The sequence below is a fragment of the Pecten maximus genome, chromosome 1 (genome assembly GCF_902652985.1).
Source record: "Pecten maximus chromosome 1, xPecMax1.1, whole genome shotgun sequence".
NCBI lineage: Eukaryota > Metazoa > Mollusca > Bivalvia > Pectinida > Pectinidae > Pecten > Pecten maximus.
In genome coordinates this window covers 50,990,647-51,279,004 of record NC_047015.1, presented here as the reverse complement: position 1 = coordinate 51,279,004, position 288,358 = coordinate 50,990,647, and the positions used below count along the sequence as shown (strand labels likewise).

General features: G+C 35.2%; 10 protein-coding genes and 1 pseudogene across 18 annotated transcripts in view; 6 read left to right on the top strand and 5 right to left on the bottom strand.

Moving 5' to 3' along the window:
- LOC117337352 overlaps positions 1 to 3,366 on the bottom strand; it is a 3,998-nt gene extending 632 nt beyond the window's left edge. Inside the window, exons 1-3 of the mRNA XM_033898311.1 lie at positions 3,076 to 3,366; positions 1,230 to 1,309; positions 249 to 343 (exon numbers count right to left, since the gene is read on the bottom strand). Of these exons, the coding sequence (XP_033754202.1) occupies positions 249 to 343; positions 1,230 to 1,309; positions 3,076 to 3,227 (327 nt within the window). The 5' untranslated portion in view covers positions 3,228 to 3,366. The remainder of the gene's footprint in view (positions 1 to 248; positions 344 to 1,229; positions 1,310 to 3,075) is intronic.
- A 14,323-nt stretch (positions 3,367 to 17,689) lies between these two features.
- LOC117337346 lies at positions 17,690 to 23,205 on the bottom strand. Its single transcript, XM_033898299.1, has 4 exons — positions 22,935 to 23,205; positions 19,642 to 19,721; positions 18,667 to 18,761; positions 17,690 to 17,945 (listed from the first exon to the last, which is right to left on the bottom strand). The coding sequence occupies exons 1-4, from the start codon at positions 23,084 to 23,086 to the stop codon at positions 17,913 to 17,915; spliced, it is 360 nt and encodes a 119-aa protein (XP_033754190.1). The 5' UTR covers positions 23,087 to 23,205; the 3' UTR covers positions 17,690 to 17,912.
- An 83-nt stretch (positions 23,206 to 23,288) lies between these two features.
- On the top strand, positions 23,289 to 39,006 carry LOC117337337 (protein ADP-ribosylarginine hydrolase-like). Of its 3 annotated transcripts, none has more exons than XM_033898273.1 (13): positions 23,289 to 23,411; positions 23,632 to 23,707; positions 25,428 to 25,607; positions 26,048 to 26,101; positions 26,462 to 26,572; positions 26,864 to 26,927; positions 28,813 to 28,869; positions 31,943 to 32,064; positions 32,446 to 32,551; positions 33,230 to 33,409; positions 34,473 to 34,523; positions 35,047 to 35,149; positions 35,888 to 39,006. In XM_033898273.1, exons 3-13 carry the CDS (start codon positions 25,433 to 25,435, stop codon positions 36,182 to 36,184), a joined length of 1,320 nt encoding a protein of 439 aa, XP_033754164.1. In that variant the 5' UTR covers positions 23,289 to 23,411; positions 23,632 to 23,707; positions 25,428 to 25,432; the 3' UTR covers positions 36,185 to 39,006. The 3 variants fall into 3 exon arrangements, with proteins under 3 accessions (XP_033754164.1, XP_033754156.1, XP_033754175.1); XM_033898265.1 differs by having other exon boundaries at positions 23,292 to 23,515; XM_033898284.1 differs by lacking the exon at positions 23,632 to 23,707 and having other exon boundaries at positions 23,320 to 23,515.
- Positions 39,007 to 40,784: 1,778 nt separating this feature from the next.
- Positions 40,785 to 44,509, bottom strand: LOC117337329. The gene is made up of 2 exons (XM_033898253.1): positions 44,485 to 44,509; positions 40,785 to 42,854 (listed from the first exon to the last, which is right to left on the bottom strand). Exons 1-2 carry the CDS (start codon positions 44,485 to 44,487, stop codon positions 40,827 to 40,829), a joined length of 2,031 nt encoding a protein of 676 aa, XP_033754144.1. The 5' UTR covers positions 44,488 to 44,509; the 3' UTR covers positions 40,785 to 40,826.
- An 8,592-nt stretch (positions 44,510 to 53,101) lies between these two features.
- Positions 53,102 to 73,577, bottom strand: LOC117316658 (annotated as a pseudogene).
- A 3,848-nt stretch (positions 73,578 to 77,425) lies between these two features.
- LOC117337315 (folliculin-like) lies at positions 77,426 to 90,018 on the top strand. Of its 2 annotated transcripts, none has more exons than XM_033898236.1 (9): positions 77,426 to 77,544; positions 79,107 to 79,464; positions 80,455 to 80,592; positions 84,441 to 84,897; positions 85,873 to 86,021; positions 86,681 to 86,794; positions 87,255 to 87,501; positions 87,995 to 88,097; positions 88,438 to 90,018. In XM_033898236.1, the coding sequence occupies exons 2-9, from the start codon at positions 79,219 to 79,221 to the stop codon at positions 88,607 to 88,609; spliced, it is 1,626 nt and encodes a 541-aa protein (XP_033754127.1). In that variant the 5' UTR covers positions 77,426 to 77,544; positions 79,107 to 79,218; the 3' UTR covers positions 88,610 to 90,018. The 2 variants fall into 2 exon arrangements, with proteins under 2 accessions (XP_033754127.1, XP_033754135.1); XM_033898244.1 differs by having other exon boundaries at positions 77,457 to 77,513.
- A 4,594-nt stretch (positions 90,019 to 94,612) lies between these two features.
- LOC117337303 (kelch-like protein 2) lies at positions 94,613 to 110,152 on the top strand. Of its 2 annotated transcripts, none has more exons than XM_033898215.1 (12): positions 94,613 to 94,742; positions 95,757 to 95,934; positions 96,316 to 96,544; positions 97,201 to 97,376; positions 97,880 to 97,976; positions 98,904 to 99,170; positions 99,669 to 99,786; positions 100,538 to 100,735; positions 102,367 to 102,468; positions 103,210 to 103,338; positions 103,800 to 103,940; positions 104,617 to 110,152. In XM_033898215.1, the coding sequence occupies exons 2-12, from the start codon at positions 95,822 to 95,824 to the stop codon at positions 104,790 to 104,792; spliced, it is 1,746 nt and encodes a 581-aa protein (XP_033754106.1). In that variant the 5' UTR covers positions 94,613 to 94,742; positions 95,757 to 95,821; the 3' UTR covers positions 104,793 to 110,152. The 2 variants fall into 2 exon arrangements, with proteins under 2 accessions (XP_033754106.1, XP_033754114.1); XM_033898223.1 differs by having other exon boundaries at positions 94,621 to 94,742; positions 95,764 to 95,934.
- Positions 110,153 to 111,819: 1,667 nt separating this feature from the next.
- On the top strand, positions 111,820 to 159,366 carry LOC117337295 (cyclin-dependent kinase-like 2). The gene is given in 17 exon segments (XM_033898203.1): positions 111,820 to 111,966; positions 115,589 to 115,635; positions 121,879 to 122,079; positions 135,009 to 135,203; positions 135,538 to 135,716; positions 137,214 to 137,262; positions 137,264 to 137,327; positions 138,687 to 138,826; positions 139,410 to 139,670; positions 140,896 to 141,404; positions 144,595 to 144,636; positions 146,746 to 146,835; positions 148,572 to 148,625; positions 150,963 to 150,986; positions 152,224 to 152,432; positions 152,871 to 152,968; positions 154,373 to 159,366. Coding segments are annotated over 16 exon segments (2,160 nt in total). The 5' UTR covers positions 111,820 to 111,966; positions 115,589 to 115,626; the 3' UTR covers positions 154,409 to 159,366.
- A 2,749-nt stretch (positions 159,367 to 162,115) lies between these two features.
- LOC117337273 (SH2 domain-containing protein 4B-like) lies at positions 162,116 to 205,629 on the bottom strand. 4 transcript variants are annotated; one of them, XR_004534785.1, is made up of 14 exons: positions 205,499 to 205,629; positions 190,523 to 190,805; positions 189,492 to 189,570; positions 186,624 to 186,783; positions 185,266 to 185,355; positions 184,366 to 184,480; positions 183,308 to 183,343; positions 175,838 to 176,000; positions 174,908 to 175,055; positions 173,579 to 173,623; positions 170,992 to 171,134; positions 169,779 to 169,999; positions 166,786 to 168,359; positions 162,116 to 166,745 (listed from the first exon to the last, which is right to left on the bottom strand). XR_004534785.1 is itself a non-coding variant. In XM_033898171.1 (13 exons), exons 2-13 carry the CDS (start codon positions 190,619 to 190,621, stop codon positions 168,240 to 168,242), a joined length of 1,419 nt encoding a protein of 472 aa, XP_033754062.1. In that variant the 5' UTR covers positions 190,622 to 190,805; positions 205,499 to 205,629; the 3' UTR covers positions 162,116 to 168,239. The 4 variants fall into 4 exon arrangements, 3 of the variants coding, with proteins under 3 accessions (XP_033754062.1, XP_033754084.1, XP_033754075.1); XM_033898171.1 differs by having other exon boundaries at positions 162,116 to 168,359; XM_033898193.1 differs by lacking the exon at positions 173,579 to 173,623 and having other exon boundaries at positions 162,116 to 168,359.
- A 5,594-nt stretch (positions 205,630 to 211,223) lies between these two features.
- On the top strand, positions 211,224 to 253,411 carry LOC117337258 (CMT1A duplicated region transcript 1 protein-like). Of its 2 annotated transcripts, none has more exons than XM_033898160.1 (10): positions 211,224 to 211,468; positions 216,769 to 217,420; positions 236,153 to 236,604; positions 237,702 to 237,937; positions 238,484 to 238,687; positions 239,176 to 239,297; positions 243,197 to 243,345; positions 243,495 to 243,637; positions 244,245 to 244,403; positions 245,093 to 253,411. In XM_033898160.1, exons 2-10 carry the CDS (start codon positions 216,835 to 216,837, stop codon positions 246,882 to 246,884), a joined length of 3,843 nt encoding a protein of 1,280 aa, XP_033754051.1. In that variant the 5' UTR covers positions 211,224 to 211,468; positions 216,769 to 216,834; the 3' UTR covers positions 246,885 to 253,411. The 2 variants fall into 2 exon arrangements, with proteins under 2 accessions (XP_033754051.1, XP_033754044.1); XM_033898153.1 differs by having other exon boundaries at positions 211,224 to 211,527.
- Positions 253,412 to 271,500: 18,089 nt separating this feature from the next.
- Positions 271,501 to 287,154, top strand: LOC117337251 (putative serine protease 42). The gene is made up of 4 exons (XM_033898140.1): positions 271,501 to 272,122; positions 280,391 to 280,934; positions 282,861 to 282,994; positions 285,236 to 287,154. The coding sequence occupies exons 1-4, from the start codon at positions 272,045 to 272,047 to the stop codon at positions 285,926 to 285,928; spliced, it is 1,449 nt and encodes a 482-aa protein (XP_033754031.1). The 5' UTR covers positions 271,501 to 272,044; the 3' UTR covers positions 285,929 to 287,154.
- The last annotated feature ends 1,204 nt before the right edge of the window (positions 287,155 to 288,358 follow it).

Here is a 288,358-nt window from a genome sequence, read left to right as displayed (position 1 = left end):
AAGACAGGCAAACTTCGACTTGTGATGGTATTTATTCCTATACAATCGTGCAGCATCATATATTTATGGTGACGTCATAAATTATTTCATTACATGTAATTATAATGTTACAATAGTGTTATTACACATGTTTCTTAAGATATTTATGGCATAGATGTAACGCATGGTAAAACGTGTGATAAAATGCAAATTCAATGACATGGTCATATAGATTTGAAAATTATTCAAATTCACTTCATAAATTTTACCTCATTTTTTGTTGGGTTCAAACACATACAAATGCCTCTATTTGGAAGACTGCGCCATTGCTCATAGCGTAGGTAATGTCCGTCCAAAACGCAGCCTAAGAAAAGGAAATACAGGTTTTGTTACATGGATACATGGTATGTACAAACCAATATCTGTAAATGCAGGTACAAGTTCATAAACAATATTTTATGAACAAAAGTGCAAAGAAAATTGATCAAATTTAAACACAATGTTCAACTTTTATTCATCAAAATTATATTCGACTGAGGGGCTTTTAACAGCCCTAGCACTTGACTAGATTTCAGTTAGACCCAGTTAAAGGTTTGGTTAAATTGGTAGTTACCAGGTACATAAACTTATTATCAGCTTTACAGGAGCTGCTAGTCGATTCCATGAAACTGAGAGGAGCAAGCTTGATAAAATAATTCTTCATTTACCTCCCCCCCTCACCATCAAAGTGGTGAAGAATAATGTTTGACCTTTAACCTTGCCCACTGACCACCAGTTTTCCAATCAGGTATAGAACATTATGGTGTGGATTTGAGTATGTAAATCTGTCATGGAATTTAGGATATCTTGCCTGCTAATGGCTCATTTTCTGATAGTTAAATTAATTCAATTTCAATTGAGTGCCTAAAAGCGACAGTCTTTATAAACTTGCATCAATTCTAACCAATTTCTATGAAACCCTCGTAGCTCTTAATCAGCCATAAATATGAAATTTTCATCTGATATATATATGCTCCACATCAATATGAATATTTAACAAAAATGTACGTAATGATGATATGAAAAAATCCATTATATATGATAAATAATTTATCGCCTTTATAATTATTACAAAATTAAATTGGAAGAAATGTAACTACATGATGTACATGTATATATTTGAAAAGCCATGATTTCCTGGTAAATATCTCATTAATTCTCTTTACAATGCTTAAAGTGAAAAGACAACATGCCATGTTCTTCAAACTTACCATACATGCAACGACATTTATTACTTCCAGGGCGACATTCTTCTTCATCATGGATGCAGTGTTCAAATTGTGGGCATTCTCTGTAATTGAAAATAAACTGAATAATTTGTAAAATTTTCATAAATGTTTTTCCTACAGAGGATTGCAAACTGTGAAAATACAGCTTAGCATAACAATTCTGATATATATCTGAACCTTTTATTTGAAGAGTATCTGGGTCTGGTGATGCATTGATATACCCTTCACAGTAATCTGATGTCAATATTATGTTCTCACATACTTCACAGGGGGATTCCGTGGTTGCTTTATAGGGATGGGATAAATAGAGGTTACACAACGAGTGGTTGTTGGATATGGAATTTATTTCACACGAGTAAGTTATTTTTTAAAAGTTACAAAAGACACGAGCTTTAGCGAGAGATTGGCCAAGTTTAAAGCGTCTTTTTTTTCTTCTTTTCATTTTAGCTTAGGGAGAGAAGTGACCAGGAAGGGAGGCAATTTTTCTTTAGCAAATTATCTCCCCTTATAGTTTGTTAAATTAAAAGAAAAAATGGCAGTTATACTTTCTTGGGGAAATTTATTTCAAATCATGCTTGATAAATAACATTTGTTAACATGTATACCAATCACAGGTACCTGTCCAGTATGTAATATAACTAACAGGAGGGAGATGGACCCAGTTTGTAGTCTACAAACTACACACGAGTCATGATCACTATCTATTGTCCGTCATCCCAGGTTCGTTGGGTTTGCTAGTCAGTGTATATGTTGGTGAAGGAAAGACTTTACTCCAATTAACATTTAACAATATCTATTTACTGTAACATTAGTAGACTATATATTTACATTATGGGCCCAACATTTGCAACTTACAATTATATACAACACCCTATACCCTATATCCCAACATTCCTAAACTAACTCCCTAGCCTTTACATCCTATAATCTATCTTGACCCCCATCCCGCCTAGTGCCTAGTGCAACATGAACTATCCCAAAGACCTACTTCTATGAGCGGCTTGATCAGGATTACTCAATCCTTTAAACTGCCCGCCGCAAATGAACATAGCACCCCTACATATACACCACTGTGACAATGCACAAACAACCAACCAATCAAACACAGTACACTGACATAGGGACTCGACACAATGAATAATGCATAACTGGTACACGTGGACAAAACACACAACAATTAAGCACTCTTACCGAAGTAGCACAGCTAGGACACTACATATAGAACACAGAATGTACAATAATCACTAACATCCCCCACTACATAATAATATAATTAGGCAGAACTTCCTATATACATATTCTTTATAGTTATACACACGTTTTTTTCTGGATAATTTTATGATGTCCTCCTGTCAGAAGATATATACGTATACACACGTACCAGATAAGACTTGACATGTCCCAAGGCCTGTGCACCAATCATGCATGAAGATGATATTAACTCAACCGTGATATAATATGAATCGATGAACTTTTGTTTGAATTAAATGTTTTGGCTGAAAAGTAACATGTGTCAAACTGGGCACAAATTTTCTATGTTGAAATAATTGAATTACTTCACCAATTATTACCCTGATCGACACTGGCCGTTTTCTTTTATCGCGGTCCAAACGGTTGGACCCCGAGTTGTTTATGAAATACTGGTGATTTTCTGTTGTTTTCAGACAAGCTTGGACAAAGACTTTCGAGGCATGTATTAACACCTGCAGGTAAAGATATATGCCTGAAATATTACATTTAAAAAGAGACGAACCGGTTTGTCCGCATAAACGAACAGGCCCTGTGATTGTGACACGTCAGACGCTCACCAACCGTAAATTCATCTCACCCTCTAAGCTTCGTGCATCCTCCTGGGTATGCCCCTTCGTACCCTCCATCAATAGTCCAGCCTGCCAAAGCCATGTGTATACATAAACATAGCAATGTAACACATAGCAATGAAAACAAACTCAAAGGTTTGATTCCAAATTCCGAAGCCATTTTCAACAGGTGCTGTAGACAACCACACAAACAGCGAAGAATAATGAAAAGAAGCGTCTGGATGATTACGATTACTGTCAGTCTAAACTAAAAACAATTCCGGATTGATGAGTCCGATTACAATGGTCGAATGGAGAATGTTCTTTTCTGTACAAAATGTTACTAGAATTCTTGATTACAAATTGGTATAATTATCAAAATTGAAATATATAATTAGATATATGTAAATCGCAAAGCAACATGGACTTGTTTTATAAGCTTGTTTGGCAAAGCGAGTGTAGGCCTATTTATAGCAATGACAAGGATTTGGGAATATATGCTTCATGTAAGTACAGTACAGTACCTGTGCCAAAGAAGTCCCTGTATCTGTATTCTTACAACTTCCCGTTTGTGTATTTTTCCGGATTCTAGAATGTAAAGCGTCGATAGGTATGTTTATTTTACTGGTCTGTGTAGGTTTAGCACAAACTTATTAATCTGGCTTTGGGCAGTGTGCCCATGATTTGATTGAAAATCACCTATGACTATGTCGATTTGAATTTCAGGAAGTGGTTCTTTGCATGTACAAGATTTTCTAACTTAGACTACTGGACAAAGAATATCTACCTACAAATTAACAAGGTAAAACACTTTCCTGCATAACCAATGCCAGCTTTTATATATATATTATGTTACTAAAACATTATTCTTATTGTATTTTGTTGTATTTTATTGTATTTCCAGTACTTCTTATATATATTATGTGATTGTATTTGTAATTTTTTGTGTTTTGATAAAGGGGCGGATTGCCTCGAAAATTTATCGTGAGTTCGAGGCCCGGTCAGGGCATGAGTCAAAAAGTTGTCTTCCTTCGTCATTTGTGTTTCTAAGCTATATGATGATATTTATTAGCACAATGTATCATATACACTCTGTGTTGGTGATCCGAAGATAAAGATTTGAATTTCCTGTCGTAGTTGTACCGAGAGAAATATATATAATATATGTACAATTCGTATCCATGTATGTAAATACATTGCGATCCAGGTATTCTATATCACCTTATAGACGACTTCCACAATGATCATGTCAGGGTATCGGGCCGACCATCACTGCGCCATTGAAACGTTCTTTTTAAGAACGCCGATGTGGCGCAGCGGTATAGGCTGCGGGTATTTCTGGCTAGGCGATTGGGTGCCGTAGATCGTGAGTTCGAGGCCCGGTCAGGGCACGAGTCAAAAAGTTGTCTTCCTTCGTCATTTGTGTTTCTAAGCTATATCTATTTATTAGCACAATGTATCATATACACTCTGTGTTGGTGATCCGAAGATAAAGATTCGAATTTCCTGTCGTAGTTGTACCGAGAGAAATATATATATATATATATATATATATATAAAATAAAAAGCCAAACACAGATCTGCTGTCTCCCTAGTACTTTCGCGGCTACATTCTGCCGCTCTCCCTGAAGAGCTAATACCCCACCCTGGACTAATACCTTTTAGGGTATCAATCCAAACCTTAATTAATATAGCAAATCTTGTTGAAATTTTGAAACCAAGTTTTGTTCATAATGCTGACCTTTTAGGATATTTCTAACACCTAAATATAAATATGCCGGACTCTGAACCACAAAACATGCGTGATTAATAACTTTTTCATCAATCTGGAAAATGATTATTCCACACATTATTTTGTGAGTCAAAGTCCTGAGAAAAAATTAACAAGATAACTCAGCGACTTACAGCTCCCGATCGAGTGTGTAGTTCTACGCCAAGAATTTACAGATGATAAATAAATCTAAATGATATTTACTGATATATGGGGTAGGTTAAATGTCACCATGTGGGTCTAGAGTGATTGACTTCTGGTACCGGACACACTACCTTATTTAGGTGAATCCATGCAGTGTTAAGAAATGTAGGAGATATATAGAACCCAGACAGATAATGTGCAGAAGGACGAAAATAATGCAAAACTATATTCCCCCGGCCCCAACCAATTTCCTCATATATTACCATTGCATAAAAAAATAGTCCAGCTTTTTGTGAAAGATTTTTCTTGCATTCCTCCAGTATATTTTCCTTATTTCCATAATAAATGCATTCATTGATCAGTAAAAATATGTCTCTTACCGTATTTTCCCCTCTATGTCCTGATATTTTCAATAAATTAAATCAGATGACATAGGATTTCAAAAGTAAATTTAATTTGAAACCAGATTTATTTACTGATTCTAGATTAAATTATTTTGCAGGATTCTTATCACCCCAAAAAATAACTTGAAAATTAGTTTTAAAAGAAATCGAAACAAAAATGAAGATTGGTGAGGGGAGGCTTCTGAAATTCTTCCACTATTCTCTTCCTCAACAGTTGTGACAGCATTGTTTAAACAGATTTTCTTTTTCATCTAAGACTCATCTAAATGGTGTACGCATTTTGTCTGAAAATAATGCAAATATGCATGATTAATACCTGGTACGAAAATAACACCTTTTATATGCATTATTTCAAACTGCCACTATTAGATGAATCAGTGATATTTTTCCATGGACCTTGCCTTGCTTCAGAAGTATGGTACAAGCTTCAAAAGCACCAAAGCATTTCTACTTATTTCCTTGTGAAATTATTGTATTAGTATTAACATGATAAATCTGACATTTTGCACATTGAGAGATATGTCAACAGTGATGTTTTTTTTACGGTTAATAAAACCAATTCCATGTATGACAATTGAACAATCAAAAGGCTGTAATTGTATACAGAACTGTATTAGAGAAAAAGAGGATCATACACACTTAGCAATGCCAAATAATTTTTTTAAACGAAATCAATAATTTGATATGCTACAAGCCTGTTTATTTCCTAGAATATACTTATTTCTAAGAATATATTATAAAGTGAAAACTGTTGATTTCTAAGACAGGCAAACTTCGACTTGTGATGGTATTTATTCCTATACAATCGTGCAGCATCATATATTTATGGTGACGTCATAAATTATTTCATTACATGTAATTATAATGTTACAATAATGTTATTACACATGTTTCTTAAGATATTTATGGCATAGATGTAACGCATGGTAAAACGTGTGATAAAATGCAAATTCAATGACATGGTCATATAGATTTGAAAATTATTCAAATTCACTTCATAAATTTTACCTCATTTTTTGTTGGGTTCAAACACATACAAATGCCTCTATTTGGAAGACTGCGCCATTGCTCATAGCGTAGGTAATGTCCGTCCAAAACGCAGCCTAAGAAAAGGAAATACAGGTTTTGTTACATGGATACATGGTATGTACAAACCAATATCTGTAAATGCAGGTACAAGTTCATAAACAATATTTTATGAACAAAAGTGCAAAGAAAATTGATCAAATTTAAACACAATGTTCAACTTTTATTCATCAAAATTATATTCGACTGAGGGGCTTTTAACAGCCCTAGCACTTGACTAGATTTCAGTTAGACCCAGTTAAAGGTTTGGTTAAATTGGTAGTTACCAGGTACATAAACTTATTATCAGCTTTACAGGAGCTGCTAGTCGATTCCATGAAACTGAGAGGAGCAAGCTTGATAAAATAATTCTTCATTTACCTCCCCCCTCACCATCAAAGTGGTGAAGAATAATGTTTGACCTTTAACCTTGCCCACTGACCACCAGTTTTCCAATCAGGTATAGAACATTATGGTGTGGATTTGAGTATGTAAATCTGTCATGGAATTTAGGATATCTTGCCTGCTAATGGCTCATTTTCTCATACAGTTAAATTAATTCAATTTCAATTGAGTGCCTAAAAGCGACAGTCTTTATAAACTTGCATCAATTCTAACCAATTTCTATGAAACCCTCGTTGCTCTTAATCAGCCATAAATATGAAATTTTCATCTGATATATATATGCTCCACATCAATATGAATATTTAACAAAAATGTACGTAATGATGATATGAAAAAATCCATTATATATGATAAATAATTTATCGCCTTTATAATTATTACAAAATTAAATTGGAAGAAATGTAACTACATGATGTATATATTTGAAAAGCCATGATTTCCTGGTAAATATCTCATTAATTCTCTTTATAATGCTTAAAGTGAAAAGACAACATGCCATGTTCTTCAAACTTACCATACATGCAACGACATTTATTACTTCCAGGGCGACATTCTTCTTCATCATGGATGCAGTGTTCAAATTGTGGGCATTCTCTGTAATTGAAAATAAACTGAATAATTTGTAAAATTTTCATAAATGTTTTTCCTACAGAGGATTGCAAACTGTGAAAATACAGCTTAGCATAACAATTCTGATATATATCTGAACCTTTTATTTGAAGAGTATCTGGGTCTGGTGATGCATTGATATACCCTTCACAGTAATCTGATGTCAATATTATGTTCTCACATACTTCACAGGGGGATTCCGTGGTTGCTTTATAGGGATGGGATAAATAGAGGTTACACAACGAGTGGTTGTTGGATATGGAATTTATTTCACACGAGTAAGTTATTTTTTAAAAGTTACAAAAGACACGAGCTTTAGCGAGTGTTTTTTGCAACTTTTAAAAAATAACTTACTCGTGTGAAATAAATTCCATATCCAACAATTTCGAGTCGTGTGACCTGTTTCTACCGCAATAATATCGGCTTGAATCAAAGAGAAACGTGGCCTGTTTCTACCACAATAATATCGGCTTGAATCAAAGAGAAACGTGGCCAAGTATAATTTCCTGTATGCAAATAAAGTGTACCGGTGACGTCCGGGACCCAGTGATTAGACGTAATTAGATAATTGATGACGTCAATAACAATTGCAGCTTGGGTCAAAGTTCACCGTTTTAGCCAATCAAAATGCGTACAGAGTTTATACCACGTGTGGTATAAACAGATTGTTAATCAACAGCTGTAATGATTAACTGGCGGTCTGAGAGTTGAATAACACAGGGTATTGTGGGATAAATTAATCTCACACAGGGTAGGGAAAGGCAGCTGACACGCACTATATGGCACCACTTATGCTTGCAAAAGGTAAACATCATAATTTTATATAGTGCAACCACATGGTAAATTGATAACATCATAATTTTGCCATACATTTTCATGAGAAATCAATATGATGACACGATAAAAAGGTGTTAAAATACCCTTACAATTTGTTACTTTTATTAGAAAAATAATCAAACATGAGCTCTTACCAGGGACAGGGATATCTCAACCCATGTACATGTGTATAAGAAATTGGCTGGTCGGCAGGGAGTACTGACTAGCCAAACTCTTTTACTTGGTATGAGAAATCCCTGTCCATGGCACAGGCCCGTGTAAGATTCTATAAGTCAATCAAATAGAAAACCCATCTAAGGCCATACACTCACAAGAGACTAACCATAAACTACTAACAAGCTATTAACACGAGATACAAGAGGAATCTTGCCGTCCAGATTGAATAATCTTTAGTGGTTTTATGTAAGACTGATCTTTTCCCAACTTAAAGATTTAATAATGGCGATCATACATATGAAATCTAAGAGATATCTCAGAAGCGCATTCTGTGAATAATAAAAAATATTCAAACTGCCAAGGTAACTTTAACTGTCAGCTATTTCATCAATACAGGGGCTTGGAGACGGAACGTCCCAGAAGGTAGAGAAGTGTAGCAATCAAGACAAACCTGCCGTAGATACATATTAATTTATACACAAGATCTCACCAAAAATCCAGGTATTAACTGTGTAAAAACGGAGACTCATTTAATGGTCCTATTTATTGGAGAGTGTTAACGTTGTTATGTTCCAGCTATAGGGTATACGTATATACGTAGCCGTCAGTAACATCAGAATTAACAATGTTATGAGCGAGTACACAAAAAACCAATTGCCAAATGGAAAATAAATCAGATTTGTAGATGAAGTTGACAATGCAAAATTAATCTTCTGAGTTATAGGATATATAGTACTTATTGACCCTGAAATAGATTATGACAATAGCTATAGGCATGTTAATAATCCTAAGGCCAGAGGGAAAGTGTTAGAAATTATGGAAAACTTTACACTTATTGATATTTTTAGGGAACATCATGAAAATTTAAAAAGATACACTTGGAGAAAAAGTAATCCGCTAAAACAGGCACGTCTTGATTTCTTTCTCATTTCTGAAAGTTTTCTTTCTAGTATTGCAAAATCAAACATTGAACCTGGTTATAGGTCAGACCATTCATTTCCTTCAATAACTATAAAACTTACAGAATTTAAAGCAGGGAGAGGTTTTTGGAAATTTAATAATAGTCTCTTACAGGATGTCAATTATCATAACTTAGTCAAAGAATGTGTAATAGAATATAAGAAAATTTTCTGTCTTCCAGTATATAACGTTGATGATATATCTAACATATCTGATAAGGAGCTCCAATTTTCCTGTAGTGACCCTTCTTTTCTTGAAACCTTGCTTGCACATATAAGGGGTAAAACAATCTCATACTCTTCCTATTTAAAAAAACAGAAAAACTTAAAAGAAGATAACCTTAAAAAAGATATACAGACACTTGAGAAGCAAGATGATGTAAATATAGTTCAGCTAGAATCCAAAAAGAAAGATTTAGAAAAGATTAGACACCAGAAAATTAAAGGGAGCTTAATAAGATCTAGAGCTAAATGGATTGAGGAAGGTGAAAAGCCAACAAACTATTTCTTTAATTTAGAAAACAGAAACTTCACGTCTAAGATAATACCAAAACTACAATTAGATGATGGTAGGTTTATTTGTAAGCAAGAGGAAATTTTACATGAGGTTTACAACTTTTATGCAAATCTTTACAGTTCTGATAGGGATATAGATGATGTTGATTTATTTGAAATATTTAATGATTTTGATGTACACAAACTTGATAGACAAGAATCAGAAAAATTAGATGGTTTGATAACTTTAGAGGAAGCAGGGATTACACTAAAGAATATGAAAAATAACAAAAGTCCTGGTATAGATGGGTTCACAGTTGAATTCTTTAAATGCTTTTGGAAATATCTAGGTAATTTTATTGTCAGATCTATAAACGCTGGTTTCAAAGACGGTGAACTTTCTATTTCTCAAAGACGTGGGATCATCACTTGCATACCTAAGGGTGATAAATCAAGACATTTCATAAAAAATTGGAGACCAATTACTTTGCTAAATGTAATATATAAAATAGCTTCTGGTACTATAACACGTAGACTTAAAACTGTATTAGACAAAATTATAGATAACGATCAAACAGGGTTTTTAGCGGGACGTTTTATTGGAGAAAATACAAGGTTAGTGTATGACTTGATGCAATACTCTGAAGAAAATAATATTTCGGGGATGCTTTTGATGATTGATTTTGAGAAGGCTTTCGACTCAGTTTCTTGGGGTTTTGTTGAGAAGGTTTTTCATTTTTTTGGTTTTGGAGCAGGTATAATAAAATGGATTAAGGTATTTCACACTAATGTCAGTGCAACAATTAATCAAGGGGGGAATTTTTCATCCTTCTTCGAGGTACAAAGAGGCTGCCGACAGGGGGACCCGGTCGCACCGTACATTTTTATCATGTGTGCTGAAATTTTAGCTCTGAAATTAAGAAATAACAAGAACATAAAAGGTATTGAAATAGACAAATGTCCCATCCTACTCTCACAGTATGCCGACGATTCTTCGTTGGCTTTAGACGGCACTGAGAAATCACTTAAAGAATCTATCTCTGTATTAAATTCTTTTGCACGCATGTCTGGCTTGAAAATGAATATTTCTAAAACACAGGTAATTTGGATTGGAAATAAGAAATTTTCTGAGGACACTTATCTCCCAGAGCTAAACTTACAGTGGGGTAGACAGAGATTTACACTTTTAGGTATTGAGTTTCACGTTAATTTGCATGAGATGCCGAAAATGAATTTTGATAAAAAATTGACAAAATTGAAAACTTTATTACAAATTTGGAAAAGGAGATCCTTAACACCTATTGGACGAATACATATTATTAAATCACTTCTGATATCACAACTTAACCATCTATTTATCTCTCTACCTAATCCAGATGAATCCTTTCTTATGAAACTCAACACCATTCTATTTGAATTTTTGTGGAATAGCAAAACAGACAAAATCAAAAGAGAAGTAGTTGTTCAAAATTTTTTAAGTGGTGGCCTGAAAATGATTAATTTGAAAGCATATGTAGATTCTTTAAAATTATGTTGGATACGAAGACTTTATCAGACCACAGCCAAATGGCAGGTCATTCTTAAAAGCTTTATAAACATAGATGTGCTAGCCAATTGTGGTGAAGATTATGTACAGATTTGTCAGAAAAAAATGAAAAATAAGTTCTGGATTGATGTTTTTAAAGCTTGGAATAGGCTAATATTTATGAATGAAAAATATACTTTTAGAGAAGATTCCATTCTGAAATCACCCATTTGGTTTAACAGGAATATAACTATTGGAAGGAAGTCAGTGTTTACTAAATCTCTTTTTGAGAAAAATGTTCTTACAGTTAATGACTTAATAAAAGATCATAGTTTGGGGGATTTCTACACTTTTCATGAGTTTCTTCAGACATACAATATTACCCCAGGTACTACAAATTTTCTTCATTACCATAGTATCTTATCAGCAGTAAAACAATTTTTATCCTCAGTTGAAATTCCTAAATCAAAGCTTCAATATCCTTTGGTACCTTTGAACATAGAAGTATTTTTGAGGAAAAGAAAAGGATCCAGAGATTTCTATAACATTTTAATACAAAATAATATTACACCTACTGGGAAAGTTAAGTGGAATAAAGAGTTTGAACTGAATGATGCAACTTGGGCTCAAATATACAAAACTCCTTTCGTTGTCACTAAAAATACCAAACTACAATGGATCCAGTATAGGATTAACCACCACATTTTAACAACAAACTCTTTCCTTTTCAAGGCGCATCTTGCCATTACTCCTCGCTGTATTTTATGCAACGCAGAAACGGAAACAATAATACATGCTTTGTGGGAATGCCAAGAAGTACAAACCTTACTTGTTGGTTTCACAATCTTACTTGATGCTTTACTCATTCCATTTGCTTTTAATAAACAATCCTTTATTTTTGGATTGTTATCTCCAAACTCTATTTCCTACAAAGCTGACAACGAAATACTTCTTCTTATCAAACAATATATATACAGTATGAGATGCCTCCACAAGTCCCTCAATATCAATAGTCTTATCAGCACTATAAAAGATTACTATAACTTGCAAAAATATATTGCCTACAGTCAGGGTGAAAGGGTACGGGAAAAATTCGAGAAAGAGTGGAAAAAATGGGAAAAAATATCCAATCTCTAGTTTTTCTTGTATCAGTGTTTATTGTAATATTATGAAATGATTGTCACAGTTTCTGCCGATATAATATTTTTCATATACATTAACTTAGAAGTTTTATCCTGTATCATCCCAACAATCTCTCTCTCTCCCTCTCTCTCTCTCTCTCTTTGATAGGATGTGTAATGATTATATGTGTAATTTGTTTTGTTCATGTGTTTGTCCTTGTGTGTGAGGATATGTTTTTGTATCTGTGTGTGTGTTTGTTGTGAAGTGAGTCTGCTATATGTGTGCAAGAATGGGTGTGAATGTTTAGTAGAAGACGCATGTTCATGAGAAGGATGATGATGATGCATATGATGATAATGATGCATGATGATAATATATACTGATAAGGATGATGTGATGATGATGATGCATGACATTGCATGATGATGATTAAGATTATGATGACAGTGTGTGTTTGACTATAATGATGATTATGATGCATGAAGATGATGATAGTGATGCATGATGATGTTGATATATAATGATAATGATGCGCGATGATGATGATAAATGATGATGATGATATATACATGCAATGATAATGATGATGCGTGATAATGATTAAGATTATGATGACATGTGTGTTCGACTATAATGATGATGATGCTTGATGATGATGATAATGATAATATATGATGATAATGATAATATATGATGATAATGATGCATGATGATGATAGTGATGCATGATGATGATAGTGATGCATGATGATGATAGTGATGCATGAGGATGATATATGATGTATGATGATGATAATGTATGATGCATGATGATGATATATATTGCAAATGATGATGCATGATGATGATGATGATATATGTTGTATGGTGTAGATGATGATGATGATATATGATGCATGGTGATGATGAAGATGATGATGATATATGGTGATGCATGATGATGATATATGATGATGATATATGGTGATGCGTTATAATGATGATGCGTGATGATGATGATGATGATGATGATGATGTGTACGATGATGCGTGATGCATGACGATGTATATAATGCATGATGATGTGTGATGATGACATATGCTGATGATGATGTATATGATGCATGATGATGAAATATGATGCATGATGATGATATGATGATCATCATCACAACATGTATGTGTAAGAGTGTGTGTATGTGTTGTTGTTTTTTTTTTTTTGTTTTTTTTTTCTTCTTTGTCTTGTTTTTATTTCTGTCATCCATGTCTATTGTTTTAATATGTGAAAATGTTCTAAAAATAAAAGAATTATAAAAAAATATAGTACTTATGTAAGCTTAAAAAAATGCTTTAAAATAATTTTGTATTCTTTCTGCTACTGGCTGCTAATTATATGAAATATTACCTTCCAAAGTTGGGTTAAACAGATTGGCCAAGTTTAAAGCGTCTTTTTTTTTTCTTTTCATTTTAGCTTAGGGAGAGAAGTGACCAGGAAGGGAGGCAATTTTTCTTTAGCAAATTATCTCCCCTTATAGTTTGTTAAATTAAAAGAAAAAATGGCAGTTATACTTTCTTGGGGAAATTTATTTCAAATCATGCTTGATAAATAACATTTGTTAACATGTATACCAATCACAGGTACTTGTCCAGTATGTAATATAACTAACAGGAGGGAGATGGACCCAGTTTGTAGTCTACAAACTACACACGAGTCATGATCACTATCTATTGTCCGTCATCCCAGGTTCGTTGGGTTTGCTAGTCAGTGTATATGTTGGTGAAGGAAAGACTTTACTCCAAGTAACATTTAACAATATCTATTTACTGTAACATTAGTAGACTATATATTTACATTATGGGCCCAACATTTGCAACTTACAATTATATACAACACCCTATACCCTATATCCCAACATTCCTAAACTAACTCCCTAGCCTTTACATCCTATAATCTATCTTGACCCCCATCCCGCCTAGTGCCTAGTGCAACATGAACTATCCCAAAGACCTACTTCTATGAGCGGCTTGATCAGGATTACTCAATCCTTTAAACTGCCCGCCGCAAATGAACATAGCACCCCTACATAAACACCACTGTGACAATGCACAAACAACCGACCAATCAAACACAGTACACTGACATAGGGACTCGACACAATGAATAATGCATAACTGGTACACGTGGACAAAACACACAACAATTAAGCACTCTTACCAAAGTAGCACAGCTAGGAACAGGACACTACATATAGAACACAGAATGTACAATAATCACTAACATCCCCCACTACATAATAATAAAATTAGGCAGAACTTCCTATATACATATTCTTTATAGTTATACACACGTTTTTTCTGGATAATTTTATGATGTCCTCCTGTTAGAAGATATATACGTATACACACGTACCAGATAAGACTTGACATGTCCCAAGGCCTGTGCACCAATCATGCATGAAGATGATATTAACTCAACCGTGATATAATATGAATCGATGAACTTTTGTTTGAAATAAATGTTTTGGCTGAAAAGTAACATGTGTCAAACTGGGCACAAATTTCCTATGTTGAAATAATTGAATTACTTCACCAATTATTACCCTGATCGACACTGGCCGTTTTCTTTTATCGCGGTCCAAACGGTTGGACCCGAGTTGTTTATGAAATACTGGTGATTTTCTGTTGTTTTCAGACAAGCTTGGACAAAGGCTTTCGAGGCATGTATTAACACCTGCAGGTAAAGATATATGCCTGAAATATTACATTTAAAAAGAGACGAACCGGTTTGTCCGCATAAACGAACAGGCCCTGTGATTGTGACACGTCAGACGCTCACCAACCGTAAATTCATCTCACCCTCTAAGCTTCGTGCATCCTCCTGGGTATGCCCCTTCGTACCCTCCATCAATAGTCCAGCCTGCCAAAGCCATGTGTATACATAAACATAGCAATGTAACACATAGCAATGAAAACACACTCAAAGGTTTGATTCCAAATTCCGAAGCCATTTTCAACAGGTGCTGTAGACAACCACACAAACAGCGAAGAATAATGAAAAGAAGCGTCTGGATGATTACGATTACTGTCAGTCTAAACTAAAAACAATTCCGGATTGATGAGTCCGATTACAATGGTCGAATGGAGAATGTTCTTTTCTGTACAAAATGTTACTAGAATTCTTGATTACAAATTGGTATAATTATCAAAATTGAAATATATAATTAGATATATGTAAATCGCAAAGCAACATGGACTTGTTTTATAAGCTTGTTTGGCAAAGCGAGTGTAGGCCTATTTATAGCAATGACAAGGATTTGGGAATATATGCTTCATGTAAGTACAGTACAGTACCTGTGCCAAAGAAGTCCCTGTATCTGTATTCTTACAACTTCCCGTTTGTGTATTTTTCCGGATTCTAGAATGTAAAGCGTCGATAGGTATGTTTATTTTACTGGTCTGTGTAGGTTTAGCACAAACTTATTAATCTGGCTTTGGGCAGTGTGCCCATGATTTGATTGAAAATCACCTATGACTATGTCGATTTGAATTTCAGGAAGTGGTTCTTTGCATGTACAAGATTTTCTAACTTAGACTACTGGACAAAGAATATCTACCTACAAATTAACAAGGTAAAACACTTTCCTGCATAACCAATGCCAGCTTTTATATATATATTATGTTACTAAAACATTATTCTTATTGTATTTTGTTGTATTTTATTGTATTTCCAGTACTTCTTATATATATTATGTGATTGTATTTGTAATTTTTTGTGTTTTGATAAAGGGGCGGATTGCCTCGAAAATTTATCGTGAGTTCGAGGCCCGGTCAGGGCATGAGTCAAAAAGTTGTCTTCCTTCGTCATTTGTGTTTCTAAGCTATATGATGATATTTATTAGCACAATGTATCATATACACTCTGTGTTGGTGATCCGAAGATAAAGATTTGAATTTCCTGTCGTAGTTGTACCGAGAGAAATATATATAATATATGTACAATTCGTATCCATGTATGTAAATACATTGCGATCCAGGTATTCTATATCACCTTATAGACGACTTCCACAATGATCATGTCAGGGTATCGGGCCGACCATCACTGCGCCATTGAAACGTTCTTTTTAAGAACGCCGATGTGGCGCAGCGGTATAGGCTGCGGGTATTTCTGGCTAGGCGATTGGGTGCCGTAGATCGTGAGTTCGAGGCCCGGTCAGGGCACGAGTCAAAAAGTTGTCTTCCTTCGTCATTTGTGTTTCTAAGCTATATCTATTTATTAGCACAATGTATCATATACACTCTGTGTTGGTGATCCGAAGATAAAGATTCGAATTTCCTGTCGTAGTTGTACCGAGAGAAATATATATATATATATATATATATATAAAATAAAAAGCCAAACACAGATCTGCTGTCTCCCTAGTACTTTCGCGGCTACATTCTGCCGCTCTCCCTGAAGAGCTAATACCCCACCCTGGACTAATACCTTTTAGGGTATCAATCCAAACCTTAATTAATATAGCAAATCTTGTTGAAATTTTGAAACCAAGTTTTGTTCATAATGCTGACCTTTTAGGATATTTCTAACACCTAAATATAAATATGCCGGACTCTGAACCACAAAACATGCGTGATTAATAACTTTTTCATCAATCTGGAAAATGATTATTCCACACATTATTTTGTGAGTCAAAGTCCTGAGAAAAAATTAACAAGATAACTCAGCGACTTACAGCTCCCGATCGAGTGTGTAGTTCTACGCCAAGAATTTACAGATGATAAATAAATCTAAATGATATTTACTGATATATGGGGTAGGTTAAATGTCACCATGTGGGTCTAGAGTGATTGACTTCTGGTACCGGACACACTACCTTATTTAGGTGAATCCATGCAGTGTTAAGAAATGTAGGAGATATATAGAACCCAGACAGATAATGTGCAGAAGGACGAAAATAATGCAAAACTATATTCCCCCGGCCCCAACCAATTTCCTCATATATTACCATTGCATAAAAAAATAGTCCAGCTTTTTGTGAAAGATTTTTCTTGCATTCCTCCAGTATATTTTCCTTATTTCCATAATAAATGCATTCATTGATCAGTAAAAATATGTCTCTTACCGTATTTTCCCCTCTATGTCCTGATATTTTCAATAAATTAAATCAGATGACATAGGATTTCAAAAGTAAATTTAATTTGAAACCAGATTTATTTACTGATTCTAGATTAAATTATTTTGCAGGATTCTTATCACCCCAAAAAATAACTTGAAAATTAGTTTTAAAAGAAATCGAAACAAAAATGAAGATTGGTGAGGGGAGGCTTCTGAAATTCTTCCACTATTCTCTTCCTCAACAGTTGTGACAGCATTGTTTAAACAGATTTTCTTTTTCATCTAAAACTCATCTAAATGGTGTACGCATTTTGTCTGAAAATAATGCAAATATGCATGATTAATACCTGGTACGAAAATAACACCTTTTATATGCATTATTTCAAACTGCCACTATTAGATGAATCAGTGATATTTTTCCATGGACCTTGCCTTGCTTCAGAAGTATGGTACAAGCTTCAAAAGCACCAAAGCATTTCTACTTATTTCCTTGTGAAATTATTGTATTAGTATTAACATGATAAATCTGACATTTTGCACATTGAGAGATATGTCAACAGTGATGTTTTTTTACGGTTAATAAAACCAATTCCATGTACTTATTGAACAATCAAAAGGCTGTAATTGTATACAGAACTGTATTAGAAAAAAAGAGGATCATACACACTTAGCAATGCCAAATAATTTTTTTAAACGAAATCAATAATTTGATATGCTACAAGCCTGTTTATTTCCTAGAATATACTTATTTCTAAGAATATATTATAAAGTGAAAACTGTTGATTTCTAAGACAGGCAAACTTCGACTTGTGATGGTATTTATTCCTATACAATCGTGCAGCATCATATATTTATGGTGACGTCATAAATTATTTCATTACATGTAATTATAATGTTACAATAGTGTTATTACACATGTTTCTTAAGATATTTATGGCATAGATGTAACGCATGGTAAAACGTGTGATAAAATGCAAATTCAATGACATGGTCATATAGATTTGAAAATTATTCAAATTCACTTCATAAATTTTACCTCATTTTTTGTTGGGTTCAAACACATACAAATGCCTCTATTTGGAAGACTGCGCCATTGCTCATAGCGTAGGTAATGTCCGTCCAAAACGCAGCCTAAGAAAAGGAAATACAGGTTTTGTTACATGGATACATGGTATGTACAAACCAATATCTGTAAATGCAGGTACAAGTTCATAAACAATATTTTATGAACAAAAGTGCAAAGAAAATTGATCAAATTTAAACACAATGTTCAACTTTTATTCATCAAAATTATATTCGACTGAGGGGCTTTTAACAGCCCTAGCACTTGACTAGATTTCAGTTAGACCCAGTTAAAGGTTTGGTTAAATTGGTAGTTACCAGGTACATAAACTTATTATCAGCTTTACAGGAGCTGCTAGTCGATTCCATGAAACTGAGAGGAGCAAGCTTGATAAAATAATTCTTCATTTACCTCCCCCCCTCACCATCAAAGTGGTGAAGAATAATGTTTGACCTTTAACCTTGCCCACTGACCACCAGTTTTCCAATCAGGTATAGAACATTATGGTGTGGATTTGAGTATGTAAATCTGTCATGGAATTTAGGATATCTTGCCTGCTAATGGCTCATTTTCTGATAGTTAAATTAATTCAATTTCAATTGAGTGCCTAAAAGCGACAGTCTTTATAAACTTGCATCAATTCTAACCAATTTCTATGAAACCCTCGTAGCTCTTAATCAGCCACAAATATGAAATTTTCATCTGATATATATATGCTCCACATCAATATGAATATTTAACAAAAATGTACGTAATGATGATATGAAAAAATCCATTATATATGATAAATAATTTATCGCCTTTATAATTATTACAAAATTAAATTGGAAGAAATGTAACTACATGATGTATATATTTGAAAAGCCATGATTTCCTGGTAAATATCTCATTAATTCTCTTTATAATGCTTAAAGTGAAAAGACAACATGCCATGTTCTTCAAACTTACCATACATGCAACGACATTTATTACTTCCAGGGCGACATTCTTCTTCATCATGGATGCAGTGTTCAAATTGTGGGCATTCTCTGTAATTGAAAATAAACTGAATAATTTGTAAAATTTTCATAAATGTTTTTCCTACAGAGGATTGCAAACTGTGAAAATACAGCTTAGCATAACAATTCTGATATATATCTGAACCTTTTATTTGAAGAGTATCTGGGTCTGGTGATGCATTGATATACCCTTCACAGTAATCTGATGTCAATATTATGTTCTCACATACTTCACAGGGGGATTCCGTGGTTGCTTTATAGGGATGGGATAAATAGAGGTTACACAACGAGTGGTTGTTGGATATGGAATTTATTTCACACGAGTAAGTTATTTTTTAAAAGTTACAAAAGACACGAGCTTTAGCGAGTGTTTTTTGCAACTTTTAAAAAATAACTTACTCGTGTGAAATAAATTCCATATCCAACAATTTCGAGTCGTGTGACCTGTTTCTACCACAATAATATCGGCTTGAATCAAAGAGAAACGTGGCCAAGTATAATTTCCTGTATGCAAATAAAGTGTACCGGTGACGTCCGGGACCCAGTGATGTGACGTAATTAGATAATTGATGACGTCAATAACAATTGCAGCTTGGGTCAAAGTTCACCGTTTTAGCCAATCAAAATGCGTACAGAGTTTATACCACGTGTGGTATAAACAGATTGTTAATCAACAGCTGTAATGATTAACTGGCGGTCTGAGAGTTGAATAACACAGGGTATTGTGGGATAAATTAATCTCACACAGGGTAGGGAAAGGCAGCTGACACGCACTATATGGCACCACTTATGCTTGCAAAAGGTAAACATCATAATTTTATATAGTGCAACCACATGGTAAATTGATAACATCATAAATTTTGCCATACATTTTCATGAGAAATCAATATGATGACACGATAAAAAGGTGTTAAAACACCCTTACAATTTGTTACTTTTATTAGAAAAATAATCAAACATGAGCTCTTACCAGGGACAGGGATATCTCAACCCATGTACATGTGTATAAGAAATTGGCTGGTCGGCAGGGAGTACTGACTAGCCAAACTCTTTTACTTGGTATGAGAAACCCCTGTCCATGGCACAGGCCCGTGTAAGATTCTATAAGTCAATCAAATAGAAAACCCATCTAAGGCCATACACTCACAAGAGACTAACCATAAACTACTAACAAGCTATTAACACGAGATACAAGAGGAATCTTGCCGTCCAGATTGAATAATCTTTAGTGGTTTTATGTAAGACTGATCTTTTCCCAACTTAAAGATTTAATAATGGCGATCATACATATGAAATCTAAGAGATATCTCAGAAGCGCATTCTGTGAATAATAAAAAATATTCAAACTGCCAAGGTAACTTTAACTGTCAGCTATTTCATCAATACAGGGGCTTGGAGACGGAACGTCCCAGAAGGTAGAGAAGTGTAGCAATCAAGACAAACCTGCTGTAGATACATATTTATACACAAGATCTCACCAAAAATCCAGGTATTAACTGTGTAAAAACGGAGACTCATTTAATGGTCCTATTTATTGGAGAGTGTTAACGTTGTTATGTTCAAGCTATAGGGTATACGTAGCCGTCAGTAACATCAGAATTAACAATGTTATGAGCGAGTACACAAAAAACCAATTGCCAAATGGAAAATAAATCAGATTTGTAGATGAAGTTGACAATGCAAAATTAATCTTCTGAGTTATAGGATATATGGTACTTATGTAAGCTTAAAAAAATGCTTTAAAATAATTTTGTATTCTTTCTGCTACTGGCTGCTAATTATATGAAATATTACCTTCCAAAGTTGGGTTAAACAGATTGGCCAAGTTTAAAGCGTCTTTTTTTTCTTCTTTTCATTTTAGCTTAGGGAGAGAAGTGACCAGGAAGGGAGGCAATTTTTCTTTAGCAAATTATCTCCCCTTATAGTTTGTTAAATTAAAAGAAAAAATGGCAGTTATACTTTCTTGGGGAAATTTATTTCAAATCATGCTTGATAAATAACATTTGTTAACATGTATACCAATCACAGGTACCTGTCCAGTATGTAATATAACTAACAGGAGGGAGATGGACCCAGTTTGTAGTCTACAAACTACACACGAGTCATGATCACTATCTATTGTCCGTCATCCCAGGTTCGTTGGGTTTGCTAGTCAGTGTATATGTTGGTGAAGGAAAGACTTTACTCCAATTAACATTTAACAATATCTATTTACTGTAACATTAGTAGACTATATATTTACATTATGGGCCCAACATTTGCAACTTACAATTATATATACAACACCCTATACCCTATATCCCAACATTCCTAAACTAACTCCCTAGCCTTTACATCCTATAATCTATCTTGACCCCCATCCCGCCTAGTGCCTAGTGCAACATGAACTATCCCAAAGACCTACTTCTATGAGCGGCTTGATCAGGATTACTCAATCCTTTAAACTGCCCGCCGCAAATGAACATAGCACCCCTACATATACACCACTGTGACAATGCACAAACAACCGACCAATCAAACACAGTACACTGACATAGGGACTCGACACAATGAATAATGCATAACTGGTACACGTGGACAAAACACACAACAATTAAGCACTCTTACCGAAGTAGCACAGCTAGGACACTACATATAGAACACAGAATGTACAATAATCACTAACATCCCCCACTACATAATAATAAAATTAGGCAGAACTTCCTATATACATATTCTTTATAGTTATACACACGTTTTTTTCTGGATAATTTTATGATGTCCTCCTGTTAGAAGATATATACGTATACACACGTACCAGATAAGACTTGACATGTCCCAAGGCCTGTGCACCAATCATGCATGAAGATGATATTAACTCAACCGTGATATAATATGAATCGATGAACTTTTGTTTGAATTAAATGTTTTGGCTGAAAAGTAACATGTGTCAAACTGGGCACAAATTTCCTATGTTGAAATAATTGAATTACTTCACCAATTATTACCCTGATCGACACTGGCCGTTTTCTTTTATCGCGGTCCAAACGGTTGGACCCGAGTTGTTTATGAAATACTGGTGATTTTCTGTTGTTTTCAGACAAGCTTGGACAAAGACTTTCGAGGCATGTATTAACACCTGCAGGTAAAGATATATGCCTGAAATATTACATTTAAAAAGAGACGAACCGGTTTGTCCGCATAAACGAACAGGCCCTGTGATTGTGACACGTCAGACGCTCACCAACCGTAAATTCATCTCACCCTCTAAGCTTCGTGCATCCTCCTGGGTATGCCCCTTCGTACCCTCCATCAATAGTCCAGCCTGCCAAAGCCATGTGTATACATAAACATAGCAATGTAACACATAGCAATGAAAACACACTCAAAGGTTTGATTCCAAATTCCGAAGCCATTTTCAACAGGTGCTGTAGACAACCACACAAACAGCGAAGAATAATGAAAAGAAGCGTCTGGATGATTACGATTACTGTCAGTCTAAACTAAAAACAATTCCGGATTGATGAGTCCGATTACAATGGTCGAATGGAAAATGTTCTTTTCTGTACAAAATGTTACTAGAATTCTTGATTACAAATTGGTATAATTATCAAAATTGAAATATATAATTAGATATATGTAAATCGCAAAGCAACATGGACTTGTTTTATAAGCTTGTTTGGCAAAGCGAGTGTAGGCCTATTTATAGCAATGACAAGGATTTGGGAATATATGCTTCATGTAAGTACAGTACAGTACCTGTGCCAAAGAAGTCCCTGTATCTGTATTCTTACAACTTCCCGTTTGTGTATTTTCCCGGATTCTAGAATGTAAAGCGTCGATAGGTATGTTTATTTTACTGGTCTGTGTAGGTTTAGCACAAACTTATTAATCTGGCTTTGGGCAGTGTGCCCATGATTTGATTGAAAATCACCTATGACTATGTCGATTTGAATTTCAGGAAGTGGTTCTTTGCATGTACAAGATTTTCTAACTTAGACTACTGGACAAAGAATATCTACCTACAAATTAACAAGGTAAAACACTTTCCTGCATAACCAATGCCAGCTTTTATATATATATTATGTTACTAAAACATTATTCTTATTGTATTTTGTTGTATTTTATTGTATTTCCAGTACTTCTTATATATATATTATGTGATTGTATTTGTAATTTTTTGTGTTTTGATAAAGGGGCGGATTGCCTCGAAAATTTATCGTGAGTTCGAGGCCCGGTCAGGGCACGAGTCAAAAAGTTGTCTTCCTTCGTCATTTGTGTTTCTAAGCTATATCTATTTATTAGCACAATGTATCATATACACTCTGTGTTGGTGATCCGAAGATAAAGATTTGAATTTCCTGTCGTAGTTGTACCGAGAGAAATATATATAATATATGTACAATTCGTATCCATGTATGTAAATACATTGCGATCCAGGTATTCTATATCACCTTATAGACGACTTCCACAATGATCATGTCAGGGTATCGGGCCGACCATCACTGCGCCATTGAAACGTTCTTTTTAAGAACGCCGATGTGGCGCAGCGGTATAGGCTGCGGGTATTTCTGGCTAGGCGATTGGGTGCCGTAGATCGTGAGTTCGAGGCCCGGTCAGGGCACGAGTCAAAAAGTTGTCTTCCTTCGTCATTTGTGTTTCTAAGCTATATCTATTTATTAGCACAATGTATCATATACACTCTGTGTTGTTGATCTGAAGATAAAGATTCAAATTTCCTGTCGTAGTTGTACCGTATATATATATATATATATAAAATAAAAAGCCAAACACAGATCTGCTGTCTCCCTAGTACTTTCGCGGCTACATTCTGCCGCTCTCCCTGAAGAGCGGCAGAATGTAGCCGCGAAAGTACTAGGGAGACAGCAGATCTGTGTTTGGCTTTTTATTTTATTATTATTTACCGTCACATGGACATTTCAACTTTATTCTATATATATATATATATATATACAGTAATAATAATAAAAAACACAAACCAGAAATTCACACTAGCGCTTTCAACATGCTTTGAGAGCAAGCTCTTCAGGTGTAATCATGTGATATGTGTGATTACACCTGAAGAGCTTGCTCTCAAAGCATGTTGAAAGCGCTAGTGTGAATTTCTGGTTTGTGTTTTTTATTATTATTACTATGTATACCCATCACAAGGACATTATATATTTTTAATTATATATATATACTATCTACTGTATTAATTGATCTTAGGAATTTGATGTGATAAAACTCTCTTCCAACTGAGCTATAGAGAGCCCTATTGCCCTGATGTCGTCTGATTGACACACAGAACCGTATAAATATGATAGGAAGGAGTAAAGATTATAAAATATACCCTGCCTGTGCTGGGCCTGAGTCGCAATGAATTGCGATGAACCTCCGCAATGGGGACAGGGAAGGTCACAGAATTATGTCTGATATCAGGAAACGTCGGTTTTCATAACATGGTCACATAACATAAGACACAGGATTGTGAAGGCACTGTTTTCAAGGTATACTTGATAGAGATTCAATTAAAGTGATGTGGGTCAACATGATTTCCAACCCAAATGTAAGTATCGCCACGACAACATTGATATATTTTCTTCCATGTTAAATCTGTGTTATATATATGATGGTATAGTTATCTAATTACATGTATTTGTAAAGGAAAACTGAAAGATATTTGAAATGCTTACATCAACTTCCTGAAGGATCGAATTAATAATGATGTGTATATTTAACGTCTTGTCATTACAGTCATAATGGATGTCAACAATGAAGTTGATATAAGCCAGCGATACCAGGCGTCCATGGTTCTCACTGGAGTTGGCGATGCATTGGGGTACTATCATGGGCGATGGGAGTTTTGTCACAGTGGTGAAACCATTCATAAAGAACTTGAAAAGCTTGGAGGTCTTTCGAAGATTGCTCTTGCATGTAAGCTTTAAAAAAAATTCCAAGAGTGTGTTATAACTTGTACACTCATGTAACCAGTTACCTAGTTAAAATCTAGTCTCTGATAGCCTAATTAAAATTGGTATCTAATAGCCTAGATAAAATCTGGTGTCTGATAACCTAGTTAAAATCTGGTGTCTGATAACCTAGTTAAAATCTGGTGTCTGATAACCTAGTTAAAATCTGGTGTCTAATAACCTAGTTAAAATCTAGTCTCAGATAACATAGTTAAAATCTGGTGTCTGATAACCTAAAATCAGCACTAACTAAAAATTATCAAGATAACCTTGTTTTTCTGGTTATTATCCATTAAAATAAACCAGGGTCTGTAGATATAAATTGTTTCATCATCAGATAAGCTTCAAATATAGTATTTAATAAATATAAATTGTTTATTAAAGATTTAAATATTTATTTTTCAGTACCAGCATGGAACTTGAGCGATGATACTGTGATGAGCTTGGCTACAGCAGAGGGTAAGTAGGTCAGCTATCTACATAGATCTCATTGTCAGGTGACCAGAATAAGCAATTTAAAAAAAAGTAACCTGAAATTGGTTTACAAATAAGCCCTCCCCGCAGGGGCTTGACATGTTCCTATGGTTCAGAATAAAAAAGTAACCCCATGATCTGACCTTTTGTGAGGGGTCGAGCCCTTAGGTTGATTTTTCGTTCTGGTTCATAGGAACATGTCAAGCCCCTTTGGCCTTCCCCAAACTTTAATGCTAAACTTTTAAACTAGGAGAAGGTGATTATTTGAAGATGTTAGTAAATACAGCATCACTTAAGGCAGCAGATTATTATCTCTTAAAATTTTCAACCAACTTTTCAATACAGCTTTGATGAAGTGGGGCCGTAAGAGTGCTGACAATGACAGGACACGGCTGTTTAAACTACTGGCTCAGAAATACATTTCTTGCATGGATGACATGGGTGGACGAGCACCAGGTATGTATATGTGTATGACTATGACTACAGCCTTTTGAATGAAAATATTAATATTAACAGGATTAACATCCACTATTACTGCCTTTTGGTCTTTCAGCAGATGAGGATGTAGAAAATGCGATCTGATGAAGATGGATTTTGATACACCGTCCAAGCAAAATAAACTGGTGTTTAAATATCTGTTATGGTAAATTTCCTGCTGTGAACATTATACATTGTATATATATTTGTCATTAGGAGGACAGATTTAAATGCATTGTGTGTCTTTCACTTAATCTGATTTGCTTTCAGGGATGACATGTATGTCGGCGTTAAGATTTTTAGGATCATCGTACCAGATACCATTTAATCCAAGGTAAATTGATTTCTTGATATATACTCCCATGGTAATATGTTGGGTATGCATAGTAATCACTTTGTGAGGGGTTCTTTGTAAATCTTGTGTTCAAGGTATCTCATGAACTCTAGGGCAAAGTTAAAGGTCAAAGGTTAAACTTCGCCTTGCATAAAAAGCTTGTGTACAAGATGTTTCAGGGACTTTTGGAGAGATTTCGCATCAGAACATCTCACCATGGAATTCTAAATCTGATTAGATTTTGACGGTCATCTTAGAAGATTTAAGGTCAAAAGTTCAATAAAATGCTTGTGTTAAGGAGTAAAATTTATTTCTCCAAGATGCATGAATGTTGAAAAAATAAATTTCATTCCTTATATCTGCATTAAGATTATTTTCTATTTCATCTGTTAAAGCACCCAATAATAAAAAAAAAAAAAATACATTTAATGTTTTTACTCAGAAGTAATGTCGGAGAGAGAACACCTGTTTTTGCCAAAAGTGTCAGACAGTTCTTGGCATGGTTTTAGCAACCGTCACAACAACACAAACAAAATGTAGTTCCATCTACAACAGGTATTCTGTGAGATTTTTATGTTTTGAACATTTAGGAGACTGTAACAACATTGGATTTATGTAAATATTATATGGATCGTACTTATTTTAAAGAACATGGAAAGAAGAAAAAATCTGACGGCTGAGAGTACGTACTACCGGTAGTAACACTGTCCCCGACATTACTACACACTTGGATGAGGCTAATGTTGTTATGAAAAATGAATACAATTTTCGCCAATGCTTTCAAGCATAAGCGATTGTAAATATTTAAGTAATAAAATTTATTTTTTCTCAACATTTATGGAGTCATAACATCATTGGCTGCTGGATATAAATTTCATTCCTTATAATTATCCCCTCGCGACGAAAGCCGGGGAGGGGATATAGCGTTCCGTTTGTACGTAAGTACGTACATACGTATGTTCACTTTTTGTCAGCGCTCTTGCGACTTCATTTTTGAACGGATTCTGACCAAACTTCATATATGGATCCAGCATGGGAATACCTCGAACGAGTTTGTGTTTCAGGGTGCCAAGGTCAAGGTCACCATTACTATTTATAGAAAATCTTTGTCAGCACTCTTGCAACTTCATTTCCGAACGGATACTGACCAAACTTCATATATGGGTCCAGCATGGGAATACCTCGAACGAGTTCGTGTTTTAGGGCGCCAAGGTCAAGGCCAATGTCACCGTTACTATTTATAGAAAATCTTTGTCAGCGCTGTAATGCGACTTCATTTTTGAACGGATCCTGACCAAACTTCATATATGGGTCAATTAAACCTTCTGAACAAAGGAAAATGCTTATATATGCATTTAGATACACACATAATTATAATAACTATCAGGAAATGAAGTTGCTAGTGTGATGCGTAACCAGATACTGTTGAATGCATAACAATATATACCATATTTATCTGGCAATGAGCCCATAATAAGCCCATCCATGTCTATTGCAGTTCAGTGCAAATGACAACTGATGTTATTTCAATGTCATGCAATTACCCCACCCCCCATTTTGCGTCAGAGTTCATGTGTTAGCACGCGAGAGGATTTGTATCGTTTGCGATGCCTTGTTTACATAAGGATTATTTCTGCTTTTATCTATTAACAGCACCCAATAATATGAAAATTGCATTTTTCATTTGTCATTAACCTCTGGACAGACTTATTTTATTCATTTGGGGGATGGAAGGGTACACATATGTGAGCCCCACTCTTATTTTGTATTGATGATAATGTAATTCTAATCTTTTTGTTGACATCGTGTACTATGGACTACTCTATCAGTTGAAAATGGCATGTATTATTTTCACACATTTTATTAAAACTAACTTTAATTTCAGAGGGGGAGGATGTGGAGCTGCCATGAGGGCCATGTGTATTGGATTGAGGTTTCCTAGGTAACAATATATGTACATTGTTCAAATATTTACAAGGCTGAAATTTATTGTTATTCTAATTTTAAGGATCATAAAGGGATAAGTATACCACCTACTTAACCACCTGTTTAGTATAGAGATACATAAACTCACATTAAAATGGTAGTAAATAGCGAATATTTTTGCTATTTTCCTTCTACAAAATAATTAATTAATGTCATTACTTGTATACTGTATATCACACATCTTTCACATAGGATTTATTTTAGTGTAAATCTGTGAGGAAAGTCAGTCGCTAATTCAAATCCGTCATGATTACTTGTACGAAAATAGCACCTGAAATACCTTTCAAGAGTCAATGACTCCATGACTCTTAAAAATCATTGGAGTATTTTAAGTCTTATTTAGAGTTTTAGAGTTAGCGTTTCGCGAAATCCCATATTCATGAATATGTCTGAAGAGGTAAGTTCATGAAATCTAAGTGATTTACAGTACTGGGTATTTGTTGAATGTTATTTCATTTTCATCATAAGCAGTGTGTGTTCATATGATAAATATAAGTGTGTATTTTAGTTGCCATCTATCTGACTTTTAAATGTATTAAAGAAAGTACTAGTTAATGTCCCATGCCTGTACTAACATGTTAAGGGGCATCTAAACAGCAAATCCAGTCAAAACATTGATATTTTACAGGCCTATAAATCCCTATTATGGTGCAATGTCACAGAAGTAACATGATGAACTTTTAGTATGTATCATGGCAAACCGTGGGACTTGCTGTTGACATGTAATTTGTTAAGCTGTTTGTAAATTTCAACAAAACGTAAGAAAAATGCATGTTTCAGGGGGACATAATTAACTCATTTGTATCCCATATATTACACAAACTTGCCATGTCGTTTTGCTCACAAGTGTCTAAAGCACAAAATAGGAGCATTGGTTTGACCAGCTTTGACGTTATTATATGTATAAACGCTGTTTTTATTTTGACCTTGAATTGCAAATGGCGGTCGTGAATGATATCACACAAATACGGCATATAAGGAGGTATTTAAAACATCAAAAATGCTCTTATTAGACAATATAAAGTATTCTTGAAGTGGCAAGAAGACTACTTTTATGAAAAAATGTTCAACCGTTGAGTTTGGGGTAAAATATGCCTATTTCTGAAAAAGGCTGCAAACTCACCAGTTTAACAAATTGACTTTAAAATGTTCTTCTTACTATGTTGAGATGTCTTAAATGTATGATATAGGAGTATTGTTATTAACTGAAATGCCCCCCTTTAAGCCATATTTGTGTAAAATTATTCACAGCCACCATTTTCATTCCAAGGTCAAAACAAAATAAGTGTTTATACGTACATACAGTAAAATCCGGTCAAACAAATGCTCCTACCCTGTGCTATAGACACTTGTGAACATAACAGCTTGGCTATTTTTCAGGTTTGGTCATTTGCGTGACTTAGAATTATTCCATGCTGAGTAACATCTTACCACTCATTTATTCTATAGAAGAAACTGGTAGCATCTATAGCAATTTATTGGTGATTGTAAGAAGCTACATGTCCAAACAAACATTTTGGTATATTACATGACATTTTTTGTGCAAATCTTTAGGTATTTATTCGTGTTTGAAATTCAACATTATTCTGCTATATAGATGACCCTTAATGACTAAATTAAAATTCTATTATTGTTTGAAATTTTTGTTTCTTAAGAGTGAGCCTTTTGCCCAAGTCCGGTTATTAAATCATTTGATTTGATAAAGTATTTTTTAATGAAAATATAGAAATCACTTTATGAATGTGCGGGTCGAGTGTCTCCTGCTGTATCACAGTGCGTCTATGGTAAATTAACAATTTGTGTTAACAATATCTCATATAAACTCCTGAACAGATCTCATACATTTTTGAGCATCATACCATCATGTCTATACACCTATTTTGAATTTGTTGGTCATTGGTCAAGATTAAAGGTCATAGGTTGCACTTGACCACTCTGAAATGAAAAGCTCAATGTGTAATTCATGAAACCTTTAACATATTTAGTTCAAATTCACATCAGATCATCAGGCTGTAAAGATCTATACCTAATTAGATTTTGGTGTCAACGGTCAAGTTTAAAGGGATAACGGTCACATTTGACAACTTTTAAAGTAAAAGGTTTAAGTATGAGATATCTCATGAACCCCTCAACAATCTAATTAAAACCTAGATGGTCATTCTCACTACGTTGCATGAACATCTAACAACATCCCATAAGGGGTCACGTTCTGATGACCTCTGAGATGTGTGTATTTCACTTTCAGGGCGAATTGGCATTTTGTCGATGTCATCGAAGCAAAACATTTCGTCACAGCATACATCTGAAGCAAACCCTTTCGGCACAGTATATAGCTATATGCTTTGTGGGATGAAATGACTTGAAACCAATTAACAGATTAAACAAGCTATGCACTCTAGTCATGTTAATGCGGACATATAAAATTCACTTCCAAGATTCTGGAAGTAGTCATTTGATTGGCTAATCCAAAAGGTCACCCCGATGTGACCCCTTATGGGATGTTATTAGATGTTCATGTAACGTAGTGAGAATGACCATCTATATTTTAATTAGATTGACCCCTCAATAGATCACGATCATAATATCATACCATTTAGTTCTACTCCTGGCTAAATTTTGGTGGTCATTGATCAAGGTTGTACTTTACCACTTTCAAAATAGAAAGTTAAGATATTGTTAATTATTCATTATATATTCATTATGTTATCATTGAACCCCTGGACAGATTTATTTTATTGGTGAATGGGCTGGGGGTATATCTATGTGAGCCCATGCTCTCTTCACTTGATACGAGATGTGGATATGTACTTGTGCATAGGATTCAAGAATTTCTAAAACAAGATAATATTCTCAATTGGAAATAAGATAATGTAGAAATTTTTGTTGGATAATCTCTACACCTGACAGGTAGAGGGTAGGTATTGGACATGCTGTATCATGGGTAATTTGAGCAATAAAAAACACATAAAAAAAAAAGATAAAAAGAAAAGGGATTGTTTTGCTAAGATATAGCTTCGTTACTTTTCCAGACCAGAAGATATTGACGATTTGGTTGCTGTGGGTATAGAGAGTGGCCGGATGACACATCACCATCCGACTGGTTATTTGGGTTCCTTTACTGCAGCCCTGTTTGTGTCTTATGCATTACAAGGTACAGATCATTATGTTGGTTGATCAATAAACACAGGTTCTGAACTTCTCTTCAATTTTCCACTTGTCTAGAATGTTAACATAACTAAAACATAATTTTAGTGTTGTTTGTCTTTCCTCAATCTCTACTTACATTGTAACCAGCAGGGACAGCTTACAACTAAGCCATATAAGTGGTGATTTCAATTTCCCCTATTGTTATTTTCCCATTTCTAATTAGTAACATACCAGCTTTCTCTGCCTATGGTGTTTACATATCCCAGTTGATTCAGTATTCAAGGACTTGTTCCCATTATAGGGATTTCCTTGATAGACTGGAGCCTCCTTGGGCCAAATCCTGGCAGGAACTGTTGATTATTTGGGAGATATTCCTTATTTCCAGGTAAGCCCCTAAGGAGCTGGGGAGCGTCTATGCTGAATGAACTTCCTCGTTGTCTGGAGTATATTACCAAGTCTGGACACTTTGTAGAAGAGAACACACGTGCAATGTAAGTGTGTACTTATATGTGATCGAGTAAAACATGAGTTAAAATACCTGCATTGCACATCAATATCTCAGTATCAATAAAAAATGTCTCAACGACACTTGAAGGCAATATATTGTGCTGCTATGATTTATGAACAAAAGACTCAAACGCAGACTGAATTCATACGACTATTTATTATACTAATACATTGGGCTAAGGGGCTATAACAGCTGTGGTGCTTAACTCTCTCTAGTAGATGACCTGGCCAATATAAAATTTATAAGATATACATAAAGAACCCAATGTAAGCTAGCGTGAATGTTATGGTACCTGAAGTGAATAGCTGTTCCTGTTGGCCAAGCCAGGTAACTGAATCGAGTCAACTTATTAGTAGAGATGAATTAATTCTTGGGGGACTTACGAATAACAAGTGATGTAAAATGTCTAAATTGAAGATGTATTACAGCTGAAAGACCTCAAAATATACTGATATACTGTTATTTGCCTTTGATGAGGGGGACATGAAGATTTGCTACCCCTATGTTAATGACATTCCCAAAGAAAATATATTTATTGAGAAAGAGAAAAAAAATGTTGAAGATCAGTGGAAAAGAATACAATTTTTGGAAGTTTTTATTTTGCTTACTATTTTCATGAATATGTATATCTATATATATATGTGCATTTTGTCCCTTCTAGGCAAAATGGATATTTCAGAGATGCATGGAAAAGGTATTTGAAGTTGCGTGGAATATCAGATGGCACATCTGAGCCTTCATTTCCAAACGACTATGGTGTGAAGGAAAGGGACGTGTTCGTCAAATCTGTCAGCTTTGATGGATGGGGCGGAGCTAGTGGACATGATGCCCCAATGATTGCGTAATTATCATCTCTCAGCTTTAAATCAGTCAATGATCCACAAATCAATGTCAATTTCCTTTTTGGTAGTTTTTTCATATTGATCAATTGATAATGAATAGCTTAGGTGATGGGGTATATGTCCCCAATCTGAGGTGACATGTATGAGGTCACATCTCCCAACCACGTGGGTTTTCTCTTATACTCCCTCAGTACAACCCCTCGCACAGTTCCTTCTGGGCCATCGCCGTCCAAGCCTAATGGGTTTTTTCCTGGGTACACCAGTTTCCTCCATCAGTACAACCCCTCACACAGTTCCTTCTGGGCCATCACCGTCCATGCCTTATGGGGTTTTTTTTCAGGGTACTCCAGTTTCTTCCCTCAGTACAACCCCTTGCACAGTTCCTTCTGGGCCATCACCGTCCATACCTTATGGGGTTTTTTTCTGGGTACACCGGTTTCCTCCCACAGTACAACCCCTCGCACAGTTCCTTCTGGGCCATCACGGTCCAAGCATTATAGGTTTTTTTCTGGGTACACCGGTTTCCTCCCACAGTACAACCCCTCTGCACAGTTCCTTCTGGGCCATCACCGTCCAAGCCTTATGGGTTTTTTTTCTGGGTACACCGGTTTCCTCCCACAGTACAACCCTCTGCACAGTTTCTTCTGGGCCATTACGGTCCAAGCCTTATGGGTTTTTTTCTGGGTACACCGGTTTCCTCCCACAGTACAACCCCTCGCACAGTTCCTTCTGGGCCATTACGGTCCAAGCCTTATGGGGTTTTTTCTGGGTACACCGGTTTCCTCCCACAGTATGACCCCTCACACTCTTCCATCCACGCCAAAAAAAATGATTGATATAAGTTAATATACAAGTATAGGTTGTTTTGCAATTGTTGTAAAATAAATTACAGTTTTATATTGATATTCTTGGATTAGATGTATGGATCTATTATCACTAAAGGATTTTCATTAAGTATATTGTATTACACATCAATAGTATCTCAGTTTCAATAAGAAATGTCTCATCGACACTTAAAGGCGATATATTATGCTGTTACGATTAAAATTTTTACCTATTTAGGTATGATGCTCTCCTTGGATGTGGAAACGACTGGACAGAACTATGCAGCAGGTAAGATCGTGATTCGGATGCAAGTTTTTACGTAACACTACTATAACTTTCCTTTATCCTTCACACATCATTGATTTCTCATCACCACAAACTTGTACTGAGCTTCTTATTTCCTTGTTTGTGGGGGAAACATCATTGGTTATGGGGTTTAATTACCTCTTTTGAATATATATTCAGACTGATGTTTTGAGCCTCTGAGCAAATGCATCTTTTTCAGGGTTACGGAATTTCGTGATTATTTTTAGCAGAGTTATGCCCCTTTTATTGCCAAATTTGGGCATTGTGTAGAAAATGCAAGAAGTTTTCTATATCTTATTCAATTTCTCTAAGATTTTGCACAACACAACATGAAGCAATTATGTTTAACATACATTACAGGTTTTTGGCTTGTGTTTCAACTATTGCCATGATGGGCGTATCATGCTCCTGCTTGCGGAGCTCTTGTTTGCTTTCTTGTGATGCTTTCCTCAGTTTTGATGTTTGACAAAAATTTTCAACATGAAATTGTTCTTTGCCTTGATAGGTCTATGTTTCACTGTGGTGACAGTGACAGTACGGGCGTGATAGCAGCCGCATGCTATGGAGCCATGAATGGATTTAATGGAGTTCCGGAAAATCTCTATAGAGTATGTTATCCTTAATATCGCAAAATTATTCTCTTCTGGAAATGACTTAAAAGTTTAAGACCTCATTATAACTTTCATTTGATTTGTGATACCCGGTGCATTAGGTTCGTTTACAGAGAAATAGTGTTCTGCACGAAAGAAATTTTTGAGAAAATTTAGATTACTGTTCAAATTCTCCTCTTTCGATGTTTCCGTCTGTTGTGAGCAATAATTGATTGTTACATCATTAGTTTACATTAGACATTTTATTTTTCACAAGCGTTTAATGTTACACTCACAGTAAAATCACGTAACAATCAATACCTGCTCAAAAGAACAGATAACTCTGCAATACAAAGATTGAAAATGACTGAATTGTTTACAACTACAACAATTACGCTTTGTATATTTTAATTAAAAAAAAAATCTCGAGTAGGAAGATGGGCTTATTTAAGAACGATGTAATATGTCATTCATGTATATGGGTGGGCTTATTTCCAGACATACCCGACATAAGCTTATTTATAGATACAGAATTCCACTTGTGATATATCTTTTCAAGTTATCTTTTATAACCTAAAATATATTCAACACTATGCATTGCTTTTCAATATCTGAAAATGCATATCAATTACTGGTACTTTTACTACCATTTAAAATTAAATCATAAAATGTTTGAAGATATATTTCAGTTGTTGGAAAAATGAATAATTCCCTATTCCATCCTAAAATTGATTAATATTGAAATTCTTATTTCAGCATTTAGAATACCGAGATCGGCTGATAAAAGCTGGAGAAGTTTTGTATTTGCTGAGTCAAACCAATGCAGACATCTCATCAGCAAACGTTGATGCGAAGGCTGAACCCGAGTCTCCAGGTCCACCACCGGACACCGAGAATCTTGACCAGCTAAAACTGATTGCCAGTGAGATTCAGGACCAAGCTGTAGTGGAATCAAGCCAAAACATGGATACTGATGCTAGTCCACAAGTGTCCGAAAGTCAAACAACAGCCACTGCTGATGATAGCCAAGGATCTGATAAAGCTACTTCATAACTGTTGAGAACATGAAAAAAAAAAAAATTGTGTTTAATGTCTAAGCTAATTTTTTTGTCACCATGACAAAATTGTATCAAACTCTTTCATGGAAGTGGATGGTGCTTGGATAATAAGTGTATGCTCAAACCTGGGTGCTAACATGTAAGGGTGATGGTGATTATATTTCTCCCAGATCTTGTTTTTTATTAACACTCCCAGAACATATACGGGTAATTTAACTGTAACATGTTACCATGACAACAAAAGATATGGTCGGTTTCTGAGCCTAGATGAGGATTTTGCTATCTCAAAGCAATACATGACACATGTAACAATAGACATAGTGGCTCCATCTGGATGTTACCTCGCGGTGGCCGAGTGGTTAAGGTGTCCCGACTCTTTATCCTAGGTACTGACTGTAGGCCGGTGGTTTTTCTCCGGGTACTCCGGCTTTCCTCCACCTTCAAAACCTGGCACGTCCTTAAATGACTCTGGCTGTTAATAGGATGTAAAACAAAATAATACCAAAACCAAACCTCATATCTTCATTTATATTAAGTGTATATCCATATACGCATCCTTGACACTCCAAAGGTTGCAATCACATATGCTGTTAGGGGCTGCAATAACTCAGTAAGTTAGAGCACTAGACCTCAGGGTGAAGATCTGAGGTGCATTGGTTTGATGTTCCCTACCTGTATCGGTTTGTGTTACTTGGGAAACTGAGAAACGACTGGTCTGTGATGTTGTGGTTGTGTCCTTGGGCAAGACACTTTACCCAAATTGCCCTGGATGGCTTGTGAAAGTCCTTCCATATGTTATTCAGCCAAGAAGTCACCAACTTCTGCAAGGAGACCCCGCCTCAAAATGACCCTGGCTGTTACCGGGCAAACAAACGAACACAAGGGCCCAGTTGTTCAAAAGGTGTTTAGCTTAATCACTTGATTAGTGAAAATTTCATTTCCCATTTGTTGCAAAACCTGTGAGTATATCATCTTTGAATAATGCCAGTTGGAAGAGAATTAGGAATTACAGAATTTCATAAAGTTTTATCAAGCTGATTCTACCATGAATTATTATATAAGTATTTGAAATTTTTTGTTAAAATGTGATTAGCCTAATCATCTTTTGAACAACCGGGCCCAGTAGTATTAAGAATATCATATACAGTACTTTATATAGGAAAACGTTTGGCCAGCTCTTTCTCACCATGCTTAGAACGATTATTTTTGCCTAGACAAAAGCTTGCTTCAAAAGTCCTACACTAAGTTCAAGCAGGATTCCAGGACTTTGAGGAAATATTTTGAATTCTGAACTTTTTATTAAGCATTGTTCTGAAATTCAAGGACTTCTGAAGGAATAAACTTACCATGTTCAAGAACAAGGGAGAATTTTTTGTCCTTAAATATTGCTAAAATTACTCAAATTCTTACTTTTCAACTAATAGGAGATTTAAGAAATCAAAGACATTGTGTTTTGATTAAAAAGTAGTGTGTTGATAGTGGGGTTGGGGGTGTTGAGAAAGAAAATTAAGATTGTGTGATGGTTCATGGATATGGGCATTTCAGCTGCATAGTCCAATAGCTAGCTTTTGTGGTTGTGCGGTTGAGTGTCGTGGTCAGCTCTTGGATGGGTGACCGCTCCGTTGTTCCCCCGTTGCACATTACATTTGGTGACAGCGAACGGGCCTGGTATCCTGCAGGGTGCCATCGGACAGCATGGGAAGCACAATGTTCCTGGAGACTTGTTGGTGACTTGGGGGTCTGGTCATGAGGCGGCACCTCTATAACAACAAGAGGGACAGTTATGTTTGCTGGGGATGCCAGGTTGAACCCATGGAAGCTTTGGGACAAAGCTTATCGGCAAAAGGGGTAATGTGATGGTTCATGGATATGGGCATTTCAGCTGCATAGTCCAATAGCTAGCATTTGTGGTTTTGCGGTTGAGTGTTGTGTCGGTGTACCGAAGTTAAGCAACGTTGAGCGTGGTCAGCTCTTGGATGGGTGACCGCTCCATTGTACACCAAGTGCACGTTACAATTGCTTGAAAAGAACAAATGAACTTTTAAAGAACTTGTAGAAATCATGTTGGTTATTAGAAAAATTAAATCTATTTTGTATAGATGTATAATGTACAATAGAAGCCTTATTTAGGTGTTTTACTATAAACATTTCTAATTTGATGGAATTTTGTCCCTAAAAATCAATTTCCCTATTACTTATATATTTGCTTTCAACGACTGCCTTCTGTGATATTAATTTAAACTAAAGCTTTGCAGCTTAACCTTTCTTATTATCTAACTTTCTACTTTACATTTAATGATGCATTTTTTTTTCAATTTACTCTTTTTTATATATTTGTATTTTATTAAATTTTTACAAGAGATTAAGTGCAATTCATATCAGATGTCAGTAATGGGCATAAACTAACCCCATTAAAATATACAATACATATTGACAGGGACACAAGTTTAATGTTGTTCAGTTTGGCTCATACCATCAAAATATACAAAACACATTGACAGGGTCACAAGTTTAATGTTCAGTTTGGTTTATACCATTAAAATATACAAAACATATTGACAGGGACACAAGTTTAATGTTCAGTTTGGTTCATACCATTAAAATATACAAATACATATTGACAGGGATCCTAGTTTAATGTTGTTCAGTTTGATCCATACCATTAAAATATACAATACAGATTTACTGATGGATTATAAATGTTGTTTTATTTACCTATTATTTGAAAGAATTATTGTGATTATTTACCTATTGTTTAAAAAAATTCTAGTGAATATAATTATGTACCATATTTAGCAATAAATAACTACCGATAAATAAAATGTTTTATTTTATATCAGTGTAGCTTAAATCTGGTACATGAAGCATATCAGTATACAGATACCTATATAGGTCCTGCCCCCTGCTGAGTCAAGGTTGGTTTCTCTGATGTCTTATATTAAGGGACATTCGAGAGCCAAAGAATAAGGCTTGCTGTATCCCACTGCACGTTGATAATAGATGGTGACCTGCAGAATAAGGATTTTCTTCCACTACTCTCTAGGAGAGGGTCACAATAGCTCAGAATGTTAGAGCGCCGGCCAGGTAACTTCTCATCAATATCTAAGGTGCATGGTTTGACTCCCCTACCTGTGTTGGTTTGTGTTTCTCGAGAAGCTGAAAAACGGGCCAGTCGGTGCTATTATGGTTGTGTCTTTGGTTAAAACACTTTAACATTATTGCTCTTGATGGCATGCGACGGGCCTCCCGTGTGTTGTTCAGTGACTCGCTCAGAGGTAATCACCAACTTTTACAAGGACACACCACCTCAAAATGACCTTAGTCATTCATGAGGTGATAAACCCATCAAACAAACAAACAAAAAGTCTACCTAGGAAATTCTTAACCCATGGGCCATTAATGCATATATATATATATATATATGGACTGTGCATTGGAATTTGTGCCAAGTACTTGTGCAGTTACATAAATATTTACACTTCTGTTGAATGATCTATTTCTTATGGTAGTGAACATAAACTGTAGTAACTGTCTAACTGAAAGTTGAAATAAAGATAGGTGAATAAACGGGCTAGTGATCATGTTTGTTCTAAAAGCCTTGACTTGTGCTCTAGGTCTGGATTTACATTATGTGAGATAATTGTCTTCGTGCTAATATGCCAGTTTATCACAAATTTAAATATGTTCAGCTGTTCAGTAACAAAAATGAATTTTCAATTTCAAAAGAGAAGTTTTTAGCCCACCATGGTCTTCCAGATCAACCTTCGTCCATGGTTCATGTTTGGTCTGTGTTCATCCGTGTTTGCAAACAATCCTTTCTCAGAAAGCATAGCACCGTGGAATGGATTTATCTCAGATTCATATGCATGTTTACCCTGAACCATAGTTGTGCATATCTAACACGAGACTGATTGTAAAACAAAATTGCTGACAGGCACCATTTTTAATTTTGACCGTTGCAGTTTGCTACTGCCATTTCTCAAAATTACTTTTAGAATCTTTCTCAAATTTCATAAGTAATCTGGATTCACCATGGTCCCCAGTTGCGCCTCATGAATTTTGAGACTGATAGTAACATAAAATGGCTGACAGGTGGCCATCTTGAATTTTGATAGCTTAAAGTTTGTTATACATGTAGCTCTATTTTTTAATCGCAGAAAGCTCTTCCCAGACCTCATTTGTAGGTCCTTTATGGATCTTTCTTGAATTTTGCATGTTGGTTTACTTCTGTAACTAGTTGCACGTATTGAATTTGGAGATTTGCTGACAGTTGGCCATCTTGGATTTTGACAGGTGAAGTTGTTATTATGCTTTCTTCAGAAATACTGAAAAGATATTTCTCAAATTTGATATTTAGGTTCCCCATGGTCCCTTGTTGTGCCTATTCAATTTTGAAGCTGATCGAAAAACAAAATGGCCAACTTATTCACAGAAAATTCTTCTTAGATTTCTCAAAGATTTCATTTGGTATTAAATGATCGAAATGAAAAGGGGAAAGAAAAGATCAGTCTTACTTGTACCCAATAAAGTTCATTTGTTGGTGGGTGCCAAGATCTGCTTCATTAAGTTGAATATTAACAGCAAAAACAACTCTCGACTATATATAATGCTTTATTAGGTTAGAAATAGAACATTATTTAATGCACATAATACAAAACATTGGTGTGGCCGTCCCAACATGAGCGCTGACCATCACACAGAGCAATTCTGTAGTGACCAAGACGATAGTGGTAGGTCTTGTCGGCATAGATCTCAAGAACGTGCTGATGACCGTTGTTCAGACTGGTATAAACTGCCACTGTCTTTCCTGCCTCCAAATCTGCAATGTCATCCTGAGAGAGGTATATGTCATGAACATGACTTCCTGGAGGGGTGTGGGATGTTGAGGAAGTCTGGTAGTGCTCTTCTTTGACGTCATCACCCGCAATGCTTTTAACAGCGTCGGGTTTGTTATGGAAATATTTTGTATTGACGGCCATGTTCATGACAAGTTCCTTCAGGGCGTCTAGCTCCTTATAAATAGCATTTCCTTCCTGATGTGTTGGGACAACTGGATATCGTAGCCTGATGTTTCCAACTGTTGGGATATCCCGTAGAATTGTCTGAAATCCAGATGGGACAACCTTATGAGCATGGCCTGCTCTGTCTGCAACATAGTGCTGGCCGCTTGCTCTGGTAAAGAATTCGGCTGGTGTTCTGTAGAAGTAATCCTCATTGGTGCCAAGGAAGGCCTTCTCAGGAGTGCGTCCATCATGTCCGTGTGGGTGAATGGTGTTGGCGGGGCTCTTATGAGTATCGCCTGAGAAATGTTGCAAGTTATATGGATTCCAACTGAGAAGAGGAGTCATCCATAATATCTCCAAGGGAAGAGCGTACGTGTACTTGGCAACATATTCCGTACAGTTCTGTTTGTGTGTGTGCCGATCGTAATGACAATCCTTGTAAGTCATCGGAGCCACTTTATCCTGAGTTGTTGTCGCCACCCAGAGAGATCGGTCTGCGTAACCGCGGTTGATAACTGTGGTCCCCATGGCTCCCTTCTGTAGCACTCGGTACCAGTGGTGGTAATAGCCAAGGTTGAGCTCTGTATTATTTCGGGGAAAGTGGGCGTTGTAGGCTGTGAGACCAAAAGCTCCACCAGTGATATGAACAGGGTAATTATCAGTCCCAGGGATCTCTTCCATAATAGCATCCATTGTTGTATAGTGGGTAGATGTGGATGACGATTTACCAAACCCAAGGTCGGCATATAATGTTCTTGAGGGTCTACCAAACTCAGTCAAGTCAAAGCGTGCAGTCTTGGACTTGGAATAATCGTAAAGACTTTGATTAGCAGACAGACGTGCTGCCAAGTCGTCTTTGACATAAAAGGAGGCTAGCTTGAGCTCTTGTTTGATTGGATGACATACGATACGAGTACCCCAGTGTGCGTAGAGGGCCGTGCCGTTTACAACTCTTATGATCTTAGTAGGGTTGAAGGTGTGACCGGTGTCTAGTCCGTCAGCGGCTAAGAACTCTGTACTCCATGCCTCCCCAAGCCATCTTCTCTGGTCATGTGCAGCACCATCTAACCATGCTCCTTCTAAGTAGCAAAGTACGGGCTTGAAGTAGCGGGCATAGTCACTTCGTATTTTTGTGTCTTGGTGCTTGAAAGCTCGGAAGTATTCTCTCATTTCTTCAATCTGTTCGGTGACATTGTGCTTGGCCAGTACGGAGTGTGGTACCTCAGGGGAGGGAATTTTTTCAGTCTTATGCCATTCCTTGCTCGTTTTACTGGGCATATCTAGTTTGAATCCCTGTGCACGTAATCTGAACTCGACACCGTTCATTACAAAGACATTAGTGCCGATGCTTAGATAACGTTCTCGCGTCCAGCTGTCTCCAAAACCGGCCAGATTTGGTGAGGAGACGATATCATTAAGATATGGACGGGTTCCTCTGTGTGTAACAATTTTCTGCTTGATGCCGGAGTCGCCATCAGACCTGATGCGTTCCTCCACTCCAAGTTGCTGCATCACCATCTGACGGGACAGTCCTTCTACTGTTTGTTTGATGTCTCCAATCTGAACATCCATTGGATTCATCGTCGTTGTTGGTGTTGTTGGTGCTGGTGTACCGCAGTCTGCATAGTGCAACAAGCACACTAGTGCAATTGTGATGGCGATCTGAAGTAAAAAAAAAAAAAGAATGATGATCAGTTTTTTGATAATGTTAAAATGTATCTGGTAACCAGACACTATGTATTTGCAATAAGTGTAACTGTGGTGCCAAGGAAACTGTTGGTCCTTAAGACACTAAGCTAAATGAGAAAAAAACATGCAAATGTGTAAACAAAGGATGAAATCTAACATGAAATCAACATCTGTACACAAATGGACCTAGGGAATGATGAGACACCAAAGCAAAAAGAGACATCAACAGCGGGAACTGAAGAGATATCAAAACAAAATGGAAAAAAAAACCAGCAGGAAATGAGAGGAACACCAAAGCTAAAAGAAAGACAACATGAGCTGAGGAGACACCAAAACTAGAGGAAAGACAAAAACAGGAACTGAGGGGAGAACAAAACAAAGAGAAAGACAACAGGAAGTTAGGAGACACCAAAATAAAAGGAAAGTCAACATGAGTTAGGGAGACACAAAACAAAAGTAAACATAACGTGATCTGAGGTGACGCCAAAACAAAATGAAATACAAAAACAGGAACTTGGGAGACACAAAACAAAAAGAAAAACAACAAACCGAGGAGACACCAAAACAAAGGAAACGTATTGGCTATCACCCCCTGAACAGCCAGTGTCATTTTGAGACGGATCTCATTGTAGTAGTTGGTGACTACCTCGCTGAACAACATATGGGAGGCCTGTCACGTGCCATCCAGAGAAATTAGTGTAAAGTGTCTGGCCTAAGGACAAAACCACAACAGCACAGACAGGCCTGTTTCTCAGCTTCCTGAGAAACTAAACCCAAAACAGGTGGGGTAAAGCGTCGAACTACGCACCTCAGACCTTCACCTGAGATTACGTGGCCGGTGGATGGATTGGGCAAACAAGCCTGCATCTGTATACATTGTAAAATGGTTCACTTTTAATGGAAATCTTTTTGCTAGACTGTCTATAATATCCTTTTCAAAAGTTTAGTTAGAACTTTTAACCTTTTTTTAAGGTCAAGATGAAGGCTGTACCCAACGATACATTTAGAAACTTGACATTTTTACCTGCAAAAAACATAACCAGCTAAGTTTTTGTAATATTTTTTATCTAAGTATGTATAGATAGTAAGAAATAGAGATCTATATACAGAATACTGTAAAACACAAAATATTGTTGATATTTCTTTTTGTGGTTTCACTCGTATACTGATAACTACTCTCTTATATAAAAAGAAAAAAGAAAAAAAGAAGGGTAATACTGTAAACGTACATATTTTAGTGGAAATCATATTGTAGCATCTTTTGCACTTGAATATTCTGCTAAATTAACATTATGCTTATTGTAAGCCCTATACATAATTGTCTATGTATAAGGTAGTGTAGCAGTGCCAATTCCATTGTAACGTTAATCTGTTTTAAATCATTTTTGCATTAAAGTTTTTGAGTGCCAAAAATAGCTTCATCAACAGTATGTGTCATAAAAATGAATTCACTTTATTCAATACGTTCAGAAATGTTGATTACAATTCTTATCAAATAAATAAAATGTTCATCAATTGGGTAATACATATAATATTCTAAATACATGGCTTCTTAAGAGAATTTTTCCAAGCTAGTAAGGACAAAAGGATTTTTTTTACTTACCATGGTAGCTGATATTCCGTTCCTTGAATGCGGAGAACTTCAGGTCACGGTGGGTTTTTATGAGAATAATTATCTTATCAAAGACCAGGTGATGACTGAAACTCTTGCCTCAGCTAGTTCACGTTAGATTACTCAACTGAACAGTGACCAGAACTGATAAATGTACGTTACATTTGCTTGACCAGTGTTTATGTGTCAGTATAGACGTGCTTATGATATATTTGCTAAGAACTCTTTTTTTTCCATAAAAAGGTGGTTTGTAATTCTCAGGAAGATGAAATCATTGGCCATTCTGTGCTGTAATGAGTTTGTTCTTAGGCAAGACTCTTTACCAAATTGCTCTTGCCAGTAGTATGTGATAGGCCTCCAATATGTAATATGTTCAGTGAGGTAGCCATCAGCTACTACAATCCTGCTTCAGAATTATCATGGCTGGTCATGAGGCGATAAACACAGCAAACAAATAAGAACGTTATAAACTATGCAACATATTGTATGCAGATTATTTATACAACAAAACAAAACAAACAAAAAAACCTGGAAAAAAAAACATGAATAAAAATCAATAAATTATTTTACAGAATGTTATTAGGCTTTGCCTCTTGTTTGTTACATTAGGATTTATAGTATTTTACGTAATTGTAGACTTTTGTCTATGATGTCACAGTAATGTGGACCAACTTTTGTCTGATGTCACAGTAATGTGGACCAACTTTTGTCTGATGTCACAGTAATGTGGACCAACTTTTGTCTGATGTCACAGTAATGTGGACCAACTTTTGAGTGATGTCACAGTAATGTGGACCAACTTTTGTCTATGATGTCACAGTAATGTGGACCAACTTTTCTGATGTCACAGCAATGTGGACCAACTTTTGTCTGATGTCACAGCAATGTGGACCAACTTTTGTCTGATGTCACAGTAATGTGGACCAACTTTTGTCTGATGTCACAGTAATGTGGACCAACTTTTGTCTGATGTCACAGCAATGTGGATCAACTTTTGTCTGATGTCACAGTAATGTGGACCAACTTTTGTCTGATGTCACAGTAATGTGGACCAACTTTTGTCTGATGTCACAGTAATGTGGACCAACTTTTGTCTGATGTCACAGTAATGTGGACCAACTTTTGTCTGATGTCACAGTAATGTGGACCAACTTTTGTCTGATGTCACAGTAATGTGGACCAACTTTTGTCTGATGTCACAGTAATGATGACTAAATAACAATTCATTTTGCCCTTCAGGTATAAATCACCATAAGTTATCTCCCTTCAGTATTTGAGCTTCTTTCAGTAGTTGATGTTGAGTAATCTCCCTCTAGTAATTGGCAATGAGCTATTTCTTCAAATATATCAATGAGACAAATCTCCAGTTATTGGCATGGAGTTATCTCCCTCCGGTAATTGACAAAGAGTTACCTCCCTTCAGTAATTGACAATGAGTTATCTCTCTCTAGTAATTGACAATGAGTTATCTCCATTCAGTAATTGACAATGAGTTTTCTCCCTCTAGTAATTGACAATGAGTTATATCTCTCTAGTAATTGACAATGAGTTATCTCCCTTCAGTAATTGACAATGAGTGATCTCCCTTCAGTAACTGACAGTGAGTTATCTCTCTCTAGTCATTGACAATGAGTTGAGTTATCTGTCTTCAGTAATTGACAATGAGTTATCTCCCTTTAGTAATTGACAAAGCATTGTCACCCTTTAGTTAATGAAAATAAGACATCTTTCTTCAGTAATTGGCAATGAGTTATTTCCCTGTAGTAACAACTAATTGACAATGAGTTATCTACCTTTTGTTATTGGCAATGTGTTATCTCCCTCTAGTAATTGACAATGAGTTATGTCTTCAGTAATTGACAATGAGTTATCTCCCTCTAGTAATTGACAATGAGTTATCTCCCTCTAGTAATTGACAATGAGTTATCCCCCTCTAGTAATTGACAATGCATTACATCCCATTAGTTATTGGCAATGAGTTATCTCCCTCTAGTAATTGACAATGAGTTATCCCTCTCTAGTAATTGACAATGCATTATTTCCCATTAGTTATTGGCAATGAGTTATTTCCCTCTAGTATTTGACGAGTAATCCCCCCTCAGTAGTTGACAATAAGTTCTCTCCCCTCAGAAGTTGACAATAAGTTCTCTCCCCTCAGAAGTTGACAATAAGTTCTCTCCCCTCAGAAGTTGACAATAAGTTGTCTCCCCTCAGTAGTTGACAATAAGTTATCTGCCTTAAGTATTTGACGAGTTATCTCCCCTCAGAAGTTGACAATAAGTTGTCTCCCCTCAGTAGTTGACAATAAGTTATCTTCCTTAAGTCTTTGACGAGTTATCTCCCCTCAGTAGTTGACAATAAGTTGTCTCCCCTCAGTAGTTGACAATAAGTTATCTCCCTTAAGTATTTGATGAGTTATCTCCCCTCAGTAGTTGACAATAATTAAATCTTACTTTTAGTTATTGATAATAAATGTCTCCTTACATTTATTTATAAAAGATCTATTTTACAAATGCATGGCATTAGATTGTTTGCAATAGGTTAGTTGAACAATACAAACAAATGTATAATGTTTGTCAGTAAAGGGTAAAATAAAGATTGCACTATAATGTTTTTAAGATCACTTCAGATTTAGTGACACTTATTACAATTGTGTCCACTGTATGTAGTCTATCATTTGTTAATAGGCAATTTTACATTTTTGTCTTCTCAAAAATCTCTTTTTTTAAGTGCAGATTTAACTTACCACGGCCAAAGGGCAACAGTAATTATGATACAAGGGGCTTGATCGGTAGGTCCAAACGGATTGAGTAATAATTTGACCGATGTTTCAAAAATCTCTTTTTCATGACACTGATATATTTAAACACCATGAATAATATTTTTGTTGGTCATGTTTTCAAAAAACAAAATTTCGACTATGTGTTTATATAACGATAAGCTTGAGGTATTCTTAAAAAAAAATCAAAAACATATCTTGTATTGAGAAAAAACAAGTTTATAAAATATTGCTTTGCCTGTTTGTTTCACAATACAATTTATTGCACTCACAGGCCACACGTGAAGCAAGCGCACTGGTGTTAAAGTAAGTTTCCTCAACTTGAAAAAAAATGATAAAAATAATAAAGTCACTTTAAAATCTAAATAGAAAAAAAAAGATAAAAATAAAATTTATTTCATTTGAAACTGATGAATTCCAGTCAATACACATACAGATTGTGTGTATGAATTTTAGCATGTATTAAATCTTGTAAGTAAACATCTAAAAAAACTTGAATTCGTTATTTGAAAGCTGACTAGGCTTATTGGAGTCGGCTTAGGTCACATGTACCGACTTATCATCCGAAGGCCTGATACTAGTATCAATGGTCACACCAGCTGGACAGAGTATCATTGAATGAGACAATTGATCTGTATCCATGCAGATGTTTAACTAGATCTATCTATCAATTTCAATAGTTTTTAGGTCAACTGAGATATAGACTCTTTTGACCTCAAATACGGTCACCGTTTGTCCATTGTTCAGCACACCGTCAACAAACTCATGCAACCACATTGTAATAATACGTTGATTATATTTCAATTCTTCTAAAAACCTGTTTAATTGGTTTGCACAGAATATCAGAGGTAATTTCCATTTGAACCAAAATTGTGAATTACAATGGTTTCTGTTGCATTCTGGCAAGGGCCATTTGGGGCCAAACAGTCTGAATTATCAATATTATTTTTTTTCTTGTATCAAAAGTTTCATAAATGAATTACAAAAAAAAAAGAGTTTAATTTTGAGAAATGTAATGGTATCAGTGTTTTATCAAAATGGTCACGGTATAGTAATTTTAAACCTAGATCTTCTTGAATGGAATGATCTCTGTTTCATCAAAACTGTTACAGTACGGTCATTTTAAACCCAGATATTCATGAATAGAATGATCTGTTTTATCAAAATTGTAAGTACCATCGGTTATCTCATCACCCCAGGGACTCATATCCTTCAATAGTCAATAACAATACATAATGTGAAATATTTGGGTATAATTTTTAGTAGAAGATTAAAACAGAGTTCTAAAACATCTTGATCAGATGCCTAGGGATTTAGGACAAAGATGGGGTCAACATTTGGCTCCCACTTCTTTCATCATTTGTAGAGGCATCAAAATAAACCATAACCACATAAATGATTAGTCATTATTATGTCTAATAGTAGTAGGGGACCTCCTAACGTAACACAAAGTTGAGTGAAGGGTGTACCCTACCCCGAGTTTCCTCTGGCCCTGACACCATGTCTGGTGTAGGGACCCAACACCATGGTGTCAGGGCAAGAGGAAACTCGGGCTAGGGGTACCCTAACAACATGGTTGATAATTTTCACAGGCTAATGTAAATGTAAAATCAATTGATACAATTTACAGTGTATAAATTAAATGTTATTTCGATACTAAATATAGCTTATTGACATACGTGGTTATACATTTAATCAGATTAACATGCAAAATTTTCACAAAATTTGAAATGGATACAATCTTGTTAACCTGAATTAGTATACCGTAGTTGTAATCACAGCCCTAATTTTAAACTTCTTTAAAACTTTAAATATATCTTTCAACAGAATGAATCTGAGAAAAATTCAAAACTGGTAAATTACCTTTTTTTTGATAGCATGTCAAATATGTCCAATGCAAAATTTCCCCATGTTAAAAGTTCAAAAGTAAAGGACTAATAACATCACCTTTGCGCACACTTCAAGATATTCATTTAAGATTTTCATCGGGTCTCAGACAAGGCTGCGGGCGACACCTCGCGTGGCCTGTCTTCTTAGCGCGAGGGAGGAGGTTTACAGGTAATACCATAATTGGCAATAATTAAGAGATGTTAAGTCGCAATTAAATAATCCAAATACTAAGTTAATTAACACTGTCAATGACAATACACGCATGATTTCTTAATTAGTTTGCCATAAAAACACGAGTACTGCCATATCGTATACATACATCGCTATACATTGTCAGGGCCTAAAGTTGCAATCAGCTGTCTCGTACGGTGTATTTTTCAACGCGAAACAACTGAATCTATCATATATATATTTTTTCTGTCACAGACGTACTGTAATGTTAACACTTACAACCAATTAACCTGTTGATCAAAGTATTAGTTTTTTTACTGGGCCGATCGCCTCGAGCTTTCAATGGAGTTTTTGAAAAAAATCTTTCTTTACGTACATGCACAATGACATCGCACCGCGAAAATATATTTTCATCATGACTGACAGCGCGAAAATATCTACACCGCGAACAGTTTGGAACCTGACTAAGCGAAAATTTCACGGCGCGAAAATATCCACTTTACGGTATCATTACTTGCTATGCTTTAAATGTTTCGAGTGATATAAGTCTACTTATGTATATATCTTTATGTTTTGTCTGTTAAATGGGAAAGACATGGCATTCACATATTTATTAATTTTATTGCCTATGTATACATGTATATATATGGGAAAATACATAATGACATTCACATATTTATTAGTTGTATTATCTTTGTATACATGTATATACAGGTATGTGAATATGAACACCATCACAACCTTACCGGTAAGTAGTTATAAAGGAGGATAGATAGGCACTAGTCAAGATATGTTTTTCGTTGTTCTTTCTATTTTTATATACAAATATTAATGAAAATGTATACTATAGCAATTTGTCCCAGTAGCTTGGTGGTAACAACCACTGGAAATAGGTCAACAAAATTGTTTATTTGTTGGGTTTATCCACAGGTGCCCGACTCGTTTTATAAAATAATAACATATAACAGTACATATAAATCTCATTTATATGTACCCTTTTATGTAATTATTTTATTAAACGAGTCAGGCACCTGTGGTTCATCACCCCATGAACAGCCAGAGTCATCTAAACCTGGGGTCTTCTTGTAGTAGCTAGTGATTACCTCACGGAACAACTTACGGGAGGCCCGTTGCATGCCATCCAGATCAATAAGGGTAAAGTGTTCTACCGAAGGACACAACCACGACATCACAGACCAGTCCATTTCTCAGCTTCATGAGAAACGCAAACCGACACGGGGATTGAGCGTCGAACAAAAAACTTTTTTTCCATTGATCGTAAGACTGAGCATTGTCCATTATTATAACAAAAGGCCCATGGGCCTTAACGGTCACCTGATTTTTGAAATATTTCAGTAAATTTGAATGAAATAATGAATTTCAAAACAAATAAAACAAATGATAGTCAAAAATGTGATTTCCCTATAACTATAGTAAAGTTTATCCCCTCCCATGGGGCAAACGCAAGACCCCAGGGCTAGGAAATTCACAATTATGGTAAAGCACCTTAAGACCCTTCGATCTCTGAAGAGTATTTAATTCTACCTTATTTGGGCTGTAAGAAGAAGATTTTTAAAATTTCTGTTAATTTGACCCTTTTTGGCCCCGCCCATCAGCCCCTGGGGGTCAGTCAGGGCCAACATGTATGTACCATCAAACTGTCATCCCAAGCTGATAATGTTAACGAAGTTAGAATGAATTCCAATAAAAATTCAACAAATAATAGTCAAAAATGTGATTTCCCTATATAAACTATAGTAAAGTTTACCCCCTCCCCAGGGGCAAACATGAGACCCTAGGGTCATGAAATTCACAATTTTGGTAAAGCACCTTAAGATCCTTCCATCTATGTAGAGTATTTGATTCTACCATATCTGAGAGTAGAGAAGAAGATTTTTGAAATTTTAGTCAATTTGACCCTTTTTGGCCCCGCCCATCAGCCCCTGGGGGTGAACTAGGGCCAACATGTACATACCATCAAAGTGTCATCCCATGTTGATAATTTGATACAAGTTAGAATGAATTCCAATACAAATCCAACAAATAAGAGTCAAAAATGTGATTTCCCTATATAAACTATAGTAAAGTTTACCCCCTCCCCAGGGGCAAACGTGAGACCCCAGGGTCATGAAATTCACAATTTTGGTAAAGCACCTTAAGATCCTTCCATCTATGAAGAGTATTTGATTCTACCATATCTAAGAGTAGAGAAGAAGATTTTTGAAATTTTTGTAAATTTTACCCTTTTTGGCCCCGCCCACCAGCCCCTGGGGGTCAACTAGGGCCAACATGTACATACCATCAAAGTGTCATCCCATGCTGATAATTTGATACAAGTTAAAATGAATTCCAATACAAATCCAACAAATAATAGTCAAAAATGTGATTTCCCTATATAAACTATAGTAAAGTTTACTCCCTCCCCAGGGGCAAACATGAGACCCCAGGGTCGTGAAATTCACAATTTTGGTAAAGCACCTTAAGACCCTTCCATCTATGAAGAGTATTTGATTCTACCATATCTGAGAGTAGAGAAGAAGATTTTTGAAATTTTTGTCAATTTGACCCTTTTTGGCCCCGCCCACCAGCCCCTGGGGGTCAACTAGGGCCAACATGTACATACCATCAAAGTGTCATCCCATGCTGATAATTTGATACAAGTTAGAATGAATTCCAATACAAATCCAACAAATAATAGTCAAAAATGTGATTTCCCTATATAAACTATAGTAAAGTTTACCCCCTCCCCAGGGGCAAACATGAGACCCCAGGGTCATGAAATTCACAATTTTGGTAAAGCACCTTAAGACCCTTTCATCTATGAAGAGTGTTTGATTCCACCTTATCTGAGAGTAGAGAAGAAGATTTTTGAAGTTTTAGTCAATTTGACCCTTTTTGGCCCCGCCCCTCAGGCCCCTGGGGGGTGGGGACCATATAATTCACAATTTTGGTTCACCCTCAGCCATGGAAGCTTCCTGTAAAATTTCATTGAATTTAGTTCAGCAGTTTTTAAGAAGAAGTTGAAAATGTAAATTGTTTACGACGCAGGACAAAAGGCGATGGCAATAGGTCAACTGAGACTTCGTCTCAGGTGACCTAATAAAACATTTTATAGCTGGCAAGCTGGAAAATAGAGAAGAATTCTAGAGGCTTTTTAGAGTTTTTCAAATGGTAACCAGCAAGTATAGCTTACAATCACTCCCAAACACAGGGGGTTGGCACGACTTTATAAATGATAGTCAATATATGTTTGATAGTCACTATAATACTTATATATATGGACTATCATTTATAAAATCGTTCCAAGCCCCTGTGCTCTCAAACATCAATGGCTCAACAAATCCACAGTTGACAATATGTATTGGCGCAACTTCTATATCCTATACGAGTATACCCAAGTAATGTTTTAAATACAGACAGGCCTCATAGGGTAAAATGCTGCAATGATAATTTAATCTATGATATACTCTATAATAGTTGATAATATTCGTGGGGGATTTACAGTAATTTTGCCCGTTGGAGGGCCACAACATACGCCCGATGCAATATTTGACACATGGAAGGGGTTAGTTTCACAGGTTGTAATGCTCCGGCTCATCAAGATGTATATTTGTGTCAAGTATTGAGAGCCTGGGTCGAGTAGTATTGGAGTTATGGTCCGGACAACATATGTGCGTGCCTGCCTGCCCGCCCGACCGCCCGCCAACATGATAACATAATACGTCCCTTCTTTCGTTGGGCGTATAAAAACAACAACAACAAAATAAGTAAAAAGCAACATTTACTATTCATTGTTATGAATAGATTTATTTTTTCTCAATATAAATAACATTCTATATCTTTGTTCATAGCTTTATACAAATAGTACATTGTGCGAAAATTGTTTTCACTGGGAAACAAATTTACTTCTCTTTGCAAAGTCTGTGTGTGTAAAAACTGTGAGCTCAACACTGGAGATTCATTCTATTGTACGATTTATTGGAGAGCGACCTTTGAATGAATCTCCATGTTGGGTTCACCATATTTACACACACATTACCTGTACAACAACAGTATCATAGTCAAAGTAATTTTATCACAGTAAAACTTCAGAGTAACACAGACTCCATATATATATCTACACCCCTCGTACTTTGATCTCATTTCTTTGTAGAAATGATGCTGAATTCCATAATGGTAATTTGCTAGGTTTATTGCTCCGTGAACCGTCAGGGTTATTTTGAGGCTCTCTCCTTGTAGTAGCTGGTGGCTACTTCACTGGACATAACCAAAACAGGATGATCGGTGATCTCAGCTTCCATGAGAAACACTAACCACCCCAGGTAGGGATCAAGCATCCACCTTTGACCTTTGCTTGAGGTTACACTGTCCAATACTCTACTGAGCTATAGCTATACTGCAGCCCCAGTTTCCATATAAAATGCCTATCACAAATATGGAATGAACAATGATGTGATTTACCTGAAGATGTTTAGGTGACACAAATGAAGAATTGCTGTCATCCCGATGTAATCATATATAGATTTACAATTTCTTTCAAGAAGGTACACAGGCAAAGTGTCTTCAGGTCGATTTCAAGTCAATTTCATGTCATTTTCAGGTCAATTTCAGGTCGATTTCATATTGATTTCAGGTCAATATTTTGTTCAGGTCAAATTTACCTCAAGACATTTTGCCTGTGTATGATATAACATTTCCTATTCTTAGAGCATACCATGAACAGACATTTTTATATTTCGCATGGTAAATCTGGAACACTTTATGAGAAATATTTTATTTAATAAGTATTACTTTTAAAAAGACACTGATTTATTCTAATGATCTACAGAAAAAATCACTGAATTTCTGAACTTAGGGATGATATTAAATTTTGTATTGTGTAATGGGTATTTTTTTTCCAATCTGATCTCAATGATTTACACAAAAACTTTAAGAGTAGGCCCCAAATATCAGTTTTATAATTTTACCATCTTTTCAAAAAAATTGTTTTATCAATATACAATCTAGAGTGAATCAGAAAAATATAGATAATTTAAAACCAAACATTTATATAAAGAGTCAGAAACACCAAGAGAGAATGTTTTCCTGGTCAAAAGTACTCTGAGCAAATTATCTCCCTTGTTTTTTCCACACCCTTCACACATACACATCAGAAAATGTAATTCCACATTTGTTGTTGAAGGGTTTTCTCACCTTCATAAAAATGTCTATCTTAACAGCAGTGAACACTGAACACATGAGAATGGTGGTGATATAAGGAGAGAGAGTCAAATATGAAGAACAAAGTCTTACACATATCAACATTGTAGGAAATTAACATGACGGTTTATTTATTTGAAAGCACTGGCAAAAATTGTTTTAATTTTTCATAACAACATTAGCCTCATCACAGTGTGTAGTAATGTCGGGGACAGTGTTACCACGGGTAACAAAATTCATGGAATATGTCCAGAAGCAAATGTTGTTATGACCTCATAAATGTTGGAAAAGATAAATTTCATTCCTTAAATGATGTGAATGGTCTGTCATGAAATTATCAGAATTATTCACCACAGATGTCAGAATTATGATGTTAACTGTTTTCAAGGTCAAAAGTCCTATCCTATTCTGTTTGTAATCTTCCGACTCAAAAAAAATAAAATAAAAAAGATAAACTCTTCTTTTAAAGTGCTGTAAATCAACATTCAGAAATGATTGGAGGTTAAATAAAGTTAAAACAATGTTTATTGTTCACAGTTCACTGTGAAAGGTTGCCCACTTTGAGTTTATCAAATTGCAGTTATCTCCCTTATTTAATTTCTCTAAGCATTTCCGAATCTTAAGTGAAGAAATATTGATTTGGTATCACTGAATCCAATTCAAATGGGTGCAGACTTGGCCGTTATCAAATTACAGCTGCTACACAGTTCTCTCCCCTTTGTTCAACCTCTCCAGGCTTTGGAAGCTTTGTCTGTTATTTTAGGTTTGACCTTTGACCCCACTGGTTTATTCTTGGCTGCAGTTGTTGCTGTTGATGATGATGTTCCGGATGACTTTGTATGGGTAGCTGTTTTGTTAGATAATTTGTCTGTAAATAGACATCATATAAAACATAAAATCCTCAAGTATAAATATTTTTCATAATCATAACAGTTTCTTTAGAAAAAAAAAAAAATTGAATTTATATTTATTTAAAAAGAAATCTAGGCTAGTAGACCAAATATCTTGACTAGGATAGTTTCAGACTTCATTGAGGTAAATCTTAATAAACTTTATTTCACTTTTGGCTGTTATGAAACTTTAAGTTATTTTGCAAAAGTTTTGAAATGGAATCAAAATATAATTTTAAGATTGTGCGGTTGTGGATGCTTTTCCAAAAATCCATGAGGAAGGAAAAGAAAATATATCACTCCTAATCATTAAATACATATATGTATGTAGTCGATAGCAAGATAATCTGATGTCTTCTGTGGCTAACCTTATCGCTGGATGTTAAATATTACGTCAATAATAACACAAATCTCATTATACATCTTCTGGTAGCAAGCAGACTGTAAAATATATACCACACATGTACAGTTGACAAAGCAATGAGCTTGACTTAACACTCTAACCTTGACACTGAATTTAGTAAATATTAAATGTTCCAAATGTATTTAACTATTGTACAAGGTGTAAATACTAACGATAAAACCCCATGTTTTTGCGTCAGAACAGATTTCATGAGTTTAGAGACAAATGATGATGATTTAATGTTTTCAAACTGTTAGGAAGATGCTATGAATTTATGAAAAATTCCAAGAATTTAGCTGGCCAATATTATAATTCTCAAATGAATGTACATAGTGTATATTGTTAAATCACTTAAATCAAAACACACAGAAATAATAATTTAATGATTTGGGTGAAAACAAAAACTCACCAACTCAAAATAATGAGTATAAAATAATGACTATATTCTAAAATAATGGAAATTTCATTTTTAGTATGATCTTGTAAAATGATACAAAATAATGAGTTTTGTTTATGTCAGTACAGACGCATGTTGATTTTTCCAAACTTTAGTTTGTTCAGATATTTTTTCACAAACATCTACGTACTTCAAACAGTTGAAATCTAGTACCTTTGTTAACTCAAACATATGAGCCTGAAATATGAAGATGTAGGATTCTAAAATATATATTGAAAATTTCAAATTTTCAATAAAATATAAATGTACCCCCAAAATCAGATACAATAATTGCTATTAAAAATTTCAATTATCTAATCCTTACCAACTACTGCCCATATTTTTAGTTTATATTTCTGCTTTTATTTACAAAAATCACATGAAGACACAAATTCACAAAATTTCAATATTCACACTACCGGGCATATAGGAGTCATTTGAAATGGCTTTGACAAAATTATAAACACACATTACCAAATGAAATGTGTTAAATGGTTTCTGTTATAAGCTGCTGGTTTCTTTTAATTCGCATACGCAATATTTATCACAAAATATTGGTCATTAATATATATGTAGGTTTACATACCTCGGACTGCAGGGATACTGGATTTTTTTGACTTGGCGATGAGGTATGGATGGGGCGCTGTATTTCCAGACGTCTGGTTAGATGTAGTCTTGGGTCGCTCTTTTGGCCTTCAAATGGAAAAAATAAAGTCAGTAGTGTACACATTTGATGATCTAGCCATAAAAATTCAGGAACTTTCAATTGGAAATTTAAAAGAAACCTAAGGTTGACATTTAAAATTATCAATTTTGACGACAAAGTAAGAAGCAAATGTTGTCAACAATTAATGTGAGTATTACTCCTCCTCAAAGAACAGACAGTTCTTCCAAACCTAGCCTGAGTTTCCTCTGAACCTGACACCATGTCTTGTGTAGTGCTAATCTGACAGGTTCTGATGTTAATATCACCTTTAGTTTAAAGCTGCCTTGCGGCGATGTAACTGCATAGCAAGATCGTCAGAAAATTTGGACAATTGTAGTGCCAGAGTGCACTACCATATGAAAATGTGTAATTTTTCGACACCATATGATTCAGCTATTACAAACCTTGTATTAAGCAGCACTTACTAAGATTTGATTAAAATGAAGATATTGATATACCACAGAATTAGGTATAATACAAGTCTGTGGATATACAAACAACTTCTTTTCAAACTGAGAATAACTCCCACTTCTGGAAATATCCAGGAAAGACATGATTTATACCATACATCACATGTAAAGCATAACATAAATTCAAGGTAAGCTATAATTGGTACTAAACGCACAGATACATTGCTTCATTTTTCATTGAAAAATATTTGCCAACATACCTTTCTTTAAATGAAAAACTGCATAAAAACTTCTGGTCAAGTAAATTTAACACACATGAGAATATGCATGGTAGGTAATCACTTCTGCGACTCACCTTGTGGTTATCTTTGATGTCTGACCTTGGGTTTGGCTACTTTGACCTTGACCTGGTAGAGGCCTCAAAGCTCTGTGAATAATGAAAACAGAAAATCAATTTTTTATTCTTTACAAATTCAACAAACTCCACAAACCTCCCTATTTTTGTAGGGAGTCTCATTCTTTTTTAATCCAAATATAAGAAATAAAGTTCTCCAATTTTGTTTTAAATCAAAATTTTAGTTATCTAAGATTTCTAGATATTTGTAAAGGTTTATGAATGTTTGTCTGACCAAAACTTATGAGTGGCTAACAAAAGACAGATATGTGCATCATTTTTACCCCATAGTTGTTTGAGGAGAGGGCCAAATATATATATTTTCTGGCAACCCCAAAAGGGCCACCCAAAAAGAATTGGTGTTTCTGAGTAGAAATTCGGAACGCTCGAATCTTCTCCATACAAAGTCATAAAAGTTGACTGTGATTATTAGCTTACACCTCTCATTGATAGATTCACACTCGATTTCCTTATTTGATACGGTGTGTTAATTTTCACTTACAATATGTATTCTAATAGGTTAGGACTTTTCCTTCAAAAATATTTGGGAGATCAAATTCTTGCAAAAATGTAACCATTTATGGCCAAATAAAATTACTGACATTTTAAAAATATTATATATTTACCGTTGATCCATATTTGTGGCATTCACTTGTGTGTTTGGCCGGACATTGTTTTGGGAGTTCATGCGTGCCTGAGTCGTCACCCCAGTCTGAGATGGGGCACTGCCATGGGAGGAATGTGGTACCGTATTATCAGCAGGAGGCGGAGCTGACCGAGGTCTCGAGTCTGTTGACGTTGTAACTTCCTCTTCTCTGAGGTCGAAGGTCAAGAGCAATAATGACTCATTAGTGACATTCCTATCCTAATTTTGCCTTTTCTTATTCCAGAAAGATTCCAAATTTTCAGAGAATCATAGTTTGAAGTTCTGATTAGACACAAATTCTTTTTAAAAAAGGATACTGCTTGCGTTTGCGTTCAATAGCTTTGAGTGTCGCAGAACTGATCCTTGGCTGAGAACTGGACACACTTGATCGAGTCCCAGCCTGTCAACAAAAAGAACACAATTATAGAATTAACTCTGGGTAGAGCTTTAACACTCATCACTGATCTTATTTCTCATGTAACTATTAAGCTGCTATGTACATCATGACTGTATAATTCCATGTTAAAAATTCTTTTGTATTATTATAAAACATTTTAAATGATAAAATTTCAAGAAAAGTCTCAAAATGCAAAAGGTGTTTATAATTACACTGTATATATTAAGCATTCCATACAATAAAGGGAATCAGAAATCCAGTTAACGTTAATTAGCAACATCACAATTAATCTAGTTAACTATCGTACAATATAAACTTACACTTTCCCTGAGGCGTCTCTCCTGTTTGGCCTGGCGGGACTGGGCAATCAAACTCATCCTCTCCCAAACAGGAATTTCAAAGAAAATCTCGTGGATGTCCAGCAGAGCTGCCTGCAGCTATAAACACCAAAATGCAGAAAACATCCATAATTTATTTTAATGAATCAATATTTACAAGCTGTACTGTACACTGCCTTCAAACAACTGAAAATTAATGTATGAGCTATGTATAGCAACCATGATACAATTTGTATCTTCTGTTAGTATTTCTGTATATATGATCTCTGTATTTAGTAAAAAATTTGCTGTTGATGATTGACTATAAATAGTAACAGTGTCCTTGACCTTGGTCTTGAATTGGAACTCCAAGAGGTGAACTCATTCATGGTATTCTCATATATGCATGAAAATTCATAAAATCACAAAAGGACATGACATGGGTTGTTAGCGTGGTAATGTTGATTTCAGACAGGATGGGACACATTATTCCCCTCTTTATAAATGGAGGGACATAAAAAGGGTGATTGGTAGATAGAGGGAAAGCCATAGTTCATTAGGGATCAAATTTTTTTTCCCGAGTTGAAGAATTCAAAATTTATTTTGCTATGCTGTTTTTAAAATGTTACTTACCTGAGCTATAATCCTGTCCAACAGATGTCTATCAGAACTGGAGAAATCTCCTCGCTTTATTGGCGTTTCTGCTTGGAACTGCCACGCAAAATCTTTAGTATCCTAAAAAACCAAATATTCATCTTTTACACCTATGTCATGATGCAAGTCACATGTGTAACTATTCTAGGTATACGTTTGTGACGTCATAAGCAAATGAAGCAAAACTATTACCTTGGTAGTGAACAATGTATCGTTCAACTTGAAATTTACCAGTCTTAAACAGAGAAAATAATTTGTGACTTTTCAATTATATTGAATATGAGTTACATATCATGTAACTGTGATGAACAAAATTCTCTACTTCTTGTCTCAGGGTTACCCTTGTATTACAGGGCAGAGAAATTCTACTTACTGGCATTGAACTGCCTCACATACAGGTGGGCTTATTATTAAACATGGGCTTATGCCAAATATGGGCATTGCTGGATAAATACAGTAAATTGAGAAATAAGCAAAAATTTCACTTCATATTTTGTGTACCTTAATTGTTTTGAGGATCTCCTGGACTTTCTCTGTGCGTAGAAGTCTCCGTGTAAGGTAGCCTTTGACACAAGCCGACAGTCGATCAAAACATCGCTTTAGTTTGGCATTGTACGCCTGGAGTAAATTAAATAGAATGTAAGCAATGAAGTTGCTGAAATAACTAACAATCGTTATTACAGAGTATGTTACTTATTTTCAGTTGACAGAATATAGTTCATTCTTTTTTCTTTAACCTCAATGATTCTCAAATAGTGTAAATGTCGGTATATTAGTGGTTATCTTATTTGAGCACTTTTTTGTGCTGAAAACATTCTGCTACTCTTACTGTTTTCTACAGCAAACATTGTGCTAATTTGTTGAAATTTGCTAATGCGCTAAAATTTGAGTCCACTAAAATAAGTATTTTAACAGTACTCAATTTTTCTATGCACATATTATAATGGTATATATTGTCACTGAGGGCATTTTTAGTGATAAACATCAGAGTGAATAGTAAGATCTCGCCATCTGAGGAAGTATCACATATAATGTTCTTTCCTGTCTACAGTTTTTCCAGCAGGCAATATGTCTAGATCTGCATAAATTGGGAAAATGAAAGCTAGGAAGATTTTCCTCATGTTTTCGATAAGCCAGAAATATTGGTGATTTATTAACAATAAAAATAACTACATAATATCTGTAAATGCCCCCACTGTCACTTGACATTCCGAAACACAGTTTGGTGAAGATCGCAACAGCAGTTCGTGAGATTAGCTAGTTACGTACTATATACACTGTACATTGCTTTGGAATGGGACGGAAGGGAGGGGACGGGACAGGACAGGACAGGACAGGACAGGACAGACATGGTTAACCCATTTCATGGCAGGGGCATAAGAAGAGGAATAACATTACTTTCTAATTTCAATGAGATGAAATGAGTTACAAAAATATTTATTCACAATAATTTTACTCACCGATTCAGGTACAACCACATGCTGGTCAGAAACAGGAAGTGACGGCTGTTTGACTGGTGACCGTAGTACTGGTTTGTGCATCTTTGGTGTAGGTGTTGAGTGATTATTGAAAGTGAGGCTCTGTTTTGGCGTGGCTTTACTGAAGGTGCTGATGTCCGAACCGTTATCTCGCGGATTGTAATGCAGACTAGGGCTTGGTACAGTATGAGTACTGGTGACTTGTGTTGGCATCGTCATGAGGCGGAGAATGGTACGAATCCCCATGTGGATTGGATGGCAGGTGCCGTGGATCACGAACATTCTGTTGTGGATCGTACGGATTGCCCTGAGCTCGGTGTGGATTATGCTGGGAATACTTTGGGGGTGGTGGATCATGATGTTGGACGGTGTCGGGAGGTTGGTGCTGGGCGGGAGGCTGTCTAAAATAGTTCGGATCTTGTATATCCTTGGGCTGATGATAGTTAGATTGCTGTACATACTGAGCCAGGGCAGCCCCTGTGTACGCATGTGACGGACCATGAGGGTAACTTCCATGGTCTGCCGAATATGCTGCATTGTAGGGGGCATGTTGCTGTTGTGGGTATCCAGTATGCATGTTCGTCCTTTGGACGTACTGTTCCAGATAAGGATAGTTTTGAGCGTAGGCTTGGTGTGCTGGATCAGGTTGCTGTGAGATGTTTCCATGATGAGGTTGCTGGGAGATTGGATGCTGATACGGAGGCTGAGACTGGTGATGAGGATGATTTGGCTGAGGCTGATGAGACTGTGGATCAGGGTGAAAATTTGGTTGAGTGTAGGACTGTGAATTAGACTGTGGATGAGAAAATGACTGTGAATCAGACTGTGAAAATGAACGTGAATTTGAGCAAGGCTGTGAATATGAATTAGACTGTGAATGTGGCTGTGAATGTGGCTGTGATTGTGGCTGTGAATGTGGCTGTGATTGTGGCTGTGAATGTGGCTGTGAATGTGGCGGAACATTTGACTGTAGATTCGACTGTAGATTCGACTGTGAGTGACTTGGAAGCGCCCTGTTTTCTGGTGGCTGATGTGTTGTATCTGGAAAGGATGGCCTGTAGTTCGCTGGTAGCTGTTAACACAAACAAATAAATAAAATTTTACAGTATTTGTACAACATATCCTGTTTGTCAAAATATTCAGGATGAATTTGACTGTAGGGATTAATACTTTATTCTCCAAAATTTCATGATTTAAGACTCTGATTTATCATAATAACTCATTGCCAAAGCAAATACCTAAACAACAGAGATAAAACAAATAATTTAAATCTCATAAAGTGTCATTTAAAGCAAAAAATGTCAAGAAAATCTTATTAAACTTTTAAGAATTGAGACAATGATGTATACTGTACCTGTTGGCTACCAGGGACACTGTTGAAGCTGGCTGAATTTTTAGCAAGGAATTCCTCCTGTTCTTGCAACTGATCTTGGTATTTCTCAATGTCGGTTTGTAACACCATTTGTTCCCGTCGCTGGTGGACAAACAACTCCTCTAGTTGTTGCTTCTGTTGTTCAATCAGATGTCGCCGCAATTTGTCAAAGTGTATTGCTTGTATCCTCAGCAATTCCTCCTCGTCGGCCTGACTCAACGATTGTAGACTAGATGTGAATGACTGAATTGTGGAACGTATATCAAACTGTGAACCCGGAGAACTATTTTTGACATTTGATTGCTTTGAAGCTTCAGTGGAGTCTGCATCAGTTTCAAGCGAATGACGTTGTACATGGTTCAAGTATTTTTGAATATGTTCAGCCTTTGCTTCCCTTTCTCCATCCGAATCGCCAGGTGCACTTTTAGGGGGAATAAAATTGATACCACCGGCATCCATATCAAGCTTACGTAGTGTCCCCTCTACTGCCAGATCTCTCAGCAGCCTTGGCATTCGGGGCTTGATGATAAGAACCAGAATGAGTGTGGGCTACAGGATGAGTCAGAATAGGTGGAGCTTGCTGATAGGAGACTGGGTGGGCTGCATCCTTGTTATTCTGCTGTAGATCGTAAATCTTCTGCGATACATGAGAGGCCTTCCCAGTTATGTCAACCGGTATGTTCCCTCTGATAGCAGGACGGCTAGATTCCTGAGTTGTTCTCAGTGTTTCCATTTCAGGGCTGCGATTGGGCAGCTATCCTGGGATTCACATTTATAGCTCTTGTTTGTTGGCCCTGGGCTGGATTCACATTTTTATGAATATTGGCAATGATATTCCTGACCCTCTCTGAGGACTGAGACTCGGAGACGCCCTGGAAGTCGGTCTCTGGTCTCCGCTCTCCGAGAAGATCCTGGCTTCCCTTTAAAGTACTAGTTTGTGAACCATCATCCGAGTTCTGTGATACCACCAACAGCTGATCAACACGTCCTCTTGTGCCTACATCAATATGTCTGCCAGGGACTTCTAATCTTCCGTGTGGTTTAGCACGGAACTCGTTTTCCTTGTCCGACGTGTTAATGTCCCCATCTGAATGCTGTCCGTATGTTTCAAAAGGCATGTTTTTGACTGGACAATCGCCTGGTGTCTGGGGCGAATCTGTTTCAGGACTCAGAGCCACTTTACTCAACATGGATTCTGAGGATGGGATAGTAACATGAACACTTGGAGGTACAGTACCACTATCTGATGACCTGCTCTTGACCTGATCAATCCTGTCCAGTCCAGTCTGACTCGTCTGTCCTTGACCACCAGAATCAAACTGCATACTGTTAGTCGGAGTGACATCTAGCTTCCGTGTCGATATTTTATCTTCCAGAGATTGACTAGCACTCGTACTTATTTCTGTCACTAAGGGAGCAAAATGAACTGTATTTTTCATCCCTTTGGGACTCATTCTGCGATTTGGCATACCACCGGATTGACTCCCCGTCACCGAACTTGCGGAGCTTCTCGTGGAAGTAGAATGTAGCACTAACACGTGAATGATTCGTATTACTACTACCGCTGGTGTTGCTACCAAAAGACTGTTCCGCCGAGCTGGGAGTAGACGCTGGTGCACTGGAGTCGGATGTTTTTGGCGACGGCGTTTCTGCTGGATTCTGAGTAGCAGTTTGAGGCGAGGCGTTATTTCGTCTACCACCAGCACGTTCAAAACTGTGCTGACTTTGAATTGATGACTGCGTTGAAGGGGCAACATGTGAAGATTGAGCAGATTGTCGAAGTCGGGCAATGTTTTCTTGAATCTCATTGCTTGAAGTTGAGTTTAGAGTACTAAGAGTTTCTTCCATGTTCAAAACTTTAGACAATTTGTCCAGCGTGTGGCCAATGTGTTGTTGTCTCACAGAGGTAAATTGTAATCCGTCAATCTCATGAGGAAGAGAGCTACATCCTTCTAATGAGGGAAAGTCTGAACTCACTGTTCCACTCTCGGATGTTTCCGATTGTCCAGATGTTCTTGTATTTCTAGAATTTGTTTGTAAACTATTTTTAGTTTGTTTCTTTTGAACCTGTTTTGTTTGTTCCGATTCTGTATTCACTTTTGACTTGGCACTAACATTCGATTTTTTACTATCAACATTCTGATTTGAAACATTTTTACTCTCCTGGTGGAAATTCCCAGAAATTTGTGTGGAATCCTTCCCAGATTTTTTACCTAGGACACCATTTGCATCATTTGGGATGCTGGAGCTTGATGAAGATCGTGGTAAGTCTGGATTGGACATACTGTGGTCCCGCGACATTGACACATTATCCAGATTGCTGATGTCATCCTTGCTGTGTGAGCGACGGGTCGGTGGAGAAAAGTTGATATTTTCCGCACTGAGTGTACGAAGGTCAGGCTGAGAATTGGAGTAATGTCGAAGTGACAACTGTCTGAGCTGTTGCTGTTCAGTCATCTGAGATGAGGGAGGTTTGGGTATTGTCAGAGCATTCACTCCTTGAATTTTGGCTAAATTTGGCAGGGAAGACAACGAACTAGATCTTCTCAAAGTCTCGATGCTGTTTCCACCACGAGCTGCTACCTTAGTTTTCGGAGATGCACCACTGTTTCTACGACTTTTTTCTGGCACTGGAATTCGAAGCTTTTGTTTGGTTTTTATTGGCTCACTTTTAGGGTCGTCTTTCTCTCCTTCAGAATTTGTTCTTCGTCTACGGGTCTTTTTCAACACTGTCATTTCACTTTTTACTTCATCGTCCGAGCCTTGTGATCCGGATCGATGTCGACGACGTGCTGGTGAAGGAATTCGAGATTTAACCTCAGCTGAACGACTTGACCTTTCAACTTTGTCTTTAGTTTTATTTTCTATGGCTGAATTCGTAGATTGCTTTTTGCCTTGTTGTGTTTTTGGAGTTACGTCCCTTGTTGGAACTTCCTGTTCCTCTGACTGTTTCAAATCAGTCCATCTGGATGCTTTCTTTTCCTGAAACAGACAAGGAACCATTATCAATGATTAATTATTATTACTCATACTGTAACACATAAGAAATATGCCATTCCATTCACAGCTGTATGGCAATGCCACGATATAAATTTTACTTACAGGAAAGAAGTGTCATTTATAGGACAGTAAATGACATCCTATGTGTGGCTATTATGTTATGTCATAATTGTAGCCAGGGGGTAGCACCAATAGAAAACTATGAAAATGGCTGTTTTATCTGAATGATCATGACATTTTTAATAACTTCATTATATATATGTGCTGCCTGTCCCCCTTAAAAACTTTTTCAGTTATCTCCCCTTATGAACTTCATTTACATTTAATATGAATGCCTTGCAAGAAGAGATTTATATATCAAAGTAAAGCAACTGACATCCTTAACAAAGATAAATTCATTCATTGCAGAATTTTATATTTTAATAGGCAAAGTATATAAAATATATATGGTATTTTCAATTTCCTCACATCACCAACACAATTTATTTGAAAGAGATGACTTTAAGAACCAACATATATTTCATAGAATCGTTGAAACATACATCAAAAATTTCAAATCTTGATTATAAGGCTTCAGTAATTTAGACAAAAAGTTCACAAGCAACAAACAAACTATCTTATTACGATAAAATCATAAAACTTGTGTTAGTACAGAAACAATAATACTTGTAGTATGTGAAGTTTTCTACAAAGTTCAATTCAACACACAAGAAAGAGTTCAGTCATTTTATCTATGGCAGATAAATATATACTACATATTTTCATATATTATCAACAGTGTGTAGGCATATTAAATAGTATATTCAATTGTGCAGGGATTAATAACTCATTTGCGATTTTTAATCCATCACCTTTTTGCAATACAGGGGAAGTAACTGGGGTTTCAAGATAAACAGACTTTCTGGGACAATTTTTAAAAGACTTTTCTTTCCATTTATGAATTTAAAACAATGCACAGTAGTTGCAAACATTGAATGTATTGTTTTATTAGTTTTTTATGCTTAATATTATCTAATCTTTCAAAATTTCAATAAATTAGCATGTGTGAGGTTTCTCACATAACAATGTATATTATATATAAATATTTTGACTTGAATTTTTTTGAAAATTGATAAGATCTTATTTGAGTAACAAAAATAAAGAAAAAAAAAAAGATTTTAAGAGCTTAAGTGTCTATATTAAGAAACTAGTATTGATAAATGTGTCCGCAGAAAATCTTTTCGCTACTAACACTACAAAAATAGTCAAATTTAAGTTTATCAATTATTATATATCATGTCCAAAGCGTACCACCAAATTCCAAAAACAGAAAACTCCACATCAAATTCAAAGTGTATACATCTACATGTTTATATAGAGATAATATGGATTTTATATATGTCAGATTTCACCTACGAGCAGTTTGGACAGACCAACAGTACGAGGAAGGCTGACCCTCGACTTTAACGAATAACTTTTCTGAAAATGCATAATGAAATCAGAATGTCACACAATAATATAAGGTATTATAATTTTTTTAATGAAGAATGAAGTTTTGTTTTGACTAAATGTATAATATTCAGAATATGAAATATGGAACAATATATGAAACATACACCGAAATATACACAGGTGTCTGCGAACTGGTTGCAATATACATTTTGTGGTTTTAATTAATTGATGACAGAAAAGATAAAAAGTGTGTGTATTTTGTTATGTTGTGTACATGAATGGTAATACGAAGTACATTTATCTAAAATTGTATAAACATTTTCTACTATATTTTTAACAGAACATTAAATCATTATACTTACTTTACCAGGAATACTATACAATGATTTAAAAAAAAAAATCACTATTTTAAGAAAAATTTATCAATTTATTTTTTATTTATATATTTATTTCTTTTTAATTTCACTAATTAAGAAAATATACTTAACGAACAGCCTTTAGAAATCTAATGAGATGTAAGTGGGACTGATATGAAGTTCAATATACCTCTACGTCCTTTATTAGAGAGCTAAGGCGCCTGTTCATCTGTTCACGTTGCCTTGTCTTACGCTGGTAATCATGACGCATGGCCTGGCGTTTGTATTCCTGCATTTCCTCACGCCGACGTGCCGTCAACTGAAATATTTCATACACACATGCAAGGTCAGATAATATCAATTGATATATCACTTTGACAAGAATACTTTCTGATATTTGTTGCATGGGTGGAGATTTTAAAGACATTAACGGTTATTGGATGTAACAAAAGTACGATTCACTATTTTTCAATTAATGATGTTTACATATTAAGACTTGCCTGCCTATACACTTCATCTAATGCAATATCATTAAAAATCGAAGATAGTGACATTTCTATTTGACTGAGTTACAAGTTTGGTTAGACAGCAAACAAGGGTGTATAGAAAAGTTTGGAGACTTGTTGTGACTTACCACAGGGAGCAGTATTGGGATGGCTACAGTCAACTATATAGCTAGGGTACAGAACAGTTTGGAATGTCTACAGTCAACTATAGGATACAGAACAGTTTGGGATGTCTACAGTCAACTATAGGATACAGAACAGTTTGGAATGTCTACAGTCAACTATAGGGTACAGAACAGTTTGGGATGTCTACAGTCAACTATAGGGTACAGAAAAGTTTGGAGACTTATTGTGACTTACCACAGGTGGAATTATTGGGATGACTACAGTCAACTATAGGGTACAGAACAGTTTGGGATGTCTACAGTCAACTATAGGGTACAGTAAAGTTTGGGATGGCTACAGTCAACTATAGGGTACAGAAAAGTTTGGGATGTCTACAGTCAACTATAGGGTACAGAACAGTTTGGGATGTCTACAGTCAACTATAGGGTACAGAACAGTTTGGGATGTCTACAGTCAACTATAGGGTACAGAACAGTTTGGGATGTCTACAGTCAACTATAGGGTACAGAAAAGTTTGGGATGGTTAGAGTCAACTAGGGTACAGACAAGTTTGGAGACATATTGTGACTTATATTACCACTGGTGACAGTATGCAGATTGTTAAACTGTCAAGTAGGGTAGAGAAAAGTTTAATTTGGTTGTGTAAACATGTACAGTTAACAAGGAGATACAAAATTTTGTGACTAATTTTGACTTACCACAGGAGGCAGTATTGGGATGCCACTGAAGGTGATACACGAGATGAAGTTAGGGTTACACATGGCCGCCGAGGTTTGGATAGTTGGAGCCATACTGTCTAACACTCGGGCACGCTCCTCAAAGTATTCCAGAAGGTCACCCATCATGCATGGTATTAAGTCCTACAGAAATAAAAAAATATATATTGTATACCATATTTACTACATATTTTAACTCTGGCATGAAATTATATCAAAGAGACTCGCATTTCTTCTGGTGTACTAGTGTCATAGGTATTGTGATTTCCTCAACATTTACTTACTTCATAAGAAAATGTTCCGTTCCTCACGGTAAAAAAAAAAGAGGTTTATGTTAGAATTATTTCCTTTAACATCAAGATATATGAAAACTTTTTTTTAAATCTTTTATTTCTTCAAGAGGTTTTTTACAATGAAAAACAATATATTCATGTCAATATACAAAATAATTTCTATGAAATTTCATCTATACACCACTACATTCACCTTCATTCAAAGTTGTTGCAACGGTTTTTTGTAAGGATAAATAAAGGAAAGAAAGAAAGAAAGAAAGAAAAAAAGAAAGAAAGAAAGAAAGAGTTTGCTGGACAGAAAACACAGAAGATGGAAAAAGAACATCTTGACTGACAGGCATTTGATAAATGAAAACTTACACAATGAGAAATTAATTAACTACAAAAGGTAGAACCAACACTCCTATTTTTTTTTTAGATGGTTAACTTTGTGGAAGGATATAACTTGTGGTATTCAATAGAGATCCTTCCTTTGTGGTGAACATTACATTTGAAACTAAAGGATTCTAATTATATAAGCATCCTATATTAGTACCTTTGAACTGTAACCATCTTGAACCACAATTTTAGTTTATTTTGTTTAACGTCCTATTTTTTACAGCCAGGGTCATTTAAGGACATGCCAGGTTTGGAGGTGGAGGAAAGCCAGAGTAACCGGAGAAAAACCACCGGCCTACGGTCAGTACCAGGTACCTGCCCCACGTGGGTTTCGAACTCGCAGCCCAACGTGGGTTTTGAACTCGCAGCCCACAGGTGGAGGGCTAGTGATAAAGTGTTGGGACATTCTTGAACTACAAAGTACTAGTGTAAATGTACATACTGAGCATTTACTTTCTTCCCTGTATAGAAAACCATAGTACAATAGGTTGATATTTAATTTAATGACATGACTATATATATGACAGTCATATGTATAATGTTAAACCGAGGAGACCTTTGGCTATTTTCCAAATTATTATTTTTACAACAAGTATCCAGCTCCAATCGCAAACCAATATTTGGCAAATCAAAATCTTATACTCAGTAAAATTACCGCTAATTAATGAATGGGTTCATAATTTTAGCTGCTTATACTGTATCCTTAGTATGTACACATATACACATATGTATGTATGCATATTCAAGTAAATTTTATATTCTATATTTATCAACTTCAATTTAATTGAGAAACCATATTGTAACCTGCTAAATATTTTGATTCATGGAAATTACAAAATTATCTTTTTCATAAAAAATAATGTTTATATTAAGTATAATTTTTAAGTATTACTTATTATAATTTATGATAATTTATTACAATCTGATCATAAATCGTAAGATTAACTAATTGAAGTGATTTGTTGCTAGGTGATAAATCATGCTGTTTACTAACACCGATTATTTAATGTACACAAAAGTACTCCCACATCAACAAAGCTAACTAGTTATAGATTAACTGCATTCTCAAATGATTAACTTGGATGGGGCAGGTGCCAAAATTGACCAACCAATCATGATCATATTCCAATATATTATATACATGATATAGGCAAATATACTCTTTAAGGCTATATTGTGACCTCATCCACTAGTTGTAGATCGACTTATATAAGTAGTACACATCAAAAGTTTATATGATATAAATTGACTTTGAAATTAAAAGAGACTTGGGAATATCTAACCCATGGTCAAGATAGAATATTTTGAGTTTATTTTAATTTCAAGTGACAAGAAATTCTAACTTTTAAATTAGGCATTGAAAAATTTAGTACATAGGTACATTGATATTGTAATTAGAATTCTAACTTTTCATTTTTTACGGAATATTTTACTGATGTTATATATAAATATTGTTCACAGAATATTTTACTGACGTATACTGATTAGGATCTAGGCTTTCAACAGGGCTTGTCTGATAAATGATATACTGGTATTGGCTCTAAAGTGTTTAATCACAAACATTAAAGGGGAAAAAAATCATGTGAGCTTACATGTATGATAGGCGAAGTAATTATAATAGAAAAACACGTACATTTTACTTGCATTGGGTTACACAAAATTGACCATGGCCCTTTTAAACATAATCAATTAATCAATGCCTTATTTATATAATTTAACGAACAAATTTTGTTTAATTTGTTTTTCTGCCCTTTTTATTTGCTGGGCTCACAGCATTAATTATAATTCATAAATTCATATCCTGTGAGAGATGGGATAGTACACGAAGCTCCCAGCAGCAGCAACAGCAAAATTTGGATTAGAATGATCATATTTTTTCAATCTATGAAGTTAAACTAGTTTTATCATGATTATTGCTAATTATGAAATTTCAAGGTACTTTATTTTTAGTTTCTCAATCTATTATGCAATGTTTATTTTCAAAACATAAATTAAAGATATATAACATCTGAATTCAGAAGCGTGAATTCTCAACAAAGAAATAAGGTTGTGAAAAAAATTGTTCATGTGTATAATGCAATTGTTTGGTAACAGACCTAGATCTATATAGTTTTTTTTATCAGATAATTTTCAGTTCAAAGTTTATTTGAAATTTGGTACATTTCCAAAATGGAAAATGCATTGTGACACTACTATATATATATATATTCGTATACTGCAGTAGACTGGTATACACATCAAATATAAACACAATATCTCAATCACGTCCCTTGAATTCAAATGTATTGTGAAAATATTATCAAAGCAGATCAAAATACATATGGACAGTACATATATATATATATATATATCGGTAAGAAGGATTACTTGTGTGAGATTTTATATCTATAGTTATGTGGTCAATATCGATATCGGAGCCAGAAAAACCGCCTCCTGCCATGCTCACGAACACATGTACTACATAGATAATTGTAGTACCAGGATCAGCTACTGTTTTGTAATACATTATATATATATTACGGGAGATAAGACCGAGGTGCCAACACAAATCTATAGAAAAAGGTGTTAACGAGTACAGATCGATGTTTTAAAGATCAAAGTTTGTCTTATTACACAATACAAAGGCTTAATTCTGGATGTTACCTTAACTTAACTTAACACAGATTAGTGATCCTGAAGACCACAGCCTAATCAAGTTAAGGTTGTGGTCTTCAAGATCACTAATCTGTGTTATCTGTTCAAAATTGGAGAGGGCTTATAGAACTAACACTAATGTATCCAGCTATTAAAAAATATCAATAGATTCCAAGGAAATCGGCTGGAATCCCTGACTTCACTTTAATTTTTGAGAGGAAAAAATGTGTTCAAGAACACTGATCATGGCATATCATTCTTCCTTGCTGCACCATAAGCTATCAGGTCATATTGTACGGGAAGAAAATTTGAGAATAAAGCTTTGTTATATGAATTTAAGGTAGATTTAAATGTCAACTTTATTTATTTTACAACAATTGTGAAACAACTTATATCAATCACACTTGTTGGTCCGGATGAGTGCACGAGGGGACTTACTGTGGGAGGAAACCGGAATACCCGGGGAAAACCCACGTGGTCGGACAGGTGACCCCATACATTTTCACGTCCTATCAGGGAATCAAACCCCGACTGCCTAGGTGAAATGCATGTGTACATGTACATGTGTTACCACTGTGTCACCAGACTACCCTACAATCAAACATGGGATTGGGCTATAAAAAATGATGCTTCAACATCAACTATTCCATTTAAACAATTTCAATTCTGACCAAGAAGTGAGGCACCCAAAAATGATATTACCAGTATAGCATGATGGGATGAAGGGCTACCAAGTTTGTTCAAATGAATGACCTTGACCTATATAAATTCAAGGTCAAAGGGATCAAAGTGTTAAATCTTTCACAACAACTCAAGTAATAAGAGGCCCACCCAGCTAGGGTCATGATATTAGGACAGTAGCATGCTGAGACCAAGGGCGTTAAATTAAAGTTGGTTAAAATGAATTACCTTGACCTAACAAATGACTGTAAGGGTCAATTATGTTGAAATAGTTAAAGGACTTCTTCTCAAAGCTAGCCTCCTTATAATTAATGGGTGACATTCTATTTATACCTGTCATCCAAATTGTATTCATATCAACTGTAAACTAGCATCTTGTAACAGTTCAATGCTGCATGATCAAGAACAAATAAATGAAAATATAATGACATGATCAAGAACAAATAAATGAAAATATAATGAATGTATAGAATCTACAATACTTCATACATTATATCGCACACATGTGTAGGCAGGTACCTGTTTATTGGTATGGATGACTGTCTAAAATCAAAACATGATGATCATGACTGTTTACTTATATTACAGATAGACTTTTAATTACTTACAGGACGAGGTGTTGTCGTATCTTTAGAGATAAATCTCAAGACCCTTTCCTTGGGAGTATTTAGCCCCATCATGTATATAAAGAAATATATTTCCTTGGTCAATTCAGAGTTAAAATGATGAATCTTCTATTTGATGTGTACTCCAATATATCCACATTACAGGTACATCATGGCACTGTTATAGATGTTGTGAATTAATTATATATATATAATATTTCCATGGAATTTCCTCAAAAGATCAGTCTTCTTATACAAATATGTAGTTAAGTCAATCCATGGTCACAGCAATAAATCGATCTGTGGTCACACCACTCAGTCATGTTGAAAATAAAATCACACTCAAATCAATTAATGTTATGTTAATTTATGTCAAACTTTTCAACACAAATTCAAAAGATGTTGTTGTCACCAAGCACCACATATACTTTTCAAAGATAAATATTTCACTTCAAAATTTCATAAATCTTGAATAAATTATGTAATATGACACAAGTCAAGATGTAGTCCTGTGCACAAGAATTCCTGTTGACCGATTTCAGTCAATATGTTGAATCGAAAATTTGTGTCTCTTGTGACCAGGAGGTTCCTATATAGCTTGCTCGTGTACTAGTTCAAGTCATAAAGTTAAATACCCAATTTGTCTGTTGAACCAATGTATTTATAGTTTCAAATCTGTCATGTATATTTGTGCCAAAACACACAATGCATGTCCCTCGTCATAGGTTTAAGCTCAGATTAAATATCAAAACAGGAACCTTATACACAGTGTGTGATGATTGTGAGGCTACAGTACACAAACAGTCATATTCAGTTCTGTGAGACAAAGAGTGAATACCAGGCCTGTAATAATATGTTACGTTTGACATCAAAAACAACTGTTTACTTTCACCCATCAAGCACACTCATGATCAGAGAGAGAGCTATCAAAATACTTTGACATTTTCATATACTTAGTACATTTTTGTACATGAAATATGTATACAAAAAAAAAAAAAAAATGCAATTTTTAGAGATTATATCATTATATACAGTAATATTTGTCTTCGTTTAATTATAAGAGGCCTCAAACATTATTACTTAATTAAAAAATGTCTGATTACAAAAGAAATTTAAGAATACTCAATCTTTATATGTAAACATGATTATTATAAAAATGTATCTTATTTAATTTATACAGTTGATTATATAATCCATCGATAAATATTTAAATTGTAGGATGATCATTATCCGATTTTGATAAATTTGATATTTGATAGTCTTCGTGGCCATTGCCATCCCCCTGATCATGAGCCACGTGTGGAAACTCATTTTTGATATATTATGATAGTAGCTTTAATATTGACCTTTAATCTTCAGAGATGAAAATAGACTAAGGGCAAAAAGGCTGAAAATTAGATTACTCAATCTTTTCAATGGGAAAAATTACAAGTATACATTACACTGATATTCTCAAAAAGGCTGAAATCAGCCAATTGGCTGAACATTTTCATCTCTGATGTTTCTAATAAAAAGATTATCTTACAAAACTCCAAAATCCTAAGCTTGTTAATGTCAGAATATAATCATCATTTCAATTACTCTGTTAATGTTATTACAGTTTGTACATGTTCTTCACTTTTCTTTTCTATGGGCACTCATTATCACTAAATGGTTAGAAAAAGACCACACACTGCAAACTCTGTGATAGAATGAAGATCCAAACATTGTACCTGAAGATGTACATCTGGGTTGGAATAATAGCGGTGCTTTTCTTGGTCCATTGTTATAACTGTCTAGGCTGTCATCAAATTGAATAAGAAATACTACATTATAATGCTGTCATGAATACTGTATGTGTTTTAATCTGTCGTATTGTTCTCATTCGAAATTTAATGCATGAAAGATCTCCGGTGTAACATTGAAAATGGACACCCGCGGAAATTTATGATTACTTAATAAGTTAATATCTTAAATTTGATAATTTTTAATCACTAGAATTATTATTTATTCTATATTATCTAGGACGCTTTGAGCTTGACAATATAAAGATTAACAGGAAGATGACCTGAAATGTATATTTCACATTTCTACATTTTGTGAGTACAAAAAGAAATGTAGTCATTTCATTCATTTATATACATATCATCAATATATAATTACTATTCATAAGTTATTACTGCAAGGTCAAGTACACGTAGATCTGATATTGATTAATGAGTAGCAAAAAATGTTCGACATTCATTATATATGTGATAATATAAATAATAATAATAATAATTACTAAACTTGTGCAGTTTTAATAAACCTGCCACATGTACAGCCAACATAATCCAACATGTAGAACTTAAACAATCGTGATGGTGCACTGGTATATATAGCTAGATCATCAGTCAGGTGCTGAATGATACGAGACAATTCAGCACCCAAAGCTTGAGCTTATATTAAGGGTTGAAAACAGCTGCAACAGAAATCCACAAGACTCGGCTCTATATTGCTTCACATGCCTTCGAATTCTTTTCCAAATGACATAACAGGGTCTCACCGGTTTCTGACTATGGGTATGGAAGGATGCCGAATACTAAGATTATATTACATGTGCAGATACAATAAACTATATATGGGTGTCTTCCTTCATAGGTGTTAGAATATATATACTAACTTCTGATGTGCTGACAGTAGTAGATACATGTTATCATGATGAATGAAGAGTCAAGCACAAGTTTCAGACCACTCTCAGATTATAATGGGTTCGAGATGCAAAAGCCACAAGTTGGGTTAGTTATTTCCCCTCCGATATCTACACCAACTATATACTGTACATGGATGCATTTCCGGCCATTTATTCCTTTGAATAATTAAGCGTCATTATAGTAAAACTTTTTTAATGCTCATTTTTATAATACTGATAATATTTTGATATACACATTCTTGCGGTTTTACATCATTACGGTTTACAATATTTTGGAACATTTGATTCACAATATTTCAAAATATTGGTATACATTATATTAGATTCTATCTCATTTTACTCAACTGATAATGATCATGAGTACACGGAGGCATAGGAGGATGAACAGGCCATCAGCAGGGATAACTCTGGCTCTAAAAACCTATGGGAGATTTTATGAGATTAGCAAAATTCCTATGAGATTTGTCTGTATAAAGAGGTACAATTTTGAATTTTTAATGAAATTTTTTTGAAAAACATGGGTAAAAATCCCCAAATCTCTGCCCAAAGTGATCCCTGCATCAGGTTAATATTAGGACTTCCAAGTGTACTGAGGATCGATCCAGATAAGCAGGGCTTAAATATATAACCTGTAATAGCAAAGCCAGTCAATGTAGCATATGGTTTAGTCTCCTCACATGTGTTTGCTACAAATGTCAATACATTAATATTATGTATATCATTTGGAACGAACAACTGTGGTCTGATCACAGGTACATGTCTAGTTTTATATTACCAAAATTGGCCACAAATACCAATGCATGCACATAAGTACTATTTCTTGATGTTTTTTATAACATAAAATTATATATGTCCCTGTGATCTTAATTATATATAAAATAATTCATAAATCGTAACACATTACTGCACAGCATCCAGGATCACACCTCATCCTACTTCTTCATATGCATATGGAACATAAATTGGAAGGTGTCACCATTCATCATTTACGCCATCACTATATAACATGCCCATACAGCAGCAACATAGCCTAGCACATGTCATAGTAGGGTTACACTGCATATTTGACAAACAAGTTCGTACACGACGGTTATTTCTTACCTGTTTCCTCAAAATAACAAATTATGCCGTTTATAATATCCTCGCTTTGAATTTAAAAAGTCTATTACACACATGCTGTTCTTTAAAATCATCATACGCATTTTTTGCTCCTCTTAAACAGTTAAAATTAGACGGGTGGTCGAGTTCGGAACTTCTCGCCCGCCATTTTATAACAAACCGAATGTTTAGATTTTCCGAGTCGTTTGTAAGACGATACTTTTGATTGGCTTACTGTATTTGAACCTATCCAATTGTATTTATCGTTTTATTTATGGGTCATTCTCACGTGATTCTGAACATGGCGAATTGGAAAATGTAAACAACTGTTAAGGAAACTGAAAGTAGAGAATATTACTTATTGAAACCCGTGTGGCGGGGATGTAAGTGCCAGAATTCAACAAATAGTAATATGTAAGTGTGTTTTTTTTAGCTAAATGTAATCTTTACTCCAGTGAGATGATCTGAAGACACCTCAGTAAGCTAGTACACTCGTTTACCTACAAAAGTAGACACCAAAAGTGGCAGAACAAATGTCTGTCCACATAATGAAAAGATTAGTAAAAAAATACACAGGCTAAAGTATATACAGGTATTTCTCGCTAATTTTATCATATTAGACTAGACATGTCCCTATGGTCTGTCTATACCGAGCTGTGGTCTGCAGGTACTTAACCCTTTGGGCTTCATATACATTTACAATGAAAAATTACATGCATCTTTACACCAGACATGGTGTCAAGGCCAGATGAAACTCGGGCTAGCATAAGGCCAGAGGCTACCTGCTGTCTTACATTTGTAGCAGGACTGGACTGGGTCGATCACCGGTGACCAGGTAGCTCAATTGGTAGAGCATCCGGCTAGTGTTCGGAGGTCCCAGGTTCGAATCCCGGTCTGGCCGCTACATTTTCTCCTCTCCTGTTACAAAATTGGCGCCCAACCAAAATACCCACGGTGGTGGTATAAGGGTCTCGTGTGTCATCGAGGGCGAAGACTTGGGGAAAAAAGGAGGGAGGTGTGTAGCGGGACTGGACTGGGTCGATCACCGGTGACCAGGTAGCTCAATTGGTAGAGCATCCGGCTAGTCTTCGGAGGTCCCGGGTTCGAATCCCGGTCTGGCCGCTACATTTTCTCCTCTCCTGTTACACATTTATATGTATGTCGTGTAATACTGTACATGTATCCACTGTCACTCACAGCTGTAATGGGGCATGCTTCTTTGGCTCAGGAGATGGAGCCATGGATTATTACGCTGGAGAAACAGGTTTGATTCCTATAATCAGGGCTTAATACAGCAAGGAATATGGTTTTCCCTTCTTAATTCACACTCGATTTGTAATGCATGTATTCATATCAGGGATGGAATATAATACTTATTCAAACAAGTGTAATAAAAATAATTCTGTTGCAATTTTAAGTTTCCCTGCACAGTTTCAGTTGTGAAGCGGTCACAATTGAAAATATAAAATATTTATCTGCAAAACATGTATTCAATCAAAATTGTTCTAAATCTACATAATGTTTTAATTACCATTGCTATCAACAGTAATTTGTAAAAGTACCAGGTAGATGAGTTTTTAATTTGTTTTAAAATGTTCAAAAACAATATTCATCTCCCAGACAGATCTTAAATACTCACTGTATTCATAATATCCTCCTTTGTTACTAAATCAAATATCCAACTTTGTGGAAAAGGAACATGATTCATGTGCCTCCAATGGGGATCAAATACACAACTGTACATGTACTGTATTTCCAGAATGTACTGAATACACTCATATCTGGGTTTTGTAAAATATCCTGAGCGTCTGAATGAATTAACATCGAAATCCTGCAGTAAACATTTCAGGTTGGATTATAGATACACAGAGGCATGTGAATTTTCTTAATTCACTCCTTTTGAACTTCTTCATCTCTTTTTCTTTTCTTTCCTTATGTAAATATTGATGCCTATACATTTTTTTTTCTGTTTTTAGGTGACATATTAACTCCATTGTAAGATTCAAGCAGAAGTTTCACGTAAAGGAGTTACAAACAGAAATCTGTGATGATATCAAGAGAATGAAATCATAGAGAAATCAATCTACAATGAATGCTATAATATCACTATGTCACTTCTGTGAGCTACATGGCCCTCAAGTGCTATTCTGTACACAGCCGAACCATCCCCAGGAGTTGGGGAGTGTGGTCAATGTGGTGGGCGGTGCAGAAGAACAGTACAACACCATGCAGCTCCTTCTGTCTCGTACACAGGGAGATGGCGGAGCACAGAGCCTGAAATCTCCCATATCTGAACCGAGCACACCGACTCCCTCGTCGTCTAACTACTGTGAGGTAATTATACATGAAAAGTGATCTAATCATGTCACTGTTCTTACAACAGCACAAACATGCATCCCAAAAGTTCCCAGTTCAAAACTCTACCAAGTGATCTTTAACTATTATCTTGTGTGAAGATAAAAGACAACTCCGACTGAACTTATACTTGTATATACTTTCAAATTCTGCCTTACTATGCAGTAATTTTCATGCTCCCTGAAAACTTTTGAGGGAGTATATAGTTGCAGCTCTGTCCGGCCGTCTTTCCTTTTCGTGTCCAAAGCATAACTTTGCCCATAAATAGATGAATGATGATACTTGGTGTGTACAACAGTTGAATTAAGACAATATGTAGTGTACTAGATTCAAGGACAACAAATCTTTATTTACAGAGTTATTGCTCTTTGTTAAAATTTTGTGTATGCAGCATGGCTTTGCCCACAGTTAAATATGAATCATGATACTTAGTGTGTACATCAGACAATAATCAATGCACTAGGTTAATTTAAGGATAACAACTTTAACTCTATTACAGAGTTAACACCCTTTGTGAAAACTTCTTGTCTGGAGCATATGACTTTACCTGTATTTCAGCTATAATTATAATGAAACTTGGTGAATACATTGGTCCTACTAAGACAATGTGCAGTGTACCTAAGTTAGGACCAACAACCCCTTAATAAGAGTTACAACTCTTTGTTAAATTTTGTATCTGGGACATAATTGTATCATCAGTTGATGCTGTTGAAATTTACAGCTGACATGTACAATGGTTATCAGACTGAGTGAAGCATACCCTTTCTTGGGTCAGAGAGAAATCATGGTGATTAAGGCTCCTCTGAATAGCTGATATATAATGGGGCTTTTGGGTTCCAATCTCAAAATATTTTTGTATGTAAGAGTTCAATTTCTTCAAAAGTAACATTGTGCAAATCAACAAATATTGTTAGAAGTTTCTATGAAAATCCAATTCTGATGATTTGTATTGAATGCTTTCTAATTTAGGGCTGTTACTCTGTGAAGCCAGGCTTTGTAAGTCATGATGATGATGTGAAGGTTAGCTATGTCAGTAGTCGACAGCCCCACAACCGAGAGGTCTTCAGCATGATCCGACAAGCCTGTCTACGCAGCCTTAGTGGCGAGGTAAGCCTTAATTAAGATTTATTTATCATAGGGACTTGGCTTGTTATTTGGAAGTTAGATTCATTTATCATAGGGACTTGGCTTGTTATTTGGAAGTCATAGATTCATTTATCACAGGGACTTAATCGGTTTGTTGTAGAGAGGTAAGATGGAACTTAATTGTTTGTTATGGAGAGGTAAGATATATTTATCACAGGGACTTGGTTTGATGTGGGCAGGTAAGATACATTTATCACAGGGACTTGGTTTGTTGTGGGGAGGTAAGATATATTTATCACAGGGACTTGGTTTGTTGTGGGGAGGTAAGATACATTTATCACAGGGACTTGGTTTATTGTGGAGAGGTAAGATTCATCTATCACAGCAGGGGCGTACGGTCCATTAGAAAAAAAAGCCCGGGCTTACACATAAAAAATCCTGCCTTTATGTTATCGTCCAACATTTCAAGAAGCCTCCGAAAAAAATTATGATTATTACTTCAAAGTTTTGATTTAATATTATAACCAAATTATTGATAATACCAGAAAATGTATCACTGTGTGCTATATATTATAAAATATAGGTCTAGAGCATTCAGGAATAGCTATCACATCGTCTTTATACCACCGGGTGATACCGGAAGTTACGAATCCGACAGGGAGTATATACAAATCCGACAGGGAGTATCTACCCGAAGGGGGTAAGGACATGGCTGGGGTATGTTTTATAGTGATACATGGCATTTTAACATACTATCGGAAATATGATGATGCCCACAGAATTCTACGCTATCTCCTTTATACATATCAGAAATTCGTTAATCTCATAACCTTGCCGTGTTTTATTGATGCTCAATATTATCCAGCTGCCCTACTGTCAAACGACGAATTTGCTATGATTTTTGTCAAAAATACCCAATAATCGCGATCAAAACACGATGGACAGAGTTTTGGTATTAAACATTGACTACAATAAACTATTAGTAATCAACAATTTGTTTGGATTACAGCTATAAAGTACCTTAATTGGCTAATTATAATGACACGAAAACATTCCGACGCGGAAAATCTCTCTCCAATATCTGAATCCGACAGGGAATATCAGTACACAGGCTTTCATTTGATTTTCATTCAGATATCAAATACTTGTAATCAATATGACACATGATTTCATTTATTTCCAGATAATTCTAGATTTACCCAGTTATCGGAGGATTCTGGTGTTTTACATTTGATCCGGGGACTTCTTACCCGTTAACGTTTATGCGTATTTTTGTAGGCGTAATAAAACGTTTAAGTTTTGGAGTTAACGAAATTGGATTTAACCCTTTTTTTGGGCGCATGAAGCCACAACGAACTCTATTTACGTGTTGGCATTATCCTGAAAGTTAAAAGAAATAAGTGTTGACGTTATTAAAGTCTCTACTTCAAAATTCATTGGTAAGGGGTTACATAAATTGATATTCTATATTTGATCAACAATAGTTCGAAAACGAGCACATTGACATATGATTTTTCGCCATTTTCTGCTATGGCATGACATCCGATTTCCAAAAATAGATATGAGAAAACAAGTTTAATACAGGAAAATTCTGGCTTCTCAGAGGTGTACAATTCCTGTTATCATTGATATGATATTTGTCAATTGGACATTTTCACGTGTACATACAACATATCAGTAATACGTTACATACAGGATTGAATCAAAGTTTCACAGAATATCTAACAGTGAATTGTTTTGCAATCTATAATACGACATTTAAGCGTCCGAGGGAGGCAGTAGCTCCTGGGAGTAGAACAGCGCAACAATGCATCTAACGTATGGAGTAATTGACGGGCACAATTGCAGATTTCACTTGGCTTATACGGAGAGGTTAGAAACATTTTCTGTTAGATGCACATGCTCCGTGGAGCTTTATTCATCAAATTGTTGTATACAGTTTTTTTTTAGTTTTTTTTTTAGTTTGTTAGCAGTTTCGCTCATTCTGGACACTATCATAAGTGGAATTGAGCTTCATAAGATCGAAAGCAACTGGACCCATACAGTTTTCAGTTAGACTTATTACATTTTGATAACTGAGCCCTGAACACGCGTGTAGCGCAATACACACACTGTACGATGCTTGACATACTTGTACATGTATATATTTACATTTACACTGCAGCCCCACTATATAACTTTACCAAGCTCACTTGAAGGTTACGAGTCCATAACGTCATTACTATAGTGACGTCATAATTGTCACGTCGGCAATAACGAAAGATGGCTGTTGAAAAGGTGGTTCTGTCTTTGACAATAATAATTTGTTCATTCATCGTAGGAGCAAAATTCCTGGATATAGTCTTTAAAAATCGTTGTCAAATGTAAGTATAAGCATTGAACAATTTGCCTTTGTCCAGTTGGCATTCATCAGCCTATAACTTCCAAATGAAAGAAGCTCAATGCTTAAGTATCACATAGTCGCGACTTTGTGTACTGATATTCCGCGTCGGATTCAGATATTGGAGAGAGATTTTCGTGCCATTATAATTAGCCAATTAAGGTACTTTATAGCTGTAATTCAAACAAATTGTTGATTACTAATAGTTTATTGCAGTCAATGTTTAATGCCAAAACTCTGTCCATCGTGTTTTGATCGCGATTATTGGGTATTTTTGACAAAAATCATAGCAAATTCGTCGTTTGACAGTAGGGCAGCCGGATAATATTGAGCATCAATAAAACACGGCAAGGTTATGAGATTAACGAATTACTGATATGTATAAAGGAAATAGCGTAGAATTCCGTGGGTATCATCATATTTCGAATAGTATGTTAAAAGTCCATGTATCACTATAAAACATACCCCAGCCATGTCCTTACGCCCTTCGGGTAGATACTCCCCGTCGGATTTGTATATACTCCCCGTCGGATTCGTAGCTTCCGGTATCACCCGGTGTATACTGTCACCCCCTGTTTCCGGTTGTATAATGTTGAAAAGTGTATTCAAAATGAAGAAGGCTTCAAAAATGTGCCCAGGGTCGAAACATTTTTCAAACCCAAGGAAGAAGAACCAGCGACTAAAAAGTTAAACCAGTCTGCTGATAGCTAATTTCCTTGCCCATGTAACGTACCACAAGCACATTACAAAATCGGACCTACATGTTCCAACAAAAAATTATCCCAGAAAGGCCCAAATAACCTAGACATGGGATTTCTTACCCAAATTGAAAATGTCTTTTATTTAGACAGACAATTGTCTTTTGTCTAAACTATAGAAACAAATGAACATTAATTATATGTTTTTACCGGAAAACTTGTAGTTCAGTATAATTTAGAATTACGTAAACATATTTTGAAATTACTATCTCGGAAATCAATTTCAAACCCTCATAAATCTTTAAATTCATTTTCCGTCGGGGGGGCTTCGCCTCCCAACCCACTGATCCCCCACCAGGGCTCTGCCCTAGGCCCCACACCCCTCGCCTGGGCTTACACATTTTTGTTGGCCTAGCTACGCCCCTGCACAGGGACTTGGTTTGTTGTTGGGAGGTATATGCTAATCACATAGGAACTTGATTCGTTGTCAGTATTGAAGGGAGGTAAATTGTTGCTTATTTAAGAGGCATAGTTTGTTTTTGAGATTTAATGAAAAGCATGATGATCACTTACAATCTTCATATTCTTATAGTAAGATTTCTTTAAAGTTGCAGTATTTTGCATGTTTTCTTTTTCAAATAAAGTATTACTTTAACTATTTTCAATATCTATGGGTTGCATTCTTAAATGTAGAGGATATATATATAAGCAAAGACCCTTGAATATTGAGGCTGAACAGTAACATGCCTATAATTAGATCAATTCTGATTTTGATATATTATTTTCTATAGGTTTGCCCTGGCACTGAAGGACCTATATTCTTTGGAAACGACCAACAAGGTCATGTGATATCATACTCTTTCTACATAAAGGACTTTCAAGCTCGAGGATTTCAGAGGCGATACAGTATAATAATTGTAATGATGGATAAAATTTACTTGCTGAACTCTTGGCCATTTTTAGTGAAAAATCTCAAAATTGTGGTCGAACACTTGCAAGAGAAAGCACAGAAAGTTTATGATGTCGAGCAAGCTAAAAGTCCAAAAGAGCTGACCAAACTAGCATCCTTCAGAATTAATCCCAAACCGGCTCGCTCACTTATGGAACTAACAGAGGACCGAAACATTTTTAAGATTCTTCATGTTTCGTTCGTTTGGATACTGAAGGCGTGTGGTAATCGTATCACCGAGTCTCTCCTGGAGGGACCCCCGACAGAGGACTCCATTATAGACCTGGAGAAACAGGAAGGTATCAGAATTTGATTTTTTTACAAAATATATTTCTATATGTTTGGCTTTATTTGAAAGGATAAGTTTTAGGGTGGTTGAGTGGCACAGTGGTAACACACTTGCCTTTCACCTAGGCGGTTGGGGTTCGATTCCCCAATCGGACATGAAAACGTATGGGGTCAGCTGCCCAACCAGTGATTTGGGTTTTCTCCATGTACTCCAGTTTTCTCCTACACTAAGACCCTTCATGCACTTCCATCCGAGCCAACACACATGAATAATGAATATTATAAAACTAAGTTGATATACATTATAAAATAAATTAAGTCTACATTTTTTTTACTATTGATGGGATATAGTATGGCATCTGGAAAATTACATTAAAAAACTTCAAGCTTCAGAAAAAGGTTATTCCTCTGACTTCAACTTCAAATTCCAATGATTACATGCTTCATTAGTTATCTCCTCTTCATTTAGTATTTGAATGCAACCACTGTAAGTTCAAAGGTCAGACTTCCTTTTGACAAATTGAAATGTACCCTAAAACAATTTAGTTTTAGCTACTCTGTCTGGTGGAATAATTGGATTTTTTTAAAATATTATCAAACAAATTTATTTTTTTAGAAATGATGTCAAAAATAACATTATAAGATATAGTAGTCTCCCTCCAAAATGGTTAAGGCAGTGTGGTTTCCATCACATTACATTTGTAAATTATTTTCTTCTGCATATCTAGAAAACAATTTTGGCTTGCTTGATACTTAAGGGGTTACAATCACATACACTGTCTGTTATAAGCCACTGGAGTATCGAGGATGCATGTTTGGAGGAGAATTATAAGAGAGATTGTATGTTGAATACAAGAAGTCCAGTGCATTAGTTTGTAATTACCCCTTGGAGTATCGTGGGTGAAAGTTTTGAGGAGATGTTATCAGAGAGTTTGTGTGTTGAATAAAAGAAGTCCAGTACATAGGTTTGTATGTTATTTTTACAGAGACTGAAGAAGGCTTCATCAAGTTGTTTAAGAAGAGTGATACAGAGGAAGAAGTGGAAGAGGAGAAGGAGGCAGAGAAGGAAGAAGAGGAGGAGGAAGAAGAGGAATTATCAACATCAGCTGTACAGAACATTAGATATCTCCTGAGGGTTTGTAATATTACTCCACTACCAGAAATTGTTTCAACTCAGCATAGTGGTAAATCATATTGATATAGTTATGCAAGATTTTTCCATGGTATGGTATCAAAACTCTGTATAGTTATCAAACAGATTTTGTTTTGTTTGAAATATTTATGAAAACAAAAAGGACTCCAGATCATCATCAGATACCCATGGTTGATTGCAATATGCTATATATGCTACAGTTATGATAGAATATAAGAGAAGCATAGCATAGTGCAATCATCCTTGGGTATTAGTCCTATAATATAAGACTTAGAAGTTTTTTTATTTGTCGAACCTCGAAGAAATTGAGGTTTGGCAAATAACAAAAATGTAAATATCCGATAATAAAAGTAAAAAATTCACACACGATATGAACCTTCGAAGTCTTATATTATAGGACTACCTTGGGTACTAAAGTATCTGACAGTGAGTCCAAATCTGAAATGATGAAATCATGATACTAATTTAGATAAGAATAAAGTATTTTGCCAATATTGCATAAATATCTTCCTCTGAGTTATACAGACCGGCTCTTATCCTCTTCTCCTCCGATTCATTTTATCCAGTACTGATTTTACACTGATAAATGATATGATTTTAATGTGAATTAAAACTTAAGTTATTTCTATATTGTTTTGTAGAGTCTTGGTGAGAAGAAGTTCCATATACTTGCACACCACGCTGTTATTGGTAACCAAATCATAGTCAGAGGAGCTCTGAAACCAGCTGTCAAATCGGTTCTTAGTGCGTTGAAGGTAATTTTCGATCAACATGGATTTTGTTGTTTTCTTTCTGTACCTACACAAATATTTATGACTATAGGTTCCTGATATATTACTAAGACCTGGTTTGTGAAATGTGTTATTAGCCTTTAATTTAAAAAACACAACATCCAAGTAAGATTGTCCTTTTGTTTTTTGTGCCTTTTTGCTTTCATGAATGTGTTTATGTAGAATTTTCATAAAGAGCTATATATATCATATATATAAGAAAATTAAAAACAAAACTCTTAAACTAATGATTTTTGCACGAATCAAATCTTTACTCACATTGTATTAAATTTTTTTTTTAGAAAACTTGAGACAATAAGTCCCAATATGAGATCAGTCACTGTGCCATTTCTTTTAAAGATTATACATACATCTTAGAAGTCATCCATAAAAACATGGCACCTGCTTTCAAATCTTTAATGTAAATATTCAACTCTTCTTTCAGTGTATTGTACCGAAAGGCTGTTGTCGGGTTGTCTCCTACAGTCAAGAATACGAAGCATCCTGGAAATGCAATTTCCTTGGCTTAGCTCCGGATGTTCATATTCCAAACCACATCATGGCCACAGAAATGTTTGTACTGGTGGAGGTTATCTCCCCTGTAGTTGACAGTACTGCTTGTCCTCCGGGCCTTGATCAGCTGAGGGAGTGTGATTTCAGCCTGGCAAGCCCAACATCGTTACCAGATAAAGGTCAGTGTGAAGAGTGAGAGGTCAAAAGGTCAACCTTTTCCAGGACTTGGCAAGATTCTATTAACATATTTTTGTCCATATCATAAACTGGATTGATTTACCTCCCTTCTTTCAACAGTTCACAAAATATTGCCCATAGTTTTTGTGGTTTCACTCTGTATTGAGTTTAAGTTGTGATCTTAGCTCTGTTTGTTAATGCATTTTAAGGCTAACTGTGACAAAGTGTCTTTTGTCTGTCATTGTGCATCCATATGCAATTTACATTTTCCAACTCTTCTCAGTAACCAAAAGCCCCAGGGTCACGATACTGGGCTAATAAAATGTTTGGATGTATGACCTTGATATACTTTCAAGGTCACAGATGTGACATGTGTTAAAAGTTTAGTTTAAAAGCAGAACATCATCTACTCTATCAGTCTACCTCAGAACTCCGGTGACTGATAAGACCAGTGGGCCTCTTGTTTATTTACGACCTTTCTTTCCATTGTTTCAGGACCAGCTGTTTTGACAAAAATGGAGATGGCATTGAAAAATACAAATCTTACTAACGAAGTCCTAGAACAGTATCTTATATGTCTCAAAGAGGAATGGATGAAGTAAGTCCAATTTTGTGATCAATACTTTTAACAATATCATCAGAAAAAAACAGAAGAAAAAAAGAAAGAAAAAAACGATAAGGGTGACAATTAAAATAAGAAAATAAATAAATTATTTTCTCTGTCTCTCAATAAGGTTTGAACTTCATTTAAGTCTTATGATTTCATTCTAGTCTCTTCACTATAGAAATGGAAAAATCAATATTTTTTACAAAACCTTTGCAAAATATATAGCTGTGATTTTTATGAACAGATATTGAGAATTGTTGTTAGAGACATTTACAGATTTACCCAAAAATGTTAAAATAGACTTTATATCATTCCAAATTTTCTATTTCAGTAAAGTGAAAGTTCTGTTCAAGTTCACAAAAGCAGGTGGCAGTCGGTCTGAAGAGGACACCAAGAAACTGTTACAAGTGGTCGGTGCCCAGGAGGAGGATAAACAGCTACTGAAGTTCTGGATGACAGGGCTAAGCTGTCACTACAAAACTCACATACTGTCTACCTACTAAATCTCACCACTGACGGCGGAAATAACGGGGAGGGGGGGTAATCGTATCGTCTCGGACAATTCCGTAAAAGCTTAGATTCAAACCTCGAATTTATACCACATTTGTATGTGTACATTCCGTAAATCTGAGGTGTGTGGATGGAAAAATTGTGATGTCCATTGATGGATATGATAATGTACAAGAAAAAGCGTAGAGGAAATTTTTAACTATTCTATGGAGAATATCACGTCATCGTCCTTGCTCAGGCTTGTGGGAAAGTTTCTTTAGCATAATGTACTTAATCTGCTGTAGTTGTAGGCTTAAAGAGCCAGATGTTCCTTATTCAAGTCCCAGTATGGACACGTTATTTTCATATGAAATATTCACGAGTTTAAATCTGGTGTATTGTTTTCATAAGAAATGCAGACGTAAAAAGGGAATTGATTTTTGTTGTATTAAAGTGGAAATGTAGAGATTTCTTACAAAATGGGCAGCATCCATTCAAGGTTTGGTCACAGACCTCGACAGAATCAGCTGAGATGCTGTGACTGAAGGAGAGGAAGGACTTACCAGTCCTAAGATTGTACACAATGTATGGACGACTGAAATGTGGTGTAGAAATTCTCAATGATGAAGGTGATCGGGTTCGAGTTACTAAAAGGGAGAGTGGGGTCTGGAGGGAGATTTCAATACATGTAGCTAGTGCTGGAACACAACAGGGGAAACAATTGAGAAAGAGATTTTGAGTAATGTGGTTTTTTTTAAATACATGTATCATGAACCTTGTTTGAATGTGTATTTACAGAATTGCTAGTTGATCTAACAACATAAAACCAGGGTACGATGTGACTGTGGTTTGAATATGTGCATGCTGCCAAAGTGAATTATTTTAATCATTTCAGCATTATCTTGCCAATAATCCTATACTATTCATAAATAAATACAAATACATGTATACTGTTCCCAATTAACTTGTATTAGATATTGACACAGGGGCTTGGAAAAAATTGCCAACCCACAGTTCATACATGTACATTACATAACACGACCATGGGTTAGGAATTTCTGACAAACTCATGTGGCTATGAAGTAAATAATCCAATTACAACATTACAAAAAGAGGAGTATACTCAGAGTCAGAGATAGTATTTAAACTTTTGCTAGTATACAATTACAGAAATTACGATACTCCGGTCAATTAATTTGTGTTCACCAGTCGCCTACCAAGCCAGGACAGCTACCTCGATGTGGATTTTACTTCATTAAGTAATTATGTATCGCTCCAGTGAGTTACCCCACTACTTAACATTGTAACAGTTTTCTATTTGTTTAAATTGTTTAAAAATGTGTCTTAATTTCAGCTAACCATTACATGCATGTATTTCATGTTATTTATTGTTTTCCAATAAAATACATAATTGTGATATAAATGTGTTTTTGGATTTTTTTTCTTATGAGCTAGCTTTTAAGACATCAAGCAGCTATATGCAATTCCAAACTCTAAATAGTCCAAGTTCCAAAAAACCAAAGCCAAATGCCTTGAAAATTAGTTTCATTTTGAATGTAAATAGCATCTGAAAGATTCTTGAAAATCTGCCTGTATTTCCCTTGACAGGGCAAAATAAATAACTAAATAAAAATGAAAAAAAAGTCAATAGTAAAGAATTACCAGTCTCTGAAGGTGCATTGTCCATTGTGCCTCCAGCAATAGTCTATATGGCTACTCCTCCTAAATGGATGATGCAGAAACAATACCTTCTATTTTCGTGAGTAGGAAATATGGTCCATAGTTGTCATAAACATTTTGGGCTGTCCCACTTGAAGATGGCTACACACAGTAAAAAAATAGTCCATAGTAGTCATACACAGTGATTGACTAAATCACTGCCTGCCCATGGATGGCTTCCAGCTCTTGTCCTCCCTTCTCCACCCATGCCCGCTGGACGACTTCTCTGCTGCCGTTCCCAGTCACATATGTCCTTTGGTCTCCTCCAGGGATGCCTAAGCTAATGCTACAAAACAAACATCCTCCAGATGGACTGTGCATGAAGCCTCTGCAGACGATTACTACTGGCATGACCCACGCACTCCATCCTTTTGCCCTCACGTCATCAGCAAAGCTGGCGTATTATCATAATCATCCGCTTTCCGTGCTGTAACCATTGTAGAATGCATTTCAGTTGTCTCCCATCTAGCCCATGCATCCTGTGGTCCAATTTCAACCATCTTTGCCTTCCGGATCGCTTCCTCCATATTCCTGATGTTGTCTTAGACCATCTTCCTCCGACCAACTGCTTTTCCCGACCTTTGAACTTGTTGTCCCCTGCCCCTTCTGCCAATGCAGGTAGCCCCAGCAAAGTCGCTGTGCCTAAATCGACATTTCTGCTTCCTGTACCGCGCTGCTTGTTGACCTCTTCCGTCCTGTCCGAGTCACAATTCCAGCATTTCCTGATCTTCTCATCTTTAGAGTCTCTGACAGTCATCACCAGCCTAGCCTTCGCCACCTTAAACTCTTCCACCAATGATGATATGGGTAGTTGTAGTTTGGCTGTTGTGCTGTACAGGCCCACACTGGTGAAACTTGGAGGGACTCCAAACCAACGTCGTAGACACTTGTTGATCTTCCTCTCAAGAGCTTCAACTGTAGTAGTGGTAACTTCGTACAGTGTAAATCCAGGATTTGAATTTCCCGGGCAGCCCTGTTTTGTCGTTCTTCCTCAAACCCTCCTCTACCTGGGTCTGTAACTGGTTGATATTCCCAATGTCGTGCAGGCTGGTATTGAACTGCTTACCATAACCCTTGATTGGATTGTCCACAGTAGTTGGTATCTCTATCATCTAGATTCCCTTAGTTTAAACTTCATTTTTGTCCATCCATCTGTTTCATCTAGAGCTGATATGATCTATCGTGCCTGTACATGGATGGTAGATATTGTAGTCAAGTCGTCTTTAAACACTCTATTCGGCGGTGATCGCACTTTTGATGAAGTTCTATATCCATTAGTTTTCCTGTCTGCCGCCCTGATGTTCAAATTCAACCCCATCACAAAGAGTATGAGAGATAAACTGCATCCTGTCATGACGCCCTTCTCAAGTGCCTGCATTATATTATCTGTCGAACTGTGAACCAGAGCCTGATGTTACTAAAATAGCTCCCCACAATTCTTTGGATATGTTCCTGGATATGATAATGTTCCAGAGCTTTGAAGATCAATTTGCGGGGGACATGACCGTATGCACTGGCGAGGTCCAACCAAATGACCGTTGAACCCCTCCTTTCTGTACAGCACAATAGAATCGGTGCACTCACTAGATGTCATGTATATCGTCATCTTTCTGGCAAGTATGGCAAAGAAGGTTGTTCCTTTTAATCCAAGAGTGATATGGTTCTGAACTGGTTCAGTGTTCTTTTTCGGAACAAATATTCCTTTTGTCTGCCAGCATTCTGGAATTTCCCCCTTTGCCCAAATTACCTTCAGAAACCTCCAGAGCCATCGTAGAGGTTTAGTGCATATCTTGTATACTTTGTAAGATGTACCACTCAGGCCAGGTGCTGATCCTGATCTTGCTTTCTTCACCACTTCTACAACTTCCTTCCAGATTGGTTTTTTCTCATCTAATGGAATTGTTGGCTCTTCCTCTGATGGTATCCTGTCACACTCGCCAAGGGGGTTGTTCCGTTCAGCACCATCAGAGTGTGTCTCATACAGATGCTGCTCTATTTTCGAAGCTTCCATCTTGCCAGATCTCTCTCCACCCAAAAGTGATATTGTAAACATGTATGGTTGGCTATAAATGCTACCCTTTTCCTTGCTGTCTCCTGCCTTCTCTTCCTTGATCATTTGAATGTCGGCTCTCAGCTTCTGTAATCCAAACTTCTCTTGCTCATCTGCGTCCCTGTATTGTCGCCTCAATACCTTCAGTTTTTCCGAAGCTTTGTCACTCCCTGTCTCCTATTAGGCTGATGGACTACTCCTGCTCTTCCCTCTTCTTCTACACCAGATTTCTCACAACTGACTGTATAAACAATCGTTGTCCCAGCGATTTGATTTTCTTCACCACTCCATCCTGTAGCGTTGCTTCTAATATACTTTCTACGTCTTCATCCAGTTGTTTCCATCTGCTTCTGTCAACCATCTTAGACCACTTAATCCGTCCCCCTCTCTGTGTAGTCATTGTCTACTTGAGCCCGTTGGTTTGCTCCCCCATAATAACTAAATAAATGTGTCTTGCTGTGATGACACATCAGCCGGGAGGTCCTCAGCAGTGTGGTGTGACTCCTGGCTAGGAACCTCCTGCGTCTTATCAGGTCTCATACCTGTGCGCTGCTGATGTATCTCCTCAGGTTGGCACCTCGCTTTCGCTTGGTGGATCCGCAATCCACGCAAGTCCTTGCAGACCTTTCCATGCTTACACGTCGTCTCCTTCATTGTTTTCACCAGTCAAAGTCCGTGTTACTAGCTGAGTCGTTGCTGTGATATCTGCCATGTTGAGTCTTTTGTCCCGTCAACCTCTCGGATGACGCTGTGATTGTTCTGTTGTTGTGCTCGCAGTTGGTTTTATGTTATCTTCCCGCAGACGGTGTGGAGTAGTTGTTTGAAATTGTTGTCATAGTTGATAGGATTGAAGGTACAGGTTATGTCACATATTTTGTCATTTTTCGAAAAAAGTTTTAACGTGACAATGCTGCAATCTAGGTACGTGTAGAAGTGCGTGAAAAACTACCGGACTTCAGTTAGACACAATTGTATGAACTCGCACATAGATAAGTCTAATATGTTCCATGTTGGTGGCGGTGGTGTACAAAAACCTATGAACACAGCCCGCCCTTCCCCGCCCCTCTCTTCCCTCTTCACAACCAAGCGATTCAGGACTGCTGCTGTTAAAACAGAAAACTACAGGGCAACTCTGGCTATACATATAGTATGTTTATGAACTATTAAAAAAGCTGCCTCACTAAGCAGCTAAATTGTAGAATTCTATTTCGTTGTTGTTTCGTATTTTGTATAATGGTTATTGTCACAGGCACAGGGACTTGAAAATATGTTTCCGTCAATGTGTATTTGGACCATCCCTAGCTAGTGTGTATAGCACATTTTGAGACGATTAAAATTCGGTAAAAATGACACCCCTGGCTTTCATATTCGTATATATATATATGAACACCGGGTGTCATTTTTACCGATTTTTTTTTTTTTTTTTTTTGTAACAAATTCTCAAGTCCCTGTGGTCACAGGTGACAGCAAGAAGTTTAAGGAATCGGGAGATGATTGGTTATAAATCTTATATAACAGATGGATTTTCCTCTGTTTTCTGTGGTTAGAAAGAGAGAGTAGAGGCCTGTATAATGTGTCTGTTGAAAGAGTTTATATACATGTCTGTTTCATAAAATAAATTACAATATGTCCCCTGGCCACACGTACTTTAAGAACCAACATCCCTTCTGGACAATTGCAAGTCTTAGAACAAAGGACATCCACAAAATACATTAAACAATGAAAAAAAAAATAAAAAAAAAATAGCTAGACCTGGAAATGTATTTTATATGTACGGTATGTACATGTAAGCCATTTGTGTATAGCCTATAGCAGAGACCTCTGCCTATAGTATATCGCTAGCCAGTAAAGCGTTCAGAAACAAAGACGTGAGAAGTTAAATAATGTATTCTCTTATCTATAGTAAAAATTGTTATTGTACTCGGAGACCTTTTGGCTTCACTCAGTACTCTGTATATAACTAATTATTACCGGGTATACGGAAAATAGGTGGTCTCTGTTGTATACACTTGCATTAAAAACGTGACTGTGAAATAAGAAATTTCCTGGTTGTGTTTGCGTGTGACAGTTTGTAAAATCTGAAAAGATTTATGTGTTTTCTGTAGAATTTTTCTATAAAAATATTTTAAAAGTTCACCGTTAAAGAAAAAAAATCCATCAAATTTCTGTTGTCGAGAAATATTCTAGGTACCTAAGTCCGGATATCTGGTCCGGGAACGGCGTATCTCTTATCATTTCTCACTCTGTTCCGGTGTCAGAGGGAACGAAAACATTGACATTTCTACTGTTTTGCGTTAAAATGAGACGAATCAGGGTTAAATCTTCAGGTGTTTGAAAATGAATTGAGAATCCAAGATCATTGTTATATATAGGAATTGGTAAGTATTCGCATACGGTGCGGAAATAGTTTGGAAAATCACTAAAGTAACTACCGACTGACCAAGTACTTATTAGGTTATGTTGACAACTTTTTGTTGATGCTTACTGGGGTGGCCTATTACGTAACTTGAGCGTATCTCAACGCTCCTGTCTTATCATGCTAATGTAGAGGCCAATTCCTGTGAATCCGTTACAGATTTAGATAGTTGACTGGCAGCTTATGCATCTTTGTAAGCAAGAACATTGAAAATCTGGAGAGTATTAAAATCCAAAGGGATTGTTCTTTTGGAGCTGAAAGCAGAGGGAGTGGAAATGGAAACATGCATGCTATCACGAAAACCTTTTTGTGAAAAAAAACATACGAAAAAAACTCTAGTGCTGGCAAATGATGAACACTTGCTGTCTGATTATCAAAGTCCACTAGGCAAAAGTGACATATCGGTATCATATTGTTTGAAATCATTAATGTAAGGTAAAAGTTAGCTGCGATAACGTAGCTCTGGACGACAGACGGACAATTTCTGACAGATCCAGAGCCGTGTGGGCAGGGTATGAATATTCGTTCTAGGTAAAAGTAAATCCAAGCACTAAAAGGAAAATTTTCGACAAGTGCTGGAATTCGCTCACAAGTGCTTAAAAAAAAATGGAATTCATACTTGCTGAAAACAAATACTTTTTCAGATTCCTTAAAAATGAATTTTTGTTCACAAGAAAAAAAATAATGAAAAAAGTAAAGATTTTAATCATCAGCATTATTTACTTTAATTTTCAATAAAATATCCAGAATTGTGATGTTTGGTTATTTATTACAAGCACAGTCTTTTGAGTGCTATAAACTTCAACAATATCTTATTTTCATAATGTTAAAGACAAAAACAACCTCAGTTTGCACAAAAACTGCTCCTTGAAAATTGAGAAATTTTGTATGAAAATCTGTACGAAATATGAAAAATTCTTCATAATCAATTGCTTTAGAAATTGCTGGAAAAAAATCTATAACAATTATATTACAGATTTCAGTTTAGGACATGATTGAATAACTGGTGAATCTGCCTTGAGCTGTCGACTGTCTGTCACCATGTCGACCATCGAAGCTGTACGGCCAAGGAACCTGTTGTCACGGGAACGACCAGCATATAAACATCCTCTTCACACACAGAAGGCATTTGAAGTCCTGAACCAGATGAGAAGGTTTGAATTTTGCTACAAACATCTTAAAAACATACTTTGAATAAAATTAATTTGTTACTGGTTGTATGACCACAGTATAAGCACTAAGTATATTTGAAATGAATTTTATTTTTTAAGTTAATAAGCAATGCTTGATGTTTTAGGTCATGTCTGACAGTGATTACCTGACAAATTAATTAGAAATTGTATTTATATAATTCACAATCATTGCAGCAATATTTTTTGATTTGTGAAATGATGGATATAAAAAATAATATTCATGTACATGTACTTTAAATGATTTACGTTAAAGTTTTTATGTTGATAATGAATAAGTAAGCCATAAATTTGCAAACGGAAAAACTTTCTATCAAGTGACTAAACTGACAATAATTTTTTCAGAGAATGTCTCCTTTGTGATGTGGTGTTGATTGCTGACACGACTGAGATTCTGGCACATAAAGTAGTTTTATCGTCCTGTAGTCAGTATTTCTATGCCATGTTCACGGGTGATCTGGCAGAGGCCAAGTCTGACCGCATCACTCTACAAGAAATAGACCCAGCAGCGCTCGTTCACCTTATTGATTTCATGTACACTTCGGAAGTAAATGTAACAGAAGAAAATGTGCAGGTATTTCTTAATACGATCAACCTGCTGTCTTTCCTCAATCTGATCATGACTGTATTTGATGTCCTCTGTCCACCTGTTTGTTTAACTTCCTTAAAGTCCTATTCCCACAGTTAAAAAGTCACTCCAGTTTTTGTTTCTATTTGTATAGCACAATTCAAACATTTCAGATGAAGAACAATACCAGCTTATCAATATATCAACAAATTATATTATACATGTACTTGTCAACAATCAAGGCTGAGTAGAAGAAACCATGGTTTATATCATAAACATGCAATCTGAATGAGTAATGGATACACCTATTGTTTTGTTATATAATATGTATGAATAAGTTTTCTGAGCTGAACTTTTAAATTATACACATAGAGCAGGTGTATACCTTGTTCAACTTTTTTAGCTCTGCTGGTCAAAGACAAAAAAGCTTATATGATGATGATGCATTGTCTGTCATCCATCTGTCAATAAACAGTATATTTGTATCACTACTCCTCCTAAATGGATAAGCATATAGAGACCAGACCTTGTCTAGTGAGTAGAGCATTGCTCATTGTTGGTTCTAAGCAAAATTTGGATCTGTCTTGCTGAGTTTATCAATTGATTCTAATTTTAGATTATGTGGTACACCTTTCATATGTTTTGTATTGGTGATATTACAGATGTTGCTGCCTGCTGCCAACATCCTCCAGATGACAGAGGTCAGAGACGCCTGCTGTGAGTTTCTCCAGTCTCAGCTTCACCCCAGTAACTGTATTGGCATTCGAGCGTTTGCTGACCTGCACGCTTGTTCGGACTTACTTCAGTACTCACAAACCTACATAGAACAGCATTTTGTGTGAGTAGAACTATAGTCACATTTTGTAACTGTAAGGTATGTATATAGTACAGTACACAGGAACTTGATTCAAATTCCAAAACTACAGTCCATATTACATGTATTGTAAGTTGAATATATAAACCATGTGTTGGGAATTGGTGCCAAGTCCCTGTGATACACAGTTACATAGTGAAGGGGAGATAACTAGAATGTTCTATTTTTATGAGTTTATAAGTACAGTAATTTAATTGCTTGTTTGCTGGATAAAAAGTAAAGTAATTAGATTGTTTGTTTGGTGGGTTTATTTGCATGTGAACTACCAGGGTCATTAGGAGGAAATGCCTCCATGTAGTAGCTGGTGGCTACCTCAAATAACAACATACAAGAAACCTGTCACATGGCATCCAGAGCAATTGGGATAAGATACATGTCAAGGCCACAACCACAATATTACAGGACAAACTTAACTACAGTAGCATTCTTAAATGACTTGTGGTATATAATTGTGTGTATTTTGACAGTGATGTGGTGCAACACGATGAGTTCTTGTCGCTTCCCTCTTCTGAAGTTGCAAAGATGATCTCAAGTGACCGTCTCACTGTGACATCAGAGGAACAGGTAAAACTTTCCATACAGAAATCTGCTTTATTGATAATATTTATAAATATATTAATATTATAATTTCTAGTAACCTTGTCAAAGTCTTGGTTATTAGCATATCAATTATATGGAGTGTAGGAAGTATGTATCACATGGTTTTAAATGTGGTATAATTTAGTAAGTTTGTCAGCCCTGAGACTGGGAAATTTTCTTACTGCAAATCTTACGCTTTTCTTGTGTTTACAGATAGCACCGCTATTTTGGCTGCTCTCTTTCAATCTTTATTTTTGAGTTTTCAGAAGACGTTGAATTTAATTTAAATTTTCTACAGTACTTTTGATCGATTGCCAATTCACCCAGAACAGAAACCAGTTAAAACACTGTTTACAGCCATATTATAAATTGTCCAGCGTGACATCAATTGATTATATATACATGTGCTACATACACTATGCGTCAGTCAATCGAATCCACCCATTAAACTTTCATCCAAAATATGAATGAATGGTTTTAAGTCATTATTCATTCTTATGTAGCAATACAATTCCTATAAGCAAAAATAGCTTTGTAGCACAGGAGCTTGACATGTTTCTATTATCCAGAATGAAATGTTTAACTGCAGGGTCTCAAAAATGCTTTGTAGCACAGGAGCTTGACATATTCCTATTATCCAGAATCAAATATTTAACCCCACCGTCTCGATAAAGCTTTGTCGCACAGGTGCTTGAAGTGTTCCTATTTTCCAGAATGGAATGTTTAACTGCAGTGTCTCAAAATAGCTTTGTAGCACAGGAACTTGACCATGTTCCTTTTGTCCAGAGTGAAATATTTATCCATTGGGTCTGATGACCCCCAGATAACTCAAGTCAATCCCCTGTGCTTTGTAAGAAAAACATCCTGAGAGGAGTATAATCAAATGAAATTATACATTCTTTCTCTGTATAGGTTTACGAGGCAGTGATGATGTGGGTCCAACATAATTCTGCCACGAGAGAAGATTTCCTGGCCGAGCTCCTAGAACACGTACGGTTACCATTGGTTGCTCATGAGTACTTAATACAACGGGTGGATGAGGAGCCACTTATCAAAACCAGCAGCCGGTGTAAGGATTTCCTCATAGAGGCACTCAAGTACCATCTCCTCCGCTCAGAGCAGAAGGCAGCGTACAAATCACCGAGGACGCTACCCCGCACCCCACGTGGTCTTCCCAAGGTACAGTGGTTATACTTACTGTTTTAAATCCATTCAACAGCTCTTGACTTGTATTCTAATGTACAGGATGAGATTCATCTGTTTGCTTTTACCATATTTATCCATAAATCGGCCCCAACCTCCGTATTAAAGTTTTTGGAGGGCTAATTTGTGAACCACTTTCAGCTAAATTAAATTAGATGATCTTACAGGAAAAGAAAATTCAGGCTTATTTGTTGACAACTGACAACTTTGTTGACACTCATCCGAATTAGAAGAAAATGTATAGTCAGCTGTCAAATAGTCCGAGGGAATTTTTAGGTTCTTAATGTTATACGAGAATTTTGGGGTTTTGGAGAAAGTGGATGAGATTTTCCTTTATAAAACCACATTCTGAAAATCTAGCCCAGTAGATGAAATGCTAAATCGTCTCAATATTGACACTTGTGAACCAAGTGCAACCATGTTGATGATTTTTAGTGATAATGTAAAGCTACAAATCATTTTATGATGTTGCAGGTGCTACTAGTTATTGGGGGACAAGCTCCAAAGGCTATCAAAAGTGTGGAATCGTACGACTTCAAAGAGGGCAAATGGAGCACATTGGCAGAGATGCCTTCACGGAGATGTCGTTGTGGTGAGTGTAGCTAACCTGGCACTGATTTCATTAATACTCCTTAACTTATCAAGGAAATTACTAAATTATAGGAAAAGTTGAATTTAAGGAAAGTCCCTTAACTTTTTCTTTAGATACAATATTATGGCCTACTATGGATGATTTTAACAGGGGCGACAATTCTAAAAATTGTCCTCTAGCCCAAGGGCTAGTAGCTATTTTTTTCATGGAGCAACTCGCCCTGACCTAAAAACCACTTGCCCGGGTGTCAGGCTAGTGGAATTGTAGCCCCTATTTTAAGTTAAGGAATTTCCTTAATAAGTTTAGGAAAATTGATGAAATTGGGGCCTAGATATAAAGGAAAGAAGGTCTTGATTGGGGAATAGGGGTCCCCCAGTCTGGTTAAAGAAACCATTCCCAATTCTGACCAATTTATTTTCATACCTTGCCATTTTACGGAGGGAGTCCATCACATCCTATCCTGTCATGTTTCGTCCTTTGTCATTCATAATCAATGACATCTAGAGAATCTCTCTGTATACAAATATTTGATTTACAGTTACACCGTAGTATCATAACATCAAGTCTGGTCACTTTCTGGTGATCATTTGTCAAAATTAAAGGGTCAAAGGTCACATTGGGCCCCTTCTGTAGGGGACACACTGTTGGAAAGGAGCAGTAGCATTCGTGTCCTACAGACATTTTCTAGTCTGCATGGCATCCTGGGTAATAGTACGAATGTTACTTCTCTGACTTTCTCTGCTAATTTCAGGTGTGGCAGTTGTCAGCGGTATGGTGTATGCAGTAGGCGGATTTAACGGATCATTGCGAGTTCGGACAGTGGACATGTACGACCCAATCAAGGACCTGTGGACATCCTGTCCCAGTATGGAGGCACGGCGCAGCACACTGGGTGTGGCTGTCCTTAACAATGTTATCTACGCTGTTGGAGGGTTTGATGGATCTTCAGGTAATACGGAGAATTGGGACATAAAGAGCAGGGTACCAAGTTGTACCTCTACTGTTTTTAGTCAGCAGTGCAATGAGTTTGTGTCTTGTTATAAGTTACCCATGTTTATTGCAAATAAGTAAAAACTCATTGTCCTGAACTAAGCTCACTTTCTACCTATAGTCACTGTTTGTGTGTTGTCCTCCTTGGAAGGGGCAGCGGTGGCCGAGTGGTTAAGGTGTACCGACACTTTATCACTAGACCTCCACCACTGGGTTGCGAGTTCGAAACCTACGTGGGGCAGTTGCCAGGTACTGACCATAGGCCAGTGGTTTTTCTCCGGGTACTCCGGCTTTCCTCCACCTCCAAAACCTGGCATGTCCTTAAATGACCCTGGCTGTTAATAGGATGTTAAACAAAAACAAACCAAATCCTCCTTGGATTATTACCAGATAAATGTTGCATTTGTTTCTTTGACAACGTAAATATTCATTGGATCATAAATTATTGCACTTGCAACTACATGTACTAGTAATTTTACAAATTTTACAAATATTACAAGAAAAAAAACTAAAGCAATGTCATGAAGTTTCTATCTTGTAAGTCCACCTGGTCTAAAGGACTGAATGTTTGCCAAAACTATTTAATGACTACTTAAAGCTTCCTCTCTCGAATTGCTGAAAGAATTTCACTGAATTTTACTGGAAACATCCATAGGAAATTGCAGATTCAAAATTGTTACAAATGGAGGCACAAGCTCATCATATAATCATATACATGTACCTAGTAACTGGCCATGAAGAGATCAACATAATCATGCTATCCGCTCTGACCTTTGACCATGCTTAGGGTCAGACCGCACCACGTAGATTTTATAGTTCTGGGGTCAAAACACAAAAATGACAAATAAACATAATTTATGCTATCAGAATAAGATCTGGGATTCTGCTTTATCCCTGGAGACATAACATGGAAACAAGTTAGGTCCTAACAGATTACAACAGTTATGGTAATGATTAACACTCAGGTTTTCCAGCTCTTGGGGATTTATAATCTCTGGTTCTTAACATGGAAATGCTTGAGATCTGACATCTGTACACAATACCCTAAAATGGTACTGTAAACAGTGGAAATTTAAGTGAGGGGAAAATTTACGCTAATTACACAGAGTCCTTTTGATCACAAAAATTTCCCCACACGTATTATTTTGATATCAATTTGCATAATCTTGAACTACAAACAAAGGTGGATAATAGGATTGATCGCGAAAATTACCCCAACATGTATGGTTTACTTATCGAAATAGCGAAATTAACCCAACGCAAAAATAACCATTTTTACAGTATGTGATTCTGGGTGTGAGAGAATGAACTTAATTATGCCAGAATTAGCTCCAGGGACTATTCAAGCTATCAAGACTTTATTATTACAGGGGAAATTATTGATTTTGTTTGGTATTGTTTCAGTTCTCTGTATGATTTGTATTCCTACTAATTTCCAGGACTAGATACTGCTGATGTTTGGTATTGTTGTTTGGTATTGTTTCAGTTCTCTGTATGATTTGTATTCTCACTAAATTCCAGGACTAGATACTGCTGATGTTTGGTATTGTTTCAGTTCTCAGTATGATTTGTATTCCTACTAAATTTCAGGACTAGATACTGCTGAATGCTTTGATGTGAGGACACAAGAATGGCGGACCATAGCTAACATGAGTACCAGGCGTAGCAGTGTAGGAGTCGGAGTCCTAGGAGGTGAGTGATGTTGATTATAATAAACAATCTTACTGATACCCAGGAGGTGAGTGATGTTGATTATAATACACAATCTTACTGATACCCAGGATAATCTGTATCTCCCTCCACCCCTCTATTACTACTAAAGGGCCTGTATAGGTTTCCACTCCATTTGTCAGTATGTCTGGAAATCTGTTTTCTGGGCAACATCTGATATACACATTGTTTAATTTATACAAGAATACCTCTTTGAATGACAAAAACTCTGGCCTTGATACATATATTATGTAGGGTTTGTGTCCTATGTTTTTTTTCAAAAGTCAAAGTATTTTTGACTGAATTTGATTATAACTGCTACTCATTTCAACAGAACATATGGCAAAATGGTAGCAAACCCTGCTGTTTACTTATGATACAATTAGGTATACTGGATTTTTTTCTGATGTCACTTTCATAATCTGGATCTGTAAGGTATTGTCCTTGAGACAGCATCAGTCCTTATGTAAGAAATGACAAATCTAGTAAATATGTCTTTCACCTTAAGGCAGCTCAGACTGAGTAGAAAGTTTCTCTGATGCTAAATTTTCAATTGATAAGATTTTATACCATTTGTTCATTTACACTAATTTCTAGAATTAAAATTAATTAATTTCTAGTATTTAAGTTCATTAATTTCTAGTGTTAAAATTAACTCTATTTCAATTTTGAGGCTTTAACAGTTGATCTGATCATCTCCATGGAACATTTTGTTATTTTTAGGACATCTTTTTGCTGTTGGAGGATATGATGGGGCATCCCGGCAATGTTTGTCGTCTGTGGAATGTTACAATCCACAGCTGGATACCTGGACAACAGTTGTGGAGATGTCTTGTCATCGGAGTGGAGCAGGTACCGCCAATCATTTCAGATTACAACAATTACTGGAATTAACAGAGAGAGAATAGAACTGTGTTTGCTTAAAAACTGAAAGAAATGATATTTCAGAGAGAGAATAGAACTGTGTTTGCTTAAAAACTGAAAGAAATGATATTTCAGGGAGAAAAATTCTATTGATAATGAAAATTAATGCATAATGCAAGGAATTACCTTAAGTGAATCATTGGATTTTCATGGGGATTTGAATGTTTCTACTGTATTAAACATCTAAATTGATGGTTTCATATTTACACCCTTAGTTGAATGTCATTGTTTGACCTTTGAATAAATATACTTTTATTATAATAGTATGATAATTGCAGACATCTGATATATTGTACATCTTTTTAGCCATAATATATTCAATATTACTGTCATTTGGAATTATAGAATTTACCTTTAGAGTCTTAACACATTTGACCTTTGACCCCCAGGTGTGGGTGTGGTAGATGGCCTGTTGTATGCTGTGGGTGGACATGATGGACCACTTGTCAGGAAAAGTGTGGAGATGTTCAACTCAGAAACAAGCGCATGGACACAGGTGGCGGACATGCATCTGTGTAGGCGAAACGCAGGTAAAAATATCATCACTGTTACAGTATAGGATTACTTCCCTTTGTTTGAGTTCTGTTTTCGTAGGAGAGCTTTAAACATGAACAACAGCAATATGTATGTAGTTTCAGTTTTATGTAAGGTCTATGTTTTTCATATTTTTCAAAAAAAATTATTTTCTAATATTCTTTCAATAATCTTGAAAATCTTCATATCATATGCTTATTTTGAAGATTTTAGATAAACTAGATTAATATTTCAACATTGAACTGTCTTGCTTCATAACAGTAATAAATCACAAAGCTATGCTGGAAAACTGATATTGCAACCCAACACCATGTGAGGCTTGTATGCATATCTCTTTGATTTACAATGACTAAAATGTCACAACTATACACTTCAATACTTTATAATACATTGTATATACATCGTAATTAATATTCCATACACTTTTTTCTGTCTGATGTATAATCTTATTTGATTTCAAGTGAAACCAGTAATTCACTACTGACAGTGTAATTCTTCGGATTAAAAGACCATGACACTTCCACTGTCGCCATCGCTGTGGTTATGATGTTAAAACAATCATGCTATGAATGGCATTTACAGTCCTGTAAATGACACTTCTTTCTAGGCATTTGATATGGTGCTATTGCCATACAAGTGTAAATATACTTCAATGAATGTTTCTTTGTGCAGGTGTGGTGGCAAATGGAGGATTTCTTTTTGTTGTTGGCGGTGACGACGGGACGTCAAATCTAGGATCTGTGGAATGTTACGACCCAAAGACTAACACCTGGACACTGTTAAATTCAAACATGATGACAGGACGTAGTTACGCAGGTGTGTCTGTGATAGATAGACCAATGTTATAACAGTCAACATAGGCCGTGTTATAGACCTTTGTTATAACGGATGTAATAAACCTTTGTTATAACGGATGTAATAGACCTTTGTTATAACGGATGTAAAAGACCTTTGTTATAACGGATGTAATAGACCTTTGTTATAACGGATGTAATAGACCTTTGTTATAACAGATGTAATAGACCTTTGTTATAACAGATATAATAGACCTTTGTTATAACAGACTATTGTTGTAAAAACCTTTTCAGTGTTAGAATGGATCTAGTTATATCTGGGTATAACTATTGTCTTAGACCAATCTTCTGTGAATGTATACTGATGATGTCACTGCTATATCAGACATATATAAACAGACATTTTATATTTTGACCAATCCTGTGTTAATTTGGTAGCAATATATATATTAGCTAGCACTGCTATCAGAGACAAGTACTAACTTCACAGTGGCTAATCTTGTGTGAATTTGAGAATGGTGCAATTATACTGACATGGTCGAAATGATTCATATTTTGTTATGAATATGTTGAGCCTATCTTTGAGAATCTAGTCACCTAGTTGTACAAATGGATACAAGCATCTTTTGGAAGTAAGCCCTCAGAAAAAAAGCCTCACTCAAGGTGGATTTAATTGACACACAATTCACATCAAGAAACCATGGTGTGTCACATCGGTATATTTCTGTGCAGTCATATGTGCTATAAGAAATAGTGCAGATATAAATGTTAAGCTGTTGTATGGAGAGTGAAAGATGAGACTGGTTAAGTTTTCCTTCAGCCTAGTGGTAGAGGTCTTATCGGAAAGCCATAGATAGCTAGCTTGATTCCATATTTCTTCATGACGTATACATGTACATTATACATGTACATGTTTAAATCAGTCAAATTGTTTTCACTAAAAATGCAGATGTACAGAAATAGGTTTTCTCCTAGCAAAGGAAATATGGTTTAATGATCTCTTACATACCAATGTGCTGACATAGATTTAAGGTTTAATTCCATGTCTTGATCAAGAATTGGTCAAGATGTTGTGGTTGGCTAAAACATACAGGACCAAGCATAAGGGAGGTAACTCATTTCACCTTGAACAATTATTTGGTGGATGACTCCAGTTCTCATAATTCTTAAATACTCTTGTTGACATTTCTTCACGTTTCACAAGGAATTTGTAATTGTGAGTTTTGATTGACAAGATTTAGAGTATTATAGGGGTAACCTTGTTCTTTTGTCTTGTTAATTTTTTTAAGTACGGTATGTGGGTCTGGGTAAAAGAATGAAAATGAAATGAAAGATTTATGAGTGACATTGTATGGTTAAGTAGAGTGAAAATGTAATGAGATATATGAGTGACATTGCATTGTTAAGTAGAGAGTGGGTTTGTGCAAAAACGACATATGACCTTGAGGACATATGACCTTCTCAAGGTCATAAATATAATGATGGCTTATGTTTAATTATGGCTGATTTTAAATGAGAAATCAAGGGCAATGTTAATGGCAAATTCTAAGAAGTTTAGGAATATCTTTTACCCTATTAGATATTGAAAATTATTCATGTGGTGAACTTTGCCAGGTACATATGTAAAATTGACGTTTTGAGATTAGGATATAGAATGTATTTTGTCTCTGCTACATGGCCTTGATTTCCAAGACAAAAGGTCAAAGATAATGTTATTTTGTTTTTCTTGATCCTGTTCTCCTGATCATACAACTTTAACCAGTCTGATCTGAAATCTATTCTAATAGTGATGCCATTGTTAAAAAAAAATTTCAATGCACACTCCCCTGAAGACAGATTTTGAAATTTTTTATTCTCATGACCTGTAGTTAATTTCATTCATAAGATTCATCAGTACTTTCAACAACAAAAAAAAAGAAAAAGAAGAAAATACTTGTCACATGCTTTTGGCTAAATGTTGTTTTGGAATTGTTCCATATTTAATCAAGATTTACAACAATTGTTCATGACCCAAGTTTCTTCTTGCCAAGCACCAGATATTGCTCTGAAACAACATCAGAAGTCAGGCGGTAGACAAGAAGAAACTTTTCTAGGTTCAAAATTGCATGAAAATGTTTCATAAGGATTTTAGAATTGTATTGTATTGTCATCAATTACATATACAACCTGTATGACCAACATATCGAGGTAACAAATTTTTTTGATAATACAAAATTTAAGAACAATCATTGGCGAATCCATTATTGGGCTATGATTGGGTGTCGCAGCATGTCTAGCAGAGAAAAAATATTTTTCTGTTAAACTTTTAATGCGATTTTTTGCCATATTTATACAGTAACATGTTGTAGACTTTAATGTAAGGAGTTTAGAAATTTTATATGATTTTTCCCAATTATGTTATAGAAGAGAATTAACAAATTCAAAGACTGGTATTAAAATAACTCTATCCTACTTTATAATCATTCTAAAGCTTTAGATCAAATCCCTTTAACTATAACAGGTTAGTTAAAAATTGGATAAAGAAAATTATTTTATATTCTTTATTATCAATGAGTCAGAAACTGCATCAGTAACTACAAACAAATTAAAAGTGTTTTTTTTTGTTTATTTGTGCATATACCAAAACATTGAGTTCTGGGACCTTAATAACTTTGTTTTATCGATTCATAGTCTGAGTTTCCTCTTAATCTAACATCAGATGTCTGTCTGTCAAAATGTCTAATGTCTGGTGTTGGGGTCAGAGGAAACTTGGGTGGTGATGGGGTCAGAGGAAACTTGGGCTAATAGGTTCAGTGATCAAAAGTACTGGTGGGTTTTAAAACCAATAAAAAAGAAACAGTCATTTAAAAACAAACACATGTACATTTTTTATATGATATTTTTTCTTGGAACTATTTTATTAAAGAAAAAACAAAATAATAGGTACAAGAGGGATTATTTATTTATTTTTCTATTTTTCATAGAATTACAGCATATTTGAATGTTGTGTTAATTATGCTGCCAAATGTTTTTGTGATTTTTATTCTGTTTTGTTGGTGTTTGTAGCGTCTGATTGACGATAAACACTGTTTTGTGTGTATTTTTATGGTAGTAGATCTACCGTGTGGGTCCATCTTTTACTATTCTGACTTTTGGTTAATACACAATGTTGCCATATTTGAAATATTTTATGCAGATTCATGAATTGGTATTAATTTAACTATTACATGTAGTCTTAAAAATGTCTGTATGAACCATGTAAAAAGGTCATTGAGGTGCCGTTACATTAGTTAAATATACCCCGTGAAAGCTTATTTAAAATTTTATAGAGAGTATACCATAAACTGTTGTAATGTTAGGGACCAAAGAATTATAAACAATTTTGTGAAAAATGTTGTTCCTGTGGTGAAAAAAATAACTTACTATTTCACAAATATTTCATGATCATTTGTGTTGAAATATTTTAGTACAAAAAATAATTTGCTAATATTTTTGTAAAATGAAAACAAAACTATAATTGGCTGTTCTGTATTGTTATAAGTCAGTGTAGTGAAAGATAAAGGGACAAACAAGCTTTTCATTCCACTTATAAGATTTTATTTGCAAATAGGTATTGTCAGAAGCGTTCTGGCTTTTTAGTTGTGTGATATTTTGTTTTGTATCAGAGAGACGTATGTAATATTTATCTCTGAGTATATATTGAATTGTTATATTAATAATGTGTAGATTTCTTATATGAAATATTACCTTACTTTATAACAGATATGTACAGAATTTTACCAGATAGTTTCTGTGTCATGTAGTAGATTTGTGTAAATATTTGTCGATTTATGTTCAGATCATGTAGACGATTCACTGGTTTCTACTTCCATGTTTTAAGTGTGATGTCAGTATACTACCCACAGGGACTAATTAGCAACCCATGGCTCGTAAAATATATTACATGTATTAATACATACAGTGTATATGGACTATGGGTTGGAAGTTGTGCCAAGTCCCTGTGATACTACCATGTAGATGTGATAAGATTATAATTGTGATCTGGAAGTCGGGAAAAATATTTTATCAGTTGTCCTGGAGGATTATTTATCTATGTACTTTAATGAGGCCAGACATTTTTTTCTGTGCCTCTCTGAATACATGTTTTGTTTGATCACTCCCTGTTTCTGAGATGGAGCCAACTCGCTACTAATTCTATGTTCAGGAAAAATAGAAAAATATAATGGTAACATTTCTTGAACTTTTTTAACATAAACAAAGAAGATTAGAGAATTAGATTACAAGTTACATCAGATTCTCTAGAGCCTGGTAGAAATTCCCACAGGGTTGTTGGGTGGCACAGTGGTAACACACTTGTCTTTCACCTAGGTGGCCAGGGTTCGTCCCCAATCGGATGTAAAAAGATATGGGGTCACCTGCCCGACCATGTGTGTTTTCCCGGGTATTCCGGTTTCCTCCCACAGTAAGACCTCTAATGTAACATGCTTCCATTGGGGTCAGCAAGCATGATTAATATAAATTGATTTAACTTGTTTCGCAATTATTGAAAAATTAATTAAGTTAACATTTAAATTCCCAGTCCATGGTCCATATATATGCATTACTGTCTGTATTCACTGTAAAAATCACCCAGGGCACTTAAGAAAATTGTTATAAAGAGGGACGCTTATTACTTAGGCTAATAAAATAATTTCAAAACAATATTAATGGCAATATTATGTTACTTGACAGCTCGAAAATTGTTGAAAATTAGTCCAAGTAATTGATGACTGCAATGGGCGATTGCTTAAAACTAAAGAATATGAAACTCTTTTAGTTTTAAACAAATTTCACTGACATTTACACACTACATTTGGCTATAGAAGTGGTGCAATTTTACAAAAAAGTCCATAAAAAATATAGGAGGACTGCTTATTAGGGCTGAATACGGTACTTTCTAAGAAAGGGGATTTAGTTAACCTGTATATCAATCAACTTAATGCATTGGATTTTGATAAGTCGTATTTTGCAGTGAATTACAATAATTTTTGTTGGCCAGATAATTAGATATTTTGTATGTTTACTGTTTGGTCAACATGTAAACACTTTGGTTGTATACTCAACAACACTATGGCACATGAAAAAGTCTTACAATCAATGAATCAAAGGGAGATAATTCTGCCGTTCATGAAATTCAAGGAATGGAAAGGAGGTAACTCTAGTCTTCTTGTTCAGATATTTAAATTAGAAATTTTTGATGAAAAAGACTTTAGTCCTAGTTCGCATTATATTGCTGTCTGTGATGTTACAGTGCTTTCGTTAGTGTCTGGTATAAGTTGGGTATTTGATATTTTGTTATTTATTATTATATGTAAAAATGTAATAGACTGTTCTGTCATTTATTACACAGGGTGCCACTACATTTAAAAGAAGAATAAAAAAATGTGGTAAAAGTACTCATTCTTGTCTATTATGCTTTCCTTATAAATAAAAAAAATATTGTAACCATAGTAACAAGATGCAAGAAATTTTAAAAAAGTTGCTGTATTTACAATTAGAATTATATGTTAGCTAGATTATTTTTCCGGGCAAAACAAAATGAATGGAGAATAAAAATTGAGTTAAAAAGTTCATCATATAATCTGAATTGAAAGTGACCTAGATCTTGAAATATCATTAACCAGGAAGGAGAAAAAACTTATATATCAATTGGTCAATATGAAAAATTTCGGAAAATTCGGAAAATTCTACATCACAAGTTCAGTATCAATATATAAACAGGTCTTTGATTCCCTGATACCAGCAGGTTCTGATGCCAAGTGGTGTCTCTATTCCTCAATAGCATCAGTGCATGGTGTCTCGGCCCAGGTGATCTCACTATGAAGGATTGTTGATTGGTTATTTCTTCACCTGTATTGGCCCTGCTCAGGTGATCTCTCAAGACAATTGTCCTCATAATTAATTGTCACAGGTGACCTCCCTGTACAGGTGATCTCTGAAGACAATTGTCCTCATAATTAATTGTTACAGGTGACCTCTCTGTACAGGTGATCTCTCTAGACAATTGTCCTCGATCATAATTAATTGTTACAGGTGACCTCCCTGTACAGGTGATCTCTCAAGACAATTGTCCTGGATCATAATTAATTGTTACAGGTGATCTCTCGAAACAATTGTCCTCATAATTAATTGTTACAGGTGACCTCCCTGTACAGGTGATCTCTGGAGAGAACTGTCCTCATCATTAATTGTTACAGGTGACCTCTCTGTACAGGTGATATCTCGAGACAATTGTCCTCATACTGGTAATCAATTGTTACAGGTGATCTTTCATGGCGGGTGATCTCTGTGATAATAAGTATAGATAAATATTCTTTCTGTCAAGTGATTTCTATGTACAAGTGATCTTTCTGAATATATAATGCTTCTAGACAGGTGGTCTTTATATGGAAAAGAACTCTTTGGACAAGTAATCTTTATGTCTATAGTGATATCTATGGACAGGGGATCTCTCTGGACAGGTGCTCTTTGTGGACAAGTAATCTTTTTGGCACGTGAGCTCTATGCATAGGTAATCCATCTGGACAGGTGATCTTTCAGGACAGGTAAACTCTCTTGACAGGTCAAGTGATCTCTGGAAAGTTAAATTAATTATGTCTACTGTAGCTCTGAGTTTGAAATAACTAAATACTAAACAATATGGATAGTTTATATTTATTAAAACTAGACATACAAATATTTCATAAATATCTCCAATCACATTACTTAATTTGGGTTAATTAAAATAGACTGAAACTGTTTATGATGCCTCGACCCTCTGCCTTATGTTTATGCATGATGTAGGCGGCCCTACAGCATGTCACATGACTACGTAATCTCATTTTTCGGAGGCTGTTCCATTTAATGAACATTAATTGTTATTTAATTAACTGTTTTTAACTACGTTATTAATATTCATTTTAATATTACCTGAATGTGAATAGTTGCAAGTTTGTTTAGATGTTTTCATGGATTTTAAATAAGTTAATCGCACTGTTAATGTTTAGCGTTGTTTACCGTACCTCAATCAATTCATTAACCGGATGTAAGTACAATCAATAGAATGCTATTTGTTGTCAGTAGATACATGCGTTCTGGCAAGTCGGTCCGGGATTAGCATGATCTTTGCTGTCTGTAATCATGTTTAGACGAGATACATATTGTTTGTGTGAATGAAGATGAGACAACGACACGAAAGACCTTGAGGTTTTAGACGTAACCAAAACCAAATGTAAGATATGTTGTCGGAATATTGTGTCGTGCTTTGATTTTGGAGTTTTCATTATGAACAGTTTTGAGTGTTCGCACACGCTGTTTGATTAACTCGAGATATGTTTGCATTAGGGCGGATTTACTGGGATTCTAAAGAGATTTGGTAGATCCAAGTGTTCATACACGAGTGACAGGTTGTTCTGTGTATTATTAGCCCCTAGTAATGGAAATGACATGGTGTAAATGTTGACATTACAAGGCGACCACATTTAGCAGACGACAGTTGTTATAGTTAATTTTTCTGAAACATTGGAGATTTAAAATGTAAACTTTCAACGGCTCAAAAAACAAAGTGTTGGTTTTTACCTTTTGAAGGTGAGTAAATTTAGAAGAAGTAATGCCACACTCTTTATTTAATTCAATTACGGGCCTGTAACAATGAATGTACAGAACATATTTTGCATTTTGAAAATGATTATTTTGACCTTCAAATACGGGACATATATACACCATATATATTCCCTCTGGTATTCATTTTTGCTTAAAATGTTTGATATTTCACATGCTGTTTGTTTATAAAGATGGTATGTGATATATGCATTGAATGATAGTCAAACTTAGTATTAACATTATATAAATCATACATTGTCACAAAGTCATAATTCTATATTCTAAATGGAATAGTGTATTGCAACATTTTGGCAAATTTTCAGTGATTATTGGCCTAGTAGAGTAAGTACCAATACTGCAGTAAGCTAATACCCTAGGGTTAAAATTTAATCCTTGTTGTTGTTGTCTTAAATGTTTCAATACAGTGGATCATAATGTAAAAAATATATATTGATCAAATTTCAGTCATAGATAAGTGTTATGAACAATACAATAATCCATCAAGTTGATTCCTGTATACAGAGCTAGGGGTACTCAATCATATGGTGGTTGCGATCAGGTAACAGAATAGATATTTGCATCCATCTTGATCTAATATGATCTTGACTGGACATAAAAAGGTGACCTTCCTGACCATTTTGGTTTTCCCATGGTACTTTAGGTTTCCTCCCATATTGACCCCCTAGCTAATTGCACACTTCCATTTGGGCCAACAATTAAAAGTGATGTAATTGTAAACAGGTGTACATGTTTATTTATAAATTAACAGACATTTCAAAGGGTTACTGTTATTTTCACTAGATCATATACCAATTAATCTTATAATAGATTGTGTTGAAGGCTTCTTGGTATCATTTAATTGAAAAGGGTCCCACACATTTTTAGGAAGTCCATTTAATAATCATTCACACTGTACTGAGGAGGACCCCATTTTATCGAAAAAATACCTATATTTATTTGTTATGTTTTTAGCAACAATTAGGTCAAATCAATGAAACAACATGTGTAGGTATTTCTTCCAGTGTGGCCAGCAAAACTTGTCTGTATTAAAATTGTTTACATTACCTTCATTTTGGTCAATTGATATATGCAGCAAGTATGTTTATTGTTGCATGTACATGCTATTTGCATATTCATTTGTCTGTGTCAATGTCAGGATTATTCCATTTAGCTTTACAGAATTATACATTTATTTACTTTTAGATATGCATAATTATTCCTATCGAGACTCTTGATTCTGATTGATGGACTTTTAAATTACTCCTAGCAATGTACCAATGTTTATTGGAATAATTTAATGACAATATTTTGCCAAGTCGGTGAAACACTGGCATGTAATATGCCAAATTATAAACTTTATTTCTTTTCATAAAGCTGAATCTGATCTGAAATAAATTATTCCCTGTGGAGTTGTCAAGTCATGTTTCTGAATCTGTTGTTAATAATAAACAGTACCCAACCTTAAATTTGATGCATCAATTATGTCTAGGTCATTTAAAGGGATAAATTTAAAGACCTGTAATAGCAATTATTTTCAATGGGGTGAGGGAAAAAAAACGTTAATTAGGCCTAGGCTTGGATCTGTTTACATATGTTTTTTTTTTTTATTCTTCAGTATTTGAATATGTCATCCTTACTGAAATGTTATTATCTGTTCCTAAGAAATACCATAAACAGTCTGTTGAAAGTTTGCAGAAAAATATGGTAGTAGATATAAACACAAAAACACATTGGTGTGTAAACAAACCCCTAATTTGAATTAAAAATTGTTATACTAAGGCAAAAATTTAAACAAAGTATAGATAACCGTTAACCATTGAAAAAAGTACAACAATAATCGGACCAAGTGTTTCAGAAGGGTAAGCGTCTTCTGCTTCTTTGGTGGCACCTGTCATACAAATATAGACCAAATGTAATCAATGTCATGTTCTCAAATTGAAAACTGGGGTGGTGACAATGAACCCACTGGGCATATCATGACCAATCATCAAATACATTAAACCTTATATTACACAAGGAAAACTTTCCAATGCTCCTCATCAGCTCTCTCAAAACCTTGTGTTGTAAGTTATCCTGTCAGAAGTTGACACCTATCTTGGAAGTCTTGATGTGGGAACAAGTTTTCAAATGTATCTATTCTTAAATTATAAGCCAGGGCATATCTATTGAAGTTCATAGCAAAACAAGTATTATTTCAATGTACCAAGTCCAAACTGTTTTTTTTTTTTTTTTTTTTGAAAATGTGACAAAGTATGCATGATTTAGGTTTCTAGGCGGGCAGTTAGGTCTAGTTTAAGTACAGTGCCTGGCCTGGCCCTAATCTCTGGGATCAATTATTGTGATCGATAAATATTCAATGGCCTTGACATCTTGATTGATGGGGAAATGGTGATTTTTATGAAAAGTGTTTAAACCTCACACAAAATGTGCTTGATCTTAGTGTATTTCCTTCATAAAGATTTTTAAGTTAAATGTTAACCATAAAACGAGATAAGAAAGCCCCCCTTTGAAATCCAACGGAAATATAATCATAGATCTCCATGTTGAAAATTGAAAGTCACTTTTGTTATTTTTCCATTTTCAAATTGCTTCCATCATGATTTTTAATTCATATATTGTGAACATGTTTTACATGAGCAATTCTCGTTTTCTAATCCTAATCCTCACAATTTGGTTTTAATACACCCCTGGTGTTCATTTGTTATTTAGCACTGACGAGCAGTCCTAGTAGTCCAGTCCTGCTTACTGTGGATTATTGATAGACATATATTGTGCAATTGTTGTACAATTGGTCATGAATGAAGGTCAAAAGAATATGTAATTATGTAATTGAAAATTCATGTTGAAATGTTTTTACATTGGGACCTTGTATTTAGACTTAGAAAAATTGGTTTCCAAAGCTAAGCAGTATACATGTACATGGAAACTCAGGCAGAATTGTTTTAGCATTATAATGAAATCTATTTCTTGAATATACTTATTGACAAAGCAAGGTCATGTAGTGTCAGAAAACCAGTACAGGATTATCCATGTTCAGATGGAAGTATCCAGAAAGCAAATTCACTGGATTATCTTTAAATGTCTGGATTTTGAAGTGTTCGGAAAGCAGGTTTACTGAATTACATCATTGTCAAGATTACAAGGTTTCAATGTATATTTAATACCCACACTGTCTTATAATTCTTCAATACTTGGATTTGATTTGATAATACCATGTAATTATTACAAGAAATGAAATTCTTTTTCCAAAGTGAGAACTCTCCCATGGATAGCAAAGTACTGACACACAATGTCAGGAGTAAGTAGAATATATTAATCTCAGCACAACTCTACATGTTGTACTGTAAGTTTGTAGTATTTACACTATTTTAGTTGATTACTAGGTAGGCTAGTTGGTGGCTGGATTGCATGGTCAACACAAGTTTCCTCTTGTAAGGCCAGACTAAGATAAATCTGTTTCCTGAAAATGTATTTCCAGGAAAATTAGTATGAAATGACATTTTGAAACAATATGCATTCATTACAACATTAATTTGTTGGCTTCATTAGTACAAAAATGATTTCAAACAAAAATGATATTCTTAACAAAATGTTTGATCGAAAATTATTGTGTTCAAGATCGGTTGCTTTTTAGGAACCATATTTCGAAATTCTCAGAAATTCAGGAAACGAATTTCCCTTAGTTTGGCATAATATATATATATGTATATTTGTGTAATGTTTATAATCACCAGTGTACATTAATGTTGCTTACTTTCCAGTTGTTAGCAGATCATCCAAAAGTGCTCTTGGAACTTGATCACATAACATCATCTAATGCTGTATTTGCTGTTCTTTCTTTTTTTGTCATTTTTGGAGCCAGTTTTTACATGTCATGTATTAAAATTCCTGTCCTGAATATATTTAATGTATGTGTAACAGGTTCCAACTGTACCAGTCGTCTTTATCTAACAAAAAAATGCTTAACCGTAATATTATTCTCTTTATTTTCTCCTTAAAGAAGATTATACATAGAATAACATAGTATGTGTAGTGAGGATCTGTTTGAAACAGACTCTAATAGCATTAGGAAGAGAAGAAAAGAAAAAAAAAGAATAAAAATAAGGCTACTCACATTAGTTCATACAAATAATCAAACTTTGTATGCAAGAAGATAAAAAATAAATATGCTTAGCCAAATTATTGTCCAATGAATATCAGAGATATTTTTACATTTGTATGCAGATGTTGTGTTTTAATTTTCCCAACCTTACCTAAAAACACTGATTATGTATATATTATATTTAGACTGATACATTATGAAATGTTAATACTAATGAGTGGTGATTGAAGAAATTTAAAGAGAACAAGGCCTTTTTTAATTTTTCCAAACAAACAGTTTGATTTGAAATTTTCAGAATTTATCAAATAAATCAGAATTTTTCAAATAAATCAGAGAAACTGACCAATTTTCTTAATTTCAATGCATTCAAACACAATATACAACAAATAATTAATGAACTATAGGTAACTAATCCAAATTGGCCGACTATTTCCCTCTTTGGAATGTAGGGTTGTCCACCATAGTGTTGGGCCGCGGTGGCCGAGTGGTTAAGGTGTCCGACTCTTTAACACTAGCCCTCCCTCTCTGGGTTGCGAGTTCGAAACCTACGTGGGGCAGTTGCCAGGTACTGACCGTAGGCCGGTGGTTTTTCTCCGGGTACTCCGGCTTTCCTCCACCTCCAAAACCTGGCACGTCCTTAAATGACCCTGGCTGTTAATACAATTGTAGGACGTTAAAAAAATTTAAAAAAAAACAAAAAAAACCACCATAATGTGGTCCCTAGTTTAGCTTTTGTTGAAATTTGTCTTGGGAATGTTTCTGAAATTTAATTATTTCTTAGGTGATGCGATCAATTTCCTTCCAAACAGTATCGAAATAGGAGTCACAGTAAATAAATTTCAAAATAGGGGTGACAACTCTGTATTTTGCAAAGATGGAATACAGTTTATGTAAATAAGATGATCAACCGCTAACTGTTGAAGTTGGTAACTATTGTTTGTTAAAAACTTGTGTCCAATATTTGACATTTTTAGCTCAACACATTGATTACCCTTAAATAATGACAAGAGCTAGGTTAAACATTTGATAATTTTTTTAGATTAGAAATCATACATGTATGTAAATTTTTCACTGTTTACTCAAAACTGCCAAATGTTTATTCAAAATTGGCTAAAAGCCTGTTGGCTTCTAGTTACACACAATGATTATAGGTTCAATACAAGGCTACTGGTAAGAACATATAAATTTCTGCTTGACTTAACAAAATGCCAAAAACTAATATAAAAATTTTGGACACACAGTCACATATAACTCCTTAGAATTTTTCTACATAGATATAATATTGACAATTTTGTCTGAGAACATTTTATTTTCGGGTCTGAACAGTTTATGTGAATTGTCACAATGGGTTCATAATGTGACTAGAATTATTGATTATTGTAATGTTGAATCATTCATGGTAATTTAAAGATTACTAATATACCAGAGAAAAGAATGAAAAAAGAAGTTTTAAAGGTGTATTGTAAATGGTGACAATGATACTCTGAACACCATAGGTAATGCATGTAATTCCATTGAATTGAATGTAGTGTCATTGATTTTCTGTTACATAATGCTCAATGTGTTAAAATGAACTTAGAAATATAATAAAGTTATTTGAGTTGTATGCATGGTCACCTCCATACATAGAAAAGCTATTTAGGTAAAATAAATTTATGTATGTACATGTACTGACCTGGGATGTAAAGCAATACATTAATTTTATAAAGTATTTGTATTCAGAATAAGATTTTAAATGAACTTTCAAGAAAGAAATTTTGTAGCATGCAAGAAGGAATTATTTAATGTAGTTTAGTATAGGAATTTGAAATGTACTGAAATTACATGGATGTTGATTTAGTTCAATTGATGCATATTTTTTCTCCAGGAATTCCAGATTAAGGGTTGGAACAGTGCAGATTATTTTACTATAGACTATCCTGCATATATATATATAAATGCATGTGATAATTTTAAAATATGTGTTGTATGTATCATATTTCACAGACAGGTGATCGGAAGATTGCAATATGTACCCAGCCTGACAATATCTAATTGCTAATGTAAATAGTAACATTTAAATGCATGTTATTTCAATACACTGCCAATGTAATGTATACATATTGTATTGTAGATGGGTATTTGTATTGTAAATATTGCGTGTGAGTTAGTAGATCTCAAGTACGACACAACACAATAATATAATGACTTTATTTTGAGATAATCAACATTCACACCGTAACACCTGCTTTACCTGTAGATTTAAACAATTCACAATCAGGTGTAATTTGAGTTTAGGCCCATGTCTCAAACAAGAACCCTGTTAACGAATAATATTATATTTCCCCCTGCATGCGTATGTGTGTATATATAGAAACAGAGGCATGGCCAGCATTATAAATGTACATTCTGGTAGAGAAATATACCTACCGACTGGATATCTATCTTCCAATGTACATTTAAAACCATTTTTATTAATGCTTGTCTGATTACAAAGGGCTAAGGTTTGTGGTTAGTCTATTAATTGCGAACAGTATCAGTCAAGTCAGTGTTCAGGATTCTCATACAATCAATATTCTCACCCAGACTTTAAAAGGGGTAACAAGGGGAACCTCGTGAAATATATAGACTGTAGATTATAGGTGGTAGCCTTCGCAAATTAAAACCTCATAAATCTTTTTCATTTGGAATCTATTTAAAGCATAACATTAATGCCATTGCTGAAAATATTTCATTCTTCATTTTTTCTTGCTCTTAGGATCACAATAAAAAAACAATTTGTCTCTTTTATATAAAATGATAAATGTGTTTTGACATTTCCTTTCCTGGCCATTTAAGTATTTTGACACATGTCAAACTTTCCTGAGCAACTGAAGAACTGCAAATTACTAAGCAAATTACATGATTTTTTTTTTTTTTGCAAACATGTTCAATTTTATAAACCTAATTATTTATTTAATTTAGTTTGATATATTTTGACTAAAACATGAAGTGTCTATACTGCATTCTCTTAAATATTGGAAAATGGGTGGGTTTATAAGTAAATAACTTGTGATTTAATGTACCTCGTAGACACCAAACCCCAATGTGACCCTCCACGGAAGACTGAAGCATTGGCATAGTCACACAGCACGGCACTCAGAAAGGATACAATGCTAAACAAAGCCACGAAACCAGCCATTGTTTCTGGACTGGCCAAACTGTATAATAATACATATTCGCTAAAGGTTTTCTGTACTAGTCTTCACACAACATTTGTGAACCGTCATAAATAATTAACAGGGTCTGAATGCTGATTATTTCTGTGCATTATAGTAAAACATCTCACGTTGTGTTGCATTAACGAATGCTTCTGTCCATTTTTCCACATTTCAGGTCCGTCCTAATCGGGGAAGTAGATGATAATTATTGTAATGTGACCATTTCCCACTTTCACATAGGTATATTGTCGAGGATTTCAATGCGATTCCTTCTAGAGGATTAGTTACCAATGTATTTGTATTATCTTTCGGATCAATGACCATGTCATGGAAGTAATTAATTATTAATTTATAATGACCTTTATTACCTTTTCTGTAATTATTATAGGCAAAGGTTTATATACAGACAGCCAAAAATTTTTTTGTGATTCTACTGGGTCAGTTTCTAGTTTAAAACCTCTTGGTTTTGTCCAAATTTATGTTATGGTTTAATGATTACGAAAATATCTAGGACTTATCACTCACTAGGAAATTTGATAGTCTGTTTATGAGGTATCTTATTTGTTTAAAAGATTTATGTTATACACCTTGAGTAAATAGAAATAAGTATTGATGTTATGAAGATTAAGGTATAGGAATGGGAGGGGGGGGGGTGGGGGGGGGCATTTTATAGGGAGTATAGAATGACATTAAAATGTCAAGAACGACAGTTTTATTACAGTGAGTATTATAAAAACCAGACTCTGACTGTTTAAAATCCCATATGTTGTTCAGTGAGGTAGCCACATGCTACCACAGTAAAAGGAGACTCTGCCTTAAAACTACCATGTCTGTTGATGGACCAGTAAATAAACAAACAAACATGTTTACAAACACACACTGTTTTGGTTGGGTTCAGCCTTGTGCTAATCTCCATTACATGCTGATGTAGGTGATGCATACTAATTAGGACATCATGGCCATTTCTCCATAAAGCACTTTCATTGGGCATTTAAATCATTTTAATTTATAAGTCTATACAGAACAGTTTTTTTTTTATTTTTCCAGCTGTACATCAAAATCTTAAGGTCCAAGGTTCTGAGAAATATAGATAATTTTTGGGACCTATGTATAGACATGCTGTCAGTGCTGTCTGCAGCTATACTGCTGGCAGTGTTTGTAGATATATTATACATTGTTATAGAAAACATTATATCAGTATAATTTATTGATTTATTATCACCTGCATGAACTTGTATACTCATTATTTACCATGGTAGAATCCATAATATTGACTTATGCATTAAAAAACACCAGTGAATGTTGACACGGCATTCATAATACATTTTGTCCATTCCAGGCATTCCTTGTAAATTTTTGGATTTAATTGAAATGAAAGTTCATATTTTAATTTAAATGAATTATACACTCAATTTTGTGATATTATTCTATTGTACCTGTTTTAAAGCACACATATTTAATTATTGATAATGCTTACATAATAAATTGATTAAAAATGATTCAAATTAATGCATATAATGTATAAATATATATGTATAATCTTTTGCTCTAATCATGAGATTTGATGATGGATTTGTTCAATCACCAAGGAGATGAATTTTGAAATTCTGATTGAGTTAATTGGTTTCTGGATAAGAACTTCCTTCAAAATGGTTATGATTTTGACAAAATTTATTAGGGTGTCTACATGCTTCAAGTGTATTGCAAGCTTGTATGATCGGGTCATTTCATAAATCTGATTGGTTCATGTGCACAAAAATCTCCCTAACAGCTTCAGTGGCTTCAACCAAATTCCAGATACACATACACAAAGGGAACTAGCAAGCAATTAACCTTTGATTTACTACCAATATGATGTTTGCATATTTACACATACTTGATTAGGCTAACTTTTGTAAAAGTATATTTGAAATGCATATATATACATGTATTCCACATTGACTTAATGCAATATAACCAGCACTTAGACCCAAAATTATACAGTAAAACTCTTTGATGTTTTTTTTCTAGCTGAAAAGGTATAAATATGCAAAAAGGGGTCATAAATCACAGATTTTCCTACAAATACTTTGAAATATTTATTACTCGTATGTTGGCAGAATAGAGCTAGATGTATACAACTGCAGGTTCCCTTTCATCACAAAACAGTATTTATACTGAATTTTTTTCTTCGTTCCATGGATTAGTTTAATAAATTGAAATCTTTTAAAGTTCTATCCCTATAAACGTATACAGTGAAGGGAATGATTTCCATTGACAGCTTGCAGTAAAGGGATCTACAGCGCTGAGGACCATGGAGAAGTATGAAAACCTTGGTCTGGTTGGTGAGGGCAGTTATGGAATGGTGCTCAAATGTCGCCACAAGGAGACAGGTCAACTTGTAGCTATCAAGAAATTCCTGGAAAGCGAGGATGACAAAATGGTCAAGAAGATTGCTTTACGCGAAGTTAGGATGCTAAAGGTATGAATTTTTCTTTATCCCATACATGTGCAATAGAATCCGGTTATTTTCAAATTGCAGGACATACTGATTATTAGTGTGATATTGCTGAAAGGTGAATCAGCAAATCAAACCTACCAGTTAATGTTTTTGATAAAACACCACAAAAATTTGATTGATTATACACAACATCAACACTGTACTTTTAATTTCAAATTCTTCAGAAAATAACACTTGGTACAAGAAGTGATGTTAGGTGTGGTCTTTAGAAACTGGTTGGCCATTTAAGAAGAATGAACACAATATTATGTTCTCATTGATTTAGCTTTTACTTGGATCAAAATGAACCCATTTTGAAATTGATAATCAGCATATTCCAATTTGCAATCAGAAAGGAAACCATGCATTTGCTAAATATCGGAAATTGGCCAACATATCCTCGGATTGGATCATTGTATGTTAGCTGCTAGGATTGATTACCAGTCGTTAATACGGTGTTAGAGTTAAGTACTTCTTAAACAACATATTGTCATGTATAACAGCCATCATCCACTCCAAAATGTTTCCAATCAGAGATCTGAAATCTCCATTAGTCTGACAATTACTTCTCAATTCTGATGTATTATTGGGTATTAAACCTAGCGGTCGGCCTACTTGAACCCGGATATATTGATTTAGTCTGACCTCTGATATAGATTTTGTTTGACCTGCAATGTTGATTGTTTGACCTGCAATAATGATTGTATATTTTCGTCTGTTTGTATTGATCTGAGCTTAAAGAATTCGGTCAGATATTCACCAGAATTTTCCTTGTGTGTGATGGCTCATCCACAGGGTTTTTACTGAGGCCATTTTGGTGCCGTCCCAATTGAAATTATTTCATATTTAAGCCAAATTCCCAAAATTTGAAGTTTATTCCTCAAAAAATCTTCCCCAATTCACCAATTTTCTTCCCAGAATAAGACAAAAAGTACCCACCCAAACCTGGGTGACAAAAGGTCTTGATTTTATTTTGTTTCAAAGATTTCAGTTTGTGAATAAACTAACAAGTTTATACTGAAAAATTATGCAAGGGAAGACAAAGAATATGAGTTCTGTAAATAAAAGAACTCAGGTACAGATTAAATGTGAGGAATCTACAAGTTTCTTTTACTGGTTTAAAGAAATAGCTGGTATCTTTGTCAAGGCAGCATCCTCAATTATTTTTTGCTCTGCAAAAGATGTTAGAAAGTGGTTCACTTAATCTACTGTTTAATGGCGTGTGGTTTATTTCTTATTTAAGTCTTATACAACATATTTCTGAACACTGTATTGGAAAGGTTTTTATGGGAGGGCTGGACTATGATTTGGGGCAATTCGAGATCTTTTGTAAATGTTTTTTAGCTTGATGGAAACATTTTTTGTTCGACTGTGGATGGGTATAGGGAGACACAACTTCGCTTGAATAGGAGAGCATCGTATGCATGAACACCCTTGGCTAGCGAAGTTGAGGGAGACAGAGCCTTTGGTCTGTAATCAATATTGATACAATTAACAACAATTCAGTAAAATGATGACAGCTATATACTACATGCTATTATTTTATCATAAAACGTGTATGACAATGCTGATCATCACCTGTCTGGTATATCTACTGTTAATGATGAGCACAATAAACATCTATACAAAGATCTACAGACAAGTTCATGATCATTACACATCAAGTCCAATCAGAATCTGATATTGATTGTTACTGACACAGAACGAATAATGTACCTATTCTGCATTGAATTCTGTTACAGCCTCGGTTTATGATCCCCAAGTAGTGAGGATTGTTCGTTTATAGGTAGAATCTAGCTTTCAATAACGTTTATATAGGATATTTAACAATGCAAGGAAGAAATTTTACAAAAAAAAATATTTTATTGATAGAGAAACAATCCACCAGTATGTGACAAGGCCATGACAGCTTGTTCTTGTTCATAAAGTCTTTTGACAGACTTAACAATTTTGTACAAAAGTTGAATTATATTTATAATATAATGGTAATCAAATTGCTGTAAGTATTGTAACATTGCTAATAACTTCTGGAGTAATTATTTTAACTCAAAGTCATATCTATTTTAAAATATGATAATCAGTTCTTAGCCGAGTCTTTACAAGCGGAAATATTGGACAAATTTATAATGTAAACCACCATGGAAGGTTTAAAGCATAAAACGTTTTGACACACGCACATAGGAGAGGTCAAGAAATGTGATTAGCCGGCTAATCACTAGCATTAAGTGTTGGACTTCATACTTACATGTACTGAGGAGATTAGTAACAACATTCATATTTGGAATAAATTCTTAATCAATTTTATATATATGCTTGGTTAGTTTTACTAACTATTACTGCATGAAGTTCAGTACTAAAAATTTCATTGTAATTAAAAATATATGAAGTTTACCAGTAATTAAGAGACTATTCGCAAAATATTTGAGTTTTCATTACAATAATGTTGAACAAAACGTTGATAATTTTTTTGCAATGATCGAAGGATTTTTATTTATACACATGATCTCATGACAACAGTGTATAGGGTTAAATGGCATTTGAAAGGTCATGGATTTGTGTTTTGACGATGACAATAGCAATACATGTGAATTGTATTACAGTGTTATCGTAACCCGTGTACCAAGTACATGTATAAATATTCATATACAACACACATATATACAGTCAGGTGTAATTATAACCTACATGTCAGACCAGCTTACAAACAAATACTCGTATGTATATATACAAAAAGTTTTTGAGTCAACATTTAAAATATATTTATCAGAATGTTTGGAATTCCTGTTGAGAGAATAATGTGTAGAACCATTAGAGATAAATTTTGATATTTTTCAGTTTTAGGTCACCTGAGATGAAGATGCTTGAATCTTTTAAACAACTTTTTTTCATTAAGCAAGAGGTCCAGAGACCTGATATTGGGCCTTTTTAAGCATGCTTGGGTGAACAGCATTGACCTCAAATTCAAGGTCACAGGAATCAAATATGTCAAAATGTGTCAAAACTCAGGGGACAGTTAAAGCCCATGGGCCTCTTGTTCTGTAAAGCAATAGTTGTCTTCAGCAGTATACAAACGTAACTTCAGTAAAGAAGCACTATAATTTGGGCATTAATTCCATGTTATCATCAGGACACAAACACAAACTATATACCACAGCATCCTAAAACACACACACTCACCACACACATGGTCTTCAAGGGCGGTCGTAGCCCGATACCTGCAGGGCAGTGAGTGACAGGCAGCCAAAATGTGCCCAGGTAAAATTGTTAACTCTCAGAAGCCCTTTGCATTGGTGCATTCTTGAGTATTTTGAGCTTGAAACTAAATAAAATGCAGCAGTGATCCAGAATTTTGATATTTCAAGCAAACAATTAAAAAATGGAGTTCAAAACAATCATAAAAAATAAACCAAATGCACATCAAGCCATGCAGATATTGTGTTCCATTGTTATAGGCAGTTGATGGGTCTCAGAACCACCCTTCCTACGTAAGTCTAAATGGGCTCAATTCAAAGGGCTTGCAGAACTTTATAATTTCTACCCCTACCTGGCCAAGTCCTACATTAGCCGTTGTCTTGATCTATATTTGCAATGATACCTTGATCTTTACTTTTAATGAAAACAACAGGAACAGCTAAACAAATAAAAGCTTTATTTATGTGTATAAGCATTTTTCTTGAATTTGCCATTTCCTGATAGTAGCATCCTTGATTCCCCAAATTATGTCACAATTGTTTTAATTAATATTCTAGAGCCTGTTTACAATACCAGAAATTCTGTGAAAGATGTCATCTGCTGACAGAAAAACTTACAACATGCTTGTGTTGAGTAATTTAAACAATATTATATATATACTACTGCAGTATACATGTATATTGTTTGTTTTCACCAGCTAAATATAGGGGTCAGCATAAGGAACCAGAGGACCAGGGTGTGTGTACAGATCTATGTTTCTCATAGAAGAAATGTATTGAGAGCTCTCCCTCTTTATAGATCATAAAATATTGATACCTTTAAAAGATACCATATACCATAGGTAGAAACTGTGTTAGCAAAATCTTTGAAAAAGATAAATAGTCTGAAGAAAAGAGTTCAAAAGATCAAAATCATTGATAACGTTTAAAGGTCATTGATACAAAAAACAGCATGCGACAGTACAAGGTATATATTCCAAGTGTAATGTTCACAGGGGCTGTGCCAATGTAAAATATGAAGTTCAGGTATCAGATTTCTTCTGAGGAAAGATATACGATGATAACTTCAATAATTGTTTTTAACTGGCTTTTATCCAGTGTCTGTTTGTATTGACACATTCATACAAAAGTCAGTGTGTCATAGTGTATACATAAAGTCGTATATATGCTGACTTACATATTTACATGAAGAATAATAACAGATTAGTCTTGTTATTTTCTGAGTTGTTATTTTTTTACAGGTGTATTTTCTGTCTCTTAATTAAAGCTTGATAATTGTCTTTCTGTTATCTATTTACCAATCTCCATGATAAACATCTTTGTTAAGAATTTTTTGATTGTCAGAAAATGTTAACAATTTAACAGTTTTTTTGATAATTACCAAAGTAGGTAAAAAGCCTGTATGTCCATATGTCACTTATTACCCAAGAGAACTAATACCCTGGTACTATGTATGCTACGTTTGCCAAATAGTACGTATGACATTACATTTACTTTTTGTAATGTCCAAAAGAATTTTATAAAAACCAAAAAACCAAAAAAAAAAGTTATAAAATATTATAGGGTACCCAATGGTTAAATCCAGACTTTTGTTACTTTATTGATAGCCTAATATAGTAATAAGTACATTTGGAAGATAGTTACTCTAGCTTCCACATGTATCACTCGTAAGATACAGATAGCAATGATATATAGACAACAGTAATGTATTATTCTAACCCTGAACCAATGCTCATTATAATGGATTTTAGTGGCCTTGTTGCCATGTAGAAAGGAAGAAGATCTCAATTGAGGTCATCTGTCCAATGGAAGCGCAGATTTAATTTCGGAGGTGGAATACAGGTTTGGTATATAGAGTAATGGTCCTTGTTTATTTTTTATGACATTCAGGAAGGCCAATAATATTTTATATAAATGATGCTGGTGTGACCCGTAGGGCCTGAGTGGCAGGCCCCAAAAAGGAAAAAAAAATTGCTGTAATTTTGCTTTCTATATGTGATAACTCAAATTTGTCAGATGACCGTTAACTTAAGGGCCATGGCCCTCTTGTTGACACCAAAGTTAGCCTGAAGATGCTAGACTGATCAAAATGCTCTGTCCTGATTTTTTATGATTATGTTTATGAACAGTAACTGCATTCAATGTAGGTTTGAGGAATAGGTTAGGTTTTTACAACCAATAACTGAACCCATGTGTGGGGTAATTGTGAATTTTATATTTGGTTTGGAATCTAAAACTATTTTGCAAAATTAATTGGTTCATCATTATGACAAACATCAGAGAAATTTTTCAGTGACTAAATTCCAATTATAAGTTGTGGGCAATTCATACTTTACAATTGAAGACTCTTTTTCTGTCCGCCTGTAATTCATTTTTAATGAAGAATGTTCTATAATTACTGGCAAAAATGTCTTCAGTCAAGTTTAAAAAGGCATGATCAAATGAATAAATCTTAAATAAATGGCATGAAATATAATGACTTGGAACAAAATTCCAGAAATCATGTTGGGTTTTAAATGAATGCCTTGTTTATATTCGTTGTGCAGTGGAGGTAAATTGTTTGATGTAAATGTCTATACTCCATAATTAGGATGTCACTCATTTAAAAGTACCATTGAATTTATTATATAACATCTTTTATATCATGAAATTGTTCTGCTGTGTTAAAGACAAATTTAAATTTCTACACAGCTGTTTTATAAGTACACAGGAGACTTGTTATCCTTGTCTCATAAAAACATACCTACACACATAAAAGGTTTGTCATCTGTAGCTGAAAATAGATCATTCCAATTTAATTTGAATAATTAATATGTAAAGGATTTTTTAGACTCGATATCTATAAATTCATTAAAAATTCACTCTACATTTGTATTTTCTAAAATAAGCTGCAGGTTTAGAAGTTTTGTTGTTATTTTTGAATTTTTTGTAATTTTTAGGTTCACCATGCTTTGGAAGCATTACTAAACCCCAATGATTATGTACATGTATACTCAGAGATTTATACAAAACCTCCAGTGCTCACAGATTTGCTCAAAGCTTTGCAACAATAGCTGGAGTGTTGGCCCTGCGTTGATATTTGTTCATGGATTAGAATCCTATACATCGATGGCCATAAATAATTTAATGCAAACACAATTATCTGGTAGGGTGTATTTAAAATCACTCGAGTGATTTGAATGAGACAAATATTTCAATATGTTTTGAACCCTGTACATGTATTGTGTACATAGAATGAAGATATACCAAAGATAAATTTATCATTTCAAGTGAATTAATATACTTATTAAATACAGATTACACCAGAGCAGTGATGTCAATTTATGAGTTGTATAGGGAGAAATGATAGGTATAATACACATGATGAAGGTGTTGTGTATTTTCAACTTCTTTCTCCATAAATGATAAAAACAGTCCTGTACTTGTATTGTGGGTTCACTGCAATCTTTAAGCCAACTACTTGTGTATGCTACACCACACAAAGTTCATGAATAATTTACTACGACCTTTGGAAGGGTCATACATATTTGAGATCACTTCAACATGCAATGAAATTGGCTCCAATGCTGTGTTGTATACGATTACCCAAACACTCATCTTATCAAATACATTTTGTATGTCCTGCTCAATAACAACAAAGAATACTGACGTATCAACGAAACAATAATTCCAACTCAAAATCGATAAAACAACTGCAATTATGAACAAGGATATAGATTTGTATAGAGACACTTGAAAAAGGACCAGGAGAATAGGACCAGGTGTTCCAGTTGAGTAAGCATCTTCTGCTTCATCAACGGCACCCGTCAATTAAATATTTGTGAACAATAAGAGTTTAGAGATGTTGAATAGATGTTTGCTGCACAGGATGCAGATTTAAGATAAATTTCATTTTGTCATTTAGATTTCTTGTGTTGGTTAAAGAAATTTTTTTTCCAATAAAAAAAATTGAACTAGATTGTATTGAAACTGTCAGTATTGGTTAAGTTTTATTGCTCATTGTCTGCTCACATATTTCATTGTTGAGAGTATCTAAATTTAAGTACAATAGCTCATTAGATAATGATGTTAATTTCATTTAAGTAAGGTGTGTGTATGTGCAGGTTTAATTAATCTTTCTCTAATAAGGATTGCGTACAGCCAAGAGGCTTCTGCTTTCCTCATGACTGCGTTATTTGACATGAATCAGTATCCTATCTGGTTGAGTCCCAAGTGCTGGGAGGGCATAATAATTATATCTGTTACCAATCTCATGATTTGTAAGAGGCGACTAAATTTGGGATCTCTGTCTTTTCTCTTCTTCCTCATTTTAGCCTTTAGTTGAGTGTTCCTCAATGGGAGGAAGTCTTTGTGTTCTGTCCCCAAGATGTAAGCTATCAAAATAATTAAAAATGACACTTGATAACTCAAGCTTGATACTAACCGAGAGAGATACCAGTGTGTCTGTGGAATGACATTCCAGTATCAGTATAATGTACCAAGAGAGATGTCATACCAATTTGTCTATGACATGACATTCTTGTGTCAGTATAATGGACCCGGAGAGATGTCATACCAATGTGTCTATGACATGACATTTCAGTGTCAGTATAATGGACCCGGAGAGATGTCATACCAATGTGTCTGTGGAAAGACATTCCAGTGTCAGTATAATGTACCAAGAGAGATGTCATACCAATTTGTCTATGACATGACATTCTTGTGTCATTATAATGGACTCAGACAGATGTCATACCAATGTGTCTGTGACATGACATTCCAGTGTCATTATGATGGACCCAGACAGATGTCATCCCAATGTGTCTGTGACATGACATTCCAGTGTCAGTATAATGGACTGGGAGAGATGTCATACCATTTAATGTGTCTGTGACATGACATGATGCACCATTTCTATTTATAATATACTTTCTAATGGTTCAGTGACATTGCTCAGACAACTTTAATTCCTAGTTCTCGGATTTTGATTATAAATAGAAATTTTTCAAACATTGGCACTTCTGCCTGTAGAAATGACATTCATATATTCCAGTTCTTGTTTAACAGGTCTTGAAATTTTCCATGTTGATTGCATTGGTTTGTAACTGGTTAATAACTGGTGTTACATCTACTTAAGCTGACAAATTAAAGTCTGTGTTTAAACGATGTAAGGGGTTGGCCCTTTCCCGCCTCTGTGAATCTGTTGTTCTATTCATGCATCCATTTCATTTCAGAATGGATTGCTCTCACAGCAGCAGATCTATATTAGTTTATATTATATGGTGTATTAGAGAGTCCAGTCGGGTCTGCATATGTATCGGAGCGAGATCTGTATCCTGAGGCTTACATTTCATTGAAATATAACTTTAATTTTGTTTTTAAAAATTATAACATGTACATGACTAAAATCTAAAGTGATCACATATGCCTATGAAAAGTTTTCCACTTCCTGAATATTTTCTAGAAAGTTTGTAGGTAATTTTGTATGCCAGACACCCATTAAGTGTGTTTGAAGATCAAGTTTGACAAGCCTGTGGATCATTATCAAAAACCTCTGATCTGGTCTACTTAAAGTATTTAAGATACAACGGAGATTTGGACATGTGAAGAGGCTTAAATTCAAGATATTAATTGACACGTTTTTGAAGAAATCTAATCGTCTTTCGTTGTCAATGGATCTGTCTATATACACGTCCTTTTTACGACCACTGTATATTCTATCGGGATTTCATACTACTGTTACCAATGCTCCGTAAAAGTTTTATGTATATATATCCGAACTCACTATCGGAGAAATGTCCCCTGCAGCTTTAACAGATATTTAAACATGTCTACGCCTCTGTAATATGATATACAAAAGTTGTCTAGACCCCCTCAATGGTTACAGAGTAATGGGTGGGTGTGGGTGTGTTTATTTATTCCACAAATATTGAATGAATTATATGATTTGTATCTTTTTTTTTTTACCTAAACCTGGTCATGGTCAGGTCCAATATTTCAATGATAAATTCCGCTGTACACTGGATATGTTTAATTAACTACTTTGTATGATCAAACTTGTGATTACAATTCATTTGTGATTCATTGGGAACATTTCATCAAATAATCATTAAAAAATGGTCTTTAGTGGAGAGAATCAATAAAAAAAATAACCAATTAACATCTTTTATTGTTCATTTGACCTAAATATCCTGATGGGCTGAGCATAATTGATGATATTTACGGGTGGGAGTTTTCTTATTGACCCAATTCAATTTGCCATTTAATTAAAAGAATCGCTTTAACATGTATCTTTTAGTGCTTTTTTTTTTTTTTTTTAATTGTGGATCTATATCTTCATAATTAAGCCAATGTTGTAGTTCTTTTTCCTTTGGAAGATATGTTGTATTATGATCATCTTAATTTTATCAAATTTTACTCTTGTGAAATAGAATTATTATTCTCAATATGGCTCAGTAATTACAGACCATTTTAAGGTTTTCTGAACTATTTTATTTGTTATTGGTCCTCAAAAAATATCTTTTCAACCATTTTAATTTTGAAAACATTCCATGTCCTCTCCTTCGAAATCTCCCCAGGCCTGATACATCAGGAGTCATCAGGTTTCCTGTGAGGTCCATCAATCACTCTTTTTATTTGAGAATTCTAATCAAGAATTTAAGACCTAGTGGATGTTTACTGAGTATTTCCTGATAAGAAGCTGTTATGATTGACACAGAGTAATGTCTTCGATCCCTGCCCCACTTCTCAACATTCTGATACCAAATTTGATCCTATACCTTTAACAGTGAGTTAACATTCCTCATTCTGCCTAAGCGACATGGGTTCGATTCCCCTATTGGATATGAAAACGTGTAGTGTTCACATGACTCTTACAACTGTTATAATGCCCCCGCCATGAAATGAGGGTTGGGGGGGGGGGCATATAGTGTTACTCATGTCATCTTTGTACAACAGCAACAATATTACAAGATTAATGAAATATTATGACTTTGTGTTTAACACCAGAAAGTCAAACCCATGTTTGAAGAAGGACATGTTTTCATTTGAACAAGTAGGGCAGAGTTTTAGTAGCTACTTATTTAGAGACAATAAAAATAAAATAAAAAAATGCTGCCATTTATAACTATACTTTTTATACTCCTTTATGGCGAGGAACAGCACAACACTAAATTGAAGCAAACAACAGTTCTGAGTGTTGTAAATTATAAATTGCTGTTACTGAATATAAATTATTCAATGTCAATATTGCTGCCACTTAAATTCACATGTTACTGCAAATTACTTGGTACATTATTTCAAGCATACTCAAAGTATTGCAAATCGGCTACAGAATAATATTAAAACATATTTCTATTAATTACGGAGATTCTTTATCGGTAATGTAAGTTATGATCTCTAGCGGTTTTCAGGGATATTTATACATTATTGACAGAAAATTGCGGGCAGCTTATCTTTTGGAAACGTGATCCGTTACCCTATCATTCATTCCTTCGTTGACTTCAAAGGGCCCTGTGGGTTTTCTGCCTGCCTGCTAAGGTATATTGCACTGTGTAGATAGAATGTTGGTTGGATACGATAGACTGATGACTCTATCCATTATTGATTCCATTGCTGCTACGTTTGTAATTAATAAACCGATACAATTGATTGTAGCAAAAAAATGCTGCCTCGTATTTCTGGTAATGTCAGTTTGTCGGTGAGGAATTGTTACCTTGAATGATACAAGACACATTTGCACGATAGCTTTGTTGTTTATTGAATGGTTTGTTTACATTTATTGACGTGGTTGGGGTTACCTTACGCAATTGTAGTAAATCATTGTATCAGGCCAGAATAAACAATAATTGTGTTTTGGTATTAAATTTACAGTTACTAAATTTAGTAAATAGATTTATATGTTTGTTTTATAGTCTCTGTTATTGAGAGATCTAATGTACTCATAGCAAAACAAGGACTTTAAAATTTACTGTCTGTCAAATCTTCGGTTTATTTATTACCTTGGCTTCAGGGACAAATATTTCTATTTAGATTTATTTCTTTCCCTTTAAAATTGAGCACTTTAATTCGTTATTGTTTTAAAAGTTATATGATCATAGGTAAGAAAAGAAATGATTTATACTTAGTTAAATGTATTTTCTAGTTTTAAGTGTCTTTTGTGACCATCTGCTCTGGTAATTCACAATTCAACTCTTTAATTGTAACCCCAGCCAAACCAGTCTTTACCGTGTTGAACACCAGAAATGTTTGTCAGCTAGTCTTTAAAATCCATAGATGGTGTCTTTTCTGCAAGACTGATATATATATTCATCCTATTATCCGCAATAGCTCAGTTGTTGGAGCGCTAGCCAAGTAATCTCATTTGAAGGTCTGAGATGCTTGGTTCGACGGCCCCTACCCCAAAGCATTTTGTGTTCCTCAGGAAACTGGGAAATTGGGTTTGACATATTGATGATGTTCCGGGGAAATCAGGGGGACTATAGGTTTCCTTTCCTCTCCATCTGTCTTGTACGTATGTACGTAATGCCAAAGTTTGTCAGCCCTCTATTGGCTTCATTCCTTGAGGGAATTTAATTGAACTTCACACAAAGATCAAGGACCCTAATATCTCTAACAAGTTCGAGTTTCAGAGTTTTTGGGTCAAGGTCAAGGACGTTGTTACTGTAAGGGGACTTGTATTGTTTTAACAATACCCAGTATGCTTGTTTGTTTGACCTTAATCTTCTGAAATTTCTACTGAAATTGTAAACTTGTCTCGTTCATCACATGCATGTGCAAAAATAGATTTAAGCTTCTTACATTTTTAATACCATAACTGGCATAAGGACGCCAGGCCAGCTATTGAATTGTTTACTTCTTTATAAAGTGTAGTTGTACGGTACTCGGTATATTAAGTTCTATTGAGAACTGGTATTTTTGTCCTGTTTTGGCATACAATATACAAAATAATTTACATACTGGTGCTTCTGGAAATTTTCCTTCAACACCATGACAAAATGTTTCCTAATTTCCATTGAAAGAAATGATTTAATTACACTATGAGATAAGACAGGTTTTGATATACATATCAATCATACACTTGTTTACCTGGTCCATCTTTCAAAAGTCAACCACAAACTATCCTACCAATTAGTCAGTGTTAAAGATCTGGGGTCTAGACGATGTTTAAATAGTATCAACTATGTTTCACTAATAGTGACTTTATGTTAGTCATGGTACGGTCCTTACTGTTGATCAAGATTGAATTGTTCTACATCTTTTTGAGGCATGTCACTGCATGATGAAACCTTGGATAAGAGGTCCAAGTAGCAATTCTTTTACAATTTAACTTGATTCTTTTCATGAAAACCCAGGTTAATCAATTTAAGTACCTAGTAAGATGATGGAAATGGATGCCAATTGGCAGCTGCCTGTTGCGATTTTGAAACGTATTGAATATACTGCAACCTGCATGCTGAAAACATCAAAAGTTATGATTTCTTCACCATCCTTCAATTCAATGAAACCTGACTTTACAGACACTGTTTGGGGCTGATTCAATGTGTCGGATATCACAGTGTGTTGGTTAAGTCAGTTTTAGTTGTAACAGCGGAACACGCTGGCCCTTTTGGTGGATATGGTCTGATGTTACAGGTGTCGTTAAAGCCAGTGGTCTGTAAAGTCAGTTTTCACTGTATATGTTTTTGTGGCTTGAAACTGCTGTCCAAAGTTTCCTTCAATTTTATTTTATGTTGTTTGCAGCAACTACGACACGATCATCTAGTGAACCTTATAGAAGTGTTCCGGAGAAAAAAGAGACTCTATCTAGTGTTTGAATTCGTGGATCATACAGTTTTAGACGAACTGGAAAAGTGTCCAAATGGTCTGGATGAAAACACAGTGAGAAGAATACTCTGGCAAGTCCTGAAGGGGATAGAGTTCTGTCATTTACACAATGTAAGTGTACAATCTTGAGTACTGATATTTCACCTAATGAAATAGCCACGTACCTGCTTGCCGCAGGTATAATTCTGTGTCATGAATGTTCAGGAAGAATTTCAGGGTGTTTTCCTATTCAATATGATTTTAGATAAAATTCTGCAATTTCAATGAGATTTTCACCAGAAATACATGGAAAAAACTTCCAGAAATCTTGCCCCAAAAAAGATATACAGTTAAATTCATTTATATTCCCATGTTTAAACAGTTTTCCTGAACACAAATATTCACAAAAGCATGAAAGATTGATTAAGATAGAAAAAACTGACTTTTACATGTTATTTCTTTTCAGATCATTCATAGAGACATTAAACCAGAGAACATTTTAGTCAGTAAATCTGGAATTGTCAAGTTGTGTGACTTTGGTTTTGCACGAACATTAGCACAGCCTGGAGAGACATACACAGACTATGTTGCCACACGATGGTATCGGGCTCCTGAACTCCTCGTAGGGGACACCAAATATGGCAGGTAACTATTTCAACAGTCAGTATTGCGGACATCGGGTCTTTGTAAGCTACTGTATGATCAGTAACTATATAAATGTACCTGCTTTCTAGAATACTGTGATGTTTACAAATTCTTAAGTCTTTCTTTAATTAAATCCCTGGTGATCTGTGTGTGTCAATAAATAGGAAGTTGTCTTGATATGTTATGGCCAACTTATTCTGAGTTGTTAAGATGGTCAACAGATATTATGTTGTTGTAGTACAGCACCATTCATCCTGTTTTCAAGCAAGTGCCAAGCTTAAAGACGTGTAAAGCATCTTCCAATCATAATCTTTCTTGATACAGTGTAGCTGATAGCTAGAGGCTGTGTACTATAAGTTAAAAGTGACTATCTATCAGTTACTTTGTCTGTAATAAGAATCTTGTTCATGGGTCCAAATTTCATGAAACTCCATTGACGTGGTCACAAGTCTCTTATCATCTAGTTTAACTTATTTGTTTTTTTACTTTGATGTGCCTTTTTATAAAATCGTTAGTCCTTTTGTCCCTCCCTTTTTTATATTGAAAATGAAAAATGTTGCCACAGTTTAAATGGTCATAATAGTTTGTGATTTGTGAAGGCAGTTTTGTAAATTCAATTATCATTGTCAAATGACAGTACTAAGAACCTGTCAAATGACAGTACTAAGAACCTGTCAAATGACAGTACTTAGAGCCTATTTACTTTATGTATCATATCTGCTATTCCTCAAACCTATCATTATACGCAAAATGTTAACATCTGCTTATCTACTCATTATAGCATAATCATATTCGAAAGATCAATAAAAACCACAATTTTTTCTAATTAGTTTAACTACATGTTCAAATATCTATGTTGAAACGACGTCTGGAGGAGATCTTACTCATACATTTATCAGTCTATTTGATGGGAACCTTGGTCCAGAATAAATTCATTGCACCTTCAGTGAACTTAAGCTTCTTAATGGTTGTGTAAAGCCAATTTGATATAATTCTTTTGACATGAAAATTGAACTCTAGACTTCAAAGTGGTAAATGGAAAGTAAACAGTGAGACAGATACACGATTCCTTATGTATATATGAATGTTTCGAAGTCCCTATGAGGACATTCATTTGTGTAGGAGCTGTATTTCAGGGATCAATATAGTTTACTGGGCAGAGAAAGAAGCAAGATAATTCTACTTTTCTTTTTCTTTTTTTAAGTACTCTTTCATTTACAAAATTCTACCAGCCAATCTCTTAAAAAAAAAAGAAAAAATTAAAAAAAAATTGAAGAATTTTTTTTTTTTTTTTTTTTTTTTCAATAAGCTCTGATGACAGATCTGCTAGTCTTGATAGTCAGATTATTGGCACTTAACCCTCCTGGGAATATTGGGGAAACTTGCCATATGACTTTAATTTGATCTTTTGATGAAGGCTAGAGATTTTACTAGGTGTACATGGTAATGAAGTGTTTGTGTCAGATATTATTGAAATGTTTTCTTGTTTTCTTGCAGAGCTGTGGATGTATGGGCAATAGGGTGTTTGTTAGCTGAGATGTTGACAGGGAGAACCACTCTTTCCTGGCGAATCAGATATAGACCAACTTTATCACATAGTCAAATGTTTTGGTAAGACTGTAAACTTTGATTACTGGTGATATAAATCTTTCTATAAATTACTCTCAAGCAACAAAGAATTTTGATCACACTTCTTAAATATCTTCCACTAAAGTGTCTGTTTTACGTATAATTCTTGTTTATAGTTAATTCAACCTGCATGTCCTTAATAGACAGGTGTCCTGTATACACAGTAAAACCTGTATATAACAGACATACATGATATCGTGTGAAGTGTCCTTTATAGACAGGTGTCCTATATACACAGTAAAACCTGTATATAACAGACATACATGACATCATGTGAAGTGTCCTTTATAGACAGGTGTCCTATATACACAGTAAAACCTGTATATAACAGACATACATGATATCGTGTGACGTGTCCTTTATAGACAGGTGTCCTGTATACACAGTAAAACCTGTATATAACAGACATACATGACATCATGTGAAGTGTCCTTTATAGACAGGTGTCCTGTATACACAGTAAAACCTGTCTATAACAGACATACATGACATCATGTGAAGCGTCCTTTATAGACAGATGTTCTGTATACACAGTAAAACCTGTATATAACAGACATACATGATGTCATATGAAGTGTCCTTTATAGACAGGTGTCCTATATAGACAGATATCCTGTATACACAGTAAAACCTGTCTATAACATACATACCTAACATCATGTGAAGCATCCTTTATAGACAGGTGTCCTATATAGACAGATATCCTGTATACACAGTAAAACCTGTCTATAACAGACATACATGATATCATGTGAAGCGTCCTTGATAGACAGATGTTCTGTATATACAGTAAAACCTGTCTATAACAGACATACATGACATCATGTGAAGTGTCCTTTATAGACAGGTGTCCTATATATACAGTAAAACCTGTCTATAACAGACATACATGATATCATGTGAAGTGTCCTTTACAGACAGGTGTCCTGTATACACAGTAAAACCTGTCTATAACAGACATACATGACATCATGTGAAGTGTCCTTTATAGACAGATGTCCTGTATACACAGTAAAACCTGTCTATAACAGACATACATGACATCATGTGAAGTGTCCTTTATAGACAGGTGTCCTATATACACAGTAAAACCTGTATATTATAACAGACATACATGACATCATGTGAAGTGTCCTTTATAGACAGATATCCTGTATACACAGTAAAACCTGTCTATAACAGACATACAAGATATCGTGTGAAGTGTCCTTTATAGACAGGTAAACCTGTATATAACAGACATACATGACATCATGTGAAGTGTCCTTTATAGACAGGTGTCCTGTATACACAGTAAAACCTGTCATGTTTACTTTACTATTCTTGTCATTGATGTTGCAGGAAATTTAACTCAACGCCACAAAGAAGTGTTTCTAAATAACCCTATGTTTGTTGGGATGCGGACGCCTGAAGTTCGAGAAGTATCTCCTCTAGAAAAGAAATTTACAAGGATATCGTCATTTTCTCTAGATGTAATGAAGGTAAATCACAATGACTAGTGATGATGACAGTTGTCTAAGTGAAAGCTTTCAAAAGGAGAATCTGAAAGTTTTAAAGTAACTGTCATATCTACTATGAATACTGAAGGCATTTTATAGCCTTGTTATATTGAGCAAATGTAAGAAATGATCTGAATTATCAATAATCACATATCTTTTTTAAAATTGTGTTGGAATAAGAAATACAGAACATTCAATTGTCAGCAGGTTTGAGGAAGATAGTATGATTTCTTGTTTTAATGGACAAAGGAACTACATTGTTCTTTGGAATTCCAATCAGAGTTTCATGTAGAACCAATGTTTAAAAAAATATTTTGAGTATGCATGGTCTCCTTTGGGTTAGCTACGAGTTTACAGATTTTAACAAGATTTTGCTTTGTCAGAAACTTCAAAGTACTACAGTGCACACACAGTTGGATATAATTGTCTTTTGCAAATTTGAAAACTGAAAACTTCATTTACCTATAAAGTATTAAATGTCATCAGTAAGGAAAAAAAACAATGCTATATAAAATGTTGAATATAGATGTTATAAGGTTTAACAATATTTTTTTCTTTTATACAGCAATGTCTTCGACTAGACCCAGATGATCGGCCAAACTGTTCACTGTTGCTGAAGCATGAGTTTTTCAATAAGGATGGATTTTGTGCTCGTTTTTCTCAGGATTTGAAACAGAGAATACAACGTGAAAATAACAACAATCCACTTATCAAATCTCAGTCAAATGAAAAGGACGATGACAACAAAGATGATTCCAAGACATCAAATTCCAAGAAAAAGAAAAAGGCAGGGCAATCTGACAACAAAGACTCAAAAGATAGCAAGGTTGATTGATTTTTATAGAACTTCAGATGGAGACCAGGAAAATATAACATTTAGGGTTTTATGGAGATGAATGTCCTTCAAAATTGTATGAAGCATATATATATGCCATATTTTTTGCATCTGTCTGTCACACTCATTGTTGTCACACTAGCCGTTGAACCTACTGATATTACTTGGATAGCTTTTACACATATCAGCACAATCAGTTTAAAGTTAAGGTTGCTGATGCCAAAGGAAAAAAAAAGTGGTCATAAGTAAAATTTGCTTATAATGAATCGAACGAAACCAGAGGAGATGTTTTGTTATATCGGAAATTCATAATACGGTTTTAAAATACATAATGATGAGCCAAATTGAGGATTTTGATTTACTTTATAATTAGCAGAAATTCATATCAAGCCTGTTATCCTTGAGTATAATTAGCAGAAATTTGTATCAAGCCTGTTATTCTCAAGAAAAGTTGACTGTATTTACTAACAGAAGGTATATTTGCACGGGATATATTCCTGGGAAAAAGATTGAATATTCGCAGAATTAATCATAGGTCAAGATCACTTATATCAAATATGATTTTGGCAATACTCTTTGATATCACTGAACTGGTGATGTACACTGAAAGATTCTAATGAAATTACACAGGCATGTTCCTTTTGAACATACCTTGAATAAGTTCGACTATAATCAAGAGTTGAGGCCAATGTTAACCAAAATAAAATTTCTCCGAAACGAAAAAAAAACAGGAACATTTTGTAGGTTCCTTTTGAACAAACCTTGAATAAGTTAGACTATAGATAAATGGTCAAAGCCAATGGTACTAAAACTAACATTTCTCTGAAGCTAAACAGGAACGTTTTTGATGGTTCTGTTGATGTAGTAGCCTGAAAGTCAGGCAAGGGACCCAGGGTTATTTTGAGGGTAGCTGTCATTTTCTCTAGCTTTGAAAGTCCCTAAGCCTACAAGAACTTTAAACGGTTTATGTTGTGGTTAAATTGTGTGAAAATGTTGATTTCTTGTAGAGTTATTGCCCTTTGTACAGGACGCTTTACAAAAGATGCCTTTGCTGTCTGTGTATTTTTTGAATTTATGAATTTTGAGTATCTATTTTAGATCTGTTTGAAATGTTCCTGTTTTAATTAAAATATAATCCAGAAAAATAATGGGAAGAAAAAATTAAAAAAAAAAAGAAGTTTTTTTTATAATTTATATTTTTTTTTTACATTTGCAGGGCTCAAAGCAAGATAGTGATCAGAAGAAAAAAGTGTCAGATGCTGAGAAAAATAACAAAAAATCTACTTCAAACTATGTCAATGGTACTGTGAACAATGTGAGTCACTCCAAATCTGGGGAGGCTAATGACCATACAGACTCAAAGGTAGATAGAAAGTCTGACAAACGGACAGACAAAGAAAATGTGAAACATGACCGAGAGTCAAAGACGGAAAAACACGAAAAAGACAAAAGTGAAAAGGATAAGTATGAAAAAGACCGCCATGATAAAGAAAGTAAACATGAAAAGGACAAATATGATAGTAAAGATAAACATGATAAGGAAAAACAAGAAAAACATGATTTGAAGGAGAAACATGAAAAGCATGATAAAGACCGTCATGAGAAGGATAGAGAGAGGGACGGAGATAATCATCTGAAGGAAACGTCGGGAATGATTCCTCCCATCAACAGCACGGGTCAAACCATTCATCTGTCTACCCCACAATCCATGCCCTCTATTGGAAGGTAAGTCTAGTAATGTGGCATAAATGTAGTTTCAGAAATTCATCAAATTTTATTTTGCCATTAGAAGACCTTGGGTTTGAATATTAATTTCATTTCATGAATATTATTTTTGAATCTGGGATATGTCATATTTTGTTTCAATTTTTTAATTCACACGTAATTTTTTGTACCACAGAACATCACAATGAACACTATTGTCTTTTGTTGTATATTCACAATTTTTTTTTTTTTTTAAATCATCTTTTATTGTTTGTCTGGTGCGAGTCTTAGTAATTGATTCAAGTTTGATAATACCTAACCAGTAACCACTTATTCATAAAAGCTTGATTTCACTTCATTTTTTTTTTCATTCATTTTTTCTTTCATTCCCACCTTAATGGAGCATTATTCTGCCTATGTTCTGTCTAGCCATCCATCAGTCGATCTTTCAACATTTGGCAGATTTCAGATTAAATTTTCCAACCAAACTTCTTGAAACTTCATAATCCCTCAAGATCAGTTGAAGGTCAAAGCCCTACTTACAAAGTCAAGGTCACATCTGCAGAAACTTTAAATGACGGTGAAAAAATTTATATGTGGCTCGTCCTCTGGTTCCTGGTCACAGTTGTCCACCAAATTTCATGGAACTTAACTAAATATTGATGGCATCTATATCTCGCTAGACCAGTTGATGGTCATAGTGAAGTATTCTCATCTCAAAATCACCATCAGCACTGGATGGAAATGTCAGCTTGTCTGTAAATATCTGGCTCAAGTTTTCAATCTTGACGCCCACCACAGGACTACAGAGCTACGATGTGATGAAAAAATATCTTTTCTGTGAATTCCTGACTAAAATTTTCAGTTGATCAAAATATTCTTAGATCTGGTTCCATTATTCCTTATAATGATAGCCTTTGCTTTCTATTTACACCTGAACTCAATCCCATCACTTTTTGCCAAATTTCATAGATATTTCTACCATAAAATATCAATCTGACTTGTACAGTGATGTCAGATGGGGTATAACACACTATTTTGTGATATTCTTGTATAAATTTGAGTACCGATAGATCACTCTTGATTTATCTCTTTGTCATATTGTAAGCCAAAGGTTTCAGTCAAATTTAACCTCAAATATAGATTCCTTCAGAATTTTATTTCACATTCACAGTGTTGTTGAAAACTTTGACAGGTTTGAGCGATGCACGAAATAATTGTGAGTTTGATGTACAAATTAGGTCTAACAAGTAATAAATTTAGATCACAATAGCTGTACGCTAGAATACAAGTAGCTGGTACATCAAGTGTATAATATCATTAACATGCTTGCTTAGATTCGGCAAGAAACAATTCTGTTCCATTTATTTAAAAGTGGAAGGGTTGGGGTTGGGGCTAAGTTTTTGATTGCGAATTTTGTATGTTTAAAATATTCATAGCATTTTGAAAAAAAAAGGTAGTCATGATTTCCTTTTTTATCCTCAAATGAAGAAAATATTTTAATGTGGTACATTGTTTGAAATTTTAAGATTGTGTATTTTGTATGTTTTTAATATTCATATAGCATTTTGAAAAAAAGATAGTTAATATTTCCTTTTATATCCTCAAATGATTTTTGAAAAATATTTTAATTTGGTAAATCATTTGAAAGTTTTTGCTCTTTGGTAACTTCTAATTGGTTATTTTCACCAAGATTCAGAATCCATCTCATATAAGTTCATGTATAGAATGCCAGCATTGAATCCATTCCTGTTTATATGTAAAGGGCGCAGGCTCTACAGCTGTAAACTTAAGTATACCATATATCAGTCCTGTGTACACGTAGTTATATATTCTAGAGTTGGATAAGATATATTATGTTCTTACAAAGTCTTGGTAGCATTGCTACTCCATATTATATAAGTATAAGTATGTAAATTATTAACCTAGGTAGCTAGCTATATAGTGAGCTTTCATATTTTTGTACTCAAGATAAGTTCTGTGCATGAAGGAAATGGCATATTGATTTGACAAAAATTCAGAGGGGATTGCAAAAGATTTTTCAGAGAACATTCTTTAATGATTTTGTTAATATACATGTATAAAAGTTTGTATTTGAAATTCTAAAATTTATGGGTTAAGGTTTTTTGGGGTTTTTTTAAAGATAAAATTTATGATTCTGAATATAATGTGCAACTTGTTAAGAAAATTTACTGCCAACCCTCTTTGAATGAATTTACAGCAAACCCTCCTTGAAAATGTAGTTCGTACACAGATTTAATTTATGTTCTGCTACAGAAGTATCAACTGCCGGTCAAAAGAACATTGAACCTTGATTTTCACACTATATATAGATCTGCTTTAAGACCAACATCAAAAAATTGTTTGTTTGCAGTTTCTCAACGGAATAAATTGCTGCAACTCAGACCTTACATTTTCAAAAGTTTTTTCCCCAATATTTTGCCTCTCATTATGTAACACTGAAATGAACAGGACACACATTTTTGCAACAATCACAGCTCAATTGCTTATGATAGGTAACTTTAATTGCTTCAAATTTCAATGCCCTCTTGGTTTCACTCAGTGCTCAACCATTTCTTGTAAGAATGAATTACAGAACTCTTAGAGGCAGTATAAATGTTTCTATGCAAATGTAAAGCATGTTAATGGTTTCTGAATTCATCAAACCAAATATGATGATGTAGCTTATAGATCTAGTATTCTAAACTTACAATTTATATGTAAATGTTTTCACATGTAGAAGTCTGATAGAAAAGAAATTGTTCAAACCAACAGACCCAATGAAAAAAAAATTAGGTCAGGAAACTACAATCAAACATTTTTTTGTGATGGCATTATACAAAATGCATAGTTACCTATTGTCAAGGTTTAAAGAAGGATATATATATTGATGAATTGTAGCATGAATATTATCTAATTACGACTTTGGTAATTAGTCTGATTTAGAGGGTTCAAAGGTCACCAGACTCTAACACTTAACATTAGTTGTATATGCATAACAACATGTTAAATATAGTGATTGTGTTCTGGCTGTAGATGTTTTTAACTTTCAGAGTCCTTAAGAGAATATATTTCAATAAGAAAGTCTTACATATAATTTTCATCTCTGTTAAATTTTTTATTTTATTTCTGTAGGATATTGATGATCTTAGCTTGAGTGACATATATATATATATACGATAACAAAATATTGTGTGTTCTCTTTATACAGACAGTTGCTAGTCATAAGCTCACAATGTCTTAGCTTGGTCAGGTATTTCATACAGTCTTCATTAATTATTGTCCCTCTTTATAAATTATACCAATCTATATAATGTTCTAACACTTTCTAATCTAGCTAGCTTGTACAGTACATGGAAACCTGTGTATTATCATAAATACCAGACTATTCAGAATTATTTTTCTTTTCAAACCTTTAATACATTTTTGGTATGTTCTTTTTTCAAATCCTTCTTTTTTTCCCACTGATACTTCAATTAAATATCTCATAATTTGATCAGAAAATATTTTGACTTTTCAATTAAATATCTCATAATTTGATAAGAAAATATTTTGACTTAATTTTTATAAAAGTGTTTTCTTCTGATTTTAATTAATTCTGATTAGACGGGTTTCTTTGTACCTTAGACAAAAACTAATCTCTTTTAAGCTCTCAAACAAGCTAAATTGGAGCTCTGTATTTTAAGTTAATACTTCCAAACAAGTTTAAAAGAAAGATAGCCGTTAAATTTTATTTTCATGGTACTGTGTAATGATATTCAGTTACCCGAGACAAAGTCAAAAGTGACCTAATCTAGTTGCCCTTTATCCGTCGCCATGGGTCGTCTTGACATGTGACCTTAGACTTTTTAGAGAATGGATGTTAAAGACTTAAAGACTAATATAATAAACTTCTGAAGCAAGTTTAAAGAAATTTTGCAGTAATTTAAACCTTTCACAGCTCCATTGCTAAAGGCACCAACATTTTGAATTATATGGTTCCCACCACCCTGGACTCTGAGGAATTGGGTGAAAATGGGTAAATTGGATTAAATCTTAAAAGTCTTCTTCTTCAAACCTAGTTATGCTCGAAACAAATACTCATGGATTAATGGAAGGGTCATGAGGTGCATTACCACTATCAAAATTGTCCCCCCTCCCCCCCCCCCCCCCCCCCCCCCCCCCCCCCTCCCCACAAGACTCATGTCTTCCCCTGCAGGGGAATGATTTAATTGTGCATCATATTACATTATTGCATGATGCATGAAAAGATGATAGATGTCATTAAAATTTGACTTTTAATCAACCTTAAGAGGCTGAAAGGCAGGGTCCCAAATAAATTAGATTTGCTAAACTTTCTACGGTCTCCTTCTTTAGACCCAGAGTAGTTTGAATCAAATAATTTACCTTCAGTGTTAAATTTGTGAAATATTGGAGAAGACAATTAATTTGGATAGTAATAGTGTTGGTCATATTTAAAATAGAATCAACAACAAGAAATCAGGTGATTGTAAAGCCCCATGGGCCTTTTTATTTAATTTCACGACAAGAAATTAGTTGTAAAAATTAATTGAAGGTATAGTCGTAGAGATTTCCCAAAGGTAAATCTGAGAATCCTCTCTAGTTCCCTGCATGTTGTAGTTTAATTTACACTTAATTAGATCACTACCATACAGGAATTATCAATGGATTTTTAATTCATTGTTCACTGACATAAGTGTGTATAATTGCTAGACCCAATATTATCAGTACACCACACTTTGATTCCAATTAATACCCAGCCTAATTATCTAGATGTAGATAAAAATCATTTAATGAGAATATACATGTATATAACATTTTGTCTTAACTCTGTCAAAGACACAATATTGAAGTCACATTTTTTGTTATATGTCAGCAAAAACTTCATATGTACAGTATTTATATATGATAATATTTTATATATATTCATGATTATAGATATTATATATCAAAATACCTGCTAAATAGAGAAGAGTACTGAGAATTTTATATTTACTGAAGTTAAGGTCAGCTACGTGCATGCGATGCATACACATATTGCGGTATATGTACGGTACTTTGATTACCGGTAGATATTTATATAAGTGTTGTATCGATATTTAAACAAAATGTACTTTTATTTCTTCAGGCTAAATGTTGAAAAACAGACTAAATCTTATCAGGAATTTCCATATTGTTGAAATTAAAAAAAACAGTTAACTAAAAAAATATATATATGTATCAAATAAAATTCAATGGCTTAAGCATATGAATTAAATTTAATTTACTAATTAAAAGCGAAAAACAATTAACACAAAATATTCAGAAACATTATCTTTGTAACATTTTTCTTAGTGTTTTTGCCTGTGTGTTATTTTTACAGTCCAAATATGGCCAATGTTTCAACAGTAAACAATGTGCATATATCAAGTCCGTTGGGTAATGCCCCTTATACGGGGCCTGCTCCTCTGAGGTAAGCCTACAGATGGCGCCATTCATGCATGGTATAGTCTGTTTCAGGAATTGGAGCTTATATGTTAACATGTTGCTATGACTAAAATCATACATATATATAGAATTTGGATTGCCTCTCTTAATTCCAGACTTTGGTTTCTAGAATATATATATATACTATTTTATGATTCAGTGATATAATTTGCAATTGTTTTTATGTAAAAATTGCATTAAGTTTTTTCCTAAAATAATTATAAAAAAAAAAAAAAAAAATGAGCAGAATAAGAAAAAAAAAAATCCCTTTTAATCAGATTGAAATTTAAAGTCAGGAAATTGTTGAGGTTGATTAAAGATACAGTGTCCTCTGTCCAAACTAGATTCTATCAAATTCATGTTTTTTCTTTCAAAACCACCAGATTGAGTTTTGTTCCACCAAGAATCCCTCTGTGTGAAGTTAGGAATGTGTTTGCGGGGCTGAAGCCTCAAGTTTTTGTCTAAAGTACAGCAGTCTCCATGCCATTGTGTTTATACAAATTATGGAGCAAAAATAAAAATTGGGCAATCCCAGTATATAATAGATCATATAATTTATGCTACAATTGCCTTGTCAATTCATCTGAACAATGACTAAAATATATGTTTTCTCTGGAATTCAGTGGACCAGTTATGTTCGGTTTAGACAGGGGACACTATACCTGGTTTATCGGGGACTTTGTTAGTTGTTACAACTGATAACTCATATGTCATGTGTTTTCAAAGGTCAGTGAATCTGGTAGTTACTTTAATTTTATCATGACCATTACATTTTTCCTGTTTCATTAATTTCTTAATGAAGATGAAGTCACTAATTTGATGTCTTATCATTTGTCTATAACTGGCCACATCAACTTATGTGAGAAGGATTTTGGATTTTGGATTGAAAATTATATATTCTTTGTGTGAGGTACATTGTAGCCTGCCTTAAAAACCTCTAGATTACCTACCACATACTTTTAAGTCTCCTATTATGAAAAATTCCCAAAATAGTGTTTTCTATAATAGCTGTCTATAAAAACCAACGTGTTAATGACTGATTTTGGTGTCTCACTTCATTTCCAGTTTTTACAGGCAGGTTCCATTGTGTCCGTTTTCTCAAATTTTTTTTTGTGATGTTCCAAAAACAATTAAAAATTGTCAATATGCAAATTATGAAGATAATATTCAGCATTGTATATTATACAACTGCTGTAGTTGGAGAATGTCTTGCAGCATTTCGTATGAGTATCAAAGAGAGAAAATAAAAAGTATAAAAGCTAATAGAGTTGCCACACCATGACACTTTCACTCTTAATAGGAGATTATTATTTCCTTCTTACGTTATAGTAGATTATCATTTCCTTCTTCCGTTATAACTTCTTTACTTAAGGAAAGTGTAATGGACATCATACTTCATTTCTTTCTTATCTTTCTAGTGTAATGTTAGTTTTACTTGTAGATTAGGATATGTAGCAGTTTAGTATTAGAAAATATTACCCAGAAAATGGTGTTCTTTTAGTGTGTAGATTTTGTAAAGAAGAAAATAGGAAACTAAAAGGGGAAATCCTTTAAGGAAAAACAGCTGGGGATGTGTTTGAGAGATAGAGAGAATGACAGAAAGATGGAAGGAGAAGAAAGAGAGAAAAATAAAGAGAGAAAATAAAGAGTGCCAGAAAGAATTATAAGGAAATAAAATGTGATTACCTGTATACTATACAGTAAGGTTATTTTGGTCGTTAGATCTCAAGATCCTTTCCGACACGGAGTAGCCCCCGTGCGACATGACATACCTAGGTGAGTCTCTGTCTGGCTTGATCGTGTATCCCAGTGTCCCAGTTGGTTACAGCTAATTAACACTCCGGTCACTACCAACATTTCTCGTATCAAAACTTGATAACAATATAAACAAGGTTTTTTTCTCTCTCAAAATTCATGTTTTGCCATTTATTTAAAGAAAATATTAAATGTATTCATATAAAAAAAAAAAAAAAATGTAAAAAAAAAATGTAAAAAAAAAAAAAAAAAATCAATAAAAACATGAGATTATTATCATCATGAACTTCATCTCTTCTTACTTTAAATAAATTAAATTTCAAACGTGAAAAATACACATTGGCATTGTACATTGGTTTTTTCCTCTTTTTTCCCCCTTAGAATGTTGATAATTGAAAAAAATATCCAGAAATTATATTTGAAACATATTTTACTTTATCAGAATTTCAGAAAAAAAATTAAATTGAATAAAATTCATACTAAAGAGGGTATACATGTGTAAATATATGTATGTTATTTCAATATTTCTAAAAATGAAAAAAAAAATGAAAAAAAATAAATCAGAGAGATAGGAAATGTTGGTAGATTCTCAACTGGAAAAGTACCCAAACACAAATCTATATTTATTGGAAATGCTATATGTGGAGTCAAACATAGAATACCAGTAATCTCTATAGTATGTTGTATATGTATTTGTAAGTAATGCATCGGTGGGGTAACAGTAGATTCTATAGAGATATTAATTTTAATTTCTTAACAGAATGAAAACTCTTCTAATATGTATGTCTCTTGAAATTTAGATAACATTGTTAATGTTTTAAAAAGTTTTACATACTAAATTTTAATGTTAAGTGAATTTTTTTTTTACTTATACAATTATATGAATTTGCCAAATTTTCCCTTCCTATGACCTTAAAGATGAAGGTGAAAATCCCAAACCAATGTAAACAATTCTAAAAGGACATTTTAATTGATTACCATCTATTTAAGGAAATAATTTTGATCTTCCAGTAACTTTTTCAAAATTTTATCAACATTTCAAGAATTCAGTTATGAATTTGGTGGAATTTCATATTTTATTTTGCATAGAAATAGGGAAGGTTGATTGTTATAAATGATGGCATTACTTAGCAAAATGATTGTAAGTTTTATTTTTAATATGAATAATTCAATACACAATTTGCAATGCTTCGCAATTTAGAAATAATTATAATTTATAGATAATATTGAGTTTGAAACTTGTAACTTGTAATGATAATAATGATTACAGTATTTTAAAATATTTTGGAAAAATATTATTTTACACATTGTATGCATTTGTGACATTTACATTGCAATCATGTACTTGTATATCAGAAATATATTATTACTGTACTAATCCAACATAAACCGATGTCATTCCTCAACTTGAAATCAATTGCAATTATGCAATGTACATGTATGCCATTACCTGGTGTATCCTATAATAATTTCTATATAGATCAATCATATTAACTAAATATTTAATAAAGGATACCAGGTATTTTAAATGATAAAATCAAGCACTTTATTTATTTGTAAAAGCATGCATGTAAAAGTAAGCATGAATCATATACTATAATTTGACCAATTTTCTTCAATATTGAATTACATTTTTCATGTCATTGAAAACACTTAAACAATTTTTTTTTTTTTTTCTTATGCATTTTCCAGCCATCATGAGATTTCCAGAATGTTTAAAGTTACAGAGCTTTTGTTTTTCAGCATCATAATTGATGTTTTATGGTATTTTGTTGAATCACATCACTTTGTTTGTCAGTGAGAAAGTTTATTCTCATCCAATGATAACTTTAGGTGTAGAAAGGGAGATAACTGTGTTTTTGTTTGGCTTTTTACACATTCCTGGAAAATTGTTTGGCCAGACATTGCCCATGGATATGATCTCCTTGTCTCTCCCTTCTTCTGTTTGTAATGCAACTATCTGAACTGTTCTGTCTGCTCAAACAGAAAATAAATGTAGTTCTATAAAGGTCCCAAGTTCTAGATTTTCTGTCCAGTAAATTTGGAAATTATCAATCTTTCTCCCCAAGTTACATGTAATAAAATCTGTTCTTGTAATCCTGAAATAAAAAAAACATATATATATGATATCGTAATAGGAAAGATCGAGTAATGAAAAATACCTTGCCCCTGCTGGGCTTTGAACTAGTGACCTTTCACTCTCACGGCAAACAGCCTACCACTAGTCTAAAGGGAAATTCCTGCTAGTCTGAGCTAGTAAGGTTACCTTATACTCTCTACTTTTACAATATCACTTGTTGATTAAGAAATTTGAGTTCCAAGTAAAATGATAAAACTAAAAGTCTCCATTTTACACAGGGATAGAGATTTGTCACAAGCTTGGTAAGTTGTCTCGTCTCGCTTGTGTTTCTTAGGAGAGGCAGACCACCAAAATTTTCCTCAGTTGGCTATGATAATAAAAAAAAATCTGTGATACATTATAACTGATAATTATGCATTAAACATTCAGTTTTTAATGGTTTTGTCATTGAGAGAATTGTTAGCATAGGAATTAAAATGAAAAAAAAATGATAAAAAATGAATTGATAACAGATAAAATAAAAAAAATAATGATGATAATATTAACAAACGAGCACCTGAAATTGAAGAACAAATATTTGAAAACATTCTTGGAAAATTACATATTTGGACACTTAATTATATTGTTGAGATTTATCAACTGGATACAGATACTCCAGTTTCTAGTGTGGCAAAATTTTGGTGGTATAATTATAAGTCACAAATTAATCCTAAAGATACGTCCATTATTTGAATCACATTTCAAATTGATGCAAACACCTATCTGTTATATAAACTAACGCCACTTTCTGTTCTGAAGAGCTAGGCAGTACAAATTGAAGATGGGCTTGGTTGCTTCCGAGACTCAACTACTTCAACCCACTGCATCTTAAACAGTATTTGCAATCTGAAATATAGACGAAAAAATTTGTTGAATCACTTGATATTTCATACACAAATTAATATTTCAGCAGGCTTCTAAGCACTTGTGTGCTGAATGAGATTTAAGCACACATAATTTGTACATAGACTGCCTGTGGCTTCTACACATATATACACTGCAAGTGTTATCTTCCTTTATGTTATCATAGTACAGTTTTAGAGATTGATTAATGTTCAAATTTTAAATTAAAATGGAGTCACAGGGAGGGGGCATATGTCTGATTCATAATTTTTCATAATGACAAAAATTTGTTCAATTTAATGTTAATCAGAGGTTTGCTTTTATGTTTCTGCTTATATTGTATTTTATTTCTCTAAGAATTTTAATTCAAGTTTTTTAATATTAGTAACAGCACAATGATTTAGTTCTATTTAAATGAACAAATTGATTTTCGATTATTTTCATTTTTAATTTATTCATGGATAACACTTTATACAGAGAGATACTTAGAACTTTGATGATTTATATTCAGATATTCCTGTTTGATGTTGTATCATAATTCCAGGTTCTCCCAATCAGGTGGTCGCCATGGCGTCAATGGCTTGTCCAAAAATTACGATCTTTTACAAAAGGCTGTTTATACTCTTTACACAAAAAACAAAATTGATTTTTTTTCAGGGTAAGTGACAAAGTTATAAAGAAAACATCAAGTAACTTCACGAAGAAGACTTTGCTGACCAATCACCATAGCAACACCATCAGTCCCCAGCCTCTCCAGTCGGAGAAGAGTTTCCTACACGATAAGTCCCTGACACGTGTCAAGGCCCATAGTCCGGATAAGAAGGAAAAGGAAAGTCTTAGTTTACCGGAACTGAAAGGTGCTGAAGGTATGGAGATTTAAATCAGGATTTATTAAAGAGTATGGCTGCAATTTTCACTAGCCCAAACTGAAAATTTGGTAGCCCCAGACGTCGGGCTAGTGGATTTTAACACCCCTGCAAATAGAAGTCCAGTACAGCAACTTGATCCAATTTCTACGGTTTCTTATCAACAACAAACTGTTTATGCTATGCTTAATATAATTGAAGAACTTTTTACTGATTGACTTTTGAAAACACCCTTTCAAGGACTTGTGGTCTACTATTATTTGATAATTGGAAGCTGTTGACTCTGCTCATATAGAATTTGCCAGTGAACAATTAATCTTTGATAATTTTTTTCCAGTATATTTTCTCGTTATTGATGTACATGTATATTAAAGATTGAATTTTTGGCTAACATCTGAAAATTTTTTTTTTCAAAATAATTTGAATTTTTCTTTGCAGCTCACCCATCCAAGATGAAGCTGAAACAGCGTTCAACAGTGGCCACTATACCACACATCACTAACCTGGATCCTTTTAACGCTAATACGTCGGGTCAGGTATGACCATCGATAAAGTTTTCTCTCTCTGGTTGGTATCTTCTCTTAGATCTACTGGCTTTCTCTGCTGTGGTGAGGCGACAGCCTATTGTAATGCAGTTAGATTTTAATTGGTCGTAATGGATTTGATTGACGGGTTCAGGGAAAAATTGTGCTGGATGCTGGTGTTATGTTCTTTCTCGCTTTCATGAAACACAAAAGTCATATACCTGGCAGTTTGAGGTGATCAATTTATCATTTTCTCTCCCATATCAGTTATTTGGTTGTGAATTCTTTGTGTATAAGCATAAAAGTATTTTTCTAAGTAACTTTTTGGCTCATTTCAAAAGAAAAAAGAAATTTCAGACCTGATGTTTTATGTAAACCAATGTTTATACATTTATTTAAAGTTTGAATTGCAATTAAGAAATATATATCTTAGTTTTTCTGTAATTATAAAGGGGCCGCGATATAGCTCAGTCGGTTGGAGTGCCGGTCACATAACCTCAGACGAAGATCCGAGGTGTGTGGTTCGACACTCCCTACCCTTGGCAGTTTGTGTTTCTCCGGAAGCTGAGAAAGGGACTGGTCTATGATGTCGTGGTTATGTCCTTGGGCAAGGCCTTGATGCTCTTGATGGCATATGACAGGTCTTCCGTATGTTCTTCATTGAGGTAGTCACCAACTACTACATGGAGACCCAGCCTCAAAATGACCCTGGCTGTTACCGTGGCAATAAACTCAGCAAACAAACAAACACCTTGTTAACATTTTCACATAAATTTACTCATTGTTATTTGTTATTTCAATTCTTTTGTCTCGCAAGAAATCTCAGAGGCTTATTTCCCAGGGCACTGTTTTGTATAGGAATTGTAAATGATAGAGGCCTTTTTATAGCTAATTACATGGTGGAGGAATATGTCATTAATTTGTGTTTGAATATTGTACTAATTAATTTTATTATTGTTTACCTGTACTGTATACAGCTTTGACTTTGCAGTGATATTTTACCTTGATATGAAAACACAAATAAATGTTCAACAGTTTGTATATATGTAGTACATGTGTGCTGTATGTATAGAATTAGGATTTTTTCTTAAATTTTATTTGTATATTTATGACTTTTACACTGAATTTTCAGAATCTTTGTTTTGCATAAGTAAAACTTGGAAAAAATGTTATTCACACTAATTATTTTGTTTTCAATATAAGCAGTATGTTCACTTTGATTTTTATGAGATTATGATAGTTAATTCTTAATTGATTTATATTGAATATTGGATTTTTTATAGAAGCTGAATATTCTAATTATTTTTCTATGAATAATTGCCTATTACTTTAGATTTCACTGTCAGATCACAGCTGCATTTTCTTATTATCCTTATTGAATTCTAAGATTTACAAATTTTTGAATTTCACTTTCAGAGCGATGACAGAGACGGAAACTTGCCAGCCGTATGACAATTAACCATGTATGGAAATATTTAAACATGAATTTAAAACTGGAAAAAGCTAGAGGTGGATGATGACTAAGGGAACAGTTGGCATAGCAACCGGAAAGTGTGTGGGGAATTAGCACTGGAGGAAAATCACTTCTGTACATCACATTAAATGTTCATGGAATAGACATGAGGTGTCAGTGAATGTTCGTAAAAACAAAAAAGGAGTGATTTGGTTTTCATGGAATTCATTTCTGATGAAGATATGACAATCAGTAGCATATCCCAAGGACGTGAAACTCTTTGCCAAGTTGTAACAGATCACCACAGAAAGATCTGGAGATTGTCCTGATGGTTTAATTGTGTTGGTTATGTGTCCATAGATATTGTTTCACTTGACTGTCCTGTCCGATCCATTGTAATGCAATTGTTGTCAAAAAGAAATCAAACAGTAAATTGTTGTATTATGTTATTGTTGAAGCCATCATAATTAAGCCTAAACAGATGGAGTCATTTTTCGAAGCGTATACTCTTGTGATGAAAACAAATCTATGGGGATATTTATCTGAGTGATTGGAAATGTTCTTGAATTGTGTTTTGTCCCTCAGTTCTGCCTCTGTTACGTTTTATTATCGTGTTTATAGATTTCCATACATCTGTTGGGCAGCATGGTGCAGTGGTTAGTGCCCCGGATGCCTGGTGAAGGGGTTAGAAGTTTTTTCTGACGCTGCATACATTGGTGTCCACCAGATCTTTTAATACAGTATTATTTGGTCTAGTCTACGTAGCTGTAGAAACTGATCATTGACGTGTACATTAGGGGAAGATGTCGTTTCATGGGAACATTAAATTAGACACACTTCATAGTTGTGTTTCTTAATTAATAAGGACCTAAAATTAGTTCACTCTAGTCTGTCAAATTGTGTAAATGGAATGAACTAACTCCAACTCCCAAAAATAGGAAATAATCCTAAAACCGAAATTCTCACCAAGGGAAGTAACTATTCTCATCAAGGGAAGTAACTCAGAATCATCTCCTTTCCAGCTAATGGTTTGACTGTGTGGTTGGTATGTAAGAATTAAGATAAATCTTTTAATGAATAAAACATTATTCATCTTTATAACATATACCACATTGACAATTTTCTCAGATTTCACAGCGTCAATTTACAGATTGTTAAGATATTGCTCAATTCCCCTTCACAGTAAACTAGAAATTAATTCATATTTAATTGAAAAATTCAGTATATTTTCTTCTCATTTTAATGTGATTACCTAATACTTATTAATTATCCTAATTACATATTTCAAAGAGGATGCATTTTCTCAATCTGAATTTTGTGTGAGATGTAAAACATGTATCATCCGATCAGTCTTAATAAAACTTTGTGTGATGAAATATCTTCTAAAAATATAATAAATATAATAATAAATAGACAATTTAAAGATTTATTTATAGATGAAATGGGTAATTCGCTTTATTTTGTGTCTTAAAAAGATGATAAAATTCATGAAATTCATCAAGGATTTTTTTTAAGTATTTATTCCTCATTTTGAAGAATCACTTCAATGCTCTTATCATTTGTTCAACTTTCTGTTAAATTTTTAACTTATTTTGAATTTAGTCTAACAAGCATTTTAGATAATATATTGAGTATTGTTTACTTGTTTATATATTTCTCTCAAATTCTTGTTTTTCAACATTTCTAGTCTAGTGTCATCCAGTTTGAAGTCGTACTTGTTTTAGGAAACTGAGAAATCCTTTTTTGCATTGCTTGGACGTTTGACAGTAGGATAGCGGATCCATAAAAATAACCCCTAATAATATCTTTTAAAGAAAAAGAATGCTATTATTTATTACAAATCACTGACTCTTAGTTTGAAAACAATTGTCTGCAAGAATGATATGATGTTACCATTACATGGTTTAGAGATTGTTTGAGTAGATCTTTTTAAAAAAATGAATTTAGATTTTAAATTCTTTGAAGGTGTTAATATGTGCTAGATATTTATTCTGTTAATATTAAACTCATTATATGTAATGTATGTAGCAGAATATTTCTGTTGATAAAGAAATCTTTGTTTCTTAATTTTATTTACAACATTTTCCAGTGAAATAGAGTTAATTTTATTTTAAGAAATAATATCTTCATTGTTTTGGGTCATTAAAGCCTGGGGCAATGTTTTGTTATTTTTTTTAAAATTATTTGTTTTCTGTTTTTTCCCCCGCTACAATCTAGTTGCATGATTGGACACATAAATCTCTCAGATAGGCATTTGAATACATCTTTACTAAACTTTGTTTAGCATTATACTTTTTGAAGTTTTTTCATTTGTAATATATTTTCGATTTAATAACCACTTTCTTCATTACCAATGCATTTTTAAATGGCATTGAATTATTTTGAAAAAAAAAATCAAAACTTTTTCTGGTATTCATTTTTAAGCGTGATCACATTGTCATATATATAGATAAAGAGAATACTGAAGTAATACAGTGCTTTTAGATATCAATCAGAGAACATTAGCATTTCTTTATTTCATTTTGTGTGTGGAAAACATGATATTAATTATAAGGTGTGCGATAAGATCATTCTTGAGTATATTGTTATTTGAGAGTTTTCTGTCTAGTACATGGTGAGTTTGTTTGTCAATATTTTCCTGCAATATGTTAATTTCATTCATATCTAAATTATATTTTTGTGTTAAATATACTTACTAGCATAGTCATTTGTGTGACGTATAGATATATTCTTGACTTTATTGTCAAACAATATTGAAATCAAATAGGAACAAATGAATATAATATTCATTCAAATAGTTTGCAATCTCCTAGTCGTGTAGAATGTGATTATTTCCAACGTAAGATGAGCACAATTGGGGTTTGAAATGTTACATTATGGAAATCACTCAAAATCAGTCATTGATAATGTAAACTATATACACACGTATATCTATATTTTTTTTATGTTTCACAGAGGCAAGACTGGTAGGATGAAATGATGGTCATTTATAATGTACTAGGAATTGTAAGAATGATAGTTTGCATTTTTTGTTGAAGAATGATATATTCTCAAAAGATTTGAAAACCATTTGATCTAGCCATTTGCATCAGTCAAGATCTAGCAGTTTTACTTCGGGATGAGTTAGCTCCCCTTTTTCAAAATCATTCATTAAACATAACAAAATTTTCATTTATGCAAATGAAAGTATTTATAAGCTGATGATACAGGCCGTGAAAGGCTCTTTCAAGACTTACAACAAAGTAAAACAAGATCACTTGTCAATCCTTATTTTATAAACGAACAAACTTGGGCCAAATGGGTCAAATTGTTTGGACTGTGATAAACAAAAGAGGCCTATCTCAATGAAGAGTTTCAAAGTCCAGGTCTTTTCTGGATTATAATATAATGCTGATGTATTCTGTTAGATATCCCCATGCAGCAAAACATACAGAAATATTTTAGATACCTCTCTGCTGTAAACATACTGAAATATTTCAGATATTTCCTGCTGTAAACATACTGAAATATTTCAGATATTTCCTGCTGTAAACATACTGAAATATTTCAGATATTTCCTGCTGTAAACATACTTAAATATTTCAGATATTTCCTGCTGTAAACATACTGAAATATTTTAGGTATTCCCTGCTGTAAACGTACTGAAATATTTTAGATATTCCCTGCTGTAAACATACTGAAATATTTCCCTGCTGTAAACATACTGAAATAATTCAGATATTCCCTGCTGTAAACATACTGAAATATTTTAGATATTCCCTGCTGTAAACATGCTGAAATATTTTATGTATTCCCTACTGTAAACATACTGAAATATTTTAGGTATTCCTTGCTGTAATCGTACTGAAATATTTTAGATATTCCCTGCTGTAAACATACTGAAATATTTCCCTGCTGTAAACATACTGAAATATTTCAGATATTCCCTGCTGTAAACATACTGAAATATTTTAGATATTCCCTGCTGTAAACATGCTGAAATATTTTATGTATACCCTGCTGTAAACATACTGAAATATTTCAGATATTCCCTGCTGTAAACATACTGAAATATTTCAGATATTCCCTGCTGTAAACATACAGAAATATTTTAGGTACATTTATATTCCCTCCTGTAAACATAGATATATTTCAGATATTCCCTGCTGTAAACATACAGAAATATTTTAGGTATTCCCTGCTGTAAACATAGATATATTTCAGATATTCCCTGCTGTAAACATACAGATATATTTCAGATATTCCCTGCTGTAAACATAGATATATTTCAGATATTCCCTGCTGTAAACATAGATATATTTCAGATATTCCCTGCTGTAAACATACAGAAATAATTTCTACAGTTGAGTGTGATGGGTGTGTTCATTGTTAGAATGAATTGGAAGTATTGTGTGTGACAGTCATTGGCGAAAGCTATGAAAAAATTAACTGAGTGCAATGTAGTGTATGTACATGTTATGTATTACATATCTGTAATCAAATTATTATGAAAATATGAAATACTATTTCTTTTGCAAAAGACCAATACATTGTACATTTTTTCTTTCTTTTTTTTTTTGAATTCATAAATGCTCCTTTTTTTCTCTTTTTTATTAAAGTGCATAATCTGACCATATCGTAATATATAATTATCGGTTTATGATTACCTTAATAAGGACTTTGTTGTGACATATTTATTTTATTTGAAGTCCTCAAATATATTTTGTGTGTAAGTCTGTGTTTTATCATTGTTGCTATAACTGTAATATAACCGTGCCAATGTTTATATCATATTTTAATATATATCAGAAAATGTTGTCTACAGACTGTCCATTCTAATCACAAGGTCGCTGCTGCAGATGACAGGGATTTGTTGGCATTTTTATTTTTGTTTCATTGTTATGTTAAATTTTTGTCTTGAAACTGTATTCACAGGTGGGTGCTTGTAAAACTCAATAAACACAATTTTCAGGATAAATTTTGTCTGTTATATTTCTCCAATGTATTTTGAATCTATTATCAAATAAGTAATACATGTATTCTTAAAATTTGAATATACTGTTTGTATGACTCTACCATTTCAAGGGCTAGCAATTTGGCCTAATTTTTGTCCAACTGATCGTCTAAACATTTTGAAGACCTCACCAGGTCTTGACCTCAACTTGCATACAGCAAAAGGTTGTTTATCATCTTTCGATCTTATTGTACATGTATCTCGTAGAATTGCAACATGTCAATATTTCTACATTTAACTTATCCAGGCTATATCTCATCCACTTCTTGTTCCTGGAACTTCATCTTCATACTTGGGGCACATATTCATCCAGTTAGCGGGATGTACCAAAAGTAAGCCATTCTTGACAATTATGAACTTTGACCTACATCAAAGAAACGCTTGTTCAGGGTCTGTCTCCTTCACTAGAGCTTCATATTTGGGGGTTCACCATGGTAAGGCAGTGTGTAAATAGGTCACTTTGACCTATGTTTTGACCTTTGACCTACATTTAAGATAAAGTTTTTCATGGCTCTATATATCACTCACTAATATATTAGTTACTAGAACCTCATATTTGGGGCCTGAAATTACTTAGGTTAGGTGGGGTGTTGTGTATCAAAACTAGGTCAAAATTACCTATATTTTGACCATTAAGGGAAATATCTATTACAGGATTGATAGTATATATATATACATGTAACACTGGGAGACAAAATGCATTGTAAATGGCACCAGCAACATCCATACCTAAACTTGGTTAATTTTATTGGATTATTTAACTTCATAAATTGTAATATCTTTTTAGGAATCAATAATATGATTCAAAACAAATTAAAAAAAAAATTGTTATCTGCCTTTTGAAAATTTGACAAGTATTCAAATGTTAACTCCATTTTAATATTTCAAAATGAAAATTAAAGTTTACTACATCTACATGCATCTCGTTTGCTGAAAATTAGATACAGAATCTGCCTTCTTTACTTCTTACTTTAGATGGAATATTCTTAAAAACTACATGTTGACTTACAATTTGCTGTAATTTTTTGGAGGTGGTCTCCCCTGTTAAAATTTTACCATATATGTAAATGAGTTTGGACCACACAGAGAAGAGATATCTGCAAGTATATTCCTCAAACGATTGGTCAGATCCTGCTTCAAGACCAGGGATGTTGCTATTTCTTGATTTTCGAAAAACAAAAAAGTTATCTCCCCATGTGGAAAATTGAACAGAATATGCAAATTAGTTTATATTATTGATTGAATACTTCTCTAATGTATAACTCAAAATCAACCGACGTGGTAGGGTGGGGTTCATGAACCTCGGATGATCCTCATGATCACTAAAATATCTGTTTTAACTTGTCTCTTGATTCAGATATCTATTCCAATATTTCCTCCTGAAACTGAAAAAAGTTCTTAATTGACAATAAAAATTTAAGTATTTATATAAATAAACAAAGCTTTTAAAAATAACATTTTGTGATGAATAATTCCGAAAATTTTGTTCCTAGTTGTGTAATGTGAAATGAATTGCCCTTGTTCCAGCTTAATGATTGGTTGTTTGGGATTCATGTCCTTTTTCAGGTTGTAACCGACACTTCACCCTATATTTATTGGATTCTTTTTTTCATTTATACCACTTCAGAAAAGTTGTAGGATGGAATTACCTTATTAACATAGAAAAAAAAAAATGCAAAATTTTGTAAGGGGAGACAACTTTTCACAATTTATTATATAGAAAATTAAGAGTTTTTTGAAAAATAAGTCCTGCACATTTTCTTTTTTTATCAGTTGATGACCCTATTAAAGAACTTACCAAATATAGCTTTTGATTTTGTGTTTAAGTATATAAGATAAAATGTATTGCCTTTAAAGACTTCTCCAGAATCAAATATTGTCGTAAGAGATACTGTAGAGATGTACTTTAAGTTAATATCTACATGTAACAATTTTATACCAATGGAACTACTAGTGTAAAAGTGGGGAATATAGTAATAGTTCATCAAGCTGACAGGCTGGCACAAAATTCCATGTAGCCACATGTCCTGTATTTTTTTACTGGGATTATCGACCCGTAAATTGAATTCATTGGTTGTCGCCTTAAACTCAGAGAGTGAAAGGTTTCTGGTTCAGGAAGATATTTTTTCATCGTTCCTTTTTACACAAGGTGTAACCACGGCCCTCTTCTGAATCTTCAATGTCAAGGTCACAGTCACTACTGTAGAAAATAATTTTCATTGCAATACAAACTCTTTCCTTATTTGACAATAACTGCTCTCAAGGTCAAGGTTAAGGTCAACATTAGAATTTCAATTAAATTTTCTTTTTTGTAAAAAGATGCCTCTTTGTGATACCTTAGTGTTAATTTTGTTAGTTTAATTGACATAAACTCAACTTTAAACAAATATGTCCCAAGGGGTAGAGTCATACGATACTCGAGGCTAAGCATGGTAGCATGATAGTGGTTGTCTCTGCATTGACAGCAAATACATATAGTTATTGACAGGGTGACCTCAACTTCCCTGAACTTATAACCCATATTTTCCCTCACCCATGGCTCCCAGAGGGATCACCCCCTTTTTTTGTGCTATTTTGAATTCCTTACACTTGGTTAAATTCTAGTCAGCAGTTCATGAGAAGGAGTCATTAGAATAAAATTGTTGATAGACTGAAGAATGCTTTGGACCTGAAGAGCTAAAATAAATTGAAAGTATAACACAAGACAACCAAGTTAAATCACCAAATCATTTATCTCAAGATTCATTTACAGTTTGGGTATATAAATCTAAATATCAAAGACTTACACTTTATATATTTTAAAATAAACATGGTACGCTGTTATATCATATTTAATGTAATGTATACACAAAACCAGTACCAACAGTGTATTCATACATGTAATGTAATACATGTATTAGGTAATCATACACAAAATCAGTACCGATATTGTAAGATAAGGATAAAATAATGTATTTTAAAAGAGATATGCACAATTATGTTATATATACGTTTTTCCTGCAAAGCTGAGCTGGACAAACACCTGTACACAACATTTTATTGACAAACAAATACAAAAGCTCGCATAAAGTTTCAAATCCACTCTCTGATATACCGAGTCTGTCATAGTATTAATATTATCATTCTAATACTTAGTAAACGATGTACAAATCTGTTTATTAATATCTTTACCCTGAAATTGGGGAATAAAAATCTAAGAATCTGGAATTACCAGCCTGTTTCACAATGTTGAAGGATCATACATAAAATTTGGTCACAGTTTTGACAGATGTTCTGGACTAGAAGTTTATTAAGTGAAAGTGGAAGTTGGATAGATGATGGATAGATGTTGGGCCAAATAAAAGATTTACTTATCTTTATGGGCCAAGTGAGATTAAAACAAAAAATCTTGAGTAACACAATGAGACTTTGATTTAAGCATTTTTTTAAACACAAAAGTCCTTTAAGATGTTACATAGCTGACAAAAGAGAAATAGGCTGTTTTTTTTTTGTTTTTTTTTTTACAACCTCCAAAATTTTAGCATCTTTAGAATTCAGAGTGAATAAATCATTAATTGCATCCTAATGTGGTATATCATTTTCGGTCTAATAAGAGATACTTTTTCAAATGCTATTAATATACATATCTTTTTTTCATTTGTTGGTGCTACAATTTTAATTACAGATGTAGATATAATTCTATATAATGGATGCTATTTCATGTATTTGTGTGACAAGCCGTGTATATGCTGTCTGTGCTGTAGAATCTTTAAGGGTGGTTTTACAGTTTATTAAAATCGTGTAAAATATCGTTTGTTATTATTACCAGTAAATCAGCTAGAAATTGTGAACATTTACAATAATTATTTCCTGTACTGGGCCCTAGATGTAACCCTAATATATTTAAGAATGCTGGCCTTATGATTGTCTATAGCTGTGGAGAACTGGCTATCACCACTAAAATATTAAAAAAAAAAAATCTGTAACTTCAACTCACTTGGAGATACATGTATCTGATTTCACTCAACTACATTTTGCGCATATATGTCCATTAATTTGTATTATCGTCATATTCACTAAAATAATTAAGAAAATCAAAAAAAAAAAAAAAAAAAATTAATTAATTGCAAAAATATATGATATACACTTTGTACATGTTTATGTATTCATAACATAATTTGTTAACACAATAAAAAAAAAAAAATAAAAAAAAAATGGTAAAAGATTTTAAAATATCCTAATTATTGCAAAGTTCGTCAATGGCATTTTTCACATCACAAACGTATATCAACCAAAATCAATTCAGATAAAACTGTATCTCAACCACAACCATTACAAAGACACATACACATATCACACACACACACGTAGTACTTCCTGTTTTTGACTGGTCAATGTTAAAAAAAGTCAATGTTACATAAATATTTTGACAATTATAAATATTCTCCTAAAATTCCATGAAACAGGTACAGATTGTGAATCATGTTCACGAAGAAATATTTTGACCCCATCCCCTTTTATACACTTTCAGTCAAATGAATATGATTGATATCCATATATGGTAGTTCCTTTGAAGAAGTTAAAACTCACTATGGCAAAATTTAACAAACACCATTTTTGGCCCTGCCGATATTACAAAATATTGAGTTTCTAGACATTTTTGCTCCTTTATGCAGCAGACAAGAGGATAAAATTTGAATGTTAACTGTTAAATTCCAAAGAAAAATTAACATTTTCCCCCAAAAATATGATGCAGGAATTGTACATTCTTCACTGGGACTTTGGGCTATTCCAAATTTAAAATTTGATGGGTGATGAGGGTAAATTCTTAATTTTTCTAGTCTCTGAAAAAAACACCTCACCCCTCCCAACTGGATAATTTTGGAACAGCCCTTATGTATTGTATGGCACATGTGGATATAATAAAATATATATGAAGGTTACTCTGACTTTTTACTATTGAGATACCCCTACTTTCTAGCTCTATATACCCTGTGACCCCTCTCTCTACTGTACTTTGTAATGCGTATTCTTATTTGAGTATTTCACAATTCCATTTTGGAATACCTCTTGAAATTTTGCCAGGATTTTGTCTAACATATAATCTAAATAAATATAATGATTTATCAAACTATGTACCCGGTATATATAATTATACATGTACATTAAAATATCTTAGATTTTTTTTGTTGAAAAAAAAAATTAGTATGTGTAATATAACAATTGTATTGTTTGCCTCAAAATGCTAAATTAATTATGCAATTATGTTTACAGAATATTTGTGTCTAGATTGAATCACAGATTTAACATTGTACTAAAATCTCCCATCATTATTGTGATATTTATTTTACTATTGTTCTGCTGGAAGTGAACTTCTGGCTGAGAACTACATATAAAGTTCTCAATACCTACTAGGCCCTTGAATTTAACAAAATATTAAATACAGTGGAGCAAACTACGAAAATCAAAAGTAATAACAAAATGTTCCAAAGAGATATTTAAAATTGTGATTAAATTTCTCCATGAAAAGACATAAAATACCTCATAATTGAAACCTGTAAACTGTATTTTAATCAGATCTTAATATCTGGCATGTTCAGTTTTTCTGGATTTTTTTAATATATATTTTTTAAAAGGAATCTGGGCATTATTCTCAAAAATATCCTTTTTCAAATTCTAAAAGCCATTTATTTTCAAATTCTAAAAGCCATTTATAATCAAAAGTATTTTAAACCATAATTTGTTTATTTTCAACATTCCAAATGTTTTTACTGGTAATTCAGTAATTTTCTAGAAATGAAGATTTCAATGTTAAAGGAAGCAAAACATACATCTCTAATACACAAGATCAATACTTCCTATCACCTAAGTGATTATAATTTATTGAAGTAAATATCAATTGTAGAAGAGTCAGAAAATCGTGTTTAGTGTGAAGTTTTTAATTCCTACACAAATCTATTCACAAATAGCTACAACATCTTATTTTCAATGACAAACTTACGAGAATCAGATTTTGCACTGGATTTCATTTCACTACGTATTACTCTCTCAAAACAATACAACCTTCTACAACTTTTTATACATAAATTCAATGTTAAATTTATGTATTGCTTATTTTCATTCATAAGTAATAAAGATTCTTACTTAAAAACATTTATCCTACCTACCTACCTACCTACCTACAAATCAACAGCCCTCAGACAAATATGCCATTTGATTAAATACATTGTAGTCGGAGGGATATATATTCGCTGCTGCGAAACTTTCTCATAATTTTTCACTTTCTATTAAAGAGGCCAAATTCGGCTCGAGTCAGTGTACAGTAATGGATACACTCAGAATTGCTTATGTGAAATGTAAAAGTCACCACATTGACAATACCTGTTTTATCAATGTAGTAGGGATATATTTCTATGATCAAATTTTTCCCTGTATACTGTAAAAATGTGAGGTTTATTAAGTGATTACATTGTATAGCCGGAATAAAACATTATTATTCAAATGTACTAAAAATAAATTCATACACATAAAATTAACTCCTGTTTACCATAACTGTTAAGATTTCAAAAACAAATCTCAAATCGTTGATAATCAGATCTATACATGTTTAGAAGAAAAACGTGTAAACAAAAGATATTTTCACAACCACAAGACACAATCACAATCAGCTCAATACACAAATATTTTTAAAATTCATACGAATGAGAAGAAGTCTAAATCTGGAATCTTTATCAAACAGAACCTACAATTTCATGAAAGATATTTTTCCAGAAACTTGACCAAATTTGTACACATTGTATTGTATTGATTTGATATCTTTGTTTAGTGACAATTTTCTGAAAACATTTTCTAATCAGTTCAGACAACATGGTCTCTAGTTAATATGTTTCAATAACAAGTGTTTTTTTTTTTTATAAAATCTTAAAAACAATGGTTTACAAATAAAAAAATAAAGATATTAAAATTGTCCAATCAATATCTAAAAAGAAAATAATAATAATCACAGTTTTGACAATTCCAAACCTCAGATGACACATATATACCGGTACAATTTGATTTTTAATATCAAAATTCATAAAGGTAACATTTACACCACCGAACCAAAGCAACAGGAACAGAATTTTACACTGTTTTAACCGTATTCCACGAACAAAAAACTGTAAATGATCACACAAAATTATATGTTCGTATCTAAAACTAATTGAAAGGTACAATTTTTGTGTCTTCATATTTATAAACAACACAACCAAGATGGAATTATAAAATTTATAACCTAGTAAATAGTCATATTTTATCGGCAGCAAAGATATGGTCAATTTCACATGATGCCAATTATAGAAACTCTCTTTACTATAGTCAAATCACTGTTTGGCCATTACTTTATGAACATTCAACAAATTTCACCTGTTTGGCCATTACTTAATGAATATTCAACAAATTTCACAAGTTTGGCCATTACTTAATGAATATTCAACAAATTTCACCTGTTTGGCCATTACTTAATGAATATTAAACAAATTTCACAAGTTTGGCCATTACTTAATGAATATTCAACAAATTTCACCTGTTTGGCCATTACTTAATGAATATTCAACAAATTTAACAAGTCTGGTTATTACTTAATGAATATTCAACAAATTTCACAAGTTTGGCCATTACTTAATGAATATTCAATAAATTTCACCTGTTTGGCAATAACTTAATGAATATTCAACAAATTTCACATGTTAGGCCATTACTCTATGAATATTCAATAAATTTCACACATATTTCTCACACTTTACTACAGTTGCCCTGTGTTACAGCACAATGTAAACTATACTGCTTGTTTTAAAATGTCTTTTCACTTCCAGGTAAACAAGTGCCTGCATAAATGTATGAAAATTCCAAACATTACTTTTTTTTTCGCCAATATATTTGTTTTCTCAAGACAAGATGGGAAATATTATGTGTACTTGGGAAAATCTGCTGCTCATAATAATATCAAGAAATCCCAATCAATGATAAATGGAAGAATGACCAATACCCTTTCTAATTGCAATTTAAACAAAAACAAAGAAAAAAAAAAAATTCTGTACACAGACATCAGTTAAGCTCATATAAAAAAAAAAGTCAATTTATTATACGAAAACTCGTTTATTGCATACCTTACAACCAAACTCATATCACATGATTTGTTACTAAATGAAACTGAATATATATTCTTAGTAAAAGTTAAGCATGTATACATGTATGTAAAGCAGGTGGGGCATGTTATTTTGATAAAACAATTAAAAAGTCTTGTGAAAACAAGAAAAAGAACATCCTTGCATGTTTATAATCAGTTTTGCATAAATCTATAACATTCTAAGTTTTTTAAAAAAAAATAAGAAGAAAAAAAAAATTTCAAAACATTACAAAAACATTTTAATTATGGCTGCTCATTTAATTTGTTAAGATACAATTGACCTTTGACCTCTGGTTCATCATCCTAATACATTTAACAATCTTCCACTGTCAATAAAAATCATTCATTAAAACATGAATACAATACAAACTTTTATCAATATCCCAAGTGTGGGACCACAATGAAGTTTTTAAAATAACACCAAAAAAAAAAAAAAAACAATTAAAAAAATAACCTAATTAAAAAAAATATTTTTGATAGGATCCTCAAAATCTACCTGTTTTGTTAGGGAATAACATAAAATGATTTTATAAAATGGTCCATAATATACATAAAAATATGATGATATACAAAAATCTTACAATTTTAAAAAGGCTCCACAACAGATTTGTATATGATACTGTTGTAAGATGATTCATGCTAAGCTTCAGAGAACAAATTCCTAGTACAGTACAATGTAGAGAGTTTTAAATCATAGCGATGTACTCTCCAGTATTTTTGACTGCAGCAGGCCTTGATAGTCCGGTGGGTCCTTCGACTGTCCTACAGGGTGGCGGAGTTTTTCACCTCCCATTACAGTAATTGGGTTGTTCTGTGAAAAGTGGAAAAGGAGAATTAAAAATACCCAATTGAGTAAGGATGATTCTTAACATGGATGTTTCTAAGTAAGTTAAACATGGATGTTTCTAAGTAAGTTAAACATGGATGTTTCTAAGTTAAACATTACTTACACTTAATTTGTGAAATTCTATAGAATATCGACCGACCACTTACTTTGTGAAATTCTATAGAATATCGAACGACCACTTACTTTGTGAAATTCTATAGAATATCGACCGACCACTTACTTTGTGAAATTCTATAGAATATTGACCAATCACTTAATTTGTGAAATTCTACAGAATATCGACCAACCACTTACTTTGTGAAATTCTACAGAATATCGACCAACCACTTACTTTGTGAAATTCTATAGAATATCGACCGACCACTTACTTTGTGAAATTCTATAGAATATCGACCGACCACTTACTTTGTGAAATTCTATAGAATATCGACCGACCACTTACTTTGTGAAATTCTATAGAATATCGACCGACCACTTACTTTGTGAAATTCTATAGAATATCGACCGACCACTTACTTGTTGGAAATTCTATAGAATTTGACCGACCACTTACTCTGTGAAATTCTATAGAATATCGACCGACCACTTACTTTGTGAAATTCTATAGAATATCGACTGACCGACCACTTACTTTGTGAAATTCTATAGAATATTGACCGACCACTTACTCTGTGAAATTCTATAGAATATCGACCGACCACTTACTTTGTGAAATTCTATAGAATATCGACTGACCGACCACTTACTTTGTGAAATTCTATAGAATATTGACCGACCACTTACTTTGTGAAATTCTATAGAATATCGACTGACCGACCACTTACTTTGTGAAATTCTATAGAATACTGACCGACCACTTACTTTGTGAAATTCTATAGAATACTGACCGACCACTTACTTTGTGAAATTCTATAGAATATCGACCGACCACTTACTTTGTGAAATTCTATAGAATATCGACCGACCACTTACTTTGTGAAATTCTATAGAATATCGACCGACCACTTACTTTGTGAAATTCTATAGAATATCGACCGACCACTTACTCTGTGAAATTCTATAGAATATCGACCGACCACTTACTTTGTGAAATTCTATAGAATATTGACCGACCACTTACTTTGTGAAATTCTATAGAATATCGACTGACCGACCACTTACTCTGTGAAATTCTATAGAATATCGACCGACCACTTACTTTGTGAAATTCTATAGAATATTGACCGACCACTTACTTTGTGAAATTCTATAGAATATCGACCGACCACTTACTTTGTGAAATTCTATAGAATATCGACTGACCACTTACTTTGTGAAATTCTATAGAATACTGACCGACCACTTACTTTGTGAAATTCTATAGAATATCCACCGACCACTTACTTTGTGAAATTCTATAACTTCATGAAGAGATGCATGAAGGACTTGATTAGCACCAAAGAACTGGTAACCGGCCTCGGAGGTGTCGATGAGGAAATGTTTACACCGGTCCTCCGCTCTGTACGATATTGTGTAGCCCCAAACTCGCTCACTGACCCGCACCAGAAAAGCTCCTAGTGTCTTAGACTGTAACATCAGCTCTGCATCTACCCGAGATATTACACCTGAGAAAAAAAAAAAAAAAAAACCTTTTAACGTCCTATTAACAGCCACAGTCATTTAAGGACGTACCAGGTTTTGAAGGTGGAGGAAAGCCGGAGTAACCGGAGAAAACCCACTGGCCTACGTTCAGTACCTGGCAACTGCCCCACGCAGGTTTAGAACTTGCAACCCAGAGGTGGAGGGCTAGTGATAAAGTGTCGGGACACCTTAACCACTCGGCCACCGCGGCCCCCAATAAAATACACTCCAGGGTATATTACACTAATGACGAAAACACAAAAATATTACACAGGCAAATTCACTAAGCATAACAGATCGATGATGTGATAAATATACCCATAACATTTCATTGACCTACTCTCATAAAGTCAAATAAATTTGATATTAAATTTCAAAGTGAACTTTACATATGAAGTTTTCAAATTGGCGGCCATCATTTTGAAATAAGAAAGGTTTTAAGGTGACACAATATGACACCAGTGAATTTAGGGTGTTTTGAAGTTCAGCATTGTCATTAGTCTGAATAGATACTGAAATACACATGATCATTTTACCCCCGCCATAAAATAGTGTTACCCATGTCTGTCGCGTCGTGTCCCATCCCAACAATGTAACTAGCTAAACTAAGGAACTACAATGTACTGAGGTTTCGAGGTATCAAGTGGCAGCAGGGGCATCTATGTTGTACAGACATTCTCTATTTTTTTTTTCTTATTTCAAACACAGCTACTAGGTAAAGATAGATATTACTTAGGAGGATATTTTCACTATAAAAAAGCTGATGGCGCAAGTTCAAAAGCTTCCAATTGATATTCAATTTTTTTTTTTACATATGCAAAGTTTCAGTTTCCATAGGCGGTGTCTCAGAAACAATTTCTTAATACTGAAACTTTGATTTCAATTGGAAGCTTTTTTTTTCACTTTCAGCTTCAAGATACCAATGCCTTAAGACCACACTGGGTTTGAGTGATAACAACGACAGACATATATTTACCATGGAACCAGGTCGCCACAGCCTTAGTTTTAGGGTCTATACCAACTCCCTGTGGTTTCTCCTCCTCCAGGAACCACTTGACCACATCGTCTTTGTTTTTAGGCCGCATACTTCGCTTCTTCCTCGATACTTTAGTACCACCTCTATAAAATACACAGACACCCATGTACAGTGAAATATATTTTCCTGAGAACAGCAATAATTTTAAATCACTTATTTCACATGAAAGACATACAAGGCATAAACGCTGGTTTAAGTAGATTGTTACAGTATATAGACTAAGGGAGGTTAATTTTCTTCTCAACTGCTGTCAAACCTCACTTCTTGGCCTTTCAGTTATTCAGGAGTTATTTACAGGGAAAATTTGATGTAGGACGGACAATGGATGACAGACAGGATTTGAAATCATGGTGAACTTTTTGGATTTGAAATCATGGTGAACTTTTGGATTCAAAATCATTGCAAACTTTTGGATTTAAAATTATGGTGAACTTTGAATTTGAAATCATGGTGAACTTTTGAATTTAAAATCATGGTGAACTTTGAACTTAAAACCATGGTGAACTTTTGAATTTGAAATCATGGTGAACTTTTGAATTTAAAATCATGGTGAACTTTTGAATTTGAAATCATGGTGAACTTTTGAATTTGAAATCATGGTGAATTTTCTAATTTGAAATTAAAGTGAACCTTTGTATTAAATAAATCCAAAAAGAAAACAAGATTTATTTCAATTATCAAGACTAAAGATTTCATCTGGTTGTATATCTGGTAGTTCAGTCTATACATTCAAGGAAATCTAATGTAACATTAAAAGATATAGGGCTGCAATCCATCAAAAAGATATAGGGCTGCAATCCATCAAAAAGATATAGGGCTGCAATCCATCACAATCACCAAACTGAGGATACGAGACCAACCAAGATTTTTTCTTTATTGTGATTTTGGGATGTTTAGCACATTTTGAAGAACTGAATATTTTTAAGACAAAAAATTTAATGATTTTTTTAAATCTTGCATTAATTAACACTGACATAAAAGAATATGGAAATTTGGAAAAAAAAATATGTACATCAGCGAATTTACCAACAATTCACCTTCATAAACTAGCTGAAGAATTTACTGACATGTAAAGCCAAATAGGGAGAAATTTCCTTCAAAACTTAAGTTAAAGGTTACGATCCAAGCATGGATTAAACATTTGTGGGTTCACTAAAATATTACAAGTGTTGTCAGTAAAACATTGAACATCATTAACAGAAAATAAAATGTGAGTTTGTACTAATTAAACTACCATGCATATGGGAGCAGGCGTATCTCTATTGCTACATGCTTCTAGCTTCTATATTAGTGAGCATTCCATGGACAATAGCTTGGTTGGATGGAGGGGTCTAGCATTCTGGATCTGGGAGATAGCGAGGGTGATGGTATAAAGATTGAGAGAAGGCCTGTTGGGGCAAGGCGAAGATTAAACAAATATTCATACCCACTTGCACAACAACCATATATGAGAAATTGTCTATCCAGAGCTATGTTATTGCAGCTACAATATGTAGGAGCAGGTATGCTACCATCAAGAAAGGGAAAGTGGTGTTGGAGATTGGATCAGAAACATGAACTGATGATGGGATGAAGCTAGGCATGCATGAAATGAAAAGATGCAAAATAGAAGAATGGCTGGGATTCAGAAGGGGAAGGGGATGGACAGAATGAAGAAATACAGAAAAAATTTAAACAAAGCCAAAGAAAGGACATTATGATATCGCCACATACTGAGCCATGAGGCAGAAAAAATGAAAATAGGTGAAAATGGACTTTAAGGACTTTGAAGCGATGCAAAATTTCATTCACTATGATAACATATTCCCAAGTTAAACAATAAATATTCATAGAGCTAGCATGATATGTAATACATATTTTAAAAGAGTACCCATGCAGTGAAAATTGTCAATCTAAATAACACTTTTAGAATTATCATAATACATTTGTATCAAGATACTACATTTTGTAATTGGAATTAGTAACAGAATTATCTTACAATTTCAAAATCTTTAAAAAACAAAAAATAAAAAAAAAGTATTATTAATTTATGAATTTATTCTTTGCCTGCTCTTTTATCATTGTCAGGAAAATTCTCATAAAAGAAATAAAAAATTCACTTTATAATCATCTGTGAATCCCTGGTCACTAATCAGCAGCGTCTGAAAACATTTTCACAAGCTTCATATGTGGTGTGTAAAATTGCCTAAATATCAAATTATTGTGCAACAGCAATAAACCTTGTGTTGTTAACATGACCACCATCTTTGTTTCTACAGAAAATAGCAAAAAGGAATTGAGGATAATAATATTACGAAAATTATATTTAGAAAACGAAAGTACAGTACTTTTGATATCTCAGGGAAGAGATGTTCTCCTGCAGCCAGTAAAACCACTGATTAAAAAATATCTAGAATTTTCCCAACAGAAACAGGCAAAGACTTTTTATTATTTTTTTCTAGATACTGACAACAATCACTTGACAATTTCCCCATACTTCAAAGATTTGTAACTGAAGGTGCAGGCATATAGATAAAAGTCTACTTACATTCCATTCTGACTAGCCAAGGCATTTTGTGTAAGATATTTGGGCCTGACCAATCAAAATCATTGTGTCAAAAGTTAGTTGGATGCTTTGACCAATCAAAACATCTGTGACATTATAGAATGATTGAAATCTGAAGTTAGTTTAGGATTGAATTCTAAATAAAGAAGAGATAATGAAAGAAATATCTTAATATGATAAAAGATGATATTTCATCACAATGACAAAGATGCTGAAGAAGCATGTTGATAACTGTATATTAAACCAAGGGTTTCTATAACAATGAAACTATTTTGCCTTAAACACCACCAAAGATGATAAGGCATCAGAAACACTCAGATTCTACATCTCCGACAGAGAGTAATTATAAGCGAATGAAAACATGAATAGACTGTTACATATTTTCATACCATTCCAAAAATTACATACATTATGCTATTACCACCCTCATAAAGGCATCTTGAATTTTTTTTTATCGTGCTCAGCCTCTATATTTTGTATGTAACCGACGGTCTTACAAGCAATGATTTTTATGGCGGTGTTTCATTATTAATTTTGCGTCTGTTAAATATATATATATATTCAGTTCGCCTGAAGAAGCCTGAGAGGGCAGAAAGGCCTTGCGGCAAAGTCTGTTTTTTGTTATTTTTTATACATTCACCTTCGCAAGGACAGATTTCAATTTCTTATATACTATATATATGTATATATAAATACTGTTGGTGTTATATACATTTTGGTGAGAAGCAGAGTATATGCTGTCGGCGATGTAGTATCTTTTATTATTCAAACCTGACAGGGTTTAAGAGATCACATAGCCAGGAAAATGATTCATACGGCAATGTTTCTCTAAAAATCTAATACCTGTATACAACTCGGAATGAAAAAGTCCCTTAACTACTAAAAGGGAAATTGTCGTAAGGACCTACAATACCTACCTGAAAGAATTCTAATCTAACCCAAGAATCGCTCATATTGCTACATTAAGGTAGACTGCAGGGTTGAACCTCTACTACTAATGAATATGAACTTTGGGATTTTTTTGATAAAATCTAAGACATCTAGAAATCTTCAAACAATGAAATCCTCTAGTCAAACACAGTTTTTTCTACAAATAATGTGCATTTAGAGTTTATTTAGGAAGAATTTCAAACTACAAGGAATTTCCTAACAAAGGAATCCTCTAATCCAACACAGTTTTTTCTACAAATAATGTGCATTTAGAGTTTATTTAGGAAGAATTTCAAACTACAAGGAATCTTCTAACAATGAAATCCTCTAATCCAACAAAAACATTTTCTACAAATTAAACAATTTTGATGAAGTGCTTACTTTGGGGGAAGTGGAGGTTTAACTCCTTCCGCAAATGCTGATGCGGCACTGATGACACCAGAAGTGAGTCGTAGAGAATTACGATGCTCCTCGCGGGCTCGCTTGGCCAAGGTCTGCATTTGTTTCTCTGCTTCCTTAGCCTGCTTCTCTGTATGACACAACATAAGTTCCATGTTAAAGACTCAACAACTTATACAATTTCATGTATTTTCTTAAATTTAGTAGATTTTGACACAATACCTGTACAGCTATGTTACTGGCCCACGGGAATGTCCAAATAACATCTAAACAAGGCATCATAAACAACAGGAATCGCCATCAGGATAGGAAGTTATAGAAATGCAGTTTTTCCTCGAGCTTCTGAACTACGACTTTATGACTTCATTAGTTTCTGCTGACTCTAAGATGTTGTTTATTCTCATCCTTCTAAACTATGACCTCCAAACCCTACTGTCATTAGACGAACTACGACTTTAATTTAGTCTCTGACTTTCTATTAACTGGTTCTTGTGACATTTCTCCTCTAGCGCCATGTTTCCTCGACCTTCTGGACCATGACCTCTGACCTTATCGTCATTAGTTCTATTAGCCTTACCTCTATACCATCAGATATTCCCGACCTTCTGAACTTTGACCTTCTGACCTCATTATCATTAGTTCCTGTGACGTGAACGTACATCTACACTGTCATGTTTCCTTGACCTTCTGAACTTCGACTTTCTGACCTTTTTGTCATTAGTTCTATTAGCTTTATCTATATACCATCAGATATCCTTGACCTTCTGAACTTTGACCTTTTGGTCATTAGTTCCTGTGACCTTTCATCTGCATTCTCAGGTTTCCACGACCTTCTGAACTTTGACAGTCTGACATTAGTGTTGGGTATCCTTGACCTTCTGACCTTGTCTCCACTTGTTCTTGTGACCTTACCTCTAAAGTGCCAGTTATCCTCGACCTCTTGGGACTCCTCTTCGGCTGTTTTTTCAATCTGTCGCCTCATCTCCTTCCATCTCACATACAGCTCATTACTACGACGACGCTTTGCCTTCTCCACTTTTTCCATGGAGACGCGACGCTCCTGGGCAAAGGATGACTGCAGACAGAGGATAGAGATTTCAAATAGCTACATCAATCAAAATCATAACAGGTATTCCCTGAATAGTAGAAAATGAAATCTAGTAGCGAAGAAACAAACAAAATCTGCATACCATCAATGTTTTTTAAGATTGATTCATACAAAGACAATAACATATTTAAGGAAATTAAATCATTCAAATATTAAAAATTTCCACTAATCTGCATTACACATAGACTGCTGGGTATCAATAATTTACTGAATCAAAAAAAAATAAGAACATTCTGAAGAATATACTATACTTAATTAAAAGAATTTTTTATTTTTCACACAAATCCAGTATTTATATCCTTCGTAACACTATCATAGTCTTGCTCAAGTCATTTCATCACATGGCTGTATGAATGAAATGAGCCATATATATAAAGTTATATATTTAGTGTGAGAGAACAAAACGACAACAATGTTGAACGTGAACATGGAAGACCATCACCTCTGGTGAGTTTAAAGAATTTGTTGCTAGGATACCAAAACATGTCATTATTATACAGCTAAGGAGAGAGTTCCCTACTTAATTAAAGACACTGTTTTCTCATTCAAACCGAGACTTGAATCTATAAACTTTTATAGAGGTCTCTGTATAAACCAGCCGTTACTTGACTGTGTACTAGGGTATTCACTATGTCTAAGACTAAGACGTTGATACACAGGCCTGGTTCAGAAGTACTGACAGTTGACCTCTAACTAAGTCATTCACTGTAATGCAGACTTGTTTTATATCATGTCACACACAAACTAACAACAATCTTCATCCAATTTTAAGCTGTTCAAATATAATTGATTTTACAATAAATATTTGTTAATTGAATTAATGTATATGATTAAAAACTTTCAATATTAAATGTCACTTTTCTGACAAATTTCATATAAGGTTAATTTGTTCAACATTGATCGAGTGAACACCATTGGCATTCACGGTTCTCGTTATAGCTGAAGGAAGCTACTCTCAAACTTAATAGTGAAACTAATCAAAGAACATCTATATGTGCTAGCCAGCTTCAAGTTTTTTAGTTTCAATATGAACTAATATTATATCTTCTTAATAATCCAAACTTAATGTACAAACTTAGGATAGTTCCGTTGTCATCAATGATGAAGACATTCATGGAAAGAAGACATCTCACCTGTGGTACAGCTTCAATTTGGGCATCACACTTCATAATGTAATTTGCAAGTCCCCCAAGAATTCTTTTATCAAAAGTTTACCTCATTTTTCCTTGTTTGACCCCACCCCTCTGGCCCTAGCTTTCCCATGTGTGGCCCCGCCCCTCTGGCCCTAGCTTTCCCATGTTTTGCCCCGCCCCTCTGGCCCTAGCTGAGCCACACCCTCTCACTATTTATACAACATTGTATCTCCTTTGGCCAATAATGCTCCAGACCAAATTTCATCTAAATCAATTCAGTCATTCAGGACAAGTAGCGATTTAAGTGATTTACCTCAATTTCCCCTATTGGGCCCCGCCCCACCGGCCCCAGGGATTGACACCCACTATTTATACTTTATTAACTGCCCTTCACCCAAAGATGTTTCAGACAAAATTTGAACAAAATCGTGGCATTCCTTCAGAAGAATTATTTTAAAAGACTGCACTATTTCCTTTAATTGGCCCCTTCCTTCTGACTTAAGGGGCTTCGAGACCTACTGTTTATAGAAAATTGATTCCCCTTTACCCAAGGATGCTCTAGAGTAAATTTAGTCAAAATCAATTACCCTGGTTAAATGGGTTATGACTAGTCTGGATTTATATGACAATTTGATGGATGATGGATGGACAACGCACCACAACATAAACTCACTTGCCCTTTAGGCAGTTAAGCTAAAAATTGTCAAAAAGTTCATTCAACAATTAAGTACCCATGTACCGTCCTTAAAAAGAAATTGAATTTGAAATGAAAATGAGAAAAAAAAATATTTAAAATTTTAAAATTTAAAATAAAAATTCCATAACCATTCATAATATATGTAAATATAAAATATCAAGAAAAAATAAACTTGGAAAGATATATATATATATACATATAAATTGAGAAAAACTATATACAGATATATTGGTATCCAAAATACAAATAGATTACTGTATTCTGATTTCATGCTGATAATTCCAACTAAGTTTAAACAATCTCCAACTGATTGTAAAGAAAATGTATATTGAGACATGCCATTTTTCTATATAAATAAAGTATTACAGTAAGTTATACCCCCTCCTAAAGGGGGATGAACTCAAGATCCAGACATCATGAAATACACAATGAGAACCACCTCCAGACAATTCCATCTATATATAGAATATTTACTTATGACATATCTGGGTTTAAATAAGAAAGGTCGATTTGACACTTTTGGCCTACCTCTCGGAAAAAGCCATTCAAGGAAACAATCGGAATGTAACACATTATGTTGAGTTTGTCATTAGTCATGGAAAGTTTCAGCAAAAGTTTACTAAAATTGATTGAGGGGTTCTTGTCTAATGAGAAGATGTTTTAATTTTTCTGATTGTTTATGTTCGGTCACTGCATTACAAAAAAGACTAATGCAATTGAAAATGTGTTCCTTTTTGTCAAGAGATCTAAATTCCGATCAAAAAGTTGACCTTTGACCTTTAATATAAAACATGTATCATGTTTTTAATTAATGATACTTAATGTTTTTAAATTTCCTTCACAACGTTTGTACAGAGGCAAAAACAACATTAATACTTGCAACATTAGGCAAAACAAGCCACAAAATGTTAATAGCTCTCAATAGCTGTCAGTCTCACACTGTGAACCAATAGCTGTCAATCTCACACTGAACCAATAGCTGTCAATCTCACACTGTGAACCAATAGCTGTCAATCTCACAGTGAACCAATAGCTGTCAATCACACACAGTGAACCAATAGCTGTCAGTCTCACACTGTGAACCAATAGCTGTCAATCTCACACAATGAACCAATAGCTGTCAATCTCACACTGTGAACCAATAGCTGTCAATCAAACTGTGAACCAATAGCTGTCAGTCTCACACTGTGAACCAATAGCTGTCAATCTCACACTGTGAACCAATAGCTGTCAATCTCACACTGTGAACCAATAGCTGTCAATCTCACACAGTGAACCAATAGCTGTCAATCTCACACTGTGAACCAATAGCTGTCAATCTCACACTGTGAACCAATAGCTGTCAATCTCACACTGTGAACCAATAGCTGTCAATCTCACACAGTGAACCAATAGCTGTCAATCTCACACAGTGAACCAAAAGCTGTCAATCTCACACAGTGAACCAATAGCTGTCAATCTCACACAGTGAACCAATAGCTGTCAATCTCACACTGTGAACCAATAGCTGTCAATCTCACACTGTGAACCAATAGCTGTCAATCTCAAACAGTGAACCAATAGCTGTCAATCTCACACAGTGAACCAATAGCTGTCAGTCTCACACAGTGAACCAATAGCTGTCAGTCTCACACTGTGAACCAATAGCTGTCAATCTCACACAGTGAACCAATAGCTGTCAATCTCACACTGTGAACCAATAGCTGTCAATCTCACACAGTGAACCAATAGCTGTCAATCTCACACAGTGAACCAATAGCTGTCAATCTCACACAGTGAACCAATAGCTGTCAATCTCACACAGTGAACCAATAGCTGTCAGTCTCACTGTGAACCAATAGCTGTCAATCACACACAGTGAACCAATAGCTGTCAATCTCACACTGTGAACCAATAGCTGTCAATCTCACACAGTGAACCAATAGCTGTCAATCTCACTGTGAACCAATAGCTGTCAGTCTCACTGTGAACCAATATAGCTGTCAATCTCACATAGTCAACCAATAGCTGTCAATCTCACACTTGTGAATATATCTATAGCTGTCAATCTCACACTTCTGAACAACAAGGTATACTAATAGCTGTCAATTTCACACTTGTGAATATATCATTAGATGTGAATATCACACTAGTAAATATGTCAGTAGTTGTCAATTGCACACTTTTGAATATGTCAATAGCTGTCAATCTCACACAGTGAATTTTGTCCTGTCAATTTCACACCTGTGAATATGCCAATAGCTAAATGTTAAAAGTTGTGGATAACTGTGAATTTCAAACTTACATATGTATCCCACAGCAAATCAAATCACACAGTGTTCATTTTGCGGACATTATAGCTTAAGCTGATTCCTATTAAAAGTAGTAATTTGAGCGACTGCTTGCTGGGTTTATCACCAAATGAACAGCCAGTGTCATTTTATGATAGAGTCTCTATGTAGTAGTTGGTGGCTACCTCACTAAACAACATAATTGAGGCCCCTCACATGCTAACCAGAGCAATATTGGTAAAGTGTCTTGCCAAAGGACACAACCATAAGAGCACATGATATGTTATGATCTCATGATCAGCTTACTGAGAAACACAGACTGCCCCTGAGTAAGGATCGACCTACACCCCTCAGATCTTCACCTGAAATCGCATTGTCTCATGTTCTACCAAATAAGCTAATTGCAACCATATTTATCGACTTGGCCCAATCTGTCCAACAGCTAAAAGTGTGATGCAGCAGTTTCATACGTAAAGATTTTTCCCCTATCAGAAGAATCACCAATTCCCTGCTAATCTCCGTCAATGATAAGATAAGCTATCCTGATCGGAACCTTAATGCATGTTTCTTTTTACTATTATCCACCAAACTGAAAGTAATTTCTTCTTGTAGAAAAAAATCTCGGCTTTCGGTTTCCGATGAAGATGCAAACACAACAACAACAACAGACAAAGCATTTCCTGCATGTTCAACAATACATAGCAAAGCGCACGGTACTGTTTATAGATAGTAAAGTCCTGGTTTATCACTTTTCTGAAGTATTACACACCCTTTGTTCTCAATAACTACAGATATATACATTATGTAAATATCTAACATTTTTCAACCTACTTTGTTATACGATGAACTATGATAAAAAAACAAATTTACAGATCATAAATATTAAAAAATTTTGACTGGTTTCTTATCATGCCAATAATATCCAATTCTAGTTCAGACTCCATGGCAAAAATTAAGGGTCCAGCTAAAAATAATCAGCATTATTTCATAATTATTAAGATTTCATCAAATTAAGCAGACAATGTATGAAAATTGAAATTTTAATCTGAAATCCCTAACGACATGGTGTCATTAATTATGTAATTAGTTTCATTAGATGATAATAATATTACTACAAATTTTTAAATTAATGTGGTACAAAGAGTGTAGTGTTTAGTTAAATAGGAAGGTTTTTTTTATAAAAAAGTATAGCAGATATATATATATACCCAATGCATGAATATAATACAGTCAAACCTATGTTAATGGTCACCAGGATAATAGGTGGTCAGTTAGATGGCACCAACCCAGGATCAGTGTAAATTGTAACAGAACTGAATTTAGCCATCGCCTGTTTTAAATGGCCAATGGTCACATAGAAATGTTATCAGTAACAATATCTCGACTGTTTTGTTTAAGTTTTAATAAATTTTGTTATATTAAGTGTCTCTAACAGAACTGACATGATTTGATTTCACATACAATACTAAGTACTGTACAATAACTTGGTTCTAAGTATCATCAACATTCCTTCACTAAAGAAGTTCTGTACCTCACCAGGCCCCAGTATCATCAACATTCCTTCACTAAATAAGTTCTGTACCTCATCAGGCCGCATGTATCATCAACATTCCTTCACTAAATAAGTTCTGTACCTCACCAGGCCCTAGTATCATCAACATTCCTTCACTAAATAAGTTCTGTACCTCACCAGGCCCCAGTATCATCAACATTCCTACACTAAAGAAGTTCTGTACCTCATCAGGCCCGAGTATCATCAACATTCCTTCACTAAATAAGTTCTGTACCTCATCAGGCCCAAGTATCATCAACACTCTTACTTAAAAATTCACTTTAAATTTTTTATAGGAAAAAAGATAATGCTTCATTATGGCAAATTTAAAGTTAAGAAATTTCAGTTAAATTATGAAACTGGCCTGGCAATAGAAAGCATTCTAGAATTCAAGGAATGTTCCTTAACCGAGAGATTTTCCTTACATCAAATAATGGTTTTCTATGGAACATTTTTTAAATATGGAATTTCCTAATAAATTAAGGAATGCTATCAAAACTTGGGAGAGATCATGAATAGTTTGATTTTCTATATCAACTGCCAATTGCAGCATTTAAAATTCTAAGAAAAACAAGCAAATTTCCTTGCAGTACCACTTAAAGACTAATACGTCAATCACAACATGTTAAAGAGTCACAGCTAGCACAGGTAAGTGGGGTCATTCAGTCTATTTTCCAACCAGTTTCACCTCCATGGTACAGCCCTTCATCAGAGAAATTTCAAATCTGATTCTACCCCTGAATAATTAAATTGGGGCTTTTGACAAAATATAAAATTGTAGGAAAAAGTAATTGTATTTCCTTAACATAAGATTGTGTGATGTTTTTAATGTAACCCTGGTAAATACTAGCCGCAATATACCGCTCGGCTAGAGAGATCTTCTCTTTAGCTCGATCGGTTGAGCGTAAGACTAGTAAGCCAGAGGTCCCGGGTTTGATCCCTAGCGGAGGCAGTGATTTAAATTCAATTTATCATGTGCTCTGTTACATTAAATTACCAAACAATTTTAAAAAAGTACTTAACTTAGATTTTTAAGCCCAGTTAATGAGATAATTAACATAATAATTTAATTAGACATCATTATAATCCTAGGTATCAGATTAACACAGGTTTGACTGTAATTAGTTTTAAAAGTAAATATAAACATTGGTTAATATCCTATTTAAAGTTAAATGTAACCTCCCTCGTATATATACATGATAAATACTGAGTTTGTGAAAAGAAAATGTAGTAAAGTTTTGCAGGTTAATAAATATTTTGATCTCCTTCAAACAAAGGCAATTTTACCCAATGCAAAATCTGAGTGTCAAAGTTAATACATATTTACAACTAATGTTTTTATGGGTTAATGAATCTCATGATCTTCCTCTTTGTAAATGCATACAACAAACAGTCGATCAATATGAATCGTAAGAATATATATGAATCATTCTTTTAACGAACAAAGAATCGTGTGTACAAATCCCCAAGATCATGCACAGCCTACACTGCCAAAATCGTCCCATGCATCTGCCATCGAAAAATAAATTTACATTTTTAGCTTGAACAGAAGAAGAATGGTCATTCCTGCCATTGGCTACTGCATGCTGCGCCTTGCTAAGACAAGTAAGGTTGTCTGATACCTGTTGGAGATCTTCACATTTCTTGCAAGCTCTTAGCTGGGTAAAGGAAAAGGTCATATTATATGTGAAACACCCAAGGTCAAGGGTGAAATGCCCAAGGTCAAAGGTGAAATGGTAAAATGCCAAAGGTTAATATAAAGTATTGCATACAAATATCCCGGGTAGTATCTCTCTTCAATCAGTGTTAATTTATCTCATCCTCTACACCGGTAGAGCATGTAGTTAGCCGAGAAATAATCTTTACTATCCAAAATTTGCCTTCCATTACAAAAGAGAGAGAAAAGAATTAAACTTCTATAGTGAAAATTTTCTAAATTTTCTCCAGTAAAGACAAAGAGAAGAAGGAATAAGAGAATCTATCAAAATCCATTTATATATGAAGCAAGGGGAGGTAACCCAGAATTTGTAAATCACTTTTTATTGTCAATATGGCTGAAATACGATCAATGCTTCCAATATGTCTTCCATCTAAGGATGATTTAATTTTATTTACCGTCTTATTTTGGTGAAGAAATATCAAATAAACAAAAGAAAAAATAAAGTACACAGATCTGTGAAATACTGTCATGGTATATAATATTAGAAAAGTGATTTACAGATTTTCAGAGGTAAGACAATTAATGAAAAGAATTGTTTGCTGTGAACTATATGCTATACAAAAATAATTTAAATGACTAATTATGAATCATTAAAATGTAAAAATTAAATTGACTAAGACATTGCACTACATGTACCAAGATATCATATTTTAGTCTTCAACTGGAAAAGAGATATTAGTCGAAATATCAAAACTACCATAGCTGAATTGCTTAAGGGGAAGTCATATTGAATAACTGAAATTTATCTTATACATCAGATGCATAACAATTTTAATCATTTCAGAAGTATACTGATAAAAAAATTAAACAATCAAAAACCTGTCAATCAATAAGATTAATGGTCAGTTCAAAGCACACAAATGTTATGGACCCATTTGCAAACAGAAGAGATGGCAGGAACAAGGGAATGGTACAGATGGAAAGAACAAAGGAGTTGCTGAGCGGAAGTATCATGCTTACTCTCAGATTTTCCACACGTTTCTGTTCCTCCTTCTTCTTCTCCTCCTCAAGACGCTGAGCCACCATTCTTGCTTCCTTTATCGATTGATACATTTCTGCCTCCTCCTTCTTCCTCCTACAGAATAGGCAAGATTGTCAAAATACAATATAAAGGGGGGACAACTCCAATGAAATGAAAGAATTTTCCTTTTAGATTTTTTAATTATTTATTTATTGTTTTTTTTTCTTTTTTATTCTTTTCTTTGCTTTTTATTTTATAAGTTAAGCACATAACTCAAGCAAATATGAATTTCTTTAGTTTGTACTTGTCTGACCTCTGACATATGAAGATATGCAGATTACACTGTTGAATACATAATCACAGCATATCTTCCTTGGGGAAGCTTTAGCTGTAGTTATGCTTAACAATTTTTCATTCAAAATTATCCACTTACCTGATATTTGACCATTGAGCTAGAGGTGAAGGTCATGGTGACCTAATTATAATACACTAATTACAATGCATTCTGTGTGATCTCTTAGTTCCTATGTCAAGTGGTCTCTGACGTCAAGTAGTCTCTGACTTCAACAGATCTTTCTAGATCTTGAAGTCATGAAAAAACAGTGACTGCTATATATATCTTTAAGTAACTAACAGCAGCTCATATGTCCTTAGATAATTAAACTACACAATAGGCATATATACCTATATACTTATTCCCAATCCCAATGAATGACAGAAGAAGATTTTTGTCCAGTTGTGACGTATTCTTTTCGAGTGTTTTCCCCTTAAAGACTAATTTGATAAGAGGATTATGTTATTCAATAAAACATACATGTATTTCCTTTTTTACCAAAACAGCAATTTTTTGGAGACAAAATAAAACAGATTTCTTGATTTTATCATACAACATGTCTCACCGAATTTCCTCCTCCAACTTCTTCTTGGCAGCTTCTACGTCCTGTTGCTCCAGTTCCAATCGTTCCTTCAGATCCTTTTCTTCATATTGTCTGTAAATAGCAAGAAACCATACATCATCATCATCATCATCATCATCATCATCATCATCATCATCATCATCATCATCATCAATAATCATCATCATCATCATCATCATCATCATCATCATCATCATAATCATCATCATCATCATCATCATCATCATCAATAATCATCATCATCATCATCATCATCATCATCATCATCATCATCATCATCATCATCATCATCACATGCAGAAAATAGATTTTCTGTTTTGTAACAATGACCTTGACCTTTGATATTTATATATGGTATGTTTTTCTTAAGTGAACACTGTCATACATAAATAACAGTACAAAAGTCCAGCTGGATGGGTACAAGGGAGTTCAAGTTGGGGTATAGATGACTATGAAGAAAAAGATTTTTTTTCCCCATAGAATTAGCATCTTTGACCTCCAAACAAATCAAACAATTTCAAGAAGTACTCACTGATGAAGTTTTAATTCCATTCGCCCTATTGAACCCCATTTATAGTGGAAACAGTCACCTTGAACTTTGATTACACACATCTAAAGAGATATACGAGAAATACCCAGAAACAATGATCCATACAAGAACTAGAGGGATTTGATCTTTGACATCCTCTGATTAATATGATGACCTCAGTGGTAACTGTATCTAGGGACAATCATGTGACCTTTGACATCCTCCGATAATTATGATGACCTAAGTGGTATCTGTATGTAGGGACAACCACGTGACCTTTGACATCCTCCGATAATAATGATGACCTCAGTGGTTACTGTATCTAGGGACAACCATGTGACCTTTGATATCCTCTGATAATTATATGACCTTAGTGGTATCTGTAGGTAAGGACAACCATGTGACCTTTGACATCCTTTGATAATTATGATGACCTTGGTGGTATCTGTATGTAGGGACAAGGTATGTGTGCAATGACACAATTTATTGATATACAAATCAATGCAATTTTTTACACAGTTCTAAAGCTGAACCAGGTGACCTTTTGGTGTAACCTTGACCTTAAAAATTGATCTATCAATAGCATGAACAATTCATCTTATCAAAATTTTATGTGTAAAATATTGTAATGTTGTTTTTTTCGAGTCTGAGTTTACGGATCAGTTGGGAAAAGATTATGAATGGATGCGCAACTGTATACATACACATTATTGCCATAAATATCAGATATATACTGTCAAAGACAGATGTTAAGAGGTAAGAAAAATACATTTTTAACCCAAATAAATCATTTCATAGTTTGATTCTGTACCTCAGTTTTTCCATTTCTAGTTCTGCCTTTCGGAGAGCGTCAGTCTTAGCCTCCTCCTCTAAAATATCCTCGATTCTTCTGTCGTTAGAGTGATCTCCCATTACCCATACCCATTCATGTCCATCGCTACCCTCAAGGAACTTCACAAATCCCTTTCGTCCTGTAAAATAAAGAACATACATCACTTTAAAATGGATCTATGTATCCTTTCAAATCAGTGGAGTTTTTCTTTATGATCAATACATGTAACATTACCATTGTAGTAGGTGTCCATGCTAACGAGAGATTCTAGAGGGACATAGCTATAGGCACCCACCACTAATGAATTATCTTTATTAGGTATATATGCAAGACTGATCTTTTCTCTACTTTTCTCATCTTTCAGGGAAATTTCTCTTTTCCTCCTAATCATTTGATTAGACATGAAAGCTGCGAAAGATCCATCAAGAATTTTCTGAAAATAGCTTCAAAAATCAAGGATTGCTGTGTGTCGGCCATTTCATTAGTCTCAAAGTCAAATATGCACAACTGCAGATCAAGGTGAACCTATATATATATGAAATATGAACAAGAGATCCCAGAGGGATCTTGGCGCCCACCATTGAATGATCTTTATAGGTTCCATGTCAGATTGATCTTTTCTCTACTTTTCCCTTCCTCTAAGTCTTACTAATCTGTGTAAATTCAGAAAGATCCCTTCATTACTTTCTGAGAAATAGTGATAACAAACTTCAATTGTCAAAATCCAAGATGGCTGCCTATCGGCCATGTTGTTTTCTGATTAGTCTCAAATGCAATATGCATAACTTTAAGGCACAGAGGGGAACCTGCATATGAAATTTAAGAAATTCCCTTCATTACTTTCTGAGAAATAGCGATAACAAACTTCAATTGTCAAAATCCAAGATGGCTGCCTGTCGGCCATGTTGTTTTCCGATTGGTCTCAAAATGCAATATGCATAACTACGCACTGAGGGAAACCTGCATATGAAATTTCAGAAAGATCCCTTCAGTGCTTTCTGAGAAATAGCAATAACAAACTTCAATTGTCAAAATCCAAGATGGCTGCCTGTCGGCCATGCTGTTTTCTGATTAGTCTCAAAATGCAACATGCATAACTAGGCACCAAGAGGAACCTACATATGAAATTTCAGAAAGATCCCTTCATTACTTTCACAGAAATAGCGATAACAAACTTCAATTGTCAAAATCCAAGATGGCTGCCTGTCGGCCATGTTGTTTTCCGATTGGTTTCAAAATGCAATATGCATAACAAGGCACCAAGACGAACCTACATATGAAATTTGAGAAAGATCCCTTCAGTACTTTCTGAGAAATATCGATAACAAACTTCAATTGTCAAAATCCAAGATGGCTGCATGTCGGCCATGTTGTTTTCCGATTGGTCTCAAAATGCAATATGCATAACTAAGCACCGAAGGGAACCTACATATGAAATTTCAGAAAGATCCCTTCATTACTTTCACAGAAATAGCGATAACAAACTTCAATTGTCAAAATCCAAGATGGCTGCCTGTCGGCCATGATGTTTTCCGATTGGTCTCAAAATGCAATATGCATAACTAAGCACCAAGAGAAACCTACATATGAAATTTGAGAAAGATCCCTTCAGTACTTTCTGAGAAATAGTGATAACAAACTTCAATTGTCAAAATCCAAGATGGCTGCCTATCGGCCATGTTGTTTTCTGATTAGTCTCAAATGCAATATGCATAACTTTAAGGCACAGAGGGGAACCTGCATATGAAATTTAAGAAAGATCCCTTCAGTACTTTCTGAGGATAAGCGATAACAAACTTCAATTGTCAAAATCCAAGATGGCTGCCTGTCGGCCATGTTGTTTTCCGATTGGTCTCAAAATGCAATATGCATAACTATGCACCGAGGGGAACCTGCATATGAAATTTCAGAAAGATCCCTTCATTACTTTCTGAGAAATAGAGATAACAAACTTCAATTGTCAAAATCCAAGATGGCTGCCTGTCGGCCATGTTGTTTTCCGATTGGTCTTAAAATGCAATATGCATAACTAGGCACCGAAGGGAACCTACATATGAAATTTCAGAAAGATCCCTTCATTACTTTCTGAGAAATAGAGATAACAAACTTCAATTGTCAAAATCCAAGATGGCTGCCTGTCGGCCATGTTGTTTTCCGATTGGTCTCAAAATGCAATATGCATAACTATGCACCGAAGGGAACCTACATATGAAATTTCAGAAAGATCCCTTCATTACTTTCACAGAAATAGCGATAACAAACTTCAATTGTCAAAATCCAAGATGGCTGCCTGTCGGCCATGTTGTTTTCCGATTGGTCTCAAAATGCAATATGCATAACTAGGCACTAAGAGAAACCTACAAATGAAATTTGAGAAAGATCCCTTCAGTACTTTCTGAGGATTAGCGATAACAAGAATTGTTTACAGACGGACGGACGGACGGACGGACGGACGGACGGACGGAGGGAGGACCACGGACGCAGGGCGATTTGAATAGCCCACCATCTGATGATGGTGGGCTAAAAATAGCTATAACAATCTAAAACTGTCAAAATCCAAGGTGGCCACTTGTAGGCCATTTTGCTTTCCAGAACAGTCTCAAAACTGAACAAGGCCATCTGTCTGCCATTTTGTTTTCCTCTTCATTCTCAAAATTAAATGAGCCGATCAAGCTATAGGGACGGAGGGCATCCTACAAATCAACTCTGAGACATACCTTTTATACTTCACAAGAAATAGTGATAAACAAGAAGACAGTTTACAAACACGACAGACAATGGACCATGGACGATTTGACCAGCCTACCACCTGACACCATCTGATGATGGTGGGCTAAAAATACCTACCTGGCTTTCGCTTCCTTGGATTTTTTTTATCTTCGATTTCCAGCTTCATTTCACTATCCTTCCACCTCCGTACTTGTTCCTGATAATCACAATTATTACAAAAATTCTGTATTAATTTGTACAGTAATGATCATAAATGTTACTTAATTGAACAGGCATACTGGCCGGGTAAAGCAATACCTGTCCCCTACTAGCCCCCACTTCAAATAATAACAGTGACCTTTACCCAAAAACCTTGAAATTCGAACTTGTCCAAGATATTATTTATGGTCCTTGATCTTCGTGTGAAGTTTGATCAAAATTTCTCAAGGAATGAAGCCGCTAGAGGGCTGACAAACTTTGACGTTACATTTATTTGTACAATACAGACGGAGGGGAAACTTGAAGTCCCACCGGTTTCATCATCGGGGACTTATAATTAAGTGATATACCATAAACATGTTTAATTTGGAATGCTTAATTACATCTTAGTGTATGAATGAATTTAAACAAAATAAGCAGGGATTTCCTACATTTTTTCAACCGGGGTCCAGGGTCCATTGAATTTGGAATTTCTACGAGACAAAATGTGACATTGGGAAAAACAAAAAATAGTGAAATTCATACAAACTTTAGTTTTTCTTTTATGAATATTGCCTTAATATTATTTTTGATTTCATTTTGTTATCTGTAGCTGCTTTTTATTTTCAAAATTGTCTTAGTACTAGTCTTTGTATATAAATCATCCTTAGTCATTCAAAAGTGACTTCAAAATTGGACATTGTTTAGTGGCAAATTGGGAATTTTCACAAGATTTTTTTAGGGGAATGGGTCCTTTTAACAGACCCTGTTTCTATAGTAGGAAAATCCCTGTTTATAGTCAAAGATGAATTAATTGCAGCACCCATTTTCTATGGAAAACATTGTTATGAACGGACACTGCCTTTAGCACAATCATGATTTAGAGGAAGTCTTTCAGTGTGAAAAGACCTAAAATAAGATTACCACTAAAATATTAACATTCACGGTAGTCTATCAAGTAGGAGTCTTACCTCACGCATTTTAACAAAAAGAACTTGTTTCTGTTCATCCGAGAGCTCTGCCAGTAGCTCTGGGTCTATGTACATTTCTTGTAAAATTTGTTGCAGCATTTTGGCAATTTGTGTTGGCACTCAAATTGGCTAATTCAAGTTTATGGTCGGCTTGACCAAGTTTTGTTTGTCACTTGTCAACTTGGACTTGGACCTTGACCAATCCCTGCTGACCACCTCTCCCCTACATGGTAGAATTATCTACTGACCACGGCTGTGTAAACTGGACATGAGCCATACAAATCTGCAAGTAAAGAAAAATTAATTTGAGATTTTTAGATTAGAAAAACAAATAAAAAATAAAGATTTGATCTTCGGTTGTTAGAAATATGAGGAAAATATACCCAGGCTGACCATCCAGTAGATCAATATCTACAAGATCTGGACAAAAAGATTCAATTCCAAAACTACGAAATGTCTACAAGACAAGAATGTCCCTGCACCAATGCAACAATGCATTCCGTGCAAAGGCAGTCAAAGGTCAACAGTTCATCAAGTGATATTTCAGTACCAGCCCATCCAGTAGATAAGTTGAACCAAAATTTACTCCTCTATATATATAGCCTAGTAACAGAAACTATGACTGAAGACAATTACAACTTGTGCCCTGACCGAGTCTGAAACTAACAATCTATGGTGCGTGATCATCTAGGTAGAAATACCTGCATCTTAAACCACTGTGCCACATCCATATTTTTCTAAAAGAATGTTTTAATGTGTTTTTGGTGATGATGGTCATGCCATGATAGTGATAATTGTCTGTTAGATGATATGAATACTGTATTTGACCTAAAAAGGGCGCCTGCCCTAATAAGGGCGCCCCTACCTTTTTTCAAGGTATTAATCCTGGAGTGTCAAAATGGTGTTCAAAAGTAATAATTCATGTGAAATGTTTTGCTACTTCATGTGTTCAATTTTCTTCAGCAAATTAAGTAACTGGAACACAAGTTTTCGCCACATTTTGTCTATTCCTACAGATGACATATCAGTCCAAAGAGCACCCGAAACTAAACACACATACAAATAATATCTTACCATCTTTATTTGAAGATAAAGTAAAAGACTTCATTCTTGTTGATAAATAACTTTTGTTCAGAACAGAAAGCTAGTAAAAGACATTTGTAAATCAATTATTAGGTCAAAGAAAACGATGTCTGATATGATCTGGGAAATCACCTGTGTCTATATAGATAGAACACAAAAGAGTTCCATTTGAACATAAATGGTGGAACACACGTTCTCTGTTCTAAAGATCAGCTGGCATGGTTTTCAAGTTTATAGGAATATTCAAGTGATGTTTAAGCTTAATATATGATAATGAAAAGATATCTTCATCTGGAATATTTTTATGACTGAATATTTTACCGTTTCCACAGCCTTGGGTATTCTGCTATAAGGTATAGTCTGTTTCATAAAACTACATAATAACTAATCTTAATAAGGGCGCCCCCACTGTCAATTACCCGTGCCCTGCGCCCTTTTTAGGTCAAATACGGTATCTGGATCACAATGCATACATAATTACATATATAGCAAAAATAAAGAAATTAACACAACATTTACATATATTATATTTGTATAGGCCATATAATGCAGTCACCTTCAGAGAAAGATTGCTATAAAGAGGTTCTTGTGATACAGATGGCCTTAATAGACAGGTTTTTGTGATATGGAGGTGGCATTTTTAAATAGGTTTTTGTTATAAAGAGGAGACCTTTATAGACAGGTTTTGTTATAAAGAGATTGCCTTTCATTAGACATGTACAGGTTTTTGTTATATAGAGATGGTCTTGAAGGACAGGTTTTTGTTATATAGAGATGGTCTTGAAGGACAGGTTTTTGTTACACAGAGGTGACCTTTATAGATAGGGTTTTTAATATAGAGGTGACCTTTATAGACAGTCTTTTGCCACATAGAGGACGCCTTTATAGACAGGCATTTGTAGTCTTTCGTAAAAAAGTGATCTTATAGACAGGTTTTTGTCATATAGAGGTGGTCTTTATTAACAGGTTTTTGCTATATACAGATGGTCTTTATGGACAGGTTTTGTTATATAGATGTGTGGTCTTTATGGACAGGTTTTGTTATGTAGAGGTGTGCTCTTCATGGACAGGCTTTTGTCATTTAGATATGGTCTTTATGGACAGGTTTTGTTATGTAGAGGTGTGGTCTTTATTGACATGTTTTGTTATGTTAAAGTGGTCTTTATGGACAGGTTTTGTTATGTGAAGGTGTGGTCTTTATGGACAGGTTTTGTTATGTTAAAGTGGTCTTTATGGACAGGCTTTTGTCATTTAGAGTTGGTCTTTATGGACAGGTTTTGTTATGTAGAGGTGTGCTCTTTATGGACAGGTTTTTGTTATATAGAGGTGTTGTCTTAATGGACAGGTTTTTGTTATATAGAGGTGTTGTCTTTATGGACAGGTTTTTAGTTATATAGAGGTATGGTCATTATGGACAGGTTTTTCTTATATAGAGGTGTGGTCTTCATTGACAGGTTTTTGCTTACAGAGGTGGCATTGAGGAAATTAAGGTTTATTTTATTCTTAGTATGAGGAAGTTTACAGCCTATTTTCAGCTGTAAAACATAGCAAAAAATATCACTGCGTGATCTTTCCCATTATCATAAAGAAAAAAATCAAAGACATTTTGACAGTCTACACTCTTAAAAAAACTTGAAATAAACACTTAGGATAATAAAATGTAAGGTCTTATGGGCACGTTTTGTAAACTGTTAGGCGGCAAAGGGTTCCTGGTTTAATCTTAGATTAAGTACAAATACACATGCATGTAGTTCACAAACACAGCATTAAGGCGATGTTTCACCTCTTAAACATCCCAAAGAATTAACCCATCCTGAAGATCCAGGTTCGTGATAGCAAATGTATTACCTCAAGGCCTTGTTATCTTTCACTTCAAAACTGAAATTTAATTTTGTTTTCAACAATTCAAAATTATTTACTTTGTTTTATTTCTAATTTTCCTTGATAATCAACAAATGTAATATTTCGCCAATTAAATTTTCTAACACAGAGATACTTTTGAGAATATTTGCAAGATTAAGATGAGAAATGACCTTTATTGCCAATTTGATATTCTTGTTCTTACATTTTGTATGACATAAGAACAGAAGGTTTTCATAATCTATAAACAACAGCTTTTAGAATATGAAACTGATATATCCTTACAACTAAAAATGATTATAGAAAGCAGATGACAGGTGTATATGATGTACATTATCAGAAATAACAGCTGACGATACCTATAAACTGATGTGTTGTTACTACCGGGCTGTGATTGATGGAATACATTTCCTCACATTTATTTCACATTGAATGCACTTTATGTAAAAAAAAAACAAAAAAAAACCCCCAAAAAAACAAAAAACAGATCTACAACTGAGGATTTTCAACATCTAAACTGATCAAGAATTGATTTTATTATACAAGGAAATGATTCATATATTCTCCAAATGACTAGAAAATGTTTGTAAGACATAAATGCCCCCACTGCCACTTGACATCCACAACAGTTTGGTGAGGATTGCATCATCACTGATCAGTAGTTCCTGAGATTAGCTATTTACATTTTTCTCAGGTACTCCGGCTTTCCTCCACCTCCAAAACCTAGCTGGCACATCCTTAAATGACCCTGGCTGTTAGTAGGACATTAAACAAAAACAAACAAACAAAGCAACGGGACAGGACGGACATGGTGGGTTACAGCTAGTATAATCTGCTCAGGCTTTTAAAATTGGCTCAAAGAAAGATTTTTTATTTTGTCACAATTTATAAAGCTAACCATACCCTACCTGGCTGTTGTCTTCTCATGAGGTAAGAATTTGAATCTACTGTATCAGTGAATCACTAAAGGACTGTGTATACATGGGTATACCAGGATGGCTGCCAAGTCGTTAAGTGACAGCGTCATCAGCATGCCTCACACTGGGGTTAATAAGGCCAAGAGTTAATCATATCTCCTTTTTTTTTTAAATTATCTCAAAAATAGTCAGCAGGTTCTTTCATGGGAAAGAAAAAGTCAGCAAAAACGTTGGGTTTCTTTTTTCTAAATATAACACTGTCTGAATGATTTTTATTACTCAATATTAACAAACTTTTCCCATCCTCCAGTCAGAAAGCTATAAGTGACATAATCTTTTGATCATTAAATGTTAACAAAAGAAACACAGCAATATCTATAATAAGTATTTACCAGAAATTTTAACCATTAATTTAAAATGTTTACATGAAATAATGGCATTCTAAACAGTAAACAGTCAATTATCTCTGACTGATTATATATACATGTACACTGTACATCGACTCCTTGTAGTAGCTAGTGACTACCTCAATGAACAACATGCAGGGGGCCCTGTCTCATGTTATCCAGAGCATATTTGGGTAAAATGTCTTGCCCATGGACACAACTGCACATAGCATAGGAGAATCTGTGATCAAAGCTTCCATGCATGAGAAACACAGACTGTCTTTAGTTGGGATTGAACACTACATCACCTCATATCTTCACCTGTCGATACATTATCTGATACATGTGTAATATATGTAACATATAACCTTAGGGGACTGTGATTTTAGTTATCTGTAGTGAGTGACTAAGAAGTGAATTGTGCATTGACTTATCGTAGTAGTTGGTGGCTACCTCACTGGACAATATACAGGAGGCCTCCATCCCCTCCCTCGATGCATGTGTGATATCAGGTAATATATAACATTATTAGACTGCTATGAAGTTAGTCAACTGTAGTGAGTAACTAAGAAGTGAATTGTGCATGGACTTATCGTAGTAGTTGGTGGCTACCTCACTGGACAATATACAGGAGGCCTCCACCCACTGCCTCAATGCATGTGTGATGTCAGGTAACATACAACCTTATTAGCCTGCGATGAAGTTAGGTATCTGTAGTGAGTGACCAAGAAGAGAATTCAACATTGATTCATTGTAGTAGTTGGTGACTACCTCTTTGAACAACATACAGACAGTGACTACCTCTTTGAACAACATACAGACAGTGACTACCTCTTTGAACAACATACAGACAGCCTATCACTTATGCCAACCAGCACAATAAGGGTATAGTGTCTTACCAAAAGACACAATCACAAAAGCACATTATGATCCAAAATCTCAGCTTCAATGAGAAACACAAATTTCCTATGTACGTACCTGGTTCATACACTCAACCACCTGCATTATGCCATGATCTACTCTCTGAGCTATAATCCACACTAACTACCTATAATGTGATAACCAGGTAACATGTCTATACGCTTAATCTGCAGTGTGCAGCTTAGATTAAGAAATGGGATTTGCATGAATAATAAAGTTATTACAGTTATTCAGATATTAGAACTGGCAATTACAGGGCAATTTCCATGTCTATATAAAAATACATGAAAATTCATTACAAAAATAAATTATTATACATCAACACTAGTAATACAAACACACAAAAAAAAGATAAGAATTTACCTGGAGATTAAGTGTGGGTTGCAATTCACAATGTAAAAGATTTTGCAATAATGGCAATTTACATACGTACACGTAATTATGAAAATCTACTTCCTCATAGTTCAGGGTCTCACAATATCAAACAGACAAGATCTAAGTACGTTTGTATGTGTATATTATTCAATCTACTATAAATGACATGTCTCGTATGTGTACTTGGTGATACTCCTAACATTTACCAAGTACTATACCTACCAAGTACATACAGCCATGCATGTACAACCACATTTTTACCTACATGTATATATATATATATATACCCCAGTACATAGTCTTTGTACAACCACATTAACACCTATATACCCCCAGTACATAGTCTTTGTACAACAACATTCACACCTATATATACCCCAGTACATAGTCTTTGTACATTAACACCTATATATACCCCCAGTACATAGTCTTTGTACATTAACACCTATATACCCCCAGTACATAGTCTTTGTACATTAACACCTACATACCCCAGTACATAGTCTTTGTACATTAACACCTACATACCCCAGTACATAGTCTTTGTACATTAACACCTATATACCCCCAGTACATAGTCTTTGTACATTAACACCTATATATACCCCAGTACATAGTCTTTGTACTATAACACCTATATACCCCCAGTACATAGTCTTTGTACATTAACACCTATATATACCCCCAGTACATAGTCTTTGTACATTAACACCTATATACCCCCAGTACATAGTCTTTGTACATTCACACCTATATATACTCCCAGTACATAGTCTTTGTACATTAACACCTATATAGCCCCAGTACATAGTCTTTGTACATTAACACCTATATACCCCCAGTACATAGTCTTTGTACATTAACACCTATATACCCCCAGTACATAGTCTTTATACATTTACACCTATATACCCCCAGTACATAGTCTTTGTACATTCACACCTATATACCCCCAGTACATAGTCTTTGTACTATAACACCTATATACCCCCAGTACATAGTCTTTGTACATTAACACCTATATATACCCCCAGTACATAGTCTTTGTACTATAACACCTATATACCCCAGTACATAGTCTTTGTACATTAACACCTATATATACCCCAGTACATAGTCTTTGTACACTAACACCTATATAGCCCCAGTACATAGTCTTTGTACATTAACACCTATATACCCCCCAGTACATAGTCTTTGTACATTAACACCTATATACCCCCCAGTACATAGTCTTTGTAGAAGTTCCATGTGGATCAAAGTTAAAAATGAGTTCACCAAAATGTTATAAGTTAGAGTGATTTATAAATGTCAAAGGAATACAACATAGAATTATCGATTAAACTGCACAGACCCAAATTAAACAAGAGTCACCTGCTTGGTTCAAACAAATTTATCATGCTAATAAAAGGATTAGACAACAGGCAGTACCTATGTGTCTACTCCGTAGTTACCAGGTGCTGAAATGAAATTCTCAATATGTATCTTACAGGGTTATTCTGTATTACAGATAATAATAAATAATACCAGTTGAGATTGTTTCAGGGATTTTCCTACAATTTTTCAACTAGGTCCAGGGTCCATTGATTTGGGAATTTCTATGCCACAAAATGTGACATCGGGAAAAACAAAAAACAGTGAAATTCATACAAATTTCAGTTTATCTTTGATGAATATTGCCTTTATATCATTTTTGATTTAATTTTGTTATTTGTAGCTGTTTTTTATTTTTCAAAATTGCCTTAATATAGGTCTTTGTATATAAAGCACACTTAATCATTCAAAAGTGACTTCCAAAATTGGGAATTTTTCAGTGACAAATTGGGAATGGGTCATTTTAAAGGACCCTGTTTCTTTTGAAGGAAAATCCCTGATATAGCACTTGAATTGACCACAACAACATATCAGCCTGAATTAAAGCAGTTCATAACCACAACATATCAGCCTGAATTAAAGCAGTTCATAAATAATTAATCTGTTTCAATACGGCCATTTTGCAATGGTAACCAATTGCAAGCCATTGTTTTGAAATCCCTGGAGAGCAGATATGTCGCTGGAGCTGCCATTCTGCATTTACAGCTTGTACGCAACATTTCCAGCAATGTACATGTCCTCCCACATTTGTAGCCAGTCAACTTTAAACACAATGGAGTTAAATCGGATTTGCGGGGCTTGAACTATAGCTACCATTTCATTATCAGCCCAGCAACCAACCACTCATATATAGACCAGCTAGCCAGTTGCACCACGCCGAATGTAATTACATTCATGATCTAACAAATTTATCAACTACATGCATTCTCAATGTATGAGGTGTGCCATTCGATCCCTACCAGGGTGTACATGTTTCTCAGGAGGCTCAAATCACGTAACCACCTGTACATGATTTCATGCATGTGGTTGTCCATAGACATGACATTTACACCAATAGCTATATATGTTGCTCAGCGACATCATCACAAGCTCCCAAACCTTGGCTGTTGATGGGTAGTTAAAGCTAGCAAACAATAGAATAAAAAAATCAATAAAAAAAAATCAGAAAATTATTTGGTAAGCCACAGTCTAATATTAGTTCCATTCACCTGAAGGGGCAGCCAAACTACCATAAACATGGTTGAGAGAATTTCAAGATAACAATTCTAATGGCATATATAAAATAACTTCATTGGAAGAAATGCAACTTCAGTTATGCACTCATAGTTGCAGCTGCTCTCAAGTAAATAGAGTTTGATTACATAATGTAAATACACGAAAATATGCCTCAAATTCCAAACTTTGTTTGTTTGTTTGTTTAACGTCCTATTAACAGCCAGGGTCACTTAAGGGCGTGCCAGGTTTTGGAGGTGGAAGAGAAAAACCACCGGCCTATAGTCAGTACCTGGCAACTGCCCCAAGTTAAGGGTTTCGAACTCGCAACCCAGAGGTGGAGGGCTAGTGTTAAAGTGTAGGGGCACCTTAACCACTCGGCCGTCCGCGGCCCCCAAATTAAAAACAGTGGTGGGGTGCTGGATATAATATTATAAAGAAACATTTTTTTTTAGTTTGCCAATACCATTGTCAATAAACTCTGAAATTAACTTGATCAGAAATTAGTACATTTATTTTTGGTATTTGATATGCGAATGGAAAAAAGTACTTGTTTTAATTCAAGTTAATTACATGAACTTCACAGCTTTTTAAATTCATTGTTAAGACGTGTACATGTGTACAATTCTACCGACTTGAATATCTTTAAAAGTGTCTTTGTGAACATGCACAATGACTGTTCTGCAGGGTGCATTCTTCTTTTGTTATAACAGTATAAAATTTGAGGTGCCGTGTACAAACACATCTCTGTCTGTGCATTGTTAGTTCTTTATAGTTTTACAGACACCTTAAATACGGAAAGGAAATATAATTTCTATCGATTTTAGAAGACAGTGTCCTAGCTATATATGTATATTTATCTATACATATAGCTATCCAGGAAGTTTAAATCAATGAATGGTGTATGAAAATTGATACATAAGACTAAAGAGCGTGTGAAACTCAAAGGCTTTCATGCATACCTGATATATGACAGTTTCAATGATTAAAAAATACAGGTCATGATGGAGATTTGAAAACACTGATAGGTATCTATTTTCAAAAAGATAATATATTACCAATAAAGAGATCTGCTAATGCATGTAGATATATACATACATATATACTTATATATCAAGATTGTTGGCTCATAATCACAATGCATAAAATTTACTAAAATACATTCAAGGGAGGCAACTCAAAATAAATCAAAGCTATATATGCATTGTATTAATGCAATTATTTATGATGGTATGTGATTATGATAAATCCATAGGAAAAATGATTGTATCTTTAAAGTTAATTATGTATAAGTCAGTGACAATTGAAAATTACTTTCAAAATACCCTTCCTTCCATGAAGCAATGGGGAAGAACCTATTTTGAAAACATTTCATATTTTTGTAATTTTTTAAACTCCAGAAATTACTCTTACCTGTGTGATTTTAAGGTACTAGTGATAAAGAATGGTCTCTACAAAATATGTTTTCTTTCGTGCTCTTAATGATTACAATATATGAAATGCAAGAAAAATAATATATTATGTTTGCATTAGTGAATTCGACTGATCTCCTCTATACAGGTATATATGTGACCTTCATTGTCTTATCGCTTATTATCAGTGACACATTTCCTATATAGAGTGAAATGGTTTAAGTACCTATGTATCGACTCTAGTGAGGATCAAGTTCTAGAATAGCATTACTCAATGCTGTCTTAAAATACTCCTCATTTTATTTACACAAGTTTTAAAAGCCAACCAAAGCATACAAGGGGTAATTATTATGTTTATAAACACAAACAAAAGGTTTCGTCACAATCAGATAAGAAAGAAATTCAGTCTAGATCATTATTGCTATATGACCAAATTTAATGACCAAAATTTCAGCATGCAAAACTTAAAATTACTCGTGAAGTTTTAAGGCTATGCTTATCAAAATAATTTGTTATAAACAAAAATGTGCAGACAAAATATAACTTCAACACAAATTCCTATCACATCTATAAATTGATATCGAAGACCACACAGGGACAGGTAACGAATTGCCGACCTTAACACTGTTAGTATAAACTTTCCTACAATGTTGAAGGTTGGCAATATTGCTACCGGTCCCTGTGGAAGACCATATTCTCGTAAAACAACAGTCACTATAGCTATCACAAATGAATAAATGCAAACCAACTGCTGAAAGGCTAAAGCTTAAAGGCAATGTTTATTGAATATTAAATGGAGGTAAAAAAAATTTGCAGATAAAAATTTCAACACTAATCCCTTTTACATATAGATATACATGTGTGTATAGGTATATCGTATGAACATTTTTATATATACCGGTACGTAAGACTTGTGTGGAATTACAGTCACACTGTCACAAATGTAGGAATGTAAACCAAGAGTTTTAACAGTAAAGGTCATACACAAACAATATCTGTCAAGTGGTCGCCACTGTACATCTGATTACCTAGCACTGTCACCTGTATAGCTCACCTGTGTCTATATAGACACACCTCGCTCACCTGGAATCTCAACTGTCACCTAACATAACGCTCGCTCGTTACATACATGTGATGCTGCTGTAATTGGTATGCATGTTTTTATTGTTTTACGGATGTTTCGCATGCCATAGTATATATACCCAGAGTGACAAACTGGCTGATGACAATTACATGGGTTATCCATGCCATGGCCAGTCGACTATATAAAAGCCCTCGAGAATTTGAAATTTCAAATCTGGTGTACTAGTAGGTAAGGGTTATGGTCCTTAGTAACCCATGTAGGGCAACATGATTTGTACATCTTGACCAGATTTTTTATTTAAAGTTCTATATAAATTAATATATATTTGGAGGCAAAATACAGTAACTGTACATGTATATACAATATATACAGTTACTGTAAGTTTGCTTCCAAATAAATGTTTTTTAGTGAAATAAAACAGGAATTTGTACACATACATTAACAGTCAGGGAATTCGAACTGCTCTATTGTATACAAATTATGAATGACAGAATTCAGGGCCCTGTATTCAAAGGTGCACACAGAGAAAATATCATATTCAAGCTGCATCAATTAATGAGCTTAATCACTCAATATGACAATTATATATAGCTATACTGTATATTAGGTGTATATAACTGTATATATAATCTGGTAATTAAGATCACTCAAGTGTCATGATATAAAATAATAATAGTGGCCAAATTCAGCATCCAAAACATCATATAGTTGCATGCACCTCATTAAGTGGAGAATAATGTAATATAGAGTTCTAAGAATTGATAACAGTTTAGCTACTTTAAAACATCTTACAATCTTTTATTTGAAGAATTCCCATTTGTCAATATACCTGAAGAAGCCTGAGAGGGCAGAAAGGCCTTGCGGCAAAGTCTGTTTTTTGTTATTTTTTATACATTCACCTTCGCAAGGACAGATTTCAATTTCTTATATCCTATATATATATATATATACTAGCAAGAAAAAGAAGCGCAAGTCCAGTTTTTCAAATATTACTTTAAGCCATGTGGTCTAAATTCAATTAAATTTCACAGTAAAATTTTACACTGAGCTACATGCACTGTGAAAATGTTCAGTTTACCGTGACCCCGCTGGAAGCTGCATGCTTTCAGCAGATTTTTCAAGAAAGTGTTCATCTTGCACAATATGCTCTGATAAATCATTACAAATCGAACACTGGAACAGAACAGATCAGTTATACAAATTTCTTTTCGAAGCGATTGTACAGCAAAATGCTACGGTTGAATAAAGTTGATAGTAATGCCATTGCTCTAATCATTAATGCATGTGCAGGGGCATTCACAACGCCATTTAACCCAGCAATATAGTGTAAATGAGACAAATATCCTGTTGGCTCGGCATCGGAGCCACAGGGAGATAGGATGATACGCACATTACATTGTGACGTCAAGATAGACACATACGTACATCTCTCACACCTCCATATATATCTGATTACAGACAATAACGAAGACAGCACGTCCAGTTGACTGCACTTATGACCGGCCAGTGTGTCCAACAACGGTAAGGAATAGATTGCAGGAGTTTCATTTAAGGCCACACCATCCCTGTTGGTCTGCCACTTACGCCGAAGCAGCACCAACGTTGAATGTAGTGGCTGCTCGCATACATCTAATGGGTTTCGTTTTGCCCATTGAAGTTGTGTGTTGTTAACTGACGAGTCATGCTTTATGCTTTATAAGTCAGATATATATGACAATGTATCATTGATGTCTTGGTGAGCAAATATTTTGCTGCTTGCATAACAGAAAGCAACAGATATGGGTGAGGGTCTGTTATTGTATGGGCAGGGATATCTCAAGACGTGAAAACATCTCTTATGGTGGTTATCTGCTATGTAATCTTATGTCACAGCTCAGTAAGATATCGACATCAGGTCTGGCGTTTGAGATCACACGTTCTTCCTCTTATGTAGATCAATGTAACATTACGTTTACGTTGCAGCAGGACAATGCGAGGCCCAATGTTGCTAGAATTTTTCATGACTTCATGGCTCAAAACAACGTTCAAGTTCTTGATTGGCCACCATACAGTCCAGATATGTCCCCAATTGAGCTTTTGTGAAAGGAGCAAGTCAATGGCCAAAATAACATCACTCATTTCTCACAGGCCCTTATTTAGGAGTAGAATAATATCCCCTTAAAGGACTAGAAACACCATGATGGGGCCAATGTTGAGGAGAGTAAGAGCAGCGACTGATGCCAAAGGTGGGACCACATGCTACTGATTTGGATCAGGAAATGGCAAAAGATGCCCTTGTTAAAGTATTCACACAAATACTGTCTGTGATAGGACAGCAAAAATCATCAAAATGTATTCAGTAACATCATCAAAGAATCTTGTAAAATAATAACTATTGAAAACAAACTTGCGCTTATTTTTTTCGTTAGTATATATCTAATTTGTAAGGAATCAACATATCATAAATATGGTGATGTCATCACATTTTATCATATCATGATGGTAGTGCACCTTCACCTACAGTCCACAAATTAACATAACAAACAAAAGATTATATCAACTGTCATTAATGAAATCAAATAATGTTTTTCTTGATAATGAATATTTCAATATATTGATAACTGTATGCAAGCTACTAAACATCTCTTAACAAAATGTTTGCTTCATGTTCATTAAAACTTTGATTGCCATCTACATGTAATTAGTGTACATGCCATTCATCTATCCTTAATGACAATAGCTGTTGATAGGACATGTACATCAAACAATATAAAACCACATATGGCATTCATTGTGTTTACAGATAAGTTGAACCCAACCATCTGACCACAGGGATCTGTTACATTCGGTTTGGTTTATTATTATAACATCCTATCAACAGCTAAGGTCATTTAATTAAGGGCGGCCATGTGTGTGTGACATGCATTCGTGTGGTGAATGTGTTTTGGGAGGCTGAGGTAACTTATGAAAGTCCAGACTTTTTGCCGATGTATAGTGCTACCTCAGTGAAGCATACAGCAGAAAACATCCAGAAGGACACTCAACCTGGTCACATTATACTGACAAAGAGCAAAACCAGTTGTCCCACTCCCAAAATGCTGAACTCTAAGCAACAGTAGCAACTACCATTTTTATGTCTTGGCCAGGGGACAGAACCCAAAGCCATCCTCAAAGGGGTGAACCCTCAACCGAAGGCTAAAAACTAGTAAGGCATTGTCAAGAAAGCATTAGGAAGAAAGTATGTCTGTTAAAAAGATATATACAGGCAAATAGAATACATCATATTACTTTAGACTCCTACTTTTGAGTGAATTTTTGTAATAATGTCAAAGTAATGGAGTCCTGAGGTCTGACACTGTGGACAACATTGTCTTATGATATTTGCTACTGAAAGGATATAAAGTATTGAAACTGCAACCAAACCTTGGGAAGGAAGTTTTCTGAAGTTTATTGATAAGGGAGACAACTGAAAAATATGTTGAAATTACATCCAGTTGCACAGATTCAGTTGAGATTCTCTTCATTTGTATGAATAGATGTCATCAGGTACGTAGCTGTAAACATGGCTTCTGTAGTTATGAGTCACATTAATGTTACAAAATCTCCACCTACATGTTTTCACTAATTGCACTAAGTCTGTACATGTGCTTAAGTGAAAGGACCACAACCAAGCCAATATCAAATTAGGAATTGTAAATTATATAATTGTCTCGCTTTTTCATCTTTTCAACTCCCCCACATTAAGGCTCCAAATTACTTTATCAAATTAAATTAATCTATATTTACCAATATACACATTATCACATAGGGGATGTGAAAATATGAGTAAATAAAAGCTATCTGATAAGATTACAACTGACATGACAGACACAGGGTCTCGGTTTGAAGGCTTTGAATAATAATATAATTATATAACTTATACAGGACCAGAGGAAAACTACAGAACAAAAATCAAACATTATACTGATATGTCCTGTGAAGAATGGGTGTCATGTGAGGCTTTAGCATGCCCGCCATTCGTTACATGATTCTTTTAATCATTTTGTTCTGTAAAATACAGATGAACACCTAACCCATAACCACGAGCCCCTGTGATGACAGATGACCGAATAACTCCAATGTTGTTAGCTTTCTCTGAACAACAAACAAATAAATACATGCAAACAATAAGAATAGAATCTGCAACGTGGTGCTGCTATATATAGGAAGGAGTGTTCAGTGTTATTTTCGGTGGCTGTCGACGTCTTTGACTCGAGCTTGGCTTGGCTTCAGACAGCGTACAGAACCGTCCCTACTGAGTAGCTATGACCAGCATCATATGTCAGACGACACTTAATGTGGAACGAACTGAAACCAAAAAGACATCATCATACCTAAGTAGCAATCGTTGGTTAATCAACTGGCCATGTAAAGCGCTGTCCTCGTTATCACCATCCAGTTCCTTGTGTTTTCCTTCCTGCAGCTTTACAATCGACGAGTGCTCTTTTTTCGGTGTTCAACTTCCGCTCCTAGCGAAGTGGTTTTTCACGACAGGTGGCGCTGTACAAACACGGAAGTAAACATTGCGAAAAGTATCGTCTGTTGGGCCTTTACCATGCTCGACACATATATAAAATAGATTATATATTTCGAATATCAAAGTATGTATGCACTTATCAACATACAGCACAAAGGTGTATAATCGCCATCATAACCAAGTGAGGCGAGTAATATAAGTTTACGTAGATCTAAAATATAGTTACTTAGGTCTCTGGTTTACGTTTGTTGTAGGTCAAGCTAACAGTGCTTGAACTATATAACGTTAGTTATCACTATAATATGCATTGTAAACAAAATACAAAAAGATAATCGTTTAAAGAAACTGTTAATTCATATTGAACCATAGACTTAAGAATGTGTTGTAAATCCTCCATTGTGCGGTAAGTTTCACGTCCGTATGAGGCGCCGTTTTAGACATCGATACTATTTATTCACTAAATTTTGTTGACTATTTTTTATATCCATAATTCGATTTTTACATGTAGAGTTATTTGTATATAAAAAAATGATATCTAAACATTTTTTGATATCAATAATGGATTTTTTTTACGAATTATTTTTATCAAAAATCCTTTCTTGATATATCTTAAAAAAAGATAACTTTTTATATAAAAAAAATCGATTCTTTTTATATCAGCAAGAAATCCAAGATAAATCTTGGCGTCCATCATTGATTGGTCTTATCGGTTCTATGTAAGACTGATAATATTTTCTCTTTTCCTCTCAAAATCTGATAACAAGAAAACCCTAATCTGTAATCAAAGATCTAAGAATAACTTTCTGAGAAATAAGATAACTAACTAAATGCCAGGATCCAAGATTGCTTCCGGTTTGCTATTTTGCTTCCTAAATCAAAATGAAAGTTGAAATACCACAACTAAGAACCCAGGGAAACCTACATGTAAAGTTTGAGAAATATCCCCCAGATACTTTTCAAGAAATAGCGATAACCATTATCAAATATCAAAATCCAAGATGGCAGTCTGTCGGCCATTTTGTTTTCTCGATTACATATATTATACATATATGCGAGTCTGAGAAATATCCTTCCAGATAATGATTATTTACCGCCGGACCCTTCCACGAACACAGGAAGATTTGAATAGCCTACATACACGACTAAAAACGTATTCTTGATAAAAAAAAAATCATTTGATTTTTTCACATAAGAAACAAGTTGATAAAGAGTAAAGCGACTCCTTTAAAAATCATGATCAATTCGCCTACTACACTTTAATGTTCTAAAAGTATAAACTTCTCCGGAAATGAGGAAATATTTAACTTTTATTTTTTTTTAATTATTTTTCTGTTGACACAATCCGTGCACGGTATCGATTATTCCGGTCATAAATTAAATCACAGGAGTTTACAACGATGGGATAAGATTTATCAGAGTTGCTTCCCTTTATTTCATTGCCTGTTGGCAGAGAATGGTCGAATCTCTGTCCGCAAACGTTTTCACTATATAACACATATTGTTGCTTTCCGCCATTCTTGACAAAGGAGAATAACTAGTCCATAGTTATTATATTCCTCTGTAAAGGATAGAATTAGATTCCAGTATCAATTGAAAACGATCGAAGTGACGTTTATGCCCTGTTAATAACCCATCGGCCCACGGCACAACTTTCCTTACAACGTATAACTTCCCTTTTCCGCATGACCATCAGCCGATATTTATAAGTTCATTATTGAAAAGTAACCGGTAGTTATCAAATAAAGACACGATTAATGTATATTGAATTTAGAGAATATGATTACAATGAAAAAGTAAGAAAATCGTCATCTCGTTGGCAGAAAAATGTTCGAATTTGAATACAATTCATACCCATTCAAAATTCTGTCCTGTTCTAAGATTAAAGCTGTCCTTATTTGATAAGGTTATCAAATTTGATTAGAATGCAGGAAACAATTCTGGAGAAGTAGTTTTTATACGTCATCTAATCTGGCACTAAACTGACCAGTACTGCACTCGCGCATTAATTATGATTTCGAATCAAGTCAGATTATATAAAAGGAAGTTACTAACTAACTCAATCTACATCAGTTCGCCCACAGGTCATAAAAGTGTAACCATACGGCTAACGATTTAAATACATAAATAAACAAAAAGTATACAGGTCATTTATCCATCCGATGAACCTTGACCTTCTGGACTGGGTGGTCGGGTGGCACAGTATTAACACACTTGCCTTTCACATAGGTGGCTGGAGTTCGATTCCCGAAATTCCCGATCAACCACGTGGGTTTTCTCCGGGTACTCCAGTTTCCTCCCACATTTAGACCCGTCTCGCGCTTCCATCTGGGCCATCGAGAGTGATTTACATGAGTTGATGTTTCTTGCTTTGCCTTGTTGTAAAATAAATATATTTTACATTTTCATAGAATATATCTAAAACTAAAGCATATATTATCAGACCAATGTGACCTTGAATGTGGCAAGCCACTTATTTGAGCTAAATATTGGTAACATATTTTAAGAGTTCATGCTTTATAGATCTCAAGGAGGTTCGAAAATGTGGATTGTTCACCAATGAAAAGTGATGGAGAACGTCGGATATAAGAACGATATAAAACATAAATTAAAAGATAAAAAAAAAAAAAGATAAAAAGATAAATTTTATTACCAGTGCAGGACCTTTTTTATCCTCTATACCGGCCTCCAAAATATGATTATTACAATAAATAAAATCAATAAATTGTGACAACAGTTCCAATCCTATAAGATTAGGCCTATAATTATATAAAAGTTCCTGTTTTTCCCAATGATTTACTATTGGTGCTAAGACAACATGTTATCAGAGAGACTTGAGGCTAATTCTCAGTAAAACAGAACATTCGGATCGTTGTTGATATTTTAGTCACACACCAGGAAATGAAAAAAAAATGTATGTGTATATATTATCCTATTGGTTTGAATCCATAGATTATATAAGGGAATCTTTTCCTTTTGATAACATACGCGTTACTGTCTCTTCTCCAATGTACAAATTTATTCGTCATAACATTACATTGTGGTCCTAAGTTTACCGTGTCTGAAAACTAATGTTACGTGCAGCGATGTTTTGATGAGAAAAATGACAAGCAAGTGGAGGTAACCGCCCTTGCCTGTCCATTAGGCACGTATTTGATTGATTGATTGATTGGTTGTAATACATGAATGCTGAGAAGTATACCAAATATTCATTGATAGATACGACCGACCAAGGGAAGTAACCCATGTAGTCTTAACCACAGTCTTGTTCCCTGCTGCGACCATCTTCACCAATAGTTTCGTGCAAAATATCCAGCTTGAACCAAAGATCTCAGTTTAATTTGATACAAAGAAAAAAAACTAATATAAACGTCGATACAGCTACCCTTTTTTCCTTAATATGTACATGTACTTACGATTAAAAGTGTCGTCTTCATATGCTTTCTCTCCTTGCAAGCAAATTTCTATTTCTCCCTATATTGTAGTTATAAACTATACGGTACTAGTGTTCATGAAATATACACAATGTCAATTTTCATTTTGTACATGTAACAGCTTTAATTTCATGATAGCTGTAATATGACCATAAAGCAAAAAGGTACATAAAAATATGTATGAATGTTATCTTTTTTTAACTGGAATTAAAACAATACCTTACCTGGTGCAATACGGATTACCATGACCTAAATCCGCTATATTTTTAGTTTATAGATAAGATGCTTATAGATGATCTACCATTAAATATTAGTCTCGTAAGCTATCTTTATTCTAGAATATCGATAAGATCGGACTTTCCCCCTCAGAATTTACCAGGTGTTTTGTCAATATAAAGCAATTAGTTAACTAGTTAAATACGTGTAATTATGGTCACGTGTGTGTTGTTACCCAGTGGATTCCTACACAGCTGTCTAGGCTCTGGAGTATCACCTACAGAAATGATTAAAAAGCCCCTGTTATTATTATTTCCTTTATTTCCCAAAAATATGAAGAGTTACAGAAATAAAGAACAATACACGTACATCTCAGCCAACATTGAAAGAAAATGCATACAAGTCAACATACGCATTCACGTGCCAAAAATATGTCAACACCTGTCATTTTCCCGCTTTATATTTCACGCATTTTCATCTTTTTTCTGTGATTTTTTCCTGATTTTATTTTTCAAAGATTTGTTCAAAAATATTCAAATTTGTATATGATAGACTAAGCTTCCAACGATTATAGAACGACAAGGGAGGGGAGGATTGGAGTAAGCTTTGATCTCGCTTGTACAGCAGCAAGATGGACAAGTCTGGAATTCAGCATGAATCCCAAAATCACCGTCGGATACATGGGATGATGTTAGAAGACTTCGGACACAGTCGGGAACAGGAATGGCGTAAAGTCAGGGATTATCTAGGACAGTTTGTCATCGAGGAAATGGAGAGGATATGTTGGAGTGGAAATACCTTGTTAGGAAATTAATTTGCATATATGTAATTTGTTACATCCGGGTTTTACCACGTATATAAGGTTATTTATATACATTGTGATTTATTCAATCGAAAATGAACGGAAATATATTCTTGGAATAGGATTTCATATTTAGCTTTCCTTCATACTGTGTATTTGGCAATTTTAAGGTGAGTGAACATTACTTGTCAATGATATTGATACAAAACGTTTTGAAAAAAAATGCAGGTGCCATGCACCACTGCAGTAGTTAATGCATGTAAGGATCTGCTATTAATTGACGTACAGAAATACACCGAATGTGTAATTAATTAAAACGCCACCTGATAATGAAAAGAGGGACCAAAAGTTGTTGAGACGGTGTAAATGTTAAATTCTGTACAGACAAGTTCTGAAGATCAATCAAAATCTTTTTAACTGAAGCATTTAATTACTTATTAAGAACTGACGCACATGTTTAAATTATATCAAGATAAGCTTTGTCACTGGCTTGAGTTTGAATCTGCAAGACCACATGCGTCTGCTTCTGGTTAGTATTTATAGAAAAAAAATATTATAGCTCCTACTCTTGGTATAGGGACCAATATTTCCCCCCATAAATACTAACCAGAAGCAGACGTCTGTGGCAAGACGTATACGCTTTACATAGCACTGACTTTTGTTAAATTGTTCAAGCATAGTTACCCCGATCTTGCTTGGCAGTTATCTACTGTTCTAATTTCTGTCAGGTAAATCACATGACGTAAAAAATTAGTTAAAAAAAGATTCCTCTAATCTAATTAAGAAAAAATATATTTGAAAATTCAAAGTGCAACTTGACATCTAAAACTTCCATGTACATTATATCGTTTACTTTTATTACGTCAAGCTAACAACACTTTATCAATTTACATGTATGAATGTCTACGTATTTGTTTTTTAATTTATTTCTCTGTGCTTATGTTTATAATTGAAAATCAATTAGAAAAATACAGATATATTGATTAGTAAGAAATATAAATGAGATTATCGAGTTAACTGGACAAACAAAACAAAATACAACAACTGACATTGGCGACAACTACGAAACTATCGACCAACTGCGCTACGCATGGCTCAGTATGCGACATAAACAAGCGTTGTCACCTTGGGGACGTCATCATTGACAGGTAGTTGCACCGGTATGGCTGATATTTACACCTCGTAATGACTGCGTTACAAACCAATCATGTAAGGCGAAGGCTGCTGGCGGGACCCACCACCACACAGCTCATCTTCACGGAACTCTAAAGGGCGAGATGTCTGTGAGATACAAAATCGATACTTGATTGACAGGCAGTCCTAAGGTCTGAAATGACTTGAAACTTGGCAGTATTGCAGTATTTGTAAAGCAGTTAAGGTGTGTTTAGTATGTATCTTACGCATTTGTGCCAGTGTGATTATTTCTTTCACTGTCAGGTGAGTATATTTTTAAAGAAAAAATGTGAGAGTCATATATGTGAGTTACTTTTATTATGTGAGTCATTCAAAAGAAATATTGTCATTGGACTGTTTTGTTGACAATATATTGATAAGGTACCTTGCTATCTTCATTTATTATTTATTCAGTAACGGGATGTAGAACAGTTAATTGGAAGTAGTACTTAATTTTTACAACAATTAGTATCATTCATCGATTCTGGAACTTTATGAAATATTAATATAAGTAGAAACATGAAAGTAATACATTTGTTTTGATGTGTAGAGGTGTGTACATGTATATACATTGTAATATTGGCTGATTGGACCTACTTTAAACTGGAAATAAATAAATAAAATGTTGAAAAGTCTAGGGCATTTTAACATGCTATTAATATTCTGGTTTGTGTAGAGATTTTTGTTTACACACCTGGTATAGATTAGATATATACAAGCACAGAATGGTACCAGGTAAACATTTTAAATCAGGAAAAATACTCTTGGTGTTTAAAAGTTTAAATTATAATGGTGTTCCAGAGATTTTAAATATATCAACTATCAACTCATCAGACTTAAATGCTATTGCATGCAAAATTTTCAAGGATATATAGATTCTAAAAAGTTTATTTTATAAAAAAAGAAAAAGAAAAAAAAAGATGAACCAGGTATTAGCCGAGGGATGAAAGTGAAAGACAGTTTGTAGATGAACAGAGAAGTATTTGAGGGATAAGTTATATATAGAGGTGTGAAAATAAAGGTGACTACTGAAGGATGAGGGTGGGGAGAGTGTATATTTGTAGATGGGGGTTGGGAGGGTGTATATTTGTAGATGGTGGTGGGGAGAGTATATATCTGTAGATGGTGGTGGGAAGGGTTTAAATTTGTAGATGGGGTGTGTAGGGTGTATATTTGTAGATTGGTGGTGGGGAGGGTTGTATATTTGTAGATGGTGGTGGGGAGGGTGTATATTTGTAGATTGGGGTGGGGAGGGTTGTATATCTGTAGATGGTGGTGGGGAGGGTGTATATTTGTAGATGGTGGTGGGGAGGGTATATATTTGTAGATGGGGTGGGGAGGGTGTATATTTGTAGATGGGGTGGGGAGGGTGTATATTTCTAGATGGTGGTGGAGAGGGTGTATATTTGTAGATGGTGGTGGGGAGGTTGTATATTTGTAGATGGTGGTTGGGGAGGGTATATATTTGTAGATGGGTGGGAGGGTGTATATTTGTAGATTGGGTGGGGAGGGTTGATAATTGTAGATGGTGGTGGGGAGGGTGTATATTTGTAGATGGTGGTGGGGAGGGTGTATATTTGTAGATTGGGTGGGGAGGGTTGTATATTTGTAGATGGTGATGGGGAGGTGTATATTTGTAGATGGTGGTGGGAAGGGTATATATTTGTAGATGAGGGTGGGGAGGGTGTTTATTGCTGATGGGGGTGAGGAGGGTGTATATTTGTAGATGGTGGTGGAGAGGGTGTATATTTGTAGATTGGGGTGGGTGGATGCATATTTGTAGATGGGGGTGGGGAGGATGCATATTTGTAGATGGTGGTGGGGAGGATGCATATTTGTAGATGGTGGTGGGGAGGATGCATATTTGTAGATCGGGGTGGGGAGGATGCATATTTGTAGATCGGGTTGGGGAGGATGCATATTTGTAGATGGGGGTGGGGAGGGTGTATATTTGTAGATGGTGTTTGGGAGGGTGTATATTTGTAGATGGGGGTGGGGAGGGTGTATATTTGTAGATGGGGGTGCAGGAGGGTGTATATTTGTAGATGGTGGTTGGGAGGGTGTATATTTGTAGATGGTGGTTGGGAGGATGCATATTTGTAGATGGGGTGGGGAGGATGCATATTTGTAGATGGGGGTGGGGAGGGTGTATATTTGTAGATGGGGGTGGGGAGGGTGTATATTTTTAGATAGGGGTGGGGAGGGTGTATATTTGTGGATGGGGGTGGGGAGGATGCATATTTGTAGATGGGGGTGGGGAGGGTGTATATTTGTAGATGGGGGTGGGGAGGATGCATATTTGTAGATGGGGGTGGGGAGGGTGTATATTTGTAGATGGGGTTGGGGAGGATGCATATTTGTAGATAATGGTGGGGAGCATGTATTTTTGTAGATGGGGCCAAGGAGTGTGTATATTTGTAGAAGGGGCCTGAGGAAACAACTGTATGTATAATTTAGATGGGGGTGTGGAAGATGCATATTTGTAGTTGAGGCTTGGTGTACATGTGTACTTTTGAAAATGAGGGTAGGAGGGTGTTTGTAGATATAGGGCAGAGGAAGTTGTTTAAAATATATGAAGTACCCAACTTGATAATTCTACAATTTAGCTTTAAAATTGAATATAAACAATGATCGCTTTGTCATTCAATTAATTACCTGTAAAGATATTGAAAGTGGAACCGATTCAAATCACTTAATTAAAATCCAGTAACATTCCCGTATTGATTTAGAATTTTAGAAAGATGATCCCCGTCATTTTCATATATAAATATTAATTGTCTGTTTCAGATAAGAGAAAGGTGACGACTTTTATTAGTGACTTATCACAGAAATTCCTGGAGTGTTATTTAGGCCATGGTCGAAGTTTGTCAGCAAATTCCTCACACCAGCATGTCGAGCCTGAGTGATGGGGTCATGAAGCACCCGAACAATAAGGTGGAGCTCTTTGAGTTCAACATCGGACAGGCATTGCACATGCGATGTGTAAACACCAAAAAGGCATGCGGACAATGTGAATCATGTCAGCTAAACACAAAACTAAAAGAGGCAAAAGGATGGTTGGAAAAAATCGGAGACCATTCCAAAAAACGTTTTATGTTAGGTTTAATGCGACGGTTTCAAAGTGTGGATCTGTTGCAGCAGATGGTGACGTTGTTGCAGCCATTACTGTATAAAGATTTTACGTATGCCAGAAGTCGAACAGCTCCAAGTCTGGCGACAGATTCAGCGTCTTTAAGTTCGGACCGTGCCGTCCCATCCAAAGATGTTGAAGCATTTATCTTGACGACATGGAATTGGTTTCAGAAGGCCAACTATTGGTCAAAAGCAAACTATGCAATATCTTTGCTACAACTTTGCGACAGCCACCTGCTCCATATCCTGGGGACCCAAGCGCGAACCCTCCTTGTGTCGGAAGAGAGAGCAGCTTCATTTGCAGCAGGTATGTACAATGTTTTCTTTCATCAGTTTATATACATATATATTTACCATTGTATGGCACTGCCACTATATAACCCTACCAATTCAGTTGCGAGTTCACCAGCCTATGAACTGCCAACAGGAAGTGATCTCTGCTACTGGTAAGCGCGGGAAATTAGAATTTGAAAATTTCAAAACAAAAATCGCATGACAAATAAAAAAATCGCAGATGGTAAATATAAGAATTGAACGGCTTTCAGTTGGCATTCATAGTCAATATGAATGCCATCTGAAAGCCGTTCAATGCTTAAATGAATTGAACCTCATAATTTTTTGATACTTCATGGACAAGTACAAATAAAAAATTGTCCTGAAGATGTCTCATATTTTAAAGGGAATTTAGTCGGCCATTAATCAAAAGAACCTCATGTTATACAGTCAAACCTGCATTAAAGGCCACCTAGGTATTTATAGCAATACCTTGTCCATAAAGCCATATATACTGAAACGAAAAAGAAACGCAACATGGAAAATTGTGATTGATTTTGTATTAAATATACATATCTGTATAAAAATCGCGGAAATAAACATGCACCCTGCCTAACACCCATACCAATCTTCAAAATCACCCAAGTGTGACTAGAGACCTATGCACTTCCGGCGCGGTAAAAACATCAAAAACCGTGCCTGTACAAACATATGCGTTCTTTTTTCATTCAAACCAGTATCAATTCATCACTAACATTGAGCCACATCATCGCCAATACTTTTGCAAACAATAATTCCTTTTACAATTATGCCACGGTTATCAAAGGTTGATAGAGGACGTGCTATAGCGATGCTTCTGGCAGGGAACACGCAACTTCACGTCGCTCGACAATTCAGAGTTCACAAATCGACTATTAGTCGATTAGTTTCACGTCTTAACGCAACAGGAAGAGTCGATGACCAGCCGAGATCAGGACGTCCACGCGTAACGTCGCGACGTCAAGACCGGGTTCTTAGGTTGGCACACCTGCGTAACAGGAGATTAACGGCCGCTGAAACGGCAAGGAATACGATTGGTAATCATAACCGTCGAATTCATCCCCAAACAGTGATCAACAGACTGCGTGAGGCTAATTTGCGTGCAAGGCGACAGTACGTTGGTTTACCACTAACACCGCAACGTCGAGCACGTCGTATGCAATGGGCAACGGCACATATGCCCAGACGTTTTCCTATGAGACGTTGGAGGTCTATGCTCTTCACCGATGAATCTCGATTCACGTTATTTCGAGCAGATGGCCGTCAACGTGTGTACCGGCGTCGAGGCGAACGTTTTGCTGACGCCTGTGTTTTGGAACACGACCGATTTGGGGGTGGATCAGTTATGGTTTGGGCGGGAATCTCCCATGGTTTGAAGACGCCTTTGGTGATAGTCAATGGGAATTTAACGGCCGTACGCTATCGGGATGAGATCCTTAGGCCCCATGTTGTGCCGTTTGTTAGGCAGCATCATCTAACCTTTCAGCAAGATAACGCGAGACCACACGTTGCAAGAGTCTGTAGAGACTTTCTTGCGACACAGAACATTGTTCCTATAGATTGGCCTCCATATAGCCCCGACCTGTCCCCAATCGAGCATTTGTGGGATGAATTAGACAGAAGAATTCGAAATCGCCGTAACCCCCCAAATACCCTCCCTCCGTTCGCAAATGATGCACTCGTCCAAGAATGGAATAACATTCCAATACGGAAAGTCAATGCCCTGATGAACTCAATGTGTGGAAGATGCATATTTGTAGTTGAGGCTTGGTGTACATGTGTACTTTTGAAAATGAGGGTAGGAGGGTGTTTGTAGATATAGGGCAGAGGAAGTTGTTTAAAATATATGAAGTACCCAACTTGATAATTCTACAATTTAGCTTTAAAATTGAATATAAACAATGATCGCTTTGTCATTCAATTAATTACCTGTAAAGATATTGAAAGTGGAACCGATTCAAATCACTTAATTAAAATCCAGTAACATTCCCGTATTGATTTAGAATTTTAGAAAGATGATCCCTGTCATTTTCATATATAAATATTAATTGTCTGTTTCAGATAAGAGAAAAGTGACGACTTTTATTAGTGACTTATCACAGAAATTCCTGGAGTGTTATTTAGGCCATGGTCGAAGTTTGTCAGCAAATTCCTCACACCAGCATGTCGAGCCTGAGTGATGGGGTCATGAAGCACCCGAACAATAAGGTGGAGCTCTTTGAGTTCAACATCGGACAGGCATTGCACATGCGATGTGTAAACACGAAAAAGGCATGCGGACAATGTGAATCATGTCAGCTAAACACAAAACTAAAAGAGGCAAAAGGATGGTTGGAAAAAATCGGAGACCATTCCAAAAAACGTTTCATGTTAGGTTTAATGCGACGGTTTCAAAGTGTGGATCTGTTGCAGCAGATGGTGACGTTGTTGCAGCCGTTACTGTATAAAGACTTTACGTATGCTAGAAGTCGAACAGCTCCAAGTCTGGCGACAGATTCGGCGTCTTTAAGTTCGGACCGTGCCGTCCCATCCAAAGATGTCGAAGCATTTATCTTGACGACATGGAATTGGTTTCAGAAGGCCAACTATTGGTCAAAAGCAAACTATGCAATATCTTTGCTACAACTTTGCGACAGCCACCTGCTCCATATCCTGGGGACCCAAGCGCGAACCCTCCTTGTGTCGGAAGAGAGAGCAGCTTCATTTGCAGCAGGTATGTACAATGTTTTCTTTTCATCAGTTTATATATATGAATTGAACCTCATAATTTTTTGATACTTCATGGACAAGTACAAATAAAAAATTGTCCTGAAGATGTCTCATATTTTAAGGGGAATTTAGTCGGCCATTAATCAAAAGAACCTTAAATGTTATACAGTCAAACCTGCATTAAAGGCCACCTAGGTATTTATAGCAAAACCTTGTCCATAAAGGCCATATATTTATATAATACAAATCTGTGAAAAATGTTCACCTTTATACAGCAAAAACCTGTCCAAAAAGACTAACTTTATGTAGCACAAGCCAATAAAAAAAGACCACCCATAACAACAAAAACTTGTTTATAAAGGCCACCTGTTTATAGCCAAAAACCTGTCTATAAAGGCCATCTGGCTTTTTTCCCATTGTAACACAGTTGTAATAAATGAACCTCTGTTCCCTTGAGTGACCTTTATAGACAGGTTTCAAGGATCATTTTGGAGGGGGTCATGGGGCCATTTGGCCCACAGTTTTCCTGAATGACCCACATGATTCAGAAAAATCCTTTAAATGTCTATAAATGGCCCATAAATTATATTACAGATAGTTCTTTATCTTGAAAATGACCCATCCTTTTGGAAACCAAAAATAATCCCTGGTTTGATTGTACAAACCGAAATTAGCTATATATGGATACGGATATCATATTCCTAAAAAAAACCTGTTGTAATGAATACAAGTACTTAAAATGGCAACAAGATACTTACATGGTATATATTTTGTACCTATACAGGTAATTATAAACTTCACCTTCAGATCTGAACCCGATCTTATAGTGGAAGACCATGCCAGCAACCTCCTGTCTAAATCTAACCTCCACAAATCTGTTTACGTTGAGGGAATAACCTTTGTAGACTTAATGGGAAATATTCCAATGTTATTGAGAGCCGATCATGAGCTTAATATCGCTGTTTTTTTTTTTATACTGCTTAATGTTTTAAAGGATTTTTGAAATAATTAATCAGTTATATACATTAAAATGTAGGTGTCTTTCACTCGATCATAATTGCATGGTCATTATGAAATGTTATATATTTATCTCATTAGAACATGTTATATGTTATTTTAGATTTTTTTACTAGGTCTTGTTATAGATGAATAGGTTGTGACAAAAACTTAAAATTAAAATGGTATTAACTGTTAATACCAGCTCTTTAAATTGGATTTATACCTCACACTCATTTCACCTCACCAAGCCATAAATTGCGATGTAAAAATCTTCATAATAAAAGAGTCCTCTGGGTGAACTAGTCGAAGATTGCTTTAAAATCCGTAGGTATCATTTCATCAGGTTTTTGAATAAAATCTTCAAGGCAATTATGCGTAATTAAAAACTTTGTATAGCAATTTGAGTCATTTAAGATGTTTCAAGCTATTATCTATCTAATTGTATGCCCATAATTTTAGAAAATATTCCTATTTTGACAGTTTTAAAACTCTGCATAGGTCCTCTGTGAAAAAAAGATTACTGCACAGAGGGAAAATTTCAATTCATTACTTATATCATTTATGGTGATGACATAAATGAGATATATGTAAAAGAAAATCTTTTTGAAATTAAAAATGACAAGATCGATTGATTACCAATTTAATTTAATTAGAATGAATTAAACAGCACCTTTAGTTAATCCCTAAGATATTTTTTATCGTTCCAATTTTTGACCCTCCGGCTTTCATAGAAACAGTTGTTTTTTTTCTGATTGAATTTGCGAGAATAATCTCAAAGTTCACAAAACAATTGAGTTTTAGGCTGGAGCAGGTATCCTAGGGTGTAAGAAATGTACCTGTACTGGCCCCCATTGCATGATACGTATGAAAGAGGCAACTAAATTTGGGATCTTATCATTTATCCCCTTAAAAAACAAAACTTTTTTCTTCTTAATGTCTCCCTTGACACTGCCTCACTTTGGAAATTTCTGAGTGAGGATGGTTATGGGTTCTGGCCGAGACAAATTGAAGTCCTTTATATTTCTATTTGCGGCCATTTGATTGACATTTAATATTAACATTGACTGTAAGGACTAAGTTGCCTACTTTCAATATAAAGTGACCATGTGAGGTGTAATGCTAAATTATCAAGGTGTGATATTTCGTTATGACAGCACTATAAATGTATCCGATAGTGGCCTAATCCTCATAATTCATGTAGACTTCCACAACGGTACTGAAATCATTACCTCTATACTTCTTAAGTTCTTTCCTGTCTGGTGGCAGGGTGATTTAAGATGGTGAATTGGTGTGAAAATTCTCCTTGTTGCAAATTCACATAGGTGTATATTGTATATTTGGTATTACCTACATAGACCTATCATACTTATGTTTGAGTACTCTATATATTTGTATGGGTATACTGTCCATATACTACATGTTTGACCATTGTACATATTTGTTTGAATAATTAATATTGATTCAATAACTTTTAAATTTAGTGTCCAGAACTGTAGAACACCATATCTAGATAGAAAATATACTTTCAGTATCTTTAATATAGTTCTGTTGGACAAGTTTAATTTCAAAAGTACGGAACCAAAGTTGAAACATAGTGGTCCAATATTTAACTGAACTGTAGTACACATATTTTAAAACTTCCAAATGAAAAGAGATAAAAAATACTGGAAAATATGGACCAATGCCTAAAGATCTGGCAAGTTCTTACCAAGTTTTTGGACCATTGGGTCTGGATTTTTTCTTGCCCTGCACATCCCCCCCCCCCCCCCCCCCCCCCCCCACCCCCCCACACACACACACAAAAGCTTGAAAAAAAAAAAAAAATAGGAAAAGAAAAAAAAAACAGGCTTGGTTGGGGATTAAGGAGAGGTGAGGTCAGATACACTAGTAAATGTCATAGATCTATTTATATCTTCACAATACAGTTTAATAAAATGAATATTGAAGATTTTGGTTTGGTTGGGGGGGGGGTGTTACGTTTTATGAAGGTATAACAAGTTTCATTTTGGTAGGGGGTACATTTCTTAACATGCTGAGAACAATTAAAGTATTAACATTTTTGATGTCATAAAGAAAATATTAAAATTAAAAATTACATTTGACTTACATAGTACCTATATAAATATGCTGGAAACACTTTATTAAATCTTGAACATATTTTGCTGAATACCATTAGCTAGAAATTCTGTTGTCGGATTCGACTTTTGTCTCAACTCATTGTTGGGTAAAAATATCAGTTAAGTCTGCATAACGTTGTAAAAAGACTATTGTAAGCTTTATCTGGGAATTTGTGATACTACATAAGTTTTACAAAAGTTAAAAAGATAAAAATATAATCTTTGGTCTCCAACCTATGAACATATATTCTCAAGATTTCAAAGATAATATATTTTTGTTCACACATCATGCTTGAACAATTGCATTAATATATATACTTTGTGGAAACTCATATAATATATTCTAAAGGAATGCATAAACATGTATAAACATTTAGAAAGATTATATATAATTACTTACCAGGTAAAAATCTTGAATAAATTGTTACATATATATCCGTCGACCATTACTGATGGAATATTCAACGCTGCACTTTAACTCTAAAAATACCATATTTAACTTAATAAACAATACAAAACACATTGAAAGATGTCTTCTTAAAAACATTTCCAACCATTTGAATCATGATATTGGTGACAATAGTAGATGTTGGTGCTCTGTATAATTATAGCAAAAACGGTGTGTCCATCTGACTGCCTGCCTTCAAGATTATCTCTGAATTCAAAGACAAAATTTCTTAAATTTCACACTGTCAAGGTCATTGTTACTAAAAATAGAACTTTGGAATGTGCTTTTACAAATACATCATCGGAGGAAGGTCGGGTGGCATAGTGTTAACACACTTTCCGTTCACGTAGGTGGCCATGCAGGGTTTGATTCCCCTATCGCACGTGAAAAGGTTAGGGGTCACCTGCACGGCTACGTGGGTTTTCCCCGGGTACTTCGGTTTACTCCCACAGTAAGACCCCTCTTGCACTTCTATCGGAACCAACAAGCGTGATTAATATAACTTGTTTCCCAATTGTTGTAAAATGTATAAAAACATCTTTAACTACATCACATAAGGTCATTATAGAAGGCCAAACTTTCGGAGACGTGATCATTACCCATTACTCCTAAATCCAAAATGGTGACTTTTATCTAGGCCTTGTGCTTAATATCGGGAAATTTACAGAGGAACCTTCGTTGACCTGCCAGTTTTCTAGTTTGCTCCACAGTTAATTTGGATTTTTAAAAAATATTTTATTATAAAACTGACATTCTTTACCTTATAGGAATGGTTACCATGAGAAACATTATAAGTTCTATTGTAGTAGAACATTTATTCATCATCTCCAAACACCATGAGAAAAATAAATCTGATTTATGATTCATTTTTATTACAAGTGTAACAATCTAATTTGATATTTTGTAGCTTACCTTTGAGAATAGGCTTGAAAAGGGCATTCAAAACATGTATTTCTATATTCTTTATGGATTTTCTTACCGATCTAAAATACCGGATTCTGTTGTAATCAATATCTCTCTTCCTTATCAAAGGAAAATATCGGCTTGTAACTCGGAATGGGAAAATAATGAAACATGAAAACATAGCTATTATGTGGGCGATTTCTTTGAAGTGCTAATTTCTTCGGTTGCATATTATGATGCAAATGGATTTTCGTTTTGTTTCTTGTGTTTTTCTGGACTGCGTATTGTTCTACATTGAATCGCTACCCAGATATTTATATAATCTCATCAAAGACAGGCCGGAAGGTCACATATCCAGAGAAGATAATTTATAGGAATCATTGATGCAGATTGGTAGAGAATTTTTTTAGGTCAATCTACATCCTCCATTATTTTCAAAAACTTGCAGCTGTTTCAAATTCTTTTGTGACAAGTTGATATATGATAGCCGTATAAATGTGTTATATTTTACAGATGTTAAAATCAACCTTTGCATTTTTTCATGTAAACAAGTTTTTCTTTTTCAAGTCTATTGATTTATAAATATATCACAGAGACCAGTCATCATAAATTGATTCTGGAGACCCAAACAATCAGTCGTTGATGATGAATTGTACAGGTAGTTGTTATACAGGTTTGGTACCATATATAATTATAAAGCAAAAAAAAACTTTGGACCATTACAAAGCTGTTGTTATAGACAAGTGGTTGTCATAGCAGGTTGACAAGTTTAGATGTTTGTATCTTAAATGGAGCAGCTCTTCGAGGAAAAAATACCCAGACATTAGGTACAGGTAAATTAAATACTGTAATTCAATTTTAAAATTAACAAAATGTCAATAAAAGATTGATTATACACCAACTCAGACCTGTAAAGGTAAACATCTACAATTTCAATGATGATACCTGATAAGTACATTTACCTGGTAGATGAAATCCATGTAAATGTCAGGTCCTCAAAATGATAACTGGGGTAATGCAGATGAAACAACATGTTAGAGTCTTTATGCAATATTCATTATATAATTACAAATATTCATGTACCTTTTTGTGTTAAGAAAGAAAAATTGAACAATTTTAGAGAACTTTTGAAATATGGGTATGTAATTAAGCAGCATAAGATGAGTTTGTCAGTAGCACGGATAGAGATTTATAAACCATATGATACACATGTTAGTTACTTTGACACCAAGTTTCTTTCTGAAGCATTACATTTAGTATGAAAAAAATTGAACGTTTTTAATTGATTGTATTCTAATGAACTTATCCAAAGTTTTGCTAGTGTTAGATACATTCTTGATTTCCTAAAGTACAGTATTGAGGGAAAAATATTGAAAAAAAAACTTTATTGGATAGGTTATGACCTTTATTTTTTGCATACTTATTAAAGTGTAAATTTTGCTTTCCCAGCAGTTTTTCGCTGCAAAATGAAAAGGCCCACAGGAAATTTGCCAGCAATGAAGACTTGCGCTGTCAATAAAATTTTGATATTAAATTCATTTTTACCAAATTCTTTCTTTTAAAATTCTTTTTTTTTTTTTTTTTTGTAAATGCAACACACATCTTGTATTTAGAACTGCTACTTGATAATAGTTCTCCATATTTTCCAATATAGATATAAGAATTGTCTTGATGTGTTAAGCTGTACATTGACCAGAGTAGCTTATAAAGGATTGATTTAAATATCAATAATTGGACACGGATTAAGATTAAAAGGTATGGCAAACTAGCCGAGGCCCCCAACATGCATTATCTTAAGTCTTATCATAACTTATGAAAATCTGTCAACGTCTGAACGTGACTTATTTATCACGGATTAAGCTCTTATCTACAAAGTCTTTTGAAGTGGATTTTGTTAAGTGTAAACCGTATTTTACGTACATATTTTTTCACCTGTCATGGGAAAATTTGATCTATGGGTATAATATAATGTGTGTACACATGCTGTGTGTCATAATTCAGAAAAAGCATATGTCCAACATATGTCAAGAATTAAAATTCTAAAATACCCTCAGAACTGATGTGAAAAAAGACACGCACACACACAAATTATTGGGATGAAATTAGCCATTTAATTTTGTCAAATGACAATTGAAATATGAACTTATTTCAAAAACATATGACCATATAACATGACGTTTAACTGCAAAGCTCTTGTCATTCATAACCACTGTAATTACCATTGTAAGCCAGATCAATGCTTTTGAGACCAGTAATACAATTGTATAAAACCTAGACAGTTTGTTGACTTTTTATAATTATTGACATTTTGAAATCTTTTTGATTTTTAAAATATGTTTCTGATTTATACAGCGCAAATTACGTTAAATACGGTAGGTTACACAATAATACGAAAAACAAATGATCAGTGAAATATCGCAGTAAACGTCATGACAACACAACACATTTAATCTTGAAGAGATAAAGACCTGGTTGGCCAGGCTGGGGTTTGTGGAGATCGAAACGCTTTGTGTTGAAATCAATGTTATTGACTTTGCGCCCTTGTTTGGCAGAAACCACTTTGAGAGAGACTACATGCCGTGAAACGTAAACTAGATCCATGAATCTTTTGAGTCTACGGTATGGCAAAATGATCCCGGGGTCACACAACCTGGAAACAAAACGACCAGTCTGTGTCTAAGTCTGGCAGGCTACGTGAGAGCAAGCCGATACTAGATTTTCCAGGTCTTAAGTCGGAGGTCATCTTCTTTAAATTGTTTGCCTGGTTATCACCCCATGAGAACTCACTCATTCATGTCCGACACACATTGACCGTTTTGTTCTTTGCCAATTAACACGCTGTATTCTTTCTGTTAATAGTTAAACAATGAACTAGATATCAGTATATTACAACAATGCCATGCTATGGTGTATTAGTTTATTTTCATATGAAGTCCATTCTTGGGTTTTTGAAAATTGATTTTCAATAATGAATACTACACGGCGTACCAGATCATATTTTTCATACAGTGTGGTAGAAGTTCTATCTTCTGATAGACTTTATTAAGGATATATTGTTGATATCTTTTTTAATGAAAATTTGTATTTAATGCTATTTGGTGTATCCAGAAGTTATCTAATAAATGTGTTAGAATGTATAGATTTGAAATTATATTTTCTCCATAGACAAGTAGCCCCTTGGAGCTGTCTCTAGAATATTTAAATTATAAATAAAATTGAGCCTTATGATTTTGGTTTCTAGGATATATCTGTTCCTAAGATTCAAGCTAGGGGGAGATAATCTAGTATTATAATTTAGTGGAACAAAAATTAGGGGCTGGTGGCCAGTCTGTTTTTCTCCTAACTCAAAAACACAATAAAAAACATTAATCATAACAAGAATAAACAAGACATTACAACACATTGTCATCTTAAAAACAACAGAAAAAAACCCACTATGTACAATTTCCTCTAAACAATGTCAGCTAGCCTATGTGGGGTTGCGAAAAAATTGCAAGACACTTCTAAGCAAAAATCTGGATCTATATTGATCAGAAAGAGTGGCCTGCACATATCTTATTTTTCTGAACATGTAAGAGCCACAAAATAACGTGGTACAGTATCATACCATTCTTGACTCAAGTGAAGATCCAAGGGTGTAGGTTAATCCCTAATTGAGGTGCTTTGCATTTCTCAGGAAGCTGGGGTCAAAAACGGTTCTGTGTCTGATGGACAAGATATTTTCCCTCAATTGCTCTGGATATATAGCATGTAAACGGCATACAATATGATGTTCAGTGAGGAAGCCACCAGCTACTACATGGAGACATTCTAGACAAAAATCAGTCCAGAATATGATGCATTGTATTAAAATGTATTTAATTACACATACAGCAATCAATATTTAGCATATTTCCCACTTTCATATACAAATATGACAAAACAATTGCCATTCTAAAATTCAAATAAAACAAACAAACCTTTAAAATTTAGAAAGCTTTTAAGATGTATAATACATTTCCTCATAGCATATTATTTAGCCATTGATTTTAAAACAAATCAAAAGGCTGAAAAATTAATAATTTTAATTTAAATAGAATGAATGAGAACACAGTTAAACACTTAATGTTTTTCAAGCTATTGTTTGTGCTGTAGGATATTGTACTTTTTTGCTCTAACATCAATTGATTTTCTACTCGGCCTTGATCTGTTAGAGGTATTGTGAGAACTTAAATACCTATACATATATGTTCTGGTCTTTAAAGGTTGATAATCTATGGATTTTCAAATAGAAATGTGGCACAAAAAAGGCTTATCAAGCCTAGTTAGCAAAGCTGAAATTAATTTATATTTAAAAAAAATTTCTACAGGCAGTAATTTCTGAACCGTTAAAAGATTTCAGATTTTAAAAATTGAAAATAATCTGGAGGTACAGAAATTTATTCTAGAAATTGAAAAGGATATCTTTATTATTTTCATTTAAGAAATATCTATCAATATTGTTTTTACATTGTTAGCATTTAGAGAAATAATTATACAAAAAAAAACAAAACAAAAAAATTTAAAAGAAATGTATGATCATATACATATTGTATGCATGTACATTTATACGTTCAGTTTTTAACTTTGAAATTCAACATTTTTGAAAATAAATTGCTGACTGAGAAGATATGCATGTAAAATATTTTCCAAGCTGATGAAACTTGACAGAGCTTGGTCATTAATGTTATAGAATACCCGACAATGGCAATTATTCTACCATTATTACAACATCATAATGACTTGAGTGGCAGGAAAATGGCCCACTGAATAGGCATTGTTCACAATATTGATTCTGCGATGTTTGGAGGAAATTGAACTATAATGAATACCCCTGGTATATTTTTTCTTTTGAAATAAATCTGGGAAAATATGATTGAAATGGCCAAGATGATTTGATTGAATTGAAAACTGGAAAACTTCGTCAGTAATATGATAGATCTGAATATGTTTGCTTTATTTTGTTTATTATTGATATATGTATAATGTTTCAAAAGCATGATTTGTGAGTTTTCCCTCCATCTCTATAGAAATCAGTCTGTGTAGACTTTGATGTCCTATACATTGTACGAGGTAATTCAGTTATGATTTGGAGTGTGGACATTTTTTTTTTCAAATTTTGTGAGAGAATAAACATCATTTACCACATTTCAGACCTTGTCTACGTCAAAATAAACAATACCCTAGCAAACGAAAGAGAAATAATAAGTGCAGTGATTTTTTTCTAAAGCCAAATTTCACTCTTTTGATTTCCCATGGGGAATTTAGCTACAATGTACATGTATATATACATTTTGTAGCTGCGGTATATATAGTTTTCCAAGATTACTGTATATTTTCCTGATTTAAATTAAAATGAAAAAAATGTTTTATGGAATTGAGCCTTTAAGTGGAAAATCTTAAGCAATGTTAGACTCAATTTACTGATGTGATGTAAAACACAGGAATTTGGCACAAAGTCCAGACCCATGGTCTATATATATATATATATATATATATGTATTTACACAATAAACATAATTGTCAAGTAGTAATAGCGATAGTACAGACAAGTAAACTGTCAAATTTTCGAGGTAATCTGCCCCTTTATCAAGACACAGGTAAATTACATACGATCACATATAGACATAGAACATGGAACAGTTACACAAATATAGTGGGTATAAACAACAATAAATATCGTTATGTGAAGAACTGTTGGTTGGCAATTTGTTTCAAGTCCCTGTGATATACAAGAATCATAAAATCCCAATATTTTCCCATCAATATTCCATTGACCAGAACAAATGTCCAGTACACGAACAAAGCATATTTATCAGGTCATGAACGACATACAACCAAAGTTATCGAACAAATATGTCTGTGGATTTATAAGCCTCCGTTAAGGTATACAGCTTTTGTATTCGTCCAGCGAGGGGAGGGGCGGAAGCTATGAGTACATTTATATGAGATTTATCGGGGTCATCATTCATCTGTGAATGGCTGTATTGAAACATGTTTCTCAGCTTAATGCATTCAATATATGTCAGTTTCCCATTTAACTGGTGAGCTATTTATCCAAGCTTACCAGTTCTTTTATCAGATTTACCCACCATTGATGAAAATATCTGCATGTATTACACATGTACGGTAAATTCACATAATTTTCGTGAGCCAAATACTTAAATGTTTAGATTTTTTTGGAATTCTCAGCTTTTGGTGTAAAATGCGTCTGATTTTTATTTATCACTTCTGATAGATATGTTGTAGGATGGTAACTTGAGAACTCTAATTAGTAGTAGTAGTAGTAGTAGTAGCACTTAAGCATTTCATAAAAATCCCATCTGATTTATAAATTAGATTTTGCAATTTAATTTGGATCTGACAAAAATATAAATTAGATGAATCTTGAGTAGATAGAATTCAGATTAAAGGTCAAACACTTAAGAAATTTCAGCCTCATTTACGAATTACAATTATCTGCTTCTTTGATTAGAATCGACAAGTTTCAATACTGGTACGGTAAATATGATTAAGTTCTGGAAGCTGAAAACCAAGGCTTTGAAATGTAACCCAGGTTTTAATTTCTGGATCTGTAGGGACTTCAGTGGTTTCTTTGAGTAAAGATACATTTAGTTTTAAAAAGTGGCCTTATGATAGCCTTTAGTCTATGAATGAGTAGCGAAATAAAGAAAGGCTGTTGACACCGAATATGTTTTCAGAAGTTAATTGATCTATGAAAAGTATGACCGTAAAGTGATATTAATTTCTGAAGGTATTTAATTTGGATTTGACAAAATTTTAGATTATAATTGCCTGTCATGTTTTTTTTAATTGATCATATTATATCAGACGATAGTATTATTGTAGAATCATGGTACTTTTGTAAGTTTTTATCTTAAAAGATTCACCAACATGACAAATAATTTTAATCCTTTGAATGACAAAATTGGGCAAAAATTTAAAGAGTAAAATTATCTGAGCATTACTCTAAGATACTGGCTAGATATAAGATAAATAAGTACATGCATTTCATTTCAAGTGTAGATTTATATATACAAACACAGTGTCACTGCTAATTTTTATCGAAAATTAGTTTGACTTGCGTCTTACCATAAAATAATAATGATTTAATGTCTAGATAAATATAAAATCCATTTTGATAAGTAGAAATGGTAAAAACGTTTATGACAGGACTTAGCCTTTCGTCATTCAACCTTTAAGAACACTTAGGAATGAAAATAACTTCACTGTCAATGACCTCGCACTGATATGAAATCAATTTAAATTTGGCACTGGATAGGAATGTCTTGAACTCAAAGAAATTAAAAAAAAAAAATCAATTTCACATGCTTGATATAATGCTCACATATAGGAAATCACTTTACTGTTCAAAAGTTTTCTTATGGTTGGAAGAAATTGATTTTTCATTGAAGAAAAGATCTAATATTGATTGTTGTTTGTAGGTGTTTGTGGTTTAATGAAAGGTTTGTTTACATTATACACGACCCCGTGGGAGAGAGGGCAGGTGCCAGGTGGTAGTTACAAGCAGTAAATATTCTGATAATATTCCGTACTAGGTTATATATTGTAAGACTTACGATAATACTCCTAAGGCTATTTACCGTAAATCTGGTAAAAATATTCCAAAGTTTATTTACCGTAAGTCTTGTAATTTCATTCCAAAGGTTATTTACCATAAATCTGGTAATATCATTCCTAAGGTTATGTACCGTAAATCCGGTAATAATATTCCTATAAGGTTATGTACCGTAAATCTGGTAATAATACTCCTAAGGTTTTTTATTAGCTCACCTGGCCCGAAGGGCCGGTGAGCTTATGGCATGGCGCAGCGTCCGTCGTCCGTCGTCTGTCCGTCGTCCGTCGTCCGTCCGTCAACTTTTCCTTTAAATCGCTACTAGTCCTAAACTACTCAGTGGATTTTGACCAAATTTGGTCTGAAGCATCCTTGGGTGAAGGGGAACCAATTTTGTATAAACGGTGGGTCTGGCCCCCCAGGGGCCTTAGGGGCGGGGCCCAATAGGGGAAATATAGCAAATTCTTTAAAATCCTTCTTCTTCTGTAGAAATGAAGGGATTTGATTCATATTTGGTCTGAAGCATCCTTGGGTGAAGGGGAACCAATTTTGTATAAACGGTGGGTCTGGCCCCCCAGGGGCCTTAGGGGCGGGGCCCAATAGGGGAAATATAGCAAATTCTTAAAAATCCTTCTTCTTCTGTAGAAATGAAGGGATTTGATTCATATTTGGTCTGAAGCATCCTTGGGTGAAGGGGAACCAATTTTGTATAAACGGTGGGTCTGGCCCCCTCAGGGGCCTTAGGGGCGGGGCCCCATAGGAGAAATATAGCAAATTCTTTAAAATCCTTCTTCTTCTGTAGAAATGAAGGGATTTGATTCATATTTGGTATGAAGCATCCTTGGGTGAAGGGGAACCAATTTTGTATAAACGGTGGGTCTGGCCCCCCAGGGGCCTTAGGGGCGGGACCCAATAGGGGAAATATAGCAAATTCTTTAAAATCCTTCTTCTTCTGTAGAAATGAAGGGATTTGATTCATATTTGGTATGAAGCATCCTTGGGTGAAGGGGAACCAATTTTGTATAAACGGTGGGTCTGGCCCCCCAGGGGCCTGGGGGGTGGGGCCCAATAGGGGAACATAGCATATTCTTTAAAATCCTTCTTCTTCTGCAGGAATAAAAGGATTTGATCCATGTTTGGTCTGAAGCATTCTTTGGTGAAGGGGAACCAATTTTGTATAAACGATGGGTCTGGCCTCCCAGGGGCCTGAGGGGCGGGGCCCAATAGGGGAAATATAGCAAATTCTTTAAAATCCTTCTTCTTCTGTAGAAATGAAGGGATTTGATTCATATTTGGTCTGAAGCATCCTTGGGTGAAGGGGAACCAATTTTGTATAAACGGTGGGTCTGGCCCCCCAGGGGCCTTAGGGGCGGGGCCCAATAGGGGAAATATAGCAAATTCTTTAAAATCCTTCTTCTTCTGTAGAAATGAAGGGATTTGATTCATATTTGGTATGAAGCATCCTTGGGTGAAGGGGAACCAATTTTGTGTAAACGGTGGGTCTGGCCCCCCAGGGGCCTTAGGGGCGGGACCCAATAGGGGAAATATAGCAAATTCTTTAAAATCCTTCTTCTTCTGTAGAAATGAAGGGATTTGATTCATATTTGGTATGAAGCATCCTTGGGTGAAGGGGAACCAATTTTGTATAAACGGTGGGTCTGGCCCCCCAGGGGCCTTAGGGGCGGGGCCTAATAGGAGAAATATAGCAAATTCTTTAAAATCCTTCTTCTTCTGTAGAAATGAAGGGATTTGATTCATATTTGGTTTGAAGCATCCTTGGGTGAAGGGGAACCAATTTTGTATAAACGGTGGGTCTGGCCCCCCAGGGGCCTGGGGGGTGGGGCCCAATAGGGGAACATAGCATATTCTTTAAAATCCTTCTTCTTCTGCAGGAATAAAAGGATTTGATCCATGTTTGGTCTGAAGCATTCTTTGGTGAAGGGGAACCAATTTTGTATAAACGGTAGGTCTCGCCTCCCAGGGGCCTGAGGGGCGGGGCCCAATAGGGGAAATATAGCAAATTCTTTAAAATCCTTCTTCTTCTGTAGAAATGAAGGGATTTGATTCATATTTGGTCTGAAGCATCCTTGGGTGAAGGGGAACCAATTTTGTATAAACGGTGGGTCTGGCCCCCCAGGGGCCTTAGGGGCGGGGCCCAATAGGGGAAATATAGCAAATTCTTTAAAATCCTTCTTCTTCTGTAGAAATGAAGGGATTTGATTCATATTTGGTCTGAAGCATCCTTGGGTGAAGGGGAACCAATTTTGTATAAACGGTGGGTCTGGCCCCCCAGGGGCCTTAGGGGCGGGGCCCAATAGGAGAAATATAGCAAATTCTTTAAAATCCTTCTTCTTCTGTAGAAATGAAGGGATTTGATTCATATTTGGTTTGAAGCATCCTTGGGTGAAGGGGAACCAATTTTGTATAAACAGTGGGTCTGGCCCCCCAGGGGCCTTAGGGGCGGGGCCCGATAGGGGAAATATAGCAAATTCTTTAAAATCCTTCTTCTTCTGTAGAAATGAAGGGATTTGATTCATATTTGGTTTGAAGCATCCTTGGGTGAAGGGGAACCAATTTTGTATAAACGGTGGGTCTGGCCCCCCAGGGGCCTTAGGGGCGGGGCCCAATAGGAGAAATATAGCAAATTCTTTAAAATCCTTCTTCTTCTGTAGAAATGAAGGGATTTGATTCATATTTGGTTTGAAGCATCCTTGGGTGAAGGGGAACCAATTTTGTATAAACAGTGGGTCTGGCCCCCCAGGGGCCTTAGGGGCGGGGCCCGATAAGGGAAATATAGCAAATTCTTTAAAATCCTTCTTCTTCTGTAGAAATGAAGGGATTTGATTCATATTTGGTTTGAAGCATCCTTGGGTGAAGGGGAACCAATTTTGTATAAACGGTGGGTCTGGCCCCCCAGAAGCCTTAGGGGCGGGACCCAATAGGGGAAATATAGCAAATTCTTTAAAATCCTTCTTCTTCTGTAGAAATGAAGGGATTTGATTCATATTTGGTTTGAAGCATCCTTGGGTGAAGGGGAACCAATTTTGTATAAACGGTGGGTCTGGCCTCCCAGGGGCCTGAGGGGCGGGACCCAATAGGGGAAATATAGCAAATTCTTTAAAATCCTTCTACTTCTGTAGGAATAAAGGGATTTAATCCATATTTGGTCTGAAACATCCTTGGGTGAAAGGGGAACCAATTTTGTATAAACGGTGGGTCTGGCCCCCCAGGGGCCTGGGGGGTGGGGCCCAATAGGGGAATATAGCATATTCTTTAAAATCCTTCTTCTTCTGCAGGAATAGAAGGATTTGATCCATGTTTGGTCTGAAGCATTCTTGGGTGAAGGGGAACCAATTTTGTATAAACGGTGGGTCTAGCCTCCCAGGGGCCTGGGGGGCGGGGCCCAATAGGGGAAATATAGCAAATTCTTTAAAATCCTTCTTCTTCTGTAGAAATGAAGGGATTTGATTCATATTTGGTCTGAAGCATCCTTGGGTGAAGGGGAACCAATTTTGTATAAACGGTGGGTCTGGCCCCCCAGGGGCCTGGGGGTTGGGCCCAATAGGGGAACATAGCATATTCTTTAAAATCCTTCTTCTTCTGCAGGAATAAAAGGATTTGATCCATGTTTGGTCTGAAGCATCCTTGGGTGAAGGGGAACCAATTTTGTATAAACGGTGGGTCTGGCCTCCCAGGGGCCTGAGGGGCGGGGCCCAATAGGGGAAATATAGCAAATTCTTTAAAATCCTTCTTCTTCTGTAGAAATGAAGGGATTTGATTCATATTTGGTCTGAAGCATCCTTGGGTGAAGGGGAACCAATTTTGTATAAACAGTGGGTCTGGCCCCCCAGGGGCCTTAGGGGCGGGACCCGATAGGAGAAATATAGCAAATTCTTTAAAATCCTTCTTCTTCTGTAGAAATAAAGGGATTTGATTCATATTTGGTTTGAAGCATCCTTGGGTGAAGGGGAACCAATTTTGTATAAACGGTGGGTCTGGCCCCCCAGGGGCCTGAGGGGCGGGGCCCAATAGGGGAACATAGCATATTCTTTAAAATCCTTCTTCTGCAGGAATAAAAGGATTTGATCCATGTTTGGTCTGAAGCATCCTTGGGTGAAGGGGAACCAATTTTGTATAAACGGTGGGTCTGGCCTCCCAGGGGCCTGAGGGGCGGGGCCCTATAGGGGAAATATAGCAAATTCTTTGAAATCCTTCTTCTTCTGTAGGAATAAAGGGATTTGATCCACGTTTAATCTGAAGCATCCTTGGGTGAAGGGGAACCAATTTTGTATAAACGGTGGGTTAGGCCTCCCAGGGGCCTGAGGGACCCAATAGGGGAAATATAGCAAATTCTTTAAAATCCTTCTACTTCTGTAGGAATAAAGGGATTTAATCCATATTTGGTCTGAAACATCCTTGGGTGAAAGGGGAACCAATTTTGTATAAACGGTGGGTCTGGCCCCCCAGGGGCCTGGGGGGTGGGGCCCAATAGGGGAATATAGCATATTCTTTAAAATCCTTCTTCTTCTGCAGGAATAGAAGGATTTGATCCATGTTTGGTCTGAAGCATTCTTGGGTGAAGGGGAACCAATTTTGTATAAACGGTGGGTCTAGCCTCCCAGGGGCCTGGGGGGCGGGGCCCAATAGGGGAAATATAGCAAATTCTTTAAAATCCTTCTTCTTCTGTAGAAATGAAGGGATTTGATTCATATTTGGTCTGAAGCATCCTTGGGTGAAGGGGAACCAATTTTGTATAAACGGTGGGTCTGGCCCCCCAGGGGCCTTAGGGGCGGGGCCCGATAGGAGAAATATAGCAAATTCTTTAAAATCCTTCTTCTTCTGTAGAATTGAAGGGATTTGATTCATATTTGGTTTGAAGCATCCTTGGGTGAAGGGAAACCAATTTTGTATAAACGGTGGGTCTGGCCCCCCAGGGGCCTGGGGGGTGGGGCCCAATAGGGGAACATAGCATATTCTTTAAAATCCTTCTTCTTCTGCAGGATAAAAGGATTTGATCCATGTTTGGTCTGAAGCATCCTTGGGTGAAGGGAAACCAATTTTGTATAAACGGTTGGTCTGCCCCGCAGGGGCCTGAGGGGTGGGGCCCAATAGGGGAAATAGGGTTAATCCTTTAAATCGCTACTAGTCATAAAGTTATGAATGAATTTGAACCAAATTTGGTCAGTAACATTCTTGGGAGAAGGGGAACAGAGTTTGCATACATTTTTACTCTGAACCCCCAGGGGCCTGAGGGGCGGAGCCAAATAGGGGAAATAGATATTAGTCTTTAAATCGCTACTAGTCATAAAGTTTTTAATGGATTTTAACTAGATTTGGTCAAGAACATCCTTGGGGGAAGGGGAACAGAGTTTGTATAAATTTTTACTCTAAACCCCCAGGGGCCTGAGGGGCGGGGCCAAATAGGGGAAATAGGGTTAATCCTTTAAATCGCTACTAGTTATAAAGTTATGAATGAATTTGAACCAAATTTGGTCAGGAACATCACTGGGAGAGGGGAACAGAGTTTGTATAAATTTTTACTCTGAATCTCCAGGGGCCTGAGGGGCAGGGCCAAATAGAGGAAATACACGTGTAGGGTTAATCATTTAAATCGCTACTAGTCATAAAGTTATGGATGAATTTGAACCAAATTTGGTCAGGAACATCCTTGGGAGAAGGGGGAACAGAGTTTGTATAAATTTTTACTCTGAACCCCCAGGGGCCTGAGGGGTGGGGCCAAATAGGGGAATAGAGATTAGTCTTTAAATCGCTACAAGTCATAAAGTTATGAATGAATTAGAACCATATTTGGTCAGGAACATCCTTGGGGGGAGGGGAACAGAGTTTGTATAAATTTTACTTTGAACACCCAGGGGCCTGAGGGGCGGAGTCTAAGAGGCCCAAGGGTCTTTCCCCACCCTAAGGGACTTAGTTTCTTCAAACACAATTAGGTTGTAAAAATAATCCATAGGGTCTTTCAGTCCCTTAGAGAGTATGTGTATGAACAACATGAACATTATTTTGACATTTGGTCAAATCCAACCAGTTGAGCGATACAGGCCCCATGGGCCTCTTGTTGTAAATCTGGTAATAACATTCCTAGGGCTATTTACCATAAGTCTGGTAATATCATTCCTAAGGCTATGTACCGTAAATCCGGTAATAATACTCCCAGGGTTATGTACTGTAAATCTGGTAATAATACTCCTTATGACAAGTTTATAGCATTGAATTCATTTCCTGTATCTAATGACATTCAGGTAGATTCGTTTGACAATAAAAAAAATCTTACTGGCCTGAATTGTGGTTACAATGGTAGAAAGTGTATAGGGCTGTGATGTTTGGTCAATAGTCTTAACTTCCTCCCTGCACCACATGCAGTTTATAGTCATAACTAAATCCCTGCATCTGAGAAAGTCTTTACTGCAGTTGATGATGAGGATTTAGTTATTATTTTATGCTGATAATTTGTTGGCTTAAGTGATACTTGGGTTTTGCAAACAGCTCCAAAGTTTAAATAATGTTCAGTTTTCTCAGAAAAGTGAAAAGTAATAATGAAACTAAAATGTGTTTCATAGATAGTATATCACAGATGCTGGATGAAGTTCATGGTCCATTGACTTTTTCAGCTGACCAAAGCCAATTAAGTTCTCCGAATTCTTCTTTTATTTACAGAGGATGACCTGTTGGAAGCAGCATCTATAGCAAGTACCAATTACACATATCAGTCTGACGAAAGACCTGACCTTGACCTACTTATCCGGGCAACACCCGAGTATGGCATCCCAAAGCATAACCCACTCACTGGTGAAGAACTCTTCTTGGACGATGAAATTGAAAATGACGACAGTGGTGATGAAAGTTTTACCTCAATGGACATTCTGTCAGTTGATCCTGCATGTATGGTCGTTCCGACATCGGCCAAGGCGGCATCAGGAGTAACTAAATATAAAGACTTTATCCGATATCTACCTGTCCATATTGCTAAATATGTGCTGGGATTTTTGGACATTGCTACACTACACAATGCGGTGTGTGTCAATAGCTATTGGAGCTCTCTAGTGGAGGAGGTACATCAGGAGTTCCGAATCAACCAGGACCTGTCGGAAGAGGTCATGCTCATGCAGGTTAGTGGAAATAATTTTAACCTGCTGCAGAATTATTAACTTCAGAATATTTGTTTTTTTATGCCAAATTTATCTGGCAACAAGTCCATGTCTGGTAATAAGCCCATATCTGGTAATAAGTCAATGCTTAGTAATAAGCCAATGTCTGGTCATAAGCCTATGTCTGGTAATAAGCCCATATCTGGTAATAAGTCAATGCTTAGTAATAAGTCAATGCTTAGTAATAAGCCAATGTCTGGTAATAAGCCCATATCTGGTAATAAGTCAATGCTTGGTAATAAGCCCATATCTGGTAATAAGTCAATGCTTGGTAATAAGCCCATATCTGGTAATAAGTCAATGCTTGGTAATAAGCCCATATCTGGTAATAAGTCAATGCTTGGTAATAAGCCCATATCTGGTAATAAGTCAATGCTTGGTAATAAGCCCATATCTCGTAATAAGCCAATGCCTGGTAATAAGCCATATCTGGTAATAAGCCCATATCTGGCAATAAGTCAATCCTTGGTAATAAGCCCATGTCTGGTAATAAGTCAATCCTTGGTAATAAGCCATGTCTGGTAATGCATTAAAGTTACAAAGGAAAAGAGCTACATGCATTTATTGTTCTGTAATTCCATCCTCTAATTTAGTCAAAATATATTGCCTCCCCCACCCCCACTCCAACCTCCAGGCTTATTAAAGGACATTTAGATTTTCTCTTATTAGAAAAATGCAATTTGATCAGACTAAAATGAAGACTCAGAACCAGTCTTTCATCTGCTAATGCTTTTCTAAGGGGTATACCCTTGTGTGTTTGGTCCATTGTTACCACAGAGATAATACCAATTGTTGTACTAATTTGTCCTAAAGCTACAAATTTAAAATTTGTAATGGTAATGAACAGTCTACTCTCAATGTGAATAGTAATGATAATAAATCCATTGATTAAAAGTAATGTGAAAATGTCTTGAGTGTCAAGCAGTTTAAGCATGCATGTTACAATAATATAGAATAATAAAAAGAAGAAAAAAAAAGCATAACAAAATTTACAGATGAGAAAAGTTTGATATTTATACATATGTATTATTAAAAATCATAATCTGTTGTTGTCTTAGGGTGCTGCAGCCCAAGGGGCCAACCCAGTATATGCCAAAGATATAGATGTGCTTGTACCGAACCTCCATCTTGGAACAAGGGAGGTAATTACTAATAAAGATCAAATCGTCAAAACCAAGTACAAGAATGAAGTCAATTTCGAAACGGCATTGACGGGAATATCGTGTCGCAAGGTCATCATGGAAGAACGCAACGTTTATTGTGGGTCATATAATGTCATGGTGCTGAAAGATGTGTAAGTATTCAAAGCCTTGTGTTGACGCTCAGTATTTTGGAATATTAAAAAAAAAAAAATCAGGAATCCAAACAGATTTTATCTATTTGAATGAATTTTGTATCAAATATATATGTGTTCATTTTCCTTATGTGCAATCATGAAAAGTAAATATTTGGAAAAATTAAGAGGTTAATTGTAATTGAATCTTCAAACAATGTTACATCAGGTAAAGATCTGAGGGATGCGGTTTGATCAGTTCTTGTGGACATGGTTTGTGTTCCTTGGCAAGCTGAGAACACATGGATCTTCCTCCGTTGTCATTGTTTTAGTTATGTCCTTAGACAAGACATTTTACAATTTCTCTAGCATGCTTACGCTAAAGGGCCTTCTGTATGCTGTTCAGTGAGGTAGCCACCAGCTGCTACAAGGAGACCTGTCCTAAAGTCAACCTGTCAGTTCATGGGTCAATAAATTCAGCAAACAACAAAATCAAGAATGAACAATTTTTGTAAAGAATTTTTTTTTGTATCTTTTTTGTATTGTTTTTTTTTTGTGTTTATTCAGAGAAGACTCCCATCGTGTTGTACACACTTGTGGAGGTAAACTGATCGCCATTGGGTCTAAGGACCGTAAGGTACGATTTATCGAGCGTGAATCGGGAAAAGAGCAGGGACCTGTCATCACCGGACATGCTGGAAGTGTCCGCTGTGTCTACCTGTGTGAGTCGGAAGGCTATGTTCTCAGCGGCAGTTACGACACAAGCATCAGGTAAATCATTGACATATTCTTTAAATTTTTCTGATGTAACAAGGAATTTCATTGGCTGATCTAATTGCTATATAAAGCATTGCAGGATTTTCTCTTAATTTAAAAGAGAGAAAAGAGTCATTGCAAATAAATCTATTAAAATGAAACTATTTTGCGGCAGTTTTTTCTATTAAAGTGAAGGGCTGGGATGTTCACAAGATACTGTATATGTACAGTGTATATATATGTTAATTGTACAGTTGAATCCTGTTTTCTTGAAAACAGTGGGGTCTTGAAAAAACTTGGAGATATCGTGGGTATTCGGGGTAATCAAGTCAATTTTATATACAATTTTTACTCTCAGAACTCAATTTTCCATTCAAGTTAAACAGGGTCTTCAAATTATCAGAGTTTGAGATAACAATGTTTGATATCTGTTAAAAATTTCCAACCTGAAGCTGTTGATAGAAGTTGAGTTATAATAAATTCTTGTTCCCTGTGATGAATAGGATGTGGAATATGGAGACGGGCAAGTGTATGAGGATATTCCGCGGTCACCGGGATACGATTCTCACCGTCTTGGTGTATGGGGATTACTTAGTTTCTGGAGCCAAAGACAACTGCTGTAAAGGTAAAACAAATTACATTCTGTTTCTTTTCAAAACGGTCACTTACCATGTACATGTACTTGATAATTTTTTTATGATACAATTAGACTTTCCTAAGATCAACAGGTTTCATTCAAATATCGAACAAATTTTCTTTTGCCAATTTTTTTATGTACATGTATATCAACTTAGCATTAATTATGCTTGTTGGCTCAGATGAAAGTGCATGAGGGATCTTTTGTGGGAGGGAACGGGTTGGGGTACCCAGAGAAAACCCACATTTATCAGGCAGGTGACCCTGTACCTTTTTACATCCGAGGAATCAAATCCAGGCACCTAGGTGAACGGCTAGAATTAATGCTACCATGCACAAAGCCATCCGAACACCCAAATTTTCTTTTCATACAAAGTAACTTCTTGATGTTGCTAAGATTTCTGGCACCTATTCATAATTAATATTCCTGAAGTGACATTTAACGTATAGGTATAAAGCACAATCTCTTTTGCTCCTGTGCAATTTGTTATAAACAAGATTTCCAGTACATGCATACATCAGTTGTAAGTTTAAGCAACACCAGATCAGAGGTCATGACCTTTTCTTCAGTACAATTAAGGTATATTTTTCACTTTTTTTTCAGGGCCTAATGCAAATTGTGTCAAGAGTTGGTCTCTTCACTGTTGTGACATATCATGATGAATTCAATTTACTTTATGCTTTTCCAGGTCTTATTTTGTAAACAGTCAAGTGGGTAGATAAACAAAAATAAATATTTACAACATTTCACCTGTTCTGTGGTGAGTTTTACATATCAGGTCGCACCTTATGTACATGTGTACCTGGGCCGAGGACCTAGTGTCACAGAGTCAGAACACCACCAGGTACTCTTGTTGGAGAGATATCATATCTCAAAACTCTCAACTATGCTGTAACTAACTGTCAGGAGTTTTAGAAGTGTCAAGTCAAGAGGCCGAGATAAAATAGTACTACATTGTAGTTGTAAAATATATGGAAGTCCAGGTAAAAACTCCAGGTCGGTAGAAGGCAAGGTCGTCAACCTTTTAACGATATAAACTTGACAACAACATCATGAAGTACCATATCTACCCTTCAATATACCCAGGGGCCAAGAAATGATTTCCGACAAAAAGCAAGGGGCTGACTTTTATCATTTTAATTCCTGAAAAATACCCTGAATATTACACTACATTCACTACTAGACTTGAATATTCTGGTGATAGACAAACATACATGTGTGGTACATTTAAATTACAGAAGTAAAAACCATTTAGCATTCCTTCGTGACATTAAAAATCAATTAATTTAATCTAGAATGAAAAATGATTTTTTTAAGGATTATTTAATAAAAAAAATCTAAGATATAATTCAAAGTTGATATTAGAGTGTCTAGATCTATCACATTTAGAATTTTTATATACCATATAGATCCCTACATTTAACTTGCACCAACTTGTTATCAAAACAGTAAAATAAAAGAAAGTCAAACCTATATAGAAAATAGAATTAAAAGAATTTTTATTACTGAAAATTTATTATATCAAATATGAAACCTTTATTTAAAAAAAAAAAATTCGTAAATAAAAATACCTGTATACCCAGTCTCTCTATTGATGTCACCTTGTGTACCAAATCCTTTTCTCTGAGAGATCCACCATTTCACCATTTACCAAAATCTACATTATCTGGAACACAACATATTTGTCTTTTTTTTTGTTTTTTTAAATGAAAGCATAAAATCTTTTTGAACGCATTTTGATTCTTATTTCAATATGTGGGGTATGCATTAATTATGTTAATATTGTATATTTCGGTTTCTTATTTACAAAATCATTATACATACATGTATGGGAATTGATTCTGTGAGTTATAAATGTAAGAAAATGGCTAATCCTCAACTTTTTGTAAAATATTTGCTTTAATATGAAGTATAGATTGATTTTATTGAGTATTATAATATGCTGGCAGGCAATTATTGCGAGCAGAAAAAAGGATTTTCATGTCCAAAAGAACAATACCTTCAACTTTGAAATATAAACAAATATTTTTCTTGCAGTTCCAAAATCTAAATGATATTAATTTCATGAGTTATTTCAGAAAATGTTTGTTTAACCATATTGGAGAGGGCATTCAAATATTGACATGGATATTTACGTGACACTGAAGGGCCAACCGTGATTGAATACACAACCCTGTTTGTTAATAAGTCCAATCTTATCAGGATATTTAGTCAGAGTCACGATATGTTAAAAGTCTGTCAAAAAATAATCATTAAAGTCGAAAAATTATGCGAAAACCTAGATATATCTTGGAATATGTTAATTTTTCAAGAAGAATATTTATAAAATCTATTCTGAAAATGGCAGGAAATGCTATAAATAAAGCAGATCGTTCTCACTTTTACTTGCCTAGACTCATGAATATTTTTTGACCAGAAGGGATAACACCTGCAAAATATTTCGTTTTTCCATGATAAGAACATGATGTTGTTAGAAAATGTATGCAGATTCATGCATAGCAAATTTCCCCTTATCTTCACAACATTCCTTATCCCCTTCTCTATGTAACAAATAGTATTTGTTCCTGAAGTTTATTATGGAATTATACGGTTTGAAATTGATTATCATTGCTCTTTAACAATATTGGTACTATTTCCTTTCTCTGTATTTAAAGCCACAAAATGTGATTTGATATACATGTAGATACATGAAAAGATACAAATATTCGTATATTTTTGTCTTCAAACGAGAGTTATTATATAGACTTGAACATTGATGGCCTGGGGCGGCAATAGCTCAGTTGATTAGAGCACCGACCACCTAACCTCAGGTGAAGATCTGTGGTGTGTGGTTCGACGCTCCCTTCCCATGTTTGTTTGTGATTCTTGGAAAGCTGATAAATCAGTCAGTCTGGGCTGTTGTAGTTGTTTTTTTGGGCAAAACACTTTACACTTAAACCCTTATTGCTCTGGATGCATATGGCATGCAAAGGGACTCCTATATGTTGGTCATTGAGGTAGTCACCAACTACTACAAGAAGATCCTACCTCAAAATGACACTGGCTGTTCAGGGGTTGAAACACAACAAAAAAAAAGAAAAAAAAGACATAAAAACAGAAGAAAAAAACCCAGAAAAAAACCCCCAAAAAACTAACACTGACAGCCCTTAAAGTGATATTCATTTTAGACAGGTTTTGCTCAGTCAAACCTGTCTATAAAGGTCACTCACTAGAGTCACAGGAATAGAGGAATTATGTTCTTTATAGCCAGATGCATGGCCTTTACCTATATTCAATCATGAGATATTAGTATTTATACATTATTGCCTTCTTATAGTGCTGTTGAGGGATGGCATAGTGCCCTAGCCAGAGGTGATCCAGTGCCCTAAAAAGATGGAGATATAAAAGTACCTGCATTACACATACTTTTTACTTTGTCAATTTTAATATCCAACTGAATATATTGCTACCAGAGGTCATGTCAGCTTCAGCCATTTTTGTTGTCACCAGTAACAGTGACATCGACTAGGATGTGTGTAAATGTGTGTTGTATGCAAATAGTATGTGTGTGTGAATTTCATATAGGGTTTCTGTATGTATGTGGGAGATACCAAATGATATATATATATAAATAGGGTTTTGTGTATGTATGTGTGAGTATGTAAAGGAGTATTTATATTTTATGTTCTTTGCATTGATGAAAAACTTGAATAAAAAGATAACTAAAAAAAAAAAAAAAAAAAAAAACCAGTGACATCGTTATAGATTCACGTTCAGCCTTCGGCCAAATTTGATAATGCCTGCTCCTCGATAGTGCCTGGAGGAGCGAGTCTATTTTAGACTCATAGCGATCTGCCATGTTACTTTCCAGGAGTGAGCATGTAGTTTTAAACTCTTACGTATTTCAGTTTGGAACATGCAAACTGGGAAGTGTCAGCGGACATTTAAACACCGTAAACCTGTGTGGGCCGTCGCGATGAATGAGGAGCTGTGCATCACTGGATGTGAAGGTGGCAAGGTCAAGGTCTGGGACATAAAGACTGGTGACCTTGTCAAGGTGAGTCACCTTTGACCTTTTATATCTTGTAGTCATTATACATGTATGTGCCACAGAAACTGGACTGATAACTTTGACATATTGTTCAATTTGCCTCACAAAGATGCTGATGTGATGATTTAATTATTTTTTCATTTTATTTATTTTAGATGTTGAATGGACATCACGACCAGGTCACTTCCATCAAGTTTGACAAGTGGCATATTATCACTGGCAGCAAAGATGGTTACGCTTTAGTGTGGAGTGGGCAGGGCTACCTCAACCGCTGTCTCAACGCCCTCAGACACCCAAAGTAAAGTTGTTTTTTAAATCAAATTACTTGTAAAATAAACACAATTATGGTGATACTGTATTTTGTGACAGATTTAAAAAAGAAAAAAAAGTGTATCTATAGTATTTCATTGATAAGTTGGATATCAGAACCCTTTTAAAATCACCAATTACTGATTTCTATATTTTGATACTTGTGCACCTATAGAAAAAATTATTTGTGGGTAACAGGCAAAAACAGGTGTATAGAAATATGATCTGATCATTTTTGGTGATAATAAGACTGCATTTGAATCAGGAATATCATTTTATTAATGTGTCATTTGAAAAGATACATCCACTTATTCAGCCTGCATTCTTAACTTTGTTTCGTTTTTAACTGCGTATATGCATTTTGCATTTACCGCTACATTGACCAATCACATACTTGATCTTGACCAGTAACGCGACCTGTCCTGTCATATCTGGGGCCAAAAGAATATTATATGGCTATGCTGAAAAAGTAGAAAACTTCATCAATTGAAGTTGAACAATTTGAGCGATTTATCAAGATCAGTATTATTCTGTAGAAGTATTTGACAAAAAAGTTAGTCCTCTCCTTAATGTTCCAACCTCGTACTTGTTTCCAGGGCAGTCCTCTGCTTAGAGTTCATGTACCTTCGCGTGATCACGGGATCAGCCGATGGGAGACTCCGCATCTGGAACATGGTCAACGGACAGTGCTGCCGAATAATGCGGGGAAACAGTCGCAGTGATGCAATACAGTCCATCATAGCCATTGGTAACAGGTAAACGAGGATTGCTATGGCAACCAAAGTAATTGGCATTCTATAGTCTGTCGGAACAAGAGTATTTATGGTCGAATGCCTTCTGTTTATTAAAGATCATTGGTTATTATTCTTACTGAAAATTACCATATTTATCTCCAAGTAAGGCCCTGCCAACAAATAAGCCCCCGATTTCAAAACAGTAAGCTACAAGTACCTGGTAATTAAAAAGGAAGCCCTCCCCAAACTTACATACTACTTTTTATTCTCCTGCCATGAAACTGTCCCATCCTGTTGTGTTGTGTCAGGTCCCAATGCAATGTAACTAGCAAGTCTCCAGAACTGCTGATGCAATCCTCACCAGACTGTCGGGTGTCAAATGGCAGTGTCTTTCAGACATTTTCTAGTTTTATAACTGGAGAAGGGGATGATTTCGGTAATGTTTCATTACACGTAGTATTTATGAGTCATTAAAGTTAGCCACAATGTTGAACTCCGGGCAAATTCTCTCCAGGAATAATTGTATAATTTGTTGATGAGTTCATATGCCACTGCAGCTGGTTGCTTCATGAATTTGATAGTAATATAATTTCTCAGTGGTATATGATTAGAAAAAAAGACATGCCAGCATATATGTTACTGTAAAATATCTTTTGGCATTGTACCAGCTAATATGATATCAATTTTAAAACACATTTTTTTTTTGGCAGGATAACCCTGAATACGAGTGTCAACCTACTGGTGCTTAACTTTGAGAAAGTCGAGTGGGATTACACGCTGGAGAATGATAAAGTACCACCCCTGGTCCAGTACAGCTCGTACGCTGACACCCCAATCCGGTCCCTCCCTTACCCCTACATCCGAGCCCAGAGGATGGTACGAGCTGGTGCCACAAACTCAAAAATAGTTCTACATAATCGGCCAGAGGAGCGAAAGGAAAGAATTTCAGAGAGTGGACGGATTCATCCACAATCATCATTCCACGCTCCACAGTTTCCACATAGTGCTAAGGCCCTGAGTACTCGCAGTATGGCAAGTGCTAGACAAATACAGAGTCAGGGCCACACTGATGTGGGGTTGGAAAGTATGCATTTCCCAGCCGGCACTGAGTCCCGTCTGGCACTGTCTGAAGTGAAAACTGCTGTCTCAAGTCGAGGGAAGAGTCGGGCCTCTACCGCTCCTTCAAAGCCGCCACTGCCAAAGACACGACCTTTAACCCACAAGTCTGGGGTATCACAATATAGTGTGATGATTGCCGACCCTAATCCGGATCAGTACGATGACGACGACGATGATGACGAGAATGGACCTTCAGCTTCAGGTCTCAAACGAAGAGTTTCCTGGGCATTTGAGAAGCCACTTCTCCCAAAGTCCAAAGATATTTCTCTTTCAGAGACGAAATCATTGCTACGATCACAGATGCGAATGAAGACCGAGAGTATCGTGCCACCAGATTTCATATATCTGACAGTCAACGCCATTCAGAATTCCATGCGGCCTACAGAAACAACTAGCAATACTCAGGTAAACTTTAAACTAAGGAATAATATTGCTGATACATTAAGAAATAGGCCTAGTTCTTCTCCACCAAAAATCGACCCTCGTACTAAAGTTGGTCCAGGAGAGATAGGGATAGAAAGGTTTATTATTGAGGACAAAGTGGACACAGTTTCAGAATTCTCTGATGTCAAATCTGTAAAATCTATCAAATCAACAAGAGCAAAGGATGATATGATGCCGGATAGTCCGGAAAAAGAAATATACGCTACCCCGTGTGATATCAAGCCTACAAAAATTAAATTAAGAAAAAGTTTGCATTCAAAAAAGACAAAAAGCACTGTGCCAATTGGTCGAGTCATTAGACCAATATCTGCTTCTGCTAAGCGACAGGAAGCAGACCCTGTATTGAAAGCGCGTGGAATTCGACCAGGAACGGCTCCAGCTCTAACAAATCGTCCAGGTACGGGTGTTTCGGTGAGGTCCACTATTGCACCCTCATTGCCTGGTGTGACTCTCCCGCAGAAACCCAAAGGACAATATGGCCTCTCCAGCACAGCTAATGAGTCCAGTATTGTTCCAATGCTCATGTATCCAGCTGACATGAAAGAGAAATTGTCACAGTTGATTCAAGAAAAACGAAGTCAGAGCAAAATTGAAGATGTGCAATCAGCCGGTGATGGGGGTCAGATTTTGGGAAAAGTTAGTGCTTACAATGATCCCATGCGGAGTCATGTAAAATTTGATCTCCGAACATATGAACAGGAAAAGGACTATATCAATAGCATAGAAAAAATGTTCTTGGAACAAAAACTGCGAGAAGAAGAAGAGCTGGAGAAAAAACAACGTTCAGCTTGGCTTGCTCGTGCTAAATCCAGGCCAGGTTCGCAACCACCTTCTTCAAAAGTCCGACCGGGGTCAAATGTTAGCACTCCTAAGTCAAGACCAGGGTCCTTTTGTCCCAATCAAGTGAAAATCCGTCCACATTCACAACCTCCCTGCTGAATGAACACCAAATTCTGTATATAATAGTCTAATAATATATAATATCTAGAGTTATAGTTTTTCCCAGAATATTAAGAATTTATCACTGTCCAAATATCAAAGCATTATAGTATCTGTGATATTTGTTTTTTGCTACATAACAGTTTGATCGGGTTTTAATTTCATTACTGCATGGTCTGCTTATGAATATTCATATTATGATAAATTGATGTTCAGCTTTCAAAGATTTACACATATCTGTGATATTTGTAGCCATTGCTTAACACTTCAAATAGAAATCCACTCGCCAAGTATATAGTCTGAGAAAAATGAAAAATATTTTGTTTGCCATTATCGTACACGTTTATGCATGGTTCATGGTTTTGTTCATTAAATAATCATCTGTAATTCATTTGAACATTTCTGCATGGTGTGTGTTATATGCTAGTGTGCTTCACAGGGAAACAGTGCTATTCTATACTGGTAACCAGGGGTAAAATGGGTAAAAACCATGAATGTGTGATTTTCTGGCAGTAGAATTTTAGAATGATTGAACGGTGCTAGGAATTAGAATAGTTCAGTTTCACTGTGTATGCTATGTGTACCATGATAAAACCGGGAGCACTTGACAGGTAAGATATATATCTTAATGATGTGAAAGAATTATCTTCAAAATATGATGAATAGAATCTTGAACTCCATGTTGTAAAATATGGAATTATTTGAATCAATTAAGCGATGTTTGAATGATGCAATAATAAATCACAGATGAAGGAGGTTTGATTTTAGTTTTGTATGTATTTTGTTAAATTATTGAGCTAATTCAACTTATTTACAAAGAGTTCAAGATTCTGTTTCTCGTAGTTTTAATGAGCATGTGTGTGTTGAAAGTATATAAAACTGATGCACTTGATAAAAATTCTGGTGTTGGGTACCATAGTGCTTGTGTTAACAGTCCCCCATACATCACTCATGCTACTACATCTGTTTCGAAAGTTTAAACTTATAAGTTATGAATTATCTCCCTTTAATTGTATATAAGTTTTGAATTATCTTCCTTTGTTGAATTTTAAATGGTGCTTTATCAGATAAGTAGATTTTCTTTTTAGAATTGCAATATGAAAGATATTTAAACATCTATATCATTTATGAAAAAATTACAGAATCACTATCACATTATAGAGAAATTTAGTTTATTATGGCATCACTAGAATTTTAAAGTTTGGGTATCATTTTGATCAAAATGTGAATGGAAAATATTGAATACCTTTCTTCATAGAATTAGTTTTTACCATGACAACCTGCTGTTTGACTTTCAGGTTAACAGGCTTAACAGATTTAGATGATGGGTGCTGTTAGGAGATTGTTTTGTAATAAAATAGGTGAGCATGCAATGCTAGTCCAACCAAAAGCTTTGGTCTGGATTGTGTGAGCTTTGAGTTGAAACGTGTCGCCACCATTTTATGTGCTGTACCATTCATTTTCATTATATGTCAAACCGTTTAGTTGCCAACACTGGATACCATTGAATCATTGTTTTCTCATTACTAAAAGTGCCTTATATTAAATTTTGTTTTCAACAGCCGCCAAGTTTTCATAATTTTACAATTTATGTTTTTGCTTTTTTAGGTAAATTTTATATTTGTTTGACCTGTATTCGTACATAATAAAAGTGTTTGTTTATAGACTTTTGTATGTTTTCCAATATACATGTATATGTTCATAATCTGTGTTTGTCAAACTTGTCAAATATTAATTAGTTTTTGTAAAAATGTTTTGTATGAACGCTTCTAAAAGCTTGTTTTTTATGTTGTTTTTTTTCAAATTTTTATACAGTGATTTCCTTTCAATTTTTGTTTCCTTGAATGTAATATGTTTAATTGCTTTTTTTGCCTCTAAGGCAAGAATTCTTATCCATTTCAGTTTTTCCATGATTTTTAAACAACAAAGCTTTATCATATTTCTGTAAAAAAACAAACAAAAATGACATAATATATATCTATTGTGAACACTTCCTTACCTGTCTATAGAGACTGTCCAAGGAAGACACCAAATGGTCTCTATAGACAGGTTGTCATTATAGGCAGGTTAGAAAAAAAAAAATTATCTTGTGTTTTCTAAACACTCATGAGATGTTTTAATCTGATTACTTTAATTGTTGAAGAACTGCATCAAATATTAACTTAGGAGAAATTCTAAAGAATGCCAAATTTAAATGTTGATTATCGGTACATGTCTGTTTTTTTGGATACAAGTATTTTTTTTTTTTTTGATACATGTATTTTGTGAATTTGTACTGTATCCCTCTAAATATATTCTAGTAACCAATTGAGGGAGTATTGACAACCAGTAATCTAATATCTGATCGAAACCTTTTAGCACTAAGTGTAAACAAGTTTTTAAAGTGTTAGCGATTAAAAAGGCTGTACAGTGTGATCAATTTCTAAAAAAATCTATTGTTACATTTTTTTCACGATTTGAGGTGAACATGATATGGCCAATGTCAGGCAAGGCTGATCTGACAAATTAGACTTGGGATGCTATTGTTGTAATATATCATGGAGGCTATAGAAATTTGGGGAAGGAAATAGATAAATCAAAATTTCTGAATAATTGTGGTGATATCCATTAAACAATCAAATACAATCAGACTGGAAAAGAAAAAAAGAAAAAGAAAAAAATCATCAAATTAAGTCAAATTTTTAATACCAGGTAATTAGTTAAATAAATTTTAGTTAATTTAAAGACATTATAGCAGTATAATTATAATATTTTGAAGAAAAATATCCATTTGTAAATTCAAATGAGAATAATATTGTTTCAGAATTGGCCTATTCCTGAAAGTACATTTATACCTACAAATACACTGAGAAAATTGACAGCCACAATATAATTTGAGTGGATACAGTACTTATCTGTAGATATTGTTTTGTACTAGATTTGTGATTCAGTCTTATTGTGTAAGTATTTGTTTCACATGTTTACTGTATGTATCTTGTGTAAGTCTTAGTCCTCGTCAGAATTTGGTTTGATAGACTGAATTATATGTACTGTTTTATTTCATCCATTTTGATGTTGTTGTTGCTGTATGTCAGTGTTTAATTGTTAAAATATTTCAAATCTCTTGAAAATTAGTACATAATAAAGTTCTATTTACTTTTTAAAAAAATGTATCTTGAAATTATTGTTTCAAGTTTTCAAGATTTTTTAATGATTCAGAATTCACAGTTTTCTTAATATTTGTCAGATATCTAAAACAGCTTGATACAAAAGAATTATCTTGCTTTGTTAATTGTTCGTCATGATTTGTTTAAACCTGCTATTTTCGTTATAACATACATGTCATATATGCTTTTAATCCCGAGCCTCTGTTTGATGATACCGTATTTATCCTCAATTAAGCCCCCTCTCCTAGTGTACTAGTTAGTATTAAAATTTGGAAAGGGCTTATTTATGAACCTCTTTTAGTGTGATATATAAAAAAATTGATGATTCATCAAAAATGAAGTAGGAGGCTTATTTGTAGGTAGGGGCTTATTTGAGGATAATTATGGTAATAAATTTATACCTGATACATCTAGAGGTGTTCTGGTCATTGTAGTTAAACAATTGAATATATTGGTTTGCTGTTTACTTAACAGATTTAGACATACCGTATATAAAACTATATTTATTTATTTCATATAGAAATTGGTGTGTTACATGTTGAAGTTAGATATTTCAGAGAGAAAAAGAATTTTAGAACAATGATTTAATTATTATTTTGTTCCTGAGATAAGTCATATTTTAATTGTTTATAAGGAAATATTAAATCTTTTCCAGTTTGTCTTGTGATATTTATTTTCAGGGTTATTTGCTCAAAAACAATAATAACAGTATTGTCTTGTATAAAGTTCAATTATTATTATCTGGTACCTGAAAAGAAATAGAAAGTGCAATGCTTGTTATTCTACAAAAGCAGACCAAATTGTACAGATCCATTTTATGCAATAATGTTAGGTAATGTACATGTGCTAAGTGTTAAATTGCTGTTTATTTTCAGTAGATGCGATGAGTCAACAGTTTAGGGAATTTAATGGTTAACACAAAAATTATGAACCAATACCCATCATGTTAAATTTTTAATTTGATTTTGTGTAGTTTTCAAGATGACAATTTAACATCATAGAAAAAGAATTTTTGTTAGATTTGATTTCAGTATAAAGTATATGCTATGTTCTCACTGGAGTCAAAATAAAGATGGTTAGAGGAAACTTTAGTCAGAATGTTTGATGGTTAAGTGAGAGTTTATTAACAACTTTTTGCATATTTTAAGTACAGAATTAAAAACAAAATGAATAAATAAACAATTAAATAAATCATTGCAACATCTTAAACATTTGGTCATATATAGATTACCATAGGGATGTATAATTTGGAAAGAAAAGAATTCTTTTGATGGTACTTTGAGGGCATCAGATGAGTATACCATATTTATTCTCAAATAAGCCCCCTCCCCTAGTGTAATAAGTTTAGTACCATATTATTCTCAATAAAGCCCCCTTCTCCTAGTGTGAAAGTTAAGCATACAAGTTTGGAAGAGGACTTGTTTGTTAAATACTTTAGTTTATTAGTCTAAAATTGGTGATTCTGCAAAAATGATGAAGAGGGCTTATTTGTGGACAGGGGCTTATTTCTAGATAAATTTAGGCGTACACATCACCAGTATAAGTCACAGTACTACATATTGAAGTGTAGGTTCTAGTCAAAGTGTAAAACTTCAGTATAGATTTATATTATTCTCTGAATATTCAGTTACAAACAGTTTGTTTGTGGGTTACTGTCTCCTTAAAGGTTTGTTGATACACTTTAATATTCTTTATATCCGAAATATTACAAGGTATGTTTATACTTGACAATTTGTCATATTGGCATAAAATTTTCAATATTTTTTTCCTGTGTATTTTTCAGAGAGTGTCAACTGCCTGCATAGAGCTCCTTTCAATACAAAATCAAAGTGTATACAAACCATTTAGAATATTTGTGCTTCTGAAAATTAATGGAATTTTGTCATAATAGGTAGTTTTGTATAGTGAAGAATGAAAACCTGTTTGTTTTCTTATTTACATTTTGCCTTACAAGTCAAACACCAGAAAAAAAGATTACAACTTTTATTTTGTTGTTTAAGAAATTGTGATATCATATTTATCCTCCAATAAGCCTCCTGTAAAATTTTAGTATGATAGTTTAGGTTGGGCTTATTGTTATTCTGTAAAAAAAGAATAAGGGGGGCTTATTTGTAGGCAAGGGCTTATTCATGGATAATAGCATGTTTTCTTACTTTCACTAGAATTAATCTCCATTTACCAGTAAAACTGTTAAAACTGTCTACATGTAGTTAACACAAATGTCCGAGTGTCCAATAATTGTGTATTGATTGTGTTATAAGAATGTGATTTTTATAATATGTGTACGACAATAGTATTTTGATATAGCAACTTTGATTAAATATTAATTTACATGTATTGCTAATTATAATTAGTTTGACTACCAGAAAGTATTTTGATTATTGCTAGAATCAAGAGATGTCAGTACGTCTCGACTAGAATCGATCAGATAGTATATCATATAAACTTGTGTTTTTTCATATTCCTTTTTATCATTACAAGTTTATTTTTCAAATATGTAGAGGTAATATAATAAATTCTGGCCTAAATCATCACTTGCTACTTGTCACACACAAGGCCTAATTTGCACATAATATGGGCCTATTTTTCATATGTGCGTAATTGGCCCAATTTTCTCAGAATTTGTTGGCCCATGTCAGTGATTTCATATGTTAAGGAAGATAATCCCTGCACTCTATTCTATCTCTAATGAAGAAGAGTTCTAATTGCTTTCCTACTTGTAGTTGCTTTCCCACTTACTATAATAGCAAAGACAAAAGACATACATTCATTGTATATTTGATTATTTTTCACACACAAAAAACCCAACATTGTGGCTCCAAAGCATGGATTCATTTCCAGTTCTAAAAATAAAAGAAAAAATGTAGGAAGATACAGCATATACTTCACCCATTAAGTTCTTGGCAACAAAATTTACTGGAAATTATTTCAAATGGTTTAGCCCAGAACCTATGACTGGTTCCTGTGACTAAAGGGGAGACAACTTACATGTAACAGTAAAATAGTGTACAAAAGCTGTATACAGTAGAAAAGTGTTACTGTTTTAACTTATTCAAATTGTTAGGCCTTGCATTCCATTCACTGGTCCAATTTGATGTGGCCAACTGTTTTCATAATTACATCCTATTTTTTTTTTCCTAAGCTGTCTTTTAAATGTTATGCTGAGTTTTGAGCATGGCCTCAAAGTGTGGTTTTATGGATTGGCCATCTCTCTCACCTATAGATAGATTATGTAAAAAAAAAATACTTAAAGTATTCTGTATTGTCTTTAGGGATAAGGGAAGAATTGTGTATCACTGTATCTTAATTTTATAAACAACAGATATTTATGAATTTCCCTATTAGATATATTTTCAATACTATTAAATTGTTTCAATTGAGTTTCAACTGTATTTGTTATATATTATCAAATATACTAACAGATAACTTCATTTGACTAAGTTGCCCATTTGCTGGATTTATTGCTGGTTAACAGCCAGGGTAATTTTGAGATGGAATCTTCCTGTAGTAGTTGGTGGCTACCTCAACTAACAACATACCGAGGCACATCACGTTTCTTGCCCAAGGATACAACAACGACAGGTGATTACGGGCTTCCTATTGAGACATCAAACCTATCTTGAAATAACCTCTAAATTCGTCCTGCCCTGTGACCTTCAAAGTGAATAATTATTTTTAACAAAGATAGCCAACCACCCCAACAATCTTGTAAACCAATAGCATCATTAACCATTGTCTTCTGCTTATTTTGAAGTAATTTAAATGTTTTGACAATTTGTATCCACGTGACCATAGAAACAATTTAATGCAATTTCAATAAACTTGAATATTACATTCTTAATAACATGTTACATGTCTCACATAGGCCTAATTAAGTCTGGAATTGCAGAAAGATTAAGCATATGTAATTCTTCGGCTATTCAATTAAATGTGCACGACCTACCATGTTCATTTTCGCTGTATTGACTCAAAACATGTCAACCTGAAGGACAAGAGTCCATGCCATGGTACAGCATTCGTCTTCCGCCCGTCCATTTTCAGCTTTTTTTCGGGCAGGTCTCTAACCAGAGATCTCTGGCCTAACGAAAATTAGAAATCGCACCCAGGGACAAACTTAATGAAGCCTGATTGAGACAAATTCGAAGATAACGTCGCTTCGATTTCGTATCACGGTTTTTCGTCATCAAATCAGTAAAATTTATTTTTCTAAACATTTTATGGTGAAATATCGACATTCTACATCACCCAGGTGTCTTCCAAATCGACTCCATGTCTCCGTTATGGGCTCTCGTCTTCGAGATGCTGGTTACGACATCGTACATGCTAAAATGACAATTTGTTCCAACAAAACCTTGTTAAATAATAATTTCACCATAGGTCAGTTACTAAAATTGGCACAATTGTTGAGATCTCATAAAGACTCTTTTTTTTTTCATTCGAAAGAAAATGTCTCATCTCCAGCCATGCTCCAGGTTGTTAATTTCAATCTCCCATTCTCAAATAATATTTGGAACTTTTCCGTCGATTTATGTACTTTTGGACGGCTCTTGGATTTTTCAGTGATATCAACAATTCTATGCAACTCTCCTTTGTTTTCGATTTTACCAGTGGTGTTTAATCTGTCTCCGTCCCGCGGCGCCAGCAGACGACAGAAATACATAGAAGGGGAAGTAACTCGTCCAAGACTAACAAATTCCCAGGTCCCATTAGTACCGACATCGCTCAACATTAATATAATGTAATTTATGCCAATGTAGGTAATTTAGTTTGGGTTCACTATATTACTTCAAAATAAAGATAAAGATAAGCTGTTTGATGGTTATGCTTCATAATCAAAGCCAATAACAATAATGGGACGAAAAACATTTTGTTGACAAATGTGTTTTTCCGAAATGTGATTTTTCATATTAATAATTTACATGATACAATAATTACGCACACGCACTTTTACCCATGTCGATCTTGGTCTATGATAGATAACATATATGTAAATACTTCAAAAATAAATAAATAAATAAATAAATAAATAAATAAATGACGAATAAAGAATTTCGGCGATAAGCAAGGGGTAAATTAAACAATAGGTCATGATTTCGAGGCAGTACTTCAAACAACAACAAAATCATGATCAGCTGTCCGAAAGGTGTGATTGATTTGTAACTATATTCAAATCATTTTTGAAATAGGCATATACATTTTCTAATGAGAAAAAAAGTCGGCGCGTCTATTTAGCTGTAATAGACAGCCGCCGGCTTCTTCATACATGTACATTGTACATAGATGGCTGCTTCAACGTTGTCAACTTTCAATCGAAAGTGTTATTAGATATTAGGAAATCATCTGAGTTAAAGATCTAGAACTTCGATGAAATTGTGTTATGCGTTCCCATGGAAAACATTATGTCAAGGAACTTCCCAAATTTTAGAAATTTACCTAATTGTTCCGTACAAAGAGGCAAGGGACATAACTCTGACGTGCCTGAACGTTTTTACCCCCCCCCCCCCCCCCCCCCCCCCCAGCAGGGCATTTGTGATTGTTCTTTTAAAGTGCGGTCGCCATGTTACTGACTGGAAGTTAACATTACAAATACACGTTCGTCTGCCTATAAGATCCCTCCTATATCAAATTATTGACTCGAATCATTTCAGTGAATGCTTATTTATACAAGCTTCTGGCTTTAAATTTGTGAAATACATGTATATAAGAAATACCTATAAAATATATACATATATGTGAACAAGATATTTTATACACACTGCCAAATTTGATGATTTTCTATCTGTCACAGAATCTCAAAATCCAAAGTTGTCTTCTACTTATAAGCCATTTTCTACGGAGTTGATCCGCTATTCTCATTCCAATTCTCTATTTTCCTGTGTCTTCTAACCACATTTTCTTTCATTGATATTTCTGAGACACTTCTGAAAATAATAACCGTTTACGGAAAGTACCGACAGTTCCCGATTGTCCCTGTGAAATGCGATTACACTGTAAACTTCAATAAAATTGCAAAATCAGCTAAAATTCCACCACTAAAATATCTGTAATTGATCGCTTGTTTTAGTTAATAAATCTGCAATCTCGAATAATTGCATAATGGCATTACTGTGTGGGTAAATGTGTTTTACGTGTACAACGGCGAATCGCCCCGTCGTGAGTAATGATAATAACCTTTACCCCACGACCTGTGACGTCAGCTTTCGTTTCCGATGAACATCACTTAAACTAATGACGTATGCCACCTACAAATTAACAATATGTGCGTATCTCCAACAGCCTCAGAAAAGAGTCATACGGTACACAGGCGAATACGTGACGTCACAATACTGATTGTTATTGATTTGACACGAGCGAAACTGTTTAAAAAACATCACAAATTCTACTAATATTGCCTACTTATCTCATCTAATGGAAACTATCAGACATAGATTACCCATTAAACCGTCATCTTTCTTTCTTCCCAATCGTGTCTACCAAGGCGCCAGTCTTTATAAGAACTTTGCTTTTTTGATGAAGTCGAGAAAACCAAAAAAGATGAAGACAAAATCCTCTACCTGTTTAATGTGACGGAGTTTTCCTCGCCAATTTTTAAAAAGAATATGGATAATATTCTGGTTGTTCGACAACGATTTATAAGATAATATGAACGTTATTATAATTAGAAATATGTAAGAAAGAAAAAGCATAGGTCTCTTTTCTAAATTTTTCTATACCTTTCTATTTTTAACGTCTGAACGATGGTGTATATTTCACTATACTATTTAACGTATGACAATTTATTTCAATTTTACCAGTGAAATATGGAAAATTATTCATTTTAGAAAAGTGATTTATATGTATTTCACAGAATATATCTTTTTTCTTTTCACTAGTGAAAAATATCACTTTTTTTTCTGATTTCGACCAATCGGAACACTGGTTACAAACGACAATGGGGAAATTAAGATTTGCAAAAAGCTCCCGTCATGTTATATGACGTCATAATGCAAGACATATATAACGTCACGATTTGGCGTACATTTATGACCCGTTGGCAGGGGACCGCAATGGATTCTGCACAAATTGAGCTGCCTCGGTATATATATTGCTATAAAATGTAATAAACAGAATATCTAACAGTGTCTTCATTAATTCCAAATATACTTCACTCCTGCGGCTAAAATTTTGATATTTTTCACTCGTGCTGCGCACTCGTGAAAAATATCAAAATATTAGCCATACTCGTGAAATATGTTTGGTATACTACTAAAGACACTGTTAGAAATTAGGTATCCTCTATATATTCGCAAGTTAATTGACACGGGATTTAAGAAAAAAAATCCAATCCCATGAAGCGAAGAGTTGGGGATATTAGCTATAGGGGAAATTTTAAACTCGAGGTCCATATGCATTATTAATCTCTAGCGTCAGAGCATGCAAAATATCAAAGACATAATATCAAAATATAGACACGCATATATCTATAAAAAATAAGGATCATCAACAGAGAATGTTCAAACAAAGCGCATATGTATGATATAATGAGAGTCCATGCCATATCGAGGACTTTACGATGCTAGAAGTAATATTCTATTATCTTACAATTAAAACCCCGACTACAAAACAGTCACCCACAGCATGATGTCATTGAAGGATATCAGAAGTCTTAAAAATATATATATATATATAATGTAGATATATATATTTCTCTCGGTACAACTACGACAGGAAATTCAAATCTATATCTTCGGATCACCAACACATAGTGTATATGATACATTGTGCTAATAAATAGATATATAGCTTAGAAACACGAGAAGACAGACGCTTACAAAACGTCGCAAGTGAAATATAAGACAGCAACACAGATAGACATGCAACCAAAGAAAGATAGTTCAGAGCGTCAACACAAAAATATACATTGTAGAACGCCACAACAAAGACAGACACTACAGAACGTCACAACAAAGACAGAGACTACAGAACGTCACAACAAAGACAGACACTACAGAACGTCACAACAAAGACAGACACTATAGAACGTCACAACAAAGACAGACACTATAGAACGTCACAACAAAGACAGAAACTACAGAACGTCACAACAAAGACAGACACTATAGAACGTCACAACAAAGACAGACACTACAGAACGTCACAACAAAGACAGACACTACAGAACGTCACAACAAAGACAGACACTATAGAACGTCACAACAAAGACAGACACTATAGAACGTCACAACAAAGACAGAAACTACAGAACGTCACAACAAAGACAGACACTATAGAACGTCACAACAAAGACAGACACTACAGAACGTCACAACAAAGACAGACACTACAGAACGTCACAACAAAGACCGACACTACAGAACGTCACAACAAAGACAGATACTACAGAACGCCACAACAAAGACAGACACTACAGAACGTCACAACAAAGACAGACACTACAGAACGTCACAACAAAGACAGACACTACAGAACGTCACAACAAAGATAGACACTACAGAACGTCACAACAAAGACAGACACTACAGAACGTCACAACAAAGATAGACACTACAGAACGTCACAACAAAGATAGACACTACAGAACGTCACAACAAAGACAGACACTACAGAACGTCACAACAAAGACAGACACTACAGAACGTCACAACAAAGACAGACACTACAGAACGTAACAACAAAGACGTACACTACAGAACGTCACAACAAAGACAGACACTATAGAACGTCACAACAAAGACAGACACTACAGAACGTCACAACAAAGACAGACACTACAGAACGTCACAACAAAGACAGACACTACATATCGCAACAACAAAGACAGACACAACAGAACGTCACAACAAAGACAGGCACTACAGAACGTCACAACAAAGACAGACATTACATAACGTCACAACAAAGACAGACACTACAGAACGTTACAACAAAGACAGACACTACAGAACGTCACAATAAAGACAGACAATACAGAACGTCACAACAAAGACAGACAGTACAGAACGTCACAACAAAGACAGACACTAGATATCGCCACAACAAAGACAGACACTACAGAACGTCACAACAAAGACAGGCACTACAGAACGTCACATCAAAGACAGACACAAGATATCGCCACAACAAAGACAGGCACTACAGAACGTCACAACAAAGACAGACACTACATATCGCCACAACAAAGACAGACACTACAGAACGTCACAACAAAGACAGGCAATACAGAACGTCACAACAAAGACAGACACTACAGAACGTCACAACAAAGACAGACGCTACAGAACGTCACAACAAAGACAGACACTACAGAACGTCACGACAAAGACAGACACTACAGAACGTCACATCAAAGACAGACACTACAGAACGTCACAACAAAGACAGACGCTACAGAATGTAACAACAAAACAGACACTACAGAAAGTCATAACAAAGACAGAAACTACAGAACGTCACAACAAAGACAGACACTACAGAACGTCACAACAAAGACAGACAGTACAGAACGTCACAACAAAGACAGGCACTACAGAACGTAACAACAAAGACAGATACTACAGAACGTCACAACAAAGACAGACACTTCAGAACGTCACGACAAAGACATATACTACAGAACGTAACAACAAAGACAGACAGCACAGAACGTCACAACAAAGACAGACACTACAGAACGTCACGACAAAGACAGACACTACAGAACGTCACAACAAACACTGACACTATAGAACGTCCCAACAAGGACAGACACTATAGAACGTCACAACAAAGACAGACACTACAGAACGTCACAACAAAGACAGACAGTACATATCGCAACAACAAAGACAGACACTACAGAACGTCACAACAAAGACAGGCACTACAGAACGTCACAACAAAGACAGACACTACAGAACGTCAAAACAAAGACAGACACTACAGAACGTCCCAACAAAGACAGACACTACATATCGCAACAACAAAGACAGACACTACAGAACGTCACAACAAAGACAGACACTACAGAACGTCACAACAAAGACATACAGTACAGAACGTCACAACAAAGACTGACACTATAGAACGTCACAACAAAGACAGACACTACAGAACGTCACAACAAAGACAGACACTACAGAACGTCACAACAAAGACAGACAGTACAGAACGTCACAACAAAGACAGACACTACAGAACGTCACAACAAAGACAGACAGTACAGAACGTCACAACAAAGACAGACACTATAGAACGTCATAACAAAGACAGACACTACAGAACGTCACAACAAAGACAGACACTACAGAACGTCACATCAAAGACAGACACAAGATATCGCCACAACAAAGACAGACACTACAGAACATCATGACAAAGACAGGCACTACAGAACGTCACAACAAAGACAGACACTACAGAACGTCCCAACAAAGACAGACAGTACAGAACGTCACAACAAAGACAGACACTAGATATCGCAACAACAAAGACAGACACTACAGAACGTCACAACAAAGACAGGCACTACAGAACGTCCCAACAAAGACAGACAGTACAGAACGTCCACAACAAGAAACCATACATTATAGAACGTCACAACAAAGACAGACAATACAGAACGTCACAACAAAGTCAGACACTACAGAACGTCATAACAAAGACAGACACTACAGAACGTCACAACAAAGACTGACACTATAGAACGTCACAACAAAGACAGACACTATAGAACGTCACAACAAAGACACACTACAGAACGTCACAACAAAGACAGACACTATAGAACGTTACAACAAGACAGACACTACAGAACGTCACAACAAAGACAGACACTACAGAACGTCACAACAAAGACAACACTACAGAACGTCACAACACAAGAACTGACACTACAGAACGTCACAACAAGACAGACACTACAGAACGTCAGAACAAAGACAGATACTACAGACGTCAAACAAAAACAGACAGTACAGAACGTCACAACAAAGACAGGCAGTACAGAACGTCACATCAAAGACAGACACAAGATATCGCCACAACAAAGACAGACACTACAGAACATCACAACAAAGACAGGCACTACAGAACGTCACGACAAAGACAGACAGTACAGAACGTCACAACAAAGACAAACAATACAGAACGTCACAACAAAGACAGGCACTACAGAACGTCACATCAAAGACAGACACTAGATATCGCCACAACAAAGACAGATACTACAGAACGTCACAACAAAGACAGACACTACAGAACGTCACTACAAAGACAGACAGTACAAAACGTCACAACAAAGACAGGCACTACAGAACGTTTCAACAAAGACAGACACTAGATATCGCCACAACAAAGACAGACACTAGATATCGCAACAACAAAGACAGACACTACAGAACGTCACAACAAAGACAGGCACTACAGAACGTCACAACAAAGACAGACACTATGGAACGTCACGACAAAGACAGACAGTACAGAACGTCACAACAAAGACAGACACTAGATATCGCCACAACAAAGACAGGCACTACAGAACGTCAGAACAAAGACAGACACTATGGAACATCATAACAAAGACAGACACTATAGAACGTCACAACAAAGACAGACAGTACAGAACGTCACAACAAAGACATACACTACAGAATGTCACAACAAAGACAGACACTATAGAACGTCACAACAAAGACGGACACTACAGAACGTCACAACAAAGACCGACACTACAGAACGTCACAACAAAGACAGACACTATATAACGTCACAACAAAGACAGATACTATAGAACGTCACAACAAAAACAGGCAATATAGAACGTCACAACAAAGACGGACACTACAGAACGTCACAACAAAGACAGACACTACAGAACGTCACAACAAAGTCAGAAACTACAGAACGTCACAACAAAGACAGACACTATAGAACGTCACAACAAAGACAGAAACTACAGAACGTCACGACAAAGACAGACACTACAGAACGTCACAACAAAGACAGACACTACAGAACGCCACAACAAAGACAGACACTATAGAACGTCACAACAAAGACAGACACTATAGAACGTCACAACAAAGACAGAAACTACAGAACGTCACAACAAAGACAGACACTATAGAACGTCACAACAAAGACAGACACTATAGAACGTCACAACAAAGACAGACACTACAGAACGTCACAACAAAGACAGACACTACAGAACGTCACGACAAAGACATATACTACAGAACGTCACAACAATGACAGACACTACAGAACCTCACAACAAAGACAGACGTCATGTAACCTCACAACAAAGACAGACACTACAGAACACCACAACAAAGACAGACGTCATGTAACCTCACAACAAAGACAGACACTATAGAACGTCAAAACAAAGACAGACGTCATGTAACCTCACAACAAAGACAGACACTACAGAACGTCACAACAAAGACAGACGTCATGTAACCTCACAACAAAGACAGACACTACAGAACACCACAACAAAGACAGACACTAGAAAACACCACAACAAAGACAGACACTAGAGAATGCTACGACAAAGAAAAACACTGCACAACGTCACAGCAAGGACAGACATTGCAGAACCTGACGACAAAAGAATGTCACAATGAAAGACGGACATTGTAGAACGTCAAATCGTAATGTCAAATGGAATTAAGGAGTAAGGACAAAGCCTGTAGGTTATCTCCAAGGTCAAGGCTACGTGTAGAATACTCTTGAAGTGAATGATATCTGGAGATCGAGATGGCAAATGTCCAAAAATTAAAGGACGGCTTCAAAGTTAACATATTTCTAACAGCTACTTTAAGGTAAAAAAGTAAATGCAACGGAAAACAAATTTACAACAATATCAATTACACTATCTAAAGTGTGTTACTATCGTGATATTTTATCACTTGTTGTTGGTACTAGCGAATTTAAAATGCCACCGGGACTCCTTCTACATACAATAGCGCTTCGAGAGATTACACAAGGTCTAGACAGCTTAGCATGTAAAAATTGATATCGATTCTATAATATGTGATAACAAAATCAATTCAATTCCGGATTGAAAAGCATAAGTTTTTGATAGAAGAATTATCTTTTTTGTACATTTGTATAAATGTCGCGGTTAATAACACAATACTATGGTGGCTGATATGTGCCATTTCGTTATTTCGCCCCGCTAATCATCGTCTTTTCGCAGCGACAGAACGAAATAACGAGATTTTAAGCGACCCGAGATACTTCGCCCCGCTGTTTATCGTATTTCGCCCCGCTAATCAGCGTTATTTCGCCCCGTTTAATAAGCGAAATTATAAGATACAATGTTTGGCGAAATGTTACAATTATCGCGTTATTTAGTTTCATGTTTAAAGGATTAGATAAAAGATGGCGGCGTCAATGACTTCCGGTTGATGCATGGCATTATGGGTAAACAAGTAAACGTCTTGCACAATGATAAGCCTACTTTACGCAGTGTTATTTCTAGTGATACCATCCACTCACTTGCTCATTTAATGATCGGATGATCTTAAATTCACATCAAATTAAAGTTTAAAGTTTCCCTTACCTGTAAAATAAAGTCATTGTATAGGTTTAATGATATACAGCGGTACTCAAAAGACATTCAGTGACCTTCGTGTTTACAAACGCAACCTGGGGAGCCCCAATTTTTCACACCCGTAGTCCTACGCCATTCTATTTACAGCAGCAGAATAAGTCTCTGGTATTTGAAAGACCTTAAGTTTTATTCTCAAATATTGAAATTACATACAAATGTAATTGTTCAAGAAAATAGCTACAAACATCAGAAACACATTTTCATTATGGACATATAGTTCCGAGAAACACCAGTTGGATGAATGGATGAATTAAATGCGCGAGACCTAACTAAACTCAGAGTATTCGTAGCTACCTTTCATCAATAACTTTGACGAGCTAAAACAACTGTTCTGGTGTACACGGGTAATCTCGTACGGGTTATGTTTTGTTTGAGAGTATTTTAATGCTTTGATTGACTGACTTATTTATGGGAAGAGTAAGAAAAAAATATCGGTTCATTGATTTGCACTGTGTGGCATGTAAAAGCATTTGAAATACTCGTTTGTTGTCCCTAGGATATATTTGTACACAATTTTTCTGAGATGGATTTGAAGGAGAGCCCCGACAGAACATTAACTATATACCTCCATGTCTACTGATACAATCTAACATTGGTTGTTTTAAGTGGCCAACCGATCAACTAAGAAAAAAAACATTTCAAAGAGGATCCCATATTTCACGCGCTCTTTCATTACCGGAAGTTGTCTCTTGAAATCAGGGCTTCCGTAACTTATTCTAGCTTTATTGTTTCCATTTCCAGAGTGACCAGCTCTGGTGAAACATCTTTTTGTAATTGTTTTTATTGTTCGTTTTATTGAATAAGAAGTTAAAAGGTATATGATGAATGGCATGCATCTCTTCCTGCTAATGTATTCAACACAAAGAACACAGCATGTTTTGAATTTGTTTTCTCAACAGACAGTGTCTCGTTGAGACAATGGCCATGGATGCTCGTGCTAATAAACGCCATGTTTTATTGCCATCACACTCAATTATCGTTTATTCTATACCTACGATACATTTGTGACATTTCACCGGGCTACTGTTTCGCAGTTGTCTCATTCGAACCTACATGTAGTTCGAGGGTATCAAATTTCGCGCAACTACGCCTTGTAACCAGTCTGCGGTAAATACGACTATTTATTTGTTTGTATATATAAATATTCAATAAACACTTCTGTGTGTTGCTTTATATTCAAAATCACTATGCGTGAAAGCATTTGCGAAAATTGTATTCATTTTTCATAACAACATTTGCCTCATCCCAGTGTGTAGTAATACCGGGACCACGTCACCACGACACGACTAGTACTCTCCGCCATCGGATTTTCTCTTCTCATATTTTTGTTTTTTAAATTAAACGCCATCCATGTAATATTTACGTAAATCTGATGTTGTTATGGACTTCAGAATGTTCCAAACATAAAATATCCCTCCAAAAAAGTCTCAGAATAAATTTTGTAGATGGAACTACATTTTGTTTGTGTTGTTGTTGCTAACCCCGGTTTTTTTTATCATTGGGGGCTCTAACAAATAAAACAGAAAATAATCATAATGTAAATATAAGGAATTGAATTTATGTTTTCAACATTGATGAGGTCACAACAACATTGGCTTTCTGGACATAACGCGATTCGGAATATGTCCAGAAGTTGGACAGATCATCTTGGTGCGCTCTTAGCCAGAAGCCTTCCTGTACTTTCCGCGACATATTCACGACACAAACAGCGTTATTTGAATCAACATTGCAACTCGTCCAAAAGCGGGCTTCAAGAGTACAATGGATATGAACATCCCAATCTCATTCAAATGCTTCAGTTGCCAGACATTTTGACAGCATTCATACCATCATATACCGACATCAGGGACTGTTCTGCGAAGCGCCTGAAATTCTTCCAGTCAAGTATACATGTATTCAAATTGTATGTCTTTCTCTGAAACAAGGATAATTGTTAAAACGCCCGTGTCATATACCAAGTGTCAGGGCAGACCCATGACACTGCGACACAAATAAAATAAAAACAAGATCACCATTTTAACACAAATCGGCTACACACCCGGAATGTTAATAGTCGAATCAAAAAGCAAAGCAAAACTTAAACTGCAATTTGACATCTTATTGCGACCCGATATAAATGACGTGTTACTTATTGTACTGTAGAGGCTAAACATTTACGGTCCCTTCCAGAATAAATTCACGCTCCACCACCACCACCACCACCCCTCCAAAAAAGGAAGTTTTGAAATGATCACCGAAGCTGCTGTCCTGGTAGATTATCAAGTTTTGCTGCTGGTGTCAATCTCCATAGAACGCTGACAGTTTTAACGTATACGATTTATCGGAACTTTCCAGTTTTGCCGGAACTAACCATCCCATCCGCACACATTCATTTTTTTTTTCGAATTTGATCAAAAGATTTACACATTCAATAACTTTATGTGAAGGGAACCGTTCAATTTAGTGGGCAATCCTAGCTCCAAGACCGACCAACTAGAACCAAGAATAATCACCCCACTGCATGTGAAGGTGACTGCACGAGGGATGACTGATATGTTGCGAGCCTCGTATTGAAGAAGGTACTCAATGGTGTTCTTTTTAAGTCCTACTATTCTTTGCCTATATAGGGTCATGTACCCAAGGACTGGTCTCATTTGGTTAATTTATATCGACGAGGTAGCATTCTAAAGTAAACAAGTCAAGCTTTTGCAATATGGACAAAATCGGTGAAAGGGCAGTGATCCGATATTTGCATAAGAAAGGTTTAACACCTAAGGATAACCATAATTATATGCAGCAACACTAGGGAAAGATGCCCCATTCGTATGCTACAGTGAAAAGGTGGGTGGCAGAATTTAAGCGCGGCCGACAGAGCCTTGAGGATGACCCCCCATCCTGGAAGGCCTGTCAATGTTGCAACCCTAGAAATGGTCAATAAAGTTCATGACAGTACATTCCATTCTAAACGAGGATCTTGCAATGAGGAAGCTTTCAACCCGATGGGTACCAAGATTTCTGACAGTTGATCAGAAGCACACCAGGCGCACATTATCGCGTGCTAATCTTAACCTTTTTGAGGAAGATCCTGCCAACATTTTTCAGAGATTTGTAAATATGGATGAAACATGGGTCCATTATTTTACGACAGAGGCCAAACAACAATCAAAACAATGGAAGCACCCTGGCTCTCCCCTGCCAAAGAAGGCAAAGGCTGTTCCATCAGCTGGGAAGGTTATGGCCTCGGTTTTCTGGGATGCAGATCACTTCTTAGGCAGTTACGGGTAAATAAGCGGCGCGGAAAGCTCACTAAAGGTGTGTTACTCCATCAGGACAATGTTCCTGTCCACAGGTCTGTCATTGCCATGGCTGCAATTCACGATTGCCGTTTTGAATTGATTGAGCATCCGCCTTATTCACCTGATCTCACTCCGTCAGACTTTTACGTATTTCCAAAACTGAAAACAGCTATTTCGCCCACTTTCAGTCAGATGATGACGTCATACATGCAGTGGATGACTTCCTGAACAGCCAATAAAAGGAGTTCTATAAAAGTGGCATTGAGGCCCTAAAACACCGCTGGCAAAAATGTATAGACACTGAAGGGGATTATATTGAAAAATAATGCAATATGTCCGGCAAAATTCAAATCCTTCAATATGAGGCTCAAAACATATCAATCAGCCCTCGTAAAAGTGCGTCCACTGAAGAATGGGAGATTTTCTTCCATATCCTTCATTTAGCAGACATTGAAGAGACCAAAATAGATCTTCTGACCGCATTGCATCTTTATTTTTTCCTTTCTTTCCTCCCTGCCCTCTCTTTCCGTGCTTTGTTTTCTTACTCTAGCTGTCTCTTTGACACCGTCCTCATATGACCTGTCTGTGTGACCTTGACACCTGTCTCAGTTTGACCTGGCTATTTGTGTGACCTTGACACACACCTCAGCTTGACCTGGCTATTTGTGTGACCTTGACACACGTACTCATGTGACCTAGACTGTATGTGTGACCTTGACACCCGTCTCAATTTGACCTGGCTGTTGGTGTGACCTTGACACCCGTCTCAATTTGACCTGTCTGTTGGTGTGACCTTGACACCTGTCCTCATATGACCTGCCTGTTTGTGTGACATTGACACCCGTCCTCATATGACCTAGGCTGTATGTGTGACCTTGACACCCGTCCTCATATGACCTGGCTGTTTGTGTAATATGACACACGTCCTCATATGGCTGTTGCGAGGGCGTAAAACCTCTAATAACAAAACAAACACAAACACACGTATCTATCATATACAGACTTATTAACACAAAAATGGATAGTATCAATTTGTCAAGTAATGAACTAACTGCAAAACATTCATTCTAAATGTCAAATGGCATTTTGATAGGATTCCGAGACACGAGGGAATGGCAGGTAATGAAAAGACTCGGCTACATTGTATGACAACAGGTGATGAGCTGTTTATGGTAAAATTATCTTTATTGACTTTTCATGACTTGGAGCTCACACGAGATTTTTTTTGAAAACAATAACATAACAAGTTTAAATCTCTATTTGTTTCATATTGACCAAATTCTTTAAAAAGGCCATACGATTTCAAAGGATAAGACTAACAATGCACTTTTTCCTTTTGAACTATACAAGTTTGTATATATTTTCAGCTTGCAACTATTGTGAATGGTAGGCGTGATGATTAATTTTCCATTTCTTGATAGTAACATCCCTGCTTCCTCTACATATTTTTATTTCTCTCCATTATTTTTTGGTCTGACCATTTGGAGACGCGATCTGTCCTCGACGTTCATGTAACAGACAAGCGAATGATTGTAATGGAATTTACTGTACCCAAAGAACTGAACCGGTTCCTGTGGTTCGTTTTCTTGTGCATCGTAACACTTGGCATTTTGACGGGCAGTGAATTGGCAAACCCTTTTGACTTGAAAGTATGACTTCTGGATGTTCCAGAGTGGTAGTGTGTAACACAAGAGCATCAATGAGGGAGGTGTGATGACGCCTGTGGATCAGCAATTTTTTGATGTATAGGTAGTCGTCCAAGTGACCTTTTTCTGTGATGATGGATTGTTGAGAATGTTTCTTTTTCATTTTAATTGTTTGCTGGTTTTATCACCCCGTAAATAACCTGGGTCATTTTGAAGCGGGGTCTCCTAAGGTGCCGTGGTGGCCGAGTGGTTGAGGTGTCCCGACACTTTATCACTTGCCCTCCACCTCTGGTTGCGAGTTCGAAACCAACGTGGGGCAGTTGCCAGGTACTGACTGTAGGCCGGTGGCTTTTCCTCGGGTATTCCGGCTTTCCTCCACCTCCAAAACCAGGCACGTCCTTAAATGACCCTGGCTGTTAATAGGTCGTAAATCAAAATAAACCCAAAAAGGGTCTCCTTGTAGTAGTTGGTGACTACCTCGAACACTGAACAACAGACGGGACCCGTTACATGCCACCCAGAGAAACTAAGCTACATTTTCTTGCCAAGGACATTAACTCGGCAGCACAGACCAGCCCGTTTCTAAGCTTCCTAAGAACGCAAAACAAAGCAACCATGTGATTATCTATTTTAATATACACTAATCAGTCGTGTTGGCTCAAAGGCAAATGCACAACCTGTAGAGAAATCTGGAGTATAAGGAAAATCCATGTGGTCATGCATGTGACCCCCACACTTTTTCATGTCCGACCGTGAAGTGGAGCCCCGGTCGTCATGGTGAACGGCGAGTTCGCTTTCCTCTAAGCCATTCACCTTGTGGTATTACATGTACCTAATCTAAAGCATCTACGCCGGGATTATAATCAGATAGTTATACATGTATTGCAGGATGCATGACAGTCTGTATCCTTCTGTACAATTGTTAAAGATGCACAGCGCCGACGGCGTATATACACTACTTGTCACAAAAATGCATAAAATGGCATCCAAGGTAAAGCAATAAATCTAAGTAGGATATGAAAAAAACCCCAATAATATTAAAAACAAACAAACAAACAAACAAACAAACAACAGATAGTAACCGCACCCTAAACAGATCGTTTACTAGTATATGGCGGACATTACAACTATGGATTTCTTCGGTGTGTAATTGATTACAATTATTGTAGAATTTTGATATTGAACATAACAATCGCAACATATTGCCCAATTCCTTTAAAGTTTTGATTCAAACCTTGAACATGTTTCACCAATTCCGTAGATTTTACGTTTAGAAAATGGCGGCGTCCACCAACAGTCCGCATGAAATCTTCCTTTAGCCATCAAGTTATAAGGTCCATGTGTCATCTAGGACGCGACATGTTGCTAGTTCGAACCACAACGTGCTCGGATATGCCATGTTTTCTTCAACATATGCATCCGCAGGATTGTTTTCATTTGAGGATAGGGTCAACACAAATGCCGAGTAATGACGGAATTTGACGAGATGTTACGATTGCCGGACACACAATATGCGGTTATTTGGAATACATGTACATGTATGTAGACGGATGGTAAAATGTAAAATATGGTCACATACCCCAACTGAACTAAGGAAAATTAGTTTATAGTGCTTTCTTATCACAGACACTTATGTGTACATAACATATTGACCCTTCACGGGGGGTCTCCATGCAATATAAATACCCAACGATTTAAACAAAGTTAAAAAATGAGCCAAAACTGGATGTGGAGGTATAGAGGGGATGGTGGAAACGCTGTTTATCATATTATTTTTTTTAATTAGAATTTATGTTTCGTTTCACTCACAGCGGGTAGATAAGTGTTGTAGCAGTTTAGATAAGGGATTTAAAACAAACATTTTAAGCCATGCATCAAGAAGGAAACCAAAACTAGATTCTGATATATTACTATCGGACATATTTTACATGTTTTTAATACGATTTAATTTATATTTTCGTTTAAATAAGTAATTATAAATGCTAGAGCTTTAAGGAACAGGTTTTGAATACATGTTAAGTCTCATCAGCTCTATATAAAGAGAAAAGATGGGGAATTTGGAAAAAAAGAGAGAAAAAAAACCGAGGAGAAGGGCAAGAGCGATATATACAGTGGTTTATAAGATTTGAGTTTAGTTATCACTTGCGTAAGCTGTTGGCATATTAACGGGATCAACAACTTAAAATATAACCACAAACTTTGTGTCAAGTAGGTGGGGGAGGACAGGATAGGCTAGGATGGGTGAGGCAATGAATGGGACTCTACGAAAAAAAGGAAAAATCAAATAGACGATTGTTTAAATGCTTATTAAAATATCTTTAAAAAGAGACAGAAGAAAAGAAGAAAAGAAGAAAGGCGGAAAGGGGGAATAGCAGAAATAAATGAATAATTTATAATTAACCGTTGAATTGTTGTCAGAACTTTATCTATTGTCTCTAATGGTAACACATGCAAATAAATATGTTTAAATCAAACTAGGCGACCGGTGTTCGATTTTCTGGACGTGAAAATGTGTGGGTTTTTATCTGCACCAGTTCTTTGAAAATCATATTCATCCAAATGTTTTGCGTAAAGCCATTATATATTTTGTTCTAAGCGTTGCCGTAGCGTCGACTATTATGGCGCTAAAATGACGTCATATTTTTGCCATGTGATCCAGAATACAGCTATAATCCTGTAAATGCAATGACACTAATGCAAATCTTTTAAAAAAATTGGTAAGGATTTAAAAACAAATTTAATTATAGAAAATCAAATAATATTCACAAGGATTGTGAGGTGTGACCGATTTTGTATGGCTTGGCGGATGACAGACGGGGCAGACGGACAAACATTGGAGAGGGGACGGACAAATGAAGGAATGAGAGATAACAAGCTGAACGCGGTAGAGATGGCACGAGACGGGAGATAAACAAGGAAAAGACAGACGGATCGACAGATATACCAATATAATGGGGAGTCGGCTACGTTAGTCGGGCACGGCGGTGTGCTGTATTTAGTCCGTACACCACGGAAAGTATTTCGTACGTCGACAGAAGCAAGGTATAAATACATGTAGACACATGTATACTCCACATCCACATCGTAGTTTGAACAAAAATCGTCTGCTCTAGTGATCTGTGATTCGACCTGACGGATATCATACCTACATATAATACGATACTTCACATACTCGTGCGGGGTAGTTTTGAATTTGTGCTTGGTCTGTTTTGACATAACTGGCGAGATTCATCCATATTTTATTGAGGGGGTGAGTTTTTGGAGAGGTTTCCCCCCACTGCTCGATGTTTTTACGAGTGGGAAGCTTCACAGTGAGCTGGTGACCTAGGTACGGTATATATATATAGGTATAAACCACCAGACGTATTAAGGGAGTACAATTTACGTTTGACGGAGGCTATGGCATTTCTTTCACCAGACAACATTCCGGACAGGAGGGGGACATTCTGTGGACACACTTGACCAGTATCTGGCCGGACTGACCACTCTGAACATGCAGCGGACTGCGTTATTTCTCCTCTTTCCTCTTCTATCTATCTTGTTTTCACATATCGGAGTCTACAGTAAAAGAGTAAGTACACCTTTAACATAGTATATGCTATCTTATTGTTTTAACTAAACATAGTATATTAAATTAAGATAATCATCATCGCAAGACAATATTTTTATACATGTATATATAATCTAACGTACGATATGTGAGATTTTGGCAGTGCTCTCCGTAATTCTTTCTCTTGGATTTCTGTAACGCGTTTGAATATATTTTAGTTTATATTATATCGTATTGGAGATGTAATTCATGCGCAAGGATGTTTTAAACAATCTCTGGCGAAATCTTGATTACTGGGTCTGGGACAGGAGGAACCTTGAGTGTTAGGGAGGCATAGAGGGAGGGGGGGGGGGGGGGGGGGGGGGGGGGTACCGAGCTTTCTTCATCATATAAACATCTAACTATTAAACCGGTATAGGCGGCTACGACCAAGATTAAAGAGGGGAAAAAATGGTACGAAAAAAAATAAGAATAAACAAACAATTTTCATGACGTAACATGTATGTGCTAGAAAGGTAAGATATATTGTATTGTTAGTTTAATGATAATGCTAATTTGATAAGACGACTGAATTTTATTGGAAATTGGACAGTTCAGCGTCCATCTATCTACCTTGGTTAAATCTGGACGATGTCATTTACGAGGGTGTAGGTAGGATACTGACTTAAAGATATTCAGTGTTACCCAGTAGCCCCTGCACGCTCACCCTTAGCTACCTATCGAATAAATTTATACCACGCGCTTAAAAAATCAAAAGATCTGCGTCTTATACAACTCAACGTAATGATTTTAGTTTGGAATAAAAAGATGTGTTTACTTAGTTTCCCAACACAGGTTATTGCAGACTTAGGGTATAATCATTAAATTTAAAGATATACTGTTTATGTATAAGTTGCAATTAATATATATATATAGGTGTCTGTGTGAATACATTTACATGTGATAACATGTATTTGTCTTTTTGAATATAACAAATGGTAATTCACCGATATAAGCACGAGACGTTAACTATATGGGGGCATATAAACAAACCAATTTTTGGTATTTATGACCAACCCATAAAGATATCAACATTTTTTTTCACATTCCATAAAACACTTCAGGACCTGTTTTAAGGTTTTACGACCAATATACACATAACACACCCTGGATGTTTTATTTATGAACTGAATTACATCAATGACGATCAGCTACTAATAATCCGGAGTTTCGGATTATAATACCTTAATTACGATTCATTAATCCGAAAAGTTCGTTATTCTGAATGTCATTCAGGCTAATAAGATAGATAGTGGACATCGTCTCTGTAAATCCGGAATCTACAATAAAAAATTAATTGTTAAATATTTGATTTTGATTCATTAATCCGGAGATTCAATTATTCCGAATATCACTAGGCTAATGAGGTTGTAATATAGTCTCTGTATAACCGTACTCAATCCCGCGATCTATCTAATAATTGTTGTTAAGCATAAGCATACACTAATAATGATTCATTAATCCGGAGATTCAAGTATTCCGAATGTCATCCAGTCTTTTGAGGTCGTAAATATCGTCTTTGTGTAGCAACCGTACTCAAACCCATGATCTTTTTCTGGGTAATATTTGTTATGAATTAGAATACATAAATAATAACTCATTAATCCGGATATTACGTAATACCGAACGCCATCCAGACTAATGAGTAGAAACTGTATCTCTGGAAATATCTAACTTGTCACTTTTGTAAGTTAGTACATTACAACAATAATCTTTATACCTTTTCCAGATAGTTTATTATGAATTGGAAAACTTCAATAATGATTCATTAATCCGCAATTTTCCGAATATCATCCGGACTAACGGAAGTGATAATTAACAGCGACTTTTAGAATATTGACGATCTTGTATATGTTTTAACCAAACCTTCAAACCTCTCTCTAGATCCCTAACGATAGTTTCATAGAGACCATCTAGACAAGAAAAAAATTACATTATTTAGGGGTTAACTGTAATATTTGTTTTACGTTATTGAGCAATAACACAAAAAACTGGGGTGTACTCTGAATAAACCGCGAAGCGGTTTATGAAAAGAGTACACCTCAGTTTTTTCGAAGCGGTTTATGAAAAGAGTACACCCCAGTCTTTTTCGAAGCGGTTTATGAAAAGAGTACACCCCGGTTTTTTGTGTTATTGCTCAATAACGTAAAAAAAATATTACAGTTAACCCTTATAATTTAATTAACAACGATAAGAAACATTTTCATTAAGTTTAACATGTTTATTTTGTTCCAGATATTTAAAAACACATCGATAAATACAAAATCCCGTGAACAACGATTACTCCGCTGACGTCACAGTTAACCAATGAAAATGCTTGTTACAAGCAAAATTAAATTATATGGTATGCATTTTCAGTTTTGGTCGTCGCTATCTTACACTGGGTTTTGCAATTGACATTATGACCATAAATCAATGTTAAATTACGTCACATTACTCATCAGTTTTTGCAAAAACTCCAAAACCCTGTTAATAACAAGTGATTTATATTTCGAGCTTGGCTTTTGGCCTCTGAACGATCTTCAGACTATATTTATGGTCAATATAAATGCAATCTGGGTGACAGATAAATAAAATGACTCGTTATTTATATTTCATTGGAATATTCTCCTGTCTTGTTTTATCTAATTTTAACTGAAAGAGTTTTCCGAAATCAAAGCCATATAAATGATTAATATAAGCAAGCTATGAAATATACTGTACAATATATATGCTTTCTGATTGGATTGAACATGTCATTGAAATTATAACCATAATCATCTAAGTGCTTTAACCTGTATGATCTTAGGCGATGTAAACAAAACATTGACGTAACGCAGAGGAAAATTGCGTCAAGTGACGTCATTTTATTTTTCTGTAAAATAAAAAAAACTCCAGTTAAATACAGTTTTATTGGGAGATCCCCACACAAAATACTATCTTATTTGTATAGACTCGACTCTAGAAATGTAGGATTTGATACAAGATATTGCAAACACATAATTTTGTATCGTGAGAACTAGGCCAACGATGGTGTCCAGAGTCCAGTTGTTCAAAAGAATTGCTAAAGGAAAATAGAAGTCATAGACAAAAAATGAGATGAAGAGTAGCATACATCTTTAAGTTAAAATCGTTATTTTTATATAAATGTTAATATCGAATCAATCGAAATTTCAAGCAATAATATACCCCATTTAACGGCAAGTCTCAACTGACACCAGAAACAAATAATAGCACGTTACTGTAAAACGCCTGTGTGAGATTAACATTGCCTTTTGATAGGCTGGTTAATCTAGTTATCTTGTATCGAAATCTGACCGAATTTATCAAATCAAATATGATATGGAAATGAATTGTATATGCATGTTCGTGTACGATATTTCACATAAAAAACCTATTCATGTCAATGTTTTGAAGCAATACTAGTATCTATTGTGTGCTTTTCAATTGCATTTTTGAGCTCTAATGCGTCTCGTATATTTTTCCGATTGTGACGTCATAATTAAAGATTTTAAAGAAATCCAGTCGAACTATAAATAAAATAAAGCTTGGTGAATTTCTCAAAACGACTTCAATATGACGTAATCATAGTAAGCTGGGTCCAATATCCGCACAGGTTACCTTTTCAATGGTTTCTCTTTAAAAAAAAAACTGTCTTAACAATTTTTGCTTTGTTTAAATTTTCCACAAGAAAAAAGATCTATTTATGATATTTGTTAACCTTTCTGTCCACTGTTAAATATCAAGTGCAAAATCTGTGTGACGTCACAGTACCATGACGTAATAGCAAATTTCATTCATTCCGACGTAACGTGGGAGTGAAATGATGCCCGACGTAAATCACCAGCCTTGAAAAATGTACTGGGATTGGCGCATGCGTGGTGTGATTGTGACGTTATATATTTATCATCTGAGCGAGGTCTGCATTGCATACTGTGATGAAGATATTCTTATAATTGTATTCAATGGAGTCTCCTTGAGATATGATGTATTTTGACAAAAAATAAATGTCTGAATTTTCTTTATGCAATAAACCTACGGATGCTATTTTTAGTACTAATACACCTTTAAAACAAGAGGATGTTATGTAATATGAAAATAAACATGTTTTGACCGTTTTTATTGATAAGCAGTGACGCAAATGATGTCTATTTGTGAGAGCAAATGCCAAATGTATTGATTATTTTTACGGGTTCATTTTTATGATGTGGGACTTTTCATTTCCTGTTTTATCTTCTCCGCCGTTTTGTATCATATCATTTTTCATCCCACAAGTTAGATATCTTGTTTCTCACACGTCGACACCGGGATTGAATTCTACTCTCGTATCGCCCCACGCTGTCTGCAGATATCTTCTATCTCCCACTCAAAGTGTGTGGGAGAGTGAGAAAGACGGAAAAAATCACCAGCCTGCAAACTAGTATGTTTTTCACATGCATACACACCGAATGCCCTTATGTTTGTTGGCGATAGACACACCTTAATCATCTCCGATTCTAACACCGGGACCGCTATCACCAAAACACAATGTCGGACCTTTGCTTCGTTCGTGCCCTATGGCCCGGTTTATAGGAAAAAGACCCCTCATTAGTTAAAGTCTGTGACCTCATTACAGCGCGTGCTTGCGGTCTGTTTCCGCTGGTTGCAAACCTCTGATAGTAGCACATTCCACCAGCGCCGACATTCCCACGGCGTAACACGTAGCACGTCAGATAGCCCATTCATACTCTCGGGAATAATAATAAAAAAAACAACGTAAAGATTCCGGATTTTTATTCAATTGATTAAAATGACCTATTGATAACAAACAAAAACAGAAGTCAATAGTCAAAAAGTGGATTAAAATCAATAAATGATGTTTAATTTAAGGTGAACTTCAAACTTAGATGTTCTCTTAATCTAAGAAAACGTGAGGCGTTAACAGACACCTCTTTTTGGTGCAATTTTGGTATCGATTTGTTCAGACATTTACTACTGCATTCTAAGGTAAACAATATAATATTTCAATTATAAAGCCTAATACTTCTACGTTAAAACTTTTTTTATAATTCTAAGTCGCAGAATACATGTGTATATATATATATATAAATTTCTTTTTTTAACCACTATATCTGTGTTTGAAATATTCATAAATACATTGTCTAGAAATGGGCGATGTTTTGTAGTACTGCCGTGTCATTGAGAGCGAGTGTACTAGTATATTGACTGAGTCACCTATTATCTCCATACGAAATGATTCACTTCCCTAATGGCGGAAAGCTACCTAAATGAATTAAATATCTATCAACCCATCAAATTCGTCACTTTTAAGTTGGATGGACATGGCACTATGACAGTTTATGTCATTTAGTGAAATATGCTTCTGTATTTCTTACAAAGTTCCTTTGTTTGACCGAAGTCTTATATACACTTCAATCATTGAATTAATAATGTACAATTTCTGTCAATCATTCGATACATACATGAGATAATCAAAGGTTCCTATTCAAATTGTCCGTACTTCGAACACACAAACAACCGCAAGGTAATCGTCTAGCCAAAAAAGCACACGGTTTTACCTATTCCCCCAAAAAGAAGCTTTGATGTGATTTCAAAACTTGTAATCAAAATTTACGACTACATTAAAAGAAAAGAAGATGAAAAGAGATTTAAATTATTAAAACATATCACCGCCCATTTAAATTTTTTTTTTTTAATTTTTATAGCATCAAAATTTGACACATGCATGTTTGCCAGGACTTACTCAAAAATGTGCCAACATATTTGCATCAAATCTGCTTAATATAACATGTTAATTATATCTTCTCGTGGCAATATATTTAGACAAGACAGCGGATCCTTCAAGCAGCACATGGATAAGCTGTGTTGTGTAAACGGCCTGAAATGTTCACAGGACTTGGCAGCCATGTTTGTTACATACTTTACATCCCACGTGTCTATTGCGTGTTTCTTTAGTCTGAACGAGGTCAAGGTCACGCTTAATTATGAAACAAATTTATAACGAGCTTGCACATTGTGCCAAAAACCATGTTTGTTTTTAATATGTAAGAAAACTTGAAAACAAGATTATTAAAATACTGACAATTTGGCAACGTTGAGCATAAACAAGACAAGAGGATGTTCTTAAATGCGTTTTACAAATACATGTATACAATATTAGAAGACCCTGGGGAAAGACAATCGCGTCAAATTCTTTAAAAAAGTATATATTCTATTTTACAACTAAAGCTTAATTAGTCTACAGTTTTCCCATTGATAACGTGTATTACTACAAACACGCAATACAGGGTAGACCATGTGAACACCAACATGATTTCTGCCAAGTCGCCGTGCGATATAGAACTCGGAAACCGCCGTTGATATCTCGATATTCATGCAATAACTGAAAAATAAAAATCTTATTCGTGATGAATGGTTATTTTGCAATAGTTTAAACAGAGTATATCATTAAAAAGCTCAAGAGAGGGTTTCCGACATCGCCGTTTTATGATCACAAATAGCGTCATATATATTTCCACTTCGGATTCTTATCGGGTAAACTCGAACAACGTGCTGATAGATCTAGATACTAGTAGTTTTACTGAAGGAGGACACTTATAATCTTTCAGGCGTTCCCTATCACACAAAACTAACCGTTTATAACAGTTAAGTGAAAAATAAAACGCTCCTTAAAATCGAACAGCTTTGCCCGTAGTCGTAAAAATATCTAGATTCACAACAAGTGGTCATTCGATAAAAGTGTGTGTAAAAAGATGATTCATCTTGTAGACCGATATCGAATCCTTAGTCATTTTACGTGCGAATAATGTGTACAAGTTTACGTCTGTGTAATTGCCGTTGTGGTCTCGGGCCTTATTCGGATTTAACGAGAGTCCCCCGAGAATCTTTTCAACACGTTTTAAGAATTATATGAGCTACGTTTCGCTTTCCCTAACTCAGCTAATCAGATAAGGGTCAACCGTCCGCTTGGCCACAGTGACCATTGGTGACAATCGCCACATCAGCGGTCATCAATGACCAGCTTCAGGCAATTGACGCCCATCTATGTCGTCAATAACTTTAAAAACCAATTACGGAGACTCCCTACCGGAGTATGTTCCGGGCTGTCTTACTTAAATTCTCCACTAGGGCAGAGGACTATAATTATATGGTATAAAGCTAGAGAGATAGAATTCTCACGGATCATACAAGGCTCTGTAATGTGTATATAATCATCCACATTTAATGAACGGCCATTATTTGATTATTACGTTCAATTTTCTGTCGAATGTACATGTAATTTGAACTTTGCGTCTACCGTTGCATTCGAAAAACCTCGTTCGTTTTCATTTATCAACACAATGATGGTTTATTCATTCACGTTATTTACAATCAAGCGCGAGTTATTCCAAATGCATAAAGAATGAATTAATTTTAAAATTATATCTTATATTTATTTAATTACTTTCAGGTGTGGTGTATTGATAATTTGTGCTGATATAAATAATATATAGATCTATCTATCTTAGACCCCAATCCTCCCCCCTCCCCGCACACACACCCCACATACGCACGCTTCCATCCGGGCTAAGCGTGATACATATAAATTGATATAAACGTTTTCGCAATTGTTGTATTCTATATGTCTTGCGCCTCTTGACACTTTGAATCTATATTTTCTATTTTCTAACGGCCCCTTCTTCTCTATCTCAACGCTTGGTGATAAAAATGTTCTTCTATCTTGACTTTACGAGTTACAATATATTTTTCACAGGCACTTGCATATAAAATGTTAATTTTAAGAAGAAAATGGACACGGCAGGAATCTGGGTACTGTGGAAGGTTCAAGAGTTGCTTTCCACAATATCAAGACCCTTGCATTATCTGAATTTACATTTAACATTTTATGTGAAAGTGCTTGTAGAATTTTCGATCGGCTGTAAGTAAAGTCGACTGGTTAGCCCTTTGTCAGTATGATGTGACCGGGTGAGGTGTCGCGCTTCCATGTCAACGAGTGGCGTTTCAGTATGACGACACTATATCAAAGTCTGTCGTCCTCATCTAACTTCGACTGTGATATAGCGAGGAACGAAAGAAACAAGCTACCATCTACCCTATCCGGACTTGTGGGTCTGTTGGTTTGGTTAGGGAGTTTTTTTCTGTCTGTATTTTAGGGAAAGTCTGACATATGAACAACGTCAATCACAGAAAATATCAGCACGTGCTGTATATCGTAATATGTGATCATGATTAGGTTAATAATACACTAATAACCCACGTTTTATATTACAGAGACCGGGAATAGCGGGTGACAGATCACGGAACTTAATTGAAACCAGAATGAGTTCTTCTCAAAATACGTCACTGGTTTCGTCTGAGAAGGGTGGTAAACATCAGTTGTTGTGTCGCTATTATTCCAAGTGGTCGAAATGGTCAAGCTGTAACCGACATTGTGAACAGAGTCGCGTGCGGCGGTGTAAAAATCGTCAATATTGTGGTACGAGCTTCCTTAAGGAAAAGAGACATTGCCGGAAACAAAAAGGTGTTTGTTCGTCGCTTTCTTATAAAGTTATTGGATTCAGAAGAAATCGATTGATGGAAAAGATTCTTTACGACCTTCTTTATGATGACTGGTCCCTGTGGGGGCGCTGTAAGCGTTCATGCCGGAAACGGCGATTCCGCATGTGCAAGGAACCAAGGATTTGCGGAAATAGCTACATACAACAAGAGAGAGACTGCAAACTTCTTGGTACTCTTTGTGAGAAAAAATACACTTTAAGAAGTGATGAAGAAAATTCTTCTGTCGTGAAACAAGTAGAAGCACCAGGACCATCAGGTGAGATACATGTAAAATGTTATATAAAAAATGCTGAGCGCCAAGTAGTAGTAGCAACTACCATTTTTATAGACTTGCATGCATGTCTCGTCCAGAGGACAGATTCCAAAGTCTTCCTCGCACGGACGAGGCGCAAGTAGAGTCCAAAAGTGCGACAGTGTCAAAGGAGACATTAGGAAGAAGTTGATAGAAAGAAGAGGGGGCCGAGTGGTTAAGGTGTCCCGACACTTTATTACTAGCCTTCCATCTCTGGGTTGCGAGTTCGAGGGTCGAAACCTACGTGGGGCAATTGCCAGGTACTGACCGTAGGCCGGTGGTTTTTCTCCGGGTACTCCGGCTTTCCTCCACCTCCAAAACCTGACACGTCCTTAAATGACACTGGCTATTAATAGGACGTTAAACAAAAAACTACCCAATAGAAAGAAGAGAGACGATAAGATTTCGAATTTAGTCGCCTCTTATGACCATTCTTACACCCTACCTGTAGGGCCTCACTGTGATCGGCCAATTTGCAGTAGGATAGGTTTATAGCAGTTTTATATAAAACTACTACAACTCCTTGCATTAATATCAATTACTGTCAAAGTATTGGGTTTCGAAATGAAGTTTGCTTACGCTGCCGTCACTATGGCAATGTGTTAACCAGAGTAAATATTATGTGAAATTATATAAATAGGATGTAATTGTACAATAATTCAACATGGTAATTAAATTATGATCAGACGAACGATAAAAGCATACTGATTTTACAGTCTCCCTATGGATCGTTGTAGTGAGGTTTACAGGGACCTGGGAATTTGTTACAATCTAGGTGTACTTTAGATCTATATCGTGGTGTGTGAGCAAATTTTCATTCGTTTAGGGGGCTTTTTACTTTGGGTAAAATGACATCCCTTTATGATAATTTGTACCGAATGTTAATTTTGCCCCTAAACGTCTGAACATTTTTATACAGTGTATACACACCAAGCTATTTCTAAATTCTCATAGTCTGTAACCAATTCTCAGGTCCCTGTGATAACTATGGCAACCGATTCCAATTACTGTTTCAAAGACTGGCTGTGAAATCAATTTATTAAGTTATTAGCCAATCGGCATTTAAACACAAATACAATCTTTCAAATTATTCAACTCATCCGCCGTCAGTTAGTCATGCCCTGGGCGAGTACACATCTTGTACTAATACGCAGAGGGCAGCGACCGGAAGTGGAAAGGGTTGATGTTACTTATCACGAGATAATTGTGTTTGCTGCAGACAACCCGTAACATCGTTATCTGAACCACCTATAATTTAACACTTGAGTCACATTTAGTACATGTACAGTACCACATACCTCTGTGATGCCAAGTGTACTTGGTATTCTACATTAAAGCACTACTGGGTCTGAAAGGTAAAATTCGATTTATAAAAATCTATAATAAACAATCATCATTGATTAATGAAATCTGTCTTGATATTGTGTCCGGTTAAAATATGATATTTGGTCCTGCTTGTTTTTCTTATATATTTAATCGAAAAACAACACATACTCTAGAAAAAGGGTATGTGTGATGTGTGATGCCGCAAAAACGCTAAAATACTATAGCTTTCTTGTGATGGCGAAAGATATTTGTAAAAGGAATTCCGCGAGTTCTTGCGGACACAAATAAGATATTTTTATAGTTTGGCCTTACATGACTTGCCGATGGGCTTGTTTGCATTCGAGCACATTGACTTCAAATTCTTCCAACGTCCGCAAAGGGACACGACAGCTACTGTTCGTGGCGTGGTCAATAAAACGCTTGTTTTCGAGGCATGGTCAATAAAGCTCTTGTTTATATGAATGTCTAGACGGGGATTGTTAAAGGATCCGGTATCTAGCAGATTACATTGTCACGTTACGTACTTTGATATAATTAAAAACACTGTAATTGATTTTTTTTCAGGCAAAGAAGGTACACATGACGTCGCTGCCCCTACTCTAACAGAAATCAGTAATGTTTGCGGAGAAAGGAAAATGGCCGGCTCATTCAGAATCGTTGGTGGTCAGGAAGCACGTCCGAATAGCTGGCCATGGCAGGTAGGCTGTAGGCTTGACCATATTTATACTTACTGGACATATCGAGAGCTGGACAATATACACCTGTTGAGCCTACCCATCTCAATATAGCCTTGTTTAGACCTGGTTTTATCTTACGTCCTGTTTGCACGATATACGGTCGTTTAAAGGATGTTTTGATACGGATACATTTAGTTGATGACAACCGGCTGTTATTAAACTCATTCAGGAACTTTTTATCTATTATTGCATAAAGTGTGCACTTTTTTTTTTGAATCCAGACTGGTAAAGAACTGGTAGGCATGCTTAACACACGATACAAGAACACTATGGACGATGCACGCACGCGACCCTATACACGGACTAAACACGATATAGGTGTTATACACGGAATAGCACGACATTATGTGTCATACGATACACGCGACACGTATGATACATGCGTCACACACGATACACACTGTTCACAGAAATCACGCGCCACACACGATACACACTGTACACAGAAATCACGCGCCACACACGATACACACTGTAAACAGAAATCACGCGCCACACACGATACACACGATATACACTGTACACGCGCCACACACTATATACACTGTACACGCGCCACACACGATACACACTGTACACGCGCCACACACGATACACACTGTACACAGAAATCACGCGCCACACACGATACACACTGTAAACAGAAATCACGCGCCACACACGATACACACTGTTCACAGAAATCACGCGCCACACACGATACACACTGTACACAGAAATCACGCATTACACACGATACACACGATACACACGATACACACTGTACACAGAAATCACGCGCCACACACGATACACACTGTAAACAGAAATCACGCGCCACACACGATACACACTGTTCACAGAAATCACGCGCCACACACGATACACACTGTACACAGAAATCACGCATTACACACGATACACACGATACACACGATACACACTGTACACGCGCCACACACGATACACACTGTACACGCGCCACACACGATACACACTGTAAACAGAAATCACGCGCCACACACGATACACACTGTACACATAAATCACGCGCCACACACGATACACACTGTACACGCGCCACACACGATACACACTGTACACGCGCCACACACGATACACACTGTTCACAGAAATCACGCATTACACACGATACACACTGTACACACGCCACACACGATACACACTGTACACGCGCCACACACGATACACACTGTACACGCGCCACACACGATACACACTGTAAACAGAAATCACGCATTACACACGATACACACTGTAAACAGAAATCACGCGCCACACACGATACACACTGTACACGCGCCACACACGATACACACTCTACACAGAAATCACGCGTCACACACGATACACACTGTACACAGAAATCACGCGCCACACACGATACACAATGCACACGCACTTCATGCGCTTCACACGATACACACTGTACACGCACCCAACACGATACACACTGAACACGCGCCAACGCGATACACGCTGTACACGCACTACATGCGAACACACGATTCACACTGTACACGCGCCTTACACGATACACAATGTACACGCGCCACACACGATACACACTGTACACACGCTCTACACGATACACACTGTACACGCACCCAACACGATACACACTGAACACGCGACAACGTGATACACGCTGTATACACACTACATGCGCTTCACACGATACACACTGTACACGCGCCACACACGATACACAATGTACACGAACCACACACGATACGCACTGTTCACGCGCCACACACGATACACACTGTACACGTGCCCCACACGATACGCACCGGACACGCGTCGCACACGATACAAACTATACTCGCGCCACAAATGATACGCACTGTACACGCGCCACACACGATACAAACTGTATACGCGCCACACACGATACACAATGTACACGCACCCCACACGATACATACTGTACACGCACCCCACACGACACACACTGTACACACACACCACACGATAAACACTGTACACGCACCCCACACGATACACACTGTATATGCGAGTATTTAAGGGCTCCATCCAACGATACAGAAAATCTCTCCACAATGCAATCATTTTTATCAAACATGCATACACGATACAGGCACTCTTATCATACACGTACGATCAAACATGTTAAAATTACCCAATCTGTGTCGGGAATCTTTTATCACGCGCGTCAATAACCTGTCAATTTTATTCCAGGTTGCTATTCTTACGAGGTGGAAGGAACAATATTGTGGCGGAACTCTCATCGCTCCTAACTGGGTACTAACTGCCGCGCACTGTATCCGGAAACGTTCCAAGAGGCGGAAGGTCATTGTGCGCGTGGGCGAACACGATATTCAGGCCTACGATACAACAGAAGTTGATTTACGTGTAGAAAGGGACTTCCCACATCACAATTTTGACTATGAAACCATTACAAATGATATTGCATTACTTAAACTCAAGGACAAAAAGTCTTACCGAGAGAGTGACCATGTTGTTAAAGGATATGCCTGTCTAGCGCCGGAAAATTACGAGGTTCCAGACGGAACTATGTGTATGACAGTTGGATGGGGCAAGGAGCGGAATACAGATGTAACCGGAAGTGACGTTTTACAGGAAGCACAGGTGCCAATAGTTAATAAAAAGAAATGTCGAAAGGCGTTTGACTATAAAATTACGGATAAGCAAATTTGTGCGGGGTACAAAAAAGGTGGTGTCGATTCTTGTGCCGGAGATAGCGGTGGACCCTTACTGTGCCCGAGAAACGACAACGGTACAATGCGATGGTTTGTATATGGCGTTACTAGTTATGGCGAAGGGTGTGGACAAAAAGGAAAATTTGGAATTTATACAAAAGTCACAAATTACCTTAAATGGATTCACAGAATTGTGAGAAATAATCCCTAATGAAGCGTGGATTGTGAACTATACCAGTCGTGACATCTCGACTAATTTCGGCACACATCGTTATCCAATCAGATTCCACCTCTAGCTGTGATTTGACGAGTTGTCGTGCCTGGTTGCTTTCAAATTAAGCTAAGAAATCATATATTTTTGTTAAACGTTGACCATGTTCACTGATGTATTTTATCGTATTTTGTTGATGTTTTTTTTTGTTTGTATGTATGTATATATGTTCGTATGTTTAAGACAATCGTTTACGTATAATTTATTCACATTTTAACTACAAACACAAACGTATTACAGATATGATATGTATTTATCTGATCATCACATATGTATTATAATGACGTTGTCGGGCTTCATTCCATTAACAAAAGATAGATATACATGTACGTATATGCTGAACAGTCTGAAAATATTTATTGGAAGCTTAGTATGATATATCATATGTTACTGCTAATTTGCTAATTTCCGAGGGTAAATATTTTCGGGGTGCCACGTCAATGATTGAGGTTTTAATGCGTGAAAATATCGTCAAATAGCAAAAGATACTTTTCGTTGTGTCTGAATAGCAATTTTCACGATAGGTCTTGTTTTAATATTTTCCTAACCTGAACTCGAAAAAAAAAACATCTCACGAAATCCATAATGTATTGGTGCATTTCAAGTATGCATAATCCATATATCAATTATCATATGCTAATTATGAAATTCATAGCAAATTCTTTATAATTTGTATTAAAACTTCACTATATGGCCAACGTACTCAAACAGATTTGTATTTGCGCAGTAAAGGGGTTTGGCTGTACAGCATTATCAGTACATAATGAAATTGGCAGAACTTATGAGCTAGCGATACATTAAAGTGTCAAATAAGAGTCTAGTTACCGTGTACATTTCATTCATTACTAGGGAAATATATTGCAATATACATCAACTTGATTAGTGAAATATATTGCAAAATACATCGCCTCCATTAGTGAAATATATTGCAAAATACATCGCCTCGATTAGTGAAATATATTGCAATATACATCACCTCGATTAGAAATAGCATTGATAACAAACTGAGGCATGTGACATAGCCGACATCTAACATGGATATCACAGACAGCATTTATATCAGATTTACGTCTGCATGGGTTTAAAACAACACCCAGTAACACTAAATATGTTCAGAAAGGTCACCATTCATAAAAAAAAAATTAAAAAAAATGAAATCACAATTTGTATCCAGCAACGACTGATATTGATTCATTCTGGGGGAAGACGAACTTTATTTTATGGTCAGGTCATATGGTTTGCTTATTTAGGTATTTCGCTGGAATGTTGATCATAGCTCGCGCTGACCTTCCATCCGGCCATACACACACAATTATACTTCACACGTGTGTATATCAGTACAATTTAACCCTGTGTCTGTCATAGCAATTTCCTGTATATATGAGATCACAGGGACACGCGAATCCAACTTTTTTTGTGATTAGACAAATTGGTCTGTTTCTGAGAGTAAACATTTTTGATCGGACCTGTCCGGAAGTGGAAGGTGTATTGTTAAATAAGATTTCAACAGTTTCGGTCAAAACTCGGACGATGATGCTAATGTCCTAAGGTTGAAATCTACTACATATGTTCCATACATAGTAGAGGAGATCTGGGGGTACCATGCCCCTGTGTGCGAGGTAAATAATATCTTACAACATACTCAAATGTATTCCAAATAGCGTTATGACTTTTCTGCAAATAATGTAATTTTTGCGGACAATTTTTTTACGATTATAAAAAAATGACATATTTTCTGAGATTTCCATTCGAATTAAAGGTCACAATTCCACGCCAATATCCTTTGTCACGTGATCTTGTAATTTCCAGACAGTTTTGCGAAAACACTAATGATTCTTTTCCCCGAAATTTAGGTCCCATAAACAGATAGACAAATAGACGTTTAAGTGCGTGAAATCTTGGAAAAAGGGCTCCAAATTTTTGTATTATATCCAAATACAAAACAACCGATAAAGAAGCAAAACTGATCATATTATTCATTAGATATTGCAGGTAAAATCCTTTTTACTTGATAACTGATATCTTATTTTTCTTTATGACTTATGACTGTGACTGTGTCACCCGTAATTTCATATGTTTTATTATTATATTTTTACTAGTGAAATATCGAAAAGTAATCATTCTATCTGATTGGACCAATCAGAACACTGCTTACAAACGACAATGGGGAAAATTCAGATTTTTATATATATCTCCGTCATTTCATATGACGTCACAATGCAAGATAGAATACATAACGTCACGATTTGGCGTACATTTGTTAGCCGTTGACAGGGGACCGCAATGAATTCTGAGAGAGATTGAGCTGCCTCGGTATATTTTGCTACAAAATGTAATAAACAAAATATCTAACAGTGTCTTCAGTAATAC

Coding starts and splice junctions, on each gene's coding strand:
- LOC117337258 (XM_033898160.1), top strand. CDS start 216,835: ATGGTCGAAGTTTGTCAGCAAATTCCTCACACCAGCATGTCGAGCCTG. Junction 217,421..236,152: donor AGCAGCTTCATTTGCAGCAG/GTATGTACAATG, acceptor TTTTATTTACAG/AGGATGACCTGTTGGAAGCA. Junction 244,404..245,092: donor ATCATAGCCATTGGTAACAG/GTAAACGAGGAT, acceptor TTTTTTTGGCAG/GATAACCCTGAATACGAGTG.
- LOC117337337 (XM_033898273.1), top strand. CDS start 25,433: ATGGATGTCAACAATGAAGTTGATATAAGCCAGCGATACCAGGCGTCC. Junction 32,552..33,229: donor GAAGAGAACACACGTGCAAT/GTAAGTGTGTAC, acceptor TGTCCCTTCTAG/GCAAAATGGATATTTCAGAG. Junction 35,150..35,887: donor TTCCGGAAAATCTCTATAGA/GTATGTTATCCT, acceptor TTCTTATTTCAG/CATTTAGAATACCGAGATCG.
- LOC117337346 (XM_033898299.1), bottom strand. CDS start 23,086: ATGGCTTCGGAATTTGGAATCAAACCTTTGAGTGTGTTTTCATTGCTA. Junction 19,722..22,934: donor GGATGCACGAAGCTTAGAGG/GTGAGATGAATT, acceptor TTTCAATTACAG/AGAATGCCCACAATTTGAAC. Junction 17,946..18,666: donor TGAACCCAACAAAAAATGAG/GTAAAATTTATG, acceptor CATTATTTTCAG/ACAAAATGCGTACACCATTT.
- LOC117337303 (XM_033898215.1), top strand. CDS start 95,822: ATGTCGACCATCGAAGCTGTACGGCCAAGGAACCTGTTGTCACGGGAA. Junction 99,171..99,668: donor CCCCACGTGGTCTTCCCAAG/GTACAGTGGTTA, acceptor ATGATGTTGCAG/GTGCTACTAGTTATTGGGGG. Junction 99,787..100,537: donor TTCACGGAGATGTCGTTGTG/GTGAGTGTAGCT, acceptor TGCTAATTTCAG/GTGTGGCAGTTGTCAGCGGT.
- LOC117337273 (XM_033898171.1), bottom strand. CDS start 190,621: ATGCTGCAACAAATTTTACAAGAAATGTACATAGACCCAGAGCTACTG. Junction 189,571..190,522: donor TTTTTGTTAAAATGCGTGAG/GTAAGACTCCTA, acceptor TGTGATTATCAG/GAACAAGTACGGAGGTGGAA. Junction 173,624..174,907: donor AAACCTCCACTTCCCCCAAA/GTAAGCACTTCA, acceptor TTGATTGGTCAG/GCCCAAATATCTTACACAAA.
- LOC117337251 (XM_033898140.1), top strand. CDS start 272,045: ATGCAGCGGACTGCGTTATTTCTCCTCTTTCCTCTTCTATCTATCTTG. Junction 272,123..280,390: donor TCGGAGTCTACAGTAAAAGA/GTAAGTACACCT, acceptor TTTATATTACAG/AGACCGGGAATAGCGGGTGA. Junction 280,935..282,860: donor AGAAGCACCAGGACCATCAG/GTGAGATACATG, acceptor ATTTTTTTTCAG/GCAAAGAAGGTACACATGAC.
- LOC117337315 (XM_033898236.1), top strand. CDS start 79,219: ATGAATGCTATAATATCACTATGTCACTTCTGTGAGCTACATGGCCCT. Junction 84,898..85,872: donor AGACCTGGAGAAACAGGAAG/GTATCAGAATTT, acceptor TTATTTTTACAG/AGACTGAAGAAGGCTTCATC. Junction 86,795..87,254: donor CGGTTCTTAGTGCGTTGAAG/GTAATTTTCGAT, acceptor CTCTTCTTTCAG/TGTATTGTACCGAAAGGCTG.